The 245,956-nt window shown below is 40.9% G+C and overlaps 3 protein-coding genes across 7 annotated transcripts; 1 reads left to right on the forward strand and 2 right to left on the reverse strand.

The window, feature by feature from the left end:
* Nucleotides 1-17,491: 17,491 nt before the first annotated feature.
* Nucleotides 17,492-69,418, reverse strand: ASB13 (ankyrin repeat and SOCS box containing 13). Of its 2 annotated transcripts, XR_010751504.1 has the most exons (8): nucleotides 69,180-69,418; nucleotides 46,797-46,984; nucleotides 44,800-44,950; nucleotides 41,591-41,725; nucleotides 23,507-23,698; nucleotides 22,178-22,312; nucleotides 20,607-20,704; nucleotides 17,492-20,207 (listed from the first exon to the last, which is right to left on the reverse strand). XR_010751504.1 is itself a non-coding variant. In XM_066384713.1 (7 exons), exons 1-6 carry the CDS (start codon nucleotides 69,220-69,222, stop codon nucleotides 22,185-22,187), a joined length of 837 nt encoding a protein of 278 aa, XP_066240810.1. In that variant the 5' UTR covers nucleotides 69,223-69,418; the 3' UTR covers nucleotides 20,240-20,704; nucleotides 22,178-22,184. The 2 variants fall into 2 exon arrangements, 1 of the variants encoding a protein (XP_066240810.1); XM_066384713.1 differs by lacking the exon at nucleotides 17,492-20,207 and having other exon boundaries at nucleotides 20,240-20,704.
* A 43,731-nt stretch (nucleotides 69,419-113,149) lies between these two features.
* TASOR2 (transcription activation suppressor family member 2) lies at nucleotides 113,150-199,411 on the forward strand. 3 transcript variants are annotated; one of them, XM_066385650.1, is made up of 23 exons: nucleotides 113,150-114,004; nucleotides 142,295-142,440; nucleotides 142,713-142,808; nucleotides 143,750-143,822; nucleotides 148,968-149,059; nucleotides 150,156-150,293; nucleotides 150,401-150,525; nucleotides 150,612-150,631; nucleotides 150,726-150,825; nucleotides 154,096-154,196; nucleotides 155,054-155,157; nucleotides 162,134-162,206; nucleotides 162,304-162,366; nucleotides 165,811-166,524; nucleotides 171,529-171,771; nucleotides 176,539-177,415; nucleotides 180,019-180,445; nucleotides 182,386-186,210; nucleotides 191,130-191,255; nucleotides 191,877-192,030; nucleotides 193,191-193,296; nucleotides 196,882-197,063; nucleotides 197,662-199,411. In XM_066385650.1, exons 1-23 carry the CDS (start codon nucleotides 113,944-113,946, stop codon nucleotides 197,778-197,780), a joined length of 7,965 nt encoding a protein of 2,654 aa, XP_066241747.1. In that variant the 5' UTR covers nucleotides 113,150-113,943; the 3' UTR covers nucleotides 197,781-199,411. The 3 variants fall into 3 exon arrangements, with proteins under 3 accessions (XP_066241747.1, XP_066241748.1, XP_066241749.1); XM_066385651.1 differs by lacking the exon at nucleotides 171,529-171,771; XM_066385652.1 differs by lacking the exon at nucleotides 142,295-142,440 and having other exon boundaries at nucleotides 113,986-114,004.
* Nucleotides 199,361-243,564, reverse strand: GDI2 (GDP dissociation inhibitor 2). 2 transcript variants are annotated; one of them, XM_066385655.1, is made up of 11 exons: nucleotides 243,292-243,564; nucleotides 225,815-225,922; nucleotides 223,031-223,130; nucleotides 219,770-219,904; nucleotides 212,233-212,431; nucleotides 211,840-211,971; nucleotides 204,610-204,709; nucleotides 202,353-202,524; nucleotides 200,619-200,763; nucleotides 200,376-200,430; nucleotides 199,361-200,293 (listed from the first exon to the last, which is right to left on the reverse strand). In XM_066385655.1, exons 1-11 carry the CDS (start codon nucleotides 243,334-243,336, stop codon nucleotides 200,147-200,149), a joined length of 1,338 nt encoding a protein of 445 aa, XP_066241752.1. In that variant the 5' UTR covers nucleotides 243,337-243,564; the 3' UTR covers nucleotides 199,361-200,146. The 2 variants fall into 2 exon arrangements, with proteins under 2 accessions (XP_066241752.1, XP_066241750.1); XM_066385653.1 differs by lacking the exon at nucleotides 243,292-243,564 and adding an exon at nucleotides 242,927-243,163.
* Between the last annotated feature and the right edge of the window lie 2,392 nt (nucleotides 243,565-245,956).

The following is a 245,956-nucleotide window of genomic DNA, read 5'->3' on the forward strand; positions in this document are numbered from 1 at the left end:
TTGTTTGTTGAAAAAAAGAAAAAGAGAGATGAAAAGCATCAACTTGTGGTTGCATCGTTTTAGTTGTTCATTGATTACTTCTCATACATGCCTTGACCAAGGGGCTCTAGCCACGCCAGTGACCTCTTGCTCAAGCCAGCAACCTTTGGGATCATGTCGATAATCTCACACTTAAGCCGGCAACCCTTCATTCATGCTGGTGAGCCTGCATTCAAGCCAGATAAGCCAATGCTCACGCCACAACCTCAGGGTTTCAAACTTGGGACCTCAGCATTCCAGATTGACACTCTAACCACTGTGCTACCACCGGTCAGGCAATCATCCATGTTTTTTGATACATTGCTATGCGACCTTGATGCAGACCGCATTGTGTCCCCCCATATTCACGCTGAAATTCCAACCTCCCATGTGACTGTATTTGGAGAGGCAGCCTGCCAGGAGGTGATGAAAGTAAGGGAGGACCAGAAGAGTGTCTGCAGAGTCTCAACTCTACTTTGGAAGACAAGAAAACAGCAAACCTAAGGCTCAAGAACTCCTGGATTTTCATAAAATACTTTTGGATGAGGGAGCATTGAAATACTGGTCAAGCAATGTCATGGAATCTGCTTCCCCAAAGCCCTGAACAAGCAGGACAGATAGTTCCTGGTCCCATCACACTTCATCGGTCATGCCCAGTAGGCACAGCCACCTTCCAGCTCTGCCCTCCTCCAGCTGCTGAGGGTCACCGCCGCACCAGCACTGCACAACAGCCTCTCTCCCACCTCATGCCTTCCTTGTTCCCCACCTGGAAGCCGAGGGAGCATGAAAGGCGTTATTGAGTATTTTTGTATCTTTTTTGTTTTTTTAATGAAGATCAGAAAAGTTGAGTGGTCTTTTTGCAGAGTCACACTGTGAAGGTTGCACTCTGCTCTAAGCAGTCCATAATGGAGAGAAATTAGAGATAACCAGAAACAAGTAAAATGAGGAGCCTTTATTGACTAATTGAAGACTTTTTTTCTACAAAAAAGCTGTGGTGGTATGAGCTACTAGGTGCTATTTACTATCTCTTCTTTCTTTCTTCCTTAATAAGAAAAAACATATTATTTGGGATGGCTGTGTGCCCTAACAAACAAAAGCAAGCACTGTATGTCCCAGTATTCTCTGCACATGTGGGAGGCCAGTGAGATAGAAACAGAGCTGTTAGGTGGGACCTCTAGGAAACAAGGCTTATTTAGCTAGCAGACACCACCTTGTCTCTGCTCTGATAATTTTCTTCCTGCCTGGAACACAGACATGACTACCGGAGCTGTAGCAACTACAGTGGGACCATGAGGCAAAGACAAGAAAACTGTGAAAACTTTGGCTCTGTCATAGTTGAGCCTCTACACCAGAGCTTGACAAACATTGCCCCACACATGAAATCTGGCCCACTCCCTATTTTTGTAAATAAAGTTTTACTGAAACATAGGCATGCTCATTCATGTGTCCGTGGCTGGTTTTGTCCTAAAATGACAGAGTAGTTGCAACAGAAACCATATGTCCCAAAAATCTAAAAATAGTTATTATCTGGCCTTTTACATTAAAGAAATTTGTCATCCTCTGCTCTAAACCACAGGAAGTAATGGCTTACCCCCAGAATTATGTAAAAATAAGCAATCATATGTGTAAGATACAAAGTCAGTTTTCTAATTGATATAATAATACTTACACTTAAGACACTTAAGAGTTACACAACAATGGGAGCAGGCCTTGATCCAATAGGACTGGTGTCCTCATAAGAAGAGGAAGAGAAACCAGAGAGGCGCTCACAGTGGGAAGACCGTGTGAGGACACAGGGAGAAGGTGGCCAACTGCAAGTCCCGAAGAGAGGCCCCAGCAGAAACTGTGACCCTGATAGCACCTTCATCTCAGACTTCCAGCCTCCAGGACAGTGAGTAAACAAATGTGTGTTACTGAAGCCACCTAATTTAGGTATCTTGTTATGGCAGCCTGAGCCAACTGAGACAGCATATAAATACACCACAGGTGCTTTGGGGTAAGCATCCTGGACAGGCCAACATAATGTAGCGAACAGCTTGGCTCCAAGGCCCGGAGGACAAGGACAGATAGCCCACCTGCTTCTATTCGGATGGTGAGCCGTGGCTGGCATGCTCCCTAAGTTCAGGCTGGCACAACCCACCTTCCAATCTTGTTCAACTGATGTTCTAACTGAGAAGCTGGCATAGACTTGGGAGATGTGCATTCATTTGCTCTAATTTCTTCTCTTTGATCTAAATTAAACACACCAATGAGGCATAGTTTGCGGCTTTCTTTGTTCACTTATGCTGCTGTGCCTGACTGTTCAGGTAAAATACATTAGACTTTCAGTATCTGTCTTCCTTTTAATGCTTGATTTCCTGACATTATATTATTTTGGGAAATAGCATTTCTCAGACTCAACTGAGCTCAGATGGGGAATATTTCTGCTGCCTTGTCTCTCTTCTCCATGGCCGGCATTTGGCCATGTCAGAGAAAATGTGGGCTCTGCTCTGCCAGTGGCCCAGTCCCCTCGCATACCCTGTGTCCTGCTGGGCAGGAACTAAGTGTTAGGTAGGAAAAGGGCATCTGTGTTTTACCCCAAATGTAGGACAACAGCAAGAACACAAAATCTGGCTCCAAGAAGAACACAAACACTTCTGGGCCCTCGTGGTGTAAAGACCCTACCCTTCCTCCCATGCTTTGTGTGCATCAGGCACCAAGGAGGCTGGCCCAGACCTTTGACAGGGTAGGTCTTCTCAGGCCAGCATAACAGAGGGAGATTGTAGGAGGAGATTGTGCCTGCATGCTGTGATACACCGGTTGCTCTGTCTAACATGGGGACAGGGCAGACACAGGCTACCTGTTACCTGTACTCGTATTTTTATATCTCTGCTGTACAAATACATGGTATCCTCAGCATCTTTTCTTCTAGGTTGGTCCTGTTCACCCCAGTAGTCTATAAGTGACAGTGATGTGTGTCACCTCCAGGCTGAGGTTGGTGGGAGGGGTGTGTCTCCTCCAAATAGTTTTCTCCCTTGTCTGTGGACCAGAAGATTCAGAGGAGAATTCCAAGGTCCCAGAAGGTGGTGAACAAACACTAGGACCCTGATGGCAGCAAGGAGCAGGGTCACCACCCCCCACAACTTGTGTTCCCTGGACCATGAAGAAAAAATAAACTCTTGTATGAAGCCCCTGAGTTGTAGGGCTGTTTGTTACTGCAGCTGGCTTCTTCTGACTAATACATAAACTTAAGAATGGAGCATTGGACAGGGTTCAAACTATGCTATCAGTCTTGCAGGGAGGAGAATCCCATTCCTTCTATCCTGAGCAGCCTTGCTCACAGGCAACAGCACTGGGCTCCAGTGTTTATAGGAAAGAGTGAAGATCTGGGCTGAGCTGGATATGCACACACACACCCTTTGGGGATGGGCTGTGGATGTTCTGCTACCCCGGTCATACCATGGTGCTTTTCTTGTTGGGTGCTTAAGATCAGTCAGAACTCTGGCCTGACCGGGCAGTGGCGCAGTGGATAGAGCGTCGGACTGGGATGCAGAGAACCCAGGTTCAAGGCCCCGAGGTCGCCAGCTTGAGCGAGGGCTCATCTGGTTTGAGCAAAAGCTCACCAGCTTGAGCCCAAGGTCGCTGGCTTGAGCAAGGGGTTACTCCATCTGCTGAAGGCCCGCGGTCAAGGCACATATGAGAAGTCAATCAATGAACAACTAAGGTGTTGCAATGCGCAACGAAAAACTAATGATTGATGTTTCTCATCTCTCCATTCTTGTCTGTCTGTCCCTGTCTATCCTTCTCTCTGACTCTCTCTCTCTCTCTGTCTCTGTAAAAAAAAAAAAAAAAAAAAAAAAATTAAGATCAGTCAGAACTCTGAGTGAATGTGGGATTGCCCTAAAGATGGTGGCCTTTCTTACTAATTGTCCTGGGAGGACATTAGAGGTCTGTTCCAGGTGGGACATGAGGACTTTGAGGTGAACCTTTGATGGGAACAGAGGAACAGTTCCTCTTTTCTCTTTAGTTGGGGTTCTGTCCAGATGAAAGGCTGAGAAGCAGAGATATCAGGAGAGTTGGGGGCAGGTCCACCACCCAGAGGCAGCCTAGGAGCAAGACACGCAGACCTCTGCTCTTCCACTCTCACCAAATCTGCAGGAGGTTCTCATTGGCATTTCAGCCTGGGGCCTCCTGGGCCAGGTGGCGTTAAAGGGAAAAGAATGTCATATTCTTGGGAGCAAAGAAGACAGGGAAGTAGGATCTCTATCTCCAGGTCCAGAAAGAGATGGCTTTTGGGGTCAACAGTGGTCCCAATTGAACAGTGACCTTCAGAGGGTCACAGGCAGTATGGGCAGCACAAGAGACGTGATAACAAGGCCAGACTGCAAGAATCTGAGGATTTCCCTGCACCTCAGCACCCACAGGCCAGGCTCCTGGGAAACATAGAAATTGTGGGGCCACTTTGGGGGGACTAATCACCCAAGTAAACCTTTCAGAGGTTCTCTTATCATCATCTGTTGGGTTACTTAGGAGCAGAGAAAACATTTCCAGCTTGGCAAGAGCCAGAGAATAAAGGACACGTTCTAGCTATTGGATGCCAGCAAGAACTCTAATCCTGAGCCCCAGTGGGAGCAATGGAATTCCTTACTCTGGGAACCTCTACTCCATTAACATTAGTCTGAGTGGAAAGTTAAACAGCCCACTGGTAGGATCCAAGCCCCCGGTTCTCACTTCTGCCAGGTCTGAAGTCTGCGAGTCATCTTTCCAGTTGTGACTTGGCCACTGCACTGCTTCTGCCTTCCAGCTCCAAGAACAGGGTCAAATTCCCAATCCTTCAGACTTTGAACACTGACTATAAGAGGGACTGTGTCTTATAAGGAGTTCCATACTGCGCTCCTTTGTCTGTAGCCAGGAGACTATAGGATTTGAGGCAGGTCAAAGCAGCTCAAAATTTGAAGGGAAAATTCTGATTCTCTCCCCCGGCTATAAGTGTGCCTGGATACCAAAGAGAGGCAGCTGGGAGCCCCACGTTCCCTCTCCACCCTCTGATGTCAAAACGCTTTCACAGATAGAGTCAGCAGGGAATGGAAACTCAGAGCGTCCAAGTCAGGGGATGGTATGTGTTTGCAGAGTAGGGATGGCTTTAGACGAAGCAGGGTCCTGGGCTGAGTGAGGGGTGACCACTGGACAACCAGCTCCATCTCTTGACCCTTGTCCCTTATTTGTTTTTTTTTAATGGCATCACCATTTTCCTAGCCACTCAGACTTGAATTCATGAGACCACCATCACCACGCAGACAAATCCACATAGTCGCTCAATCCAGTCAGCTTTGTCTCCTAGTTGGCAGGCACAATTATCTTCATTTTCTCCCTCGCTGCCATCTCTTATCACCTCCCCTCAACTCCTAAAAAAATTTCTAACACACCATCTCTGCTTGTCTTCCTGTCTTTACAACACATATGTTTCTACCCCTTTCCTCCCCTAAGTACAATCCTCAGACGGCCCCCTCTGCCTCCAGGACAGAACACCTCCACCTTCTTGCCCCAGCACTGAGGACCCTGCCTTCTTTGCCATCGTGCTTACTGATTCGGCACCTCATGTGCCCTGTGCCACAGTGGGCAGTTCTTCCCTTTCTTCCCTGGCTCTTCCTGTATGGGGACCACTGTGGACCCCCAACACTCATTTCACCCCAATGATTAGTCTAAGCAAATCTCTATAACTTGCCAGTGATTGGTTCAGGAATGAACATTAATACAAATCTGTGCAATGTCTGCTGAGTGGGGTGGGGGAGCTGTAAAAAGATGAGGGATGTCTGCTGGGGAGATTTAGGGAAAGCTTCCCTCTCCATAAAGAATCACAGAAAAGAGATGATCCAAGTCTTCCTCTGGACACTGTCTGGTCAGTGTGTGAGGTTGGCATCACAGCCTGGAGGGTGCTGTCAACCTAAGACTCAAAGCAGAGCTGAGGAAAGGGCCGTGTGCTTGACAAGGGCCTTGAGCAATTGACTCAGGCCATCCTGCAGCCTGCCCCATGGCTGACCTCTCTGTTCAGCAAGAGAATACATTCCTCTTTGAGTCCGGCATTTCTCTGAAGCCCAGTATACCCTAAACCAGGGGTCCCTAAACTATGGCCCATGGGCCACATGCGGCCCCCTGAGACTATTTATCCAGCCCCCACCGCACTTCTGGAAGGGGCACCTCTTTCATTGGTGGTCAGTGAGAGGAGCATAGTTTCCACACAGCTACCCTCTGTCTTTTGATTGGAACATTTAATTCATTTACATTTAAGGTTATTATTGATATGTAGTTGTTTATTGCCCCTGAAGGGCCCAGCTGTGGTGGCAGCAGCAGCACTTGGCCAGCAAGGCGGTCAGGGCAGAGCCCAGAGAGGCAGCCCGTGCAGCAGCGGCGGCGGGGGGCAGAGCCCAAAGAGGCCTCCCATGCACCCACGAGGCCAGAACCCTGTGGAACAAGGTGTCACCTGTGCCGGCGCAGGGCAGACTCCAGCAGGGTGAGGCGTCCTGCATGCCCATGGGAGGTGGAGCCCGGCAAGGGGTGCTGCGTACCCACAGGGGTCAAAGCCCAGTAGCCTGTGCTGCGAAGGAAAGGGGTGTCCCACATGCCAGCAGAGGTGGAACCCAGTGAGGCAAGGAATCCTCCGTGCCCATGGAGCAGCCCAAGCTGCAGCCCACGAGCCTGCGCTGGTGCCTGAGTGCCTGAGGAGGAGGCAGTGGAGGCAGAGAGGGCCCAGCAGAAACACCTCATATCAGGAATAGAGAGGCCATAAACACTGGCCAAGAGTAGATAAAAGCCAGCCTAGGAGTGAAACTGATTGTCACAATGGCATCAGGGCCTAGCAGAGGCAGCCACAAATTCTTGATCGCCTGTAGCTCCAAGAAGGTTGTTAAGGGCCAGTCAAAAGCAGTAAACTCCCCCGATCTGCACCAGGTTCCAGCCAGGAAGGTCCAGGGCTGGTACATCCAGCGGCCAGATATGGAGATCATCAGATCAGGGCCTAACAACCATAGTTAGATTGGTATCTAGTCTATACAGAGACAAAATGAGAAGACAGAGAAGTGCAATTCAAATGAATCAACAAGAGAAATCCTCAGAAAAAGAACTGAATGAAATAAAAATAAACAAGATACCAGATGCAGAGTTTAGAATAACGATTGTTAGAAACCTCAAGGATCTTAGAGCAACAATAGATGAACAAAAGTAGCACCTAAACAAAGAGATAGCTGGCGTCAAAAAGGACATTAAAATGATAAAAAAGAGTCAGACAGAAATGACAAACACAATATCAGAAATGAAGACTACACTAGAAGGAATTAAAAGCAGGCTAGATGAAGCAAAGGATTGAATCAGCAATTTAGAAGACAAGATAAGCAAAAGAATGGAAGCAGAACAGCAAAAAAAAAAAAAAGATCAAAAAGTCTGAGGACACTCTAAGAGAGCTTTGTGACAACATAAAGAGAAACAACATCCACATAAAAGGGGTTCCTGAAGGAGAAGACAAAGAACAAGGGATAGAGAACCTGATTGAAGAAATCATAGCTGAAAACGTCCCTAAATTGATGCAAGAAAAAGTCACACAAGTTCAAGAAGCACAGAGAATTCCATTAAAATTGAACCCAAAGAGAACTACACGAAGACACATCATAATTAAAATATCAAAGCTAAGAGATAAAGAAAAAATACTAAAAGTTGCAAGAGAAAAGCAGTCAATTACCTACAAAGGAGCCCCCATAAAGATGACATCTGACTTCTCAACAGAAACACTTGAGGCCAGAAGGGAATGGCAAGAAATATTCAAAGCAATGAAGAACAAGAACCTACAACCAAGTCTTCTTTATCCAGCAAGTCTATCATTTAAAATTGAAGGAGAAATAAAAGGCTTCCAGACAAAAAAACACAAAAACTCAAGGAATTCATTACAACCAAAACAATGCTGCAAGAAATGTTAAGGGGCCTGTTGTAAACAGAACAAAGGGGGAAAAACCTAGTAATAGAGAAATGCAGATTTAAAGAAGAAAATGGCCATAAACAACTACATATCAATAATAACCTTAAATGTAAATGGATTAAATGCTTCAATCAAAAGACATAGGGTAGCTGTGTGGATAAGAAAACAGGACCCATACATATGCTGTCTACAAGAGACTCACTTCAAAACAAAAGATACACAAAGACTGAAAGTAAAGGAATGGAAAAAAATTTTCATGCAAATGGCAATGAAAAAAAAAGCTGGGGTAGCAATACTTATATCTGACAAAATAGACTTTAAAACAAAGGCTGTAGTAAGGAATAAATAAGGTCACTACATAATGATAAAAGGAGCAATCCAACAGGAAGATATAACCAATAAAAATATCTATGCACCTAATATAGAAACACCTAAATATATAAAGCAGGTTTTGATGGACATAAAGGGTGAGATCAACAGCAATACTATAATAGTACAGGATTTCAATACCCCACTGACATCACTGGATAGATCCTCAAGAAAGAAAATTAACAAAGAAACAGAAGATTTAAAGGACACACTAGAACAACTGGACTTAATAGATATCCTCCGAACCTTTCACCCTAAAGCAGCAAAATATACCTTCTTTTCAAGTGCTTATGGTACATTCTCTAGGATAGACCACATGTTAGGACACAAAACGAGTCTCAATAATTTAAGAAGATGGCAATCCTATCAAGCATCTTCTTGGATCACAATGGCATGAAACTAAAAATCAACTACAATAAAAAACCTGAAAAACACTCAAACACTTGAAAACTAAATATCATGTTATTAAATAATGAATGAGTCAACAATGAGATCAAGGAAAAAATAAAAAATTTCCTTGAAACAAATTAAAATGAACATAAATAACTCAAAATTTATAGGACACAGCAAAAGCAGTCCTGAGAAGGAAGTTCATAGCACTACAGGCATACCTTAAGAAGCTAGAAAAGGCTCAAATAAACAACTTAACCCTGCATCTAAAAGAACTAGAAAAAGAACAGCAAGTAAAGCCCAGAGGAAGTAGAAGGAAGGAAATAATAAAGATCAGAGTAAAAATAAATGACATAGAGGCTAAAAAAATAATACAGAGGATCAATAAAACCAAGAACAGGTTCTTTGAAAATGTAAACAAGATTGATGAACCTTTAACCAGACTCACCAAAAAAAAAAAAAAAAAAAGAGAGAGGACTCAAATAAATAAAATTAGAAATGAGAGTGGAGAAATAACAACTGACACAGCAAAAATAAAAAGGATTGTAAGAAAATACTATAAAGAACTGTATACCAAAAAATTAGACAACCTAGGTGAAATGAACAAATTCCTTGAAACATATAATCTTTCAAAAATCAATCTGGAAGAATCACAAAACCCAAACAGACCGGTTACAACAAATGAAATCAAAATAGTTATCAAAAAACTCCCAACAAACAAAACCCCTGTGCCATATGGCTTCACAGTGGAATTCTACCAAATATTCAAAGAAGAACTAACTCCTATCCTCAAGCTATTTCAAAATATTCAAGAGGAGGGAACACTTCCAAGCTCCTTTTATGAGGTGAGCATAATTCTGATTCCAAAACCAGGCAAAGACATTACAAAGAAAGAAAATTATAGGCCAATATCCCTGATGACTTTAGATACTAAAATTCTCAATAAAATATTAGCAAACCAGATCCAGCAATACATAAAAAAAATCATACATCATGATCAAGTGGGATTTATTCTGGGGAGGCAAAGCTGGTACAATATTCACAAATCAATCAATGTGATTCATCACATAAACAAAAGGAAGGATAAAAATCACATGATAATATTAATAGATACAGAAAAAGCATTTGATAAAATCCATCACCCATGTATAATCAAAACTCTCACACAATGGAAGAAGATATTTGTAATACATCTGATAAGGGGTTAATAACCAAAATTTATAAAGAACTTGTAAAACTCAACACGAGGAAGATAAAAAAATCCAATCAAAAATGGGCAAAAGAAATGAATAGACATTCTCCAAAGAGGACATACAGATGGTCAATAGGCAGATGAAAAAATGTTCAACATCACTAGTCATTAGAGAAATGCAAATTAAAACCACAATGAGATATCACCTCACACCAGTCAGAATGGCACTCATTAACAAAACAACATATGATAGATGCTGGCGAGGGTGTGGAGAAAAGGGAATCCTCCTGCACTACTGGTGGAAATGCAGACTGGTGCAGCCACTGTGGAAAACAGTATGGAGATTCCTCAAAAATTAAACATGGAACTGCCTTTTGACCCAGCCATCCATTCTTAGGAATATATCCCAAGAACACCACATCACTGATTCAAAAGAAGAAATGCACCCCCATGTTTATGGCAGCATTGTTTACAATTGTCAAGATCTGGAACCAGCCCAAGTGTTCGTCAATGGACAAGTGGACTAAAAAGCAGTGACATATACACAATGGAATACTATGGGGCCATGAAAAATAAGGAAATCTTACCTTTTGTGACAACATGGATGAACCTGGAAACTATTATGTTAAGTGAAATAACCCAGGCAGAGAAAGAAAAATATCTTATGACCTCACTCATTTGAGGAATCCAATGAACAATGTAAACTGAGGAATGGAATAGACAGAGGAGAGATCAAAGGGACCAGAGGGAAAGCGGACAGAGAGAAAGGGGATGATAGGATGGGATCAGAGAATGGAAAGAGATAGGTGAAATTATATGATATATACATAACACAGCGTTATAGAGAGCAGGAAAGCAAATCCTGGAGGGAAGCAGGGAGGGCATTGGGTAGAGGGGGTAAGGGGGATATTGAGGGGAACACAGGGGAGGGGATGTATTCGGGGGGACACTAGAATTTATGTAAACACAATAAATTAAAATCAATAAAAATAAATAAATTAAAAGCTACATTATTGCTGACATGTACTATGTACAGTGTGTCCGTAAAGTCATGGTGCACTTATGACCAGTCACAGGAAAGCAACAAAAGACAATAGAAATGTGAAATTCTGCACCAAATAAAAGGAAAACTCTCCCAGTTTCATACCTATTCAGTGCAGTTTGATGTGGGCTCATGCACAGATTTTTAGGGCTCCTTAGGTAGCTATCCCGTATAGCCTCTACAGACTCATCACTGACTGATGGCTACCAGAACGGGGTTTCTCCACCAAACTGCCGGTTTCCTTCAACTGCTTATCCCACCGAGTAATGGTATTCCTATGTGGTGGCGCTTTGTTATAACGCGCCGATATTCACGTTGCACTTTGGTCACAGATTCAAATTTAGCGAGCCACAGAACACTGAACTTTCCTCTGCACTGTCCACATCTTGACTGGCATAGCTGTGGGCTGCTCCGCTGTATACACGGTGTTACGTCATCATCTGCGCATGCGCACATGCTGCCACATCATCCTACAGAAACTGGGAGGGTTTTCCTTTTATTTGGTGCAGATTTCACATTTCTATCATCTTTTGTTGCTTTCCTGTGACCAGTGAAAAGTGCACCATGACTTTACGGACACACTGTAGTTAGTCCTATGATGGTTGTATCTGTAGTGAATGTACACAGACCTTTGTGTTGTCATTATTCCCTAAACAATACAGTATAGCAATGATTTATATAACAGTTACATTGTTTTAGATCTTGTAAGTAATCTAGAGTAGATTTAAAGTATACAGCAGACCTGACCAGGTGGTGGTGCAGTGGATAGAACATTGAACTGGGATGTGGAGGACCCAAGGTCAAAACCCCAACGTTGCTAGCTTGAGCATGGGCTCATCAGCTTGAGTGTGAGGTTGCTGGCTTGAGCGTGGGATCATAGACATGACCCCATGGCCACTGGCTTGAGTCCAAATGTTGTTGGCTTGAAGCCCAAGGTTACTGGCTTGAGCCCAAGGTTACCAGCTTCAGCAAGTGGTCACTCGCTCTGCTGTAGCCCCCCAGCCAAGGCACCTATGAGAAAGCAATCAATGAGAAACTAAGGAGATGCAACGAAGAACTGATGGTTCTCATCTCTCTCCCTTCCTGTCTGTCTGTCCTTATCGGTCCCTCTCTCTGTCTCTCTCTCTCTCTCTGTCTCTGTCAAAAAAAAAAAAAAAGAAGTATACAGCAGATGTGTGTAGCTATATGGAAACACTCTCCATCACTCTGTAACAGGAACTTGAGCATCCTTGGAGTTTGGTATCTGCTGGGGTCCTGAAAACAGTCCCCTGAGGATATAAAGGATGAGCTTATTAAAAAAACACAAAAGAAAACACAACCGATGGCAGCATGTCATTATTCGCTGATAAGCCAGATTTTTGTGATGTCTCTGGATTTCTTCCATTCATCAATCATTTCCTTCAGCAGTTGGAACATCCTGTGGAAAATTTATTCACACCTGGTCTGAGGTAAGCAGCAGTCTGTGAGCACAAAGTACACACAGTTACAGTGATCAGTTCCTGAGATCCAAATGCTTGGCTGCAGCTGGGAGTCTAACCAAATGGTGGCAGAGAGAAAGGCACAATTGTACTCATGATCAGCAAAGTACCTTCCCAGACTTAAAACCTGCAAGATGCTCACAGCAGGGTCCACAGTGGAAAACAGCCCAGCTGTGCCTGGCATCTTGAGGCACTGTCTCCCTGAAATATTAGACTTCAAGGACATTTCATTAAGCTGGGGCTAGAAACAAAAATGAGGAGCCTGGTGAAGAGGGAACTGCAACAGACTAGAGCAGCTGTCCTCAAAGTATGGTTCTTCCCCACACCCCACCAGCAGCAACACTGTCCTCAGGAACTTACTAGAAATGCAGATACTCAGGCCTACCAAAGACCTACTGAATCAGAAACTGTGTTTTTTTTTTAATTAATTTTATTTTTTTAATGGGGCGACATCAATAAATCAGGATACATATATTCAAAGATAACAAGTCCAGGTTATCTTGTTCAATTATGTTGCATACCCATCACCCAAAGTCAGATTGTCCTCTGTCACCTTCTATCTTGTTTTCTTTGTGCCCCTCCCCCCGTAACCACCACACTCTTACCAATGTCTCTTAGTTTCACTTTTATGTCCCACCTACGTATGGAATAATGCAGTTCCTGGTTTTTTCTGATTTACTTATTTCGCTTCATATCGTGTTATCAAGATCCCACCATTTTGCTGTAAATGATCCGATGTCATCATTTCTTATGGCTGAGTAGTATTCCATAGTGTATATGTGCCACATCTTCTTTATCCAGTCATCTATTGACGGGCTTTTTGGTTGTTTCCATGTCCTGGTCACTGTGAACAATGCTGCAATGAACATGGGGCTGCATGTGTCTTTACGTATCAATGAGAAACTGTGTTTTAACAAGCCCTCCAATTGAGTTCCCCAGGAAAACAGAAACAACAGGATGTATATACATGTATACAGAGAGAGATTTATTATAAAAGGATCACACAATTATGGAGGTCCCAGCCCTGGCTGGTTGGCTCAGCAGTAGAGTCTTGGCTGAGCATGTAGAAGTCCCAGGTTTAATTCCCGGTCAGAGCAAACATGAGAAGCGACCATCTGCTTCTCCACTCCTCCCTCTCCTCCTCCCCCTTCTTTCTTGCTCTTTCTCTCTCTCTCTCTCTCTTCTCCTCCAGCAGCCATGGCTCAATTGGCTCAAGCGAGTTGGCCCCAGGCACTGAGGATGACTCCATGGCCTCACCTCAGGCCCTGAAATAATGGCGCAGCAGCCCTAATGGGCAGAGTATCACCCTGTAGGGGGCTTGCTGAGTGGACCCCGGTCGGGCGCATTCGGGCATCTATCTGTCTCTCTGCCTCCGCACCTCTCACTTAATAAAAAACAAAATTGTGGAGGTCCCACAATCTGCCATCTGCAAACTAGAGACCAAAGAAGCTGATGCTGTAGTCCAGTCCGAACCTGAAGGCCTGAGAACCAAGGGAGCCAGAGGTTTAAGTCCCAACCTGATGACAGAAGAATAAACATAGATGTCTCAGCTCAGTAGTCAGGCAGAAAGCTAATATACCCTTCCTCCACCTCTTCGTTCTATTCAGGCCCCCAACAGACTGAATGAGGCCCACCACAATGAGGAGGGTGATCTGCTTTACTGGGTCTACCAATCCAAATGCTCATGTCTTACAAAAACACCCTCACAGACACCCCCAAGACAATGTTTTACTGGCTACCTGGGAATCTGTTAGCCTAGCCAAGTTGACACATAAAATTAACTATCACTCTTCTCATAGAACCCCTTCCTCCCAACCCACCCTGAGGCATCCTGTTCCTATTACTCCAGATAGTAACTATCTGGACCAAATTTCCAACATCTCTTTAATCCGTAAATCATTTCCTTCTCATCCAACTTTTGCTCAATAATTTGAGAAATTTATTTTTCACTCTCTTTCATTTTATCTCTCACTCCCATTTTTTCCCTCAAACTGGCCTTTCTGGTGATACACAGTTGTCCCAGAAGCACAGCTGAGTCAAGGAGAAGGACCATCTTTACTCTGAAGTCACCATTAGAAGAATGACCCGTTACAGACTTCTAAAACCCCTCCTAGTACCAAGATGCCTTTGGCATCTTGATAAAGGTTTCTACCCTCTTCTTTGACCTCCTTCTGCTTTTCTCAAGTTCAGCACAAATCAAAACATATTTGATATAGCATTTTGCTATGCCTAGTCACAAGATTTGGTAATGTTCCTTCACCATGCAGCCTTTGGGCTCCATGGACCTCTCTGTGGGAGGTGGCTGCTCACTCCTGAGTGACCTTCCTGACACCCTGGGCAGAGCCCTCATATGTGCAGTTAGCTAGCTGCCATCCTCCAGGTTTTATCCCACTGTGACTAGGTCAGACTCTCCCAGAATGCTCTAACCATCACAGGCAATTGATTAAATGCTTCTGGAATACAAAAATATGTTGTTATAGGCTGGCTTGGGAACTTGTAATATTTCCTCCTATGAAGAAGTATGTTTAAATAAGAGCAAAAGGTGCCAGGTCACAGTCTCCTTGTTATAAGAAACGTCATTTGGTTTTATCAAGTTTTTGCAGTTGTGCTACCCTGTTTTGGGGCCGCTAGGTCAGACAGTCTGGGGGGGAGGGACTCATAACATTTCAGGTGCACCTCCTGGGCCTGGAAGTTGCAAATATAGGGATTTGGGTTAAAATCATCCAGCCTTTCAGGTAATATTGCTCTGATTAGTGCCATCTTCATCTAAAACTGCACCCTACCACCAGCCTGATCTAAGCGGAAAGTTCCTGTCCCTACTGAGCTTTGACTGCTAAGGGAAAGTTCACCCTGGAGCAACATCCCACCCTACAATAGTTGCCCTCCCAGTTTTTCCCATTACTAGGCAACCAGTACTTTCTGACCTGGTGACCTGCTGTACCTGGCCTATGGTTCCTACTCTACTCATGTATGTCTAACTGCTTACTATTACTATATCAGATACAAAGCTTTGTAAACTACATAGCACCATGAATATAAAAACTATCGGGGTTTTTTTCATGTAATTGAATTTGTTATCCCAAGATTTGAGAAAGAAGGTCATCTCTCTATTCTTCTCTCCCAAGAGCAGAATTAGCTCTTCCTTCCTGTTTGTTGCTATGTTTCTAGATACAGCACTTTTTCTTGTGTCTGCTTCCTGAGAAAAAGTAAGAACCTTCAAGGCCAAGATTTGTGTTTATGTTGAGTTTTGTTTTGTTTTTGTATCCTTAGTGCCCAATAGAGAACCTAAAATAGAATAACTTGAGCAGAAGAAAGGAAGAAAGGATGGATGGATGGTAGATGGATGGATAGAGAAAGGGGCCCAAGAAATGAGTGGATGTTTTTTGCTTGTCTCTTCTAAACTTCTGTCTCTAACAGTGGAATGAATTTCAGGATTCAAATTAACAAGAAGCGAGGGACAAATATACAGTGACAAAAAATGATTTGACTTTGGGTGATGGGCACACAACACAATCAACTTGAATGTTACTATAGAAATGTTTATGAAACCTATGTACTCTTATTGATCAATGTCACCCCGTTAAACTTAATTCCTAAATAATAATTTTTAAAAACAGCAGTGAGCATTTTCATGTTGATCACACAGAAAGCAGAGAGCTGTATATCCTGGCTCAGAGTTCAGTTGCAAATTCTTTCTCAGCTCTGAGGTCTGTGGTCACAAGAATCACACACCTGGAGACCAGCTGCTGGGAAGTAAATTTTTATATAAATAACTGTATGGGTGTAACAGCAAGAGAGAGAGAGCTGTCATGAATCTTTATGGTTTCAAGACATTTGGCTTTTAGGAGGCAGCCTATTTAGATTGGACCAACTTAAGACATATTTTCACTCAAATTGCCAAAGATCACAAGACTTTCATGCCAACATAACTGGGGCTTAGCTGTCAGTGCCATGTGGTACCAATGATAAGAAAAGAGAAAAAAACAAAGACTCCAGGGTCTGGAAGTACTTTCCAAACCATTACAGGGAGAGCAGTAAATGCTACAGTGCTGCCCGGAGGGGAAGAAATGCCCCTCAGCCTGCTACACCCTCAAGATCCCAACCCAACTTACATCTGTAAGACAGCTCAGCTGCCCTCAGCTGGTGGGTTGTGTTTAGAGCCAGTTTGGAGGTCATTTTTGTGAATAAAGGAACTCAACTGCTCAAAAGTAGAGTGTTACCCCCTAGAAAGGAAGAATGATCGGTAGTTCTAACCAGGTGGCCTAGGGGAGGAAGTGGACATGAAAAGCATTCTTTCTGTCCCAAACAACTTCAAAGCTGTGTGCAGACTCATCTGGAAGTATGGACGGGTTATCACACATGGCATTTATGTGAAAGCATCAGTGAGGGAAGGAGCAGAAGAGGAGACTCCACTTTCTTCCCTGGAGAGCAGAGGGGACACAGGGATGACAGAAGAGAAGACTGCTGGCTGACTCACTTCTTCTCTACACCTCCCTCCCCCAACTGCAGAGGGCAGGCAGCACCCAGGAGCGGCTGCACCTTCCTGCTGTGAAATGGTTCCTCAGTTTAGAGGAACTGGTTTCAGTCTCTCCAAGGGATAGGACTTGAAGCTGGAGACTTGGCCCAGAGCCACATTTAGAAGGTCCACAATATCAAGGGAGTGAGTCATGCCATGGCAGGACAGGCTAACCAGAGAGAGGGGTAAAGAACTTTTCCGAACTCTTCCCTTCCCTGAGATACAGGCAGGCCCTGTGAGCCACACAGAACATTTGGGGGTTTTAAGTCTTCTAGCATATCCGTGAAAGTAGCTGCAATCTGTCTCTTCATTCCAAAATGAGGTTGGTCAAAGAAAAAAGCATCAGCACCTATTATGGAATACAAAATCTTTTAACCCAAAATATGATTTTGTAGCCAATAGGAAGCTGAAAGGTATTCTTAAACAAAATCCAGTTAATAACTGTCACATAGGTATCTTTCTTTTTTTAAAAAAGATACTTCTTCCCTTTGTCCCACCTCTGTACATTAAATTTTCATTATAAAAAAAATACAGAAACATGTGAAGAATGAAATCATTTATTCACCACCTACCAGGAACAAATAGCAACACTGTTTATATTTGCTTCTTGTCTTTTTCAAAGAAATGAAATATCACAGAGAAATGAAGTCTTTTTTTTTCCTATTCCCAAGTTACAGGCATTATACAAATATCTTATACAACTTCTCCCCTATTGATGAGGTCTTTTACTATTACAAAATTGCTGCACACTAAATATCTACACATTTTTCTTACACTATGTCTGAGAGTTTCTCTAAGGTATGTTTATAAGTAAAAAGTAGAAGTACTAAGCACATGTGCTATATACACTTTTAAAAATTGATTTGAGAGAAATACTGATTTGTTTCTCCACTTATTTATGCATTCTTGGTTGGTTCTTGTATGTGCCCTGACTGGGGATCAAAACTGCAACCTTGGCGTATTGAGATAACATTCTACCCACTGACCTATCTGGCCAGGGCTTATGTACTTTTAATGGTACTAGATATCATCCAATAGCTCTCCAAAATCCAGGAATCAGGTTATACCCCATTAGCAATCTATGAGTTCCCATTTACCCGTATAGCCCATCAACATTAAGAAACTGTCAGACATTTTAGGATTTGTGAAACTCATGATATATAATGGTATCATTTTGTTTCATTAAATATTCACTAATTTGGATTTCTCTGATCATGACCAACCATCCTTTCCTATTAGGAGACATTTGAGATTTCCTCTTTTGTAATCTCCTCTTTACAATCTTTGCCTGTTTTTTTTTTTTTTTTTTTTTTGGGGGGGGGTTGTTAATCTTTTTCTTAATGATTTGTAACAGATCTTTATAGGCCCTAGCTCAGTGGTTCTCAAAGTGTGCACCAGGGCACACTGGTGCACCCTAGAAGATTTTCAGGTGTGTACGGTATTCCAGAGAAATATGTGCCTGTTGGAGACCAAAAAACCAATAGGGTTTTGCAGTTTAGATTTTTGGGGGACAGAGGTGTGGGGAATTAGTTCTAACCTGACAGTCTGCCCAACCCCCCACCTCACTTGCCTGATTAGGTTGTAAAAGGCTGTTAAGCTGTGGTGCTGGATTGTTTACACTACCCCCACCATGGTCCCTGGAGGAGGCAAGTTTCTTCTATCCTTTGTTTGGTGTAAAGTTAAAATGATATGTATGGTGGGGGTTTTCTGCACTCAACACAATTAAGAGTAACAAAAGAGGAATTCTTCAGTGTATTGATGAGGAAATGACAGTTTGCCTTTCAAATATAAGCCCAAACATTGAAGAAATCATTAGGATATCAGGCTCATGTTTCTCATAAACACAAGAATGAAAAAACTTAACACATTCATGCTGGGATTTGCCAAATTTATTAAATCTTATTAAGAATGTATCTATATACATAAAAAGATAACTTTTTTGTAGTTTTTTTATTTTTTAACCCCTCTTTTTTACGAATTCTAAAAAGCAGAACTCAAAAAATGTAACATAAAAATGTTTTTTAATGTCAGAATAAATTTAATTTTGTTGTATTTATTCCATTTAATTACCGTAAAAGCATGCTTAACTTTATATATTTTTAATATTTGACTTAATTATTATAACATATTTCTCAGAAATTTGTATATAGTGCACCTACAATTATTTGTAGGATTTTAAATGCTCCCCAACTTCAAAAAGTTTGAGAACTACTGCCCTGGCTGGTTAGCTCAGTGAATAGAGCATCAGCCAAGCATGTAGATGTCCCAGTTCAATCCCCAGTCAGGGCACACATGAGAAGTAACCACTGGCTTCTCTTCCCCTCCCACTACCCCTTCTCTCTCTCTTCCCCTCCTGCAGCCAGTGGCTCAATTGGTTCTTGAGCATCTGACCCGGACACTGAGGATAGCTCGGCTCTTCCGTGTTGGCTTCAGGTGCTGAGGATAGCTCAGATGGTGCCAGCATCGGCCCCAGACAGGGTTACTGGGTAAGTCCTGGCCAGGGGACATGCGGGAGTCTATCTCTCTATCTCTCTATCTTAACCTCCTCTCACTTAAAAAAAAAAAAAAAAAGACCTTTAGACATTTTGATTACTAATCATTTATCTATGTTGCAAATGTCTTCTCTAAATCTTTTGGCTGCCACTGAGTTTTAAAATGTAAACTGAGAGGTCTTCTGAATGTATTCCTCCTGAAATAGGTGGTAGTATCCCAAAGTCAGAAGAGAGTCATTACACAGCTATAAGATCTACAAACACCAGTAAAACCATAGACCATATAACTTTTACACTTGGGGAGCACATTATACTTTTCAGGGCATCTTTTAATCACCTAATTTCAGCCTCAAAACACCTATGAGTCTAGCGGCATCTCATTTCTCATCTGTAAGATTCAGTGGTTGATCATCAACATCCTCTTAATGAACAAAGTCTGCCTTCTATCCTTCTTCTGCAACTGGGGAGACCCAGGAACAGAGGAGTGGAAAAGCTTGTCCAGAGTCACACCCCTACTTAAGGGAACAGGCAGGTTATTTGTCCATTACAGCTCAGTAAACTGGGGAGGAAGGTACAGACTAGGAGGAGGCCTAAAATCTGACCCCTTGGGCGTCTCTCCACATGATGGTGGCACTGAGAGAGGCAGGAAGATGGGAATCGGGACAGGCACGGCTCTATCGCTTGACCTTCCAATCAATGTACAGGGAAGATGACAGCAGCCCCTCTGAACTCACACAGGATGAAGTCCATCCAGTGTTCCTGCTCCTGACAAGAAAAGAGCCATGTGAACACAAGGATGGACTCTATTCAACACCTTTTATTGAGCAGCAAGTTGGGAATAGGATTCAGTACTCTGCCTACCCAGTTATAGAAATGTTAGCAGCTCATTGCTAGAAGCAAGTTTCTATTACAAATATGAAAAGGCAGAACCCAACACATTTTTTATATTGTTATTAGTATATACAGAAACACTGACTTACCCAGAACTTGTATCTAAGACTGTAACCAAATGGGAGTAGCTTTTACCCTCAGCATAAACCATGGCTGGAACAGTGAGATGGAAAATAACTGTGCAACTACCATGAAACTTTCCATCAGACCTGAGGCCCTATTCCAAGTAATTCTGTGCAGACACAGCTGGTCATAGAGCACATGTGGCATTACCTTGGCCAATTCAGGCTCATTCTATTCCACATTCTCTGGAAGAATGTGGCAATGTCCACATTTCTGGGGTGTTCCAAGTGGTGTCTTCTCTGTTTCCCCTGAAACCAAATAGATGTGAACTAATTATGCAAAGTCTCCTAGTTTAACTCCCTGATTTTTCCTTTTGAAAAAAATTATGATACAGAATCTTAGGCAAACAAATGCAGTCTGAATATTTTTAATTGTTCACTTCATGGCTTATAATGTAGAACTACTTATTTCTATTATTATAGGAACAGATTGCAAAACTCTTTCTTTCCCCGTCTATGATAATGAGCCTGACACTCCTATGCAGTTCAAAGCACCCAGATAGTGCCTAAAGCACAACAGACATTCCTCAAGTATCTGCAGAATGCACGAATCAGGGGTTGATAACACCCACTAGGTGCTGGCAACCTCTCCTACCAATTTCAGAGCTTCAAGGAGCTAGCAAAATTTAGGGTAGTAAAGAATTCATTTGGCAACCATAGAAAGATGGAAAATGATTTCCACAGCCTTTCCTAATAATCCTTCACATTGGAAATGACTACTCATGGAAACATGTGCTAACATGCCTTCACATTACCTTTGTTTTAAAGATTAACAAAATCTATGTTAAAGCCTATATATCTTCTGAAAGGTTTTTTGTTTTTTTCTCTCACATAAACTTCTTAAGTTGAGACCTAAAACTGAAGAAACACTTCCTATGAAGCACAGTGCTGGCTGTGCGGAATGAAGACCTGAGCCTTCCTCCGCAAAGCCCGCACACAGCCCCTGAGTAATGCATACACCTGGGCACAGGTGAGCCTGGCAAAGTGCCCACTCAGGGGTCGTCAAACTTTTTATAAAAACCGCCCACTTTTGCAGTGCTGGTAAACCTGATCCCTACCGCCCACTAGTGGGCGGTCCAGCTTTCATGGTGGGCCAATGGCAGCGCTGTTTGGTTGCACGGTAGGGACCAGGTTGACCAGCACTGCAAAAGTGGGCAGTTTTTATAAAAAGTTTGAAGACCCCTGAATGCAGCCATCCCCGGCCACATGGTTAGCACCTCACTTCCCTCAGACACCCCCCACACCCCCATACCCCCACCCCCGCACCCGCACCGCAGCACAGGCTCCTCCCTTTGACCCCCCAGGGCTGCCTAGTGCTGAACCAATCAGCGATAGCACCAGGCTCCTCGACCTCCCAGGCATGTGGAAACCAGCCGCAGTACCCCAGCCCTGCCTGGACTTCCCCTGTGCTCCCAAGTCTTTCCTAGGAGTCCTTCTAAGGAAGGTCGGTGAAAACAGGACAACTGGATAACCGAGAACACCAGAGTCAGAGACAAGTTCTGGGAGTGTCAGCACAGGGTCACGTCTCCCACAGAAGTTGAGGCAAGGCTCTCCAATGCCCGGACATATTTTCCAGGAGTCCGCAGAGAAGACGAAACAGGATGGCCAACAGGGACTCAGGGAACATTGTTCTATCTATAGCAACTGAGGGCCTCAGACAAACAACACTGGCCTCAGCAAGGCCAGCAGCCCGGGTCCACCAGCCCACTCCCGCTCCCACACCTGTAGCTCAGTTGTAGGAAAGGTAATCGATGAGGCGGGAAGGGATGTTCAGCTTGGCGATCTTCTCTAGCCCTCTGACGCCAGTGGCCCTCCTCAAGCTCACCCTGCAGAGCTGTGACAAGGTTAAAGGTGTCTCTGGAAAAAGGGAACAGGAAGCACATGAGGTTAGCTTGACATAGATGAACATAGATTAACATCCTTCAACTTAAAAATATGAAGAACTGGAAACACCTCCCTTTTCCTGGAAATAGGACATGCCCTGCTTGCAAGCCTTCTCTGGAAGGCTACCAGGACAGCCAGGGCCCAAAGAAACAAGAACAGGAAATGGAATTCCAGTGATGGCCAGGGGCATTTCATTTTGTGTGGGGTTTTTTGTTTTTTTAATTTTGCTCCATAATGTTATAACCTGGCACAAGGATTTATTAGCAAAACTCTAATCTAGATTATGGGCTTGTTTGTCAAACTTGCAGACAAATGAGGGATAGGGTGAGGGTTAGTCCTGGCTTGTTGCTGGTTGCCGCTCCTGCAGTTCCAGGCCGCAGGCTGTGCTCTGGTTATGGAGTGCAAGTGGACCCCAGGAGAACTGACGCACATCCCAGCTCCAGGAGAGGAGCAACACATATCCTAGTGCAGAGGGTCAGGACTTCAGGACTAAAGACAAGCCTGGCCCTCATTTGCTCAGGAATGCATGAGCAAATGAGGGCCAAAGATGGAAGCCTACTGCAGGGCCCTCTGCAAAACAGAGCCTGGCCTCGAGGACCTGCCTTTTAGAATGATCTGCGTTTGACAAAAATATAAATGAACCAAAGGCTGTTTTCACAGTTTATAAAAAATTTTGAAATAAAAAATTCTTGGAAAGAAAAAATAAAAAGAATTGCTGGTGAGATTCATTTTCCCATGTTACTTTGTCCCTCAAATTTTTTTTGGAAAAGAAACATCATTTTCCAGGAAATGGTTAGCCAACAGATATAGATGGAGTTTGCCTCTAAGTTCACAACGGATTTTGGTTGGGTAGGGCTGGCAAAAATTTGAATAGTTTTTTTCAATTGAGAGGTATCTGAAATCTTCTTATAACTCTAATTCTATATAAACACATTTAAAAATTTGTACCCAAAGAAGACATCTTGTCCTTAGATCATTTGTATTTTGTTTGCTAAAGAGTAAGGGTTGGAGCTATACTCTCAGCCTCATATGGACTTAGTCTGAGATTGTCTATTTACTTATAAATTATCTGATATATTGTTAAAACAGAGCTTCTTGCATAAGTGTTTCCTGTGCAGTTCTACAATGCACTGTATCATCAAAACAACAAGAAGATCCTGGCCTCACTTTCGTAGTGCTCAAAGCACTTGGCAGGGGCACTGCTGCTCCAGGTGTAGTCGGAGGGCTTCTTCCCCCGGTTGTCCCGTGCATAGATGTTGCCTCCAAACTCAATCAGCATTTCAATGAGGTCCACGTTCTTCACCTTGGCCGCGTGATGAAGGGCTGTCTCATGAAGCTTTGCTGCATTCACATTGGCCCCTGCAGGTCAAGTGGAAAGAAGTATCACCAAAGAGACAACTTGGAGCCCAGAGAAACATAAGCTGTGAAGTTTTCATCCAGCACAGTAGACAAAAGCAATCCCGATCCAGAAAACAAACTCAAGACAGACCCTGCTGCATGCTGCAGGCTTTTCACATCCTTTTTTAAAACCCAAAAAGAATAATTACATTTTATTTCTTATGATAAGAAAGCTCAAGAAAGGTAGCAATAATAAAGAATGTAACTAGAAACAATCAAAAAGAAGGAAAATAAAACAAAAAATTCCTTGTGAGTTATGAGATAGTTCTAATGCCCTGTGTAGTCTGTCCCTACAGGTCCTGACATTAGAAACTCAGGTTAAGCTACTCAAGCTCGCCTGCCTGTCCTTGCACAGGCATGCACGCAGATGCACACACATGTACACAAACCCATGCACATATATACAGGCATGTACACACATGCACACACCGCAGGCGCAGGACAGAGGCTCTAACAATGTGTGTTGCATGAATGAATAACTATTCCCTAAATATAAATATTAATTTACAAAAGGAAAGCTCAAAAGGAAAATAACTGAGGTTCCCCAAACACCCTGGAATTCAAATAAGAGATGAAGTCTCATAACTCTGAATTTAGCTCTGCCATCCACCTCTTTCCCATGATAACAATAGATACTCAAAAAGATGTGAACAAGTTAGTAGTAGCTAAACACAGCATTTTTAGATGCATTAAAAAATACAGATTTGATAAAAACATGATTTGTGTAAAATGTCATCCTTAGAGAACAGCCATCACAAATCTATACAATGGAATCTCCTGGAGTAGCAGAATTTTTTTATATAATGGCAAGTTTTTGCATCAAAAAATAAAGTACTTAGGAATAAATTTAACCCAGAATATAAAAGACCTGTACTTGAAAAATTATAAGACATTGAAGAAAGTAATTAAAGAAGATACAAATTTATGGAAACATATACCATGTTTATGAATAGGAAGAATTAACATCATTAAAATGTCCATACTACCTAAAGCAATCTATAGAATCCATGCAATTCCTATCAAGATTCCAATGGTATACTTCACAGAGCTAGAACAAATATTCCAAAAATTTATATGGAACCACAAAAGATGCTGGATATCCATAGCAATCTTGAGAAAAAAATGCAAAATTAGAGGAATCATGCTACCTGATATCAAACTATACTACAAGGTCATAGTAATCAAAACAGCATGGTACTGCCATAAAAACAGACATAATAGACCAATAGAACAGAATAGAGAGGTCAGAAATAAACCCACACCTTTATACTCAATTAATATTTTACAAAGGAGGCAAGAACAAATAATGGGGTAAAGATAATCTATTCAATAAATGGTGTTGGGAAAATTGGACACATATGTTCAAAAAAAATGAAACTAGACTATCTTCTAACACCATTCATAAGATTAAGCTCAAAATGGATTAAAAACTTAAATGCTAGACTTGAAACCAAAAAAAAACCTAAAAGAAAAGTAGGCAGTAAAATCTTGAACATTCCTTGTAGCAATATTTTTTCTTGTATGTCTCCTCAGGCAAGGGAAACAAAAGAAAAAATAAAGAAATGGAACCACAACAAACTAAAAAGTATTTGCACAGCAAAGGAAACTATCAGCAAGATGAAAAGACAACCCAGTGTATGAGAGAACATATTCACCAAGGCTATGAAGTTAATATCCAGAATTTATAAAGAACTTAAAAAACTCAACACCAAAAAATAACCCAAGTAAAAACTGGGCAAAGAGCCTCAATAGACACTTCTCCAAAGAGGACATACAGATGGCCAATAGACCTATGAAAAGATGCTCAGCATCACTAATCATCAGAGAAATGCAAATTAAAAACCATAATGAGATATCACCTCACACTTATCAAAATGGGTATCATCAATAAATCAATTAACAAGTGTTGTCAAGAATGAAGAGAAAAGGAAACCTCCGTGCATTGTTGGTAGTAATGCAGATTGGTGTAGCCACGGTGGAAAGCAGTATGGAGTTATATCAAAAAATTAAAAATGGAACTGCTTTGTTACCCAGCAATTCCACTTCTGAAAATATATCCAAAGAAACCTGAAACACTAATTCAAAAGAATATATGCACCACTATGTTCACTGCAGCATTATTGACAATAGTCAAGATTTGGAAGCAGCCTAAGTGCTCATCAGTAGATGAGGAGACAAAAAAAAACTTGGTACATTTACACAATGGAATACTATTTGGCTGTAAAAAGGGAAGGGGGATCTTACATTTTACGACACCATGGAAAGACCTGGAGAGTATTATGCCAAGTGAAGCAAGCCAATCAGAGAAAGACAAGTACCATATGATTTCACTCATATATGGAATCTAATGAATAAAATACCAAATAAAACAGAAACAAACTCATAGAAACAGAGACATAGACAGCAGTATGGTGATTACCAGAGAGAAAAGGGGTGGGAGGAGGTAGAGGAAGATAAAGGGTGGATAAATGGTGAAGAAAGGAGATTTGACTTGGGGTGGTAAACACACAATACAATATACAGATGATGTATTATAGAATTATACACCTGAAACCTAAATGATGGTATTAACTAATGTCACCCTGATAAAATTTTTTTTTAAAGGAAAATGCCAAGTTCTTCAAAGTTTGCTCCTAAGTGGATAAAGAGTTTATAGAGAAAGGGTAAAAGGGAAAAGTTATTTTTGTTTATGTTTTTGTTTTTGCGTTCATTGGGTCAGATCATCTAAATCATGAAACTACTTTTTTTTTCAATTATAGTAGATATGCAATATTATATTACTTTCAGGAGCACAGCATAGTGGTTAGACACTTATGTAACTTACAAGGTGATCCCCCCACACACAGGAAGTATAATAAGGTATTAACCCACCTGGCACTATACATAGTTGTTACAAAATTATTGACCAAGTTCCCTATGCTGTACTGTATATCCCCATGACTATTTTTATAATTAGCAATTTTTGCTTTTTAATCTCTTCATCTTTTTCACCCAGTCCCCCAAACCCCCTTCCATCTGGCAATTGCCAGTTTGTTCTCTGTCATGTTTCTGTTTTTGTTTTGCTTGTTTGCTTGTTTGTTTTTTATAAATAAATTTTTATTTTAATGGGGTGACATCAATAAATCAGGGTACATACATTCAAAGAAAACATTTCCAGGTTATCTTGTCATTTAGTTCTGTTGCATACCCATCACCCGAAGAGAGATCGTCCTCCGCCACCCTCCATCCAGTTCTCTCTGTACCACTCTCCCTCCCCCTCTCCCTCTTTCCCTCCCCCCACCCCCCGTAACCACCACACTCCTGTCCATGCCTCTTAGTCTCGCTTTTATGTCCCACCAATGTATGGAATCCTGCAGTTCCTGTTTTTTTCTGATTCGCTTATTTCACCCTGCACAATGCTACCAAGACTCCACCATTCTGCTGTAAGTGATCCGATGTCATCATTTCTCCTAGCTGAATAGTATGCCATGGTGTATATGTGCCCCATCTTCTTCATCCAGTCCTCTATTTTTTTTTACAGTGATTAAAAGCCTTTAAGCAAACTCTTGGCCAATACAGCAAGAATCCATAAAAGAGTAGTGTCCTTAACATGTTCACCAAGTCCAAGTTGGCCCCATCACCATGCCAAATCCCTGAAAAATGCAACCCAACCACAGTTCAGTCTGTTCGGAGCTGTCACAGGGAGCAGGAGTCCAGGAAAGTTCCCCACAGGAAAAGTCCACATGGCACTGGAATTGTTGTCATCATTCTATACTTTGCAGCTCATGTCCAAGTCCCAATGACCGCTGCTTCTAGCTGGTAATGATTCAGGTAGACTGGAAAAAGCCATTTGCAGCATGCGTGGATATGGAGCTTCTGTTCTCCTCTACCTGGAGAGTTGAGACCAGGTTGCTTTTCCCTGGAGCTCTGTGACTGTGGCATGATAAAGAGAACCTTGGGATACACTAAGCTGGGTGGCAAAGGTAAATTCATAATACAAGTTGGCAAAAGGAGGAAAGAGAGCTCTAAATTAAGAGTAGGTCCCAGCCTGAAATATGAGTGGGGTATTGAGGTAGGAGGGATAAAGGAAACACTATATATTAAGCAAATCAGCAGAAAATAGGACTATCAACACCCACAACAGAGATCTTTGAGGGAAGAATAAAAAACCTGACTATTCAGGCAAAACATAGTTAAGTGGCCCTTGTGCAAATGAGCTCAGTTTACCTGCTTCTTGGAAGAAATACCCTAGGCTCCTCCACAGTGTCGTAGATGGGGCCGATGGCCCTGGGCACCTTCAGCCTTCAGTGGCAAACCCCAGCTTTCTGAGCAAGGTTAGGTCATAGGTGGCTGGAGCAGGGCTGGAAGAGACTGAACCTCTAAGGGAGGCCTTAGAGGAGCGAGGGGGAAGCCCACCTTCCAGTGTCCCTGTTTCCTCACAGCAGAGGCGTGTAAGCCTGGCAGGCTTTAGCTCAATGACCTTCCTTTCCCCTATTGAAGCAGGACCCAGATGGCATCCTATGAGACCCCTTTGGGGCATTGGAGCCTTTAAGGGTGTATCCTAAAAGCTGGTAGTTCCCCTGATCTCTATTGGGCTTTTTCTGCCTCTAGGTATCTTAAAAGCCATTCTCAGATCTCGCTGAGGGGTTTGAGGATCCCCATCTGCCTGTATAAATCTTTTCCATATATCTGGAGCTATTGGAAAAAGACAAAACAGTGTTATTAGCTAGATCTAATGAAGAAGGTAGTAGTTTGCAGGCGAAAAAGATTTGGTGTCTCCTGTTCATCAGCATTCAAAAGAAATGTAATTTTTTTTTTTTTTTAAGTAAAAAGCATGATATGGTAAACCCGTCGGAGTCATTGGCCTGGTGTGCAGGATTCCCGGGTTCGATTCCTGGCCAGAGCATACAGGAGAAGCGTCCATCTACCTCTCCACCCCTCCCCCTCTCCTTCCTCTTCATCTCTCTCCTCCCGGCCGCAGCCAAGGCTCCACCGGAGCAAAGCCACCCCGGGCACTAAGGATGGCCCCATGGCCTCCGCCCCAGTCGCTAGAATGGCTCCAGTTGTAACAGAGCAACACCCCAGATGGGCAGAGCATTCCCCCCTGGTAGGTATGCCAGGTGGATCCCAGTCAGGCGCATGCAGGAGTCTGTCTGACTGCCTCCCCATCTCCATCCTCAGAAAAATACAAAGAATAAATAAATAAAAGAAAAAATACTACAAAACAAAAAACAAAACAAAACAAAAAAGGGTGGGGCATTCCCTTGTGCTAAAGCTCCAGGGAGCATGGAGTGAGCTTGAGTATGTCCTATGAAACATGGAGCTCTATGTTGACATATAAGTCTTTGAAGAAGGAGGAACTGCTGAAATAGTTTATCAGCATTTGTCCCTAAGACAGCAGTCTTTATAGTGGAAACACCATACATAAATATTTGCTGTCTGACTATAGATTAAGGGGGGAATATGGCAAATGCTGAAAAGCCATGATCTTTGTGCCCCTCCCCTCCCTTCCCCCAACCCCCTCCCTCTCCTCCCCACACTCTGTAACCCCAACACTCTTGTCCATGTCTCTGAGTCTCATCTTTATGTCCCACCTATGTATGGAATCATATAGTTCTTAGTTTTTTCTGATTTACTTCTTTCACCCAGTATAATGTTATCAAGGCCCATCCATGTTGTTGTAAAAGATCCTATGTCATCATTTCTTATGGCTGAGTAGTATTCCATAGTATATATATACCAAAGCTTTTTAATCCACTCGTCCTCTGATGGACACTTGGGCTGTTTCCAAATCTTTGCTATTGTGAACAATGCTGCCATAAACATGGGGGTGCATTTCTTCTTTTCAAACAGTGCTATGGTGTTCTTGGGGTATATTCCTAACAGTGGTATAGCTGGGTCAAAAGGCAGTTCGATTTTTAATCTCTTGAGGAATCTCCATACTGTTTTCCACAGTGGCTGCACCAGTCTGCATTCCCACCAGCAGTGCAGAAGGGTTCCCTTTTGTCCACATCCTCGCCAGCACTTATTCTGTGTTGTTTTATTGATGAGCGCCATTCTGACTGGTGTGAGGTGATATCTCATTGTGGTTTTAATTTGCATTTCTCTAATCATTAGTGATGTTGAACATTTTTTCATATGCCTGTTGGCCATCTTTGTGTCCTCTTTGGAGAAGTGTCTATTCATTTCTTTTGCCCATTTTTGGATTGGATTGTTTGTCTTCCTGGTATTAAGTTTTACGAGTTCTTTATAAATTTTGGTTATTAACCCCTTATCAGACGCTATGTCAAATATATTCTCCCATTGTGTAGTTTGTCTTTTTATTCTGTTCTTATTATCTTTAGCTGTGCAGAAGCTTTTTAGTTTGATAAAGTCCCATTTGTTTATCCTGTCTTTTATTTCACTTGCCTGTGGAGACAAATCAGCAAATATATTGCTGCGAGAGATGTCAGAGAGCTTACTGCCTATGTTTTCTTCTAAGATGCTTATGGTTTCACGGCTTACATTTAAGTCTTTTATCCATTTTGAGTTTCTTTTTGTGAGTGGTGTAAGTTGGTGGTCTAGTTTCATTTTTTTGCAGGTAGCTGTTCAGTTTTCCCAACACCATTTGTTGAAGAGGTTGTCTTAACTCCATTGTATTGTCTTACCTCCTTTGTCAAATATCAGTTGTCCATAGAGCTGTGGGTTTATTTCTGGGTTCTCTGTTCTGTTCCATTGATCTATGTGCCTGTTCTTATGCTAGTACCATGCTGTTTTGAGTACAATGGCCTTATAATATAACTTGATATCTGGAAGTGTGATACCTCCCGCTTTTTTCTTGCTTGTTTGTTTTTTATATTCTATATGTAAGTGAAATCATATACTATAATGTTTATCTTTCTCTGTCTGACTGGTTTCACTTAGCATAATGCCCGCAAGGTCCATCCATGTTGTTTCGGATGGCAAGATTTCCTTCTTTTTATGGCTGAATATTATTCCACTATATATGTATAATACATTCATTTGTTGATGGACATTTAGGATGTTCCATATCTTAGCTATTATAAATAATGCTGCAATGACCATGGAGGAGCCTCATGTTTTTTGAGTTAATGGTCTTGTTTTCTTTGGATAAATATCAAACAGTATAGTTGTTGGAGCATATGACAGTTCTATTTTTAGTTTTTTTGAGGAGCCTCCATACTATTTTCTATAGTGTCTGCACCAATATACAATCCCACCACCAGTGCATGAGGGTTCCTTGTAGAAAAGAATTTTAAAGAAGTCAAGCAAATAACCCAGAATCAATGAAGTCATCCCTAAAATAATAGATTCAAATCACAATCACAAAATGTCATTAAATCGGGTTTTTAAGAATCAGATCACCAGCATGTCATCATGTAATGATAAATTTAGGGGGCCGAAATAGGAGGATATGAGAGGATATAACGCTATTACATTTTCTAGTCCCACTGCTCAAAAATATTTGAAAAATCCTGCTCTCCGATTTCTGGCTTAAAATAGTCTCAAGCCCCTAGTAAACATAAACACTTGTTCATGACAGTGTTCACTGTATGATCCTAAGAACACGGCAAACACTCCATCATGATAACAAGTGAAAAGAAGTTCTCTCTACTTCCCACAGCCAAACTCAGAAGTCAGGTCAGGCCTTACCTGTGGTGGTGCAGTGGATAAAGCGGTCAATCTGGAACACTGAGGTTGCCAGTTCAACCAGTCAAGGCAAATACAAGAAGCAACTATGAATTGATGCTTCTCATTCCTCCCATCACCGTTTCTTTCTTTCACTCCTCTACCTAAAGCAGTCAGGTCAAGAAAAACAATCTCTCAATTAGAAAAAAGGCTAAGCTACCTAATTACTTAATTTAGCAGCTGTAAACTACAAAAGAGAAATATATATATATATAATAGCGAGAGAGAGAGATAGACAGACAGGAAGGGAGAGAGATGAGAAGCATCAATTCACAGTTGCAGCACTCAGTTATTCATTGACTGCTTTCTCATATGTGCCTTAACTGAGGAGCTCCAGCCAAGTCATTGTCCCCTTGCTCAAGCCAGCAACCCTGGGCTCAAGCCAGAGACCTTTGGGCTCATGTCTATGATCCCATGCTTATTCCAGTTGTTGTAAAGTAGCCGTACCTCAATTCCGCAAGTTTACATAGAGACACCAAGTCCAGATAAATTTTTAAGGAGTTTTATTAAAGGAGGAGATTTATTAAATATGCTGGCAGCATATGGCTTGGGGCAGTCTGGAAGCCCAAATCATGTGCAAGCCCCGGGCCCAGCCCTTGTTGCAGGTTATATAGGGATAAAGAGATTGTCTCTCTTTTAGCGACAAAGAAAGGGGCACAAGGAAATGAAGCTAATCTCAAGATTAAGGAGAAAACTATGGCTGGATTTATCTAAAAATCACACCTCCCCTTCCATCCCATTTTTCACACACACACAGGTTGGCGGGAAAAGGAGGAGCAGGATGGGACATAATTCATTAGCAAGCTTACAATATTTGTCTAAAGGACCTATAAAAACATTTCTACACATTAAAACTTATAAGGTAACACAATAGCAAAGATGTTATTCCACATATTAAAAGAAATTCCTAAATTTTCTAGTGTTCACTTGCCATTCCTTTGTTTAGAGATATATATTGATACATTAATTACATGCTTTCAGGAAGGGAGGGGTAGTTTCCATGGCGCTAGGGGATAAAATGCCTACAAATGGCTCATCAAGTAAGAAAAGATTTTTGTTTTGTTTTTTTTAATCTCTCCCTTCCTGCACCTGGCTAGCTATTTACCTGCCTTCTTACAAGTGTGGGAGGAAGGATGGGAATCCAAGTCTCCTTCCCTCTTCATTTACAATACAGTGCTATTGGCCATCCTCAGTTGGTGCTAATCACACAAGTATAGAAATATCATCTACAAAAGCTCTCTGCATGCCTAGCCCAAATTGAAATGTTCTTTAAGCTTCCTAAACTAGTAATATGAATTCTGTAACTTTTTGGTCCCTTACTACACAGTGACCTCATGCTCAAGCTGGTGAGCCCACACTCAAGCTGGCAACCTTGGGACTTTGAACCTGGGTCCTCAGCATACAGGCTGACACTCTATCCATTGTACCACTGCCTGGTCAGGCACAAAAAGAATATTTAAAAGTAATACATTAAGTAAAAGAAGCATTTTCTCTGTAATCTGACCACTGTATTGTTCTAATACTTGCTGATATGAATAAATAATTGTGTAGTATTGCAGTCATAATACAAATATGAATTTGAATGCTAAACACAAACTTGTAATGAAAACAAATTGTAAAGTCTAGCAAACCTAAAGTTCAAGTAGTTTCCTGTCAGGTCATAATTCCCACAACATTCTTGCCAATAGGGAGAAAGAGATTGTCTCTCTTTTAGCAACAAAGAAAGGGGCACAAGGAAATGAAGCTAATCTCAAGATTAAGGAGAAAACTATGGCTGGATTAGTCTAAAAATTACACCCCCCCTTCCATCCCATTCCCTGTGGTTTCTAAGTATACAGGCCTCAGCCGGGTGACTCTTTCTAAGAGGTGGCTGTCCCACGGTACAAGACGGGATCCCAAGATACAAAACATATTCTTGGCATCATTCGATTGGGTATAAAGAAAGGACTGGGTAGAAAGAGGGAAGCTGGCATGCTCTGCAGTAGTTGAAAACAGCAGACTAGAGAATACACAGGGCAACATGGGTGGGTCTTAAAAGCAGAGCTGAGTGATAAAAAAAAAAACAGAAAATGTAACACAATACCATTTATGTCAATTAAAAATAAATGCCTCAACTGACAATGTGTGTCTTACAAAAACATATATAGATGGTACACATATAGGTAAACATTAGAATGGTGGGATGGGCGACCAGAGGGAAGAAGCAAGGGAGTGGGGTTTGGGGAGTGGTTTTGTGGAAACTAATGATCATCATGTGCCTTAAACAGAGTGGGGAGAGAGAGAGAGAGAGAGAGAAAGGGTGATAGAGCAAGCACAACAGCTAACTCCATCTGGGCATTCAAAATTCTCAACTTCATGCTTCAGAGAAAACAGGTCAAAGTCCGCTCATTATCAAAATCCTGATTTCAAAGCAAAATGGGATTGCAGCGGACTGAGTAAAACCTTAGCCCGCAAAAACAAGGAGTTGTCACCAGCTCAGCACCCCAAGAACCTGGCACACTTCCTGGGCCGAGCACGCACTGTGCTGGCTGAAACTGGAACTACGGAACATGGGGCAAGTACTGTGCTGGGAAGGGGAAGCACACACTGCTCAATTAGCTCCTCTGTGTGCCTCCAGCAGTTAAATATTCACTGTCAGTGACCAGATTAAAAATTACCCCACGGTAATAACCGGACTTTCCCCTGCCCCAGCTCTCCCCCTCTGCAAAAATCATCTGCCACTCAGCAACTTACCTCACTGCCCACAAGAGACCGGCAGCCTCCTATCCACCCCTGAGCACACCCATGGCCCCCACATCATCTCAGCTCCTCAAGGAAGGCTGAACAGGGCTGGGCTCTCTCAGAAATCAAGGGCAAAAGCACCCACAATGCTTACTTTCTCCTTTGATCTTCCAAGGGGTCTGAGATCAGCCACACAGTTAAGAATCACTACTACTTTAAAAAGAACCCATATGCTGTCCTCTTTGCTCTACTTTTCTGTAGTGTGAGATTTCCCATAGTTAAAAAATAGTTTTATTAAATAAGAAAAAGACTACATGTGATCTAAGAAGGATGTGAAGGAGACAGACCATCTGAGATGAGAATAGCAAGGACTGAGTCTCGAGCGCACAGCACAGTGGCAGTCAACAACAGCATGTGACGACACGGACACGTGGAAAGCTGTCCTAGGAGAGTTCTGTTCACCCCTCATTCGAGTGCCCAGGTGTATGAAAACTCCCTTTAAAATTTATCAGGTCCCGTGTTCCAGGCTGTAATGAACATTGTGGTACTCTTCCCACTCCTTTCCAAACCACACCGCACTGAACTGCCACTGCAGGGTGGGCTGCAGTTCTGGGGTGGGAGTGAGCAGGATGGCTTAGCCTCTGGCTCCCAGGGTGGGCCCTGACTGGGTTCATCCCTGTTCCCACCCACACCCAAGCCAGTTGGAATTTGCAGAGTCGGGCTAAAGGGACTGAATAAGGTTAACACACAGGACTTAATTTAGGCTGATGGAACATAAGGAGAGGTATGAGGGAGACATCTGGAAAAAGAATTTCATTCTTGGCCCTGGCTGGTTGGCTCAGTAGTAGAGCATCAGCCCAGCATGTGGGAGTTCCAGGTTCGATTCCTGGTCAAGGCACACAGGAGAAGCGACCATCTGCTTCTCCACCCCTCCCCCTTCTCTCTCTCTCTCTTTCCTCCTCCCGCAGCTCTGGCTCGGTTTGAGCAAGTTAGCCCTGGGCACTGAGGATGGCTCCATGGCCTGGCCTCAGGTGCTAAAAGAGCTTGTTGCTGAGCAACGGAGCAGTGATCCCAGATGGGCAGAGCACTGCGCTTAGGGGGCTTGTTGTGGATACTTGTCGGGGCGCATGCTGGAGTCTGTCTCTACCTCTCCTTAAAATAGAAAAAAAAGAATTTCATTCTTCTGAGAAAGTTATCAGAAGCCTCACGAAGTGAAGCATTTGGGTGTCAGCCAAACTCTGCTGTATCCATCCTACTCCATTGAGGATGCCAGATGTACGGTCAAGTGAACACTGAGTAAAGCAGAACTGCAAAATTCAAAGAAAATTGATGACACTGTTGAACTCCCAGTTCAAATGAACCCTGAAACTGGCTTAGTTCCAATCCTGTCAGTTACCTGAACCAAGAAATAAAGCCCTCACTTAGGTGGAGTTCGTCACCTATTAGTTATGAAAGAGAAATCACCTCTAGAAAGTCCTAACAATGCAAAGAGGATGTTGGGGTTAAAACTACTAACTTGATCCTTTCTCCTATAATTACAACAAAAGAAGCTAAAAACATGAAATGAAGATGTACTGAGCATATATTGTATATACCAGGCGCTCCGCAGGGGGCTGCTGCACTAGCAAATCTTTATTTTAAAAGCTGAGGATTGTTGCACTGTAAATCTTATTTTAAAAGTTTTACAGTTATAATTAATAGGTAGATGCCCTAGACTGACAGAAATGTGATCTAACCATCTGATGAGTGACTTAGCTGGAAGACTTAAGACTGTTTCTAGTCTAAATATTTTATCATTGTATAAAAAATGAAAACTGTCACCATGACTAACCTCACACAATATGAATCTTTTTCACTGGAAAGACTTAAAAGTGACACCTTAAAGTGAATAAGACTCACCAATAGAAAACTACATATACCTTAAGCACAAATGACCAACATCCGAAGAAAATTAAGTCTTTCTATTTCTGGAGAGTTCTGTTGTTTGTTTTTTTTTTATCATAAGCTGCACCCAGAATGGATGAGCTAAAATTTTCTCTCAGGAAAATATTTAAGTTGGGATCATAGTAAAAACTCCTTGTCAATACCTACTTTGTCTTCAATATAAAACTCCTGTGCTAAAGAGTTCCTAAATCTAACCTTCAGTTGGTTGGGTTGTTCTTTGTTTTGTTTATTTCACCTTGGGAAGTTCACTATATTGAGCACTTTTTTTTATTAATTTTTGTTCAATTACAGTTGACATACAGTATTATATTAGTTTCAGATGTACAACATAGTGAAACTTACAAAGTGATCACCCTGGTAAGTCTAGTACCCGTCTGACACCATACATAGTTATTACAATATTACTGACTGTATTTCTTCTGCTGTACATTACATTCCCATGATTGTTTTTATAACTAGCAATTTGTATATCTTAATACCTTTCACCTTTTTCATCCATGTTCCAACCCTCTTCCCATCAGGCAGTCATCAGTTTTTTTCTCTGTATCTATGAGTTTGTTTCTGTTTTGTTTGCTTATTCATTTTGTTTTTTTAGATTCCACATGTAAGTAAAATTGTATGGTATTCATCTTCCACTGAAGTGTCTTGTGTGGGCCTCTTTATGTTCATCTTGTTTGTGACTTCTGTATTTCTTAGACTTGTGTGTCCATTTCCTTCAAAAGGTCAGGGAAGTTTTTCAGTCATTATTTCTTTAAATAGGTTTTTAGTTCCTTGTTCTCTTTCTTTTTCTGATAACCTTGTGATACAAATGTTAGTGTACTTAATGTTGTCCCAGAGGTCCCTTAAACTATTATCACTTTTTCTAAATTCTTTTTTCCTTTTGCTGTTCAGATTGGGTGTTTCACTCCCTTGTATTCCAGATCACTGATTTGATCTTCTGCTTTATGTAATCTGCTGTAGAGTCCCTCTAATGTATTTTTCATTTCAGTTTTGTATTCTTCATTTTTCTCTGGTTTGTTTTCATGGTTTCCTTTTGTTGAGATTCTCACTAATTTCACTTATTCTTCCCCTAAATTCATTGAGCACACTTGTTAACTAGTGTTTTGAATCTTGCATCTGGTAGCTTGCTTGCCTCCATTTTGTCCTTTTCTGGAGTTTTGTCCTATTCTTTCATTTGGGATATGCTTGTCTTCTCATTTGGAGTCCCTCCCTGAGTTTGCTTCTAGGTATTTGGTACACCTCCCAGTCTTAGCAGAGTAGCCTTATGTAGTAGGTATCCTATGATGCCTGGTGGCACAGTCTTCCTATTCTTCTGAGCCAGGTGCTCCAGGAATGTCTCTTGTGTGAGTTGTGTGTGCTCTCCTGTTGTAGTTGAGCCTTCATTGCTGTTAGCACATCAGTGAGTGGGACTGAACCCCAGGCTAACTGGCTATAAAGACTGGCTATGATTACAGCAGATAAGCTGTTGTATGGGGGCTGGCCCCATGAAATAGGAGTCACTTTAGTGGGGCTTTGGTGCCAGAAAATTCTATCCTTTGAGTGTGTCATTTGTGGAGCTGGTTGGGTGGTGTTCTGGTGTGGTTTGAAGCTGGCGACCTAGTGTGTTAGTTCTGGAGTCTCTTGGGGGGGGCGCTCTAGAGCAGCTCATGGTCAGCTACCATTTGTGTCCAGTTTGAGGCCACCTAGTGGTAGCTGTAAAGTGAACTGTGGTTGGTTACCACTTGTGCTAGTCTTGGAGGCATTTGGGAGAGGCTATGCTGTGAATCAAGGTCAGCTGCCAGTACTGCCAGGCTTGAAACACTTGGGTGGGCATCACAATCTGAGCTGAGTCCAGCTGCCTCTTGTTCCAGGTTTTTGACTACTTAGTTGAATCTATGTTCCAGGCCAACACTGGCCAAAGTTTATACCAGGATTGGAGCCACATGATGGAAGTTACAATGGAAGCTGAGACCAGTTGCTGCTTGTGCTGGGCTTGGGACCACTTATCAAGAGGTTCAGGGTATGCCAAGGCCAGCTGCTGCTTGTTTTGGGTTTGTGTGCATTTGAGAGATTTTAGGAAAGTCCTCAGCACAAGCTGAGTCAGGCTACTTGTATAGAGAAGCCCCTGAAAATAGCTTGGGCAGGTCACGTGATTTGGTTTGGGCAGGGTCTTAGGGATTCACCAGGGTGGTGCTAAAGGTGGTAGCCAGGTTAATGGACTCATATTTGGCACCTGCCAGCACTTTGTTTCCAAAGAGAGAGCTACCTTGACCCCTTCCCTACTTTCCTTACCCTGAATCAAGTTAATATGGGGATTCTTCTTCCCTTGGGAGCCTAATGTGGTGCTGAGAACCCCTCACTCCTCAGGGGAGATCCCAATAGCTGAGATATCCCTTCTGACTTTTTTGAATTGTTCCATTGATTTGAGAGAGAGAAAGAAGGGAAGGAAGAAAAAAAGAGAAGCATCAACTTGTTGTTTCATGTAGTTGTTCCATTGAGTTGTGCACTCATTGATTGTTTCTCATAAATACCCTGACCAGGTGTCGAACCCATAACCTCTGGCACACCAGGTCGCTTTATCCACTGAGCCGCCTAGCCAGGACTCCCTCCTGATTCTTAATTGCTACACTATCCATGTGGACCTGCCCTTTCCACAACTCCACTCCTCCTACCAGTCTTGATGTGGCTCCTTCTGTATATCCTTAGTTATAGGACTTCTGTTCCACTAGTCTTCAGGTAGTGCTTGGTGATGGTAGTTCCATAATTTAGTTGTGATTTTTGAGGTGGTCATGGAAGGAGGTAAGCACAGTGTTCTACCATCATTACTAGAAGTATCCTGAGTATTTCTAGAATTCCTGACAAACCTAGATTCCAAATGCTGCTGACTCCATTTTCCATTGGATCTTCATCTCCTTCTGGTTTAGACAGCAACCTTATTAGACAGATTTTGTAGGTGATTCCCTGTAGCCACTAAAAATAATTATTAGCATTTTTTTAGCATACTTTCACCAGATACTGTGAAAATATTATCACAAATCCTCCCAACAAACCTGAAAAATAGGTTTTATTTCTCCATTTTTATAGATACAGAAACTGAGTCCCAAAGTCTCAGTTGGCCAGTGGGAGAGTGAGCTTCAAACTTGAGCTCAACATAATAAAAGCCACATATGACAAACCATCAGCCAATATTATACTAAGTGGTGAAAATCTGAAAACTTTTCCTCTTAAAATTAGGAACAAGAAAAGGCTGCCCAATCTCTCCACTCTTATTCAACATAGTACTGGAAGTCCTAGACAAAGTAATCAGGCAATACAAAAAAATAAAAGGCATCCATATTAGAAAAAAAGAAGTAAAGGTATCACTTTTTGCAGATGACATGATCCTGTATATATGAAACCCCAAAGACTACTGAAAAACTATTAGAAAAAATAAACCAATACAGTAAATATTGGTTTGCAGGATATAAAATCAATATACAAAAGTCTATTGCTTTTCTATATGCCAAAAACAAAACTTCAGAAAATGAACTGGAAAAATAATTCTTTTCACAACTGCAACAAAAACAATAAAATACCTTGAAATAAAGTTAACAAAGGATGTGAAGGACCTATATACTGAAAACTACAGAGCATTATTAAAAGAAATTGAAAAAATACAATGAAGTGAAAAAATATTCCATGTTCATGGATTGGAAGAATCAACATAGTTAAAATGTCTATATTTTACCTAAAGAGTATACAAATTTAATGCAATCCCCATTAAAATCCCAATGTCATTTTTTAAAAATATAGAACAAAAAAACACCTGATTTGTATGGAATTATAGAAGACCCCAAATAACTAAAGCAATCCTGAGAAAAAAGAATGAAGCCAGAGGTATCACACTACCTGACTTTAAATTATACTATGGAGCCACGATAATCAAAACAGCATGGTATTGGCAGAAAAACAGACATACAGATCAATGGAACAGAATCAATGGCCCAGAAATAAAACTACATATATATGGACAAATAATCTTTGACAAAGGAGCCAAAAGAACACAATGAAGAAAAGAAAGTCTCTTCAATAATGGTGCTGGGAAAATTGGAAAGCCACGTGGAAAAGAATAAAACTTGATGATAGTTTTTCCCCCTGCATAAAAATTAAATCAAAATGGACCAAAGATCTAAAAGTAAAATCTGAAAAAGGACCAAAATATAATATCTGAAACAATAAATTATATAGAACAAAGCACAGGTACTAAACTTATGGACCTTGGCTGTAGAGAATATTTTATGAATTTGACCCCAAAGGCAAGGGAAATAAAGGCAAAAATAAATGACAGGATTATATCTAACTGAAAAGCTTCTGCACAGCAAATTAACTGACAACAAAACAAAAAGGCAGCCAACCAAATGGGAGATGATATACAAAACAACAGCTCTGATAAGGGGTTAACATCCAAAATATATAAAGAATATAGTAACAATCAAGCAAACACTACAGTTAAAAAATGGGAAGAGGATCTGAACAGACACTTCTTCCAAGAAGACATACAAATGGTCAACAGATACAGGAAAAGATGCTCATCTTCACTAGCTATTAGAGAAATGCAAATCAAAACTATAATGAGATACCATCTCACACCTGTTATATTGGCTGTTATCAACAAGACCAGTAATAACAAGTGTTGGAGAGGCTGTGGAGAAAAAGGAACCCTCACTGCTGGTAGGAACTTAAACTGGTACAGCCATTATGGAAGACAGTATGGTGGTTCCTCAAAAAAATTAAGAATAGAACTACCATATAACCCAGCAATTTCTCTACTGGGTATCTAACCAAAAAACTCAAAAACATTGGTATGTAAAGCCGCATGCACCCCCGTTCATCGCAGCATTATTCACAGCTGCCAAGACATGGAAATAACCAAAGTGTCCTTTGAAAAAAATTGGGTAAAGAAGCTATGGTATATAAATACAATGGACTACTACTCAGACATAAGAAATGATGATAAATTTCCATTTATGACAATATGGATGGACCCTGAGAACATTATACTGAATGAAACAAGTAAATCAGAAAAAGCTAAGAACTATATGATTTCACACATAGGTGGGATATAACACTGAGACTCACGGACATAGATAAAACTGAAGTGTTTACCAGGGGGTGGGGGGTAGGGGTAGGAGAGTAAGGGAGAACAAATATATAGGTAGTTGATTTTGGGTGATGGGCACACAGCACAATCAACAGTTCAAATACCATGGGGATGTTCACCTGAAACCTATGTAGTCTTATTGCTCAGTGTCATCCCATTAAATTTAATTTCTAAATAAAAAATAATAAAATAAATAAAAACTTGAGCTGACTCCACTACCTAGCTCTCTGCTGACACAAGTGCACCTAAACACAGCACACTTACATGGAGCAGCTCTGATAAACCCCAACATGCCTGCTTTGAACCGTGCAGATATAAACACTGATGCACCTGCATTGAACAGAGCAGGCAGAAACACAAACACTCCTGCATTGAGTGACGCAGGCATAAACACAACACACCTGCATTGAGCAGCACTTTGACACAGTCCAGATGCTCCCGGGCACAAGCAACGTGCAGAGGGGTCCCAAAATGGCAGTCGTGTGCTTCCAAATTGGCCCCAACATCAATGAGAAGCCTCACGCATTCAGAACTTCCTTAAGAGAAATGGAAAAGAATGAAACCTGTCAATGAATATATACCAGCAATTGTCAACCTTCTTCAACCTCACAGCACACATAAGCTAATTACTAAAATTCTGTGGCACAGCAAAAAATATTTTTTTTGCCAATCTGACAAAAAATAGCATAATTTTGACTGATTTACAAAAAAATAATAATAGTAGTAATTACCTACCATTTTTGCTCCAAGGTGACTTTTTAAAAAATCAGGTGCCTATACTTGTATATAAGAATTTCTGGTAACAAGAATTAACCAATCAGACACAACCTTATTATGCAACATAACCAAAAAGATGCAACTCTATGATATGACCTATATATTTATGGTTCAAGACAAGGCGTTCACACTGGATGGCTACTGTTGTGTTAGCTGTTGTCATTTTTTTATTTGACAATCTGAAGGAAAAGAGGTCAGCACCCCTGACTAAATAGACAGGTGTTATATATTTTAAAAAGTCTGGCAGCACACCGGTTGAAAAATCACTGATATGTACATTTGAAATAACAAGCATAACAAAACCAATGGCTAGAAAAGGTAAGCCCCATGCTTGTTTACAGAGGTAGAGAGGAGAACCAGGACTACACCCCAAGCTAGGAGCAGTTCATGACTCTGTGTGGCACTAGGGAACAAATGGATGGTTGTCCTTTCTCCTGAGGGCACAATGGTTCTCCAAGCCTGCCTGCAGAAATGTAGCACACAGCTGGCCCTGTTGATGGGAGAACAGAAAGTTAAGAATACCACTTCAGAACAGCCAGAGAAGACTCACAGTTCCCCGTGTTCTCCTTTCTGGGCTGCCTCCTAAGCTGTGTTGGGCACACCAAGCCTGGGTGTGATGACATAAGAGCTGGCATCCCCAGTCCAAGCCTCCTCGATGAATTACCTAAACTTTCTAACTATGATTCCCAGCCCACAGATACCTTTTCTGCCTCTTCCCTTGGCTCCTCTCCGAATATCTTTAACAGGGGTTAGGGTTGAGGTTCATCTACAAGACTCCATCTTGACCACAATTAAGTATATAGTTAGTAGCTACCAAGTTTCCACATGAGCCCTGAAACCCAGTCCCTCACCTACCGCTGTCCACTGGCCATTCCTAACCACTACCAGGCCCTCTCCTTCCTCTCCTCAGGTGCACATCCTCCGGCCAATCTGTCTCATTGACCTCACTCCCTGCTCAACCCTGAGTAGGTTCTGACCCCATGCTCTCCTCTCCTGCTTATCAAGCCCATTAATTCTTCTCTCAGTTTTCTAAATGAATCCATAACCCTAAGAGCTTTGCACTTGGATCACTGTGATGGCTCCCAACTCATCTCTCCACTTCCAGGATATCTCCCACCACCACCACCATGTCAGTATATTGAAGGGCAGCGGAGCATGCCACCCCAGAATATGCCACTTTGACACAGGTTTATTTTGAGCTGAAGACAACTGAGAAGAAACAGATGAAGAAAAGTTCTTTGCCCTCCCCCAAATAGCCTAAATGAAGGACATATATTTATAAAGAAGTCCCCTTCCCCTCTCCACTAGGAAGGACAGAAATTAATCACCAGAGAAAACTCTTGGTAGAGTTGCTAAAACTAGCCCCATCTACCATTACTTCTCCCATTTATTTGCCTCCTCATAACTTGCCATCTTATAAATTCAAAGTCCTTTTCCTTTGTCTTGCTATTTCTCTAAAAATTTACTGTTCCATGGAAATCCAAGTTCTAACAACCCCTTTGAATAACACCTTGCCAAGTCCTCCTGTGTGTATATGCGATGCACTGCTCACATTAACAAATCTCTGTTTGCTCTTTTGAGCCAGTACCTTGTCACGGTGGAACCCAGCCAATGAACTAAGATATGTAAAGGAAAATTTCTTCCTCCTCTACACTGTACATGGATTGCCTCTAATCTAATTTTTCAAAATGCTGTTTTCTGGTCATTCAACATCTTCTTAGACACCTTCAATAGCTGCCCATAGCGATCCCAGTGCCTGCAAGTGGGTATTATTAGGGTGTGAGGCAGCAGAGTTGGGCCCTGTGTGAAGGCAGAGAAGGCACTCTGCACACCCCAATGAAGTGCAACAAAGACAAACACTGTACCGCTCAATAAAAATATAGGCCACAGGTTTGCAACCTTTGCTCAAAAGAGTAGAATCCAAAATTCTTAGTCTATCATTTCAAATTTTTCCATCAGTTGGTCTCACCCTAAATTTCCATTCTTAGCTGTTGCTGCTTGTCTGTTGAGAGCTTCTGATCCAGTGAAACTTAATGTCATTTTTCCTGTGCATAGCCTTCCTCTTATCCTCTGCGGGGCAGCTGTGTTAGGCTTGCTAGCTGTTTACCGGCTGCAAGCACTTTGCTTGATTAGTGAGTAAGCACCTGGCAGAGGCACGTGTGTATGGCCTATATAAGGCTATGGGTACTTGCGCTTGAGAGAGATGGGGGATTTTGGTGGGTGTATTGCCTGCCCGCCACTGTGAGGGGCCATTCTTGCTGTTGGTGTGCCCAAGAAGAGGTTTTCCCCTGCCTGTATGCTTGTCCGCCGTTGTGAGAATTTATTCAACAGAATGGCCCAACCCTTTCTGGCTCTGCAGTTTCTCTACCATCTGCCCGAATCCAATGTGAACCTGCTTGGCCTCGGCCACTGGCATTACATCCTCTAACCACCTGAAGTAGTCCAGCCATTCTGGGAGAACAGTTGAAATCCCACCTGCTCCCTGAGCCTATAGGACCAGCTCCCCCTCCTAGGAGAGCACCTGGCCTCAGGGATGTGTCTGGGTCTCATCTCCCAACTAGATCAGATGTTCAAAGGCAAAGACCAAGAGAAAGACTACAGAGTGGACCCATCTCCAGTGTTAGTGTCTGAAAGGCACTGAGCATCTTCTAAGAAATAGAATCTTATCATGGAAACAACAGCCCCCTAGTCCTGAGTGAGGACTGTGTCTCCAGGAGGAAAGCTGAGCATTTCCATGGCCTAACCACCAACAGGCAGATATAGACCAGGAGTTCTCCGGGCCAGTCAGTGGCTTCCACTTCCTGTCCACACAGCTCCCTCCCACCTGACTCACCGCTCATGCAGGCCTCATGCAGCGGGGAAGCTGTGTACAGGGGTGGGTTGACCTTGGCCCCATAGGAAAGCAAGAGCTTCACACACTCGATGCTGCCTGAGGCACAGGCATCGCAGAGCGGGGTACTGCCATCAATGTTCCGGGCATCCACCTCATGAGAGAAAGAAACAGGTGTTACAGGGCCAAGGGGAAAATGCACTCTCTCATCCTGAAATACATTCATCTGGGAAAACACACCTCTTATTTTTTCTAAAAAGTTCTTAGGTTTTGTAGTACGTGCCAAGGCACCATGCCAGGCAGGGGAGTTCACAGATCAAAGGAACTTGGATTGGGATTGCCTAGTAGCCTCTTAAGCAGGGCGTCGTTCTGTCTGGGACTCTTGTCTTTCTCGGGGAGGCTCTGCTCAGCCTTCCTCTCACCACCACTCCAACACCTAATACATGCAGCACAGAGAGAGCTCCAGGTTCCAGCTGAGGCAGGCATGGCATAAAATGGGCTTAACTCCAGCCTCGGCTAAGAGTCCCTGAAACTGTTTAACATGCCTCCTCTGGTTGGAAAATCATAAGGTAGGAAAAAAGCAGCTCCCCAACTGGCAGTCTGCTTAGAATTTGTCCAAATTCAGCTGCTGTCTGGGTACATGGTGAAGCTTGTTCCACTTCCTCTTGAACTGCCTTCACGGCCTAGCTTTGGGAAAGAGGAAGCGGTGCACCATTTTCCCTCTGCCCTCACCCCGAGCCCCGACGCCGTCCGCCCCTCTGCCCTCACCCCGAGCCCCGACGCCGTCCGCCCCTCTGCCCTCACCCCGAGCCCCGACGCCGTCCGCCCCTCTGCCCTCACCCCGAGCCCCGACGCCGTCCGCCCCTCTGCCCTCACCCCGAGCCTGAGCCCCGACGCCGTCCGCCCCTCCGCCCTCACCCTGAGCCCCGACGCCGTCCGCCCCTCTGCCCTCCCCCTGAGCCCCGACGCCGTCCGCCCCTCTGCCCTCACCCAGAGCCCCGAAGCCGTCCCCCCCTCTGCCCTCACCCTGAGCCCCGACGCCGTCCGCCCCTCTGCCCTCACCCTGAGCCCCGACGCCGTCCGCCCCGTGGTACCCAGGCCAGCCCTCCCGGCACACTGTGAAACATCCAGCAATTCTGCCAGCCAGAAAGCGCTGGGGGCTGGGATCGGTGTGGCATGAAAGCAGAAAATCAGATCAGAATCTTATTTTTCTTCCTTTTTACTGTATTTCCTCATGTATAAGACACACAGTTTTTGGAAAATTTGGGGTCTAAAAACTAGGTGCATCTTATACAGTGGTTGTAGATTTTTTATTTGCATTTCCCACTTTTTTGCGCTTGTTTTTGGGCTCATTGTTGAAGACAGTGATTCATTATCAGACATAGATGAGGACAAGCTAGTGGATGAGAGTTTTGACAGTGATGAGGAGTTGTATGAATTTTATGATGAATAAAACTTGAGTTCAATAACTTTATGTAATTTTTTTTCAAATTTCAGGCCCCAAACTTAAGGTGTGTCTTATCCATGGGGAAATACAGTACCTTTTTTCCAGAGAGCCATTCGCCAGCATCTCATTTAGTCACCCTGCTCTCTGAGCCCAAAAGCAACTCTTGAGCCAAGGCCCGGCCAGCCCTCCAGAGGTCCTGTGTTTGTGATGCACATGACCTGCCAGGCCCCTACCCAGTGCAGAGCAGGGCACTGCCTCCACCATTTTAGTAAAACTGCCTTCTCTTGACTTAAAACAGCCAAGTACATGACCACACTAACTGGTCCTAGTGTGCGGTTGACACAGAGACCTCCTCTCCCCTCCCTGGGCTCCCACACACCCCATTTCCTCCCTCCATTCCTGCTCGGTCTTCTGTACTGGTTTCCCATGTGCTTGCAAATCACAGAATGCAAATCCCAAACTCCTTATTTTCCTCCCTGTACATGTCCCTTGAGCTGGTTCCATCTATGTGCACAGCCACAGCCAGGCTCAATGGGTGTACAGGGCTGCTCACCTGGGCACCAGCAGCCAGCAGCAGCTGCACACACTGTGCCTGGCCCTGCAGACTGGCTGCATGCAGGGGTGTGATGGAGTCCACAGTGACCTGGTTGACACAGGCGCCACTCTCGATCAGCTGCCGCAGCTCCAGGGCCTCCCCACGATGGGCGGCCTCATGCACAGCGGTGCGCTCCACCCAGAAACCTGGAAAGGAAACAGACCTAGTGCTAAGGCCATGCCACTTCGATCCAGGTCAAATGAACACACACGCTAGTCCAGGGACCCTTGACAAAACCCAGACCCTGCGCATGATCATGTGATTGGTCTTTGGCAGTACTCAAGGGCCTTGCTTACCTTCTTGACCTATCTCCCACACTACCCCCAAAACCCCTCTCCCCAGTCACACTCGCAGTTCATCACTGACCCTGCTGTGTCACACCCAAGTCTCCTTGCCTGCATTCTTCTCTGCTTGGAATGCCCACCTTTGCCCTACCCCAATTGTCCATCCTGCAATCTCCCATTTAGACACCTACATACTCTACATGGTCCAAGTTGAAATATGTCCTTCTCTGGAAAACACTTCCTCCACATTCTGTGCACATACACACTCATTTACACTGCCCTGCTCCTTGCCTGGAAGAGCCTTGAAAGTAGGGACCAGGTGTTAGTGACTCAACTGTAATAAATTCCTCAGGATTTTATACATAAAAACATGTCAACTGCAAATACAGTTTTCTTTCTTCCTTTCTAATCTGAATAGTCTTATTTCTTTTCCTTGTCTAGTTGCCCCGGCTTAAACTTCTAGCACAATGTTAAACAAATTTGCTGAGAGCAAACAGCAGAGCCTGGTTCCCCGTCTTTGAGTGAAAGCCTTGTCTTTCAAAACTACAGGTGATGTTAGTGTGTGTTATTATAGACAACCTTTAAAAGGCTGAGGTCGTTCCCTTCTATTTCTAGTTTGCTGAATGCTTTTATCATGGAGGGTGCTGGATTTTGTCAAATACATTTTCTGCATCTATTGCAATAATTATGCCAGCTTTTTTCTAAATTACATCCAAATGGTGTATTACATTAATTGATTTTCTGATGTTAAACCTACCATGTGCCCTGGCCAGTTGGCTCAGTGGTAGAGCGTCGGCCTGGCGTGCAGGAGTCCTGAGTTCGATTCCCAGCCAGGGCACACAGGAGAAGCGCCCATCTGCTTCTCCACCACTCCCCCTCTCCTTCCTCTCTGTCTCTCTCTTCCCCTCCTGCAGCCGAGGCTCCATTGGAGCAAAGATGGCCCAGGCGCTGAGGATGGCTCTGTGGCCTCTGCCTCAGGCGCTAGAATGGCTCTGGATGCAACAGAGTGACGCCCCAGAGGGGCAGAGCATCGCCCCCTGGTGGGCATGCCAGGTGGATCCCGGTCGGGCGCATGTGGAAGTCTGACTGCCTCCCCATTTCCAGCTTCAGAAAAATGCAAAAAAACCCCAAAAAAACAACAACAACAAAAAACCTACCATGCATTTCTGGGATAAATCTCTCACTTGCTCATGGTGTCTAATACTTTTTATATGATGCTAGATTTGGATTTCTAGTCTTCCATTGAGAATTTTTGGGTCTATGTTCATAAGTGTCACTTTTTTGTGATTAATGTATTTTGTCTGGTTTTGGTATCAAGGAAATACTGGAATAAGTTGGGAAGTGTTCTCTCCTCTGCTAATTTTTGGAAGAATTAATTTATGAAGAATCGGTATTAAATCTGTCAATGTTGGCTCAAACTCATCTGTGAAGATATTTGGGCCCGGGCTCTCCTGTGTTAAGTTTTTTAGTTATTAGTTTAATCTCTTCATTTATTATAGGTCTATTCAGATTTTCTTTTTTATAAAATTTATTCATTTTTAGAGAGAGAGGTGAGAGAGAGAAGGGGGGAAAGAGCAGGAAGCATCAACTCCCCTATGTGCCTTGCAAAACCAGGCAAGCCCAGGGTTTTGAACCGGCAACCTCAGCATTCCTGACTGACGCTTTGTCCACTGCACCACCACAGGTATGGCTTAGATTTTCTCCATATTTTTTAAATGTTTTGGTAGTTTGTACATTGTACCTTTTTAGGAATCTGTCCACTCCATCCATGTTAACTAACTTGTTGGCGTATGATTTGTTATGGACTAAATTGTATCCACCCAAAATTCTTATGATGAAGCCCTAATCCCTAGTACCTCGGCATGTGACTATATTTGGAGATTGGGCTTTTACAGAAGTAATTAAGTTAGAGACCATTAGGGTGGTTCCTAATCAATCTGACTGAAGACTTTATAATAAAATGAGATTAGGACACAAAGAGAGACACTAGGGATGCTTCTGAACAGAGGAAAATTTTGTGGGGACACAGAAACAAGGTGTGCTGGCCAAGGAAAGAGGCCGCAAAGACACCAAACCTGCCAGCATCTTGGCCTTGGACATCCAGCCTCCAGATCGTGAGAACTAAGTTTCTGTTGTTTAAGCCACCCAGCCTGTGGTATTTCGGTATGGCAGCCTGTGGGGCCCCTGTGTTAGGCTTGCTCGTGGGGTTACCAGCTGCACTTTGCCTGATTGGTACATGAGTGCATGGCTGCGCCATGTGTGTATAGCCTGTATAAGGCTATGGGTGCTTGTGCTCGAGAGAGATTGTGGATTGTGGGTGGCAGGTTGCCTGCCCGCCACTGTGAGGGGCCATTCTTGCTGTTTGTGTGTCGGAGAAGAGGTTTTCTCCTGCCTGTGTGCTTGTCCATCATTGTGAGACTTTATTAAACAGAATAGCCCTAACGCTTTCTGGCTCTACAGTTTTTCTACTATCTGCCTGAATCCAATGGGTACCTGCCTAGCCTCGGCCACCAGCATTACACAGCTCAAGCTGACTAATACACAACTGTTCATACTAGTCCCTTGCAATACTTTAGTTTCTGTAAGGTCCATAGTAATGTCCCCTCTTTCATTCCTAATTTTGGTCATTTGAATCTTTTTTTTTTTCTTGGTCAGTTTAGTTAAAGGTTTGTCGATTTTGATGATCTTTTCAAAGAACCAACTTTTGATTTTGTGGATTTTCTATATTGTTTTCTGTTCTCTATTTCATTAATTTCCTCTCTTATCTTTATTTCTCTCCTTGTGTTTGCTTTAGGTTTAGTTTCCTCTTCTACCAGTGTCTTAAGATGAAAGGTTAGGTCATTGATTTGAGATATTTCCTTTTTGTAATACAGGTATTTACAACCATCAATTCCCTCTAAGTACTGCCTGAGCTGCATCTCATTAGTTTGGTGTGTTGTGTATTCATCTTCACTCACCTCAAACTATAATTATTTATTTTTGCATTTCAACCTCATAAAATCATATTGAACAGATACACATTAATTTGATATATAAACAAAGGCACTACCCCTATACCAAAATGGAGTAAAATTCTCTGAGTTTCTTATGCAATAGCTTACCTCTTCTCAACACTCCCTACCCCTCACCCACTTTCAGCCTAGAGAATGAGGTACACAGAACGCAGCACTCTTTAAGTTCCCCATGTCTTTAACCAATAGTGCTCACACTTGAGCACCAGCATCACCCGCAGGGCTAAGCCCTACCCCCAGAATTTATGAGTCTGCAGGTCTCAGGTGAGGGCTGAGAATTTGAATTTTTAACAAGCTCCCAGATGATGCCAATGCAGCTGGTCTGGAGACCACACTTTGAAAACCACAGAGTTAGACAATATTTTTCCCTCTGAATAGGGAAACTCTGCCTCTTTAACTCGCCCTCTCACCTCTTCCCCACTCGGTCTCCCCACTCATCTAGATAACCTGCTTGCACCTTTCTTGACTGAAATCCAACGGTTACTTTTTCCAGGAAGCCTTGCCCGCTGTACAACTCCCATGCACTCTGGGTTAGCAGGCCCTCCTTTGGGCCCCCTCAATAAATGCTGTCTTTAATATTTTACTCACCCCCCCAATTATACCTATCTATCTTGCCCACTAGCCAGAGAGTCTGTGTGATGCCATGAAATGGGGACTCAATTATGTGGGTTGGGGGAAACAAAGGGAGAGCTGAAATGCAGAGGAAGATTTAATCCCCACAAAATATATAAGCCAAGCTTATAGGACTTTCTACTTATCATCATAAGGAGGGGCCCAGTATGTATCCTAGCAGTAATGAACAGTCACCCACAGGCCTGCCCTGGGAGGTAACAAAAAGTGGCTATGGGTCACTTTAAAGGTAATCTAGGTGGAGTAACATCCACCTAGACAAGGACAGAACGAGCAGTTACAACCCTAAGAAGAGGAGAGCAGGGTGAGGCCCTAGGCCTTACAGCAGAAAGAGAAGTGCAGCTCAGGAAGGCTGGGTGCTGGGGAGGCCTGCAGCTACCCAGAGAGATGTGGCATCTTCCATTGTGGTGTACAAAGATGAGTAAGATGTGACAATAAGCAGTTCCCAGTCATGAGCAAGGGGGGATGTACAAATAATTCAAAACAACATGATGAAGCAAAGAAAAAAAAAGAAACCCCAAAATATAACAAAACAACAACAAAAAAACATGATGACGCAATACTGGAGAAATGTTTCAAGTTATAAGAACTTAGAAGCAAGAGCACCCAAGCATCCAGGGCCAGTAGGAAAGCATATGGATAAGACAGGCTGCAGTGAGTCTACGAAAAGCATCACTTGGTGGCTCCGTATTCCCAGCACCTGGTACAAAATATAGCTCAAAAAAGATGCTCCACTCACTTGTTGAATGAATAACTGAATGTATGAATGGAGGGAATTACTAAAAGAAATCATAAAGTCTAGACATAAAAAAAAACTTTTTTTAAGTGAAAGAAGAGGAGATAGCGAGACAGACTCCCTCATGTGCCCTGACTAGGATCGACCCAGCAACCTCTGTCTGGGGCCAGTGCTGGAATCAATCAAGCTATTTTTAGTGCCTGAGGCTGACGCATTCAAACCAACCAAGCTATCCTCAGCACCCGGGTCAACGTTCGAACCAATCGAGTCACTGGCTAAGGGAGGGGAAGAGCCACTATGGAAAAGAGTATTCTAGTTCTATTAACGAGCCTGACCAGGCAGTGGCACAGTGGATAGAGTGTTGGACTAGGATGCAGAAGACCCAGGTTCAAAATCCCGAGTCACTGGCCTGAGTGCAGGCTCATCTGGCGTGAGCACAGGCTCACCAGCTTGAGCATGGGGTCACTGGCTTGAGTGTGGAATCATGCACATGACCCCATGGTCACTGGCTTGAAGCCCAAGGCTGCTGGCTTAAGCAAGGGGTAACTTCTTTTGCTGTAGCCCCCCAGTTAAGGCACATGTGAGAAAGCAGTCAATGAACAACTAAAGTGCCACAACAAAGAATTGATGCTTCTCATCTCTCTCCCTTCCTGTCTGTCCCTATCTGTCCCTCTCTCTGTCTCTGTCACACAAAAAAAAAATTGTTAAAGATTTTACCATATGATCCAGGAATTCCACTTCTAGGTATATACCCAAAGGAACCAAAAGCAGAATGTTGAAGAGATACTGCACCCCCATGTTCACTACAGAATTATTCACAATAGCCAAGTGGAAGCAACCCAAGTGTCCATGGATAGATAAATGAACAGAGAAATGTGGTTTATCATGTAATGGAATATTATTCAGCCTTTAAAAAGGAGGGGAATTTTGTCACATGCTACACGAATGAACCTGGAGGACATTATCCTAAGTGAAATTTAAAAAGTCACAAAAAGACAAATACTTATATGACTCCACTCATGAGTCATTAAATTCGTACAGATAGAAAGTGGAACAGTGGTTGCCAGAGGGAGAGGAGAATTGGCAGTTTAACAGGTGCAGTTTCAGTGTTGCAAGAAGAAAAAGTTCTGGATATCTGTTGCACAACCATGTGTACATACGTAGTTAACACTACTGAACCACACACTTAAAATTTAGCATATTAACAATTTCTATTTTTTTTTACTACAATTAAAACTTTAAAAATTATTTTTGAAAAGAAAGGTAACAAAAAGATGGAAGAGTCCCTGGGGGTAAGGAGCTGATCACCTGCAGCTGGTGCCAACCACAGGCTGTCATAACAGGGGACAGTTAAAGTTGGGGGGATGGGAAGAGACTTCAACAGCCTTTGATGACTCCAGGAAGGGCTGAGAAGCAAAGAGAGTGGAGAACCACCTGTACACAGGAACGTGAGGGCTGCATGGTGCCTTACAGAGTTGTGTGAATGAGCACTGGCCCTCTGTGGAAAGCTCAGCTTTCCCTCAGTGAAAAGGTGGGGACTTATTAACCATAAAGCCAAAAGACACGTCTGCTTGCCATCAGTGAATAGAGCACAGAAAAGCACTCCACATTAGTCAGCCCACTGCCAAGCCTGAACTCAGACTTTGCTACTAGCCCTGTGCTTAAACCCCTGTTGTGACACGACAGCCCCGTCTCCCTGGGAGAGGGGCCACCCTGGAAATCTGAGCACCTCCCACTCTGACAAGTTCCCTCTGGGATGAGTATTTCCCCAAGTCCCAGCCCTGCCACTTAATTGGTTTCCTAGCTTCCCTTTTCCCATCACCCCCTGCCAGTCTCCCCATTCCTCCCCTGGGCCCCATCCCTTATCCCCTCCCTAATGCAGCTAAACCATAAGTAGGTCACTTGGGGCCTGCTCAGAACCCTTCAATTGCCCCCTTCTTCAGGATAAAATCCACACTCCTTTACAAGCCAGGTACACAAAGCCAGGTACACAGGCGCTCCAGGATGGAGTCCTGGCCTCTTTTCCCAGCCTTCCTTCCCCCTCCCCACCACCACCACCATCCACACACACACAACTGTCTCCAATTATACTGAACTTCACATAGCTCCCATAGGGTCTAGTGGGCCAGGCCTCGTGCCTTTGTGTTAGCTGTCCTTGTCTGAAACGCACCCCACAGCTCCCCATACCCCATCCTCTGCCTCAGTGAGTCAAGTCTTCCTCTCCCAATAAGACCCAGTTTCTCCTTCAGAAGCTTTTCAACATGCAGCCCACCCACCTACTCCCCTCGTTATGCCATCTCTGCACCGATAGCTGTGCACTCCCTCACACCTGGCCCTCATTTGCACTCTTCTGCCATCCTTCCTCAAGCATCTTTAGGATAGGATGAGCCTACCCTCTGGTTCCAGCACAGAGCCTGACACACAAGTATGGGACAGGTATGGAAAGAATAAATACAGAAGCAGGTTTGACTTGCCAGACGTCTTTCTCCTGCAGTTGGGGCCACCCTCCCTCCACTCCCTACCTGCCAAGGAAGGCCTCCTCCCCTGCCCCTCACAGGCCTGCCCAGCCCCTGGCACTGAGCCAGGCACTGGGCATCAATTAAATAGGAGTGTGTTGTAACACAGGCCAAGCTGCAGTCCTGGAAGAGCATCTGGGCACTTTGCTGCAGACTGATTGCTGCATCTCAGCTCATTCCTGCCTCTCGCCGATGCTTTGGTTTGAGGTCATGGTGCCACCTGTGTCATTCCTCACGTAGACCAAGCTCTTGAAGGGCTAAGTGAAGACCCTCCTTTTGAAAACTAGAAAAGTTTCAGCAATGTCATCTAGAAGTCTACTGCCAGACAACAGTTGGGGTTACCTAAGGAAGAATGACAGATGCTTGGGCACACATTTGCCACCTTCCTGCCTGACAGCATGACCTGACCGATTCAGATATGCACCCCTTGGGCTCCCAGCTCTGACACTATCTTTGCCTTAGCTTGGGCACTGATGCCTCACATCCAATGGCCCCAGGCCCAAGCCGTCTGTCGGAATTAAGAAGCCCTATCTGAATATTCAAGTGGTTCTGCATCAGCCTGCCCTGATGGGGACCGTATCTGGTGACCAAGGAGCCTCAGGAATTACCCAACACCTGTCTGTCACAGAGAGCTCTTTGATCTCGCGCAAGTTACCTACCCTTTCAAAGCCTCAGTTTTCTTACTTATAAAGTGGAGATGTTTTTACCTACCCCACAGGGTGGCTGTGGAAACTGAACTGGCACTACTTTGCACAATGCTCAGCCAACAGTAAGCACTCAATAAACGACAGACACTAGAACTGCGATGGGATCATTATCATCATTATAACTACTTCTGCTAGTCCTGTTGGGATCTTGGGTTCCAGCTCTATCATCTCTCCTTGTTCCTACCAGCTCACCAGAGCCAGCTGTTAAATATCCAAGATTTCTCCCACCCAGAAACCACTCAGGGCTCACAATCAGCCATGGTGTAGGTATTTACACCAGGAAAAGGAGCAAATCAGAATTTGTTTGTGTTCCTTTTCTTTTTCTTTTTGTCCATAGAACCACTTTACCAGCATCTCACTTACGGTAGTTATCCAGAGACCAGAATCCTGCTTTTAGAGCCCAAACAACAGTTCTTCAGCCAAGGGCCCACCAGCCCTCCCTGAAAGCCCGTGTCTCTGAGATGCACTGCCTTGCTACAAAAAGGTTCTTCTCTGCCACAGCTGCAGATTGAAAATAATCTGCCGGCTCTGGCATATATCCTTCTCCCAAATATCCCAGTAAACATTCTTGAAATGGGGGCAGAGTGAGATAGAAGGGAGGGCAGGCAATTTCTACAGAGAGTCCAGTGTGGGGGATGTAGCAGCCAAGAACCAACACTGAAGTCCCAGTGGAGATGGTATTCTGAGGCCTGCTCCCTGGGCTAACCTTCAGCTGTCAGGGGAAGTCAGAATTTCAGTGTGACTCATCCCACAAGGTCCCCAAAGGATGAGGATGTGAGCATAAAAGCTACCAATGAATTAAGAATTGAAAGGACCTTAGAAATCCTTTACAATCAACATGACTAGAAAAGCACAACAAAGTATAACTATCCCTCTAATAGTAAAGGAATAAAAAAGAAAAGGGTCATAAGCCCATAAGGACAAAGAAACCAGTAACTAAGGATGATAAAACCTACTCTGCAGGATGCTCTAAGAATCAAGGGTACAATATACATGAAGAGCCAGGCACAAAGGGAATGCTTAATTAATGGTGTTTATCACAACCACAAATTTTCTTTTAAGTGAGAGGAGAGGAGATAGTGAGGCAGACTCCCACATGAACCCCATCCAGGATAAACTGGCCACCCCATCTTGGGCCAGTGCTTGAGTACCGAGCTATTTTTAGTGCCTGAGGCTGTCGCACTCAGAACAACCCAGCTATCCTCAGCGCCTAGGGCCACACTTTAACCAATCAAGCCACTGGCTGTGGGAGGGGAAGAGGGAAAAAAAAGGGGAGGAGGAGGGGGAGAGAAGCAGATGGTTGCTTCTCCTATGTGCCCTGACCAGAAACCAACCCAGGACATCCATATGCCAGACGACAGCTCTATCCACTGAGCCACCGGCCAGGGAACAATCGCCAATTTTGAATAGTGCAGTCTGAATTAAAGTTTTAGTGTAGTGGAAATTAGCAATCTTTCATTCTCAAGGGAAAACAGAAGTCTTTATTTTCTATAAAGAAACCCTTTCTTAGGAATTGGGGTTGAATGTTCTGTTGCTGCAAGAGATTTTTCAGCAAGGTCTTTTTCAATATTTTAATTATGACTACCCAAAATATTGTTTGTCTATAAACATACAGTCAAATGGCCTTCAGTATGGTTTTAAATGAAACACAAAAGGTTACCTTCCTGTATGGACAAAGTAGTCAGTAAAAGAGGAAAAAAGAAAGTGAAAGAGAATAACTGAAAGCAAAAGAGAAAGAGAAAAGAAGTTAACATGGGTTACTAAGAAAAGAAAGACAGCCAGGAAGAAGAAATGGGGTATTAGGAGGAGGCAGCTCCTGAATAGCAGTGTAGTCCCTCTGTGGGCAGTCCTCCAGGAACACATTAGATCCCATCATCTCCTTCGTCACCCCTCCCCGCCTCCTCCTCCCCTAACCACAAAGCACAGAGGGCGAGGGCTTTGCATCCTAACCACTGTTACCGTCCATCTTCCCTATCTTAACCCAGGGATTTGGGTAAGTTTTTCATTTGAAATCATCTAAACATCAGTTCTTTTATCGTTGGCAAACACGTATCACAGGGCCGTTTAATGGAGAAAAGTGAAAGAATGATGTACAAGAGTTTGTAACTCACTATGTGTGATTTCTCTGAATATCTCCATTTGCCCTAAACTGGCTTCTATGGTTTGTTGGTTATATTTGTTGAAGTCCTTTTAAAGACCAAGCTTCAGGCTCTAAATATCTTTCCACCCATAAGAAAATGCCTGGTGGGGAGGTGGGTGGGGGCAAAGCTGCAGGGAGACTTAGAGGTGGTGACACTGAAGTCTACCAAGAGCCCCCAGTCCCCTGAGAGAGCCAGGTCCCTACCCAACTCCCTGATGAAATCAAATCAACAAGCCTACCTTCCAACATTCTCTGTGGTGCTTCTCACAAACACAAATGCAGAGCCAAGTTTATAGGAAAAGAAGAAAGATAAAAAATGAACAGAGGGCCCTGGCTGGTTGGCTCAGCGGTAGAGCGTCGGCCTGGCGTGCGGGGGACCCGGGTTCGATTCCCGGCCAGGGCACATAGGAGAAGCACCCATTTGCTTCTCCACCCCCCCCCCTTCCTCTCTGTCTCTCTCTTCCCCTCCCACAGCCAAGGCTCCATTGGAGCAAAGATGTCCCGGGAGCTGGGGATGGCTCCTTGGCCTCTGCCCCAGGCGCTAGAGTGGCTCTGGTCACGGCAGAGTGATGCCCCCAGAGGGGCAGAGCATCGCCCCCTGGTGGGCAGAGCGTCGCCCCTGGTGGGCGTGCCGGGTGGATCCCGGTGGGGCGCATGCGGGAGTCTGTCTGACTGTCTCTCCCCGTTTCCAGCTTCAGAAAAATACAAAAAAAAAAAAAAAAAATGAACAGAGAATAAGGAATTCTGAAGAAACCGGGTCAATGCAGGTTAAAACTTCTTAAAAACTATTTTAATACCTCAGAGGAGAGGAGAAAGATACTAAAACAATAGAAGGCTTTTTAAAGGAGAAGTCAGGGAATAAGAGCTTTTGGTAATAAAAATATAATAGCAAAAGTTAAAAACAAATCCAGTAAGAATTGAAAAATGAAGTTCAGAAAATCTAGAGAGTAGAATAAAATAATGAGGAGATGAAAAGTACAAAAATAATAGTAAGAAAAATACAGGTTACATTGAGGAAGTCTAAAATTCAACTAACAGAAGTGCCAAAAGGAGAAAAGAGAACTCTCAAAGATATCTGCCTTATGACCCAGTGATTCCACCTCTGAGAATTTATCCAAAGAAACCCAAAACACTAATTCAAAAGAATACATGCACCCCTGTATTCATTGCAGCATTATTTACAATTGCCAAGATTTGGAAGCAACCCAGGTGGCTATTAATAGATGAATGGATAAAAAAAAATCTATTTTTACTTACATAGTAGAATACTCCTCAGCCATAAAAAGAAGGAAATCTTACTTTTTGTGACAGTATAAATGGACCTGGAGAATATTATGCTAAGTGAAATAAGCCAATCGAAGAGCGACAAGTACCATATGATATCACTTACATGTGGAATCTAATGAACAAAATAAACTGACAGCAAAATAGAGACAGATTCATAGAGAGCAGGCTGACAACTGTCAGGGGTGTGGAGTTGCCTGAGGAGGGGGAAAGGATTGAGCAAGAAAGGACCAAAAAAAGAGAAAAAACTCACAGACACAGAATAACAGGGGTGGGGGATGGAGGAGGGAGGTATAGGGGACATAAATGGTGACAGACAGAGACTTGACTTGGGAGGTGAACACAATACAGTGCACAGATGATGTGCTGTGGAACTGAGCACCTGAAACCTGTATAATTTTGTTAACCAGTATCACCTCAATAAATTCAATTTAAAAAAGAAGTAATAACAATAAAAGAAATGTGTAAGAAAACAGCAGTAACTACAAAAGTAGAATTATAAATAAATTCAAATTACAAATGTTGAAAAATTAGCAAAATAAACCATAAGCTACTGTATGTAGTGAAAAAATAAAAAAGGGACAAAGCATAAATATATAAAATTAGAAGTAGTAAGAGGGAAAAATCTATTACAACAGAGAATTTTAAAAATCATGAGACCCATTTTGTACAAGTTTCTATTTTATATAATAAATTGTATGTTTTATACAATCTTGTATATTTATAAATATACAAGACCCATTTTATACAATAAATGTGTAAACTTAGATGAAGTTTTCCATAAAAAATTTTCTAATTTATTTTCTAGAAAAATGCAACTTAATGTGAAAACAAATGAAGGGAATCTCCTTAGAAATGGAGGTGAGGGCCCTGGCTGGTTGGCTCAGTGGTAGAATGTTGGCCCGGGATATGGATGTCCCAGGTTCGATTCCTGGTCAGGGCACACAGGAGAGGCAACCATCTGCTTCTGCTTCTCCACTCCTACTCCTATCCCTACCCCTACCCCTACCACTTCTCCCTCTCCTCTCCTCTCCTCTCCTCCCCTCCCCTCCCCTCCCCTCCCCTCCTCTCTTCTCTTCTCTTCTCTTCCAGCAGCCATGGCTCAATTGCCTAGAGCAAGTTAGCCCCAGGCACTGAGGATGGCTCCATGGCATCACTTCAGGCACTGAAATAGCTCAGTTGCTGAGCAACAGAGCAGCAGCCCAGATGAACAGAGAATCACCCTATAGGGGGCTTGCCAGGTGGATCCCAGTCAGGACGCATGCAGGAGTCTGTCTGTCTGCATCCCCACCTCTCATTTACTAAAAAAAAATTGTGGAGGTCCCACAATCTGTATCAGCAAGCTGGAGACCAAGGAAGCTGGTGCTGTAGTCCAATCCAAACCTGAAGGCCTGAGAACCAGGGGAGCCAGTGGTTTAAAGTCCCAATCTGACGACAGAATAAATGTAGATGTCCCAGCTCAGTAGTCAGGCAGAAAGCTAATATACCCTTCCTCCACCTCTTCGTTCTATTCAGGCCCCCGACAGACTGAATGAGGTCCACCCATAATGAGGAGGGTGATCTGCTTTACTGGGTCTACCAATCCAAATGCTAATCTCTTGCAAAAACACCCTCACAGACACCCCCAAGACAATGTTTTACCAGCTTCCTGGGAATCTGTTAGCCTAGCCAAGTTGACACATAAAATTAACTATCACATTTCTCATAAAACCCCTTCCTCCCAACCCACATACAAACAGGCACATACAGAAATTTTTTCTCTCTGCCTCCCCTCCTCTCAGTTAATAAGAAAAGGAAGGAAGGAAGGAAGGAAGAAAGGAAGGAAGGGAGGGAGGGAGGGAGGGAGGGAGGAAGGAAGGAAGGAAGGAAGGAAGGAAGGAAGGAAGGAAGGAAGGAAGGAAGGAAGGAAGGAAGGAAGGAAGGAAGGAAGGAGAAATGGAGGTGGGAAGACCTGAAGGGGAGCTCTCCTGCACTACTACTACTCCTTGTTCACAGACCTCAACTGGAAGAAGCTTGCTTTACTGCCCCAGCAGGAGGAAGGACATTTTCTCCTTGCTCAGCAGCAACCCATTAATGAACATCATCCCAACTCCTTTCTTTTCTCTATAAAAACAAGCCCCTCTCTTCTGTTTTCCCAATTTGCATATGGTTTTGCCATAGTTTGCAATCCTCAAGTTACAAGTCCTCTGCTATCCCCAAATAAACTCCTTTTGCTGGTAAAAATAATAATGATGATGAAATCAGAATGACATCTGATCCCTTAAAGCAGTTCTGGAGACTTGAGGGCAGCAACAATGCCTCCAAAATTCTGTGAGACAATGATTTCCATCACAGAATTCCCAGCCCAGCCAGGCTGCCAGTGAAGCGTGGAGATGGAATCAAGATATTTGGGAACAACAAGCAAGATCTCAAACAATTTGCTTCCTTGTGACTCTTTCTGGGGATATTCCTGGGACATATGTTCCATCAAAATGAGGGAGTTAAATCAAGAAAGAGGGAGATACAGGGTCTAGGACTCAATGTGGAAAAGAGGCAATGTAAATTCCCAGGACTTGGTGGAAGGAGGCTCCAGGCTGGCAGGTGGGCAGCAGCCTCAGGAGCACCCTATAAGGGTGGAGCAGGAAGGGGCAAGCTTCAGGGGTTATGTCCCCAAGTCATCCACAAAAAAGACAGTGGAATGGGTAGGTTACCTGAGGTGCCTGAGCAGACTGAGAGGCAGACTGAGAGACAGCCTGGGGATGAATTAGTAATTGTGTATATAGAAAACTAAATAAATAGAACAGAACGGTTGGTACCACCAAAAAAAGCAAAACGTTATACAAAAAGTGAAATATAATCCTAGTATAGCAAGAGGTGTAGCTGTGGACAATATTCACAGTCATAATAATGTGAATGCCCAGATACTGCTTTAAACAAAAACAAAAAACTATCAAAAAAAGGCAATTATATTACAGGATCCTGGAGGGAAATGTATAGAAATGGAGAAACACCAAGTGGACAAGGGATTCATCTTCCTTAATAGGATGTCTGCGCCTGACCTGTGGTGGCACAATGGGATAAAGCGTCGACCTGGAACACTGAGGTCGCTGGTTCAAAACCTTAGGCTTGCCTGGTCAAGGCACATATGGGAGTTGATGCTTCCTGCTCCTCCCCCTTCTCTCTGTCTCTGTCTCTCTCTCTCTCACTCCTCTCTCTCTAAAAAAATCAGTAAATAAAAAATATTAAAAAAAAAAATTTTTTTTAAAAAAATAGGATGTCTGCAAGGAGAGTAAAGTTTTGAAAGTCAGGAAATCACATTTTCAGTACACTTACTAGACAAACGGAGGTAAACCAGATAAAGAGCTAAAAGAGTTGCAGTAGTTGTTTCTATGTAGTGGGAACTGAGGAGAGTCGAGGTGGGGATTGGAGGAAGACAAAAATGTTTCATGGTAAGTCTCGTGGTTCCATTTAATTTTTTAAACTACATATAGTATTACATCTATAATTTAAATATAAATAAGAAATCATTTATAATCTCTCACTTAACCCATTTTAGAAAACAAATTGCCTAAGATGACACAGTATAGGAATCCCTGCTTCTCAAACCACACACCAGGCTCATGCATGTGTGTTTGTGTGTGTCCCATATCTAGAAACTGGTCCATCTAGACATGGGACATATTTCCTGTCCCAATGCAAAACCAAAATCACTTAGAGCCATTCAGCATCTCTGGGATTCTTAGCTCTGGCTCCTAATAAACTTGTTAAATATACTCCAGCCCAAATAGGACATAATGGTTTCTGACTCTGCCTTCCTAAGCCATCAAAGTCAAATTCTCAAAGCTTGACCACTCACAAACATCTAATGGATTTCACTGCCCTTTTTTTTTTTTTTTTTTTTTTTTTTTTCTGAAGCTGGAAACGGGGAGAGACAGTCAGACTCCCGCATGCGCCCGACCGGGATCCACCCGGCACGCCCACCAGGGGGCGACGCTCTGCCCACCAGGGGGCGATGCTCTGCCCCTCCAGGGCGTCGCTCTTTTGCCACCAGAGCCACTCTAGCGCCTGGGGCAGAGGCCAAGGAGCCATCCCCAGCTCCTGGGCCATCTTTGCTCCAATGAGCCTTGGCTGCGGGAGGGGAAGAGAGAGACAGAGAGGAAGGAAGGGGGGGGGGGGGGGTGGAGAAGCAAATGGGCGCTTCTCCTATGTGACCTGGCCGGGAATTGAACCTGGGTCCCCCGTACGCCAGGCCGACACTCTACCGCTGAGCAAACCGGCCAGGGCACTTTTTTTACATATATACAAAACACACAGGTAACTTCAAGTTAGAACCATTTCTTCCTGTTCATTTTTCCAGTGGGTTCTGAGTGATCCTTTATATCACTGCATGTGTGATATTCATTGACCCCTGAACACCCCTCCCCTGGCAGGCCACCATTTTTGGCACTTCAGGGGCTTTTATACACAGAATGTAACATTAGCTTTAGAGCCCCCTTCCCGTATAATTCTGTCCTCCGGAACCATGCAATGAAATTCACCTCACACAGTGGGGAACTCCTTATAAAAGTCCCTTTTGGTATTTGACTTGCTGTAAGTACCTTTGAATGAGGACCCAAACTACCCAACCCACACAGAATTCTGTGTTATAGCAGGATGCGTGCGTGTGTCTGTGATGTATTAAGAATACACTGCTTGAATTGCAACCATCATGGAACAGGTGAGCTCTCTCTAATCTACCTTCTGAACATCTGTTAGCCTCAGCAGGTGGAAGAGGCCATTTTGAATGGCAGGGATATTAAAATGCTGGGGAGCAAAGCAGAGTTCAGAGCATTGACTTAAAAGTATTTTCTCAGCTTTTGCCTACTAGTACCCTAATCTCCATCTACACTTAACACTGGCCATGAAGGGACAGGTGTGTCATGTGCCTCCTGATGTGATTGACATACAAAGGACCCATCACTCCCCTGGTAATCCTGTCAAAAATGTATAACTCAAATCTAATCATGAGGTAACATCATATAAACTCAAATTCAGAAATATTCTACAAAATAACTGGTGATTTTGGATAGGCAATTCAGAGAATTTAAATTATCTTATCACTTCTATAAATTCTGCTCCTTAAAATACTGTTAGTGATTTGAGCATCTCCAAAGACCTACTCTTCAACCTTTGCCTCAATACACTGCTTTAGACTACAATTTGGTGCTGTTTAAATCTTTAGAAAGGTAGACCCGGGAAGGAAAACATTTTCCTCATCCCTTCTTTCTATCTGTTTCTATCAGATTACACTGATGAAATTCTCGGTTGATGTTAGCACTTACCTTTGTTTTCACTTCATCAATACAAGTTGGAAAGTAAAGCTTTTAAAACAAAAATATGTATACTCGTTTCCAAAGGTGAGTCCCAGGAAGGCAGACTAAGGAACAAAATGATCCAAAAAAACGAGAAGCGGAAGGCCATGGAATTCCTCAGCCAGAATTTCACAAAACAACCTTATCAGCTTCTCAAGAGTTGTGAATTTGCTGAACATACAAATCATTATAAAGAAAAATACAGTGTGTCCATAAAGTCATGGTGCACTTTTCACCGGTCACAGGAAAGCAACAGAAGACGATAGAAATGTGAAATCTGCACCAAATAAAAGGAAAACCCTCCCAGTTTCTGTAGGATGATGTGGCAGCATGTGCGCATGCGCAGATGATGACGTAACACCGTGTATACAGCGGAGCAGCCCACAGCCATGCCAGTCAAGATGTGGATGGTACAGAGGAAAGTTCAGTGTGTTCTGTGGCTCGCTAAATTCGAATCCGTGACCAAAGTGCAACGTGAATATCGGCGCGTTTATAACGAAGCGCCACCACATAGGAATAACATTACTTGGTGGGATAAGCAGTTGAAGGAAACCGGCAGTTTGGTGGAGAAACCCCGTTCTGGTAGGCCATCAGTCAGTGACAAGTCTGTAGAGGCTATATGGGATAGCTACCTAAGGAGCCCTAAAAAATCTGTGCGTGAGCCCACATTGAACTGCACTGAATAGGTATGAAACTGGGAGAGTTTTCCTTTTATTTGGTGCAGATTTCACATTTCTATCATCTTCTGTTGCTTTCCTGTGACCGGTCAAAAGTGCACCATGACTTTACAGACACTGTGTGTGTGTGTGTGTGTGTGTGTGTGTGTATTTTTTTTTTATCCTGCCTGTTAATTTAGATAGACACTGCCCTTTTTTATTCCCAATTCATTACTTTGCACTTTTATGCCCAAATTCATTATAAGTCAGTACAGATGGGGCAACATGAGAGTCCACTCCTAGAACTTGGAAAAGGATTACCCTCTTCATAAGTAAGACTTAGTAAGAAGAACAGGAATGATAATCCATTGCAGATGCAACTCATCCCAACAAATGGGCTGAAAACAACACTCAAGGAAAAAGATTTGGAAAGAAAACCCAAGTGACTGGCTGTCTCCTAGGGACAACACTGTAACTTTTCCACAGCGAGCTTCTACAGAGCAGCAAACTAACTGGTAAACTTCCTGCTTGGTACACAGGGTCTCCACCAAAGATGACTCTAATTAACAAAGAAGCTTAAATCTCTCACCATATTGTGCCATTCAGACCAATTTCATTGTACTTATTCAATTCTGTACTAAAAATGTATCCCTTTTTTGCTGACAAGTTTGGGGTTGCTTTACCTTCACTCCATTTCCCTCCCTGCTTTCAAAGAACTGTTCCAGATTTGCTTAAATTTTTCAGAATGCAGTAGGCCAAGACTTCCTCTACTTCAGTGGTTCTCAACTTTGGTTGTGTGTTAGAATCACCTGAGGCACTTTTAAAATGTATGGTAGCCAAGCTGTACTCCAGAACAATTTCTTTTTTTTGTATTTTTTTCCCCTTAGTGAGAAGCGGGGGAGAGACAGACAGATAAACTCCCGCATGCGCCCGACCAGGATCCAGTCAGCATGCCCACCAGGGTGCGATGCTCGGCCCATCTGGGGCGTTGCTCTGCTGCAATCATAGCTGTTCTAGCGCCTGAAGCAGAGACCATGGAGCCATCCTCAGCACCCGGGCCAACTTTGCTCCAGTGGAGCCTTGGCTGCAGGAGACGAAGAAAGAGATAGAGAGAAAGGAGAGGGGGAAGGGTGGAGAAGCAGATGGGCGCTTCTCCTGTGTGCCCTGGCTGGGAATCAAACCCGGGACTTCCACACGCCAGGCTGATGCTCTAACACTGAGCCCACTGGCCAGGGTCAACCCCAGGACAATGAAATCTATGTCTATGGGTATGGGATCCAGGCATCAGCATTTTTTAAAGATCCTCAGGTCATTCCAATATGCAGCCAGCCAAGACTGGAAATGTTGTTCAGATATATCTCTATTGTGGGAAAGCACTGCCTTTACATTCCACTGTGTCCTGGAACCAGCTTCCCAGAACAGCTAACTGTTCTTTCTTCTTTCCTCCTGAAGTACTTTTTCTGTCTAGCCCGACACCTGGCTTGTATGTACTGGAAACTTCCTGCTTGGTACACGGGATCTCCACCAAAGATGACTCTAATTAACAAAGAAGCTTAAATCTCTCACCATATTGTGCCATTCAGACCAATTTCATTGTACTTATTCAATTCTGTACTAAAAATGTATCTCTTTTTTGCTGACAAGTTTGGGGTTGCTTTACCTTCACTCCATTTGCTTCTCCACCCTTAATCCCCAGCTGAAGAAACTCCCAACCCCTCCTCATTCTCCTAGACAGCAAAATTATCCAAAAAATTACATTTGTTTGTACTCTAGACTGCAACCACTACCAGCCACAGTGACTGACTCAGAGTCCCAATCGATGTTAAAACTATCCTAAATGGATTTCCTTCAGATGTTTTTGTTAGCAGTACAACACAGTGCCCAGAGGTTTTTCCATTAAGGAAACTTTCTAGAGAGTTCTAGAATGCAGCTTTCACTAAGGCAGAAACAGAAACACAATTTAAGAACACTTAAAGTTGACTTCACAGACAGGGTACTGATTATCTACATTTCTCCAGGTGCTTTCAATACAGCTGTATTTTTAAAAAATCAAATTCCGCAGACACAACAGGAGGATGAACTTGCACTGGGATGCTCCTAGTTGTGGACCCCTGAGCCAAATACATTTCTCACAGCAGGAAAGACCACATGGTACAATGCAGAGAGGACTAGTATTTGATAAAGTACTCCCAGATCTCCTGAGATACCCACAGCAGACATGTTTGTCCAGTCACAAAACCAGGCCAGCTCCTTAGGTAACCCTACAAATCAATTAGAGATAGATCTATTTGATGGGAACAGTGTGAACCTTTTAATGTAATACAAGCAACAACCGAAAAAACACTCAAAACCCCACCTGAATTTAAACCTCAGCTTTGCTTCTTTCCAGCTGTATGAACTCAGTTTTGTCTTAAATTATCAACAATAATGACTGTTGAACAGCTCTCCCAGGGCCTGTAGCTAGTGCCCGGCATATACTAATCTAGAAGCTCAATGGCTCTTAGTGCCGTCCAGAGCTGCCTCTCCTTTGTCTCTCTCTCCATCTCATCTTCTGAACCCTGTAAGCAATGAATTATGTTTAGAGTTCTTGGCTAAGAATAACTAAAGAACTCAGCAGTTCTTGCTTAGAACCCAAACTGCCTGAGGCCTCCTTTCATCTCCTGCCAGCCTTTTACTTCCACATCAGAAGTTCTCGAGGATGGACACTGAGTATGGGGATCACTTTTTAAACTTTGCAAATAGACATTTACTTGGATCAATAACAATCTGTATTACATTTGCTAAGTTATAAACATCAAATTCAGTTTAGGATGTGACTTGCCCTAAATTCTTTGTACTATTGACAAGGCCATATTGTAAGACTGCAATCTTTATCTCTGTGACGTGTTAACAACTAGAAAACTGCCTGACTGCTGGTGGCACAGTGGATAGAGCATTGATTTGGGATGCTGAGGTCCCAGGTTCAAAAGCTTGAGACCACCAGCTTGAGCATGGGCTCATCCAGCTTGAGCATGCAGGGTCACTGACTTGAACATAGGATTATCGCCATGATCTCATGGTTGCTGGCTTGAGCCCAAAGGTTGTGGCTTGAGCCCAAGGTCACTGGGTTGAGCCCAAGGTCGTTGGCTTGAGCAAGGGGTCACCGGCTCTGCTTAAGACCCCAGGTCAAGGCACATATGAGAAGCAATCAATGAACAACTACAGTGACACTGCTCATCTCTCCCTTCCTCTCTCTCTCAAATAAACAAATAAATAATAAAAACTGGAAACCTTACATACTTTGGTTGGAATACATCACACACAACAGAATTTGAGATCAGAATGTTAAAACACCCCTACGACGGGCCTATACTCCTGCTGGGATAGTAGCTTTGTTTTGAATTCAACACCTTCACCTTATTCATTAGTATTTTTTTTTTTTTTAAAGAAAGAGGGAGTATTTTTTTTTAATTTTTTTTATTTTATTTATTCATTTTAGAGAGGAGAGAGAGGGAGTGAGAGAGAGAGGAGAGAGAGAGGAGGGAGGAGATGGAAGCATCAACTCCCATATGTGCCTTGACCAGGCAAGCCCAGGGTTTCGAACCGGCGACCTCTTCATTAGTATTGAGAATAGAAATGTCAGCAGAACATATGTTGGAGAAATATATTAAAATAGTCAAAAATATCCACAACCAAAAAAAAAAAAAATACCCACAACCCCAGCAGCTGAACAACCATTAGTTTAGAACAGCGGTTCTCAACCTGTGGGTCGCGACCCCAGCGGGGTCGCCTAAAGCCATCGGAAAATATATAATACATATCAGGTATTTACATTCCGAATCATAACTGTAGCAAAATTTGAAGTAGCCACCAAAATTATTTTTTGGTTTGGGGTCACCGCAACATGAGGAACTGTATTGCGGGGTCACGGCATTAGAAAGGTTGAGAACCACTGGTTTAGAATGTGCTTTTCTTCTAAAGATACATTCCTTAAACTCTGTAGAAAGTCATGCTCAGAAGTTTCTGTGCTACTGAATGCCCTATATTAATTAAAATATTAAAATATGTGTTTAAATAGGCCTCCATGATCAGGTGTTCATTGCTTATTTAGTTGATCCAATCAAATACAGATGCATTGGCAGGGTCAAAGTCTTGTGTCTGCCTGGGACGGAATGCCAAGTAAAAACAGATAATTACTAAAATGCTTTTGATCATGTTGAAGTTGGCTTCTTTTGCAAAATCAATTAAACTATCTTCTAAACTTCTAATTTAGCTTAAGTAATTCCTCTTAAGCTAAATTACCTTCAAGACTTCTCACTTTTAATCTCATTACTGTATTCACCAGTGTAGAAATACTTCAGATTTTCTTTTCAGGTTTTCAAAGTGCTTTCACTGCTTATTTTATTTACCATAATCTTACTTTGTAGGAAAGAAAGTTAGACTCCAGAAAAGAATATCTCTTTGCCTTCAAAGGGATATTCTTGAGTATCCCAAAAGGTAAGAAATAATCAGTGCAGAGCCAAGAATGCATTTTTTACAGTGTGACAAACTGTCACAGGGTGCATTCTCTTTCTGGAGCTGATTCTTCAGCTCCTACCCTGGGTTCATACCAGAGGGGTCCTACGAATGGTCTCTCATGGGCATGTCCTAGGTTATCCTCCAACTTAGCCATGACTACCCACCCCTCCCCCACCCCGCATCTTCCTGAAGGTTGCCAGAGCTCCGGTGTTGGGTCTGCAGTTCAGAAGTCCCACTACTGTCGCGTCACAATGATGACCAGCCTGCAAAGCTCTGGCGGGTTACAAGGGCACAGAAACCACGTCTGAAAGCACGGGATCGCCGGATCCCATTCTTTAAGGACATGGCCCTCCGACCCGGGCCCGCCAAACCACCGCAGACGACGCATTCAGAGGGCGCATCACTGATCTCAAAGCCAATGTTGTCGCAGGCGCCTCTTCAGTCTCCGAGACCCAGTTCTGGCGGTCCTCACTCTTTTGCCAGCCCCTCAGCTCCGTATTCCCTGTGCCCGAGCCCGGAGCCCGCAACAGCCTCAGTGTCCCGCACGTACCTACGTCGCCCAGGAAGCAGCCGTCCGCGGTCCAGGGTTCCATGCCGCTTGCTGCCGCGCGCCCCCGGCGCCGATTGCGGGTGACTCGCGGTGCCGGTGACAAGGGCCTCCTGCCGAGATGGCCGCGAGTGCCGGGAGTTGTAGTTTCCCGGTCCTGCTGGCGCGCCTCACGAAACTCGAGGCCAGCGCCGCGTCGTGGTCATCTACGTCCAGTTCCGCTCTCGCCGCTGCCTCGCTTTGCTGGGCAAAACATATGTCCGTGTGCAAAATATGTGTCCACGTGCAAAACGTACCCGTGTGTCCGAGTGTTCATGTGACCAAGTCCAAAATAGGTGCCTTGTACAAAACATGTATCTATGTGTACATGTGCAAAACGTGCCCAGCTGCCAAAACTCACTACCATCCTTTGTATTGATGGCACTCAGTAAAGCCCCAGAGTTTAATTTTAAAGCTGAACTTCCTAATTGGAGATGAGGTACTTACTCCCTGTTTCATCTTTGAGGAGGTCATAAATTCCATATCGTTTACATTCATTAAAAAAAAAAGACAACAACAAAAAAAAAAACACGCCTTTCCAAGACTCATGAGGGAAGTGAGACCCTGTTTCCAACTGACTCCAAGTTGACAACTAGAGCTTTTTTTTAACCTACCCTGACCTGAGCCTAAATGTAGAAGTTAGTTAGGGCTGGAAAGTAAAAATAGCAGTAATTGTCTGGTCTGGAAATATATAAGGACAGCAGAGAGCAGAAGTTTTGATGGTTCATCCAGGCAGAGATTTCCCCAAGGACTTGAATGTCCAGTCCAGACAATAAGACATTGTATTGAGCAGGGTTTGAGCCTTGTCAGAATCCAAAACCACTGGGAATTGAGAACCCCAGGGCTAGGAATGACTTTTCAAGTCTACTAGAAATGTGTATTTGTACGCTTTTATTGCCACTTGTCTACCAAAATTAGGTTCTTGAATTTTCTTTGCAAGTTTCTTTACTAAATGTACATTTTTGAATTAAAACATTTGCCATAGGATGTTATGTTTTCCCCATGACAATGCCATGTGCTTGTGTGTTTGTATATTCTTCAATATTTCCTCTTGACAAAGTATCTAGATTTGAGTGTATATCCTATTTCTATATTTATAAACATACAATTATATATATATATACATATATATATTGCTCACAAAAATTAGGGGATATTTTATTGTTTCATATTTATCTTGAAATATCCCCCAATTTTTGTGAGCAGTATATTTATATTTATATACTTAAGTCTATATATGAATGAATGAAAGTATATGCTAAAATATTACAAAGCAAATATTTCTTGTTAGTTTATTATGTTGTCATTTTCCTTCACTCTTGTTCAATTTCAATAGTTAATTGCAGAAAAGCTTTTTTAAATTTCCATGTATATTCTGAAAGAATTCCCTCTTTCTTCATTCAGAATGTATTTCCCCACCAAGAGTAAGAATATGTATATTATTCCCTTTTGTTGTTATTAAGTCTTTTATTCATCTGGAATTTGTTGCAATGTATAGAATCTAAGTTAATTTTTTTTCCTAAAATAAAACAGAATTGTTCCTAAAATAGTCATCAAATAGTTTGTTGATTTTTGTGCTGATCTCCTTTCATTGCATATTAGGATTAATTACCTTTTTTCTTTTTCTTTAGATATAATGGACATATAACATACTAGTTTCAGGTATACAGCATAATGATTGGATATTTGTATGCATTGTAAAATGATCATCACCACTATAAGTCTAGTTTAACATTCATCACCCACACATAACTGTGGGAATTTTTTTTCTTATGATGAGAATTTTTAAGATCTACTTTCTTAGAACTTTTGAAGATACAGTACTATTATTATTCACCATGTATTATTATTCACCATGCTGTACATTACATCCTATGACTTATTTTATAACTGGAAGTTTGTACCTTTGACCTCATTCATCCACTTTGCGCCCACCCCAACTTCTGGCCATCACCAATTGGTTCTCTGTAACTGTGAGTTCATTCTTAGTGTATTTTAAGATTCCACATATAAGTGAGATCATACAGTATTTGTCTTTCTCTACCTTGCTTATTTCACTTAGTATAATGTCCTCAATATCCATTATATTGTCACAAATGGCAAGATTTCCTTCTTTTTATGTCTGAATATATTCCAGTGGTGTATATGTGTGTACCACATTCCGTTTAACCATTCATCAATTGATGGACACTAGGTTGTTTTCATGCCTTGATTATTATAAATAATGCTGCAATAAAAATGGGGTACAAATATCTTATCAAGTTTAAGTGTATTCATTTCTTTTGGATAAATACCCAAAAGTGGAATTGCTGGGTCATTTGGTAGTTTTATTTTTAATTATTTAAGTATCCTTCATACTGTTTTTCACAGTGGCTGCACCAATTTACATTCTCACCAACAGTGCAGAACAGTCCCCTTTTCTTCAGCATCTTGATTACAGTAGATTACATTGATTTACAGTAGATTTTTGAATCAAGAAGTTATGAGCCCCTCTACTTTGTTATTCTTTTTCAGAATTGTTTATTGGCTATTCTGGGTCCCTTGCAATTTCATATGAATTTTAAAAATAGTTTTCCAGGCCCTGGCCAGTTGGCTCAGCGGTAGAGCGTCAGCCTGGCGTGCGGGGGACCCAGGTTCGATTCCCAGCCAGGGCACATAGGAGAAGCGCCCATTTGCTTCTCCACCCCCACCCCCTCCTTCCTCTCTGTCTCTCTCCTCCCCTCCCGCAGCCAAGGCTCCATTGGAGCAAGGATGGCCCGGACGCTGGGGATGGCTCCTTGGCCTCTGCCCCAGGTGCTAGAGTGGCTCTGGTCGTGGCAGAGCGATGTCCCGGAGGGGCGAGCATCGCCCCCTGGTGGGCAGAGCGTCGCCCCTGGTGGGCGTGCCGGGTGGATCCCGGTCGGGCGCATGCGGGAGTCTGTCTCACTGTCTCTCCCCGTTTCCAGCTTCAGAAAAAATACAAAAAATAAATAAATAAATAAAAATAAAAAATAAAAATAGTTTTCCAATTTCTACAAACCCATCTAGGGATATGATGGAGATTGTGGGTACAGTGTAATCTGTAGATTAATTTGTTGGGTATTGCCATTTTAATAATACTAAATCTTCCCATCCAAGGAGATATTTTCCCACTTATTTATATTTCATTAATTTCTTTTAACAATGTATTGTAGTTTTCAGAGTATAAGTTTTGCACTGGTTTTGTTACATTTACTCCTATGTATTCTATCCTTCTAGCTACCATTAAGTGGAACTGTTTTCTTAGTTTTATCTTTGGATTTTTCATGCAAGTATATACAAATACAATTGATTTCTGTGTATTTATCTTATATCCTGCAACCTGCTGAACTAATTTATTAACTGGACTTTACAGGCTTCCTTAGGATTTTCTATATACCAGATCATGTCATCTGAAAATAGAGATAGTATTACTTTTTCCTTTCTAATCTAGATGCCTTTTACTTTTGTTTCTTTCTTAAATACTAGTCTAGAACTTCCAGTACCATGTTAAATAGAAGTAATGAGAACAGCCCTAGCCAGATAGCTTGGATGGTTAGAGCATCACTCCAAAGGTCAGAGATTGCCGGTTCAATACCCAATCAGGGCACATGTAGGAACAGATCTGTGTTCTCTTCTCTTTCTCTCTCTCTCTCTCTCTCTCTCTCTCTGTCTCTCTCTCTCTCTCTCTCCTTTCCTCTCTCACTAAAATAAATAAAAATAAATTAATAAATAAGAGCAGGCACCCTTGCCTTGTTCCTGATCTTAAGGAAAAACCATCCAGTAATTCTAGTTATTGTCTTTTGTGTGTGAGAGAAAGAGAGGAGAAGAGATAGTGAAACAGACTCCTGTACACACCCCTATCAGGATCCACCCAGCAACCCCATCTAGAGTTGATGCTGGAGTACCGAGCTATTTTTAGCACCTGAGGCTGAAGCACTTGGGCCAACCAACCTATCCTCAGCACCCAGGGCCTCGCTTGAACCAATTGAGCCACTAGCTGTATCATCAAGATGTCTCCACTTGGAATGGAGGAACTTACAAAACTAAATAAATCACTTTTAGATTAGTTCTTTAACTTTCCTTTGTTTTTTACAATGTAAAATGTGGCTAAGTTATGTAAATGATTAATTAGGCTGCACTGATGAAAGTTTTCATTTTGTCTCTGGTATAATTTGCATTAAAGTACTTTATGAAATAAAAAAGGTATACTAGCACTAATTATAGCACATTCCACTGAGCAAAACTATCATACAGATGCTTCTTAAATGCTCAGTAGACTAATAAATTCTGTTATGTCTAGTTTTTTTAAAGAGTCTTTCACCCTTAAATATAGTGTTAGAATGGGTTTTCCATAGATGCCTTTATCAAGTTGAGGAAGATCCCCTCTTTTACTATAGTTTGTGAGTGTTGGATTTTGTCAAATGCTTTCTCTGTGGCTATTGAGAGAACCATGTGACTTTTGGTTTTTGTTCTATTGTTATGACATATTACATTAATTTATTTTTGATACTAAATTAACCTCGTATTTCTGGGATAAATCCCACTAATTCATGGTGTATAATTCTTTTTTACATGTTGCTGGATTCAGTTTGCTAGTATTTTGTTGAGAATTTTTGCATTCATATTTATAAGAGATATAAGTCTGTGGTTTCCTTTTGTGATAGTTTTATCTGGTTTTCATATTTTGTATCAGGATAACACTGGCCTTATAAAATGAGTTGGGAAATGTTCACCCCTCTTTTATTTTTTGGAAAAGTTTGTGACTAATTCATAATTATTCTTCTTTAAATGTTTGGTAGAATTAATCACTGAAGGCTTCTGTGTCTGGGCTTTTCTTTGTAGGTATTTTTTTAATTGCTAATTCAATCTCTTCACTTGTGAGAGTTCCACTCAGGTTCTGTATTTCTTCTTGAGTCTGTTTTAGGTAGTTTTTCAGTATTTTCAGGTACTCACTCAATTTATCGTGTGTGTGTGTGTGTGTGTGTGTGTGTGTGTGTGTGTGTATGTGTGTGTATTTTTCCAAAGTTAGAAGCAGGGATTCCACCAGGGGGTGATGCTCTGCCCATCTGGGGTGCTGCTCTACTGTGGATGGAGCCATCCTAGCACCTGAGGCAGAGGCCATGGAGCCATCCTCAGCGCCCGGGCCAATCCTGCTCCAATGAAGCCCTGGCTGCGGGAGGGAAAGAGAGAGACAGAGAGAAAGGAGAGGGAGAAGGGTGGAGAAGCAGATGGGTGCCTCCCTTGCGTGCCCTGACTGGGAATCAAACCCAGGACCTCCACACGCCAGGTCAATGCTCTACTGCTGAGCCAACCGGCCAGGGCCCAATTTATTTAATTTGTTGGCATATAGTTATTTATACTTTTCCCTTATAACCCTTTTTATTTCTGTAAGGTCCATATTAATGTTCCATATTTTATTTCTGATTCTAGTTATTTGAGTATTCTCTTTTTTCTGTCAGTCTCTCTTCAGGTTTGTTAATTATTTTATTTCATTGATTTTTCTTTATTGTTATGATACTCCCCATTTCTTAATTCTTGTACTAATTTTTATTATTTCTTACTGCTTGTTTTGGGTTTAGTTTCTTCTTTTATCTGTTTCTTAAGGTGTAGGTTAGATTATTGACTTTTTTATTTCTTAATCTAGGCATTTACAGGTATAAATTTCCTTTAAACATTTTCTTTAGCTATATCCCATAGGTTTTGGTATGTAGTGTCTTAATTTTCACTCAGTGCAACGTATGTTTTTAAATCCCCTTTTGATTTATTTTTGAACCCATTGGTTACTTAGCACTGTGTTAATTTGCACCTATTTGTAAGTTTCTTATTTTTTTTCTGGCTATTGATTACTATATACTTTCATTCCTTTGTGCTCAGAAAAACATTGAATTTACTGAAATTTGTTTATTGACCTAGTGTAATCTACTCAATAGAATATTTTATGTGCACTTCAGAAGAAAATACAGTATATTCTGTTTGTTTGAGTGGAGTGTTCTATCATATATATGACTGTTAGGTTTAGTTGGCAGACCATGAGTGTTGTTCAAGTCTTCTATTTATTGATAATTGTGATCTCTTATTTAGTTATTTTATCCAGTATTAAAAGTGCAGTGTTAAAAAAAAGGAAAGTAGTAAAGTCTCCATTGAGTATTGTTTAATTGTCTATTTCTCCCTTTATTGCAGTTTTTGCTTCATATGTTTTGTAGTTCTGTTATTTCTATTTGTAATTGTTTTCTCTTCCCATGAATTGACACTTTTATCATTATAAAATTTCCTTCACCTCTAACATCTTCTTTGTTTTAAACTCTATTTTGCCTTATATTAGTATAGTTATTTTAACTTTCTTATAAATCCTATCTTTATAATATATCTTTTTTCCATCCATTTACTTTCAATATATTTGTGTCTTTAAATCTAAAGTGTGTCTCCTGCAGAGAGTTTATGATTGGATCATTTTTAAAATTCATTCTGCTTATCTCTACCTTTTGATAGGATTGTTTAGTCCATTTACCTTTAATGTTATTATTGATATGACTGGATTATGTCCATTATATATTCTTTTTTCCCCTCTACATCTCATGTCTTATTTGGTCTTCTATTCCTCCTTTACTGCTTCTATTTGCATTAAGTAAATATTTTCTATTGTAGTATTGTCATTTTTCTAAATTTTATTTTTTTGTTAGTGATTGCTCTCAGGTTTGCAATAGACATCTTAACTTACCAGAATCAATTTCAGATTTATACTAGTTTAATTCCAGTGATGTGTAGAAATACTACACCTTTACTCCTTTTTCTTTCCTTTTGTGGTATTACTGTTATACATATTACATCTATTAAATATTATAAATCCAACAATATATTGTTATAATTATTACATTACCATCTGTTATATCTTTAACCAAATACAGCCTTGATCCTTGATGCTTTTATCAGCAAATGTTATCTATATTTCTATATGTTTTAGGCCCTATATTACCATATATGCAAATTATTTCATATAAGGCTTTAAAAATAAGTTTTGAGAAGAGAGAAAAATATGCACTTCTACTGGGTTTTTTTTATCATTAAATAATAAACTTTACCAGTATTTGTTTCTTCATTAGAATTCAGATTACCATCACTTGGTTTCAACCTGAAGAAGTTCTTTGGTATTTCTTATAAGGCAGATCTGCTAGCAACAAATTCAATTTTTGTCTATCAGGGACAGTCTTTTATTCATATTTATTTATTTATTTATTTTCTTCTTCTTTTCCAAGTGAGAGGGAGATAGAGAGACAGACTCCTGCATATGCACCAACCAAGATCTACCCAGCAACCCCTGTCTGGGGCTGAGGCTCTGATGATCAGGGGCCATGCTCACAACTGAGCTATTTTTAGCAGTTGAGGCAGAGGCTCCACAGAGCCATCCTCAGAGTCTGGGACCAATCCACTCAAACCAATCAAGCCATGGATGTTGGAGGGAAAGTGAGAGAGAGAAGGAAAGAAAAGGGGGAGGGGATGGGTAGGGTAGCAGATGGTTGCTTCTCTTGTGTGCCCTGATTGGGAATCAAACCCGGGACATCCACAACCCAGGCCAATGCTCTACCTCTGAACCAACCATCCAGATATTCATCTTTATTTTTTTTAAATAGGTTTGCTGAATTTGGATCCTTGGTTAACAGGTTTTATTTCCCCTTTGAACACTTTGAATATGTTATCCCACTGCCTTGTTTCTGCTGAGAAGTCAACTCTTATTCTTATTGGAGTTTGCTTGTAAGTGATGTAATTTTTCTGTTGCTACCCTCAAGATTTTGTCCTTGTCTTTGACTTTCAGTTTTTTTACTGTGATATGTCTGTTTGTGAATGTCTGAATTGATCCCAGTTGGAGTTTATTGAGCTTCCTGAATGTGTGTATTATTTGTTTCTCAATAAAACTGTGGAGTTTTTATCCATTAATTCCTTGAATACTTTTTCTTCTTTTTTCTTGCTCTCCTCTCCTGTCTGCCATTACATTTATGTTGGTGTACTCGGTGTTGTCCCCCTCTTTATTTTTTTTTATTCTTTTTTTTCTCTGTTCTTCAGTTTGCATAATCTCTATTGACCTATCTTCAAGTTTGCTAGTTACATCTTCTTCACATTCAAATCTATTGCTGAGCCCCTCATTTCAGTGATTGTGCTTTTCAAGTCCATACTTTCCATTTGGATCTTTCTTATAAATTATCTTTATTGATATTTTCCATTTGATGTGATAGTGTCATCATTCATTCCTTTACTTATTTAGACTTTAGTTTGTTGAACATATCTATAATGGCTAGTTTGAAGTCTTTCTCTGTTAAATGTAACATTAGTCACTCTCTCAGGAGTTTCTATTTTCTCAGTGTATGGGTGATATTTTCCTGTTTCTTTGCATACTTCATAATTTCTGTTTGGAAGCTAGACATTTTAGATAATAAATTACCCCACTCTGTGTACTGGTCTCCCTCCCTTCTCTGTGGATTGTTAGTTATTTGCTTCTTTATTTATTTAATGATCTGCTGGTTTGTTTAGTGATATCTATTTCCACATACACACAGTATTGAGTTTCTACTGTTTCTTCTTAGGAAGGCACAGCTTTGAGTATGCCCACATCACCTTAGCATGATAGTAGTATTGGTAGAGCTCTCTTCCTGAAATACCAATAACTTTATATCTACTAAAAAAATACAATTTGCGCTGAAAAACAAAACAAAACTTCTTATGACGAAAATACCAGCCCTTATGACTTCATTGCTTAATTCTATTACACATTTTTGGGAAAAAATAGTACTAATTTTAATCAAAGTGTTTTGGGAATCAAAAGAGAATAGAATACTTACCAATTCATTCTGTGAGGCAAGAGTTACCCTAAAACTAACACATTACAGAAAATTGAATCATAGACTGATATCCCACATGCACATAATTGCCAAAATCCCTAACAATACATCAGTGATTTGTGTCCAGTAATATATAAGAAAGCATAATACATCCTAATTAAATTGGTTTTATCCCAGGAACCCAAAATTGGCTCAACATTCAAAAAATCAATGTAATTCATCATAATAGTAGACTAAACAAGAAAAACTGTGCAATCCTCTCAAATACAGACAAAATTCAACAACTATTTATGATGAAAGCTCTCAAAAACTAGAAATAAAAAAGAAAATCCTCAACCTATAAAAGACAAAGCCCTGATTAGCTGGCTCAGTGGATAGAGCATTGGCCCAGCATATGGACATCGAGGGTTTGATTACCAAACAGGGCACACAGGATAAGAGACCACCTGCTTCTCTCTCCCTCCCGCTCCCATTTCTCTCCCTCCTCCCCCTTCTCTCACTCATCCCCTCCCACAGTGGCTCAACTGATTCAAGCATTGGACCAGAGCACTGAGGATAGCTTGGTTGACTTAAGCATCAGTCCCAGACAGGAGTTTCTGGGTGAATCCCAGTGGGGGGCACATGTGGGAATCTGTCTCACAATCTCCCCTCCTCTCACTTAAAAAAAAAAGACACAGAACATTGAAGTTAAAAATCTTTTATATTAATCATTATCTTAAAAGCTTTAAATAATAAAAAAATTATTGGAAACTACAAGAAAGTATTTTTATTTGCTTTCAACATGTTTGTCTTAAAAATAATACACTCACACAAATAGCTATTAGATCCAATAAGTGAGTTTAGCAAGTGGAAGGATATAAGGTTTATATAGAAAAATGTCAATTGTATTATTGCTATACACTGGCAACAAACCATTGAAAATTAAAACTTTCAAATATCATAAAAGACATAAAAAGATAGCCTGACCAGTCAGTAGTGGTGCAGTAGATAGATGGTAGGCCTGGAAAGCTGAGGTCCCAGGTTCGAAACCCTGAGGTCACCTGCTTGAGCATTGGCTTGCCAGCTTGAGTTCTGGGTCATTGGCTTGACAACAGGATCATGTCACGGTCCAGCCACTACAAGTCTATTATGGGGTCTTCAAACAGGAAAAGGTATGAAATTAAATAAATGATAGAGAATTAAAGATATATACATAAAGATGGGTTCGGGAGGATGGCATGGTGAACAGTCTCTACTGTTCCTAAGCTGATGCCATGGCAGCTCCCTGAAGCACATCCATTTTTATTCAGGGAAAAAACGTGGTCCATTAACAATTCAATTGTTTCCAAGACAACTCAAAGACAACCCCCACCATACCATTCAAATCTAACTTTACACCAATAAGAAACTAGCTTCTAGCCTCCTCTGGAAAACATGGGTGGGAAAAGTGAGAATCAGGTATAGGTCTTTGTTAACTGGGCAGTTGAGGTGGGGGGTTAGGCCCAGCACCCCGTTCCCAAGATATCTAGATTATAAAAATACTCTGTTTATATTTTGATCTCCAACAGGATCCCTGACATGATCCCAAGGTTGCTGGCTTGAGCAAGGAGTCACTGGCTTGCCTTGAGCCCCTCAGTCAAGGCACATATGAGAAGCAATCAATGAACAACTGAAGTGACACAACTACAAGTTGATGCTTCTCAACTCTCCCTTTCTATCTCTCTCCTTCAAAAAAAAAAAAAAAACATGAAGAGATAAATGTAATAAAATATGTGTAACACCTATATACTGAAAATTATAAACATTGCTAGAGAAAATTTAAAAGATCTAAATAGAGATATCATGTTCATAAATTTGAAGATGGAACATTAAGATGTTAATTCTCCTCAAATTGAACTATATATTTAAAACAACCCCAAACAAAAACATAGCAGTTGTTTTTCAGCTTAAAAATTATAACCTTAGGGTCCAGGGCCCCAAGACCGAAGCCCCAGCCTGCAGTCCCAGAGCCTAGATGAGGCACATGGAGAGTATTTAGCTGTGAAACAAGCCAGGATACTGTTTGCAAGAAAGAGACAGATTTCTCAGACTGAGGATTCATCTTAAAGGGACCGCACAGAAAACATTTTTCACAACCAGTCACCCAGGACTCTGGGGAATGCAGAGAGCTGCAAGGACCAGAGTAGCAGGAAGAGAGTGTAATCTAGGAGGCACAGGGAGAAACATTTTGAAGGACAGCCACCCTAATGCCTGGGCTGAGTCACTCCCCAAATTGAAAGTGAATATTTTTCCTTGAACCAGCAATACCAGCAAAGGGAAGCAGGTCACCAGCCAAACAATTGCTCTCATGCTGCAATCATAGCAAAGAATCACTTAGAAGCAGGGAGCCATCAGGGATACAGTATTGAGTGCGGAGGTCTGAGCTACAGCACCACCCCCACACTGCTGTGTGCTCGCTGGAGGGCAGGCAGCCGCAGACCAAGGAAGTGTGGTCCTGTCAGCTGGGGCAGAAGTTGGGGGCTGGCCACTGCTGCAGCCTGGGTGCAGGAGCGCAGTCAGGCCTGTGGGGGCCAGGAGCCAGCCACGGCTGTGGACAGGGCGCAGAAAAGCAGTCACCCACAGCTGCAGGCCAGGTGCATGAGAGCTGTCCCACCTGCAGTCCCACCAGTGGGGTCAAGGCTGAAGCTGGGGAACAAGCTGAGGCTTGGGGCTTGTAGCTGTGTGCATGAGCGCAGCCACGCCCACGGGGCCAAGGCTTGCAAATCGACAGGTGAGAGCACTCCTGCTGGTAGAGGCAGGGTGGAGGCTGGTGGACCAGCCAAGGTTTGCAGTCAGGACCTGAGAACACAGTCCTGCCCACAGGGGCCAGATGGAGGTTTGGGGCTGGCAAGGGCTTAGAGCCCAAAGGTATGAACACAGTCTCCCCTGCAGAGGCGAGGTGGAGGCTGGGGGCCATCCAGGGCTTGCAGCCCAGGCATGCAAGAGCAGTCCAGCCCATGTGTGGTGCAGAGGCCAGGGGCAGACCAAGGCCTGCAGACCAGGCACGCAAAATTAGTCATGCCTGCAGAAGTGAGGTGGAGCGCAGTGGACAGAGCATCGGACTGGGACACCGAAGACTCAGGTTCAAGACCCCAAGGTCACCAGCTTGAGTGCAGGCCATCTGATTTGAGCAAGGCTCACCAGCTTGAACCCAAGGTCACTTGCTTGAGCAAGGGGTGACTTGGTCTGCTGTAGCCCCCTGGTCAAGGCACATATGAGAAATCAATCAATGAACAACTAAGGTGTCACAACAAAGAATTGATGCTTCTCATCTCTCTCCCTTCCTGTCTGTCTGTCACTATCTGTCCCTCTGTCTGACTCTGTCACAAAAAAAATCAGTTGCGTCCACAAAGGTGAGGCGGAAGCCGCAGTGATTGCAGCAGTAGGCTGGCACCAGCCACACCCGAGCCTGAATGCCTGAGGCAGTGGCACAGAAGGTAGTGGGCCTGCAGACAGACCACACCTAGGGAACATAGAGGCCACACCCATTGGTTTCCTGTGACCACACCCTTCTTATACACAGACAAAATAGGAAGGCAGAGAAATGCAACCCAAATGAATCAACAGGAGAAATCCCCAGAAAAAGATCTAAATGAGATAGAAATAACCAGATTACCAGATGCAAAGTTTAAAATAATGATTGTTAGGATGCCAAATATCTTAGAGCAACAATGGATGGACATAACGAGCAAATAAATAAAGAAATAGCAAGTTGCAAAACAGACATTGAAATAATAAAAAAGAACCAGTCAGAAATGACAAATACAATATCAGAAATGAAGACCACACTACAAGTAATTAAAAGCATGATAGATGAAGCTAAAGATTGCATCAGCAATTTAGAGGACAAGATAAATAAAAGCAAGGAAGCAGAGCAGCAAAAAAAAAAAAGAGGCTCAAAACATTTGACAAAACTCTAAGAGAGCTCTGTGACAACATGAAGAGAAACAACATCTGCATCATAAGGGATCGTGAAGGAGAAGAGAAAGATCAAGAAATAGAAAATCTAATTGAAGATATCATAGTTGAAACCTTCCCTAAATTGATGAAGGAAAAAGTCACACAAGTTCAAGAAGCACAGAAAGTCCCATTAAGGATGAACCCAAAGAGGCCTACACCAACACACATCATAATTAAAATACAAAAACTAAAAGTTAAAAAAAAATACTAAAAGCTATAACACAAAAGCAGTCAATTACCTACAGAGGAGCCCCCATAAGGATGACATCGTACTTCTCAACAGAAAAATTAGAGGCCAGGAGTGAATGGCAAGAAATATTCAAAGTAATGCAAAACAAGAGCGTAAAACCAAGACTTCTCTATCCAGCAAGACTATCTTCTAAAATTGAAGGAGAAATAAAAAGCTTCCCAGACAAAGAAAAACTCAAGGAATTCATTACAACCAAACCAATGCTACAAGAAATGTTAAGGGGCTTGTTGTAAACAGAACAAAGGGGAAAAAAACCTAGTAAAAGAGGAATGTAGATTTAAAGAATAAAATTGCAATAAATAACTACATATCAATAATAACCTTAAATGTAAATGGATTAAATGCTCCAATCAAAAGACATAGGGTAGCTGCATGGATAAGAAAACAGGATCCATACATATGCTGTCTACAAGAGACTCACCTCAAAACAAAAGATACACATAGACTGAAAGTAAAGAGATGAAAAAAAATATTTCATGCAAATGGAAATGAAAAAAGAGCTGGGGTAGCAATACTTATATCTGACAAAATAGACTTTAAAACAGAGGCTATAGTAAAGCATAAAGAAGGTCACTACATAATAATAAAGGGAACAATCCAACAGGAAGATATAACCAATATAAACATCTATGCACCTAATATAGGAGCACCTAAATATATAAAGAAGATTTTGATGGACATAAAGGAAGAGATCAATAGCAATATTATAATAGTAGAAGATTTCAATAGCCCACTAACAGTATTGGATAAATCCTCAAGAAAGAAAATAAACAAAGAAACAGAAGACTTAAAGGACACACTAGATTAACTGGATTTAATAGATATCTTCAGAAACTTTCACCCTAAAGCAGCAGAATATACATTCTTTTCAAGTGCTATGGTACATTCACTAGGATGCACCATATGTTAGGACACAAAACGAGTCTCAATAAATTTAAGAAGACTGAAATCATATCAAGCATCTTCTCAGATCACAATACCATTAAACTAGAAATCAACTACAATAGAAAAACTGAAAAATGCTCAAACACTTGGAAACTAAATAGCATGTTATTAAATAATAAATGGGTTAACGATGAGATCAAGGAAGAAATAAAAAATTTCCTTGAAACAAATGAAAAGGAACATACAACAACTCAAAATGTATGGGACACAGTAAAAGCAGTCCTGAGAGGAAAGTTCATAGCATTATAGGCATACCTTAAGAAGCTAGAAAAAACTCAAATAAACAATTAAACCCTGCATCTAAAAGAACTAGAAAAAGAACAGCAAGTAAAACCAGAGGAAGGAGAAGAAATAAAATAAAACTCAAATAAATAAAATTAGAAAGGAGAAATAACAACTGACACAGCAGAAATACAAAGGATTGCAAGAAAATACTAGAAAGAACTGTATGCCATAAAATTAGACAACCTAGGTGAAATGGACAAATTCTTTGAAACATATAATCTGTCAAAAATCAATATAGAAGAATCAGAAAACCTTAACAGACCAATTTCATCAAATGAGATTGAAACAGTTATCAAAAAACTCCCAACAAACAAAAGTCCTGGGGCAGATGGCTTCACAGGCGAATTTTACCAAATATTCAAAGAAGAAGAGACTCCTAACCTTCTCAAGCTATCATATACACTATGGAATACTACTCAGCCATAAGAAATGATGACATCGGAACATTTACAGCAAAATGGTGGGATCTTGATAACATGATACGAAGCGAAATAAGTAAATCAGAAAAAAACAGGAACTGTATTATTCCATACGTAGGTGGGACATAATAGTGAAACTAAGAGACATTGATAAGAGTGTGGTGGTTACGGGGGGGGGGGAGGGGGAAATGGGAGAGGGAAAGGGGGTGGGGAGGGGCACAAAGAAAACAAGATAGAAGGTGACAGAGGACAATCTGACTTTGGGTGGTGGGTATGCAACATAATTGAACGACAAGATAACCTGGACTTGTTATCTTTGAATATATGTATCCTGATTTATTGATGTCACCCCATTAAAAAAATAAAATTATATAAAAATAAAAAATAAAAAAAAATTCAAGAGGAAGGAAGACTTCCAAACTCCTTTTATGAGGTGAGCATAATACTGATTCCAAAATCAGGCAAAGACAGTACAAAGAAAGAAAACTTTAGGCCAATAACCCTGATGAACTTAAATGCTAAAATTCTCAACAAAATATTAGCGAACCAGATTCAGCAATACATGGAAAAAATCATACATCAAGATCAGATGGGATTTATTATGGGGAAACAGACTGGTACAATATTTGCAAATCAATCAATGTGATTCATTGCATAAACAACAGGAAGAATAAAAATCACATGGCAATATCAATAGATGCAGAAAAAGCATTTGATAAAATCCAGCACCCATTTATGATCAAAACTCTCAGCACAGTGAAGATACAGAGATCATACCTCAACATGATAAAGGCCATCCATCTATCACAAACCCAAAGCCAACATCATAATCAATGGGCAAAAATGGAAAGAAATCCCCTTAAGATCAAAAACAAGGCAGAGGTGCCCCTTTTCACCGCTCTTATACAACATAGTTCTGGAGGTCCTAGCCACAGTAATCAGACAAAAAGAAAAGATAAAAGGCATCTAAATTGGAAAAGAAGAAGTGAAACTATCATTATTTGCTGACGATATGATACTGTACATAGAAAACCCTAAAGTCTCAGTCAAAAAACTACTGGGCCTGATAAATGAATTCAGCAAGGTAGCAGGATATAAAATCAATATTCAGAAATCAGTGGCATTTTTATACACCAACAATGAACTGTCTCAAAGAGAAATTAAGAAAACAATCCTCTTCGCTATTGCAACAAAAAAACTAAAGTACCTAGGAGTAAATTTAACCAAAGAGGTTAAAGACTTGTACTCCGAAAATTATAAAACATTGATAAAGGAAATCAAGGACGATTTCCACAACCAAGTGAAAGCATATAGCATGTTCATGGGTAGGAAGAATAAACATCATTAAAATGTTTCTTTACCTAAAGCAATCTATAAATTCAATGCAATTCCTATTAAAATACCAATGGCATACTTCAAAGATATAGAAAATATTCCAAAAATTTATATGGAACCAAAAAAGAAGACAAATAGCCTCAGCAATCCTGAAAAAGAAGAATAAAGTGGAGGGTATCACACTTCCTGATATCAACTTGTACTACAAGGCCATCGTACTCAAAGCAGCTTGGTACTGGCATAAGAACAGGCATATAGATCAATGGAACAGAACAGAGAACCAGAAATAAACCCACACCTATATGGACAATTGATATTTGACAAAGGAGGTAAGAGCATACAATGGAGCAAAGAAAGTCTCTTTAACAAATGGTGTTGGGAAAATTGGACAGGTACTTGCAAAAAAATGAAACTGGATCACCAACTTACACAATTCACAAAAATAAACTCAAAATGGATAAAAGACTAAAATGTAAGTTGTGAAACCATAAACATCTTGGAAGAAAACATTGGCAGTAAACTCTTCGATATCTCTTGTAGCAATATATTTGCTGATTTATCTCCACGGGCAAGTGAAATAAAGGACAGAATGAACACATGGGACTATTGGGCAGATAAAATATATTATGCTCACTTTGTTAAAGATGGCGCTGCCCACGTGGAAGCCCATTGCCCAGGTGATAATATTAGTTGCCCTTCTTCTTGGGATGGGCGTGATTATGTTAATATGTTGGGGGTGGGCTTTCTCACCAAAAGGTTTTAAGAGTAAGAGAGATCCGGGGGAAGAATGATTATGTTTTAGGAGAAGCCCACGCTGGAGGAGAGCAGAGAGGAGAGCAGATAAAGGCCACATAGAAGAGGAGAAGCAGCCAAGACGGCAGAATGCTGAAGGAGAAACCAGTTTGTGCAAAGTTTGTGCAGAGAGAAGGAGATGGGGAACAGAGGTGAATAAGGCTAGTGAGCTAGAAACCTTTGATTCTAGGAAATTTGGATAAGTCAGTAGCTTTGTGAGCACTGTGTGGGTTTTGGAGCCCAGGGTGTGTTTTTACTTACCCACTGGATGCAAGCTAGGATTAAAGGTAATGGCCCACCAGTTCTTGGCTACGTTGTTTCATTACCATCTGTCCGAATCTAATGCAAACCTGCATGGGTCAGGCAGCTGTGATGGTGGCTGTGGCTACTGGCTATACAGGAACTATATGAAACTAAAAAGCTTTTGCACAGCAAAAGACATCATTAAGAAAATAAAAAGACAACCCACACAGTGGGAGAATATATTCTGATATGTCTGATAAGGGGTTAATAATCAAAATTTATAAAGAACTTGTAAAACTCAACACCAGAAAAACAAACAATCCAATCAAAAAATGGGCAAAAGAAGTGAATAGACATGTCTCCAAAGAGGACATACAGATGGCCATTAGGCATATGAAAAAATGTTCAACATCATTAATCATTAGAGAAATGCAAATGAAAACCACAATGAGATATCACCTCACACCAGTCAGAATGGCGCTCATTAACAAACAACACATAATAAATGCTGGCAAAGGTGTGGAGAAAAGGGAACCCTTCTGCACTGCTGGTGGGAATGTAGACTGCTGCAGCCACTGTGGAAAACAATATAGAGATTCCTCAAAAAATTAAAAATGGAACTGCCTTTTGACCCAGCTATCCCATTTTTAGAAATATATCCTAAGAATACCAAATCACTGATTCAAAAGAAGAAATGTATCCCCATGTTTATTGCAGCATTGTTTACTATAACCAAGGCTGGAAACAGCCCTAGTGTCCTTCAGTGGATGAGTGGATTAAAAAGCAGTTGTACATATACACAGTGGAATACTACATGACTGTGAGGAAGAAGGAAATCTTACTTTTTATGACAACATGGATGGACCTGGAAACTATCATGCTAAGTGAAATAAGCCAGGCAGAAAAAGAAAAATATCAAATGACCTCACTCATTTGAGGAATCTAATGCACAATGTGAACTGAGGAACGGAACAGAGGCAGAGGCGGGATCAAAGGGACTGGTAGGAAAGTGGTCAGAGGGATAGTGAAAGAGAAAATAGGATCAGATAAGGGAAAGAGATTGGTGAAATTATATATACATAACACAGCATGATAGAGAACAGGACAGCAAATCCTGGAGGGAAGGGGGGAAGATATTGGGAGGTGTAGTGGAATAACCCATTGCATGGCCTTGGATGGGAACACAGCCAACAAGAAAATAATGTTTTGCCAGGAGAATTGTTTTGTGACTTGAAGGTGGGTCACTGAAACAGGCCTATGAGACTGAAGGCAGTTGCTGGGCTTTTTTCTCAGTAAAACATTCTCATAAGATTTCTGTTCCTTTCAAGGTTATCCCTTGAGATAAAAAAAGGAATGTTGTGGGAACCATAGAAGCAATAGCAATTAATGCCTTGTGATATTATATTGTTATTAAGCTATCATGCAGATGTATTCCATGCATCTTTAAGTAAAAGTTATGCTTGATGCTATGCCAATTTCTGAGTAAACAAGCTTTTTGAAATCTTGTGAATAAAAATAGGACACAGCGCAATCTCGGCACCATTTGCCTGAGTGAGTGGTGGTCCTTTGCTAGTTCATGAAGATTTTGTCTGCTGATCTCTCTCTCTGAGTCCCCGACTCATAACAACATTTGGCGCCTACCGTGGGGCCTTAAGAAGAGATTAGGAACAGGCGAAACCTCGAAAGGTAAGTTGGATGTACTGTGTACGTGAAACTTTTGGGAAAACTAGCAAAGTCATGGGGAATTCCCATTCATTATTAGACAATTATATACAAATTTTTAAATCCCTTTTAAAAGGATCTGGGATTCAGATAAAAGACAAGGTTTTGTTATATCTTTTAAATGCTATTCAGAAACATTGTTATTGGTATATTCCTGAACATCGTAATCAATTGAATTTGAATGTTTGGCAACAAGTAGGAAAATCTTTAAGCTGTGCTCATCAGCACAGAGATATGCTTGATGCTGAAATGTGGGCTGCTTATAATCTTATTGCTACAGCCCTTGGCCCTTTGCAATCAGATGGAGATTCTGTTAAAGACTTGAGTGAGGTTATTTATAATGAGCCTGAAGAATTTAATTCAGCACAGAATGAACAGAATGATGATTTGGACAACACTGTCTCTGCTTCTGAAGTTACTGATAATGTTAATGAAATTCAGCCGTCCACAGGACTTCATCCCTCTTTTCTAAGAAATGAGGGAGCCCCTATAGATGATGTTGCCTGTCTAAAACATTTATTAAATAAGTTACAACTTACACTAGAACAACAGGAGATTGGAAATCAGTATACTGCTTATCTTGTTCAAAAGCAAAATACATGTGAGCCTACGGCTCCTCCAGTTCAAAATCAAGAATTAACTGGTACTAGTAGGGGAAGGATTTTTCAATTCCCTGAAATCTCTGAAATGCAACAGGCGCTTATGTATCATGATGATTTAGAATCTAATTCTAGTAATTTTTCTGCATCTATTTTTCCAATTATTCAACAGCCTTTCCCTCTTAATGCTCAACATCCTGGGGGAGGGTATAATGTTCAGTTCGACTGAATTGAATTTATTTTCTTTTTTTAATTTTTATTTATTTATTTATTCATTTTAGAGAGGAGAGAGAGTAGAGAGTATGAGAGAGAGAAACGGGGTAGGAGCAGGAAGCATCAACTCCCATATGTGCCTTGACCAGACAAGTGCAGGGTTCTGAACCAGTGACCTCAGCGTTCCAGGTTGACACTTTATCCACTGTGCCACCACAGGTCAGGCGAATTAAAGCTAGTCAAACAATTTGTTGCTATGTATGGACCTCAGTCCCCACATGTTCAAAGCCTTATCTCTTCCTATTGTAATGATCATTTAATGAATCCTTTGAATTGGGATTTACTTGCTAGTCCAGTTTTGGAGCCGGGACAATATTTACAATTCAAATCTTGGTGGAGAGAGGAGGCTCTTCGAATATCTCGCACAAACGCCAGAAATAATCCCCCCCCCACCCCCCCCCACCCCCCCCCCCACCCCTCCGGGAGCTACTATTGAAATGCTCATCAGCGTTAGTGCTTATGCAGCTGTGGGACAACAACTGGTTATACTGATGCATTATAGCTCAGGTTAGATCTGCTTGTCTTAAAGCCTGGATGCAGATCACTGAAGTTGGAGACAAGGGAGAAAAGTCATTTATAAAAATTAGACAAAGGAATAATATACAGTATACTGACTTCCTATCAAAATTACAGGTGGATATTCGCCATGCTATTTCTAATGAACAAGCTCAGGATGTTCTTATGCAGACTTTGGCTTTTAAAAATGCAAATGCTGATTGTCAGAAGACTTTATTGCCCTTAAAACAAAGTGGAAAAGCACTAGAGAAGTACATAAGGCATGCAGGGATGTTGGCTCACAAACTTTTCAAGCTAATATTCTAGCTTCTGCATTAAGGGTTGGTTTTTCTAATAATCGTCCTAAATGTCATAACTGTAGCAAGTTAGGTCACATAAAAAAGAGATTGTAGAAAAAAACAACAGCAACTTAATAATTCATCCAAAAGATCATTTCCAGGATTATGTCGTAAATGCAAAAAAGGCAAACATTGGGTTAGTGAGTGTAAATCTATTAAAGACAAAGATGGCAATATTTTGCCAGGAAACTACTCAGCGGGCCAGGTTTGGGGCCAGAACAAATACTGAATCAGCAGCACTTAAAGCAGGGGTCCCCAAACTATGGCCTGTGGGGCTGCATGCGGTTCCCTGAGGCCATTTATCCAGCCCTTGCTGCACTTCCGAAAGGGCATCTCTTTTATTGGTGGTCAGTGAGAGAAGCACAGGGTGCATCTGCAAAGGGCGGCATCACTCACATACAGTACTACTTCTGGTGACACGGGATGCGTGCGTCACGGTTCCGGAAGTGCGTCATATCACTTGTTACGGCTAGCAGTGACAAATATGGAACTGGACATTGACCATCTGATTAGCCAAAAGCAGGCCCATAGTTCCCATTGAAATACTGGTCAGTTTGTTGATTTAAATTTACTTGTTCTTTATTTTAAATATTGTATTTGTTCCTGTTTTTTACTTTAAAATAAGGTATGTACAGTGTGCATAGGGATTTGTTCATAGTTTTTTTTATAGTCCAGTCCTCCAACGGTCTGAGGGACAGTGAACTGGCCCCCTGTGTAAAAAGTTTGGGGACCCCTGACTTACAGTTTCCAGTCAGCAATGGAGTAGAGCACAAACAATTGGAACAACAAAACGGCTTTCAGTCGCATATTTAATACATGCCAGTAAAGGCAGTTCTGCCTTAAATATTCCCAGCCCACGCAATTTTGAAATTAATGTACCTAATACTATCATTAAAGTTCCTATAGGAATATATGGACTGTTGCCTAAGGATACGGTAGGACTTTTGTTAGAAAGAAGTAGTTTAACTAGCAAAGGAATAATTGTTCATACAGTGTTATAGATGCTAATTATACTAGAGAAATTCAGGTTATGATGTCTTCTTCCACACCTGTTACTCTTACTAAGAATCAGCGAATAGCTCAAATTCTACATCTACCTTATATATCTCAGAAAGCTTCTCTGAATAATCGAACTGGAGGGTTTAGCAGTACTGATCATCATGTCTTTTGGCATACTTTAATTAATGATTCTCGGCCCCAATTAACTGTGATGTCTGAAAATGGCATATCCATAATAGGACTTGCTGACACTGGTGCTGATGTTTCAATAATAGCTGCCAAGCAATGGCCTCACTCATGGCCTTATGAAACTGTGCAGGCTACTTATATTGGTCTTGGCACATTAAATCAAGTAGCTCAGAGTACAAATCAATTACAATGCAGGGGACCGGAAGGTCAACCTGCTACTCTGAAACCTTATATGGCTAGTGTTGCTATGACTCTATGGGGACAAGATTTACTACAACAGTGGGGAGCTACACTGTCTATTCCCACCATATCTCAAAATGCCAAAAATATTATGTTCTTGTTAAGCCTAATCCGGAAGGACTCAAAACATTGAAGACACAAACAAAATCTGTCAATTCCACACCAAAGCTTTATTGTCTAGCTTGGCCAAGTGCCACAACTCCAATAGTAATCTGAGGGAGAGCGCGCTGGCCCTTTGTTCTACCTAGTTTTTATAGTTTTGCAAGTGGGAAGTACAGAAGCAAAAATTGCAATTAGGTGCCCTATACCACTATTGGTTATAGTCATATGCCCTTTTAACATGATAGGACCATGTTCAATTTGCAAGCCATACATCATTTTGGAGAAAACAAAATTTACAAGTCAACACAATGATAGAAAGATGTCTCTTTACATATTAAGAGACATTCCTATATTTTCTAATGTTTATCCGCCATCTCTCTGTCCAGAGTCACACACATTAACTATATGCATTCATATGGAGAGGTTGTTTCCTGGGGACAAATGCCCGCAAATGGCTCATTACTATAAGAAAAGGTTTATTTTGGCTTTTCTCTTCCTGCACCTGGCTAGCCATTCACCCCTTTTCCCACAGGTGTGGTGGAATGTCAGGGAATCCATGTTTTCCTTCCCTTTGCATTTACAATACGATGCCACAGGCCATCTTGGTTTTATGCCAATCACACAGTACAGAGATTATTCACAAAATTTCTCTGCACACCTTAACCCAAATTAATAAAATGTTCTTTAAGCCTCTTAAAATATTAATATCGATTCTGTAGCTTTTGGTACTTTACAACACCTGCGGTTGAGGTGGCTCAGTGGTTCCTCAGGGTTCCTCATTCCCCCCTCTGAATGGAAGGATAAGATGCGGTATCTACCGAGGGGAGAGGCTGGTAGGTGGGCTGAAACGTAGGTCGAGGGACCAGGAGGTTGGCAGCCCCTAGCTGGCGTTTGACCAGGGTGGCCACCATGCATAGAACACAGGGGCCGATCAGGAGCATGGCAAGGAGCACTAGAATGGGACCTGCAAGGGAGGAGAGCAATGTAGTGGCCCATGAGGGCCAGGTAAACCCAGGGAGCCAAGTCCATGTGCTTCTCTGTCCGAACAGCGTTTCCCTAGGCGGTCTCTGAGGAGGTCCAGAGATTGGCGGATGACTCCGGAATGGTTGGTGAAGAAACAGCATTGCTCTTGGAGAGCTGCACACAGTCCTCCTTGGGCAGGAACAGCAGGTCAAGTTCCCTTCGGTTCTGCAGTGCAACTTCTGCCAGGGAGCCCAAGGATTTCTTGAGAACTCGGATTGAGCTCTCAAGGGCGGTGATGTCCTGGTCAATGAGTTCCTGAAGAGCCCTGAAACTGGAGTCCTGGACGACTAGGGCCGAGATACCTGTTCCTAGAGAGGCGGACCCTAACAGGCTGGTCAAAGCTACCGCCGCGGGGCCCATAGCCCTTTTTCTTCAGTGAGGGGAGTAAGAGTGTGGCTGGTCATAGAGAGCCTCTAGGTCCTCCTCTGATAAGTAGGTTACTCAGAGAAAGATATGGACTAGAACACAAGCCTCCTTCAAGGTTCTGAGGATAAGAGGGTTCAAGCAGGAGGTTAAACCCGACAGGCAGGCCCACCAGGCCCCTGTAGGGGCTAGATAGTAGGTTGAGTTATCTTCCTGGAGGGGGTGCTGGCTGGCACAAAGAGTCTCTGAGAATTTGGCAGTCTCAAAGCCGATGCAAGTACCCTGTCCCTGGACTAAAGGCAGGGTGAGACGGGCAGGGTTCCCTTGGCAGCTGTCTGCAGCAGAGCTGGTACTGATGGAGGCATTGAGGCCTACCCCTTCATAGTATGGGGGCCTGCTAGACAGGCATAGCCAACAGCTGCTGGTGAGATTCGGCAGGGAGTTATTAAGAGCCTCATATGCCAGGTGGGTAATGGACAGGGGAGCTAAAGGTCCTGGGTAAGGAACAATTGCTGTTTTCGGCCCTGCTGATGGCCCTGTAGTAGGTTGAGTTTCTACTTTGGGTGGGACTTTGGCTGCACTGGGTACAAGCCAGAGCTTGGTCCAATTGCTATAGGGGGCACATAAGGTGTTTCTGTCATGTGGATGCTAAAAGTGAATCCGTAATGATGCCCTTTCCCACCCATGGTTCTCCATGTGTTCTCAGGCCGTACTCGAAGACCCCATGTTTTTGGTGTGGCCCACAGGAGTTGTTGTCCCTCTGTAGAAATGCTAAGAGTAAGGGAATTGCATCCTTTCTTATAGTCAGAGTTGGTGGCTCCCCGACAGATCATTATGCCATCAGGTTGATGAATTATGGCAGAGGAGGGGGTAGTCTCAATTGTGGCGCATTTGGGAGTATAACAGTAATACTGCTCGGGTCCTCCGCAGGCTAGCTTATGGAAGGGGGACCCATACCCAGGGCAAATGTAAAAGGAGTGGCGCTGTAGCCTCTCCTGCCCACAAGTGTTAGGTGTACAGCTCCAGCCAACAGCACAGTCAACAAATTGGAACTTCCCGCTGATTCTGCTCCCTTCTAGAGAACAAAAGTCAAAAACAAAAGTGGGCCAGTTGGCCATCGCAGGAGCCACCTTGGTGATGGAGCTCACAACCCAGTTAGTATCCGGATTTACTAGCTCCCATACTCGTCTGAAGGGGAGATGAGGGCTCCCTGTTGTTGCTACCAGCAGGGCTAGGACCCAGATGTGGTAGGTGCAACACGAGTAAATCTGACCTTGAGTGGATCTTTGGAGTCCGGTTGAGCCCTCGATCTAGCTGTGTCAGTTTGATCAGGAATTGGCTTGATGTGAGCTCAATGAATCCATGCTGCATGGCCAGCAACTTTTACAGCCGTGGGGGTACTGAGGACCACCGGGAATGGGCCCTTCCACCGAGGCTCAAGGCTCGAAGCTGTATACCTGCGGATGAGGACAAGATCCCCGGGATTACATGGGCTCAGGGAGGCGGCCCCTAGGGGGCAGGCTCGCCTCACCTTGTCATGGATTTCCTGTAGGGCTTCTTCAAAGGCCTTCAAGTGAGAAATAAGTTGTGATTTAGTGAGTGCTGGAGTTAGCTCTAGGCCTATATGAGGGACAATTAGGGGGTCCCTGCCAAAGAGGATTTGGTAGGGAGAAAACCCATGTGTTCCCGGGGTGCACCGAGCCCTCAGGAGGGCATAGGGAAGCGCTTCCACCCAACCTAAGCCAGTCTCCAGATGAATTTTTGTGACCATTTCCTTTATGGTCCTATTACACCTCTCTACCTGTCCTGAATTCTGAGGCCTATATGCACAGTGTAATTTCCAATTTATTCCTAACACCTTGGCAAGGACTTTTGATATTTTGGCCGTGAAGGCCAGGCCATTGTAGGACCCAGGAAAAAGGGAAGGCCAAATCTGGTGATTATTTCCTGTAGCAGTGCCTTTGCTACTGTGGATGCATTCTCTCTCCGAGTTGGGTAGGCTTCTGGCCATCCTGTAAAAGTGTCTACAAGCACTAGTAGGTAGCGGTACCCGTATTTGCCAGGCTTCATCTCAGTAAAGTCCACTTCCCAGTGTTCCCCCGGGGTTGTTCCCCGATACCTGATTCCAGACATCCCAGGACCTCTGCCAGCATTGACCTGTAGGCAGGCCTGACATCGGCGAGCAACTTGTTCGGCCAGTCTGCGTACATGTGGAATCTGGAACCGGGGTGACATCAGGGTTTGCAGCTTCTTTCCACTTAGGTGCGTTGCTCCGTGGATTTCCTTGAGAAGTTTTTCACCTAGGGGCTGTGGTAGGGCTACCTTACCTTGGGAGTTCTTCCATCATCCGCTTGAGAAAGTCCAACCCTCTCGTTGGTATGTCTCTTGTTCTTCTTTGGAGTAAGCTGGCTTTTCCTGGATGGTGGGGTCTACGGCGAGGGGGAGAATTTGAGCGGCGACCTCCCTGGTGGCAGCGTCTGCATGCCTGTTACCGCGAGCTTGAGGGGAGTCCCCTTTTTGATGTCCAGGGCAATGGATGATTGCCACTTGCTTTGGGAACCAGAGGGCTTCTAACAGGCTGAGGATTTCCTCTTTATTCTTGATTTCTTTTCATGCTGAGGTGAGAAGTCCTCTGTTCTGGTAGATTTGTCCGTGGACGTGGGCTGTGGCGAAGGCATATCGGCTCTCCATGTAGATATTGGCTACCTTGCCTCGTGATAGTTCTAAGGCCTTGGTCAGGGCAATGAATTCTGCCTTCTGGGCTGAGGTACCCTGGGGTAGGGCTGAACTCCAGAGGATTGTCCCATCTCCTGAAACCACAGCCACTCCTGCCAGTCAACGGCCCTCCCAGACAAAGCTGCTGCCATCCATATAAATGTCCTTTCCCCCAGGAATAGCCTCATCCTTAAGGTCTTCTCTGGTTCCCTGTGCCCCGTTCAGTACCTCTATGCAGTCATGTTCTGGTCGGTTCCCTGTTCCTTCTGGCAGCAACGTAGCCAGATTCAGTCCTCCTACAGTCTCGAAGGTGATGTGGGGCATTTCTAGGAGCAAACCCTGATAATGAATGAGACGGGAATTCGAGAGCCATTTCCCTGATGCCTGGGTGAGAATTGGCGCCAGCGGATGAGAAGTGATGATTGTGAGGCTCTGCCCTAGGTTAACTTGTCCGCCTCTCGCACCAGGGCTGCCGCCGCCGCTAGATGCCGCCAGCAGGTTGGCCAGCCTCTTGCGACGGGGTCGAGCATTTTTGAGAGGTAGGCTATGAGACATTTCCAGGATCCTAGTTTTTGGGTAAGCATGCCAACAGCGGACCCTCCTTTTTCAGTCACATAGAGATCGAAAGGCTTTTCTAAGTCAGGCAGCAACAAAGCGAGGGTGCTAACCTAAGCTGTTTTCAGATCCTTAAAGGCCTGGGCACACTCCGGGGTCCACTGGAGAGGCCCATCCCCTTTCATGGCTTCGTACAGGGGTTTTGCTATGTGGCAAAACCAAGAATCCAGATTCTGCAGTACCCCACTGTGCCCAGGAATTCCCGAAGCTGTCGCTTGCTTGCAGGGACCTGGAGGGCCTGGATGACTCGAGTCCTTGACTCAGCTAACACCCGCGTCCCTTGGCTGATTACATATCCTAGATATTGGACAGTTTTCTGGCAAATCTAGGCTTTTTTCCAAGAGACCCTATATCCCCGGTCCTGTAGGGCCTGCAGTAGCCCCTCTGTAACCACCGTGCATTCCTCTAGGCTTGGTGCTGCTACCAGCAGGTCATCTACATACTGGAGGACAATTGCTTTAGGGTGTGCCACCCTGACCTGGACCAAGTCTTTTGCCAGTGCCTCTCCAAACAAGGTCGGAGAGTTCTTGAACCCTTGAGGCAATCGGGTTCATGTTAATTGACCGGAGTCACCCGTGTCAGGATCTGCCCACTCAAAGGCAAACAGGGCCTGGCTCTGCGGAGCCAGGGCTATGGTGAAGAAAGTATCCTTTAAATCTAGGACCGAGAACCACGCTAAATCGGGTGACAACTGTCCCAGGAGGGTGTATGGGTTTGGCACCACGAGGTGGATGGTTTCTGTCCCGGCGTTTACTTCCCTAAGATCCTGGACCAGCCTGTAGTCATTTGTGTCCCCTTTACGTACTGGCAGCAGCGGTGTGCTCCAGGGGGATTGGCATTCAGTTAAAATCCCCGCCTCTTTCAGTCGGCGGATATGGGTGGCTATCCCCCGCCTGGCCTCGGGCCTAATCGGGTATTGGCGTACTCGCACCGGTACCGCCTGGGCTTTCAGAGCCACGATGACGGGCGGGTGGTGGCTCACTAGCCCAGGCGGGTTATCCTCCGCCCACACTTTGGGGAATTGAGTCCTCCACTGTCCGTCTGCCCGGGGCCCTGTTACCGGTTCATTCAGGCGGTGCTCCTCCACCAGCGGCAGGGTGAATGCAATTGTCTCCGGTTTGTTGAAAGCGATGGCTCCCGTACCCCCCTTGGAACGTGATGGAGGCACTCACTTTCCGCAGTAGGTCTCACCCCATCAGGGGGTAGGGGCAGTTGGGCATTACTATGAACGAATGAGTGACTAACCCTCGTCCCAGGTGCACCGTCCGTGCCGTGGTCCCGGGATATCTTTCGGCTTTCCCTGTAGCCCCTTGCACGGAGATTGTGTTCTTGGAGAGGGGCCCCAGGGGTTCTTTCAGGACCGAGTGTTCCACCCCCGTGTCCACAAGGAAGGATACGGGTCTCCCCCTACTTGAACTGTGACCATGGGCTCAAGGGGGTTTAGCGGAATTGAGCCCCGGCCCCGTCAGTCCTCTTCCTCAAACAAAGGGGCTTCGGATTTTTGTCCCTGGCTGCCTGTTCCTTTTCCTTTCAACTTGGGGCAATCCCGCTGGAAGTGGCTGTGCTCGAGGCAGTAGGCACATTGATCCTTTCCTAGGGGCTCTCGGCGGCTCTGCGGTTTCCCGTGGCTACGCTGCTTTCCGCCGCCCTGCTTTGTTACAATCCCTTGTTCTTGTAGGGCCAACAATAGAGACTGGCTTGTCTGTTTCGCCACTTCTTTGCTTCAGTGTCCCTATTGTAAAAACCCGAGTGGCTATGCTTACTAATTTTTCCCTAGTTTCCCCATCAAATCCCTCTAATTTCTGTAACTTTTTTCTAATGTCTGGGGCCAACTGGGTAACAAATGCTAGGTTAACCGCACGCCTATTGGGTTCCACATTGGGATTGATGGGAGTCCAGGAGCGGTGTGCCTCTAGTAGCCGCTCTAAGAATGCGGCAGGGGATTCCTGCGGTCCCTGCGTTACTTCACTCACTTTGGTCAAATTTGTGGGTTTGCGAGCTGCCGCCGCATCCCGACCAGGAGATACCGGCGATAAGCTGTGAGCGCATCCTTACCGCCTCCATCGTTGGGGTCCCAGTTAGGTCTCTCAGCGGGGAGTGCCACTTCTAGACTGCCCGCCCCACCGGGGTATCCGAGGCTTCCTGGCCCGCCAGGAAAGCGCGTTTTGCTTCGGCACGGATACGCTCCTGCTGCTCCGTTGTGAACAAGACCTGCAACAACTGCTGGCAATCGTCCCATGTTGGTCTATGTGTGTGAAAAATAGACTCAAGAAGGGCAGTTAATGCTTGGGGTTTCTCGTCCAAAGAAGGGTTTTGGTGCTTCCAGTTGTACAGGTCAGAAGTGGTGAAAGGCACATACACGAAAGCACCCCGGCGACCTCTCTGAGGGGCAGGAGGATGGACTCCTGCCTCCCGGCAGGGCTTGCCTCACTGTCCCTGGCCTCCCCTTGGTAAGGGGTGCCCTGCCTAGGGTGCGCGGGGGAAGGGGGGCTCGGGACGAGACTCCCTGTTCTCCTCAGCTGGAGATTCCCTCTCTGGTTCATCTGGGGGATTCGGGGTTTCTTCCTGTGGTGGAGGCTCCCGATATGGAGGGGGCTGCAAAAGGAGCTCATCTTCTGGTGCGCTCGGCAGGACTGCCGGCCTGGGTTCTTCTCGGGGCCTGGCCACTCTAGTTACTAACAGCCTACTACTTCCTTTCAGGGAGCATTTCTGCATCCACGGAGGGGGTTGCTCACAGAGAGCGACCCAAACGTCAATGTAGGGGAATTGGTCCGGATGCCCGGGCCTACCTGTTATTACTGACCGTACCCTTCGGGCCAGGACTGAGTTGAACGACCCTTCGGTGGGCCAGCTTACCCCAAATGTGGGCCATTCATGTTCACAGGTATGCAAAGGCAGCCCGTGGAGAATTTCTCCCTATATATTAATACATACTCCTGTGGAACATAAGCCAATTTAAAATGAGAAATCTTACATTCAACAGGGGACTGTGGACCTTTGCTGCTTCAGCCACCCATGTCTGGCTGAGGGGAGAATAGGACCAAGACGAATGCAGTGACTAAAACAAATAGACAAACAGCAAAAACAGATAGACAAATAGGCGCCACTCTTCCCTTGAGCTCAGAATATCTAAACTCAAATGGAGTTCCCTAAAAGCAGGATGCCCTCCCAAATCTCCTAACCTCGCGTCCGAGGAAAGACAGCCACCAGCCTCTTTCCGGCTCATCAGCCAGAGATCGCGTGGCAAACAGTCGCGACCTTGTTCTACTTACCCAGGATTGAACAAGAAAGCTCCAGTGTACAGACCAATGGCAGTCCCTTGATCCCAGATGAGCCCCCAAAATGTTAAGCCTAATCTGAAGGACTCAAAACATTGAAGACACGAACAAAATTCGTCGATTCCACCCCAAAGCTTTATTGTCTAGCTTGGCCAAGCGGCCACAACTCCAACAGAAATCTGAGGGAGAGCGCGCCGGCCCTTTGTTCTACCTAGTTTTTATAGTTTTGCAAGCAAAAAGTATAGAAGCAAAAATTGCAATTAGGTGTCCTTTACCACTATTGGTTATAGTCATATGCCCTTTAACATGATAGGACCATGTTCAATTTGCAAGCCATACATCATTTTGGAGAAAAAAAAATTTACAAGTCAACACAATGATAGAAAGATGTCTCTTTACATATTAAGAGACATTCCTATATTTTCTAATGTTTATCCGCCATCTCTTTGTCCAGAGTCACACACATTAACTATATGCATTCATATGGAAAGGTAGTTTCCATGGGGACAAATGCCCGCAAATGGCTCATTACTATAAGAAAAGGTTTATTTTGGCTTTTCTCTTCCTGCACCTGGCCAGCCATTCACCCCTTTCCCCACAAGTGTGGTGGAATGTCAAGGAATCCATGTTTTCCTTCCCTTTGCATTTACAATACAATGCCAAGGGCCATCCTGGTTTTATGCCAAACACACAGTACAGAGATTATTCACAAAATTTCTCTGCACACTGATAGATACGTGAATTCCAAACTGCCCTCTTGATGTTCCGCTTATCTGTCAGACCACACCCTTACTGGACTATTGACCCTGAGACAGAAGAATTCCAAAAAGTTGACAACCCGCCCCAAGGAGTGGCTCCGGACATACCAGGACTTTTGGTTCAACACCCACATGCTCAAAGCCCCCCAAGGAGTAGCATTCCGAACATACCAGGACTTTTGCCTCAGTATCCCCTCAGGCTCTCCCAAACACTATATAACTCACCCCTAGTCTGTAGCTGGTGCTCTTCTCCCCCAGGAGGAGTGCCCAGCAGGGTTCCTTTCTTCCTTTCAATAAAGCCTGTTACTCTGGTCTTTCGGACTCCCATGGATTCCAACATTTGGTGCCGAAACCCGGGACAGGGTACTAACTGCCTGGATGATCCCTCTTTGCCGTTCAAACTTACAACCAGGGAAGCAATGGGCAGCGGCAGCTCGTCCCGGGCTTACTCCCTGATTCTGTTTGGACGTGTAATTGTGGGTTGATTGGCCAGCAGTCTAACCCTGTCCTGAACCCCTGCTGGACCAGAAGGTAAGGAGTTTCTCCCTTCCCCTTCCCTGGTTGGCCTCTAAATTTCTTTCTAAAAATACCCCTTTCTGGTCGGATGGTTTTCTCTGATACGCCTCACGTTTTGAGGGGTTTGACTCAGTCTCAGTGGACTGCACGGAAGACTAGGCGCCTAGCCAAACCTCTCCACTCTCTCGGACTTCTCGTCCTCGGAGCTCCCTGACAGGTGGTGACGACTTCTATCAGGGACGACTCCCCCACACGGAGATTCTCTCCTCTTGAGACAGTGACAAAAGGCGGGGACGCCCCCTCTTGCTCACCTGTCTCCACTCTGGGCTCTTCAGGGTCTAAGCCTTCTGACCAGACACCTCTAGGATGTCTCATAAAAAACCTCACCAAACTCGGTCTCTCAGACCTCAAACTGAAGAAATTAATCTTCTTCTGTAACACAGCATGGCCTCAGTACAGACCAGAAAATGACTCCCATTGGCCTGAAAACAGGACATCCAATTACAATATCCTAAGACATCTTGACAATTTTGCCACCAGATGGGGAAAGCATCAGAAGTTCCTTACGTGCAGGCTTTCTTCTCCCTTCTCTCCTGTCCTTAATTTCTGTACCTTCTGTTCTACATACAGGCCATTTTTGTCCAAAGAAACCTCACCTAAAACCTCTGCTCCTAATCTTTCCTTCTCCGTGGACTCCCAAACTCTCTCCTTCTCCTGCCTGACCCCTGGGCACCCCTCTCTCGGGACTCCTTCTCTAGTCTCTCAGCAAATCTTTTTTGCTGGAGTCTCTTCCCTCCAGAAAGCCCTTCCCTTCACTAAATCCTGTTTTCTCATTTCACCAGTCTCTCTCCTCCCCTGCTGGCCAGGGGCCTCTCCCTTCTCCACTGTGTTCTTCGTCCCCTACTCCCTCCTCAGAAGCTGTGGCTCTGGCTGTGGTTCCTGTCTCATCTCTGACCTCTCTTCCCTCCTTACAAACTGCAGTTCTGTCTGTCCTCCCCCACCCCTCCTCCTTCCTTACAAACTGTGACTGTGCCTCTTTCCTCCTTGCCCTCTCCTCTCTCCTCAGAGCTCTAAATCCTTTTGACTCCTCTGACCATGTGGCGCCACACCAATACTTTAACCTCCTTCTCTCCTCCTGCAGATTCTGACCCTCCTTCTTTCCATCCAGCTGCTCACACTGTCCATCCGTCTGCTTTCTCTTCCTCCCCTCTTTGCTGGCAACTCTCTGCCATCTTGAAAAACTTAAAAAGCAGAATTATATTAAGCTATGTAAGTAATCTGTCTTGTCTCATTGTTTGTCAGAAAATATTTCTAGTGAATTGAAACAAGTAAAGCGCGCTCATTTAAATTTCTTAATTCATAATATGTGAAGTCTTTGTTTAATGTGTAACTGTGTCTGTTTCTAAGGCCTTAAACCAGTAATTACCCACCTCATAAACCAGGTTTACTCATCCCCATGGAATCTCCCTGCAATACCCCCATCTTTCCTGTTCAAAAACCTTCAGGAGCTTATCACCTCGTACAAGCCTTACACCTAATCAATGAGGCAGTAATTCCCCTCCATCCAGTAGTCCCTAATCTCTACAAGTTACTGTCACACATTTTCTCAAACACCACTCACTTCAGGGTTCTAGCCCTCAAGAATGCCTTCTTTACCATTCCTCTACGACTTTCTGTTTGCCTTTACCCAGACACTAATGCAGCCCAGCAATTTACCTGGATTGTCTTACCCCAGGGGATCAGAAACAGCCCACACCTGTTTCGGCAGGCACTAGCTCAGGATTTAGCAGCATGCAATCTCAAAACTAGTACTCTCTTACAATATGTAGATAACCTACTCCTCTGCAGCCCCTCCCTGCCTGCCGTCAGAGGAGACTCTACCAACCACCCTTCTTAACTTCCTCGCTATGTAAGTGTTAGTCCTGTCCGGTCTCCTGCTAAGGCTCAATTCCTTTATTCTCAGTCCCTAGTCTAATCTAGGCATTACTTTAACCCCCACGCACCTGAAGTGTCACCCTAGATCAAACCTCAGACCCTCCAGAGTCTCCAACCACCTACCACAACAGATCAAATCTTTTCTTTCCTCAGTCTAATAGGCTTCTTTAAACACTGAATTCCCAATTTTGCTCTCTTAGTCAAGCACCTCAGTGAGATCTTCTGAGCATGGCTTTTAAGGTCTATAATGACCACGGAAGTAACAGAAAAGGCAAATAAGGCCCAAAAGAAGTCAGCAAATACCAACTTTTGGCTCCAGCGCCCTAAGGGGTTTCATAGCATTTCATCAAGGCCCTGCTCCAGAGTGGAAAGAAAAGTCATTGAACTGAAGCCTGCCAGGCTTCCCGGCCCCACTGGTGACACACCTGTGCTATGGAAAGAGGGACACGAGAAGGTAAGCCGCCCCCTTTCTCCATGGAGGGAGGGTTCAGTCTCTTCAAGCCCTGCTCTAGCTACCTGTGACCTGACCTTGCCAAGCATGCTGGGAATTGCCACTGAAGGCCCAAGGACATTGTCCATGAGCCTAAGGTATTTCTTCCAAGTAGCAGATAAGCTAATCTCATTTCTTGTAAACACAAGGGCCATCTACTATGCCTTGCTTGAATATTTAAGTTTTATTTATCCCTCAAAGATCTCTACTGTGGGTATTGACAGTCTGATTTTATTGCTTTATTTAATGTTTAGTATCTCCTTTGTTCCTCTTATCTCAATGCCCCATGCCTATTATAGGCTGGGACCTGCTGCTAATTCCAGCTAGAAGCAATGGTCACTAGGACTTAAACTCTAACTGCAAAGTGTGGAAATGTAACACCCTTTCCCTAAGTACTTGCAGGTTTTATAGGTTACTCAGCAAATTGTTCAAAGACTGTCCAAAAGGCACTTCCAGCATTACATCACCCAAGGACTGACTTTTACATGGACAGGTCCACACACCGTGATCCTGACAACTCCCACTGCTGCTAAAATAGAAAAACGGCATGCCTTCCTCCAACCACAAACCTGAAGCTTGTTGGTCTACATATGGCAAATATATAAAAAAACTAAGGACTCTTTTAGTCAGGCTTTGGGAAAAGAGAAACTACGATAAAAAGAAAGTCAACTTGATTGTCACTAGAGGTTAAAATTTTTTAAATCAAGAGTTCTGACTAGAAAGGAATTGTATGGTTTTGATATTAGAAGGTATAAGTTATGGAAATATTTTTGAAAGAAAAAGGAAAAGCAAGTTGTTATGAAGGCCAGTTATTTCTGGATAAGAAAGTGCATGAAAGTTGAAGGTTTATGTAAGTTGTAGAAGGTTTGTGCAGGTTGTAGGAGATTTGTACCAAGAAAAAAGAATTTGTACAGTCAGAAAACTGGTTTTCAAAGAATGTTTAATCAGTCACCCTAGCTAACAATCCTCTACCCTCACCACTTATTAGGATGACTCTTTCCTCCCCCCTGACCATCTGGAGCTCAGAAACAGAGAAACAAAACCGACCCCTTGTCCTTCTATTCTCTATTCACCTCTCAGCCTGCCTCACCAAATCAGGAACTTTCTACTCGTGTGGGACCAACACCTATTTGCGTTTCCATACTAATTAGACAAAAACCTGTACCCTAATCTATCTCACCCTAAATATCAACCTAATCCCACCCCATGAGCCTCTTCCAGTTCCTAATACACTATCCATCAATGTAAGGACCAGACGAGCTATACAGGTAATCTCTGCTCCTATTGCTTTAGAAATCTCTACAAAAGTAGATCTAGGGTCAGGGGGACTAGCCACACTACCCTGTCTTATTTCTCTTCTCTCTCTCTCTCTTCTCTCTCTCTCTGAAGCCCAGCGAATTCGTAAACATTGAATCAGTGGTTTCACACAATCTGGGCGTCTTGACTATTACCTTTCATTGCTCCACTCACTCCTATTTATTTTTCTAAATTTTAGACCCTGCCTCTTACGTTTGTTCACTAGTTTCTTACAGAACCGCATGCAGACTTTCGCCAATCAGAAAACTGGAAAAATCTACCTAACCCTACACATCAACCCTGAAACCTGCCCTCATGAAACAGAAAAATCTGAAACCCTGTATCAGCAAACCTCCTAAATTCTATCTTACAACCTCTACAGGTCCCCTAACCCTAAAGCTCTCCCATATTCCTGAAGAACTAGGAGAATAAATAGCAACACCTCTTAACGCTTCTCAGTCTTTTTCCCTTCACATAGTAAAAGTACTAGACCGCTGGGTCTTCTTGGCCGAAGAAGAGCCTACAAACAGGCATGAAACATTTCTTTTAGCTCAAGCTAACTACTTTCTCCAGGGCTGCCCGGAAAAAATATCTCTGACTTTACCATGGAAGAACTTTCACACACACACCCCCTATACAACCCTCCTTATCTCTGCATTGCTAATCTCCAAATACTTGCCTCTTTCTTTATTAAGTTCATACAGGCCGGGATGAGAGAAATCTCTAGGATTACCTACAATCAAATGCTCCTACACTCCTATTCCCCAGTACCCCAAGGAGAACTTCATGAGGGAAATATCAAATAGGTAGGGATAACAGCAGGAAGAAGCCACCCCTCAGCCCGAGAAGTTCCCTCCTGAATGTTCTCCAAACTCCCCCTTCCTTTTCAACCACATATATGCAGTCCTTCTAAAAACTTACACCAACAGGTTCCCTGTCTCCTAAACTCTCCATATGTCCTCCCATTCAAGAGGAACCAGACCAGCACGTCTCATGAGACTCATCCAGGAGACCATGAATCACCATGTCACTCTGTCCACTTGGCACTAGCAGCAAGCAAATAACAATTATTACCTCGCAAAATTTTTTTACTTCCTCACTCATGTTTTTAGAGACATCGCCTGGTTCAGACCTCACAGCATGGAAATTGACAACCTTCTGAACTGGATGGGGGTCTTGGCTTGGCAAGGTTACCTTCTCGAGTTCTCTTCAGAAGAAGAAATAATTTTCCAATTTTTTCTCCTCTTTCTCCTCATCACCCCTCACCATATATTATAAAATTAATAACTGCCTTTCTTTTATATGTAACCACAGAGTCGAGAAATGATAGATACGTGAATTCCAAACTGCCCTCTTGATGTTCTGCTTATCTGTCAGACCTCATCCTTACTGGACTATCACCCCTGAGACAGAGGAATTCCAAAAAGTTGACAACCCGCCCCAAGGAGTGGCTCCGGACATACCAGGACTTTTGATTCAACACCCATATGCTCGAAGCCCCCCAAGGAGGAGCATTCCGGACATACCAGGACTTTTGCCTCAGTATCCCCTCAGGCTCTCCCAAACACTATATAACTCGCCCCTAGTCTGTAACCGGTGCTCTTCTCCCCCAGGAGGAGTGCCCAGCAGGGTTCCTTTCTTCTTTTCAATAAAGCCTGTTACGCCCTGGCCGGTTGGCTCAGCGGTAGAGCGTCGGCCTAGCGTGCGGAGGACCCGGGTTCGATTCCCGGCCAGGGCACACAGGAGAAGCGCCTATTTGCTTCTCCACCCCTCCGCCGCGCTTTCCTCTCTGTCTCTCTCTTCCCCTCCCGCCCAAGGCTCCACTGGAGCAAACATGGCCCGGGCGCGGGGATGGCTCTGTGGCCTCTGCCCAGGCGCTAGAGTGGCTCTGGTCGCAACATGGCGACGCCCAGGATGGGCAGAGCATCGCCCCTTGGTGGGCAGAGCGTCGCCCCATGGTGGGCGTGCCGGGTGGATCCCGGTCGGGCGCATGCGGGAGTCTGTCTGACTGTCTCTCCCTGTTTCCAGCTTCAGAAAATGAAAAAAAAAAAAAAAAAAAAAAAATAAAGCCTGTTACTCTGGTCTTTCGGACTCCCATGGATTCCAACACACACTTTAACCCAAATTAATAAAATGTTCTTTAAGCCTCTTAAAATATTAATATTGATTCTGTAGCTTTTGGTACTTTACAACACCTGCAGGTGAGGTGGCGCAGTGGCTTCTCTGGGCTCCTCAGTACAAAGTTCTTATCACTCTTTACAAAAGATTGAATTATATGCAATTTATTTAGCAGTTGAACATTTTCACTCAATACCACTCAATGTTGTTATGGACTCTCAATATGCTGAATTTACAGTAAAAAACATAGAAACTGCCACCATTCCTTATTCTCAAAATGAATTATACCAGCTATTTCTAAAATTACAAATGTCCATCAGACACAGGAATCATTTTTTATTTATTACACATATTAGGGCTCACACATTACAGTGTGTCCATAAAGTCATGGTGCACTTTTGACTGGTCACAGGAAAGCAATAAAAGATGATAGAAATGTGAAATTTGCACCAAATAAAAGGAAAACTCTCCCAGTTTCAAACCTATTCAGTGCAGTTCAATGTGGGCTCAGGCACAGATTTTTTAGGGCTACCTAACTACTCCTTAGGTAGTTATCCCGTATAGCCTCTACAGACTCATCACGGACTGATGGCCTACCAGAACGGAGTTTCTCCACCAAACTGCCAGTTTCTTTCAACTGCTTATCCCACCAAGTAATGTTACTCCTATGTGGTGGTTTTTCATTATAAATGCGCCAATATTCACGTTGCACTTTGGTCATGGATTCAGATTTAGTGAGCCACAGAACATATAGAACTTTCCTCTGTACTGTCCACATTTCGACTGGCATGGTCGTGGGCTGCTCCGCTGTATACATGGTGTTACATCATCATCTGCGCATGTGCACATGCTGCCACATCATCCTACAGAAACTGGGAGGGTTTTCCTTTTATTTGGTGCAGATTTCACATTTCTAACATCTTTTGTTGCTTTCCTGTGACGGTCAAAAGTGCACCATGACTTTATGGACACACCTAGTCCATTGGTCAAGACTAATTCCACCATGGATGCACTGGTGGGAAGTGTGCAAACTGCTACACAAGAACATGCATTACATCATTCTAATGTCAAAGCTTTAAAGGCTGCGCCTAATATAACTTGGGCTCAAGCATGTAATATTGTAAAAATTTGTCCTACATGCCAATTAATTAATGTTCCAACATTCTCTCCTAGAGTCAATCCTAGAGGAACTCAAAATGATGAATTATCACAAATAGATGTTACTCATTATGCAACATTTGGAAAATTAAAATACGTTCATTATTCTGTTGATATATTTTCTAGCTTTGCTTGGGCCACTCCTCACAGCTCAGAAAAGGCTAATGCAGTGATTTCTCATCTCTTACATTGTTTTTCTGTTATGGGAATACCAAAAATAATTAAAACTGATAATGCTACTGCTTATTTATCACGCAAGTGTCAACAATATTTCTGTAAATATAACATAAAACATCTAACAGGCATATCTAATATTAGTACAGATCAGGCCATCATTAAGAGAAAAAATCATACTCTGAAAGACATGCTGTTTAAACAAAAAAAGAAAATACTATGTAGCCCTCAAAACAGGTTAATGAAAGCCTTATTTACTCTTAATTTTTGAATTTGGATAATTCAGCTGCTCAAAAACATTAAAGCTTGCATAAAACTAATAGTTAGAATCAACAACCTATATATTATAAAAATAAAATTACTAATGCTTAGTCTCCAGCTACCAGAGTGCACTGGGGTCAAGGTTATGCTTATATTTCCACAGGTACAGAGAAACTGTAGGTTCCTACGAAAAACATCAAAGCCCGAGAATTGAGATGAAACGCACCTTTACAATGGCCAATCTGGAGGACAAAATACAGGAGATAACATTAAGTGGAAAAGGACAACAGTACACTGTTCCTTTGGACTCCACATTGGCTACAAAACCTCCAACTTAGGGACAAATTAAAAAGTTAACTAATAAGGGAAAAGCCCTTGTTAATCGCCAAGGGCTCCGCTAAATGCATCATCATTATTTTTAGCTATGCTTGCTATTGTAACCACACAGGTAAATACTGAAAATTATACATATTGGGCTTACATTCCTAACCTAACCTTACCTAGAGGGGTCTCTTGGACTAATGGACCAATTCCTATCATTACTAACAACTCCTGTTTGATGCCTGGACCCTATAATTCTAAAGGACCAATGATTCCGAATGAAAAGGGGACTAAAATAAATTTTTATAAAACTGGAGTCACTGGTCTTCCTATCTATATAGGTGCTGGTAGTTACTGTTTAAAATTACAATTGGAGGCATGGTTGGCTATATATACCAATGTTACTAAAACACCAAATTGTAAAATATTAATGATTTTATTTACCAATGGTTTTAAAAAAATATTTCTAATAAAATAGTAGAGGGAGGTTATGATTATCCTCCGTGCCATACTCCTGTTTTAACTCATTTGATTGAAAGGCCATTGTAGATTAACTGCAACGGAATAAAGGCACTTGTATTACTTAATACTTCCTATGGAAGTGTCATAAATTAGAGTCCTATGGGCTCTGCACGCACAGCACATAGTAGAAAAAAGTCTTAGGTGGCATAAAGCAAATAATAATATATTTACATCAGCAAGTGAAACTATTCAGTGGCACAGAGGTGGTTTTTCTCCCCCCAATCCTTTATGTTAGGATACTTTAAACATTAGCACATATAGAAAATAGGAGCTACTTTTAAACCTTTGAAAACTTGGTATGGACATATGGTTATTCATAGTGAGACTTTTAACCTTTCTTTTACTGTTAATAAGACTTTATATCTATATATACAAGCTTGTGTTCCTTTGCCTTACGCTATGTTAGTTAGGGAAATAGTCTGGAATAATAGTAATAAAGCTATTTTTTGACATAATTATTCTTTGTACACATGTATTAATAATTCCTTTTCATTAAACTTTAGCAAAGACAGTATCTACCTTTTCAGAGCTAGGACTGGTTTATGGATTCCTGTACAAATGAATCGACTCTAGCAAGATAGTCCTGCTACATCAGTATTGGATTTGGTAACTAAACAATTATTAGAAAGAAGCAAAGGCTAGTAAGATTAATAATAGCTATTGTTATGGGATTAATTGCTATCACTGCCACTGCTGCAGCAGCTAGGATAGCATTACAGCAGTCTGTGCAGCCAGCTGAATTTGTAAACACCTGGCATGAAAATTCTGAAAAGTTATGGTCTTCTCAACGTCAAATTGATACTGAAATACAAAATGAACTCACTGATTTGAGAAAAACTGTGATCATGCTAGGAAATCAATTATCAAGCTTAAAAAATCAAATTAAATTAAAGTGTAATTGGAATCAAAGTAGTTTTTGTATAATACCCATAAAATATAATCAGACAGCTTTTCCGTGGGAACGTGTTAAGAGACATTTGTTAAACCATAGTAATATGACTAAAGAAATCATTGAATTACAAAGACATATTCATGAAGCTTTTCAAAGAAAATTAGAAATTTTGACAGGTCAACCTATATCAAAGGGGTTAATGGATAACTTATCACAATTAAATCCTATTGAATACATTAAAGAATTTTTAGAATCCACTGTGGGACTTTTTATAATAGCATTAATTCTCTGTTTTCTTTTATATATAGTCTGTCGACGAATCAAAGCAAAAGAAATAAAGGATGAACGATGAAAGGCTGTGTTTTCTGTGGTGCTTCATAACATTCAGCATAAACAAAAAAGGGGAAATGTAGTGGAATAATCCATTGCATGGCCTTGAATGGGAACACAGCCAACAAGAAAAGAATGTTTTGCCAAGAGAATTGTTTTGTGACTTGAAGGCGGGTCACTGAAACAGGTCTATGTGACTGAAGGCAGTTGCTGGGCTTTTCTCAGTAAAACATTCTCATAAGATTTCTGTTCCTCTCAAGGTTATCCCTTGAAATAAAGAAAGGAATGTTGTGGGAACCATAGAAGCAATATCAATTACAGGTATTGATCGACTTACGACCTATGCAACGTACAACCATTTGACTTTACTACCACAATCACCAGCCACAAGTGCTCTGCGTCTGGCAGCACAAGCATTGCCCAGCTGGGCATACGACAGTGCGGACCAGTTTCTGGCAGCACTACTGTCTCTGCGTGCACCATTTCAACTGTTATCCCAGACTTGGTACAGCAATTTGTGTTTTGTGTCTTGGATATTTTTCATCAAACCCCTCCCAAGATGTCTACCAAGAGGAAATTGTCTTTGTCTTTGACTTAAAGATTTTTATAACATTATTTCACAGTACTGTACATATAGCCTACTCAACTTACGACCAAGTCCTGTTACAACCGGTCTGTCATAACCAATGGTGGTCATAAGTCGAGCACTAGCTGTAATGCCTTTTGATATTATATTGTTATTAAGCTATCATGCAGATGTATTCCATATATCTTTAAGTAAAAGTTATGCTTGATGCTATGCCAATTTCTCAGTAAACAAGCTTTTTAAAATTTTATGAATAAAAATAGGACACAGCATGAACTTGGCACCATTTGCCTGAGCGAGCGGTGGTCCTTTGCTAGTTCACAATAATTTTGTCTACTAATCTCTCTCTCTGTGCCCCGACTCATAACAACAGGGAGGAAAGGGTAAAAGGGGGTGCCAAAGGGAACACAGGGGTGGGGTGAGATATATTCAGTGGGACACTCGAATCTATGTAAACACAATAAATTAAAATCATAAATAAAAAAATTTTTTTTCAAAAAGAAACTATAACCTTATTCTAAAATTTATACAGAAATACAAAATAGAATAATCAAAACATGTTTGAAAAAGAACAAAGTTGAGAGCAATGAAAATTCAAACCATAACACACTCCCCAGAGTAGCTAAACTTAAAAGGTGTTGGCAAAAATGTCAAGCAACTATAACATTCATCAATTGCTTGTGGAAATATAACTAAGTAAAAACCAATTTGCAAAACGTCTGGCATTATCTATTACAGCTGAACATAGGCCTTCTTTATAATAATTCTCTGTATAACATAGAATTCTGTATAATAAATCATCCCAAAATCAGTGGCTTATGACAATAGCATCAATTCTCATACTCACTGATCTACAGATGTCTAAACTTCTGCTAATCTAAGGAGGGTTTGGACTGCATATTGGATTCCCATCTGCTCCACAAATATTTGTTCTAAGGGCCAAGACTAAAGAAGAAATAGCCACCTGAGACATGATTTCCTCATATGTATCATCTGAGCTCACGAGCCAAATCAAACTATACAAGTACCCTTAAGACTCCTGCTTGTATCAAGTCCACTCATACTCTATCAGCTAAAATAACTCACATGACCAAGAACAATATCAATAGGGAAAGAAGTAAACTTGGCCAGTAGTAAAATGGGGAAAGAGAATAAATATTTGTTGAAATAAAAATCCAAATTATCATGTCCAGCATGTCAACATGGTGTACACCCCCAAAAAATGATGCATATATGCACAAAGAAACATGAATAAGAATGTTCAAGCAGCACTTTTCATAATTGCCAAGAACTAGAAATAGCCCAAATGTCTAGCAACAGTACAATGGATAAAGAAAATGTGCTACATCCATATCTACATATACAGGTTTCCCCCACTAATTGCAAGAAGAGCATTCCTTATGAAACCTTTAATAAGCCAAAATGGTGAAAAGCAGAGTATCCCCTGCTTTTCAAAACATCACATTATTTCACCCTGCTACATTAGGACACTAATGGCATTTTATTTTATTTTTTTGTGAAAACAAGTACTAATGTTAGTCTTCTGTAAAAGTGGAGCAAAAACTTTCTGAAAGTGAGGGATGCCTGTATAACAATGAAAATGAAAGAATAAATACACACAAAATCAAGACTCTCACAATTTACTCCAAAGAAACCAAGCACAAAATCTTTCAATTTATATAAATTTTGAACCACTAAATAATAAACTTCGGAGATGTACCTTCAGATACAAAACTGTCATTGACACCAATTCAATGCCAACAGGAATCCCCAACTTGGAGTGCTACAAGGAAAGAAACTTCATTTAGTGCAAAACTGCTCAACTGTTGTACAGCACAGCTCTGAGGCCGCCCTGGTGCCAGGGCTCTCTCCAGTTAGCTCTGTTCCGCTCCTCCTTAGCCTACTCTGCTCCACTCTTCTCTGGCATAGTAATTCAGTCTTTCAGCTCAGCCAGAGAAGCATAGTCTTCATCAGAAAGGAAAAGCACATTCCCAGAACCAGAGAGAAACTGACTTATGTAAACAGAAGTCCCCATCCCTGGTCTCTGATTAGTCCATCCTTATGCAAATAAGGACTTCAAATCTTCACAGTGTGATTGATTCAAAATGCACTGTCCTGACTGGTCAAAATAGCGCTGCTCTGATTGATCTGTAAAGAAGCTAATGGAGATATAGCTTTGCAGCTTCCATTGGATGTGGAAAGTCTGTCCTATTGGTTGAAATAGGATTCCAGGAACTCCTTTATAAGGGCTGGCTTAGGTGGCAGAAACACAGTGCAGGCAGGCAGTTCAGTGCAAGTTTCTTGCTGAAATGCAGTATGCATGAGAGGTACCTGTGAGGAAATTGCTGCTAGGCTTTTTGGGTTTGTTTTGTTTGTGACAGAGAGACAGAGAGAGGGACAGACAGAAAGGAAGGGAGAGAGATGAGAAGCATCAATTCTTCGTTGCAGCTCCTTAGTTGTTCATTGATTGCTTTCCCTTGATGGGGGGGGTGCTTTTGAGAAAGACAAAACAACCGTCACCGGGCAGCCTCAGCGGATAACGAACGGAGACACAAAGACACCGTAAGGTACAGGAAGTGAGCTCCCATAGCCCGCGAAAGCCTCCCAAAGGGGCGTCTCGGAGACTTCGCATGCGCGTCTTCCGCATCAGGCCACGAGCCAATCCCGCGAGACTACTCGCTGGGGCATTGCGCGCGCCAGATTCCGCCGTCCAATCCCAGAGTGCCCAGCGGCATTGCACCTGCGCAGAGGCGAGAAGTGAGTGCCGCGTGGACGCCGGCCCCAGTTTGCGCCTGCGTATCAGCTTTCTCTTCAATAATTGGCTTCTACCTTTTGCGGGGGACACTACAGTTCAGTTTTCACTTTCTTTTCCCTCCTCCCTTTTCCTGAGGTCACGAGGTTTCACTTCCGGTTGCTAGTGCGGTCACTGGGATTCAACCTGTTCCTCAGGCCGTGGGCCATCTTGGGGTCGGTTCCTTTCTTTGAGACGCAGTGGGAGAAGGGACTCCTAGCTGACTGGCGCCACGGAGGCTACGATCTCCGAGAGCGTGGAAGTGGGGCCGTGTCCCTTCTGTCTGCGCCTTGGGCCCGCCCTGCAAGGCCCCGTCAGAGAGGGAGGAGAGGCTGCGACGTGGTGGGTCCTGCGCGCCTCTGTAGACTGGGGGGGGAGTCCCTCAAAGAGGCGACTCGAGGGCTCCCTTGACGGGAAAGAGGCAAAGAAAGCAGCTTATTAACAAGGTCCGAAAAGATCTGTCACATTTGACCGCGGGTGGTCGAGAGAAATGAAGCGTGTGTGTGAAGGAGCGGACAACATATAAAAGCATGGGGAAGAAACTGAAGGATAATTCTAAATTTTCAGGCGCCGCGGCAGCACAAAGGACAGGTAAAACTTCCCCGGTATGGACGCCTCTGTTTGTGGACCTCTTATAGACACCGGGAAGGAAGGAGGAGACCTAGCCCTCCAATTCACTGCTAAGGTGCATGACCTAGCTGCCTGGGCGTTTGTGGCTTGGCTCTTGTAATTAAAATTTTTTGAATTACGATTTGCATGCTTTTAATGAATGATGAATTACTAACAACATTCTTGCCTGATTGCCCTGCTCTGGCATGAGTGGGATGGGAAGGATCGGTGGTTTTCAGAATCGTTTTCTTTGCTGCTTTTTAAGTTCTTCTACCTTTACCACTTGTGGGCATTCTCAGTATCATCTTACTTTGCTCCTAGGAAGTCAGTACTTTACAAATTGGTATAGAGTTTCAAATTTTATATTTCCCCTGTTTGAGGTAGAAGTCTAGAACGGTTTAAGCATTTCCTTTGAGTTACTTACCAGAGGTTGGCTTTAACTTATGGACATTATAATAAATAATTAAAGCCTTGCTCATTTGATTTGGACCGGCTATTAAGTAGTTTTGTAAGGGTTCTTTATGAAACCGGAACCACACTTTCTTTCTGTAGAGATTTTATGGTAGTCCGTGACCCTTTCTCATTTAAAGTAGGTACAATTATTTATCCAGAGCAGGGGTAGTCAACCTTTTTATACCTACCGCCCACTTTTGTATCTCTTTTAGTAGTAAAATTTTCTAACCACCCACCGGTTCCACAGTAATGGTGATTTATAAAGTAGGGAAGTAACTTTACTTTATAAAATTTATAAAGCAGAGTACAGCAAGTTAAAGCATATAATAATAATTACTTACCAAGTACTTTATGTCAGATTTTCGCTAAGTTTGGCAGAATAAATCTTTATAAAACAACTTATATAGTTAAATTTATCTTTTTATTTATACTTTGGTTGCTCCGCTACCGCCCACCATGAAAGCTGGAATGCCCACTAGTGGGCGGTAGGGACCAGGTTGACTACCATTGATCCAGAGGGTGGGTTTTTAGTAAACTGAAGTAGCCCGAAAGGAATGTCCTAATAGGTTAGTACATGCAACTCCGCTGTTTGTCTGAGGGTAGCACCAATCCTCATTTTGTCCCCATTTTGTTGGAGAACTTGATAGATTAACCTTAAAATTTGAGGAAGAAACTTTAAAAAATCCTCAAATTTTATTTAGTCACCATTTATCTGTTTGAAATCCAAAAATTTAAATACACCTTCCGGACCCTATTTTTAGTCTCTCTGTAAGGTAAAATTAGAATGATACGGCTTGTGAAAATATATTCTAAATTTAAGTGTTGTGCAAGTATATGGTGTTATTGTAATAATATTAGTGATCTAAGGGCCCACAATGTTCCCCTGAAAAAGAATTAGAAGGGAAAAGGGTATGTATATAATATTTAATAATGTAGGATTTGAGATAGGTAGTAAGGCTACTCAGGAGAGTTATAACAAGCAGATATTCTCTAATAGTGTAAGAATACTCTTGTGTTGAAAAACTGCCTTCTAGAACTGGATAGCACTATACAATATGTTCAGTACATCAGTAAATAACTAACCCAGACTAGAGAATAATAAAAAAGTGACTGTACAAAATTATTTTAAGAAAGACGAAGAACAGTGTTTGAAATTTTGCATTTTCAAGACATTTGCCCAAATGTTATCTTTAAAATGAGCTGTATCGTAAGCAACTCCTGTAATCCAAACATAGTTGCTTAAATGAATTGAAATCGGCAGTACCTAAACACTTGCCCAAGACAAGACATAGTCATTTGTTAAATAAATGCAGTATGATATCTATTTAGTATAATTAAATAGATATAGCATCTATTTATCAAGTAAGTCATCCCATTATGAATGGATAGGTATTTTCAAGTTTTTCTCTATAACTAATGATGCCGCAGTGATTATCTTTTTTGCTGTTATTAACCACTTTATATGCTCATGATAATATTTCTGTAGAAATGATTTCCTGTGAGAATGCTGGATAATACTGTTAACTTGTCCTCAAATGATTGGACCCTTTTTATATTTACTCTCTGAAAAGTTGTGTTTTTATCTTCCTGCAAGCCAAAACTGGATGGTAACATTTCTTTAGTAGCTTACTAATTTTTCTAATAATTGAAAATAATATCTTATTTTAATTTTTATCTTCTTTGGGTAACAAGAAAGTTAAACATTTTTGACTGGGCCATTTTACTTGCTTTTGGTGTGGGGGGTAGGGGGCTTCTGAACTCTTCTTTGGCCCATTTATCTATTACCACACTGTTTTAATTATTGTAGCTTTATAATATATTTTGGTGCTTTATTTTGAAAAAAGCTTTGGGCTCTTCTTTTGCATTTTTCTTCCAGATGAAATTTAGACTCATCTTTTCAAGTTCAATAGAAAATCTTGTTGGGATATTGTTTGTGATTGCATTGAATTTATAGATTAATTTGAGAAGAGACATTCTTTTGGTTTTTCCTTCTAGGAGAATAGGTATGTCTCCTTGTTTCTTCTATTACAATTTTTGTTGTGAAATATACCATTTATGTGTACTGTAAAGAAAAATATATGTGTACTCAGCTTAAAAGAACATTGCAAGTACCTTAGAAGCCTTTTCTGGGTACCTTTCTCCAGAAGCAAAGTATTCTCTGCCATATTACCCTGGTCCTTCTGAATTTTGTGTTCATTACTTCCTTTCCTTTCTTTACAGATTTATCATATTATTTACTTTAACCTGTTTTTGAACTTTATTTAAATAGAATCATACTGTATATTCTCTGAATTACTTTTGTTAAATGTGATCCTGAGATTCATCTGTGTTGAAGCATATGTGCATAGTTTAGCAGTTAAGAAACTTTCTAGTCTCAGGACTCCCTCACTCTTTTAAAAACTATTGAGGGCATCAAAGATCTTTTGTTTGGGTTACATCAAAATTGGCCAATTTTAAATATATATGGCATTTTTTGTTACCTCTAAAAAATTAATAATAAACCTATTACACCTTAACATAATTAACATTTTTAATGAAAAACAACTTTTTCAAAACAGAAGAAGTTTAGTGACAAGAGTGGCTTTGTTTTACATTTTTACAAATACTTTTAATGACTACAGTCTTGTGTCTGCTTCTGTGTTCCAGTCTGTTGCAATATATTGTTTTGGTTGAGGTATATGAAGAAAATCTGGCCTCAACTGTGTATTTAGAAGTCATTTGCAAATACCTTTTCTTTCCTGGTGTTTTTTTTGTTTTTTGTTTTGATGAGCAGAAGTTCTTGATTTTAAAAATTTGCATTTCATATCTGTGTGCAGTTTGGAATATAAATATAGTTTAACTTTATTTTCATATGGGTAATCAGTTGTAGAATTACCATTGAATCCACTTTAGTTTGAAGTTTTGCTCATGGCAGATTTTTGAGTAGTGATATAATGCTTTTACTGGTTATGGGACTAAGATATTTTAAAATTTTGTTAATTGTGGTAAGTTAGATGTTTCTGGGACTGTTCATATTCTCTAAATTTTTCATATTGTCTGGCACGGAGTTGTGAACAGTGCCCTCTTACCATTGTTAATGTCTGAAGCATGTGTAATCATGTCTCCTTTTTTCATTTATGATACTGAATATTTTTGTTGTTTCCCCTTCTCCCTTTCATTTTGCCTGTAACCTGTCAGAATTATCTTTCAGTGAATTTTTTTGGCTGTGCTTATCTCTTATTAAATATTTCTTTTTTTGTGTTAATATATTAAGAAACAAAACATAGTGTTTTGAGATAGCAGTAGAGTCATATGTTTTAGATATGTATCTTAAAAAGCACCTGTTAGAGTTTTTTAATGTAATTTTAAAACATTTCAGCTGGGACATAAAAATGACCTGTTCACACTTAGTATAAATGCTCTTTGTGCTTTCTCTTTGTCATGTCTGTTCTGTATTTTCTCTTCTTTTTGGTTATTTTTTCAATACTGATTTAATATCTTTTATTTTCCTTATATACTATGAAAATTCTGAATTTTTTTATGAACCTAGAAATATTATGCATCTTTGACTTTTTCAAAATCAAAAAATAACTAATATCTTTACTTTTCTCTTAGACAATATAAGAACCTTAGAAGTTTAATTTTAACTTGCTTTATTGTCATATATTTAAATTTCTAAAATAAACTTACCAGACAGTAGGAGACCTGTTTGGAACTATTATGGTGTTTTGCAGTCAGTGCTTATGTACATTTCCCACTATTTTCCCACTGCTTTCTCTGTTATTCATTGCTTCTTTTATTTTTTAGACCATTCACCCAGGGCCATTTTCTTTCTACTTAAAGTTTATCCATTGGAATGGCTTTTGATGATGAACTCTCAGTTTCTGTGATAAACACTCTCAATTTACCTGAAAGTGTCTTTGTTTCACTGTCACTTTTAGACGTTTTTGATGAATATAGCAGTTTAGTTTGGCAGTTGTTATCTTTTAGTACAGCGGTTCTCAACCTGTGGGTCGCGACCCAGGCGGGGGGTCGAACGACCAAAACAGTGTCGCGACCTGCAGGTTGAGAACCGCTGTTTTAGTACTTTGAAGGTCTCATTCTTCTATCTTTTGGTTTTCATTATTACTATTGAAAAGTCAGCTGTCAATCTCTCAATACCTTTTTCTCTGGCTACTTTTTGTCTTTAGCTTTCTGCTGTTTCACTGTAATGTGTCTTTATCTTGCTTGGCATTATTTGACTTCTTAAATCTGATTAGAGGTGTTTTGAAATGTGTTTATTGGCCATTAATAATCCCTGAATTGTGAATTTCCATTTTTACATTTTGATTTATCTATATATTTTCTGCTGGTCTTTTGCTTTTGTTTTGTTTGTTTTCCATAGCTTCCTCAATGGAATGCATTATCAAACTTGTGAACTTTTGATAATCTAGTAAGTGGAGAGTGAACCTTGATAATAAAACCCTGGGGCTTGTCTTTTGGGAGAAGGGGTAGGATCATAACTGCTATTTCAGTTTTTTCATCATAATTAGTTTATTCAAATCTTTCTTCCATTTAGAGTGGTGTTGATAAGTTATATTCTTTCCGTTTTTAAATTTACCGATATAAATTATATGCGTTAATTTATCATTTTGGAGTTCTTTTCTCCATATTTTTGGCCATAACCTACTTTTTGTTCCTTTTGTTTAATTTTTTATTTTTTTATTGATTATATTTGCTAAAAGATTAATATAAATATATTTTAGAAGAACCAGGTTTTAGCTTTTATTAACTCAGTCAGCCTTTTGTTTTTAAATTTGGCATCTTTTTTTAAAATGACTATTTTTATTATAAGAAATGTGTCTGGTGGTCCTGGCAAGTTGGCTCAGTGGTAGAGCATTGGCCTGGCGTGTGGATGTCCCAGGTTAGATTCCCGATCAGGGCACACAGGAAAAGTGACCATCTGCTTCTCCAGGCGCCCCCACCCGCTTCTCTGTCTTTCTCTCTTCCTCTCCCGCTGCTATGGCTCAATTGGTTTGAGTGTATCGGTCTGAGTGCTGAGGGTGGCTCCATGGAGCCTCCGCCTCAAGCGCTAAAAATAGCTTGGTTGCAAGCATGGCCCCGGCTAGGCAGAGCATCTGCCCCAGATGGAATTGCTGGGTGGATCTCAGTTGGGGCATGGAGGAGTCTGTCTCTCTATCTTCCCTCCTCTCACTTGGAAAAGAAGAAAGAAATGTGTCTGGGGCATTTCCCTTAATATTTTAATAACACTTAGTTGGAGAACTAAATTCCTAGCTAGTATTCTGTGTGAGGACTCACTACCCTCTTTTGCATAGTGAAATAAACCCTGTTTAGTACTTTGAGTACATCTGCTTCCTCCTTAGGAGAAAGAATATTCAAGACTCTATCTTCTGAGGCCTGATTTGACCAGTCAAAGCACGTGCTTCGTCCTGTAGTTATCCACCACTTCTCTGTGAGCCACCTTTAGTGAACAGGCTTGTTCTTTGCCCCGGGCATTTGTGATAGAATATATCTAGGGGTGGCCATAATTTAAAAAACACACACATGCACACAAAACTTCATTATGGCAGGGATTAGGTGTCACCTTCTCTTTTGACATGTGTAATAATTAAGAGAATTCAAAGCAGGTCTTAAAATGCAGTTGTCTGTGAAAAATTTGTTCTTACGATTTTTTTTATAAAAGGGACAAAACTACTTAATATTTTGGTAATAAAACATTAGTGCAGCCATTTCATTAGGGAAAGATAATGTAATGCTAAAGTACAAATTAATAAAACAAGTTTGATGAAGAGCCAGAACATTAACATTTTTAGATACCGTATAAACTTTGAAGTGATTCTAATAAAAAATATGTAATTATGAATACAGAAAGTATGATCTCCCAAAAAAACTGTTGACTTTATAGCATAGCAAGAAAGAAAACTAAATTTGACAAATATAAGGTTATAAGCATCTATTTGATATGCAAAACTACTTTTTTGCAGTTAGATTGGATTTTGAGAATGTTAAAACAGTCTTCAAAAACTAAGCAACAGCCTGATCAGGTGGTGGCACAATGAATAGAGCACTGGTCTGGGACACTGAGGACCCAGGTTTGAAACCTCAATGTTGCTGGCTTGAATAAGAGGTCACTGGCTCAGCTGGAGCCCCCCAGTCAAGGTACATATGAAAAAGCAATCAGTGAACATCTAAAGTGACTCAACTATGAGTTGATGCTTCTCAGCTCTCTCCCTATCTGTCCCTCTCTCCTTCACTCAAAAAAAAAAAACCCCAAAACTAAGCCACAGTTAAATGAAAAAGGCAATTTCTGTCCCATTGAATATACCAAATGCCCAAAGCAAATTTATTTTAAATAGTACATAATTAATTTATATGATCTTTTTATGTAGCCCTGGCTGGTTGGCTCAGTGATAGAGCATTAGTTGGCTTGTAGATGTCCCAGGTTCAATTCCCGGTCAGGGCACACAGGAGAAGAGACCATCTCCTTCTGCATCCCTACCCCTCTCCCCCTATATATATTTCTCTCTTTCCCCCTTCCACGGCCATGGCTTGATTGGTTTGAGCACATTGGCCTTGGGCACTGAGGATGGCATCATGGCCTCCATCGGAGACTCTAAGAAGAGTTCAGTTGCTGAGCAATGGAGCAACAGCCCCAGATGGGCAGAGCATCGCCCCCTAGTGAGCTTTCCGGGTGGATTCCAGTTGGTCAGGGTGCATGTGGGAGTCTCTCTGTCTCCCCTTCTCTCACTAAAATAAAAAAAAATAATAAAGGAAAAAGATTCCTTATGTATTTTAATAATTTACTTTGTGAGTTCAGATTTTCCTGTTTTTATATGTATATATAGCACAGCACAGTAGCGAGAGTGATTCTCCAGAGTTTCCTGATTATATTTCCTCTAGCAAATGTGGATAGAGTCCAGGAAACATGTGGATGTCTTAGGTTAGTGGTTAAAATATGAGTCAAAATAAAGCTGTCCTTAGGTCAGGCCAAGTACTTCATTCTCTCCCCTCTTCTATTCAGTTTTATTTTTGATGAGTTTTATATTAGGCTGCATTACTTAGTGGGAGGGACTAGCATCCCCATCACAACCCCATGTGCTGGTGACACCAGCATCTCTTGGGGATCTGTGAAGTATCCAAAATCATATTCATTAGGCCTTTTATTATTGTCAATTATACAACAAACCCTCATGACTGTAGCAAGTTAGTTTACTGGAAGATAATGGGAAAGCTAAATAGGGGCACTGAGTTAGAATAATTTGGGGTCACTGTAGTAAAAAGACGTGGATTTCAGATTAGGTATGGGATATACAATCTGATCTTGTTAGTGGGTGCATGCAGACAGGAACCTCCAGGAAATTGATGTTTGGCGCGATCTTTGTAAAATAACAAACCATCCACCCTTGGTTATTAGAGAAACAAAGGCACTCAGCTCGCTTGTCCTGCCCTCTGACCAGATTTCGGCTCCCTCTGCAGGTCTTGCGCCCCTTGGGGTTGCAGTCGTGGCAGCAGTCACGGTTGGCAGTCCTCTTTGAGATTTAAAAGGCGCCGCCCCATGCTGCCTGGTACAGCCCAAGCCAGCGCACTGACTGTCACTGGCAGGGCATTGGCACAGCCCCCGCCCCCACACACCATGAGGTGAGGACCAGCAGGCCCCCACCCCCTGTTCTGGCTCCCCTCTGCTGCCCAGGTGCTTAAATGCCCTGTAAGCTGCCTACTAGAACAGGAGATGCAGAACAGACTGGGAGAAGGGACAGACTAGATGTCCTACCTACATGACATCTTTAATGAGTGACTTTGGTGGGACCACCAAGATGAGACAGGTGATGACACACCCCATACATGGTTGTATGGTACTTAAAGGATTACAGAGTACCTTTGCTTCTATCTCCTCATCCGATTCTGAGTGTGGTAGGGAAAACCCCTGCAGAACTGCTGGAAAGATGGCATCACTTCTTGTAGTGTTTCTGTGAGTGTGTACTTAGAGTATTTTAGATCATCTTTTGAAATTTAAAACGTTCCAAATGGGCTTTGCACTTCAGATAACAGCAATGGGTATCTTGGGGTTTATTCCTTCTGTGCATTACTGTTTTGGCTTACGGGAAATGCTATTTTTGGTTTTCTCTACTTTGTTTTTATTTAATAAACTAACTTGCTACTACTTAGGACTATGGGAGATCTTGTTTTCCAAAATGAAAATAGCTTTACTTCCTTCAGATTACATTTATGCTTATGTAATATTTCAGATAATAGTACATAAAGCTGTAAAAATGATACAAAAATTACCTGTACCCACCCAGAGACGACCTGAGGAGACTACTGAGTATCTATGTCAGCGGTTCTCAACCTGTGGGTCGCGACCCACAGGTTGAGAACCGCTGATCTATGTACTACTAGACACTGTTGGACACTGGGGGACTTTGGTGAATAAGACTGAGTGTTTACCTCTATGAACCTTACATTCTAGTGGGGAAGATAGACCCCCAAAAAGTAAATTGATAAAATAATTGTAGTTATAATGAGTGCTTTAAGAAAACACCTACTCTAGGTGGGGTGATCAGAGGTTTATCTGAGTGCCTGGCATAATTTCTAGATTACGCTAAGGGAAGAGAGGGAACTAAGCCATGGGCCAATTAGGAGAGAGCATTCCAGTCAGAAATAACAACCAGTGTAAAGGCCTGTAGAGAGAAAAGAGCTTGAATGAGATAGATCAGTGTAGCTAGAACTTAGTAGTGACTTGGGAAGGTGGATCAAGGTGAGTGTAGGAAATTAGCAAGGGGCGGATTTCACATGGCTGTGACAGGAGTGTGCCTTGCATCTGAGGGCAACAAGAAGCCACTGAAGGATTTTAAGTAGAGAAATGAAGTGATTAGAAAAACAAATTGATTCACTCATTACATAAATGTTCATTGAAATGTTACTTTGTACTAGACACTATTCTGGGCACTGGGGATACAGCATAGAAAAGGAAAAATTCCCTGTATCCATGAATCTAGTGGTGGGAGGATAATCAAATAAACAAGAAAAAAATCAGATATTGATAAGAACTATAGAGTTATGCAGAAGATGATCGTTGTTTAAATTGTGCTATAGACACACTTTTTCTGTAATCTGCTTGTCTTTCCTCTAATTTATGGTTGCACATTTGTCTTTTATTAAATGAACAGCATTCTTTTATTTGGGGACATACTAACTTTGTTTTTAAGATTAAATATGGCAAATACAATAATGCATAAATAAAAAAATACTGTACAGCAGCAAAAATTAAATATTATAAGGCATCAGTTGGGAAAAAGCTATATAGTAACTTTGTTTTAAAGGTCTGACATGTGGCTCTTCTATCTCATTCCCTACCCCAGCAGCCCCTCTGATTTTTTTTTTTTTACTTTGACCTAGTAGTGTGGTTAGTTTATGGTTTTCCTATTTATTGAACCATTTCTTAAATTCCTAGAATGACTGTAATTATTTCTGTTATTGTTTTAATATCCTGATGGATTCTCTTTCAGTATATGTATTTCAGGACTTTAGTGTCAATATTCCTAAGAGATGGGTCTGTAGTTTCCTTTATGTGCCTTCTTTGTCAGATTTTAATATTATAAAAAAGGATTGTGAAGCTTTATTAGGAACAGATAAGTAGCATAAGTACATATTCTTTCATTCGCTTACCGAATACATACTAAACACCCATTGGGATAGATGCTGGGTAATTAGAGGTGAATAAAACAGACATGTTTTCTGTCCTCATAGAGCTTGCTTTATTAGGGAAATAGACATTAATGAAGTCATGAATATATAATTATAAATCAAGTACTTTGAAAGAAAAGAACAGAGACTATCATTGAAAATCTAGGTGTTCTTTTTATGTAGTTGAGTATATGGTCATTGAGTACATATACACTAAAAGCTAATTATTTTTAACGCTTTGAGTAGTGAGTTTTTTGTTAATCCTTTGAGTGAGGATGTACATGAACGTTCATACTACTCAGGGTTAAACTAATCAAGTACTTATTGAAGGTTGAATGTGTAATTAGGTCTGTGGTTAATACACAAGTAATTAAAATGAAATCTTTATTAAAAAGTTAAAATAAAAAATCATGGGCCCTGGCCAGTTGGCTCAGTGGTAGAGCGTTGGCCCAGCATGTGGATGTCCGGGGTCCGAGTCCCAGTTGGGGCACATAGGAGAAGTGTCTGTCTGCTTCTTCACCTCTCCCCCTTCTCTCTCTCTCTCTCTCTCTCTCTCTCTCTCTTTCTCTCTTTCTTCCCATCCCACAGGCATGGCTTGATTGGTTCAAACACATCAGATCCAGGCATTAAGGATGGCACTGTGGAGCCTCCCCTTCAGGCACTAAAAATAGCTCAGTTGTAAACATGGCCCCTGATAGGGTTGCCAGGTGAATCCAGTAGGGCAGGGGTCGGTAACCTATGGCTCGCGAGCCAGATGTGGCTTTTTTTTTTTTTTACAGAGTCAGAGAGGGGGATAGATAGGGACAGACAGGAAGGGAGAGAGATGAGAAGCATCAATCATCAGTTTTTCATTGTGACACCTTAGTTGTTCATTGATTGCTTTCTCATATGTGCTTTGACCGTGGGCCTTCAGCAGACCGAGTAACCCCTTGCTCAAGCCAGCGACCTTGGGTCCGAGCTGGTGAGCTTTTTCTCAAACCAGATGATCCCGCGCTCAAGCTAGTGACCTCAGGGTCTTGAACCTGGTCCTCTGCATCCTAGTCCAATGTTCTATTCACTGCGCCACCTCCTGGTCAGGCAGATGTGACTCTTGATGGCTGCATCTGGCTTGCAGACAAATCTTTACTAAAAAAAAATGTTAAAAATATAAAACATTCTCATGTATTACAATCCATTCATTTCCTACCGCTCATGTTCATGGTTGTGGGTGGCTGGAGCTAGTCATAGCTGTCTTCCGGGACAACACCAAATTTTTATTGGATAATGTATAATGTACATGGGTCGTTGTATGGCTCTCACGGAATTACATTTTAAAATATGTGGTGTTCATGGCTCTCTCAGCCAAAAAGGTTCCCGACCCCTGCAGTAGGGGCACTTGTGGGAGTCTCTCTCTCTCTCTCTCTCTCTCTCTCTCTCTCTCTCTCTTTCTCTCACTTGGAAAATAAGAAAAAAATAAAATAAGTAAAATGATAATGATTGGCCTGGCCTATGGTGGCAAAGTGAATAGAGTGTCGATCTAGAGTGCTGAGGTCACCGGTTTGAAACCCTAGACTTACCTGTTCAAGGCACATATGATACATACAACAAGCAAGCAATGAACAACAAAGATGAAGCAACTGAGTTGATACTTCTCATTCCCCCTGCCTTTCTCTGTAAAATCAGTAAACAAAATCTTTAAAAATATTGGAGAACAAATTATTTTTTATTTTCTGTTGCATGAGGTTTTAGAACTGTTTCTGTATATTTCTGTTTCCAAATCTGAAATCCGTTTTTTGGTGCATGCTCTAGTTTTTATGCAATTTTAACTTTGTTACAGTTAATGGCATGCATTGGTTTTTAAATTGGAGTTAAATGGCAGTGACTCTTGGATTGAACATAATCACAAGGCAATTAATATTTTACAAACATCACTTTTACATAATTGTAGTTGTTTTTAAGTGTAAAAAATAATTATCTGCTAAAAACACCCTTTTATTTTAAGATTGAATCATGGCTTCTTCGAGTAGGCGTAAATGTAAGAATAGTCCTGACACCTTCTGTTATATATGTGGCTGTTACACACTTCAACGTCAAAGGCGCAATATTTCATCATTTGTGACACGTGCATATATTGCCTATTTTCAAGTTCCCCTTGGTGCTCAAGACAAGAATTGGGCTCCTCATATTGTGTATCATAATTGTGAGGAAATGCTTTGTGACTGGACAAAAGGAAAACGCAAAGGAATGCCTTTTGGTATTCCCATGGTTTGGTGTGAACCTAAGGACCACAGCAGTGACTGTTATTTCTGTCTGATCCATACAAAGGGCATCGGCAAGAAAAAACGGCATATGATCGCATATCCTAATATTCTTTCAGCAATACAACTTATCCCACACTCTGAGATGCTCTCGGTCCCAGTTTTCAGTGGTTTTATTTCTTCAAAGGATGAAAAAAGTGAACATGGTGATCAAGTGTATTTTGATTAGATGCATGAGGAAATGGTTGTAGAATCTGAAGGGTCTTCTTCTTATGCCAAGCAGTCATTAACCCCTCAGCAGTTTAGCCAACCCGAACTGAATGACTTACTTAGTAAGAGATTTGGGCCTATCAAAGAAAGCAGCTGAGTTATATTAGCCTCCAGGCTTCAAGAAAAGAATGTACTTCACCAGTCAGCTAAAGTATCCCATTTCAGGAAGCATGAACAAATTTTTGTGGACTTTTTTTCCAAAGACAAACACTTTGTTTACTGTCATGATATCAGTAGTCTTCTCAGCCAGCTAGGTGTTACCACTTATAGTCCAACAGAATGGCGGCTATTTCTTGACAGCTCTAAATGGAGTCTGAATTGAGTTCTCCTTCACAACGGTAATGTTTATGCAGCGGTTCCAATTGGTTATTCCACTCATCTGTGAGAAGATTATAATGACATAATCTTTGGTATTTCCATTTGTTTTCTGCACCTCTGCTATTTCCATGAGAAAAGCATGTCCCTGCTAATTTATGGTTGAAGGCAGATGAGGGATATATGGATCAGCTGAGCTAAGCCTAATTCAGCCAACACTAGAAATGTGAGTAACAGTAAATCTTTGTGATTATAAGCCACTAAGGTTTGGGATGGTTTGTTGCTAAGCAATAGTTAATTGGCCCTGGCCGGTTGGCTCAGCGGTAGAGCGTCGGCCTGGCGTGCGGGGGACCCGGGTTCAATTCCCGGCCAGGGGACATAGGAGAAGCGCCCATTTGCTTCTCCACCCCCCCCCCTTCCTCTCTGTCTCTCTCTTCCCCTCCCGCAGCCAAGGCTCCATTGGAGCAAAGATGGCCCGGGCGCTGGGGATGGCTCCTTGGCCTCTGCCCCAGGCGCTAGAGTGGCTCTGGTCGCGGCAGAGCGACGCCCCGGAGGGGCAGAGCGTAGCCCCTGGTGGGCGTGCCGGGCGGATCCTGGTCGGGCGCATGCGGGAGTCTGTCTGACTGTCTCTCCCCGTTTCCAGCTTCAGAAAAATACAAAAAAAAACCCAAAAAACAAGCAATAGTTAATTGACACAGATAAATAATAAAAAGATTAGGAGTTAGGGAACCACAATTTTCTACAGGTGATGAAAAAAAATGTTGCCAAAGAGTAGATCAGGTGTGGGCACACTAATGCCTGCGGTCTTACATACTGTATTATGCTTCACCAGCAGAGTTGAGTATTTGTGACAGAGACTGTATGACTCACAATCCTAGAATATTTACTGTTGGAATCATTATGAAAACACTTGCTGACCTCTTCAAATAGGTGAAAAACGTAACCTAAAATCCCAATATAAATTTAAAAATAAACTAATACATCACTTCCTTACCTACTATGATGACTATAATCAAAAAGATAGATGTCAGCAATGATATGGAGAAATTAGAACTTCCCATACACTGCTGTTGAAGGACAGTCGAGCAGTTTCTCAAATGCTTAAACATATATTTACCATATGATTTAGCAGTTCTCCCAGGTATATACACAAGAGAAATGAAAACATGCCCACACAAAAACTTATACACTAATGTTTCTAGCAGCATTATTCATAATAGTCCCAAAGCAGAAACAACCCAGATGTTTATGAATTGATTACTAGGTAAATAAAATGTGGTGGTATATCCATAAAATGAAATATTATTTGGCCATAAAAAGAAATGAAGTACATCCTACTACAGTGTGTCCATAAAGTCATGGTGCACTTTTGACCAGTCACAGGAAAGCAACAAAAGACGATAGAAATGTGAAATCTGCACCAAATAAAAGGAAAACTCTCCCAGTTTCATACCTATTCAGTGCAGTTCAGTGTGGGCTCACGCACAGATTTTTTAGGGCTACTTAGGTAGCTATCCCGTATAGCCTCTACAGACTTGTCACTGACTGATGGCCTATCAGAATGGGATTTCTCCACCAAACTGCCGGTTTCCTTCAACTGTTTATCCCACCGAGTAATGTTATTCCTATGTGTTGGCGCTTTGTTATAAACGCACCGATATTCACGTTGCACTTTGGTCACAGATTCGAATTTAGCAAGCCACAGAACACACTGAACTTTCCTCTGTACCGTCCACATCTCGACTGGCATGGCTGTAGGCTGCTCTGCTGTATACAGGGTGTCGCGTCATCATCTGCGCATGCGCACATGCCACATCATCCTACAAAATCTGGGAGGGTTTTCCTTTTATTTGGTGTAGATTTCACATTTCTATCATCTTTTGTTGCTTTCCTGTGACCGGTCAAAAGTGCACCATGACTTTATGGACACACTGTATATGAATGAATCTTGAAAACATGCTAAGAGAAAGAAGCGAGTCACAAAGACTACATATTGCATGATTTTGTTTATATGAAATGGTCCACTATAGGCAAGCCTGTAGAGAGAGACAGCAAGTAAATTACTAGGGAACAACGAGGGGTGAGGAGGATGACTAAGGGTCCAGGGTTTCTTTTGGGGGTGATGAAAGTGTTCTAAAAATGATAGTGGTGATGATTGTACAACTCTGAATATTCTAAAAGCCATGGAATTGTACACTTTAAGTGAGTGAACTGCATACTGTGTTAATTATGTATCAGTCAAGTTGTGTTAAAAATAAATTAATGAAGCATAGAACTTAAGAAAAAAGACCACAAAGCAGAAATACAAGAGTTCAAGAAAGAGATAGCCAGACAATATAGGAGGATATGAAGTGGGAACTAGCAGAACAGAAAAGAAATGGAAGAAAAAGATGAAACTCTTTCAGAAACATTAAATTATGAAGTATACATGGGAGAGAAAGTACCATGGTAAATGACACAAAGGTAGAAATGAAATCTTATGTATATTTAGCCACAGTTTTAAAAATAAGAAAAAGACATGAGAAGTAAAAGAAAACATTTTTTTTTTTTTTTTTTTTGTATTTTTCTGAAGCTGGAAACGGGGAGAGACAGTCAGACAGACTCCCGCATGCGCCCGACCGGGATCCACCCGGCACGCCCACAAGGGGCTACGCTCTGCCCACCAGGGGGCGATGCTCTGCCCTTCTGGGGCGTCGCTCTGCCGCGACCAGAGCCACTCTAGCGCCTGGGGCAGAGGCCAAGGAGCCATCCCCAGCGCCCAGGCCATCTCTGCTCCAATGGAGCCTTGGCTGCAGGAGGGGAAGAGAGAGACAGAGAGGAAGGAGGAGGGGGGGTGGAGAAGCAAATGGGCGCTTCCCCTATGTGCCCTGGCCGGGAATCGAACCCGGGTCCCCCGCACGCCAGGCCGACACTCTACCGCTGAGCCAACCGGCCAGGGCCAAGAAAACATTTTTTAAAAGTTAGTAATGACATAATGATATAGAAGACAGCCAAAACAGTTGTGAAATTTGCAAAACTGGAGCCTCCAAAGAAGAAATTCAAAACCACGCAATAAAACGAAGTATAATTCAAGGTATTTTCTTAATAATAAAAGAGATTTGAATCTACCTAATGAAAGGGTGCATCATATTTCAAGGAAAATTGGCACAGCACTGAGACATATTCTGGTAAAAAGAAGTTTGAACTGGCGAAAGATCCTGTAAGGGAAAGAAAAGTAGGTTGGTGGCAGAACAGAAACACTACCAGGAAATCAATAAACCACATACAAGCTACTCAAGAAAAAGTGTGAGCCGATGATTTTTTGTTTGTTTTTTTTTTGGTTTTTTTTGTTCTGCCAAGTTGTCCTTTGGGTATAATGACTCTTGATGAGTAGCTTTTGGACATTCAGGACTTCAGATCTATAAGTCTTTCTTGTGGAAACAACTAGAGGACAAACTCCAGTTGATCAGTAAATGAGAAGAAAAGTTTCAGCCAAGGAATTAACCATTAAAATACTAGAATTAATTAGAAGGTATTCCTAGGGGTCACTGTCTTTCTAATTTTAAAGAGGAAATTTTTATGTTTTACCATCTATTTTTGTTGGTGAAATTGCCTTAATTTTTTATTTTTAGTAGGTACAAAATCTTATATTGGTTATATTAATTTCAGGTATACAAGATAGTGATACGACATTTTAGTATATACTTTACGACATGATCATCCCACTAATTCTAGTTAATCATCTGTCACCATGTAAACTTAATCACAGTATTATTGACTATATTCCCCTTCCCCTTTTCATCCATCCTCTCACCCACTCCCTTCTGGTAACTATTGGTAACTATCTGTTTTTGAGTCTTGAGTTTTTGTTTGTGTTTTTATCTTTTTAAGATTCTACGTATAAGTGAAACCATATGGTATTTTTCTTTCTCTGCCTTATTTCACTTAGCAAATACTAGGTCATCCATGTTGCAGATGGCAAGATTTCATTCTTTTTTATTGCTGCACAATAATTTCATTGTGTGTGTGTATATTTCATATAATATCCATAGTTTATATAAACTATATGCACACATACCTCCTCTTTCTTACCCATTCATCTATCCGTGGACACATAGGTTGCTCCCATATGTTGGCTGTTGTAAATAGGGGTACATATGTTTTCGAATTACTAGTTTTGTTTTCTTTGTATAAACACTCAGAAGTGGAATTGCTGGGTTGACTGTCATTTTCTGGTTTCTCTGTCAAGGCTGTGGTAGCCTTACATAATATGAGACGATTTTTCTGTTTTCTGTTCCTGAGAAAAATTTGTATGTGTAAGACTCTGGGCCTTATATTTATATGCCTATAACAATTAAGCAACTGTATCAATTATGCAATACTGTGCCTGGCCTGTAATGGTACAGTGGATAAAGTGGACCCGGGATGCTGAGGTCACAGGTTCAAAACTCAGGAGTTGTCTGGTCAAGGTACATACAAGAAGAAACCGCTACAAATTGATGCTTTCTGATCCCCCCTCCTTGCTCTTCTCTCTCTAAAATCAATAAATAAAATTTAAATATATACATTTATAGTTATATTCTGGTTTTTTATTTTTCTTAGGTAGGTTTTGATAAATTGTATTCTAGGGCAGGGGTCCTCAAACTACGGCCCGCGGGCCACATGTGGCCACCTGAGGCCATTTATCCAGCCCCTGCCGCACTTCCGGAAGGGGCACCTCTTTCATTGGTGGTCAGTGAGAGGAGCATAGTTCCCATTGAAATATTGGTCAGTTTGTTGATTGAAATTTACTTGTTCTTTTATTTTAAATATTGTATTTGTTCCCGTTTTGTTTTTTTACTTTAAAATAAGATATGTGCAGTGTGCATAGGGATTTGTTCATAGTTTTTTTTTATAGTCCGGCCCTCCAACAGTCTGAGGGACAGTGAACTGGCCCCCTGTGTAAAAAGTTTGGGGACCCCTGTTCTTGGGCATTCTTCCATTTTATCAATTTAATTTTGTCATACAAATTTTCTGTTTTTCATGTTTTAGAATAAATCACACCCCTTTTTATTCTTAATAGTTTTATCTGCTTTTAAAATTTTTTTACTTATGATGTATTATTTTTTCCTTTTTTTCTCCTACTCTCTGCTTCTGTTTTTTTTTGTTTTTTTTTTCATTTTTCTGAAGCTGGAAACAGGGAGAGACAGTCAGACAGACTCCCGCATGCGCCCGACCGGGATCCACCCGGCACGCCCACCAGGGGCCACGCTCTGCCCACCAGGGGGCGATGCTCTGCCCATCCTGGGCATTACCATGTTGCGACCAGAGCCACTCTGGCACCTGAGGCAGAGGCCACAGAGCCATCCCCAGCGCCCGGGCCATCTTTGCTCCAATGGAGCCTTGGCTGCGGGAGGGGAAGAGAGAGACAGAGAGGAAAGTGCGGCGGAGGGGTGGAGAAGCAAATGGGCGCTTCTCCTGTGTGCCCTGGCTGGGAATCGAACCCGGGTCCTCCGCACGCTAGGCCGACGCTCTACCGCTGAGCCAACCGGCCAGGGCGATTTTATTTATTTCTTTCCCTTATTTTTTTTTGAACTTCAGTTTCTCTACTTCTTAAGTTTTTGAATTAACTCTTTAGTTTGTTGGTTTTCAAAGGTTTTTCTTCTCTAATATGTATTTTTAAAACTAACAGGTTTTTTATAGGTATTTTAGAGACATCTAAGTTTAGCTAGGTGTTGTTTTCATTGTTCAGTTTAAACCTTTTCAAATTTTATTATAATGTAGTTTTAGCTTATAAATTATTTATAAGTAAAGTGTTTTTCTTTTAATTTCCAAACATGGGCTTTTGAAATTAATATTTTATGATTACGTTGTAATTTTTACTGGATTTTGGTCAGAGATTGTATTGTATATAATATCAATATTTAGTACTAGACACATTTTAAGTATAATATATAGTTTGGGGAATTTTGGTAAATGGTATTACTATGAGAGGATAGGAAGAAGTATATTTTTATATATGTAGGGGAAGGTGTTTTTCATTAAAGGAGTATCTAAAGTTTATACAAGTATTTTATTTAAAACATGAAGATATACAAGAAGACAGCTAAAGTTGAAACTGTTCACCTAAGAGACTCGAAGCCAGGGTTGCTGGCTTAAGCAAGGGGTCACTGGCTCAGTTGTAACCCCCCAGTCAAGGCACATATGAGAATGAATCAATAAACAACTAAAGTGAAGCAACTACGAATTGATGTTCCTCATCTCTCTCCCCAGCTCCCCCTTCCCGTCTCTTAAAAAAAAAAGGAAAGAAAATGGTCACTTAAGAGGATTGAAAATAGGGTTGCCCTGGGAGATCGAGGGGCAGTGACCTATACACCTAGTGGTATTTGGTTTATATTAGTGTATATGCTTTTTTAAAAAAATTTATTGCCCTGGCCGGTTGGCTCAGCGGTAGAGCGTCGGCCTAGCGTGCGGAGGACCCGGGTTCGATTCCCAGCCAGGGCACACAGGAGAAGCGCCCATTTGCTTCTCCACCCCTCCGCCGCGCTTTCCTCTCTGTCTCTCTCTTCCCCTCCCGCAGCCGAGGCTCCATTGGAGCAAAGATGGCCCGGGCGCTGGGATGGCTCTGTGGCCTCTGCCTCAGGCGCTAGAGTGGCTCTGGTCGCAATATGGCGACGCCCAGGATGGGCAGAGCATCGCCCCCTGGTGGGCAGAGCGTGGCCCCTGGTGGGCGTGCCGGGTGGATCCCGGTCGGGCGCATGCGGGAGTCTGTCTGACTGTCTCTCCCTGTTTCCAGCTTCAGAAAAAAAAAAAGAAAAAAAAAAAATTTAAAAAAATTTATTATGTTTGTATAGATTCTAGTGTCTCTCCGAATGCATCCCCCACCCACGTGTTCCCCTTAAAATCCCCCTTGCTCTGCTCCCCCCAATGCACTCCCTCCTTCCTTAGACATGGAATGGGGGGAAAGTGTGCAAATCAGACTATATAAAACTAATGAGGGACATTAGTTGTGTGTATATATATACACACACAACGGTATTTTGCCCTTGTGCCTTGGAGGGAGATAAAGTTTATGAGTATGTGGGAATCAAGCAGTCAGAGGCTTTAAATACCTTATATTTTTTAAGTTTTAAGTTTTCACAGAAGTTATTTAATTTTTGTGCTTCCTTTCTGATAAATACTAGGATAAATGTTTCTTTATGGCAACAAATTATAAAAGAATTTGCTAAACTTTTTGATACGGTGCCCAGTGCCTCATACATACTAGACCTTCACTCAGGCAGTTTGTAGAGTCACAGTGTTAGAACTGAAAGGAGCCATAGAAAGATAATTACAACTAAATGAGGCCTTAGAATAAGTAACTTAACAAAGTTTATAGTTATTGTGCTTTTAGCTGCCAATAAATGTGACTTAAACAATAAGGGACATTTATTATTTAACATATCAAAAGATCCAGAGGCAGGGCAGCTCCAGTTAGTTCACAACATTCAAGGACTTCATCAAAGATTTATTCTTTCTATTTCGTTCCATCCTCGGTGTGTTGGCTAATCAATCCCATTTTAGGTACAGAGAGTTCCAGGCTACAAACACATCTTCAGACAATGCCCTAAGGCTAGAAGATAAGTCGGGGAGAGGGCATCTTTTCCTCCTGTTCTTTTGTGTAAGAAACCTTTCCCAGAATTCTCTTTTTAGAATCTATTCAAATGTCATTGGCCAGACTGATTCATTGTTTACTCCTAAAACAATCACTAACCAAAGAGAGCAAAATTACCATAATGAGTTTGGATTAATTATGATTCACACACATACTCTGCTCCCAGGCCTCTCCTGAAGCATGAGATCACCCAATACCTAAACAACATTGTTTGTTTAGGGAAGAGAAGGAAAAGGGACATTATTATTGGTGAGGCAGTCAAAAACACACAAAGGTGTCAGAACAAGTTAGTGATAGGCCTGCAGTAGAATCCGAATACCCTGATTTCCAATTTATTTCTCCCCTTTTTACATAAACTATTTTCTTAATGAATGAATGTCATCAATATTACTACTTTTTCTAAAGAATCTTCACTACATCCACACAATTCTGCCCCATACCCTTTTGGGAAAAATAATGTAGTATTTATTATATAACCATATATGAGATTTTTTTCTTGTAAAGTATATAGAATTCTTCTAATAATAAGTGACCTGCAGTTCCTTGCATATATCTTGTTTCTACCTCTGCATTTGCTCCTACTTCCATTGCTGAGAAAACATATACTATGCTCTTTGTTGGCTTATCATTTGAATACTATTCAGATTTCAATTCAAGTATCAGTGCTCTCTGAAACCTTTCTTGACATCAATGAAATGGTTGGTTGTACTATTATGTACTCACTATGTCGTGTTCTGGATTCTCCTGCACATTTGTAATACTTAGTTTTTTTTACAGGCTTGTCTTTTGTAGTCTAATAGTTTTGATTATAGATATTTTCTCCTTTGTTTATAAGTCCAGGATATAACAATACTGGGTATGTAATACCACTAATTTTTTATTTTTATTTATTATTTTTTTAGCTAGAGAGCAGAGGAGAGGGACAGACAGAAAAGGAGAGAGATGAGAAGCATCAACTTGTCATTGCAACACTTAGTTATTCATTGATTTCTTTCTCATATGTGCCTTGACCCGGGGGCTCTAGCCAAGCCAGTGGACCCCTTGCTCATGCCTGCGACATGGGCTTCAAGCCAGTGCCCTTTGGGTTCAAGCCAGTGATCATGGGGTCATGTGTATGATCACATGCTAAAGCCGGTGATCTTGAGGTTTTGAACCTGGGTCATCAGCATCCCAGACCAAAGCTTTATCCACTACTCCACCACCTGGTCAACCACTAATATTTTTGTTTAATGAATGGATGAATCCTATGACTAATTTGGGCGTGGGGAGAAATTTTACTTGTGTTCTATTCAATTTTGCTATTTCTAACCAGTAGAACATGAATGTGGTTCTATAATTTCTTCATTTTGAAGCATTTTTTTCATTGTTATTAGCATAATTTATTTCTATGAACAAAATATTCTTTAAAACTTAAAAAAATAGTAGAGGAAAAGCATTTTATTTATGTGTGTTACTGTGAATAGAGCATATTTAGCCCTCAGTTCTGGAGAGTTAGTTGTCAAAGGAGGTATAAACATTTGAGAATCATATCTAATACAAATTAGATGCTCAGCAAACATTTGTTTATAGAGTAGATATGCTGTAAATAGAACTATTCACGTTATGATTTAATTTTTTCTTTTTTCATTTTAGCATTTATGATATTAAAAAAGAACAGGACTTTGTCTAGAACTCTGGGAGTATAGTTGGTGAAAATGAATTAAAACCATCCTCTCAGCTACATTCTCTCTTAGAGAAGACCAAGACAGGGGTCATATCAGAAAAGAGTGGGTATTAAACTAAATACATGGGTATTAAACTAAATACAGTAAGTTATTACTAATGAATTCAAAGTGGACCAGTATAAGTTTTAAATTTTTAATTTTAGTCATGTAAAGTGAAAGAACTTTTAAAAATTATAATGTCCAGCCTGACCTGGCGGTGGCGCAGTGAATAGAGCATCGGACTGGGATGCGGAGGACCCAGGTTCGAGACCCCAAGGTCACCAGCTTGAGCGCGGGCTCATCTGGTTTGAGCAAAATGTACACCAGCTTGGACCCAAGGTTGCTGGCTCGAACAAGGAGTTTCTCGGTCTGCTATAGCCCCACAGTCAAGGCACATATGAGAAAGCAATCAATGAACTAAGATGTCGCAATGAAAAACTAATGATTGATGCTTCTCATCTCTCTCCGTTCCTGTCTGTCTGTCTCTATCCCTCTGTCTGACTCTCTTTCTGTCTCTGTAAAAATAATAATAATAATAATAATAATGTCCAATAGCTACAAATTTCTTATAATCATTAGTCCATAATTAATAAGTGATTAAGTATTTAAATTACATCAGAAAAGGTATTTAAGAAAAATAGTCACATTCCTCTATTTGTGTTTTATTTTTAAATTATAATTCATTTTACTTGATTCTGAAGTGAGGTCATTTTGTTTATTTAGTACTCATTGTTTTGTATACTAGTTAGACTCTTAGATAGAAGTAATACATGCTTGTATAAGAAAAGCCTAAATGGTATTAACATGTATAAACTGAAAAGTGTAAGCTCCCCTTTTATCCACTTCCCAACCTCAATAGCCATTGGTTTAAACACTGTTAATGATTTTTTTTCTCATCTTTCTAGATTTTTATCTGCACACTTTCAAACACATAATTGTATTTTTTTAACCAAAATGACATTATGTAATGCATGTTATTTACTCCATAGTATATAATAGGTATCTTTATATGTCAGTAAATGAAGATTTACTTTATTTAGTGGATGTAGTTCATTTCCCTTTAGGCAAATTTAGGCAAGTTAGATTATCTCCAGTGTTTTTGCTATTGTGGATTCTGGTACATGGAACAGTCTTGTACATGTATTCGATGCATTTATGCTAGTATTTCTGAGGATTAGATTCCCAGAAATAGAATGGTTATTCGGTATGTGCATTTAACTTTTTGTTAGGTCCTCCCAAATTGTGCCCTAAAAAAAGTTGTATTTATCTTAAACTGGTAATTTTTTAATATCTTAAAAGTAAAAATAATACATTTTAGGATTAGATGATTAAGGGGTAGGCTGTTCCTTCAACTATCAAATGACCTGCTTAGACTAAGTATATAGGCATAGATATTATTAGCAGATATAGATTGCAATTTGTCTGTAAGGAACACTGAGGTCCTTTAATGGCAGATATTGTTGGGTTCTGAATGTTTCTGTTGGTGATGAGTGTTGTTATTTAATGCACAAACAGGAAATGTGGTCATGAAAATTCTAGAGAGAGCTAGAAATGGCTGGTTTTGTCAGAATTTAATGACACGTGAGTTGTTGGCATTAGTTCATCTACTCATTTGATTTCAGACCAGATGCTTATAGAAAAAAAAAGAAAACTATGATATAACATCAGAAATTGGTTTATCATTTTCTGATCCCTTTTATTAGAAGTTAAAAAGAGAAAAGTGTCCAAAACCAGATGCTCACTGTCTCTGTGATGGGTTTTCAGAAAGGAGAGATAAATGTAGGGTATTTTGAGCAGAATCTACCTTGTGTCAAGCTTAACTTTTCAGATTGAATCCACAAATAGCAGAGAAATGTGCCCAAAAGTCAGATGCTACAAGAAAGTATATTTACTCAATTTCCAGAGCCATTGGGATTGAATTTAAATTTTCTCCATGTGCTCTGTATTGGTAACTTAAGCCCTAAGGGACACTTTCTGCCTTATAGGCAGGTACTTTTCAAGTTACCTTTTTAGATGTTGTTTTAAGGTTTCTTTGTGCAATAGTCCTACACTCTCCTAATATTCTGATAATCTTGAATGTATCAATAAAGCATGTTTGGTGCTCAGCAAAAGTGTGGTGCTCATTTTGTTTATTGTTTTGTATACTAGTTAGACTCTTAAATGAAAAGGTACATTGTATGAGAAGAGGCAATATCAAATAATTTCTCAATAAAATTCTCATTACTTATATATAGATTAGGAAACTTGTGCTTTCTTAAAGTGTAATTGAAGTAATTTATTATGAAATCATGAAAGATTCAAGATTAACTATGATTTTCAACAATTACTTTTATAAATATATTGCTATTTGGAGAACACTGACCTAAAGAGGAAGCATTTTTAACCATAAAGGAATAGTTTTAGCTTGACTAGGAGGTGGTACAGTGGGTAGAGCGTTGGACTGGGACACATAGTACTCAGGTTCGAAACCCAGAGGTCACCAGCTTGAGTGCAGGGTCGCTGGCTTGAGTGTGAGATTGTAGACATGACCCCATGGTCTCTGGCTTGAACCCAAAGGTTGCTGGCTTGAGCCCAAGGTTGCTGGCTTGAGCAAGGGATCCTCACTCTGCTGTAGCCCCCCAGTCAAGGCACATATGAGAAAGCAATCAATGAACAACTAAGGAGCTGCAATGAAGGACTGATGCTTCTCAATCTCTCTCCCTTCCTGTCGATCCCTATCTGTCCCTTTCTCTGTCTCTCTTTCTGTCTGTGTCACTCACACATACACAGAAAGTTTTATATATAAATAAAAACGTAAGTACAAAGTCATTCATTTCTTATTTGTTTCTCATTTATTTTAAATAATTATCTTTATTAATAGCTTTATTGGAAACAGTATTTTACACACAGATATAAAGTGTTCTCTGACAACATGTATTTGAGAAACACTTAGGTAGGGTTTTTTTTTTTTTTTTAATTAAACTCCTTCACAGTTTTCAGTTTATTGTGCATTGACACTCAAAAATGGGGATGTATATAGTATTCAATACTTCTGAAATGTAAAACCTGTGCCCACCTATTAACGTCTTGTAGAATTTAGAGAAGTTGATAAGCATAGGTTTATTTCCATGTTGTGTTAACTTTTGTTTCTGTCACTATACACAACATATTTTTCAAATATTGAGCCTCAGAGTATACTTACATTTTTAATATTATGTTGCTTTTATTTTTATTTATTTTTTGTGGCACAAACAGAGAGGGACAGACAGAAAGGGAGAGAGATGAGAAACAGCAATTCTTCATTGCGGTTCCTTAGTTGTTCATTGATTGATTTTTCATATGTGCTTTGACCAGGGGGCTACAGCAGGCCAAGTGAGCCTTGCTCAAACCAGATGAGCCCACGCTCAAGCTGGCGACCTCAGGGTCTCGAACCTGGGTCTTCCACATCCCAGTCCAATGCTCTATCCACTGTGCCACCGTCTGGTCAGGCTATATTGCCTTTTTTAAAAAAAATACAAAGTTGCCTGACCTGTGGTGGCGCAGTGGATAAAGCGATGACCTGGAATGCTGAGGTCGCTGGTTCAAAACCCAGGGCTTGCCTGGTCAAGGCACATATGGGAGTTGATGCTTCCTGCTCCTCCCCCCCTTCTCTCTAAAATGAATAAATAAAATCTTTAAAAAAAAAATTTAAGAAAGGGCTTTTTAAAAAAAAAATACAAAGTCTCCAAAATTACAACTTTTAAGGGAATTCCGATTTGTATTTGAGCTAGCAGTTATGATTATTTGTAAGATGAATTTACATTGCATAGTCCTCCTAGTTTTGAATAATGCAGCTATAGAAAATCATAATTTTATATATTATCATAGGTGTTTTGCTATTTTAATCTCTCTAGAAGATCTTTATTTTGTACAGCACTGGTGATTTTGAAGGAGGAAGTGAACAAAAAATAAAATAGAAATATATGCTTTATCTGCTTTTCTTTTCTTTTTTGATATTTATAATCTTTCATTATTGATACCAGAGAGTTTTGTTTGTTAAACCATTTTTAAAATACCTTTATAATTGAATTGTTAAGACAGTTTAGTCCAGCCTGACCGGGCGGTGGCGCAGTGGATAGAACGTTGGACTGGGATGCTGAGGACCCATGTTCAAGACCCCGAGGTCGCCAGCTTGAGCTCAGGCTCATCTGGTTTGAGCAAAAGCTCACCAGCTTGGACCCAAGGTTGCTGGCTCGAGCAAGGGGTTACTCGGTTTGCTGTAGCCCCATGGTGAAGGCACATAATGAGAAAGCAATCAATGAACAACTGAGATGTCACAACGAAAAACTAATAATTGATGCTTCTCATTTCTCTCCGTTCCTATCTATCCCTCTCTCTGACTCTCTCTCTCTCTGTAAAAAAAAAAAGTTTAGTCCAAATTAATTTTACTGAAATGTTTGTTTTCATTTTTTTTGATAATCTTGTTTCTTTTTTTCTTACCTGTTGTTATAAGTTAATTTTAAGTAATGTGCTTTTTTCCCTTCGGCTATTGAACTTTAATTTGCAGAGTTCTGGTAAGAGTAGGAAGCCATATCAATGTACTTATTTGTACTATATGACTAAAACTTACAGTGCTATATAAATTATTTCATTCTCTTTATTATTTATAAATTAAACACTGCCTCCTCAACCTTGTTAAAGAAAGTAGAGAGAATACAAAAAGAAAGTAGTAAAACCAATCAAGTGGTTAAATGTTATAAGAATTTATTAGGTTCATTTCTTGCTAAAGTGAAGACTTTTAAAATCAAAAGGCACAAAGGCTCACATCAAGAGAATTACTGGATTGAGTAAGCAATTCTCAATTAGGAAACTTGCCTCTCATAGGAAGGGTATATCAGAATATGAGGGATAGCACAGTGGTCCCCAACCTTTTTTGGGCCACGGACCAGTTTAATGTCAGAAAATATTTTCATGGACCGCCTTTAGGGTGGGACGGATAAATGTATCGCGTGACCGAGACAAGCGTCAAGAGTGAGTCTTAGACAGATGTAACAGAGGGAATCTGGTCATTTTTTAAAAATAAAACATCGTTCAGACTTAAATATAAACAAAACAGAAATAATGTAAGTTATTTATTCTTTCTCTGCGAACCGGTACCAAATGGCCCACGGACCAGTACCAGTCCAGGGGTTGGGACCACTGGGATAGCACATGGGTATGGTTTGGAAGAAGCACTTTAAAAAAGTAATGGTTTTTTGCCTGGCCTGTGGTGGCGCAGTGCATAGTTCCTCAACTTGGAACGCTAAGGTCACTGGTTTGAAAACCTGGGCTTGCCTGGTCAAGGCACATACGACAAAGAACCAATGAACAACTGAAGTGAAGCAACTATGAGTTGATACTTCTCGCTCCCATGACCCTATCCTCTCTCTGTAAAATTAATAAATAAACTTTTTTAAAAAAGTAACAGTTTTGATTTTATAAAATAAAAATAAAAAGATTTTATAATACAAACCATAAGAAGTAAAGTTCAATAGACATATCTACACTTGTGAGGAAACCCAAAAGAAACAATGACTTGTAATGTGTTTGCTGAGTGCAAGAGTAGGCCTCTTAGAAAGAACCTAACAGACTTTGGGGGTTTGATGAGAAAATAAGAAGAGTAAATTAATCAAAATATGTTATGGGTTTAAAAAATTGTAAAGATGAGTAACATTGGTCTGAATTTCTGACCACCCACTTGTCAGTCTAGTCTGTCTACTTTTACCAGCTGTAGTTGCAGCACCCAGCTTTCAAGCACAAGTCATGAAGGATCTGCCGGGCGCATTTTACTCTTGTATTGAAAATAATTCATCCTAAATTGTAATTCATTTAGATTATTTTCTTCACATGTGAGGGCTTTTACGTTAAAATAGTACAGATATGATAGCCAAAACACATTATAAAAGTCTTTAGTTATACAGAAGGAAATAGATAAAGTATTTGGTGATATTTAATGTACCACTTTTAACCCCATCCTTTGGTTATCTTAAACAGTTGCGTTATTTTTGTTTGTGTTTTACAGTTTTTGAGACAGTATCCTTGAGTTCAGACTCTCTCTTCCAGAGGGCAGTTTCAATTCTTCATACTTCTTACTTGGACTCTGCAGCTGAGCATGGTTTTCAGTACAGTCAAGTGACTTTGGTGAAAAATGACATTTTCTTAAATGAGGTGAGGTGCTTGGTACACACTGTGTCTGTGCGTTAGATTTATTTTAGCTTAAAAGACCATCATTTGGGGTATCTAATTCTAGTTCTTTTGAGCTATCACATTTCAGATTAGATGAAAGCTCCTTATAAATAAGTCACTTGGAAGGTAGTAATAATATAAAAATAATAAATTTTATGTCTTTTAGCAGGAGAAATTCAGATGATGTATTTTAAAAAATTAACTTGCAATGCAAAATAACATGTCTATAGCATTTGGTTATTCTCTTTATACAGTACAAAAGTTTTTATCAAGAAAAAAAAGCCAGTAACTATACTCAGGACGAACTTCAAGAAACTTACGGGTTTCTTCTGTTTGAAACTGAAAATCAGGTAAGGGAATTTTTTTTAGGTTGTATAGTATTTTGCAAGGTAATGTACAAAAATGAATGATTTACCATGAAACTTTGTTTTAGTTATGTAAATATTGTACAATTACCAGTTCATCAGCCTTTTTTGTTACTTAGTTTGGTAACAATGTAAGCTAGTTATGAAAGAGATTTCATTTCTACAACTTTTTATAGGTCCTTTTTAGTTTTACCTTAAATACATTTGTAAGCTCATGGTGAGATTTGGGTAACTACAGGTTTCTCAGGTATCGGTAATGCCTTTTAATGGAATGAATGGAAATATCTCCATGTTTACATAGATACTTTCAATTCTTGGTAGAGGTTTTACAAGTTTAAATGACATGGTTTTGGGGATACAGTAATACTTTCAACATTCTAGTTACTTGGAATTGTTTCATGCCCGTCTTTAAAGGTTGAACATCCATATTGTTGCTTGTACCTAACTTGTGAGAGAAGGAAACTGTGTGCAGGGTATGTCTCCAAAGATGTGTTTGGCACCTAGATACAATTTTAACATAATTCAAAGGTAATATTTTGGTTGTGTGAATGATTTTTAAAGAACAAGGGTAGATTAGCTTAAAGAATATTTAATATTAGTATACAACATAAAGATATAGTAATAGGAGTTATTTACTTATTCATCTACTTCCAAAGAAGATATGCTGTGGATTCATACTACAGAAGAAATCTTTAAGAGAGGACTTATCTGTGATCTTGTTTAATTTGGTTTTGCTGGTGACATTTTATTAACAGAAATGGTAAATTTTAAGAAAATTTTTGAACTATTGACCAAACGCATTGCTTTGTGCCATAAGTGCATACAGCGTAAAGATTCTGTATTTATTTGAAAACCTACAGATTAGTGTTGTGTTATTACTCTCCCAAGACTAAACTGATAAGCAAAGTGCTATCTTTTGTTCAAAGGCAAAGTTGATATGTCAGCGTGGACTCTGTATTGGCAGTAGTGCTATTACCACACTGGGTGACCCAGCAAAAGGTAAGTCTGTAAAAAAAAAAAATCTTTTCTTTTACTAGATGACGTTGGGTGTAGTTTATTTCATAAGATACCCATATTAAAAGCCAGCTTCATTAATGTTAAGTAATAATCTTTAGAATCAGAACATGATCACATATATAACCTAGAACTTAAGGTTTTCCGATAGAAGTTACATGGTCAGAACTTGTTTTTAAAGGTTGCTTGGACTAGAAAGATACTGAAGGTATCTTCTAGTGACAAGAGATTATTACAGTCATCCAGGCTTACTGAATCTCTCTTCTACACTATCATAATGACAGTAGGAATAGAGAATAGATAGAATTGACTAAACTGGACAATTATGGAATGTGAGGAGTAAGATAAAGGAAATAATCAGAGATAAGGATTTATTTATTTTTGTCTGCTTCTATTTTTATTTTATTTTATTAATTTTAATGGAGTGACATTGATAAATCAGGGTACATATGTTCAGAGAAAACATCTCCAGGTTATTTTGACATTTGATTATGTTGCATACCCATCACCCAAAGTCCAATTGTCTACCGTCACCTTCTATCTGGTTTTCTTTGCGCCCCTCTCCTAACCCCACCCCCAGAGGTAAGGATTTAAACTTATACTACAGTGATATTACTGATAGAAAAGAGACAGAAAGAGAAGAGATTAGTAGGGAAGCTAATAAAAAAGAAGGGTAATCTTATGGTTAAGAATGTGGATTAGGCCTGACCTGTGGTGACACAATGGATAAAGCGTCAACCTGGAAATGCTGAGGTCGCCGGTTCGAAACCCTGGGCTTGCCTGGTCAAGGCACATATGGGAGTTGATGCTTCCAGCTCCTCCCCCATCTCTCTCTCTCCTCTCTCTCTCTCTCTCTCTCTCTCTCTCTCTCTCTCTCTCCCCCCCCTCCCTCTCTCTCCTCTCTAAAGTGAATAAATAAAATAAAAAAATAAAAAGTAAATATCTTAAAAAAAAAAAGAATGTGGATTAGCCCTAAATGTCTTTAAACGACAGTTTTCTCATTTGTAAAATAGATAAAATATCTTCTAGATTGTTGTGAGGATACATGAGACTCTAAAGTGCTGAGCATGGCACAAGCCTAGTATACAGTAAGATGGACACTACTACTTTCATGAGTTAAATCTGAGAAATAATGAGACCTTTATAAATTTCTGGAAGCAGAGGTAAAAAATAATTGGAAAAAGGATTAGGAATGGAGATTGGGGGTCAAGTTGAAGGGAGGGTAGTGTTAGTTGAAGCCAAACAGAAGGGAAAGATGACAAAGAACTTTTGAATTTTTATGGAACCAAGGGGTAGGGAGAGATGGGGAAGATGTAGAAGGAGGAGGAGTCAAGAACAATCCAGTGGATGAAGAATTGGGAAGTCGAATTTAAAAAAAAAAAGAAACAGCAACAAAAAAACAAACAAGAGGTCTGACCTGTGGTGGTGCCGTGGATAAAGCATCAACCTTAAATGCTGAAGTTGTTTGTTCAAAATTCTGGGCTTGTCCAGTCAAGGCACATAAGGGAAGCAACTACTATAAGTTGATGCTTCCCACTCCTCCTCACCTTTCCCTCTCCCTCTCCCTCTCCCTCTCCCTCTCCCCCTCCCTCTCCCCCTCCCTCTCTCTGTCCTTCTGTCTCTCTGTGTCGTCTATCCTCTCTCTCTAAAACCAATAAATAAAATCTTTTTAAAAAACCAGAAACAGGAGGCTTTAAGGAGGGATATTTATCTGTGTTAAGTGCTACAGAATTTGGAGATCAAGACTGAAAGACAATTGAGCTTCATGGCTAGATTCCTGCTGACCTTTTTTAAATATCTTTTTAGATAAAATGCACATACCAGACAATTCACCCATTTAAAATGTACAAGTCCATGTTTTTTAATATAGTCACAGAATTGTGCAGCCAACAACACAATCAATTTTAGACCACATAGATTGACTTTTCCTGTTACAAACAATTTCTCTGTAGCATGTAATGTGTTTGATAACATTTTACCCACTGTAGAACTTCTTTCAAATTTGAAGTCAATCCTCTCAAACCTCTCCATGGCTTTATCAACAGCCTTCACAGCATCTTCACCAGGTGTGGATTCCATCTCAAGAAATTGCTTTCTTTGCTCATCCAGAGGAAGCAACTGCTCATTTGTTATAGTTTTATCATGAGATTGCAGCAATTCAGTCACATCTGCAGGCTCCACTTCGAATTCTAATTTTCTTATTTTCACTACATCTGCAGTTACTTCCTCCACTGAAGTCTTGAACTCCTCAAAGTCATCCATGAAGGTTGAAATCAATTTCTTCCAAAGTCCGGTTAATGTTGATATTTTAACCTCTTGCCATATATGTATTATAAATATTCTTAATAGCATCTAGAATGGTAAATCCTTTCCAAAGGTTTTAATTTACTTTGCCTATTTCCATCAAAAGATATCACTATGACAGCTAAACCTCACAAAATGTATTTCTTTTTTCCCCCCCATCTCTGCGAAAAGTGCTGTTGGACAACTCTGTTCCCATACATAACTTAAAATGTATTTCTTAAATAAGAAAACTTGCAAGTTGAAATTATTCCTTGATCTATGGGCTGCAGAATGGATGTTGTGTTAGTAGGTATAGAAACAACATTTATCTCATTGTACATCTTTATCAACGTTCTTGAGTGACCAAGTACATTGTCAGTGACCAGTGATATTTTGAAAGGAATATTTTATTTCTGAGCAGTAGATCCTAATAATGGGCTTAAAATTTCAGTAAAACATGTTATTAACAGATGCACTGTTTTCCAGGCTTTGTTGTTTCATTTATAGAGCACAGGCAGGGAATATTTAGCATCATTCTTAAGGACCCTCGGCTTTTCAGAATGGTAAATAAGCACTGGTGTCAACTTAAAAGTCACCATCTGCATTAGCCCCTAACCAAACAGCCTGTCCTTTGAAGCTTTGAAGCTAGGCATTGATTTCTGCTATCTTGTATAAAAGTCCTAAATGGCATCTTCCAATAAAAGGCTGTTTCATCTACATTAAAAATCTACTGTTCAGTGTAGCCGCCTTCATGAATTATCTCAGCTAGATCTTCTAGATCAGTGGTCCCCAACCTTTTTTGGGCCACGGACCGGTTTAATGTCAGAAAATATTTTCACGGACCAGCCTTTAGGGTGGGACGGATAAATGTATCACTTGACCGAGACAAGCGTCAAGAGTGAGTCTTAGACGGATGTAACAGAGGGAAACTGGTCATTTTTTAAAAATAAAACATCATTCAGACTTAAATATAAATAAGATGGAAATAATGTAAGTTATTTATTCTTTCTCTGCGGACCGGTACCAAATGGCCCATACCAGTCTGCGGCCTGGGGGTTGGGGACCACTGTTCTAGATAACTTGCTACAGCTTCTGCATTTAGCAGTTGCCGCTTCACCTTGCACTTTTACGTTATAAAATGGCTTCTTTCCTTAAACCTCGAACTCTTGATAGCTTCAAACTTTTATTATGCAGCCTCCTCACTTCTCTCAACCTTCATAGAATTGAAGAGAGTTGGGACCTTGCTCTTTGTGCTTTGGCATAAAGCAGTGGTTCTCAACCTGTGGGTCGCGACCCCGGCTGGGGTCGAATGACCATAACACAGGGGTCGCCTAAAGCCATCGGAAATACATATTTTATTTAAAAATGTATTGTATAATAAATATGTATTTTCCGATGGCTTGTCGCGACCCACAGGTTGAGAACCGCTGGCATAAAGGAATGTTGTAGCTGATTTGATCATCTATCCAGACCACTAAAACTTTCTTCATATCAGCAATAAGGCCAATTTACTCTCTCATCTTTTGTGTGTTCACTGATGTATCATTTTAAATTTCCTTCAAGAACTTTTCTTTTGCATTCACAACTTTGCTACTTGGCGCAAAAGGCCTAACTTTTGGCCTGTCTTTGCTTTCAACGTTCTTCCTCACTAAGCCCAGACCGCAGAAGAAACTCGATGCAGGCCACATGCTGACCCGCACAGGCCAGGTGCAGGGCTGAACAGAGACAGAAGTCACACGAATTTAGTGCATGACCCCCAAAGAAATAGGCTGTTCCTAACAGAAATGTTAATTCTTTCAATTGTACAGGTTTAATATTTCCCTAATTCATTTACATGACTTTGCCTACACTAGATCAAAACATTTTTCCTTTAACCTGGTTGGGTTGGAAATGGCTTAAAAATAACAAGACCAACCTGACAGAATTCAAGACACTTGGCTAAAGCAACAAAGCAAGCTTATCAGAAATAGGAGACTACCGTATTTCCCCATGAATAAGATGCACCTTAATTTTAGGGCCCAAAATTTGAAGGAAAAAAAAAAGTACATAAAGTTATTGAACTCAAGTTTTATTCATCATAAAATTCATACAACTCCTCATCACTGTCAAAACTCTCATTTATTAGCTTGTCCTCATCTGTGTCTGATGACAAATCACTGTCTTCAACAATGAGCGCAAAAACAAGCCCGAAAAAGCGGGAAATGCAAGTTAAATTTACAACCACTGTGTAAGACGCACCCAGTTTTTAGACCCCAAATTTTTTCGGGGAAAAGGTGCATCTTATATCATACATGGGGAAATATGGTAATTGTTCTATTGTATTGTTAGTCATTGTTGTTAATCTTTTACTGTGCCTAATTTATAAACTAAACTTTGTCATACATATGTGTGTATGTACTGGGGGGGAAAACTGTATATACAGGGTACAGTACTGTCCATGGGTCCAGGCATCAACTGGGGATCTTGAGACATATCCCCTGTGGATAATGTGGGGCTGTTGTACTTACTGATAACTGGAGAATCAGATTACCGTAGATCATTTCACTGGATGATTGTATGGTGAATAAAACAAACAGAATTTTCCAAGAATGTGATACTTTAGCTCTTTTTAGTTATTAGACCCTAGTAGGAAATTGGTTGTCAGTCAGATATGTTCTATCTGATCTTAGCTCTAATGTTTCTATACCTTTACAAAAACTCAATTGGTTTTTAAGTTTTTAATGTTGACTTTTATTTATCTTTTGTGTAGTCTTGTTCAGTTAAAGGTAGCCCTACAAGGGGATTGTGTATGTGTAAACAATCTTTAAAAAAGTGTAAATTAATCTATTATATTTTATGCTTTTATAGGTGTATACATTTCCAAATATTCAGACTGTCTTCATGCAAGACCATGGTATCATGGAAAGTCTGGTTACATTGTAATTTTTAATCTAATTAAGGTAAAGCCTAACTGTGCTTCTGTATTTTTCTTTTGAAAACTAAAGTTTAGACTGACCAGGCAGTGACACTGTGGATAGGGCGTCAGACTGGGATGCAGAGGACCCAAGTTTGAAACCGAGGTTGCCGGCTTGAATGCGGCCTCATCCGGCTTGAGTGTGGTCTCAAGCCGTGGCCTCTGGCTTGAGGCCAAAGGTCTCTGGATTGAGCCAAAGGTCGCTGGCTTTAGCAAGGGTTCACTCACTCTGCTGTAGCCCCCGGTCAAGGCACATATGAGAAAGCAATCTATGAACAACTAAGGTGCTACAACAAAGAATTGATGCTTCTCTCCCTTCCTATATGTCTGTCCCTATCTGTCCCTCTCTCTGACTCTCTCTCGGTCTCTATCAAAAACTTTAAAAAAAAACAATGGTTCTCTTAAATTTGGGGTGATTCCAGACCAGGTGATGGCACAGTAGATAGAGCGTCAGACTGGGATGCAGAGGACCCAGGTTCGAGACCCCGAGGTCACCAGCTTGAGCGTGGGCTCATCTGGTTTGAGCAAAAAAGCCCACCAACTTGAACCCAAGGTCGCTGGCTCTAGCAAGGTGTCACTCGGTCTACTGAAGGCCTGTGGTCAAGGCACATATGAGAAAGCAATCAATGAACAACTAGGGTGTTGCAATGCGCAATGAAAAACTAATGATTGATGCTTCTCATCTCTCTCCGTTCCTGTCTGTCTGTCCCTATCTATCCCTCTCTCTGACTTACTCTCTGTCTCTGTAAAAAATAAATAAAATTAAACAATTCAACCTTTTAAAAAAAAATTTGGGGTGATTGATGTATTTCTTTGATATTGTGATAAAAGCAGTGGACATTTGCCTTAGAAAGATGCCCAAACATACCTGATTTTTAGATACAATTTTAAGGGATTCATGAATAATTAAAACTATTATTGGCTGTAAAGATAATTTTCTGAGAACTATAGTTCTGATTCTTCATACAGTTAACTGTTACTTGAAATGCATCCAAATATTTATTCAGCTACTTGTAAATGAATCCTAAAGTAAGATTATTGCTATTTGAAACATCTGATTAGTCCTAATATTTTCATTCTAGGGAAAAGTCAAGATTGTGTCTGAGAATTATACATCTAACTATATTAGCCCATCTTCTGGCTATGATTGCCACGTGGCTGCAAATACTAACAAGGTTTCTCACAAGACAAGTCACTTTCGTGCATTTGAACTGAGTCAGGTATAAATAATTTCCAAGATACATTTCTGTGTCTGCTATGTTGTTTCAGGACTGGGTGCACATGGAATTCTATAGTGCTACCCTGATTATACTTCTTTTTCTTTCAGTATTACCTGTATGAACTTTCAGGCAGCACTGTTATTGGGCGACCTAGACAGATTTATCCTTATGCAATTGTAGCTTTTCAGTACAGGGAACCTAAAAAGATGGCAACATCAGCTCATCAAAGCATGTGAGTAATGTACATAGTTTGTTTTACTAGATTTGTTTCCTTTGCTCTTATGAAACTGCTTCTTTCTTTTTTTCTTCCCCCTCTAGACTTGAACTCAGTGAAAATGGTAAGGAATTATTTAATTGGTTCTTTAATTTCTTTTTAAGTAAATGTTTTGTTCATAAATAAAATAATTAGTTTTTTATCCTTATTTCTTAAAGTTTTCATCTCCCCATGGAAAGGAAAATTAATTATTCAAGGCTGTCAGCTGTGTGAAATAACACTTTGGTCCTCTTATGGTACAGTGATTCCAACACAACTGTAAGTACTGAATTTGTGTTGTTTACTAAAAATTGTAAAATTTTTTAAATTTTCATTTTGAGTTCTTGCTTATTGGCACTGGTGTAAAGTATAGCAGTTGTACTTGGTTTCAGATTAAAGTACTTTGGGGCAGATGTTGAGTATCTAGGTCATGACACAGGAGACCTAACTTCATATTTAAATTCTGACCTTTGCCTTAAAATAAATTTGTTTTGTAATCTTTGGCAACTTGCTTTATAAATTTTAGTGTCCTATCCATTCATGGAGAAATGATTTGATACTAGAAGTTTGACTTTCCCTGAAAAAACAAATTGAATTTGCCTAGATAGCAGATACAGCAGATTATAGCCACTTAATTATATTATTGAGTCTTTATTAAGATTTGTAGTACCAGAATTTGTAATATTCACATGGTTTTTCTAGACTTGTATTAAATAGAATAGCTGCTACATATTTACATTATAATGAATTATAATACTTTCTTCTGGAGAACAGTAAAGGGCATATTATGAAATCTTTTTTAGTCTGTTCTTAGTTTGTACTGAAAACCAATGAAAGTCGGAAATGGTTTAATTGAAATATAAGATGAAAGCCGGTATGCTATCAGAATTCATTTTTTTCCCTATTGGCTTTTTAAAGATGAAAGATATTATAACTCATGAATAAAGTAAATATTCTGTGAATAAATAAATGAGAAGGTAGGGAAAGGTCTTTCTAACTATAGAAGTATAGAAGGAATTCTACTAAGTATAGAAGGAATGATAGAATTAGAAAATTCACCATTGGCTACATCATAATAATCAGTGCATGCTTAAAATAGTAGGTGAAAGTTTCATGGTATTTAGCTATCTCACAGTATGTCCCCCCAGCTTATTAATTACAAAGAGTAAAATATAGGCTTTACAATGGAAAAAACTGCAGATACTTTTTTTTTTCCAGAGATAGGGACAGACAGACAGGAAGGGGGAGAGATGAGAAACATCAATTCTCCGTTGCGGCTCCTTAGTTGTTCATTGATTGATTTCTCATATGTGCCTTGACTGGGGGGGGGGGGGGGGGGGGGGGGGGGGGGGGGGGGGGGGGGGGGGGGGGGGGGGGGGGGGGGGGGGGGGGGTGGGGGGGCTACAGCAGACCAAGAAACCCCTTGCTCGAGCCAGCGACCTTGGGCTCAAGCTGATGAGCCTTGCTCAAACCGGATGAGCCAGTGCTCAAGCTGGCAACCTCGGGGTCTCAAACCTGGGTCCTCCACATCCCAGTCCAACGCTCTATCCACTGTGCCACCGCCTGGTCGGGCACAGATACTATCTTAATGAAGCGGTTTTCATCATCAGGAATGGAATGATCATTTCTGTGGTATTCCTGCCACTTTAATCAGGAGGAAACAGACATACTAAGATTGGGGGACACTCTGCAGAATAAATGGTTTATATTATTTAAAAATATCAAGGTTGTTAAACAAAGAGTTGATGCTTCTAATCCTTCTCCCTTCCTGACTGTCCCTATCTGTCCCTCTCTCTGTCTCTCTCTCTCTCTCTGTATCTGTCACACACACACAAAAAATTATATATATATCAAGGTTGTTAAAGATAGAGACAAAGAGTGTTCCAGCTTGAAGGAGACAAAGCAGATATACCTAAATGAAATGTGTCATCCTGGATAGGACCCTGGACTACAAAAAATCTTTCTTTTGTTATAAGGATCTTAGTGAAACAGTTGGCAAAATTTGAATAAGGTCTGTAGCTTAAATAATTGAATTTATTGGGGTGACACTGGATAACAAAATTACACAGGTTTTAGGTACACAATTCTACAACATATTTTCTGTATACTATATGGTATTTACCACCCCAAGTCAAGTCTCTGTCCATTACCATTTACCCCCCAATACCCTCCTGCATGTGCCCCCATCCTATTAAAACCATTGTTAATGTCTTGATTTGGCTAAGTGTTTTGTGGTTGTATAAGGAAATGTCTTTTTTTTTTTCTTATTGATTTTATGGAGGTGGAAGGAGTGAGCAGTATCAGCTCATAGTTGCTTCACTTTAGTTGTTCATTTAGTTGCTTCCTTGTTGTTTATCATATGTGCCTTGACTAGGCAAGCCCAGGGTTTCGAACCAGTGACCTCAGCATTCAAGGTCGATGCTCCATCCACTATGCCACCACAGGTCAGGTAGAAATGCCCCCCCCCCCTTTTTTAAAGGCACACACAGAGAACTACTTAGAGGAAAAGAGGACATCTATAAGTATTTCAATATGAGTTTCAAAGAAGGAAAAAATTCAGATGAAATGATGCAAAAGTTTTGACGTTGTTTATTCTGTGACACTGCGTGGTAGGCAGTGCAATATTGTCAAAAGTTTTCAACTTTTACATTGAAAATTCTCATTACAGTACACATAATTCTTCCATACATCTGGACATGTTGGTTATACCAAAAAGACACATTCAGAAAATATGAACATATTTGCAGACCACAGTTTATGGGGTCGTATATTTGAAAATCTATAATATTTATAAATACAGTGTGTCCGTAAAGTCATGGTACACTTTTGACCAGTCACAGGAAAGCAACAAAAGACAATAGAAATATGAAATCTGCACCAAATAAAAGGAAAACCCTCCCAGTTTCTGTAGGTTGATGTGGCAGCATGTGTACATACGCAGATGATAACGTAACACCGTGTATACAGCGGAGCAGCCTACGGCCATGCCAGTCGAGATGTGGACAGTACAGAGGAAAGTTCAGTGTGTTCTATGGCTCGCAAATTTGAATCCGTGACCAAAGTGCAACATGAATATCGGTGCGTTTATAATGAAGCACCACCACATAGGAATACCATTATTCGGTGGGATAAGCAGTTGAAGGAAACTGGCAGTTTGGTGGAGAAACCCCGTTCTGGTAGGCCATCAGTCAGTGACGAGTCTGTAGAGGCTATATGGGATAGCTACCTAAGGAGCCCTAAAAAATCTGTGTGTGAGCCCACATCGAACTGCACTGAATAGGTATGAAACTGCAAGAGTTTTCCTTTTATTTGGTGCAGATTTCACATTTCTATCATCTTTTGTTGCTTTCCTGTGACTGGTCAAAAGTGCACCATGACTTTACGGACACACTGTATACATATTATTTTACATGGAATTTACCAACTTAAAGATTTTTTTGTGGTTATGTTATTTTTGTTTGCATTTATATTAGAAAACCAAATATTATATATGAAGCTTTAGATAGTTCCAGTGTTTATCATATCTCATGATACTGTTTTGTTTTTTAGACCACATGAACTAGATTTTAAGTATGTAATAAAAGTGTCATCTTTGAAAAAAAGACTACCAGAAGCTGCCTTTAGAAAACAAAATTACTTGGAGCAAAAAGGTCTGTTCAAATGTAATGATACATTGTATGTCCTGAGCTCTGTTCCAATTGTTTCCCCCTTTTATACACACACTTTGTTTTGCCGTTTGTTTTGCTGTGATTCTTAAAAGGGTCTTTTATGAAAGTTGCAGAATTGCTATGTGGTTCAGTTCCTTGGAGACCCGCTAAGAACTATAAAAGTAGTTTTATCTGAGATTGCAAAGTCTAACTTTCCTATAGAATACTGAGGGGTTTAAGCAGGTATGCTTACAAATATATTGTTCACAAACATTAGGGGATATTTCAAAAGGAGTATCAAGCGGTCAAGTATCCCCTAATACTTGTGAGCAGTGTAGTTGAAAACTGAACCATTTCTTTTGAGAACAACAGAGTTTTTATGCTTTTTATTTATGTATGTACTTTTTTAATACTAAATTTATTGGGGTGACATTGGTTAATAAGCTTATAGCTTATATAAGTTTCAAGTATACTGTACTGTAATACATGATCTGTATATTACATTGTGTGCTCATCACCCAAAGCTTAGTTATGTCACTCTAAATGAAGAAGAAAAAGGAGAAAGCGTGAGAAGAAAATTTTTCTGTCGTTTAGATTAATTCATGAGACATTGATGCTTATATTATTTATTGTTTGTTTTGTTATAGTAGTAAGAGTATAAATTGAAGCATTATTTTCAAATACTTTATACAGTAGCTTTTTATTAAGGTGTTTTAATAACCAAGAACATTTATTTTTTTGAATTGTATTCATGATTTTTCTTCTGTATTTTTATTATATAAAATGAATAAATTGGTTATTTAAAAAGCATAATAGCATTTTAAAATAAGAAATGTTCTGTTTTTCTGATTTTCCTCCAGTCTGTTGCCAAGATATGTGTTTCAACATGTATGAGGTGGAACTATCAAACAAACAAGGGGAAAATATAGATAAACTAACAGAAGTTATTAAAAATAAGCAACTGGTAAGAATCATCAATTTAAATAATTATTTTTTCTTAAGTTGAGAGTTTGATATTTAATTATTAAATTATTTTAGCATGCTGACAAGATTTTTATCCTTTAATATTTATTGACTGACATTTTCATCTTCTTTGTATCTTAGTTTACCTTTGTATTTCACTAGTCAGTTTATACTCCCTATTTTAAGAATAAGAGAACAGTTTTTCTTATTTTTTTGTTATTGTTTTATTACAAAAGAATTGAGTGGATCACTAGTATTTTTACATTAATCAAAAGTCCGTTTGTTGAGATAGTTCTTTAAAAGTACCTTGTGTCAATCCATAGGTTTATAAGGGATAAAAAGTTACTGCTTCTACTGTTTTCATAGTGTAGAAAGTAAGACTCTACTGAGCAATAGGTAACAATCCAATAGATAACTTTTCCTTCATGTTAACCAGGGTTCCTCTCTGTGAGGGTAGGAGTACATGCTGACTGTAGTGATTCCTAAACATCCCAAAGGAGATGCTATGAGTGTAGGACAGTGACAAAACAAGTTCTGAGCCCTTTTACGGACATGACAGACTGTCCCCATAGTGTGTAGCAAGAAATCATCAAATTAAAATAGAATACGTATAGAGGCTGAGGAGATAAGCTGTTTTAGGGATAGTGTCAATTAACATATTGTTTAAGTGGCTTAAACAATAAAGGGATTTAATGGGCTTGACTTTTTAATTATAGGTGATAAGGCAAGTTCAAGTACTATTTGCCCAAGACTCTCTTTCAACTGCCCTCCTCTGTGTGACAGTTTTGTCCTGAGACTGCTAGTCTGGGCTGCGTGCTTCTGTTTGCAACCAGAGAGAGAAAGAGTGAAAACCCCTCCAAATCAACATTTCAGTTTCATTAGACCAGTTTATGTCATCTGCACATCCCTTAATCAGTGACTGCAAAGGGAATGGGCTACACTAATTAGCTCAGACCATTCAGAGCCCACCTGCCAGAACTGAGTATGAGGTCAATTTTACCCAATCTGCAGTGGTGCTTCACAGCAGAGAACTGTCTCACTAGCTATAGTAAGGAATTGGAATGGGCGACATTGGATGCTGAGTGAATAACTATTCAATATCTACTATAGGAGTGTAGGCTATGATTTTTGAAGTACCACAGTCCATTTTATATTTGGAAATTAAAATGAATACAGACTGGCCCTTGCTGGTGGCTCAGTGGATAGAGAGCTGGCCCAGCGTATGGACGTCCCAGGTTCAATTCTCTGTCTAGGCACACAGGAGTGGCAACCGTCTGCTTCTCTCCCCCTTCTCTCCCTCTTCCCCTTTAGTGACTTGATTGGTCAGAGCGCGGCCCTGGGCGCTGAGAATAGCTCTGTTGGTCTGAGCACATCAGCCTTAGGCATAAAAATAGCTTGATTGATTCTAGCATCAGCCCCAGATGGGATTGCCTTGTGGGTCCAGTCAGGGTGCGTGTGGGAGGCTGCGTCACTATCTCCCCTCCTCTCACCTAAAAAAAAATGGAATAAAGTCCAAAGATACTTTGAAAAAATGCATTAGTGAAAGGACTACTTGTGAGTGCTTATAGTATTGAAAATAATAGAGAACTTGGCTTTGAAATTTATTTAGTAATAATAATTATAGAAATTACATATCACTCAAAGTCTTTCCTCAGTGCTCCATGCTTTTCTTCATATAGTGTGAATAATTTTTACATATCAGTCTCCCCAGCTAGACACTGAGTTCCTTGAAAGCAAGTATCATGTCTTAAGGATCTTAAAACATCTTAGTTCCTGGTGTATAGTGGATGAGCAATTAACGTCCCTTGAATAAACTCTACGTGGGCTTGTACTTAGAACACTGAGCTTCAAGAACAGTAGAGAACAACGTGCAATGCAGGAGGTCCAGATCATAAAATTGATCTGGTGTTGTTTGCGGGATCCCAAAGAAACCACCAGGAGGACCAGAGGGAGCGAACATAGCCTTTATTACTTTTTTTTTTTTCCCTGAGCCCAAGTTCCTCTGCCCAATGCTTTGAAAGGCCAGAACTCAAAACATCAGTGTTTAGAGTTTATTGATCAAGAACATGGGAGACCTAATAATGTCTGAAATCTATCTTCCTGCTGGACTAGGTAAAGGGCTTTTAAGCTGGAGGAGAGGAGTTAGAGTAAATTCTTGTGGTCTTTGGTCTCTTGATGAGGTCTCAAGGAGTAGATTCTAAGATGCTATAAAAGGGTTCACATGTGTGGGGGGTGGTATTGAGTATCCTATCTTTTCTACAAAGTAAGCTTGTAAGTTATTGTCCTATGATCATTCCTTTCTCTAAAGCAGCAGAAATATTGAATTGTGATGTTATATATAGTTTTCCTGAAACTGTTATTTAACCAGTAGATCATAAGTTACTTATCCAGGAACTGGTCATTATTCCTAGGCCCCACAGTTCAAACATTAAGCAACCTATGGCTACAAGGGAATGGATAGGTTAATACAGTTTTATTAGAAAAACAGAGAGCCTGGCTTGTGGGTTACAGTTACAATATGACTGTTGGTGGTTTACTGACCACTGGAGTGAACAGGTGAGTAGCTAGACCCTGTCTCCTGCCTCTAGACAACCTCTGCCTAAAAGTAGACCAAAAAGTGATTTTCTGTCCTTTTAGGAAATACAGAAGATATGCTCATGGTGAATTGTTAATACTTTAAAATATTACCACCACTGAATTAGCCCAGGTGCCTAGGTCATTGTGGACCAGGGAGGTTAACTTTTGAAATACCAGCAGGAAATTTCTGGGGGACTGGCACCAGTCCACAGACTGGGTCATGGTATGAGAATGTGAACCCTGGTAAAAGCATAATTGTTTAGTTTTGTTTTGTTTTGTTTTGTTTTTTGTTTTTGTATTTTTCTGAAGCTGGAAACGGGGAGAGACAGTCAGACAGACTCCCGCATGCACCCGACAAGGATCCACCCGGCACGCCCACCAGGGGGCGATGCTCTGCCCTTCCGGGGCATCACTCTGTTGCGACCAGAGCCACTCTAGCGCCTGGGGCAGAGGCCAAGGAGCTATCCCCAGCGCCCGGGCCATCTTTGCTCCAATGGAGCCTCGGCTGCGGGAGGGGAAGAGAGAGACAGAGAGGAAGGAGAGGGGGAGGGGTGGAGAAGCAGATGGGCACCTCTCCTGTGTGCCCTGGCCGGGAATCGAACCCGGGACTTCCGCACGCCAGGCCGACGCTCTACCACTGAGCCAACCAGCCAGGGCCAATTGTTTAGTTTTTATTAAAGATCATCATCTCACCATCTATGATAAGTGAAGGAAAATCCCTGCCTTTGCAGTTCTGAGCCTCTAAGTCTTTAGTTGCCTCCTGGTTTCAGTGTACAGTTTCAAATATGTACCTGATGCCCTCTTCCTGGGCAAGAGACTGTGGACCTTTGAGCTCTTTTTTTTTTTTTTACATTTTTAAAATTAATTTTAGTGGGGTAACATTGATTAATCAGGGTACATATGTTCAGAGAAAACATCTCCAGATTATTTTGACATTTGATTATGTTGCATACCCCTCACCCAAAGTTAAATTGTCTTCCGTCACCTGTCTGGTTTTCTTTTAGCCTTTATTACTTACATTCAGGGCAGCACTGATGGCGGCAGGTTGGTGAATGCTTCACACCCCTCTGAGGGGAGTGGGGTTATAGCTAAGCCCTGAGCAGTTGCTCAAGCAAAACTGTGTCTATGGGTAAGCAAGCAGGCAAGCATGGGGGGGGGGGTGTATGAGCTGTTCTCTGCTGTTTCTTCTTGATAATATCTGGTGACTTAGTTCCTTTGCTCTTAGTAAAACCTCAGCTACAGTTTTATTACTCTTACCTCCATAGCTCACAGTCGGGATCCATGACCACATTGCCAGGTACTGGGGAGGGGAAAAGGCCACGTCCAGCATTATCTACATCAAGGTCTCTTTGTAAAAGGATGTTAAGGACATGTGTCGATCTTTTCTCTATATAAATATCTAGAAGTACGTATCTGAAAGATTCTATGACTTCTCTTCATAAAGGTTAAAATAGGAACTTCATGGAACTCTTTCAGTAGATAATTTGAGAGACTAGTAATACTACTTATTCCTGTTTTATTTGCACATTTTTTGGAAGATAAAAATACATAGGGATTTTACTTTTCATCTATTTTACAAAACTAAAATTCAGAACAATGTAGAGGCTAATTATTTTCACATTTACTTTTTTACATCAGTAGAAAATGAAACAACTGTACCTGTTTGCAGTTTGATACCAAAGCTATTGGGTATATGTAACAATTGGTATATTTATTCAATAATTTTTTCTTGAGTGCTTACTATATGCCAGAAGCAAAAATAGAAAATAGTCCCTGCCCTGGCCAGGTAGCTTAGTCGGTTGGAATGTTGTCCCTATGCGCTGGGGTTGTGGGTTCAGTCCCTGGTGAAGACACATATAAGAATCTCGCTCTCTCTCTCCCTCCCTCTCTTCCTCTGTTTCTAAAATCAATCAATCAATAAATAAAAAATTTTAAAGACTGTTTTCAGAAAAATAGTCCCTGCAGTCGAAGAACTTACATGACTGGAGAGACAAAAGTGTAAACAAATGCATAGGGACTGTAATAGAAGGGTATGGAAACTCATTAGAGTGATTGTTCCTCTGAGTGAATTGTCAGTGTCCTAACTTAGTTCTAATATGATCATTAGACGTCTTTTTTAATACTTGAAATGTTACTGATTATCAGTTTACCATAGTTTTAGGCTTATGATCTATCAATTTTTAAAACAGTGTTTTATCACTTTATCAAATGATGTACTTTGTTTAATTTTTCCCTTTTTTTTTTTTTTTTTTTTTTTTTTTGGTGACAGAGACAGACAGAGAGGGACAGACAGGCAGGAAGGGAGAGAGATGAGAAGCATCAATTCTTCATTGCAGCTCCTTAGTTGTTCATTGATTGCTTTCTCATATGTGCCTTGACCCAGGGGTTACAGGAGAACAAGTGACCCCTTGCTCAAGCCAGTGACCATGGGGTCATGTCTATGATCCCACGCTCAAGCTGGATGAGCCCACACTTGAGCCAGCAACCTCAGGGCTTCGAACCTGGGTCCTCTGCATCCTAGTCCGACACTCTATCCATTGTGCCACCGCCTGGTCAGGCTAGTGTTTTCTTTTTTTAACTGAAAAGATTTTGCCCTGGCCTGTGGTGGTGCAGTGGACAGACTGTCAACCTGGAATGCTGAGATCACCAGTTTGAAAACCTGGGCTTGCCCAGTCAAGGCACATACAACAAGCAAGCAACAATTAAAGTGAAGCAGCGACTATGACTTGATACTTCTCATTCCCCCAACCTCTCCTCTCTGTAAGATCAATAAATTAAAAAAAAAAAGTTTATTGTTTGTGCACTTGGGTTTTATCTTTGTTATGGATCTATGGGCTTTAGAAATGGTAATGGAAAAAGGAACATTTTAGGGGGTGTTAAATTTATTTATTGATTTTTGAGAGAGAGAGAGAGAAAGAAACATTGATCTGTTTCTGTAGGTGCTGTGACTAGGGACCAAACCAGCAACCTTTGTGTATTGGGAGGATGCACTAACCAACTGAGCTATCCAGTCAGGGCAGAACTGTTATTTTTATGATTTAGAATGATGCTTTGTGATAATTTCCCTTAACCTGGAGGCAAAATTCCCCAATTTGCTGTTAACATTAATTTTTTTATTATTATTAAGTGAGAAGTGGGAGGCATAGAGGCAGACACCCACATGTGCCCCAACCTGGATCCACCCGGCAAGCCCCCTACTGGGTGATGCTCTACCCATCTAGGTCCACCGCTTTACTGCCTAGCAACCGAGCTATTTTTAGTGCCTGAGGCAAGGCCATGGAGCCATCCTCAGCTCCCAGGGCCAACTTGCTAGAACCCTTCAAGCCATGGCTGATGGAGGGGAAGAGGGAAAGAGAGAGAGAGAGAGAAGGAGAGAAGGGGGAAGGGGAGGGGTGGAGAAGCACATTGTCGCTTCTCCTGTGCACCCTGACTGGGAATGGTACCCAAGACTTCCACACACCAGGCCAGTACTCTACCACTGAGGCAACTGGCCAAGGCCAAAATTTTAATTTTTTTTTCTTTAGCTCTGAAGACTTGTGGAAGGGAAAAATAATTTATTTTCATTTGCATTTTTATTGCTGCAGGACCTAATTGTTATATTCTATTATTTTTCATTTCTTAGGATGCTGTAGAAAGGTGTGTGCGTGCACGCGTGCGAGCACAGTGCGCGCTTGTGTGCGAGACAGAGACAGAGACACAGGGAGAGAGATGAGAAGCATCAACTTGTAGTTGCGTCACTTTTACTCATTGATTGCTTCTCATAGGGGCCTTGGCCAGGGGGTTCCAGATGAGCCAGTGATGCCTTGCTTAAGCAGTGACTGTGGGGTCATATGGTGAGCCGGCATTCAAACCGGCAGCCTTGGGGTTTCTAACCTGGGTCCTCAGCATCCCAGGTCCATGCTCTATCCACTGAGCCACCACCTGGTCAGGCTAGAAAGAATTCTTTTATTAGATAGAATCTTCCAGTCTTTCTAGTTCCAGAATTCTTTGGCATGTATATAAACATGAGCTTAAGATGCTATCTTAGGTCTAATACACCTTGACTTTGTAGTGGCCAAATGGTAACGTATTGGCTACTTAGGTATGAAATGTCAAGCATCCAAATGGAAAAAATAAGTCTTCTCTGAAGGGTTTGTTATGTATAGTAGTTAAACACTATCCTAAAACGAACCCTTGATATTCTGGTTATTATATGTAGCTGTAACAGGGCCAAGATTAGTTGAGCACTGAGGAATTTGCAGTTTATGATACTGGAGGCAAAATTCTGATTCCCATAAATGTTAACAATTCAGTGTTTTTATTATTTATCTACTTTTTATGAGCTCAGAACTCACTGAATAGTGTTGTGGTATAGGGAGGAAAAGAATCTTCTTTCACTTTTTTTAAATTTTATGTTTAAGGCACTCATCAAATGCTTAGAAGATCGGGAGGTTTTCATTTTACTTCCATCATCAGCCTTAATGTCACAAACAAGTAAGGACAACTTTTCTTAAAAACTATCTTTCAGTTTGTTACTTTTGTTTTATAAGGTCAGCAACTTGACTTTTCTTCTGATTAACATTCTGTGTAGATTTTGGAGATGAGCAGATGGCTTTGCATGGATTACATTTATTCCATTCAACCCTGTCAACAGGTAAGGTCACAGTGACTTCCCAGTTCACTAAATCTGTCAGACATTTTTCTGTCTTCATCTTACATAACCTCTCAGTCCTGGTAACTATTTTATTTTAAGTAACTCTTCCTTTAACCTCACTGGTTGATTCTTCTTTGTCCCCTTTGCATGCTTATCCTTCCCTTCCCTCTCTTCCCTCTTTCCTTCCCTCTCCCCTCCCCTCCCCTCCCCTCCCCTCCCTTCCCCTCCCCTCCCCTCCCCTCCCTTCCCCTCCCCTCCCCTCCCCTCCCTTCCACCTGACCTTCTCTTCCCTTTGACCTTCACACCCAGATATCCACCTAGCTGTTGACTTTTTCATTTAAGATATTTCTCAAATTCAGCATGTCTAAAACTGAATTTATTTGGTATTGAACAAGAACAGCTAGGAGAATAATAATATTTGTAATGACTGTTTATGGTTACAGATGGTTACTAGACTTATGGTGACCACTTTGTAAGGCATAGGAATGTTGAATCACTATGTTGTATACCTGAAACTAATAAGATACTACATGTCAACTATAATTAAAAGTAAATTTAAAAATAAATAAAAATTCATCTATAAATAACCCCACAATAGCTTGGAGATACTTTTATCTGATCTACCAAGTAAGTAGGACTCAAGGCGTTCACACTTGCAGTTCTCTGTCTGGACTCCTTGTCTCCTTCCCTTTTATCGGGTGTTTACCCCCATAGGGCAAAATATATTACTCATATAGTATATAACTGCATGATTCCATACATTGGTGAGACATAAAAACGAGACTAAGAGACATGGACAAGAATGTGGTGGTTACAGGGTGGTGGTGGGGGGGCACAAAGAAAACTAGATGGAAGGTGACGGAGGACGATCTGACTTTGAGTGATGGGTATGCAACATAATTGAAGGACAAGATAACCTGGACATGTTTTCTTTGAATATATGTACCCTGATTTATTGATGTTATCCCATTAAAATTAATAAAAATGTATTTATAAATTTTAAAAAAGCCTTGGGTTGGGTAGAAGGATGAATAAAATAAGGAAAGCACTGACCTAGTCTCCTCTGTTGTTCATATCTGTCAGGTGTCAGTTTAAACATCGCTTTATTAATTCCCATCACCATTCTGACCTCAGTGAGGATTCTAGGCTTATCAGTTGAATTTAAATATTTGTATATGATTTAATGCCTGCCTTTCTTATATCCCACTGTATCCCTACTGCCTAGCAATGCCAGGCACGTAAAAAATAATGATTGCTGAACAGATATATAAAGAGTCAATTTTTTTTTTCATATAAGGAAAATTTCCTCCCTGTTTTACAGTCACATTCTATGTATTTAAACATAAAATTATGTATAGCATATATAAAACTACAACCAATACAAAAATGTCCTTAAAATTAATTTCTTAAAATTTCATTTAGTTACTAGAAGCAAAGAACTGCACTTTCTTAGGCATCACTTCTTTGGGCTAAGCAAAACATTTCCAATTATAACAACATAATTGTTGTTTATACTGTTTGCATTTTTAAGCATTTACTATGTCATGTGTTGTCCTAGGTCTACAGTAACTAATTTTGCAGCCCTTAAAATATGCATTCTTATTACGACCATTTCAAAGATAAGGAAACCGAGACTTAAACTTGCCCACAGTCAAACAACTGACTCTTGATCTGGCTTCTGACTCCTGATCCAATCTTTCCCCCTCTTCTGTCAGAGCTCTGACTTTTTTCTTATTTTTAAATGTAAACTACCACTGAAATAGAAATAGTGCCTATACTATTTGGTGTTGGGCAGCACATAGTTTGTTTGCATAAACATTGGAGTTTTGTTATATAGTGCACATCCTCCTTCAGTTCATTAAGCCATTTTCTGTGGTCCTTCAGAGGGTCAGAACTATGGTTATTTGTTTTAAATTGATAAATACTTTGCTTAACATACTTAAAAAGTTCTTTTTTCTAAATTTTATAATAGTCTATTACATATCATTCTGGGTTCTGCCTTTCTGAATTCTTGAAATAATGAAGTTCTCTGGAAGAGAATACTACCTTAGGATGTGAGGGCGATCTGGCTGCGACATCTGTCACCCCATTGATCGCCAGGGTTGATTCGGCTGATCTGGCTGGCTAGGCGGGTGTCCCCTTCCTCCCTCACCGCTCCATGTGCGTCCGTCCCGAAGCTGCGCGCTCGGTCGAAGAGGACGACCTTCCCCGCTAGAGGAGAGGACCTTTCTTCGGTCAAGGGTATACGCGTAGCTGCGCTCCCCTGCTAGAACCTCCAAACAAGTCTCAAGAATACTACCTTAGTGTGATCTGTTAGGAGTACATAAGAACCTTTTTATACTTTTTTCTTTGTTATTTTTTAAGTGATAAACTGCAAAGAAAGGAATTTTTAATGTCTAGCCACATTTTTCTCTTTATTCGTATTTGTCTTTCTATTTCTTTTCCTACTACCTACTCAACTGCAAATGTATTTAGCTAGGACTCACTTGATGTTTTCTCAGTTTTGTAGTTACTTTTCCTTTAAAAAGAATGTAATTTTTATTTCATTTTAGTAGGTATCAGAAGTCTTTGTTATTTGTGGGTCTTTATTATTGATAACTCTTATATTTTCTAGGAATTTATTACCCACTCCTTTTACATTATTAAGTCATTATTGATAACTGTTAAAATTCTTATTTATTCCACTCCTACTTTTTTCCTTTAGGTTACAGATTTGCTGGGGGAAAAATTAGCATGTCAGTCAAAGAGTGAGCTAGGGAGGAGTGAAACAGACTTAATTTTTTAAAATATTTTACTTGATAGAGAAGGTGATGAAATTTGGGGCTTACTTAAAGGTTTTACTTTTTTCAGTTCAGTTGGTTAGCACTGTAACTTTATAGAAGAATTTGAAATAAGTTATATAGGTAGAGATAAAATAAGATCCTTTGAAAGCAGAAAATCGTAACTAAGAAAAGTGAATCTACCAACTCTAAACGCTAGTGCTATTGCTCTGAGGGCACATTGAGCTCACGCTAGGCACCTTGTCAGATGAGATGGAGTGGAGGCAGGTCGGCCTTCTTCATTCTTATCTGCTGATCATATTTGAGTGATTCTTTTCCAGTTCTCTCTCTCACTTACATACGTATGGAGATAAGTTTTTTTGTCCTGGTTGAAGCTCAGTTGGTTAAAGCATCCTCCTGGAGTGCAGAGGTTTTTGGTTTCAATCCCCAGTCAGGGCTCATACAGGAACAGATCAGTGTTCCCCCCTCCCCCCTCCCTCTCTCTCGCTAAGATCAATAAGTAAATAAAATAAGTATACCCATAAGTTTTTAAATTTTCATTTGGAACACCATATTATATTTAACCACCCTATAATTTTGTAATCCAAAACATTTTTTCTTCTGTGTTTTTGTAAAATAAAGACCAAAATATTTTAGATTTTTAATGTATGTACCTATATTTTAGAACTGAAAGACTTGAAAGTTGAAGATGACATCTCACTGAAGGCGATGCCTATTTTACCTGCCCTTAATTGTGCCCTGCTAGAAGCAAAGAAATCATTTACTGAAGGAGTCTGTCTAAACACATTAGTAAAGCATAATTTTCAAGAATTGTACAAGATGGAGAGAAGTCCATTGAAGACTACTTCTCAGGATGGAATAAAAGAGACTGCACTCTTTGGCAAACTGTCCAATGATTTTGACTTGGTTCCTCCAGCTAAAAATTTCCCTTTACAGTCTTTAACTCAGTTGAAGTCTTATTTTTCAAATCCTGATGGGTACATTTTGGAAGTATCTACGATGTTAGATTTATTGGAAGAGTGTCCGCAGTCTCCTTGTATTTCAGATGGAATTTGTGATCCTGGATTTTCTTTAGTTATGACTCCAGATCCTGAATTTCTTGACTCAGAGGCAGAAGTAAGAAATAAAACTGAAACAAAAAAGAATTCTGAAGAAATGTTTAAAGCTAGGATGAGAACAGTAGTTCCATTAAATCCAGTATCAAATCTGAGAGTTCAGCCGAAGAGAAAGGCCAGCATGCTACCTGTTGTACAGAGTAAAAGAGTGAACTTATGCCGTCCCTTCCCCAAAAGAACTCTTGCTGGAACAAGCAAGGGTCTAACCTCTGCAGCAACTCTCAAATTAGTTAAAGGACAGTTTCCTCAGAAAAGAAAAAGAGGTAAGCACAATTGGGGGGGGGTAATTAAGGAGTTAGTAGTAAGTGATATATTCTAACTCTTTTCTTGTCTGATGACTCTGGACTACAGCTTTATAGTATCAGAAGGCTGTTAGAAATGCCAACATTTCTCTGCAGGTGATTTGTTTGTGTGCTTAAGTTTAAAAAGCACTGAGGCCTGACCAGGCGGTGGCGCAGTGGATAGAGAGTCGGACTGGGATGCGGAAGACCCAGGTTCGAGACCCCGAGGTCGCCAGCTTGAGCGAGGGCTCATCTGGTTTGAGCAAAAGCTCACCAGCTTGAGCCCAATGTCACTGGCTCAAGCAACGGGTTACTTGGTCTGCTGAAGGCCCGCGGTCAAGACACATTAAAAAATAAATAAAAATAAATAAATAAAATAAAAAGCACTGAGGTAGATGACAGATTAAAATCAAGACACGGGAAAAATTATAAGACATCTCCTCAAAAGCCCACCCACCAAAAGCTATATTTCATTCTAAACCTGCTCAAGCCATAAGTTTGTTAATATACCATTCTAGAAAGATAGTTATCTAATTTCTGAGCTATTCTCAGAGTAGAGGAAGGGAATTTTCTAAAACCAGGCATACCAGTGCCAGCAAAAAATAATAACCAATAACCTGAACATGTATAAGGAGGGGTAAATGCCTGGTACTTCCCAACTAGAATAATTAGGGGCAGAATTTCTAATCCTTTGTGATGTCAAAGTTTAAAAGTGATCACCTGCATCCTGCCATAGACCTATTAAAACAGAATGTCCAGGCCCTGGCCAGTTTGCTCAGCAGTAGAGTGTCGGCCCACCATGTGGAAGTCCTGGGTTCGATTCCCAGCCAGGCACACAGGAGAAGCGCCCATCTGCTTCTCCACCCTTCCCCCTCTCCTTCTTCTCTCTCTCTCTTCCCCTCCTACAGCCAAGGCTCCACTGGAGCAAAGTTGGTCCAGGCGCTTAGGATGGCTCCATGGCCTCTGCCTCAAGCACTAGAATGGCTCCAGTTGCAGCAGAGCAATGCCCCAGAGGGGCCGAAGATTGCCCCCTGGTGGGCATGCCGAGTGGATCCTGGTGGTCGGGCGCATGTGGGAGTCTGTCTCTCGGCCTTACTCCCTTCTCACTTCCGGGTAGGGGGGTGATGACAAAACAAACAAAAAAATCGATGTCCAGGGCCTGGGGACATATATATTGAAACAGTTCCACAAGTGATTTTGTTGCTCTCTGAAAATTAAGAATCATTGCCCAGTGGTAGTCAACCTGGTCTACCACCCACTAGTGGGCATTCCAGCTTTCATGATGGGCGGTAGCGGAGTAACCAAAGTATAAATAAAAAGATAGATTTAACTATAGTAAGTTGTTTTATAAAGATTTATTCTGCCAAACTTAGCAAAAATTCAACATAAAGTACTTGGTAAGTAATTATTATTATATGCTTTAACTTGCTGTAACTCTGCTTTATAAATTTTATAAAGTAAAGTTACTTCCCTACTTTATAAATTACCATTACTGTGGAACCGGTGGGTGGTTAGAAAATTTTACTACTAACAGAGATACAAAAGTGGGCTGTAGGTATAAAAACATTGACTACCCCTGGTCTAGAGCCATTTAGTGTGTAGTCAAATGCACTTTAGTTAACATGGCACAACAAACGATACAATTATGCCTTAAAGCCATCTCAGATTATAGGTTGTATGTTTTGTTGAAAAGTACACTGTAATATACAGTCACATAACTGTATGTTATGTAACTCCTTAGAGAGGGGTCAGCAAAATGTGGCCAACAAAAGACCCCCAAGCTGTTGTCTCTAGCAACATCACACTGCATTAGCAGAGGTGAGTGGTTGTGACTGAGAACATAAGACCTTCAAAGCTGAAAATCTGTACTGTCTGGCCCTTCACAAAAAAAACTGTGCCACCCTATCTGTAGTATTTTGATTCTAGAAATTTTGGTCTAAAGAAGAACTGTTGCCTGACCAGGCGGTTGCGCAGTGGATATAGCGTCGGACTGGGATGCGGAAGACCCAGGTTCAAGACCCCAAGGTCGCCAGCTTGAGCACGAGCTCATCTGGGTTGAGCAAAAAAAGGAGCTCACCAGCTCGGACCCAAGGTTGCTGAGCAAGGGGTCACTCGGTCTGCTGAAGGCCCACGGTCAAGGCACATATGAGAAAGCAATGAACAACTAAGGTGTCGCAACGAGAAACTGATGATTGATGCTTCTCATCTCTCTCCGTTCCTGTCTGTCTGTCCCTATCTATCCCTCTCTCTGACTCTCTCTCTGTCGCTGTAAGAAAAAAAAAGAAAGAAAGAAAGAAAAAAAAAGAACTATCAGGTATATGCACAGCCCCAGGACTCCAGATGATCAAATTTTTACCTTGTGGTTAAACAAATAGTTATTCCTGGCCTGTTACAGTGGCCCTGGCCAGATAGCTCGGTCAATTAGAGCATCGTCCCGAAGCACAGAGGTTGCTGGTTCAATCCCTGGTTAGGGCACATACAGGAACAGATCGATGTTCGCTCTCCTCTCCCTCTCTCTGAAGTCAATAAACATTATAAAAAAAGAGAGAGAGAAAAGTAGTGTGTGTGTTTAGGAGAATGTAGACAAATATGGCATTAGAAAGCAGTGAATCAGACTATACAATTACTGTTTCTCAAATGCTTTAAATTTCATCCACTATAAGAAATGTGTTTTATTTTGTAGTCCAATATACACAAAATTCACACGTCTGAAACAAAAATTTCAGAAGACATTTACCCTAAATGTATTACAATCTGGTATTTTAGTTTCATTTAAAAAAGAATTCTGGTTGCAACCTATAAACTTATTTTATAACCTATCAATGGATTATTGCATGCAGTTTGAGAAACATGGCATTGAGTGATACAAATAACACAAGAGTCCCTGCAGGACCACCTTGTTGTTTGATGTTTCAGTTTTTCCTCCTAGGAGGTGTGTTATAAGAGATCTTCCCTTCCTGTTTGTACAGATGTTAAAAACTTCCCCTAGGTCTTGGTCATCTCAACTTACTTTCTTCTTTTCTTAATTTACTCTTAACTGTTTTCCTGCTTGATTTATATTCTTAATGTGTTTATATTTCTTATTTTATGCTAAAAATTTGTAACTGGACTGAATAAGAAGTCTTATTCCTTTAAAAAATGCTGCTTTATCATGTTGCATAGTTTAGTAGGGAAGATAATAATTAGACTCAGGGACACATACATTAAGAGATTCTAAAGCTTTTCTAAAAACCACTCCTTTCTCTAACCCCCCCCCCCCAAAAGAATGCAATCAATTCCTCTCTTCTCTACATTGCACTAGCAATTACCAGTTTTTAAAACTGTTCAGTATCGGCCCTAGCCAGTTGGCTTAGTGGTAGAGCGTCGGCCTGGCGTGCAGGAGTCTCGGGTTCAATTCCCAGCCAGGGCACACAGGAGAAGCACCCATTTGCTTCTCCACCCCTCCCCCTCCCCTTCCTCTCTGTCTCTCTCTTCCCCTCCTGCAGCCAAGGCTCCATTGGGGCAAAGTTGGCCCGGGCGCTGAGGATGGCTCTGTGGCCTCTGCCTCAGGCGCTGGAATGACTGGTTGCAACAGAGCAACACCCCAGATGGGCAGAGCATCGCCCCCTGGTGGGCATGCCGGGTGGATCCCGGTCGGGCGCATGCAGGAGTCTGACTGCTTCCCCGTTTCCAGCTTCAGAAAAATACAAAAAAAACAACAATAACAAAAACTGTTCAGTATCATGTTTTCTGTTCTCAATTAGAAATAGTTTTCTGTATAATGTAATATAAAAATAATTGCCAACATTTATATGTGATTATCTTATATGATACATTTAAGGCTAGACTTTATTGATGGGAAACAAAATTATATAAAGTCAATAAGTAAAATATATTAATAAGTGCTCAAAGGGAGCACTTAATTTTATTTTTTTCTTAAAAATTGAAACACTTTCTGTTGTGTTATATAAGCAGGTAGTCATGAGTTTTGTTTTCTTCTTATGCCTCCATCTTTAGTTTTTCTTTTCTTCCATGGGAGAAGCAAAGCTGAACATTTTGTTAGAGAGGTGAGCAGTTATAATAGATTTGTAGGAAATTAAATCAGATGAAGACTTCGTCTATTGGTGTGGTTTTTTTCCGTCTTAAGAAAGGATTTGGGGGGATGAATTAAGACTTAGATATTTAGGAGTCGTAAAGTGAAGATGGTACTTTATGAATATACACTCTCTTCTAAACAGCATGAATATAGTTTTAACCACATCACCTATAGGGACTGTGTTGCTTTTGTGTATAATGAATTATCCTCTCAGTGCTGTGAACTAGCATATGCAGCCTTACTTAACTGCCACATTAGGAAAGATTATGGAAATTTTTAGAAAAATTAAGTTATGCCTTGTTTTTGTAGTTATTATTGTGATATTTGTCTTCTTCATCTTTCAGGGATTTAAACTGATGACACTTAGCAAGTTTATAGTTTTATAATTATATGAGAACTTTTTTTTTAATGAGAGGAAGGGAGATAGTGAGACAAACCCTCACATGCACCCTGACCGGGATCCACCTGGCAACCCCTGTCTGGGGTCGATACTCGAATTAAGAGTTATTTTTAGCACCTGAGGATGGTTTTTGGACCACCTGAGCTATCCTCAGTGCCCAGGCCAACCCTTGAACCAACTGAGCTACTGGCTGCAAGAAGGGAAGAGGAAGAGAAGGGGTGGGGGGGTGGAGAAAAGCAGATGGTTGCTTCTCTTGTGTGCCCTGACTGGGAATTGAACACAGGATGTCCATACACTGGGCTGATACTCCATCCATTGAGCAAGCTGGCCAGGGCCTATATGAGGACTTTTAACTTTTGCTTTGTTAAAAAATCTTTTAATGAAATACCCAAAATATTATATTTTATTCCACATTATTAAAAGTTACATCCTAAAAAACAAAAGGAAAAAGCTATGCTGATAAATATCTGAGCCCCCTTACCCCTTAAAAAATGGTGTCTTTTCTACATAGGTGCTGAAGTGCTGACTGCACAGTTTGTACAGACAACCAAATTGGATAGGAAATACCAAGAAGCTCCTGTTTCTAAAGACCTTCCAATTGCAACAAATGCTAAAAGGGCAAGGAAACAAGAGCAATCTCCTGTCAAAACTGTTCCGAGGGCTAAGCCACCTGTGAAGAAATCTCCACAAAAACAGAGGATAAATATAGTAAAAGACAGTCAGAAGCCCAGAATCAGAAAGCAGTTACAACCTGGTAAGAAATACTCTTCCTGTAAATTTAAACACTACATATGGAGTAATCAAAGTTGTAAGATAATGTATTGAAAATAAGAACAGTTAAAAATCTATTAACAGAAAAATTCTTGCTTCTTTAATTCAGACACTGGCAGGACTAACTAACTTGATTTCCTATTGTAAATTATTAAGAAAGTGCAAAGGATTCAAATATCACAAAATAGACCTACTTTTTAGTTTGCATAAGCCTGAATATGAGTTTTATGACTAAATGCTCAAGCAAGTACAATAGTATCTGGCACTATTTTTCTGGACCATAATCAGTTATAAAAAGTTGGCTATAACTTTATTTGTCCAAAGGGAATTTGTCCAAAGAGGTTGTTCAAAATAGTAATCCGGAATCCTGTATTTGGTTTTAAAATACATTAGTTATTTTGAAAGCAGTTTTACTTTCCTAATTTTGATAAGCAAATAATGAAACTTAGTTATATGAACAGCTGACTGCTTTAGTTCTGTTTTGAACTGCTAAACGTACCCTTTACTTGAAAGTTCCATTGTCCCTGCAGACTTTACCTCTGAAATAGAACACACACTAGCTCTTTACCCAGCTCCGTGTCCCTTCTTAACCTTCCCCTTTCTGTGTATAGTGCAGTTCTGCCAATCTGCAAAATCTATAAATTTTACTTTATCTCTGATATAGAATACTATTGTACATTTTTTTAAATTTAACAAAGACTTCCTTATATTTTTATATTTCTATCAATTTTCTGTCTAATTTCCCTGATCTCCTTAGGTATATTTGCTTTTTTTAATGATTTTTTTAATTGAGAGGAGATAGATGAGAAGCCTCAATTCATGGTTGCCTCACTTTAGTTGTTCATCAGTTGCTTCTCATATGTGCCTTGAACTGGGTGCTCAAGCCGAGCCAATGACCCCTTGCTCAAGCCAGTGACCTTGGGAATCATGTTGATGATCCTGTGCTCAAGCTCGCGACTTTGAAGTTTCCAACCTGGGACCTAAGTGTTCCAAGTCAACATTCTATCCACTGCGCCACCACTAGTCAGGCTTTTTAAAATTGATTTTAGAGAGCAAAAGAGACCAAGAGAGCAGCATTTATTTGTTATTCCATTTAGTTGTATGTTCATTGGTTGCTTCTTGTTGTGTGCCCTGACTGCAGATCAAACCTGCAGCCTTGCTATGTTGGGACGATGCTCTAACCAACTGAGCTACCAGCCGGGGCCTGTATTTTTAACTTTTTAAGAAATTTTACATTTGGTGGGATTTTAGAGAAAGATACTACAGTTCTACTGGGGTAATGGTATTAGAGGTGAGGTCGGGTTTTTTTCTAAGTTTTTTTAATACTGTTTTATAAGTGAATATTTTTTAAAAATCATACTGTAAACCCTGTAATGTTGCAGTTTTGGCATCCATACCAAAACTAATGCTGTCTCAAGGTAGTTAATGTGGTCTTAACCTCAGGTCCAAATTTCTCTCCTACTCTTCCCTAACATGTCCCTTTCCCTACCAGTGCCTCCGCTCAGACCCAGACCTCTTTTCCCTCATGCGCCCTTCCCCTCCACCAGTCCGGCTTCTGCTCAGCTAAGTCACTTCCACTGAGGCATTTCCTCCTGCTCTGCTCTCATCTTCACCTAGCTTTCACTTTTCGCTCATTTCCTTTTGGGTTTTTTGAGAATATTAGGGAATTAAATTCGTACTGTTTCCAGTCATTTGATGTGTCTTGATCCTATCTTTAATTAGTTCATAGCCTGACCAGGCAGTGGCACAGTGGATAGAGCATCGGACTGGGACGCAGAGGACCCAGGTTCGAAACCCTGTGGTCACCAGCTTGAAGCCCCAGGTCCCTGGCTTGAGCAAGGGGTCACTTGCTCTGCTGCAGCCCACCCCACCCCCATCAAGGCACATATGAGAAAGCAATCAATGAACAACTAAGGTGCTGCAATGAAGAGTTGATGTTTCTCATCTCTCACCTTTCCTGTCTGTCCCTATTAGTCCCTCTGTATCAAATAAATAAATAAATAAATTCATAAACATGAGGATAGATATATTATGCCTATATTCTTAGCTGTGTCATCTGAATTCTTTGTAAAATTAGCTCTCATATAGATGTAGACTAATTGATTAATAGGAAGAAGGTATGAAATTGAGTATTGGCAGAAAAGTGATCCAGCAAAAAAGTTTTCAAAATGTGTATTGAAAAATAGGCTGATCTGTATTGCAAATGTCTAGATATATTGTGCAGCCACATTCCAAGTTAATATTATAAGATTACTACCTTTTAAATAATCTCTTAATTTTTATTTTATTTCTTAGTCATCTATACAAGTAGTTTTGAACCACCGGTCTACGGACCAATACCGGTCCACCAGAAATTTTGTGCCGGTCAGTGAAAGAGTTAACCAAATTGAATCTATATAATCTTCAGTCATTTTGTTACTGGAACTAATGGTTTTCTGTCCTATCTAAAGTTTTCGATGTAGTTGTTTATAGGACTCTATTTTTTATATAATTCAGTTGGCATCCTCTTACCTGTATTTCTTAAGATAGATTATTATTTTTTTAATTAATTGAGAACCTCTCACAAGTCAGTGATTAAATAATTTACCTGAGACTATGCATATTTTTTAACTTGAACCTTTTTTCTTGATTTCAATACAGCATACTTGGTATTAACTTTATTCATAGGTGATACTCTGTGTAAGAGCCACACTATTAACAAAGAGAGAAATTAGTGTCGGTACACTCATTAGGTCATAAATGAATTTCATGTTTCTAGTACACCTGTGGGGCTAACCAGACGATTCTAGGCTTGAGGTCACCTTCTTTCACCTATCCACATTGGGTTTTGCTGTTTTTTTTTTAAAAGACTGGACAATGATTGATTAATTTTGCCCTACCCACAATATACAGACACTTTTTCTTAATTCTGTTTTATGAACTCATAGGCCAGAGTTTTCTTCTCTTTATCAGTCATTAGCCTTTACAGAGATGTTAATAATAATATCTCATACTATTATTTATAAATGGGGCTTTAGCTTTTCTGTCCATCTACACACTTGCTACAGGGAATCGTTGCCTAGTATTACTTAGTATTATGAACATTGTCCTTCATCATAACTGCATTTAAGAAGACTTAATTTATGTCCTAAGAATGCAAGTATACCACTTGAGAATGCCAGTTTTCTGGTTAAAGGCAAATGGGTAGGTAGATTTGGTTATCTGCAGAGAGGAGAATTATCAGTAGACGAGCAGATTTGCTATTTTGCAGATAGAGAAGAAATAGTTTCAGTACAGACATTTAAGTTTTAAAGAGTGATGAAGTCAATTAGCTATTCTAAATACTCATGACTAAATTTTTCATTCATATCATTGTATACTATAATTTAACATCAGTATGGTTAAAATCATCTCTGTTTTGAACTTAGGTGATTTCTCAATAAATTACTTATTCAGGGAAATGATTTCTAACAAATATGTTAACATACCATAATATATAAACTTTCAAATACACAAGAATTTCAAACTTAGAAATTCTTATATTTGCTCTATCGTAGACTCTCTGAGGGCAGGACTCTTGTTTTCTGTGCTTGGTATATTCCTGTAGCTGAGCAGGATGCCTTGTGTAGCTCATTTTTTTTATTTATTTATTTTTTTTGCTTTATAATTTGCCAAGACTTTTCACATTTGCTGTTTTATTTAAAAGCAGAAGCCATGTCATATACTAATTCTTTTTTTTTTTTTCTGAAGCTGGTAACGGGGAGAGACAGTCAGACAGACTCCCGCATGCGCCCGACTGGGATCCACCCGGCACGCCCACCAGGGGCGATGCTCTGCCCCTCCGGGGCGTCACTCTGCCGTGACCAGAGCCACTCTAGTGCCTGGGGCAGAGGCCAAGGAGCCATCCCCAGCGCCGGGACCATCTTTGCTCCAATGGAGCCTTGGATGCGGGAGGGGAAGAGAGAGACAGAGAGGAAGGAGGGGGGGTGGAGAACCAAATGGGCGCTTCTCCTATGTGCCCTGGCTAGGAATCGAACCCGGGTCCCCCGCACGCCAGGCCGACGCTCTACCGCTGAGCCAACCGGCCAGGGCCTCATATACTAATTCTTACAGAACTTTGTACACAGAGGGGCTCAAAATAATCTTATTTCTTATGGATCCAGATGTTTTGCTTGAGACAAAGAACACACTCATTTATGCCAGTGACAATGTGTGGAGCTCTGGGGAAAGAATGAAGCATAGGACAGATACATTTTAATAAGAGAAAGAGGGATACAGAGATCTGGTTGATAAGAGTAGTAGAAAAGAGCTTAGAATTTGGAGTCAGACACACCTCTGCTGGATATCTGGGTTTTGTGTGCCTGTGGGGGTAAGGTGTGATTCTGTTTCAAAGCCTTGAACATGATGACCAGGGTGGCAAGAGTGCCTCCTGGGAGGCTGAATGCCACTTGAGATATGTCAGATTGGCCAGCTTGGAGCTTTTTTAAAAGTTAATTTTGAAAGTACATGCATTTTTAAGGGTGCTTTCTTGTTAATATGCACGTTCCTTAGGAGTTATTCCTCTGGTAATTATAATATATCTGAGTGAGAGTTGGAAGAGACCTCAGTCTAATAGTAAAATTTTAACACACAGTTTATGTAGCATATCAAGAGGTTTTTCTTGAACATATTAACTTAACCATTGATTTTCACTAAGCCATAATAAGATGGCAAAGTATTAATTATATGGAAATCATATGCTCTGGGTTATTTTTTTTTATATATATTGAAGCCAAAGGAGAAACTGCTTCACAGCTTCAATCAAAAATGTCATCAGAGGAGCAAGAAAATATTAGTGTAAATACAGCTCAACCAGAAAATGTCACAGTGGCTCAGAAAACTCCAACTGAGAACTCCATTGTCAACTGTGACTCCCAGGCCCTAAATCTATTAGCTGATCTGGCATTAAGCGCTGCCACCTCTACCACGCCACCATCTGAGCCCAGAACCCTACCCTGCTCTTCTGAATTGCCACAAAACAAAGTTTCACTTTCTAAAGAACATTCTCTGAGCAGTACCTCTGACCATGAATATCATAGAGGAGTTGAAAGTCAAAAAGGTGGACTGTTGCCTAACCCCTCCTTTGATAAGAAGAGTAATGCAACATCAGACTCCATTGTCAGCCAAGAGGAAGATTGCTTGGTTCCTGGAAGTCAAAACCCTGTTGAAGCCCAGTCAGCACTTCCTGAGTTAACACTAGAAACTTCTGATGCTTGCCAAAGTTCTTTAGTTGCTATAGAACATTCCTATGCCCTGCTCCTTGCAGAAAATTCAAAAAAGCTTCTGCAGCAGAGAGGGGTACCAGGCCCTGCCTTCTCCAAGAATGGCACAAAAGGCCCTGAAGCAGGAACCCCAGTGGGAAAAGTAATGCCATTTCGGCATCAGCAGAACACCTCCCCTCTTCAAAAGTTTTCTGAGAACCCTGTACTCATGCACAGGAGCAGATTGCTGTCCTCCAGCCTGAGGGATTTTTACTGCTCTCATACCGTGTTCAGTAGTGATGGCTCCTTCAAGGTCACTTTCAAATGTGAAACAAACTATGTGTTCAGCTTAGACAGCAAATATACCAACAACGCACTGGAGAAAACTGTACTAAGAGCATTACATGGGTAAGTAGGAGTGACATTTATTGAAAGTGGAGGTAAGGCCTGACCTGTGGTGGCGCAGTGGATAAAGCATCGACCTGGAAATGCTGAGGTAGCCGGTTCGAAACCCTGGGCTTGCCTGGTCAAGGCATATATGGGAGTTGATGCTTCCAGCTCCTCCCCCTTCTATCTCTCTGTCTCTCCTCTCTCTCTCTCTCTCTCTCTCTCTCTCTCTCTCTCTCTTCCTCTCCTCTCTAAAATGAATAAATAAAAAATAAATAAAACTTTAAAAAAAAAGAAGAAAGAAAATGGAGGTAAATTTCCTATTGAGATAACTGTAATGAGTAGAGATACTTGTGCCAAACCTTGGGAAAGGAGAAAGCAGTGTTGTATGTAAATCCAGTGACTCAGTATCAAGCAGTTGTGTTTAATGACACTGAAGAATATGAAGCTGGTTCTGCCACTGTCAATGATCACATGTAGAACTTCTGCAAGGTAATTTCAGCTTCATGAATGACTATCCATTTTGAGATGCTTTTTCATTAGCCTCTGTAGTCTTTGAGTCATGTTTAAATGAGATTTTAATGTTAAATACTGAGTTACTGAAATATTGCTTTACAGAATGAATTTTAGAAGAAACATTTAAAGAATTACTTCTAGGTTGTGAAGTTGATCAGAAGCTTCCTCAAAAGGGAGTCAAGGCCATAATAGCAGAGTGGCAGAGTGTGGGCTTTGGAGTGTGGACTACTGTAGTTTTTTTTGGTTTTTTTTGTATTTTTCTGAAGCTGGAAACGGGGAGAGACAGACAGACTCCCGCATGCGCCCGACTGGGATCCACCCGGCACGCCCACCAGGGGCGATGCTCTGCCCACCAGGGGGCGATGCTCTGCCCCTCCGGGACGTCGCTCTGTTGCGACCAGAGCCACTCTAGCGCCTGGGGCAGAGGCCAAGGAGCCATCCCCAGCGCCTGGGCCATCTTTGCTCCAATGGAGCCTTGGCTGCAGGAGGGGAAGAGGGAGACAGAGAGGAAGGAGAGGGTAGGGGTGGAGAAGCAGATGGGCGCTTCTCCTGTGTGCCCTGGCTGGGAATCGAACCCGGGACCCCTGCACGCCAGGCCGACGCTCTACCACTGAGCAAACCGGCCAGGGCTGGTCTACTGTAGTTTATGATCGAGGCTCTCCCACCTAACTAGCTTCTGTGACCCAGAAGTTCCTGTGCTTCAGGACAGTACTTCTCAATCTTTAATGTGTACAACTAAACTAGGGATCTTACTGAACTGAAGATTTTGGCTCAGTCTGTTTGGGATGGGGCCTGAGAGGCTACATGTCTAACAAATTTCCAGGTGATGCCAGTGGAGCAGTAAACACTTTGAAATATGTTTAGCATAGCTACATTATGAGTTTGTTACTTGTATTAGGGTTTTGCACAGTAACTGGCACATGCTAATGAATGCTAACCATTACTATCAGCAGGAAGCATTAACTGTATGAAATGACACTGAGCTACCTATTAGTGGAATATTTCACATGTGACTAACTAAATTGTCAGGCTTCTTTCCTTGCTTCAGTTATGAGCTGATACTCATAAAGCATACATTTATGTTCTCATCTACTTATAAAGTCATTTCCTTAGCCTTAATCCTATTTAACTGAAGCCTATCTCTGTAGACCTTCAGACTCATCCCAGTCCAGCTCTCTGCTATCCTTTTGCCTGGCAATGGCCAGAATTGTTTGCATCTCCCCTTTTGGTTTCAGATTTGCCAGAACTGTAATCTAAAAATAGTATAGTCCTGATGATTTGCCCACAAGAGGTATTTTAATCTTCATAGTTTCCCAGCTATTAGAGATGCAAAAAAAGAAATGAGTAAGCCAGACTTAACAAAAGCAAAGAAATGAGGATTTGGGCAATTGTCAAAACCATTATACACATAAAAGGTAGACTGTGTCCAAGAGAGTTTTCATGTTATCAAAAAATAAATGTGCCTGACCAGGCGGCAGCTCAGTAGATAGAGCATCAGCCTGGGACACTGAGGACCCAGGTTCAAAACCCTAAGGTCTCTGGCTTGAGTGTGGGCTCATCCAGCTTGAGCACGGGGTTGCCGACTTGAGCATGGGATCATAGACATGACCCTATGGTCACTGGCTTGAACCCAAAGGTCGCTGACTTGAGCAAGGGGTCACTCACTCTATTGGAGCCCCTTGGTCAAGGCACATATGAGAAAGCAATCACTGAACAACTCAGGTGGGCAACAAATAATTAATGTTTCTCCTTTCTCTCCCTTCCTGTCTGTCTGTCTCTGTCTCTCTCTCGCTAAAAAACAAATGTGAGACTGGGATTTGGGTGACCTATGTTTTGATCATGGTTCTACACTTACGGATTTAAAGAAATCAAAGTTTGACTTTTAGTTCCCTTCTCTGTCTCTGTAAATGAGTAGATTCGATTTATCGTAATTATTTGTTAAATCAACTTCATTTTTATCGTATTTATCATTTCATGTTTATATAATTTTTAAAATAGAAACAAACACAAAACTAAGGTTAATAGGAAAGCACTTGTTTAGGATAAGATAATCAACTAAAATAACCATTTTCAATGATTTTTGTATGTTCTTTCTTTAAAAATCTCAGGCCCTGGAACACTGATTTACCTGATAACATGGAAGAAGTGAAGCTTTTACTTCATATGTGGGTAGCCCTGTTTTACAGCAATCAAAACAAAGTCATACGATCATCCCGAAAAGTAGTAGAACATAGCAACCCCGCCAAATATGTGTCTATAAATAGCACAATAGAATCATTTGAATTCCGTGAAATTGAAGAGTCCCCCAATGTGGAAAGGTGTTCTGTAGGCCCTTTGTTGAAGACAAAGGAAGTTCCCAGAGGTCAAAGTGCTGAAATGTCCTTCTCCGACACTAACTCCATGCTTCCTTTCATTAAACCACCACTTCCAAGGGGCTTGGAACTCTGGGTACAGAATGAACAGAAAGAAATGTTTGCAAGAGAGGGTCATCCAGATACCCCAGGAAGTCAGAATTTCATCTATTGTAATAATGAGGTAAGTAAAGCTGAGTAGTACAAATCCTGACACTCTTTTTGAAGAAATTGTATTTTCTTTGAATATAAAATCATATTCAAAACAAGGCATTTGTTTCTTTTAGGAAAGTAGATTAGCTAGCTTTGTAAAGGATTATAATGCCCAAAACTTAGTTTTCGTGTCACTCTAGATAGTTTGCAGGTAGAGTTTAAACAAGTAAAAAGCTATGGGGGTCAGATGATCTGGAAGCTAATCATAATTGTGTCACTTGTTTGTTGTATAAATTTGGGGCTAGTGACCTGTTCTCTCTGAGGTTATCTTTCTTATAAGAGGTGAGTAATACCCTTTATAGCTTGCTCAGAATAATGTTTAAGGATCAGATGTGGTAATAGTAAATTATCAGAGATCTTTGATAAACATTAAAGTAAGTTAAAATCGAATATTTTAAAATTATTTTTGAAAACAAGTACTGGAACAGTAAATAAAATGCCAGACCTCTCGTGGATCTGTAGATAACTACTTAAAAATGTAGAATACACTTTGTTTCATACTACTTTTCCTAAGTGATGTTCAGCTAGGCCAGATAATCAGATTTAAACTGGAACAAATAAAAAAGGCTGTATAAAGATACTTGCTATTTTAAGCTTTCAGCCCAGATTTATTTCGGAATAACTTTGCATGGGTTTGGATACCTGCAATGCCTGTATTCACATGAGTAGACAGTGTTTCTGTACCTAGGGTTTCTTGCAGATATGCAGGTCCAGGGGTCAGCCTCAGAGGGTCTGTGAATGTCTCCAGATGCTCATCTTCATTATCATGATGAGACTGATGGAGTGGTATGAGCCAGATAGTGGTCTGAGCCCTTGGCTCACATTAACTCAATTAATCCTCACACAACTGGATGAGGTAAGGCCCATTCCTCCCTGTTTTGTAGATAAGGAAACTAAGGCAGAGGATTACAGAAATTGCCTAAAGTCACATAGTTAGGATACTGTCAAGTCAGGATTCAAATCCAGACAATCTAGGTGTTTCTTAATGTCAAATTCTGTGTACATATATTTATGTTTATATATGTATACATACATATTTTTTATGTATGTATATGATTTTTCTCCTGATCAGGTTTATAAATTTTATCTGATTCTCACAGAGATACATAAAATCTAGTTAAGAATTACTACTTTAGCCTGATCAGGCAGCGGTGCAATGGGTAGAGCATTGGACTGGGACACAGGATCCAGGTTTGAAATCCCAAGGTCACCAGCCTGAGCGTGGGATCATAGAAATGACCCCATGGTTGCTGGCTTGAGCCCAAGGTCACTGGCTTGAGCAAGGGGTCACTCCCTCTGCTGGAACACCCCAGTCAAAGCACATATGAGAAAGCAATCAATGAACAACTAAGAAGCTGCAACGAAGAATTGATGCTTCTCATCTCTCTCCCTTACTGTTCGTCTGTCCCTAGCTTTCCCTCTGTCTCTGTCACACACATACAAAAAAGAATTCCTACCTTGGACTTAACAGTGGTGGCACGGTGGGTAAAGCATTCAGCCTGAAATGTTGAGGTCTCCAGTTCGAAAGCCTGGGCTTGCCCGGTCAAGGTACATATGGGAAGCAACTACTACGAGTTGATGCTTCCCACTCCTCCCCACCCCCTTTTCTCTCTCTCTGTCTCTCTCTTCTCTAGAAATCAATAAATAAAATCTTTAAAAAATAAGAATTACTACCTTAGAATATGAAAATACTAGTTTAGTCAGGCTGATTCTACTACATATATATGATTAATTTCTTATAAAGCATTTTTTATTTTTTGTGGTAATATATAATTAACTATCCTCAGAACTCATAGATAGAAAATTTAAAAGAATAAGTAAACTAAAATTAACCCTTGTGTATTCTATTCTTCACATGTAAATATTTTTTAAAAATGTTTGACGCTATTTTTTTTTAACTTGTCATTTCAGATAATTGAAGGAAAAGCCAAACAAGAATCATCAGATAAACTAGAGACTTCTAATCTTATGCTTTCTAGCATTGAAAGTACCCAAACTAATGAACCTTCTATTCCTGGTGAAGATAAAACCTTTGAGCCACTTGATAGCACAAGAGTAACTTCTTATAATACTGTCACTCAAACCACATTCACTAAGACTTGTAATGGGATCAGCAATCAGTCAGTGATTTGTCAAAAATCTGTGTACAGCACCCTTGAAAGCAAAGTTGATATTTTTCATGCAGCAGTGCAAGACAAAACAAGTGGTTTACAGGCCCTTATACAGCACAGCAGCCCCCAAAACAAAGAATGTCAGCCTTCATTGGAAAAGAAGAGTGATACAGGGTATGTAATGATTAATCTGGAAAATAATGCCTGTATACCAATTCAGACAGAAATTGTAAATAGAGCTGATAAATCTGCAGCCTTTAATATGGAGTTGATTAAACAGGTTTCACCTGCTACAAATCTTAGACTTCCTGTAACCACATTTGAAAAGGTACAAACACAAGGTTTTAAGAACATTCTGTCTCTAGCAACATCAGGAATAAAAGACACTAAGTGCCTTCATGCCTCCTCAGTAAGTGGAGAGACACCAGCTAATAACAAAATGTGTTCATTACAGAAAGATATTCCTGTTCTGGGTTTATCCTCGCCATCTAATAATTCATTGGAACAGGAGACATTACCATTAGTTAAAAGTTCTAATTATTCATTACCAAGGGAAGAAATGAAACTCTCTCAAGAATTTTTTCTGCAGCCTAAGAGTCTTTTAAGCATATCTTCAGAAGATATTATGGGGCCATCACAGACTGAAGAAGCCACCTCATCATCAGCCTCTGCCATATTGGAAAAGAATTACTCATTTAACTGCATTGCATCAGGAAGTAATACACCCAGTGGCTCTTTAGAGTTAAAGAGTGACAAGAACTGTATAAACAATGAAAATAAGAATTTTGAGTCATTTGGTTCAGTATTTGCTAAACAAACCAGCCTATGTATAAATGGAGAGGAGGTCAGCCTCGAGTTAGAGGAATATTCTGACATTGACCTAAATCTCACAATGTCACCACCTACAAGTCCCAGAGAAGAAATGCCAGCTGATGAAACAGAGCAAAATCAGGAGGGCCCATTATCAAACTTAGAATTTCAGGATATGGATGAAGAAATAACTCAGCCAGAGGATATGACTTTCATAGAAAACAGAGAAATGAATTCTGCTAAATATACATCAGTGCCTCCCACAGTGCCAGAGAAACCATTAGAAAAGGAGAGGAAAAGTGATCATTTACAAATGGTTACTTTAATTCCTCCTAAAGAAACTTGTGCCCTTGAGTTCACAGAGGAAATTAATGTTACCTCAGACTTTCCCTTTGGTTCTTTAATTGAAGAAGTGTCACCAGCTTCTAGTCCTGACTCCCAGGTACCAGTTGAAGAAACACAACCATTTCAGGCTGTGTCTCCATATAGTTTAAAACCTCGTGATACACAGTGTGAAAAAAGGAACAAATTCTCCAAGATTGAGTCAGTAGGTCTGACCATAACAGAAAAAGAAAGTTCTTTTGTTGGTCCTCTCCATCCAGTGGGACAAGATAACTTAACTCAGGTACAACAAATACAACTTTCTGCTGAAATGCCTGTAGTATTAAATAATCACCCAGAAATAAAAGATAGACATTTAACCCTTACGGGTAAAGTAACTGGGGAAATTATTCCAAGTGAGCATGATGAAGGTTTCTTTTTCTCAAAAAAGGTGCCATCCTGCAATACAGAATTAAACCAGCCTGCTTCAACTGCTAATTACAGAGCTGACTTAAAGACATCTCTAGAGAAATCAGTAACATCAGGAAATCCATTACAGCTAATTCGTATAAAGAACAGAAATATGGACTTAAATTGTCTTGCCTTGGAAACCAGTGAGCCTTCATTTAGTCCTAGAAAGATTATGGAAAGTAAATCTTTGGTTGACACATTTGTTTTTACAGGTGCTTCAAGTGATACCATGAACGTGTCATTAAAACAGACTAGCCCTAAAAGCATTAAGAAGAGTATCTTTAGCAGTGATTTGAAAAAAAATGAAGGCAACTACATGCCAGCTCAGTCTTTGAGCTCTGACTCTGTTGATGCAGCTGTTAATACACAGGCACACATGCACTCAGAGTTCCCCAAATCAAGTGGTGCTACCTTAACCCATTGTACAAGATCCATAAACCTAGAGACAGAATTTCAAGCAGAGGAAATACCAGTAGTTAGAATGGCCAGTTTGCTTAAGAATAGTGAAACTGAAGCTGAGTTACATGTAAAAAATATAGATCTAGAAGGTGTTGGCTCTAAATCAAACACCACATCTCCAAAAGGCAAACAAAACACTTTCCATATACTGCAAGATATGTCAACATGTGAAACAAAAGATCTGTTGAATGGTGGACTTTTCCCCATGTATTTATATGCTGATTCTTACCAAAATACAGTAGTCACCAATGAAAGTATCATCAGAGAGCCTTCTGCCTTTTTTATTGCCAAATCATGTGCCCCTCTTGTTTGTCGAGTCTCTCAAGAGCAGATGGGAAATAAAAGCTCAAGTGAGGGGCTCAGGACTGAGGAAGACTCTGAAACCATGGATGGAGACATGGATATTAGTGTGAATTCTAACTTCCATTATGAACCACTTTCTGGGGACTCTGATGAAGACTCTCTTGGTGATAGCAGAACTCTCAGATTAGACATGGATGGTTCCTGCACTTTGCAGTGTAGCCACAAGAAAGAAGGTGCATTGAAAGATGATTATGACTCTCTCCTGAGGCTCAACAATAGTGATAATGAAGACTGGAGCTACTCTAACCGAGTTCCAGGGTTGCAGAGCAGCATACCTCCCCGAAACTGGTCCATTGGATTAGAGAAAGAAGATAAGTGTGTGCCATGTTATGTCCAAATCAGAGATCTCCATGGTATCCTCAGGACTTATACTAACTTTACTATAACTAAAGAGCTCAAAGATACCAAGAGAACTTTGCACAGCCTGAGGAGACACCCCAATTTCACTACTAAATGTGGCTTGCTTAGCTCCTGGACAGATAGTTGGCAGGTGGCAGATGATCTTACCCAGAACACTTTAGATCTGGAATATTTGCGTTTTGAACAGAAACTGAAACAAATTTTAAAGAATGGGGATTCTCAGCATTCTGCCTCTTCCGCTGTCTTTTTGAAGGAGCCATGTCTCCAAGTCGCTGCTGAAGCTTTCCCTTTGCCAAAAATATCTGAGACCCCAGTTCTCCATCCTCCATCTCGAAGCAGAAGTCCCCTGATCATAACAATTGTGCCCTCAGATGCCAGACTACAGAGCCAGCACCTGAGAGGCCACATGCCCAGCAATTTAGACAGTCCTTCCTTTTGGAAAGAAAGATGTGATCACAGGAGAAATCATACTACAAAGTCTGAAAAAAATCAGACTGTTCCCTTCCACCTCAACAAACTAAAATATAACAGTACTTTAAAGGAATCCCGGAATGATATCTCCCTTATTCTCAATGAGTATGCAGAATTCAACAAGGTGGTGATGAATAGTAACCAAGTTGTTTTCCGAGATAGAGAGTCAAATGGTGCTTCTGGAGGAGCCACATCTCAAGAGATGTATTCATCTTCCCCAAGAAGGTCAACCTCCTACGAAGACATGGTAATAGACTTGTGTGCCAGTTTGCATGTCAAACTAAAAAGTGTTGCAAGAGACGCTTGTAAAAGCACCTTTCTGTTCTACCTTGTTGAGACAGAAGACAAGTCATTCTTTGTGAGAACAAAGGTAAGATGCCACATTCTCTTTAGAGTTTACATTTTGACTGCTTTCTAATTTCAGCTTATTTTAAAAGTAATAAATTTAGCATTCTTGGCTTCAGAAAGAGATCTATAAAGTGGTATTTGAGTTTCATAGCTCAGTCTTTGCACTCTAAATGTTATGCTACAAGGATCTGCCTTTGGTACTATATTTGAAGATTTGTATGTTTCAGAATTAATGTAGTGACTAATTTTCACAAAAACTACCAGTGTAGACATACTCAAATTCAAGTGTAGCCCTGGCCCAGTAGCTCAGTTGGTTAGAGCATCCTAGCAACATGCCAAGGTTGTGGTTCATTCCCTAGTCAGGGCACATACAAGAATCAACCAATGAATACATAAATAACAAATCAGGTTTGTTTCTCTCTCTCCCTTCCTCTCTCTCTAAAAGTAAAGAAGTTAAAAAAATGAAATATTCAAATGTAAATACAAACTTGTTATGGTAAAATTTAGATTTTTAAAACTTATTACCTGTGCTTCATTAATATGAGTAGTTGAGAGGAATGTCTTTTGGTTTTGGATGTACTTTTTTTCAATGAATATTAGGATTCTGGTGTGAATATAGCCCTTAATTTTAAATGATTTAACTATGGTAAAATTCTAACTTCACAGGAGCCAGATTACCATTAGCTTCCTCATTTTATCTTCTCAGAATTTCTCTTCTATTTTTAGAAAAGATAATATTCTCTCTTTTGTTTTAGCTTTTAAAATATAACTTCAAATTCACGTAAAGGTTGCAGAAATGGTACCCTTCACCCAGTTACCCCACTGTTAACAATGTCCCACTACTCTAATATGTGTGTGTGGCCTTCATATGAGACTGCCGCACTGCCTTACTACGCTAAGGAGGCAACTTGTGTGTATAACCCAAGTGCAAGGATGCTCTTTTGTGATCTCTAAAACAAATCTAACTGAACACGACAGCACAACCCTAAAAATCAGGACCCTAGCTTTAAAGCATTATGCTTGTCCAGTCCACAGACCCCTGCCTTGAGTTCAGCATCACATATTGTCTCTGTTTGTCATGTCTCTTTCAGTTTTTGTCAGATTCCTAGTGTATTAACATTTTTCACTTGGTTTTGATGGTTTCTGCCAGCTCCCTCCTGGGTAGTTATAAAGCATGTTGTAGTTATTAGTAAGTGGGAGATACAATAGAATATTTAAATATCCTATTCTTTTTTTTTTTTTTTTTTTTCTGAAGCTGGAAACGGGGAGAGACAGTCAGACAGACTCCCGCATGCGCCCGACCGGGATCCACCCGGCACGCCCACCAGGGGCGATGCTCTGCCCCTCGGGGGGGGGGGGGGGGGGGTTCGCTCTGCCGAGACCAGAGCCACTCACTCTAGCGCCTGGGGCAGAGGCCAAGGAGCCATCCCCAGTGCCCGGGCCATCTTTGCTCCAATGGAGCCTTGGCTGCAGGAGGGGAAGAAAGAGACAGAGGAGAAGGAGGGGGTGAGTGGAGAAGCAAATGGGCGCCTCTCCTATGTGCCCTGGCCGGGACTCGAACCCGGGTCCCCCGCACACCAGGCCGATGCTCTACCGCTGAGCCAACCAGCCAGGGCCTAAATATCCTATTCTTATAATACTTTCAATCACTAGGTTCATGATTCTTGCCTGAATCAGTTACTACAGTGATGGTTGTCACATGGTGGTATTCTAATTCTGTCATTCCGGCCCTGGCTGGTTGGCTCAGCGGTAGAGCGTCGACCTGGCGTGCTGGGGACCCGGGTTCGATTCCCGGCCAGGGCACATAGGAGAAGCGCCCATTTGCTTCTCCACCCCCACCCCCTCCTTCCTCTCTGTCTCTCTCTTCCCCTCCCACAGCCAAGGCTCCATTGGAGCAAAGATGGCCCGGGTGCTGGGGATGGCTCCTTGGCCTCTGCCCCAGGCGCTAGAGTGGCTCTGGTCACGGCAGAGCGACGCCCCCCGGTGGGCAGAGCTTCGCCCCTGGTGGGCGTGCCGGGTGGATCCTGGTCGGGCGCATGCAGGAGTCTGTCTCACTGTCTCTCCCCGTTTCCAGCTTCAGAAAAATAAAAAAAAATAATAAAAAATAAAAAATTCTGTCATTCCTTGTTCACTAGTTGGCCTTCTGCTGTAGGGTAGATCTTTCCATTGTTGCTAGCCAAACACTCACTGTTCTCTAAGATGACTGATGTGGCATGTATTTTTGTATCATTAAATTATGATCTTAAAATTAAAGCTTCTTCCAAATTTATGGAGTCATTTGTGTAACATTTTCTGTGGAGGATACTTTTCTTCTCCAAGGTTCTTCGTAAATGATTGAATGGTTGCCTAGTCTGTCCCTGTACCCTATCTCCCAGTTTTTGTTCCAATTTCCATGCCATTTTGTTAAGCAGTGTAGTTGAAAAAGCATTAAATGGCCTTCAGTCTTTTTGAAGGTGCTTGGCCTCTCCAAAAATAACCTGGAAATTAATTTCCTTTTTACCTTGAATTAAAGTTAACTTTTCTTTGGTTAATTATCCGAGATTGCTAAATAAGTCAGAGATTGACTGAGTTAGTTAGCATCAGGGCCACATCCCAGTTTTGCCAGTGAGCATACTTTTTTTCTTTTGACAGAGATTCAGAGAGAGGGACAGACAGGAAGGTAGAGAGATGAGAAGCATCAATTCTTCATTGCAGCTCCTTAGTTCATTGATTGCTTTCTCATATGTGCCTTGACTGGGGGGCTTCAGTAAAGCGAATGACCCCTTGCTCAAGCCAGTGACCTTAAGGCTTCAAATCAGCGACCATGGGGGGTCTGCTCAAGCCAGATGAGCCTGAGCTCAAGGTGGCAACCTTGGCTTTGAACCTTGGTTTTGAACCCCGGTCCTCCGTGTCCCAGTCCAGTGCTCTATCCCTGCGCCACCGCCTGGTCAGGCCAGTGAACATAATACTTGATTTCTTTTTTTACTTCCATCTTCTCAGAAGCAACAGTGCAGTATCTTAGTTCTCACAGCCTTTACAGAGCACAAATGATACTGGTTTTCATATAGGAGAGATGATGCATAGGTCTGGTTGGAGTACTTCAAGGTATATGCCTGTGTCAATAGGCATGTTTTGAGAAATACATTGTTTCACGATAGTATTTTATAATTTTAATGATACAACAGAAAAATTGTGTGCAAAGGTAAAATTAATTCTCAAGTGAGAAAGTTGACACATAAGTGAGAATAAAGTCCTATCAAAGCAATTTTTTTTTAAAGATTTACTGATTTTAGAGAGGAGAGGAAGAACGGCATGGGGGTGTGGGAGAGGGGGAGCAGTAAGCATCAACTAGTGGTTGATTGTAGTATGTGCTTTGACGGGGCGAGCCCAGGGTTTTTTTAATCAGTTACTTTAGCATTCCAGGTCAATGCTTTATCCACTGCATCACCACAGGTCAGGCCAAAACAAAATGTTTTAAAAGCTCAGAAAGCTGTCCCTATAATTCTTCAGTCCTGCAGAGTCCTGAAAGTCCTGAAGCATTGTTAGTGACAGAATGTCAGGCTCCCATTTGTTTGTAAGATGAGGAACATCGGTGAGGTCCTTTATTACTGCCAAAATTCAGAATGCATGACAAATATCCCAAAACGGCACAAGTTTGATGAAAATGTTGAATAGAAAATGTATTTATTCAAATAGTTTATTAGTAAAATAAGTGAGGGCTAAAGATTTCTATTTAGAAATTTTGGTTGGCTGTTAAAAGAAAGCTTGCCTGGGCCCTGGCCGGTTGGCTCAGCAGTAGAGCGTCGGCCTGGCGTGCGGGGGACCCGGGTTCGATTCCCGGCCAGGGCACATAGGAGAAGCGCCCATTTGCTTCTCCACCCCCCCCCCCCTTCCTCCCTGTCTCTCTCTTCCCCTCCCACAGCCAAGGCTCCATTGGAGCAAAGATGGCCCGGGCGCTGGGGATGGCTCCTTGGCCTCTGCCCCAGGCGCTAGAGTGGCTCTGGTCTCGGCAGAGTGATGCCCGGGAGGGGCAGAGCGTCGCCCCCTGGTGGGCGTGCCGGGTGGATCCCGGTCAGGTGCATGCGGGAGTCTGTCTGACTGTCTCTCCCCGTTTCCAGCTTCAGAAAAAAATAAAAAAATAAAAAAATTCTAAAAAAAAAAAAAAGAAAGCTTGCCTGTAGGAATTTATTTTAAAATATATTACCACACTTCTGAGAGATGAATAGAAATAGTCACATTTTGAGTTGAGATCCAGGGGAGGCTGACCAAACAAAACAGTTTCAGGATTACAGCTATTACAAATCTATTCTGTGTAACAGCACTGCCTAACAACCGTGCACGGTTTAACACGTACCTCCCATGGTCCTCGAATCCTCATATCCAAAGGACTATTGTCTCTCCCCAAAACCACTCTCCATTTATTATACTCAAAGTAGTGCATAGCTGCTATGGTATTATTTTCAAGAATTTTAGAAACCTTTTGACTAGAAGTAGTATTTTTTTTTCCTATTGATTTGAGAGGGAGAGAAAGAGAAACAATTCATTTCACTTAGTTATTCTATTTGTGTGCTCATTGATTGCTTCTCTTATGTGTCTTGATGAGGGGTTTGAACCCACAGCCTTTGGTGCATTTAGGTCAACGCTTATCCATTAAGCCCTCCAGCCAAGCCCCAGAGGTGGCTTTTTTTAGTGTATTTCTGCATCCCCAAGGTAATTCTCTTGAAGAAGGTGAGACTCAATATATTATCTTATGTTTAAAAAAGAATCAACCTTGATACTTTATGGACATAAAAGATTTATTATATGGTAGTGAAAGCCCACTTAGTAATAAATTGCCATTTATGTGGCCATGTTAGGATATAATTTAGTAAAAATGATGTGCTTTTCAATGTTATTAAACTATAAAAATAGTTCAGTACAAGCACCCTTTTTTTTAGTAATGCCTATTTGTAAATCTTTTAGAATATTCTGAGGAAAGGAGGCCATAAAGAAATTGAACCTCTGCATTTCTTTCAAGCTTTTAACAGAGAGAATGATACACTAATGGTCATCATCAAAAACGAAGATATCTCATCTCATTTACATCAAGTAGGTTTGAAAATATCTTTCTTACAAAGAGATGTGTTTTAGGCCTTTGGTTATTCTATAATTATCAGACTTGTCACTGACTGTTGGTTTTTTTTACTGTTTTTATTCATAGTAATTGAGGAAGAACTATAAAAAGATACTAGTAAATTTTCATCTAAGAGTACATCTTGTTCTAAATGGACTTGTAAAATTGTTACATTTACCTATTGAATAAAAGTAATTGCTACTCCCAAGAAGATTTAACATACAGCCATATCTACTACAGTCCTGCTGTCAGGACGTAGTAACCAATCCCTACAGCACCAACACCAGGTGAAGCTAGAGACCAGGAGTGATGGTGTTAGGTTGTACCTGCCTATAGTTCCCCAAAACCTGTTATACTCTTCCCTCACTCACTATCCACACCCTTTTCAGCTGTAGAGACCACTTTGGAATTAACTGGTTTGTAGTACTGATGATGAAGTGAGTTAATAATATTCCTTTATGTGATGTGTGGCTGAATATCCCATCAGTCAACAAAGTTAAAAGTATTTTTACCTGTCCTAAATCTTACCCTTGGATAGAATAGCAAAGCAACCCAGTGAACCTATCCTTATTGGGGGATCCTTTTATGTTTAACAGATTCCTTCTTTGTTGAAGCTAAAGCATTTTCCCACTGTCATCTTTGCTGGAGTAGACAGCCCTGAAGATGTTCTCAATTATACCTTCCAAGAGCTGTTTCGGACAGGAGGCTTTGTGGTATCCGATGACAGAATATTAGAAACTTTAACATTAGGTTGGTCTTTTAATTTCCTTTCTTTGAAACTTAGTCAAATCAATTTCTCCTCCCCCAGTGACCCAAATGTTTTTCATGAAAAAGAAATTATCAATTCAGTACCAGTCTCCACCTTTTGAGGGCCTGATTTTGCCATATGCTATGCTAAGCAGTTTTCATAGTTCTCATTCCCAATGGGCATGCTCTTAACTTCTCTTGAACTGTCTTCACCACCAATTTCCACTAAAGAGTGTGGCTAAAATAGTCACACAGATTTGAGATGTGTTACATTTGACTCCTTCACTTGCCAGATCAAGGTACCTACAGCTTAAATTTGTTTTGTTTAGAATCAGCTCTCTTCCATTTCTGTTGCTGTCACCCTTACCATCTTGTCAATAGGGAAGTTTAAAAAAAAAAGGGTGAATGAAAGTCATGTTAATTATCTGCTTGAACACTCATATAGTTGACCCTTGAACAGTGAGTTTGAACTATATTCATCTAGTTATACTTGACTTGAACAATTCAAACCCATGTCTGTTCAAGGGTCAACTGGAGGTTGGGAATCTGTGTATGTGGTGGACTTACATAAGTTATATGCAGTTATTCCATTGCGTGAACAGTCAGTGCCCTTAACCCCATGTTGTTCAAAGGTCAGCTGTATAATTTACTTCTCCTTTGGCACTGAATTGACATAGAAGAGCAAGCACAGGGCAGACACTTTTAGGTATGACCAAAACCTGCCCTAGCTTTAAAACCACATTAGAACTAAATGCAGATACTCTACTTCTAGATTAGAAGATCAGGATATACCTTAACAAGCATGAATTGTGCATGAAAACTGCAATTGAAAATATTTGTAGATCCTGTATTTAGAAACCCAGACTTAAGGTGTTGCAACTAAAGCTCCTATGTGATTTCTATGCATGTTCAAAGCTTTGATTGCTAGTAATCGCAGTGTTCTTTCTCCATACAGTTCTCACCTACTGCAGTTGAGTAGGTAGGACTGAGTCCAGGGGCCACAGGTTGCTTTATTTTTGAAATGCAGTATGGGATCCTACCCAGCTACACAAGTGGCAATGATGGTACACACTCCAACACGGGTGTTCTTTTTTTACAAGTAATAAACTTGGGACTTTGAGTAGACAAGCCAGAAACCTAAAACAACTTATTTTATTCTGTAGTTGAACTGAAAAAAATTGTCAAAATACTAGAGAAACTAAATGGAAATGGAAGATGGAAGTGGTTGCTTCACTATAGGGAAAATAAAAAGCTAAAGGAAGATGTAAGGTAAGGCCTGATGTCAGGTAGGGCCTTGGCATGGGGGTGAGGGTGGGGGATTCACCTTGAATGTTCAGTGTGCTCTGGACTGGTATTTACTCAAGGTAAGTTTGTGCTGGTATGGAAATCATCTACATCACTAAACAAAGTATTTAGGTCTGTTGACTGTCTGAATTTTGTTTTTGTAGCAGGGCTTTCAGTGAAGGAAGCTATGTGTTGTAATCAAAAGTTTATAGGCACAGCCTGACCACGCGGTGGTGCAGTGGATAGAGTGTCAGATTGGGATGTGGAGGACCCAGGTTCAAGACTCCGAGGTCGCCAGCTTGAGCGCAGGCTCATCTGGTTTGAGCAAGGCTCACCAGCTTGGACCCAAGGTCGCTGGTTCTAGCAAGGGGTCACTCAGTCTGCTGTAGCCCCCCCCCCCTCTCCCGTCAAGGCACATATGAGAAGGCAATCAATGAACTAAGGAGCCGCAACGAAGAATCATCGATGTTTCTCATCTCTCTCCTTTCCTGTCTGTCTGTCCCTATCTGTCCCTCTCTCTGACTCTTAAGTTTATAGGCACAGACTTCAGGGGGGTGAACACACATGCAATATAAAGATGATGTATTATATTGTAGAACTGTACTCCTGAAACCTGTATAATTTTATTAACTGATATCACCTCAATAAATTCTATTGAAAATGGGGGGAGGGGTTATAGGCACATACTTTGAGTGACACTCTCTAGACCAATAGAAGTAAAGAAGTCAGACATAGGGGTCCTAAAATGCACATAGACTTCAGTTCAGGCTGTACTACCATAAACTGTAAAAAATAAATTGAACTACAGCTTGCCAGTTTAATGCTTTCTGAGTTGCCAGTTATAAGTAGATGGAAAAAGTAAGATGAGACTATATTCTTAATTGAATTTTACCTGTAAACAATAGATTATCAAACGACAAAACTCCTTACATGCATAGCTGAGATTTTTTTCAAAATCAGCTAACGAGACTTACGGTCTTGAGGGGTATCTCTTCCATATCAAAGAGGTACATGCTGGCAGATTCTAATGAGACTAGGAAAAGGTCTGGAGCTTGGAGACAGATTGGGAAAAAATATATTTGACAAGTTAAATGACTGCTTTGGTCACTGTTAGGTGTTTTACCTCAATTGTCTCGTCTTAAGTGGAAGCATGGAGAGGACAGGACAACAGACCTGACTTGGGTCAAACATGGAGTCGGTTGTGAAGCTCACTTCAACTCCAGGATTGCTGTCTCCAAAATTAGTTATTGCCTGACTAGGAGGTGGCGCAGTGGATCGAGTGTCGGCCTGGGTTCAAAACCCTAAGGTCGCAGGCTTGAGCATGGGATCACAAACATGAACCATTGTCGCTGGCTCTAATGTAGTCCCCAGTCAAGGCATTTAGGAGAAAGCAATCAAGGAACAACTGAGGTGCCACAACAAAGAATTGATGCTTCTCATCTCTCTCCCTTCCTGTCTGTCTCTCTCTTTAAAAAAAAAAAAACCTGACTTGTGCTGGTGCAGAGGATAAAACATCAACCTGGAATGCAGAGATCACTGGTTCGAATTCCTGGGTTTGCCTGGTCAAGACATACAGGAAGCAACTAACTAACTACGAGTAGATGCTTCCCACTTATCCCCTCTCTTTAAAAATAAAAAACTTAAAAAAACCAAACCATTACTGTATTATGGTTCACCATACTGCTTTCTCCAAAGGAAATCAAACCTAAAGTTTAAAAACGGCCAAAACTATGGAAATATATGAGATGTTGAAAGATGTCTTAGGGAAGGCTTATACCAGGAGGGGCACTGGACAGGACAGTCAGGAGCTAACAGGGTACAAGGCTATGACCATGAGTTCACAAGGAGTTAGCCAGCACTTTAGAGAAAGGTTCAACTCAGGAATAAATGAGAGAAGCTAAGTAAGATTCAGAGGTGCCAGAGCAAGTCTATAAAATTAGGATGAATTAATTTAGCATTCATAGAACTTTGGACAAAGAGAAGTACATCTCTGTTGGCACTGTAGTATGCTCATCAAATTGTACTGATCTGGTACAATGACAGCTCATCAGAAAATTCATCATATCTTTTGACCTTTGAAGGAATTTTTATACCCGAAACTATAACAAAACAATCCCTAGAAAGGTGTTCATAGCATGGGGTGGTTATCAGTAACTACAAAACCAGCCTCAACTCTAAGCTAATGTTAATATTTGCTGCCCTGGTCGGTTGGCATAGTAGTAGAGTATCATCCCTGCATGTGGAACTTCTGGGTTCAATTCCCAGAAGTCAGGGTACACAGGAGAAGCACCCATCTGCTTCTCCACCCTTTCCCATCCCTCTTTTTCTCTGGCAGCCTTTCCTCAAATGGAGCAAAGTTTGCCCCAGACGCTGAGGATGGCTCCATGGTCTCACCTGAGGCGTTGAAATAGCTTAGTTGTCAAGCAGCAGCCCCAGATGGGCAGAGCATTACCCCCTAGGAGGCTTGCAGGGTGGACCCTGATCAGGGTGCATGTGGGAGTCTGTCTCTGCCTCCCTGTCTTTCAGTTAACTTTTAATTGCAAAATAATGCCACACAAAACAAAGTGGAAACATGAAGTTTGTTTATAGCAATAAGGAATATAACATAGGAAAGTTGATTTTTTAATTTTTTTAGAAAGAGAAGAGAGAAAGCAGGGGAGAAAAAAGGGGGCAGGTGGAGGAGTGGGAAGCATCAATTCCCATTATGCAAGCCCAGGGTTTTGAACTGGCAATCTCAGCATTCCATGTCAACACTTTATCCAACACTTTATGACCGTTAGAACCTTAAAACTATGTATAGACCCTGGCCAGGTGGATAAAAAGCATCATCCTGGCACACGTAGGTCATAGGATCAGTCCCAGGTCAGGACACATACAAGAAGCAGTCAGTGACTACACAACTAATTAGAAAAAGTTGATGCTTTTCATTCTTTCCCCCCTCCCCATTCCTATCAATGGAAAAAAAAATTTTAAAAGGCAGTATGATGCCCATCATAAGTTGATATATACATGAGATAAAGCCTGGAATGAAAGTTCACCACCATGATGTGATAGTGCTTGTCACTAGTGTAGTGGGGATACATATAATTTTGGTGTTCTCCAGCAAGCAGGAGGGAGAATGTGAGTGACAGCGAAGGCTGGAGAGCAGAGGTAGAGATGTTCAAAAGTTAAAACATTTTCCTGTAAAAGATGAAGAAAACAAGTAGTTACAACATTTTAAAGAATGTGAGAAATTAAGGAAAACCTAGTTGCTACATAGTTTTTAATCAGAAGTATCAGAGGTTTTGAAGATTTGGAACCATTGCTATATACAGTAAAGAATGCAGTAAGAGGTCCAGTAGAAATCCGTACAAGTCTTTGCCCAGTGACTGTTGGAAGTGGTAGTAGAGATGAATGTGTACATGTCCCTCTTGCTTGGAATAAGAACACTATTTTTAAATAGAAGTTTGTTTTAGCAGAAGTGGTTAAACTAGAAATACTAGTAAAGGCAAGAGAAGATCTAGGAATAAACAAAAGATACAGTAAAAAATAAACTTTCACTGAATCTAAATTAACATTTCTATTTCCTAGAGTGGATTCAATTGCACATAAGAAAAACTTAATGTTGAAATCATATCAAAATGCAAATATCATTGAATTGCTTCATTATCACCAGTGTGACTCTCGGTCATCAACAAAAGCAGAATATTTCAAATGTTTGCTAAACCTGCAAATTCAGCATATCTACGCGAGGTTTGCTGTCTTCCTAACAGGTAAGTCGTACAGCCTTAGTTCAGCATCAGTTTCATCTCATCAGTCAGTCTCTAGAAATGTGCTTGCAAGTGGAGTCATTGGATACCACAAGATGTATGTGTATAAATGTCCAGGATCAGTTGACCTGATAAATGCTAACGAAGGCTACTGTCTAGTTGATAGTCCTCAAAGTTTCTTTCCATTAAGTTGCATCTCTGATGTACTTCCTTAATTTTATACTTATTCCTAAATTTTAATGTTTTTATATGAATCACCAAGCCTTTAAAAATTAAGGAATGAAAAAAAATTAAGGAATGACTATAGTTGTCATTTATCAGTGATTTTCAGCGCCCCCCCCCCCCCCACTCCCAAAGGTTCAAACCTTTTTCTTCACTGGAACCAGACTCCTTCCCCATTTCCCCCACATCAGGGAGTTTTACAAGTTTTCTTTTTTAAAAAAACAATGGGAGTTTTACTGCTATTAAAAGGGTACAGTAACATGTTGAGTAACAGTTGTACACCTGAATTTAATATACTATATATTAAGTCAACTATATTAAAAAGTACATTGACTTTTTAAACCCCCCTCCAAAAATGTTTTTGTTTTGTTTTTTACAGAAAAGCCTACTCTCTCCAGAGAAGTGTTTGAAAATAATGGTATCCTTGTTACAGATGTAAATAACTTTATTGAAAACATACAAAAAGTAGCAGCTCCGTTTAGGAGTAGCTATTGGTAAGAATACTTTTCTGTAACTCCCATGTCAGCTGGAATTGAGGGCAGATGCTGACATTTGTATCTGTGAGGGAACCAGCTGATCAAAAACTGTTCTTCACCATCTTATATTTATGACACTGTAAATTAAAAAATTACTGTTTATGAGATAACCAACCTACTTTGAATTACCCATTTTCTCTACGACATGCATTTCTACCTGCAGTTCATCCTGACCGCCTGGACAGATAATGTAACCTTACAATGCATAGAAATTTTCTCCATTAGGTAGCATCCTTTTTATAAAATAGTCCTTATTTTGTTTTAAAGATGGAATTATTACCAATTTTGAGTTTACCCAGGTAATTCAACTGCAACTTACCTAGATATTGATGGTGCCAACAAATTACTATTTCCCTTTTCTTTGAAAAACTTTAAGACACATATAAAGAAAAGCCTTCCTTCTTCACATAATTTTTTTAAAAAAATCCATGTTCTACAACTTCAAGGAAATTGTTATTCTTTTCTTTTTTCTGTGTTTTGTTAAAATGACTTCATTCACAGTGACACAGTAAGTTGTACATTATAGTTTTGGGTTGCAGTGTTAAATATTTTGTTTTAAATTGTTATAAATTATTTTTAATTTAAAGCTATTGCTATTGTTAAAAAAATTTTATAAACATATTTACTTAATTATAGCACATATGAGTCTATTTAATCAGTACCTTTGTTTTTACATGTTAATATCAGAAAAGTCTAGGCAATGCATGTTAGTCTGTTTTAAAGGTTTTACCACTCTTGCAAAAACAATAGTGTTTCTCTGGCTGTTATTCAAACAACACTAAAGTTAACCTTTTTTCCAAAATGGTGCAAATTTATAAATAAGTCATTTTTCACTTATTCGTTTTGTAAAACAGTGCATTACAAAATCAACTGAATAATTTATTTATATTAGAAATAATTTCTACAGTAATCTTTAAAAGTGTAAACCACGCAAAAAACATTTGTAAGATACATAGCATGTATTTGGAACAAAGGTTTTTATCACTAATTTGTTTTTTTTTTTAAATAAAGACCAAAAATCACAACTTTTTCTACAGTGACTTTATAGCCAAAATGGGAGTTTTAGCACTTTTTAGGCCACTTAGCAGGAATAACCAGATTCTCCAGAGGAATTCTACCATATATACATGTATATATATTACCAGTTAAAAACTTTCTAATTAAAATTTAAATTACATGAAAATATTAAAGCACCTATTCCATCTTACAATTATTTTCTTATAAATGCTACTATATAAACAAAATTATCAAAGTCAGTAACTTGCATTTGTGTGTGAAAGAATAGTTGTAAACCACTACTAAGAATATCTAAGAGTTTCCGTTTTGTTGAGTCAAGAACATAATTTGGGGCATACAATGAATCCAGATAACAGGCTCTATCCATCCACATTTGGATCTCCACATGCTGTCACATGCTCCACTCCAGCATCTCTCCTAGCATCAGTTTCAGCTCTACTGAAGGAAATAAACAGCTGTGTCATAGCCAACACAATACTGATAGCTCTTAAATGTTAGGGCACAAACAGACCAATTGAGAGGTAATTGGTTTCCAGAGTTTGGCTTTATTGCAGTACAGAAATCATTTGGAGCCATTTTGAGGCAAACATCACTGAAGGAGAGGCTCTGTCAAATCAATACTGCATTGCAGCTTGGTCCATTAAAGAAGCCACACTTGGGATACAAAAGAAGCTTCTACATTAATACGTTTCTTTTTCCTCTGCTCTCACCAATTTTATTAGGTTAAAACATCACACACAGGCTTCCTCCAAATGACTCAAAGTATGAGTTCAGATAGAATTTCAGGCCCACATAACGCAAACCTGTGGCTAGGCTGCATGGGCACTATCATAATACTTGACATGACACAAAATGTAAAGCTGAAGGGAAAACTTATGCTGTCCCAAATTATAGAATATTTTATTTCAAATCTCCTTAATATCAGGACAGATGGCACACAAACTGTACTGACCCAGCTCTTGAACAGCAGAAGCACATAACTGCAATGGCTACATTGATTAAAAGATACAAACACTGTATCAAGTTTTCTGTATCAGTATCACAATGTGTTTTCTTAACTTATCCTTCACTAGAAAAAAAAGCCAGCATTGGATTAACAGTACAGAATGTGGTCAGCTGCCAATTCTGAATAGCCACTCCATGAAAACAAGTTAGTACATGATATTAGAAAGGGGAAGAATATTTATTTACTGTTGCAGTGCTCTGCAGTCTGTTTGGATTACAAAAGGAAGCTTTACAATATTGATTTCATACCATATGCATTATTCACCAAATTTTAAGTTTGTCCTAATTAGATAACATGTACTGCTGTTAGTCCTCCCCATAGATGTCATTTTTCTTGCGTTTCATTTCCTCAAAGTCAAATTCTGATCCTGTCATCCTCTTATAGATGTCCTTAATGTCATCACAGGTTGTCTCAAAGTGAGTTGTAGCATCATATGTACGGGAAATAAAGATCTAGAAGTAAAAATTAGAAAGACTTGAAACTAGGGAAGTCTCTCAATAAACCTGATAATATACTTTTCAGATCACCACTCACCTGGCTTTCTGTTCCCAAATCTTTTGGTACAAGCAGGTCACTGATGCTAATGAATCTGAAGGAGAAAAAGAATTGTGAGCAGCTGAGCTGACCCCACACTTACTCAGGCTTTGCCTGTAATTCAAAACCCAAAAGATGAGACTAGAAGAGATGATGGCTCCTTTTCTTTGTTCTCATGGGGTTTGCACACCATGGAGCAAAAAATCAATCTTGGATTTTAGATGACATAAACACATCACTTACTTCTGTTCAATTGGTTCCAAGAGCTCCAAAGCTGGTCTGATTTCTTTCTCGGGTTCCTTGGTCTCCACAGTTGTACTGACTATGGCAATGTACTTCCCTTGTGCTGCCACATTGTGTGCAGAGGAGATCATGCAGACATAGATATCTGAAAAAAAGTAAGGCTATCTCACTGCCAAGGTTTCTAAACCTTGGACATGTGCACACTCAGCTCTCATCCATATTTCTTCAAGGTCTGAATTAAAATTACTTGGAATAGACAATACCTTCTAAGCTTAAGTTCTTTGAATATGGAGGCAAACAGTCATACACAGAATATGCAAGTATTCAGAATATTCTTTAGCCTTTTGGAGATCAAGGATTTATAGGGCAATGAACTGCTAACTTGGAATGAGAGTTCTCATCCCAGTTCTGTCACAGCCAACTGTGGAAACCTGACAAACCATATAAACTGCTCTTGGGCCTTCTACCTCTGAATACTACATTTAGAAAGGTTTCAAATAACTAAGAAAAGTTTTATTAAGTACAGATAATTCTCTACTTACTATGGGGCTACACCTTGATGAGCCTATAGTAAATACCTTAAGTCAAAATGCATTTAATACACCTAAGTACCAAACATCACAGCTTAGCCTAGCCCACCTTGAATGTGCTCAGAACATATTTTGCCTATAATTGAGCAAAATCATCTAACACAAAGCCTATTTTGTAATAAATGTTAAATATATCATTTAATTTATTCAACACTGTACTAAGGGAAAATAGTTGTATGGTTATTACTTTTTTAACTTGAACCATCATTAAGTGGGGGACCTATATTGACTTCTCTTTATTTAATATAAAATCACAAATCAGCAAAAGCTGTTGCTGACTTAATAAACTCATAAATTCCATAAGTTCTATGTGTCTATATTCTACTAAGTAACTACACAATTCTTAACACAGGAAAGAATTGTTGGGTTCCCTTTTCCTCTTTACTTTCACATAACCAGGGATCTGCTTGGGAACCCCTTAAAGATTACTTTAGGACAAGCCCCTTTGTTCTAGTAATAATGTTCTGTGATTTGGATTCCTATATGAAAAGAAAAAATTAAATACAGGTAGGTTTTAACTGTCTATTTAAAAGCCAATAAACCCTTTTAAGTTGAATTTTTGGTAAGATTTAGGACTTGGGGAAAGAGATAAATGAAAACTACTGGTTAAAAGCAAACAGGTTAGTAATTACAATCTATCCTGATAATCAGAAAAATTTAAGTCGTGTTCTAGCATATTGCTAAAATCAAACATAAGTATTAAGTTGATAAATAATGACATAAAAGCAGCACTATCATCATCGCAAAAATAATGAAGTCAGGTCATTTAATAAGCTTAAACCTTCACAGGCACTCTTAGTTTATCTTCTTAATTCTACAGATGAGGAATCAAAGATCCAAGACAGTGAATACAAGCCTAGGGCAGGATTCCCAGGCTAATTTAATTTTTGTCCATTCAATGTCATGATTTGGGGTCTCAGCTAAGAGGGATCCACCGTATTTTGTTTCCTCTGTGAAAAACTAAGGCTTCTTCACCCACTAGGACAGATAAAATTAGGAATTGGGGATAAAACAAGCAAATATATTGCTCACAAAAACTAGGGGATATTTCAAAATGAATATGAAGCAATAAAATATCCCCTCATTTTTGTGAGCAGTGTATGTCTAATAAAAATCTACGAACATCTGCTATCTTCAAACTCACCTGACTTCCGATTGACCTGGTTCTGTGGAATAATGATCTGGCAGGAGTTGGCATCGTTGGTGTTCTTGATGGGGTGACTGAGGATGCAGATAACTCGGATCACCTGACCTACTTTTTCTACCCGATCTTTTACATAGCTGGGGTCACAGATGAGCTGCTTACAGCGAGCAATCTAACAAAACAAAGACTAATATTCAGTGTCCACGATGTTTTTAGACAGGATACTGATGCCACATTGTCTCTTGAATGTGTTATTTTCATCAAGTTAACTATAGACATTTATTGAACTATAGATAACTATTAAAACTAGCTTGGCCAACAATCTTTTCAAATTTTCCTGGAACAGACCGATCAATTCTAAATCCTATTCAAATAACAGGAAAACTTGCGTACTGTTCAGAAGTTTTAGTCCTAGCCAGAATAGGGTTCAAATCCTGGCTCTATGTAATCTCAGAGTTGTTATTAAACAGTGTAATTAAGGGTTGTCAGTATATGAGAACTTACCAAATAAAGAGTAAAATGTCCTATAACTAGTACTAACTAGTATTACAAACTGATCAAAATCTTTATCATTTTATTTTATTTTTTTTATTTATTTTTTTTTTTTCATTTTTCTGAAGCTGGAAACAGGGAGAGACAGACAGACTCCCGCATGCACCCGACCGGGATCCACCCGGCACGCCCACCAGGGGCGGTGCTCTTCCCCCCAGGGGGTGATGCTCTGCCCATCCTGGGCGTCGCCATATTGCGACCAGAGCCACTCTAGCGCCTGAGACAGAGGCCACAGAGCCATGCCCAGCGCCCGGGCCATCTCTGCTCCAATGGAGCCTTGGCTGCGGGAGGGGAAGAGAGAGACAGAGAGGAAAGCGCGGCGGAGGGGTGGAGAAGCAAATGGGCGCTTCTCCCATGTGCCCTGGCCGGGAATCGAACCCGGGTCCTCCGCACGCTAGGCCGATGCTCTACCGCTGAGCCAACCGGCCAGGACAACTTTATCATTTTAACACTGATAAGTAAAAAGTTGCAAGATAGGTATTCAAGTCTTCCCCTTTACATCAAAGCCTTGAAATTTCCTAGAGGAAGCAGCTGCATGTAGCAAAGAAGAATGCGATAAAACTGCAACATTTGGCCCTGGCCAGTTGGCTCAGCGGTAGAGCATCAGCCTAGCGTGCAGAGGACCGGGGTTCGATTCCCGGCCAGGGCACACAGGAGAAGCGCCCATTTGCTTCTCCACCCCTCCGCAGCGCCTTCCTCTCTGTCTCTCTCTTCCCCTCCCGCAGCCAAGGCTCCACTGGAGCGATGGCCCGGGCGCTGGGGATGGCTTTGTGGCCTCTGCCTCGAAGCCCAGGATGGGCAGAACATCGCCCCCTGGTGGGCAGAGCGTTGCCCCTGGTGGGCGTGCCGGGTGGATCCTGGTCGGGCGCATGCGGGAGTCTGTCTGACTGTCTCTCCGTTTCCAGCTTCAGAAAAATTAAATAAATAAATAAAAATAAAATAAAAACTGCAACATTTTAACTTAAGTTTTGGGGTTTATTTTTTGAGCATTTCAATTTTTTTAAAGTTATTTTTATTTATTCATTTTAGAGGAGAGAGAGAGAGAGAGAAGGGGGAGGAGCAGGAAGCATCAACTCCCATATGTGCCTTGACCGGGCAAGCCCAGGGTTTCGAACCGGCGACCTCAGCGTTCCAGGTTGATGCTTTATCCACTGCGCCACCACAGGTCAGGCGAGCATTTCAATTTTTAAGAGTTGATGTTTCATGAAAGAGGAATGATCTAGTTTGCAAACCAACAGCATCAACATTACTTGAGAGCTTGCAAAGAAATGCAGCCCAACCTTTGACAAGTTACTGAATCAGGATATGCCCTTCAATAAAATTAACAATGATTTTTATATTCAATTCCAATGTGAGAAACTGCCCAAAACTCCACCTAACCAGCTCCACAGCTAAACTCCAAATTAAATAAATGTTGATAATTAACATTAATATGTAATAGTTTACTAATAACAAAATGGTCAGTACTGCCCAAGCCCAATTTCAACCAACAAACTATAAGTGATACAAATACAGCTATATTTAAAAGAAAATTTGAGATAGGCCCACAGTATATAAAGGATACTTAACAATAAATACCAATTTACTATAAGAAATCACATATAGTCTAAAATGGAGCATCAGTGTCCATACCAAATTTAAGTACCTATTAAATAATCAAGTTTTCACAAGAACATAGTATTTTTAAATTGTAAAAGCTACTTACCTCTCCTTCAGATTTAACACCAATCACTTTTCCATTTTGCACAATGATTTCTTCAATTGGTTTATTCAGCATGTAGGTACCTCCATAAATAGCACTTAGCCTAGAAAAAATTTTCAGGTCTACTTTAACAATATTGATAATTGTTTCAATACTAAAATCTTCCTAAGATCTTAATGAGTTATAGGCAATACATATCCTTCTAGAAGACATTAGTTTCAAAGTTACTAAAGCATCTATTATAAAACAATCAAAACCATGAAGTGATGTCTCATATTAAGTTATGATATCAAGTTAAAAACAACCAGAAATGGAGGGACAGCTTAAATGAGTTTATCCTACATATAAATAAAACTATCAGGAGGCAGTGGAGAGTTAATAAAAGCAGACAAAGAATAGGCAGCTCAGTGAAATCTTTATGTGGTTTTAATGGATGGCTCTTCCCCTGAGGGGACGAACTCCCCAGGCCTTATAACGGAGCATCTAGAACAGAAGCAAAAAGCCTGTGGTCTTACTGATTTAAGATGTCATTAGGATGGCCTCACTGGTGGTGGCACAATGAATAGAGCGTTGACTCAGGACAAGAAAGTCCTGGGTTTGAAACCCCAAGGTCACTGCCTTGAGCACAGGCTTGCTAGCTTTGAGAGCAGGATCCTAACACCAAGGAGGTTGGCTAGAGGTCCCCCTCAGCCCCCCACCGCAGTCAAGGCATGTATGAGAAGCAGGCAATTAACAAGTCAACTGAAGCTTCTCATCTTTCTACATTCCTGTCTGACTGCCTGTCTGCCTACCTATCTATCTCTCTCTAATATCAACTTTAAAAAAATATTATACAGGATGGAATTTGGGGTTGTAAATGGAGATGAAAACTGGCAGCCTGACCAGGCGGTGGTGCAATGGATAGAGCGTTGGACTAGGACCCAGAGGACCCAGGTTCGAGACCCCAAAGTTGCCAGCTTGAGCCCAAGGTCACTGGCTTGTGCAAGGGGTCACTTGGTCTGCTGTCGGTCAAGGAACATATGAGAAAGCAATCAATGAACAACTAAGGTGCTGCAATAAAGAATTGATTCTTCTCATCTCTCTCCCTTCCTGTCTGTCTGTCCCTATCTGTCTCTCAGACTTGTCACCAAAAAACAAACAAACAAAAAAAAAACTAGCAGAAATCCTACAAACAGCAGTCACCAAACCTGTAAAATCTCTTCCCTTAACTACAGAAGTGCTGTACATGAGAGGGACTCCAAGGAAGACAGCAAGAGCTTAAAAGCAAAAAGATTTTTTTTTTTTTGAGCAGAGATTAGAGCTGTGGGTCATTAAGAACAAACTAGTTTGGCCTGACCAGGCGGTGGTGCAGTGGAAAGAGCGTCAGACTGGGATGCAGAGGACCCAGGTTCGAGACCTCGAGGTCACCAGCTTGAGCGCGGGCTCATCTGGTTTGAGCAAAAGCTCACCAGCTTGGACCCAAGGTCACTGGCTCGAGCAAGGGGTTACTCGGTCTGCTGAAGGCCCGCGGTCAAGGTACATATGAGAAAGCAATCAATAAACAACTAAGGTGTTGCAACGCGCAATGAAAAACTAATGATTGCTGCTTCTCATCTTTCTCCGTTCCTGTCTGTCTGTCCCTGTCTATCCCTCTCTCTGACTCTCTGTCTCTGTAAAAAAAAGAACAAACTAGTCTGTAACTAACTGCCTTAGAGGAGCTTTGGAAGACCGCCTGGGCGTCCCACAGAAACCCTAGAACCACAACTACTGTACCAGGACTAAGAAGTTAGCCAAAGACAAAAGACTCCCTTTAAAAAGTATTAAATCCGGTGGCACAGTGGATAGAGCGTCAGACTAGGATGTGGAAGACCCAGGTTCGAGACCCCAAGGTCGCCAGCTTGAGCAAGGGGTTACTCGGTCTGCTGAAGGCCCACAGTCCAGGCACATATGAGAAAACAATCAATGAACAACTAAGGTGTCGCAACGAAAAACTAATGATTGATGCTTCTCATCTTTCTCCATTCCTGTCTGTCTGTCCCTATCCCTGTCTCTGACTCTCTCTGTCTGTAAAAAGAAGAAAAAAAAAAGTATAAAATCAAGGCCTGGCTGTATAGCTCAATTGGTTAGTGCATCTTCCCAAAGCGCAGAGGTTGCCAGTTTGATCCCTGGTCAGGGCACATACAGGAACAGATGTTCCTGTCTCTCTCTGCTGCTCTCTACCTTCCTCTCTCTAAAAATCAATAAAATAAATATATACATACTATATATAAAATCAAGCCTCCAAAGTTCCAACATGAATTTATCTGCCTACTCAAAAATACTCTTCAGAGACTCTAACACCTCTGTAGTATACAAATAAATATGTCCAGTATGTAATCAAAAATGAGATGTGAATAAATAAAATGGATCCAAAATAACGAGGATAAGCAATCAACAAAAACAGATCCATATCACTGATGTTAAGAAATGCAGAAAGTTAAAAACAGCTAATATAGCCCTGGCCATCTTTCCAATACACCAAGGTTGTAGGTTCAATCCCTAGTCAGGGCACATACAAGAATCAACCAATGAATGCATAAGTAAATGGGACAACAAATCAGTTTCCGTCTCTCTCTCTCTAAAATAATAAATACTTTTCAAAGAGACAGCTATCATAAATATGGTCAATGAGTTTGCAAACATCCTAACTGAAGGAAACGTTCACGAATGTTATAAATATATTTAGGAGAGTCAAAATGAGTTATAGAATCTTACAAGAGAAATTAAAACCATGTTTAAAAATGGAAATTCTAGATCCACAAAGTACAATATTAAAAAAAAAAAATCCTACTGAATGGGATTAACAGCCTATTGAAAATAACAGAAACAAGATTCAGTGAACCTGAAGACAAATGAACAGGCATTACCCACTATGAAACGGGCAGAGGAAAAAAAGACAAAGAAATGAGCAGAGATTCAATGACCTCTGGAATAGTATCAAGCATCTACCACATAGTAATTGGTCTCAGAAGGAGAAGAAAATAGGGGATGGAATATCTAGAGAGGATAATGATTTAAATATTCCTAATTTGATATAAAAAATTATCTTACATATCCAATCAGTTCAGCAAATCATAAGCAAAATCAAACCTAGACAAATCCTAGTGAGACTGCTAAAAAACCCAAAGAAAATCTTGTACACAGCCCACAGGAAAAAAATCTATACATACACAAACTACTAGTGACAGCTAACATACATACAAATGCATATATACACACACTAAAACATGCAAATTAAACTAAAAAATTAAAAAGAAAATACATCATGAGTGATGCTTACCCCAGGAATGAAAAGTTAAACATCCCAAAAACCAAACTAATTCACTATAATAACAGCATAAAGAAAAAAAAATCTGCATTAATTCAATACCGCTTCATAACAAAACTCTCAGCAAGCTATGAATAAAAAGGAATTCAGTCTAGTTAAGACCATCTAGAGCCTGACCAGGTGGTGGCGCAGTGGAGAGAGCGTCGGACTGGGATGCAGAGGACCCATGTTCGAGACCTCGAGGTCGCCAGCTTGAGCGTGGGCTCATCTGGCTTGAGCAAAGCTCACCAGCTTGCTGGCTCACTTGCTGGTTCGAGCAAGGGGTTACTCGGTCTGCTGAAGGCCGCAGTCAAGGCACATATGAGAAAGCAATCAATGAACAACTAAGGTGTCACAATGCTCAACGAAAAACTGATGATTGATGCTTCTCATCTCTCTTCATTCCTGTCTGTCTGTCCCTATCTATCCCTCTCTCTGACTCTCTCTGTCCCTATAAAAAAAAAAAAAAAAAAAAAGACCATCTAGAAAAAAACAGAGAACATATTTAACAATAAATGCTAAAGCATTCCCCTTAAGACTGGGAACAAAGCAAAGGAGGTCCATTCTCATCACTTCTATTCATCATTTTTGTTAGTACTAGTCAGTGCATAAAGGCAGGGGGAGGGAGAGAACACAAAGACTATAAAGAAAAGTTAATCTCTCCAAAGATAAGATAACCATATACAAGGAAAATTCAAAAAAATCTGCCTGACCCGGCAGTGGCACAGTAGATAGAGCATCGGACTGGGATGTGGAAGACCCAGGTTCGAGACCCCGAGGTCGCCAGCTTGAGCAAGGGGTTACTCGGTCTGCTGAAGGCCCACGGTCAAGGCACGTATGAGAAGGCAATCAATGAACAACTAAGGTGTCACAACACGCAATGAAAAACTAATGATTGATGCTTCTCATCTGTCTGTTCCTGTGTCTGTCCCTGTCTATCCCTCTCTCTGACTTTCTCTCTGTCTCTGTAAAATAAAATAAAATAAATTAAAAAAAAATTCAAAGAAATCTAACACTAGTAGAAAAGAAGGTCACAATATAAGGTCAGTGTACATAAATCAATTATATTTCTGAATATTAGCAACAAGCAACTTTGAAATAAAAACAAACTTCCATTAACAGCAACATCAAAATAACTACTTATGAATAAATGTGAACAAAATTGTGCTAGATCTCTACAATGAAAACTATAAGACATTGCTGAGACAAAGAAAACCTAAATACAGGGATAAAGCACACTCACAGATTGGAAAACTTGATACTGTTAAAATAATTATCCCCCAGCCTGACCTGTGGTGGTGCAGCGGATAGAGCGTCGACATGGAATGCTGAGATTCTTGGTTCAAAACCCCGGGTTTACCCAGTCAAAGCACATATGAGAAGCAATGAGCTGATGCTTCCCACTGTCCCCACTTCTCTCTTTTTCTATCCTCTCTCTAAAATCAATAAAGAAAATCTTAAAAAATAATTTCTCCCCCAAATTGATATATACATTTTTTTTTCTTTTTTGTGTGTGGTGGTGAGGAGGTTGTCAAAAGGGCTGGGAGCCCATGTCTTCTTCTGATATATACATTTTTTAAATTAAATTTATTGGAGTGACACTGGTAAATAAGACTATATAGATTTTTTTGTGTGTTTTTTTTTTAATCAAGTGAGAGGCAGAGAGGTGGACAGACAGACTCCCACATGCGCCTGGTTTGGGGCTGATGTTCCACCCATCTGGCCCCACTGCTCCATTGCTCGGCAACCAAGCTATTTTAGTGCTGGAAGCGAGGCCATGGAGCCATCCTCAGAGCCCATGGCAAACTTGCTCTTTCAAGCCATGGATGTGGGAGAGGAAGAGAGAGAGAGAGAGAGAGAGAGAGAGAGAGAGAGGAATATAGAAGCAGATGGTCGCTTCTCCTATGTGTCCTCACTGGGAATCAAACCCAGGACTTCCACATGCAGGGCTGACGCCCTACCGCTGGGCCAAGCAGCCAGGGTCAAGATCATATAGGTTTCCAGTGTACATTTCTATGATACATGATCTGTATATTGTATTGTGTGTCCACCACCCAAAATCAAATCATCTTCCATCACCATGTATTTGGCACCCTTTACCCTTTACTACCCCTACCCTGCTCTATAGATTTAATTCAATCCCAATCAAAATATCAGCAAGCACTTTTTCTAGAAACTGAAAATCTACTAATGTATGTGAAAATGCAAAGGACCTCGAATAGCCAAAACAAATTTGAAAAGGAACAAAGTTGAGGACTTGCATTACCTGATTTTAAGGCTTACTATATAAAACTATAATATTCGGGACAATGTGGTAATGGCATAGAAAAAATAAATAGATCTCTGGAACAAAATACACATTTATATGGCCAAATGATTTTCTGCAAAGGCACCGAGACATCTGGAGAAATAGATCTTTTCAACAAATGGTGCAAGAAGAGCAACTAAATATCGGTATGGAAAAAAGTAAACTTCGAGCCCTACCTTACCCCATACACCAGTATCCTTTCAAGATGAATCAGAGATTTAAACACAAAGTTAAAACTATGGAACTTCTAGGAGAAAAGGACATAAGAAAGTACCTTTGTGCCCTGGAGGTAGGCAAAGGTGTCTTAAGATAGGACCCCAAAAGCACTAAACATAAACATATATATGTAAAAACTTAAACTTCTGCCACAGACTGCCACAGGAGCAAACATAATGCATATATCTGACAAAAGACTTGTTGCCAGGACACATCAAGATCTCCCACATTTCATAAAGACAACCCAATCTTTAAAAATGTATAGAAGACATGAATAATCACACCACACAATTATACAGCCAACAAGCTCATTAAAAGGTAATCAATCTTAGTCCTCAAGAAATGCAAAGTAAAACCATACTGAGATATCAATATGGTTTAAAATTAAAAAGTAGTTAAAATTAAAAAGACTGACAACACAAAACGTTGAAAAGAATGTGAAGCAACTAAAATTCTTACACATTGCTGAGTGTTTGTAAAATGGTGCTACCACTCTCACAAGTTGGTTAGCAGTGTCTTATGAAGTTAAACACTTGCCCTACAAGCCAGCAATTTCACTGCTGGATTCCACCCCAAAGAAATAACAGCCTGTGCCAGACCTGTGGTGGTGACCTGGAATGCCTAGGTTGCTGGTTCGAATCCCCAGGCTTGCCCAGTCAGGCACTTGGGAGAAGCAACTACGAGCTGATGCTTCCCACTCCTCCCCCTGCCTTTCTCTCTCTCTCAAATCAATTAATAAAATGGAAGGAAGGAAGGGAGAGAAGGAGGGAGGGGGCTAGGGGAGGGCAGGCCTAGGTCGATACAGACTTTTACACAAACACTCATAGTAGTTTCATTCGCAATACCCCAAAACAGAATACAACCCCGCTGTCCATAAAGGTAAGGGGAGATTCACACAATTCACATACAGTAATGGAATACTGGTCAATATTTTATAAATGAACTACCAGCATGTGCATCAACATAAATGAATCTCAAAAAACTGTTAGGCAACAGCCAGAGACAAAAGAGTACATACATACTGTATTGTTCTCTTTACATAAACTTCAAATACAGGCAAAAAGTAACTGATAGTGATAGTGATAGAAATCACAGATGTAACTTATGCTGTGTAGGTGATTGTAAGGTGATACAAAGGAACTACATGGAGTAAGAAAAATGTTCTATACCTTAATTCTGAAGTTTCAATTACACGAATTTATTCAGTTATCAAACTCAACATTTTTACTGTAAATCCGTGGTTTCGTTGATATAAATTTTACTTCAATAAAAATAATACATCTCACTACTCACAGGCATATCGTCTCGTTTTTCACAACCATACCTCATATACTTCCACTGAAGATGAGGTTCAGAATCAGTGGGGTTAAATATGGGCTCTTACCTTGCAAATCCTTGTGGCAGTTCTCCAAGGCCATACAGTGGATAAAGGTATGGGCTTTTGCCATATCTTGCCAAAGACTCACTGTAAAGTTTAATCCTATTAATGGTTTCAACACATGGTTGATCTAAATAGCTGGAAAAAAGAAAATAAATATTACAAAAGGGCTTTGGTTTTCGTTATTGTGTTCAATTTAAAATCTTTTTCTGAAGTGACTGAAATTCAGTAACTTTGTATTTTACTTAAAAGGTTCAAACATTAATTTACAACTGGAACCTCTTTTCTCACTGTATATATCACATGGCTCTATATTTTTGTTAGACCTATCATACTTGAGAACGGGAATTTATTAGCATTCCAAAAAATATACAAATCTATAAAAGCCAAAACACTTACTCATCAGTTCTGTAAAGTGCCAGGGCATGACCAGTAAAATCTATAACATCTTGGCCCAAGTCAAATTTCTTATACACCTCTCGCATTGGAGTCTTCTTAGGATCAATGCCCTCAAAAGTTCTAGCATCTTTTTCATCGAAGTTGGCAACATATACTAAGAATTTTCTGAAGCGACGTTTTTCAAACAGCCCCATTAAGCCTAAAAGAGAATTTTCCAAACAGCACATATTCATACTAGGACACTGGAGAAGAGAAAGTTTAAATATGTCATGTTATTATCTGAGGCTCTTCTAGAATTTGGAGCCTGACCAGGCAGTAGCACAGTGGATAGAGCATCGGAATAGGATTGCGGAGGGCCCAGGTTCGAGACCCCAAGGTCGCCAGCCTGAGCACAGGCTCATCTGGTTTGAGCAAAAGCTCACCAGCTTGGACCCAAGGCTGCTGGCTTGAGCAAGGGGTTACTCGGTCTGCTGAAGGCCCATGGTCAAGGCACATATAAGAGAGCAATCAATGAACAACTAAGGTGTCGCAATGCGCAACGAAAAACTAACGATTGATGCTTCTCATCTCTCCGTTCCTGTCTGTCTATCCCTCTCTCTCTGTAAAAAAAAAAAAAGAATTTGGATAACTTTAAAATACACTGACATAATTACAACGGATCAGTTAGGTGTTCAACTCTTTTCCTCCTTATGTGAGAAGCGGGGAAGCAGAGAGACAGACTTCCACACGTACCCAGACTGAGATCCACCCAGCAAGCCCCCTATGGGGCAATGCTCTGCCCATCTGGGCCCACTGCCTGGCAACCAAGCTATATTAGCACCTGAAGAGAGGCCAGGGAGCCATCCTCAGTGCCTGAGGCCAACTTGCTCCAACTGGGCCATGGCTGCAGGAGGAGAAGAGAGAGATAAAGGGAGAAGGTAGAGGGGAGGGTGAAAAAGCAGACGGTAACTTCAACTGTGTAGCCCTGACCAGATAGCGAACCTGAGACATCCACACGGCGGGCTGATGCTCCACTACTGAGCCAACCAGCCAGGGTGGTGGTCAATTTTAAAGTACAATTACAAGTAATTACAACCAATATTTAATTAAATTAACATAGTATGTTTAATTATGTTTCTCATAGGTACAAAGTAAAGATGACTTTACAAAACTACTATAACATGAAAGCATCCAGTTGAATGTTTATTATAACAACTCTAACCGATACTCAGCCTATGGCCTAAAATTCTAAATACTCTTCCTTTTCTTTTGTGTATGCTAAAATACACTCTGGCATTTAATGGGAAAGAACCTTAGCTACCAGTAACAAACCAACCTCAATGAAATTTAAAGATCATTATGCTGCTAGTCACTTACTTAAGTCCTAAATAATCATTTTACTGCTCTGTACACTAAAAAGCAGATGAGTAGACAGCTATAAACTATCACAGAGTAAACCCTCAGCTCTTCCTAATAGTATTCCCACTACTACTGTAGTATATAACTGGTAGACAAGGGAAAAAGAAAAAAAATTTTTCTGGTTTTATAATCTCTTCCTCCTTTCTTTAAATGGCACAAGCTACTTCAAAAACAACTATAGCTTCTAAAATAACTCTCAAACATTTCTTTTATACATGGTGACAATTTAATGTTTTGATATATTTCCCAAGACTAAAACTAAAACAAAACTGAAAATTCAAATGATCATGAAGTATTAACGACAGCTGACTACATTTTCAAAACAGTATTTACAACCTAGCTTTAAAAATGGAGAGAATGGGCTCAGGCCAGTAGGTCAGTGGATAGAGCGTCAGCCCAGCATATGGATGTCCCAGGTTTAACTCCCAGTCAGGGCACACAGAGGAAGCTACCATCGGCTTCTCTCCTCCGCCCTCTCCTCACCTTCTCTCCCTCTTCCTCTCCTGTAGCCGGTGGCTCAACTGGTTCGAATGTGGCCCTAGGCACTGAGGATAGCTCAGTTGGTCTGAGAGCATCAGCCTCAGGTGCTAAAAATAGCTTGGTACTCAAGCACTGGCCCAAGATAGGGTTGCCGGGTAGATTCTGGTTGGGGCACCTGTGGAAGTCTGCCTCACTATCTACCCTCTTCTCACCTAAATAAACTTTTTTTAAAAAGACAGAATGCAGCCCTGGCCGTTTGGCTCAGTGGTAGAGCATCGGCCTGGCGTGCAGAAGTCCCGGGTTCGATTCCCAGCCAGGGCACACAGGAGAAGCGCCCATCTGCTTCTCCACCCCTCCCCCTCTCCTTCCTCTCTGTCTCTCTCTTCCCCTCCCGCAGCCGAGGCTCCATTGGAGCAAAGATGGCCCGGGCGCTGGGGCTGGCTCCTTGGCCTCTGCCCCAGGCGCTAGAGTGGCTCTGGTCGTGACAGAGCCACGCCCCCGAGGGGCAGAGCATCGCCCCCTGGTGGGCATGCCGGGTGGATCCCGGTCGGGCACATGCAGGAGTCTGTCTGACTGTCTCTCCCCATTTCCAGCTTCAGAAAAATACAAAAAAAAAAAAAAAAAGACAGAATGCATACACAATACACATTAACGGCATAAGGCTAAAAAGAAATACTCAATCACCACATCGAGTACCATAATTAACATAAAGTTTAATTGTCAGGTATAGGAGTAAGACAGTCAAAAAGCAATGTGAGTCACTACTGCAATTCACTTGTAACTCAGGTATCATATTTTGGAGGACGCCACCTATTGGAACTTAAAGCTACCAACAACAATTGATTTTGGACTGCTGCCTAACTTGTTTTCAAAACAATAGAATCTGATAGTGTTTTCTTAAGTCCCTCTCTTTTTCCTCTTCTTTCCTTTCCCGCCCTCCTCTCATCCTGATGGAGCTTTGGAAGACCGCCTGGGCGTCCCACAGAAACTCTAGAACCACAACTACTGTACCAGGACTAAGAAGTTAGCCAAAGACAAAAGACCCCCTTTAAAAAGTATTAAATCGTGGCCCTGGCCAGTTGGCTCAGCGGTAGAGCATCAGCCTGGTGTGCAGGGGACCCGGGTTCGATTCCCAGCCAGGGCACATAGGAGAAGCGCCCATTTGCTTCTCCATTCCGCCCCCCTCCTTCCTCTCTGTCTCTCTCTTCCCCTCCCGCAGCCAAGGCTCCATTGGAGCAAAGATGGCCTGGGCGCTGGGGATGGCTCCTTGGCCTCTGCCTCAGGCTCTGAAGTGGCTCTGGTTGCAGCAGAGCGATGCCCCGGAGGGGCAGAGCCTCGCCCCTGGTGGGCGTGCCGGGTGGATTCCGGTCGGACGCATGCGGGAGTCTGTCTGTCTCTCCCCAGTTTCCAGCTTCAGGAAAAAAAAAAAAAAGTATTAAATCGCCTAAACAACTATGAACAAATCCCTATGCACACTGCACATATCTTATTTTAAAATAAAAAAACAAAACAGGAACAAATACAATATTTAAAATAAAAAACAAGTAAATTTAAACCAACAAACTGACCAGTATTTCAATGGGAACTATGGGCCTACTTTTGGCTAATGAGATCGTCAATGTCCGGTTCCATATTTGTCACTGCTAGCCGTAACAAGTGATATGACGGGCTTCTGGAGCCCTGACATGGGCGTTCTGCGTCACCGGAAGTAGTACTGTACATGAGCGACACCGCCACATACAGTACTCACTGACCACCAATGAAAGAGGTGCCCCTTCCAGAAGTGCAGCGGGGGCCAGATAAATGGCCTCATGGGGCCGCATGCAGCCCGCTAGCCGTAGTTTGAGGACCCCCGGGCTAGAGCATCGACCTGGAATGCTGAGATCACCAGTTCAAAACCCTGGGCTTGCCCATTCAAGGCACATAAACAAGCAATCAATGAACAACTATAGTGAAGCAACTATGAGTTGATATTTCTGGCTTTCTCTGTAAAATCAATAAGTAAAATATTTTTTTTAAAAAAAGATACATAGGTAAGAGCTCAAAGAGAATAAAAAAATAATTTCAAAGTACTGTATTCAGCCTGACCAGGCGGTGGCGCAGTAGATAGAGCATCGGAATGGGATGTGGAAGACCCAGGTTCGAGACCCTAAGGTCGCCAGCTTGAGCGTGGGCTCATCTGGTTTGAGCAAAAACTCACTAGCTTGGACCCAAGGTCGCTGGCTCAAGCAAGGGGTTACTCGGTCTGCTGAAGGCCCGCAGTCAAGGCACATATGAGAAAGCAATCAATGAACATCTAAGGTGTCGCAATGCAATGTGCAATGAAAAACTAATGACTGATGCTTCTCATCTCTCCGTTCCTGTCTGTCCCTGTCTATCCCTCACTCTGACTTTTGTAAAAAAAAAAAAATATTGTATTCAAACTTGTGAACTCTTAAAACACTTTATTAGATTAAACTCACTGTTATTTAAAAGATTTAAGCCTGACCAGATGGTGGCACAGTGGATAGAATGTCCACCTGGGACACCGAGGGCCCAAGGGCCCAGTTTCGAAACCCCAAGGTCGCTGGCTTGAACCTGGGCTCATCCAGCTTGAGTGCAGGGTCACCAGCTTGTGTGTGGGATCACTGACATGACCCCATGGTTGCTGGCTTGAACCCAAAGATCTTCAGCAAGGGGTCACTTGCTCTGCTGGAGCCCCCTGATCAAGGCACATATGAGAAAGCAATCAATGAACAACTGAAGCGCTGCAACGAGTTGATGCTTCTTATCCCTCTCTCTTTCTGTCTCTGTCTCTCTCACCACAATTATTAGTGGAGTTTTTTACTATCTCGCTACAGTGTCTTCCAACATTTTAGGCTCAATATTTTCTCCTCTAATAAAATAAATAAATGGAGTTAGGAAAACTGCTACATAAATAAGAAAATTTTTCTACATTTATGCCAAATTAAAATTACTGCAGAATTTAACAATTCTTTTCCTATTCTCTCAATTTAAACCTTTCCCTCCTCTAAACTCCTAAAACATTTAGTACATAAAATTAATTTACCCTTTATACAAATTTGTCCTTTCTCAAACTGCTCTGCACAACAACTACAATACCCTAAATCAGTGTTTTCCAACTAGACAGGTACCAATCCACCAGAAATTTCATGCCAGTCCACAGAAAAGTTAATCACCCTGATATAGATTATAGCCCCAATGATCCTAGTCAAATTTTCTTATGCTCAGGGTTATTTCTGCTATAGCGGCCCCAAATGTAAAAGGGTTAAAAACCACTGCCCTAAAAAAAAGAAGTCACCTTAATGGTGGTGGCACAGTGGACAGAGTGTCAACCTGGGACACTGGGGTCCCAGGTTTGAACCCCAAGATCACCAGCCTGAGCACAGGATATCAGCTTTAGTACCAGATCATCAAAATGATCCCATGATCACTGGCTTGAAGCCCAAGGTCACTAGGCTAGAGCCCCCCAGTCAAGGCACGTATGAGAAGCAATCAATGAACAACTAAAGTGCTGTAACTACAAGTTGATGCTTCTCATCTCTCTCCCTTCCTGCCTGTCTCTGTTTTATGGAAGGAAGAGAGAAAGGAAGGGAGAGAGGGAGGGCGGGTCTGACCGGGCAGTGGCGCAGTGGATAGAGCGTCGAACTGCGATGTGGAAGTCCCAGGTTCGAGACCCCGTCGGGGTCACCAGCTTGAGCAAAGGCTCATCTGGTTTGAGCAAAAAGCTTACCAGCTTGAGCCCAAGGTCGCTGGCTTGAGCAAGGGGTTACTCGGTCTGCTGAAGGCCCGCGGTCAAGGCACGTATGAGAAAGCAATCAATGAACAACTAAGGTGTCGCAACGAAAATGATGATTGATGCTTCTCATCTCTCCGTTCCTGTCTGTCTGTCTCTGTCTATCCCTCTCTCTGACTCTCCCTCTATCTCTGTAAAAAAAAAGAAAAGAAAAAGAAAAGAAAGAAAGCAAAAAAGAAAGAGAAAGAAAAAAGAAAGGTCTTGGCCTGACCTGTGGTGGCGCAGTGGATAAAGCGTCGACCTGGAAATGCTGAGGTCGCTGGTTCGAAACCCTGGGCTTGCCTGGTCAAGGCACATATGGGAGTTGATGCTTCCAGCTCCTCCCCCCCTGTCTCTCTCTCCTCTCTGTCTCTCTCTCTCTCCTCTCTAAAATGAATAAAAAATAAATAAAATAAATAAATAAAAAAAGAAAAAAGAAAGGTCTTTTCTAATGGTGTTTGCTCTTTAAAGGAGAGATAATAATAGAAAATGTTAACCAGGAATCTGTGGTTGAGCCAGTAGAGAAAATAATTTATGGCAGAGAATAAACTCACTTCATACTCACTAGAAATTCCTAAAAATAGAGATTTTAGAGAATGACAACAGCACCAATCAGAAAATGGGTTTACCAGACCAGAGTTTTTTCTTTTTCAGCACGTTGATTAATATAGTCCAGTCAGTCAGCTTAGTACATTACGTACACAGGCTCTAGAACAGAGGTAGTCAACCTTTTTATACCTACCGCCCACTTTTGTATCTCTGTTAGTAGTAAAATTTTCTAACCGCCCGCCGGTTCCACAGTAATGGTGATTTATAAAGTAGGGAAGTAACTTTACTTTATAAAGCAGAGTTACAGCAAATTAAGGCATATAATAATAATTACTTACCAAGTACTTTATGTCAGATTTTCACTAAGTTTGGCAGAATAAATCTTTATAAAACTTACTATAGTTAAATCTTTTTTTTTTTTTTTTACAGGGACAGAGAAAGAGTCAGAGAGGGATAGATAATAGGGACAGACAGGAATGGAGAGAGATGAGAAGCATCAATCATCAGTTTTTCGTTGCGACACCTTAGTTCATTGATTGCTTTTTCATACATGCCCTGACCGCGGGCCTTCAGCAGACCGAGTAACCCCTTGCTTGAGCCAGCGACTTTGGGTCCAAGCTGGTGAGCTTTTGCTCAAGCCAGATGAGCCCGCACTCAAGCTGGCGACCTTAGGGTCTCGAACCTGGGTCTTCCACATCCCAGTCCGACGCTCTATCCACTGCGCCACCACCTGGTCAGGCTAAATCTATCTTTTTATTTATACTTTGGTTGCTCCGCTACCGCCCACCATGAAAGCTGTAACGCCCACTAGTGGGTGGTAGGGACCAGATTGACTACCACTGGTCTGAAACAATTCCAGCAGGGTTTCTTCCCATTCTGCTAGTTAAATCACCTATGTTACCTCAGGCCTGAGTTTACTCATCTATAAAATGGAAACCTTACTTCATAAAGGTGTTTTAAAAGCCAAGTAAGAAAACGAATGTGAAGTGTTCAGCACAGAGCCTAACACACAGGAAACACACACAAAAAAATGGCTCTTATGAATTATTATTATGAAAAGAGCATTTACCAGACCTAGATAGGTTCAGACTCACCAGCAACAAACTACATACGATGGTCATTTAAACTCTCAACTTCAAAAGGAGAGAAAATTTTGAACATTCTGTTCACTAAGGTATTCTCAACTGCCCAGACGGTATCTGGCACTTAACAGACATTCAATAAATATTTATCGACTGAATGAATGGATGATGGTTAAAGTAAAGGACACTAAATTTAATCTCTAAGATTCATTTCCATTGTAAAATCTTAAGTCTGAGAAAACAAATTACTTACTAGATGCCAAGGCTTCTGCTTCAGTGGAAGGAACCTTGTAGATTTTTCCTCCCTTGTAGACAAAGCTCCCCTCTGTCACTTTGAAATCCAGGTAACGAGTGACCTCTGTATAAAGCAGCATCTTAACCAGCTGACCTATAAAAGTCATACAACTCAAACTGTAACTTATATCCTACTACCCTTAAAAACTAGCAGAAATAAAAATACATTTACTAATACTAATGGCTTCCCAATTTTTTAACATTGTCCAAAACTCCTACCAAAAAACCTCCAAAGCTGTTTTTTAAACGAAGACAATCAGAATGTTCGCCTATTTGTTAGCACATTCAGAAGTCTTTTTTAATGTCACCACTTCGAAATTAGTAACTCCATCAACTTACTTTCGTAAAAGCTACACAATCATTAGAGGTATGAGTTTTATAATTACTGTGTAATAAAACTGCAAATAGGATTGGGTTTCTTTGAAGTTTCCTGTTATATTTTAAAGAGAGACAACTCACGGGCAAAATTTCTCAGGACTTTGTGTTTTTCAGTTGCTAAGTCAATTTATATTAATCAAAATAAACACTAATTTCAGATCAATAAAAAGAAAAGAAAAAACAAAAAGTCAGGCATACAATTAAAAATATTACCTATAAAAAATATATATATACATTACCCATAAACCAAAGAAATTCTGGTATATTAAAAATAGCAAACTTTTTTTACAAACTAAATTATTTTAAAGCTCATTTAGAAAGATAAACATATTAAGACTGTCAAAATAAAAAAAGCTTTTGAGAACAAGAAATGAGAAATTCATGCAGCCAGATGTTAAAGTACATTGTACAATGACATTAATTAGTCCACATATTAGTCAAAAACAATATAGACCTACGTCCAAGAATTTAATGTATTATAAATATTTAAATCAAAGTGGAAAAAATAAATTGTGTTGAAGAACTGACTGAACATTTTGAAAAAATAATTTCAATCTCTGCTTCTCAAACAGATAAAATAGATAATTTATATAGAAAATATGTTAAAAAATGAAACTGTAAAACTATTTAAAAGCAAGAATTTGTACTTTTATAACTCTGCAGGAGAGTGAAAAATTTTAAGCATACCCTTCCAAATCAACAACAATAAAAGGAAGAAAGAAAGGCCCTGGCCAGGTGGCTTAGTGATAGAGCATTGACCTGGCATGTGGATGTCCCAGATTTGAGGACCAGTAAAGGCACCCAGGAGAAGTGACCATCTGCTTCTCCACCATTCCCCCTCTCCCTTCTATCTCTCTCTTCCCCTTCCGCAGCCAAGGCTCCATTGAAGCAAGTTGGCTCAGCTGCTGAGGATGGCTCCATGGCCTCGCCTCAGGTGCTAGAATGGCTCTGTTGAGCAACGCCCCAGAAGGGTACAGCATTGCCCCCTAGTGGACTTGCCGGGTGGATCCCAGTTGGGCACAAGCGGAAGTGTGTTCTTCTGCTTTCTTGCTTATCACTTAAGAAGAAAAAAAAGAAGATCAACCTGTATGACTACACAAAATTTAAAAACTTTTGTACATAAAAAAATGCAATAGTAATATAGAAGGCCAATCACAAACTGGAAAAGATATTTTCAACATATTTTAAAAGGGGTTTTAATAGTCTTTATAAAGAGTTCTTTACATCAATAAAAAAAATACAAAATCTCACCAAAAAATATGTGCAAAGCACAAGGCTAGACAGTTCTTTAAATATAAAAGCCAATAAATAAATAGATATCATTTCACCCTCTAATAGGTAGGTATTTGTAAAATCCATTATTCTGTCTTTTAATACAACAAAATGACAAAAACTAAAATGTATAATATCCAGGCTTTGGTAAAGGTCTTGGGAAATAGGCAATCTCACAGCTTACTGGTGATTAGCAATATAAAGCCTTAAGAAATCATTCCCTTTATCCTCCATAATACACTTTGAGGAGTATACAAAGTGATTTATCACACAAACACTCTCTCTCTAATTAAGTATATTTTTATTTCCTTTCTGCTTACCTATGTTTTCTAGTTGTTTTTTTAATTTATTGATTTTAGTGAGAGGAAGGGAGGGAAAGAGAGACACAGGAACATCAATCTGTTCCTCTCTGTGCCCTGACCAAGCTTTGAACCAGCAACCTCTGCACTTCCAGACAGTGCTCTATCAAACTGAGCTATCCCAGCAGGGCTGTTAACTAATTTTTAATAAAATAAATTTATTACTCAACATAAATTTTTTTTCATTACCAATGTACCTCAAAACAATATAAATTATTTCAGCAAAAAATTAAAATAAAATCTTTGCATTAAAACAAATTACAGTGCTCTGGCCAGATAGCTCAGTTGGTTAGAGCATCCTCCAGATATGCTAAAGTTGCGGGTTCAATCCCCGGTGAGCAAACAAACAAGAATCAACCAATGAATGCATAAACAAGTGAAACAACAAATTGATCTGTGTGTTTCTCTCGCTCCTCCCTTTCTCTAAAATCAACCAATAAATAAAAACTTAAAACAAAAATATATAGTGGTGGCGCAGTGGATAAAGCGTCGACCTGGAAATGCTGAGGTCGCCGGTTCGAAACCCTGGGGTTTGCCTGGTCAAGGCACATATGGGAGTTGATGCTTCCAGCTCCTCCCCCCTTCTCTCTCTCTGTCTCTCCTCCCTCTCTCCCTCTCTCCATCTCTCCTCTCTAAAAATGAATAAAATTTTTAAAAAAGAGGCACTTCTTTCAAAAATATATATATATATATAGAATATGAACTCAAAAAAAGGGGAAGGCCTCATGTAATTTATTTTAGAGGACATAAATAGACTTATACCAACAATTTATAGTTTTTTAGTAATCTCAGAAAAAGGCAGTATCCCAGCAATTAAAAAAGATACTTAGCTCCTCTAAATAAAAACATAAAAAAAAATATGAGAAATAATTTTATGAGCCTACAAACTAGAAATGCACTATTGCTGAAGGTCCAATTATCTAAGACTGTCACCAAAGCACCAACAGGAAAGTCTGTTACGATTACAATTTTCATATGTAGTGTACCACAGCATATCATAATTCTCTTTCTTCAGAACCAACCAATCACTAACACATCACCCCCCTTTCCCTCATTTTTATTACTTCCAGACACCTCTAATGGACCACATTACTCACCGTACTATAGTCATTCAAAAGAATCCATTTCCACATACCTGGAATAATACTGGCAGGAGTTAGTTTCTACTTTTAAATCAGATTCTGTCATAAATTTAAGTTAGAATTCTTTACCATTAGCCATAAGGAACTTAGGAATTAAGTCAACATTCCAGTCTCTTCCTCTCCCCATTGATGCTGGTGGTGTTCCTGGTATTTTAAATCTTTTGTATAACTAAAACCAAAACAAAAAATATCCATAATGTAACAAAATTTATTTTTCATTATACTGTGCAACTATTTTTTGATGACGTTTCACATAACAGTACTAAATGAGATAAAGTATAACAAAGGCATTTCATTTTTAATCAGATAAAACCGTTAGTCAAGTTCCAATACATATGTAAATTAAATATATTACTAAACTAATGAATGCTAAAATAAGTATTGCAGAGGTGGTGTTTGTTTTTACTAGCAGAAAAGCAAGAATACAAAACAATTTATCACCCTGGCCAGGTGGCTCAGCAAATAAAATGTTGTCCCAGCACAGCAAGGTCTCTGGTTTGTCTCCCTATCAGGGTACATACAAGGGGCAATAAGTGAGTGCACAACTAAGTGGAACAACAATAGATGCTTCTCTTTCCCCCACCACTCTCTCTCTCCCTTCCTCTCTCTCAAATCAATGCAAAAATTTTAAAAAATAAATTTGTCAATGACACACTAGTTCTGCAGATACATTCTTATTACTTGTAGAAATTATTTAAACTCATTCTCTCCTGAATAGAAAGCTATCAAAGGGCTTAATTTTGCTTCTGTAGTTATATAAGGAATTAAAAATAAATTTTGGGTTATTCATATCAGAAAAGACAATTAAAATTAGTTCCAGCTAATTTATAATTTGTATGATATAAGTAGAAGCTCTAGATGAAAACCTAGAGTTTAAAATTTGAGAATATTTATCGCTTCTCGGCCTTTTGGCTAAGATCAAGTGTAAAATTTGAGAATATTCAAATTCACATATTGCTGAGTGGAACAGAATAAGCAAATGGGTACATATTTAGTCAATAAAATCCCCCAAATCCTTGCATATATTCACCCCCCCCCAAAAAAAAGGAAAAGAAGAAAACAACAACCTGCTTATCTTACTGAAGATCAGCTAAATGAACTAGTTGTGGAAGAAATGGTACCAACACATCATTCAAGAGATTACTCACAATGAAGAGCTCTGGAGGTAGTCATGTTAAACAGAGTCCAAGTTAGCATCATGAAGAGTGGGGCAACTAGACATTATGTGTCTGTTGATGTGATGCAATGTAAAGTACCCATCAATACTTTATTATCAACTAGCTTGGACTTTTGAAAAGGAAAAAGAAAAAAGTGGAGAGACTTCAGTAGATTTAAAAGAATAAACAGAAACAAAGGCAATGTTTAAACTGGTTTAAAACACTACTACATAGCAATAACATTCTTGGGAATCACTGGAAAATCTGAATATGGTCTGAATATTATTATTAATTTTCTTAAATATTATAACAGTATTATGTAGGAAAATGTTATTCTTAGCAGACAAATTCTGAAATATTCAGGTGAAATATGACATCTATTACTTTCAAAGATTCAAAATTAATTAAGCAAATATATCAAAATGTTAACCAGCCTGACCAGGCGGTGGCGCAGTGGATAGAGCATCAGACTGGGATGCGGAGGACCCAGGTTCGAGACCCCAAGGTCGCCAGCTTGAGCACGGGCTCATCTGGTTTGAGAAAAGGCTTGCCAGCTTGGACCCAAGATTGCTGGCTAGAGTAAGGGGTTACTCGGTCTGCTGAAGGCCCACGGTCAAGGCACATATGAGAAAGCAATCAATGAACAACTAAGGTGTCGCAACGAAAAACTGATGATTGATGCTTCTCATCTCTCTTCTTTCCTATCTGTCCCTATCGGACTCTCTCTGTCTCTGTTTTAAAAAAAAAATGTTAACCACTAAATCCAGATGGAAGGTTTTTGATTCAGTATTATTCTTTCAACTTTTTTGTATGCCTGAATATAAAGAAAAGCAACTTTGATAAAAATATTGTTTATTTTATCAAAGACATTATTTAAGAAGTAACTGATATCTATGTATATCCTATGATATCTATGTATATCCTATAAAAAAAAAAAACACAGCTCAGCTCATATCCATATATGTGGATGTTGAATAAATGTCAGAGAAATAAATCCATTTAGTAAAACACAGTTTGGAAATGCTTCATGTGCCTGTGTTCTAAAAGAGTAAATAATAGGGCAGTATAGCAAAAGGAACTAAGCTTTGAAGTCACATAACCTAGGTGCATAACCTACTTCTGTGATTTTAACCCCACTGACATTATTTTGTATGAAAAATGGGGATAAAAATCTCTCTGAATGACTGGGAAAAATAAATCTGGCTATGAGGAAATCACTGGCATTGTGACTGGCACACATTAGGTTTTCATTAAAAGTCTGTACTTATACTAGCTTTGTGAGATAACTGCTCCAGATGGCAACAAAGGACACCATTTGATTTCTACAAGCCCCAAACTAGGAACTCCTAAAATTTATGATGCTACAAATAATCTATTCAGTAATAAGTTAAAACCACCTAGTTGACATTCATAAGTAAAAGATTCAAAGTATAGCCTCACCTATAGTGGCACAGTGGACAGAGCGTCAACTGTGAGGTTGCTGATTTGAAACTCCAGGCTTATGGGCTTGCCCAGTCAAGGCACGTATGAGAAGCAACTATGTGTTGATGCTTCCTGCTCTTCCCCCTCCCTTTCACTTTCTCTCTCTCTCTCTCTCCCCCCTATCTAAAATGAGTATTTTTTATTTTTTTGAATAAAATTATTTTTTAAAAGGATTCAAAGTATAAAAGGCATATTAATTTATTCTAATACTTACATCTTCCAGAGGTGTTATAGATGCACTTTCTCCTCCATAATATGGGTTTCTATCCATGTGAAGAACTTTCTTTCCATTCACTGACATTATACCTGACAGGATACATTCCTACAGGGAAAACATAAGTATCTTCACAAGAAGGAAAGTGCTATAGAATGTTTCAAACATAAAGCCTCTTATGAAACATTTTATTTTTATTTACTGATTTTTAGGGAAAGAGATAAACAGACATCGCTCGACTTATTTATGCATTCATTGGTTGATTCTTGTATGTGCCCTGATTAGAGATCAAACTTGCAACCTTGAAATATTGGGATAATGCTGCAACCGAGATACCCAGCCAGGCCATGAAAAATTCTTTTCTTTTTTCTTTTCATTTCATTCCATTGTTCATTTCATTTCATTTCATTTGTGACAGAGAGCCAGAGACAGGGACAGACAGGGACGGACAGACAAGAAGGGAGAGAGATAAGAAGCATCAATTCTTCGTTGTGGCACTTATGTTGTTCATTGATTGTGTTCCCCTATGTGCCTTGACGGAGGTGGGGGTGGGGGGCTAGGCAGACTGAGTGACCTTTTGCTCAAGTCAGTGACCTTGGGCCCAACCTGGTGAGCCTTGCTCAAACCAGATGAGCCCACGCTCAAGCCAGTGACCTTTGGGTTTCGAACCTGGGTCTTCCGCGTCCCAGTCCAAGGCTCTATCCACTACAACAACCCCTGGTCAGGAGAAACATTCTTTTAGTAACTAACACACAAGTATGTGCAATATGATATACTTTAATAATGCTCTAAAGCAGTATTCAAAGTGTGGTCTGTAGATCTCTGTGGGTTAAAACTATTAACATAATAACACTATTTTTCACTGTGTTGACATTAGCTCTGATGGTACAAGATCACTATTGAATAAAATGAATTAAAGAAGTGGCTCTCGCCTGACCAGGCTGTGGTACAGTGGATAGAGCGTCGGACTGGGATGAGGAGGACCCAGATTCGAGACCCCAGGTTCGAGACCCCGAGGTCGCCAGCTTGAGTACAGGCTCATCTGGTTTGAGCAAAGCTCACCAGCTTGGACCCAAGGTTGCTGGCTTGAGCAAGGGGTTACTCGGTCTGCTGAAGGCCCACAGTCAAGGCACATATGAGAAAGCAATCAATGAACAACTAAGGTGTCGCAACAAAAAACTGATGATTGATGCTTCTCATCTCTCTCCTTACTGTCTGTCTGTCCCTATCTATCCCTCTCTCTGACTCTCTGTCTCTATAAAACAAACAAAAAAAGAAGTGGCTCTTAACTGCACTAGTCATTACATTCTGAACCACCAGGTACTCAAGAGTTTAAAACACGGGTCCCCAAACTTTTGACATGGGACCAGTTCACTGTCCTTCAGACCATTGGAGGGCCAGACTATAAAAACAACTATGGGCCCTGGCCGGTTGGCTCAGTGGTAGAGTTTCGACCTGGAGTGCAGGAGTCCCGGATTCGATTCCCGGACATGGCACACAGGAGAAGCGTCCATCTGCTTCTCCACCCCTCCCCCTCTCCTTCCTCTCTGTCTCTCTCTTCCCCTCCAGCAGCCAATGCTCCATTGGAGCAAAGTTTGCCCAGGCACTGAGGATGGCTCTGTGGTCTCTGCCTCAGGTGCCAGGATGGCTCTGGATGCAACAGAGCGACACCCCAGAGGGGCAGAGCATCGCCCCCTGATGGGCATGCCGGGTGGATCCCGGTCGGGCACATGCGGAGTCTGTCTGACTGACTCCCCGTTTCCAGCTTCGGAAAAATGCAAAAAAAACCCCAACTATGAACAAGTCCCTGTGCACACTGAACATATCTTATTTTAAAGTAAAAAAACAAAACGGGAACAAATACAATATTTAAAATAAATAACAAGTAAATTTAAATCAACAAACTGACCAGTATTTCAATGGGAACTATGGGCCTGTTTTGGCTAATGAGATGGTCAACATCCAGTTCCATATTTGTCACTGCTAGCCGTAACAAGTGATATGACGCCCTTCTGTTGCCATGACGCGTGCATCCCGCGTCATCAGAAGTAGTACTGTACGTGAATGACGCTGCGCTTTGCAGCACCGCCACAGACAGTACTCCAGGAGCATCCGCATCCTGTGCTCCTCTCACTGACCACCAGTGAAAAAGGTGCCCCTTCCAGAAGTGCAGCGGGGGCCGGATAAATGGCCTCAGGGGGCTGCATGCGGCCCTCGAGCCGTAGTTTGGGGACCCCTGGTTTAAAACAACAAGGCCAGTTTTGCTTACTGTTCTTAATGAAGCTTTAAAAATTACCTCTTAAGTATACCTATAAGCCTGACCTGTGGTGGCACAGTGGATAAAGCCTCAACCTGGAATGCTGAGATCACTGGTTCAAAATCCTGGGCTTGCCTGGTCAAGGCACAAGTGAGAAGCAATTACGAATTAATGCTCCCCGCTTCTTCCTCCCTCTACACCTTTCTTTCTCTCTCCGCTCTCTCTAAAATCAATAAATAAAATTTTAAAAATAAAATGGAAAAATGTACATATAAAGCCACTCTGGCTCAAGGAAAACTTTTTATGTGACTGATTTATAAGCTTAACTAGCACATACAGGAAGCAATTACGAGTTGATGCTTCTCATCTCTCCCTCCTTCCTGTCTGGCTGTCTCTCTCTTTTTCTCTCTCTTACATGCAGAGGAAGAAAGAAAGGTTGGAAGGGAGGGAGGGAGGAAATTTAAATTCGAGAAAAAGAATTTTGAATTCTAGAAAACTTACAACCCAACTAGGGCACATGTCAGATCCCTAAAGAACTTTTCAGACAACATCAGTGATGATATCTACGAGTGTTTGGTCTTTTTAATAAAATATGTCAATAATTCGGAAGACCTGCATTACTCTAAGCCAGTATTTTCCCAACAACCAATGAATGGTGTTCAAAACCATGTCACGGGATAAAATAGGAATTCCACCAGGGGAAGATGCTCTGCCTATCTAGGGCGTTGCTCTGTTGCAACCAGAGCCATTCTAGCGCCTGAGGCAGAGGTCACAGAGCCATCCTCAGCGCCCAGGCCAACTTTGCTCCAATGGAGCCTTGGCTGCAGGAGGGGAAGAGAGAGACAGAGAGGAAGGAGAGGGGGAGGGGTGGAGAAGCAGATGGGCGCCTCTCCTGTGTGCCCTGGCCGGGAATCAAACCCGGGACTCCTGCACGCCAGGCCGACGCTCTACCACTGAGCCAACCAGATAAAATAGGAATTTAAAGTGCAAGCTAGATAAATAAATTTTAATGTACTGGAACAAGAAATGTTCACTGATATGGTTTCAGATTTCTTGTTGCAATTTATGTTTTAAAAAAATAAGAAAAAGAGATAAAGCTGCCACTTGTGTTTTGGTGTAAATCAAAGAATGTTCACAATCTGAGAGGCTACCAAACACTTTTCCATTTTCCTCCTAAACATCTATTTGGGGGCTGATTTTCTTCTTTTTTAAATTTTACTTATTTGTTTTGTTTTTGAGAGAGAGAGAGAAATGAGAAACATCAACTCAGAGTTGCAGTACCTTAGATTGCTTCTCATAAGTGCCTTGACCAGGGGGCTCCAGCTGAGCCAGTGACCCCTTGCTCAAACCAGGCACCCTTTGGGCTCAAGCCAGCCACCCTTTGGGCTCAAGCCAGCAACCCTGGGATAATGTTTCCCCCGTCCCCACACTCAAGCTGGCAACCCGGTGCTCAAGCCAGTGACCACAAGGTTTTAAACCTGGGACCTCAGTGTCCCAGGTTAATGTTCTATCCACTACACCACCACCAACAGGCTGAGAATTCAGCTATCTTTTAAGGCAGACATTAAAGAGATGTGCAAAAAATGTAAAACAATGATATTCTCATAAATTTATCTTGTTTGGGGAAATATAGTTATAATTCATAAAATGTTATACATCTCAACATCTAACAGGTTTATCATCTTTATTTAGGTTAGTAAAATTTTTCAAATTTCTCAGTATTGATTTCTAATACTATAAATATTGACAGATATAATTCTTATAAACAAAAGCTCTTCAGGGGCCTCAATTTTTAAGTGTGTAACAGATCCTGAGACCAAAGAGTTTGAGACCTAGAGCCCTAAATGAAACATGACGATGAATACTATAGACTGGGGATTATAAACCACCATGCTAAGGAAAAGAGTAACTAAACAAAGCATGGATATACTAAGATATATCAAATTAGGGGTGGGGGGACCTCAGGAAAGAATACCATAATGAGAATAAACACAGAGATGGGATACACATTCACTCACAACTATTATACCAGGAGCTTTTGGTGATCAGAGCTTTATTTTTTAAAAAGACAAAAAAAAATTCCGGCCCTGGCCGGTTGGCTCAGTGGTAAAGCGTCGGCCTGGCATGTGGAAGTCCTGGGTTCAATTCCCAGTTGGGGTACATAGGTGAAGCGCCCATCTGCTTCTCAACCCTACCCTCTCCTTCCTCTCTATCTCTCTCTTCCCCTCCCGCAGACAAGGCTCCACTGGAGCGAAGTTGGCCCGGGCTCTGAGGATGGTTCCATGGCCTCTGCCTCGGGTGCTAGAATGGCTCAGGTTACAACAGAGCAACAGCCCAGATGGGCAGAGCATCGCCCCTTAGTGGGCTTGCCGGGTGGATCCTGGTCAGGCGTATGCAGGAGTCTGTCTCTCTGCCTCCCTGATTCTCACTTCAGAAAAATTTTTTTAAAAAGAAAAAATTAAAAAATAATATATACACTTTTTGTATATACCTGCATTTTATTCAACATTATGTTTACAAGATTCATCCATGTTTTGTGTGTAGTGAATATTTTCTTATAATCATTATCTTATAATCATATTATAAAATTTAATTTTAGTATATAAATTTTAATTTTTTTTTATTTTTTTTTCATTTTTCTGAAGCTGGAAACAGGGAGAGACAGTCAGACAGACTCCCGCATGCGCCCGACCGGGATCCACCCGGCACGCCCACCATGGGGCGATGCTCTGCCCACCAGGGGGCGATGCTCTGCCCATCCTGGGCGTCGCCATGTTGCGACCAGAGCCACTCTAGCGCCTGAGGCAGAGGCCACAGAGCCATCCCCAGCGCCCAGGCCATCTTTGCTCCAATGGAGCCTTGGCTGCGGGAGGGGAAGAGAGAGACAGAGAGGAAAGCGCGGCGGAGGGGTGGAAAAGCAAATGGGCGCTTCTCCTATGTGCCCTGGCCGGGAATCGAACCCGGGTCCTCCGCACGCTAGGCCGACGCTCTACCGCTGAGCCAACCGGCCAGGGCCAGTATATAAATTTTATTAAAATAAAATTTTCTTATAATCTGTTGCTACAGAACAGAGGTCCCCAAAGTACTGAACCAAATCCTGCCAGCAGGCTCTTTTTGTGAACTGGGTTTTACTGGTAAACACCCATGCTTGTTCATTTACATATTGTCTATACCTGTTTTCACTATAGTTGTGCCTGTAGTTGAGACTATATGACCTGCAAAACCTAAAATATTTTCTATCTCTACCTTTACAGAGGTTTGACTAAATCTGCAACCAGTGGATTTCAAAGTGTGTTTTCCAGTTGGTATCACCTGTGAAATTCTTAGAACTATAAATCCTAAACAGATTCTCAAACTTCAGTTTGCATCCACATCAACTGGATGGCAGTTAAAACAGATTCCTAGGTCCCATTCCCAGAACTTCTGAGTCAGCAGGTCTGGGGCATTGGGCCTGGATTTGCATTTGTCGCTAGTTCCCAGGTGCTGTGTTGCTCAAGTAAGTTTGTAAATATGATATATGTTTGCTCACTTATAGTTTGCATTGGGTATGGGGGACAGGCTGTAAGCAGGCAGGGTTGTTATACCCTAGGCTTAGTTTTAAGACTAAGCTTTTCCTCACACTCTTGACTGTTGCATGAGTGGGGTGGTGCACTCTCATGAGGAATCCCATTATGTCTCAGATAAGTGACTTTGTTTCAGAGACTTCCTTGTTTGTATATTGGATTAAAAATTTTGATTTCTACACTATAAAATGGGGCAGAGAAGTCCATGCAGGAGGAGAGCAGAGAAAGGCCACATGGAGAGGAGAAGCAGCCAAGATAGCGGAGTGCTGAAGGAGAAGCCAGTTTGAGCAGAGTTTGTACAGAGAGAAGGAGATGGGGAACAGGTGAATAAGGCTGGAGAGGTAGAAACCTGTGATTCTAGGAATACTTGGATAAGTCAGTGGCTTTGGGAGCCCTGAATGGAAAGAAAAGTGTTTTCTCAGTGTGCGTATTTCTTGCCCGCCAGGTGCAAGCTAGGATTAAAGGTAATGGCCTACCAGTTCTTGGTTCTGTTGTTTCATTACCATCTGTCCAAATCAAATGCGAACCTGCATGGGCCAGGCAGCTGTGGTGGCCGTGGCTAATGGCCATACATGCTGCTAATGCTGCTGATGCAGAACCAATTTCAAGAACCACTACACTACCAAAGCAGTGCTGCTCAAATTTTTTTAAACAGAACAATTACCTGTTAAAATGTAGCTTTCGATTTACTATATCCTGGGCTAGTGAGAGCCAACCTGCATTCCTAGTAATTTCTCAGGTGTTGCACAAGCAGGTGACCCATAGACAACACTGTGTAGCAAAGCTGTAGAGGTGTTCATCGAGTGGATACACCATACGGATAAAGCACAATTTATCTATTTTACTTTTGTAAGGAACCTGGACAGCTCCCCATTTTTTACTATAATGAATAATGCTCTATAAACATTCTCAATATGTCCTTCATGTATGTGTTTGTTGGATATATTATCAAAGAGAATATAAATATGCTCTGTTGTAAAGTACCCATACCTCACTTCTGTGGGTTTACGTAGAGACACCAAGTCCAGATGAATTTTGAAGGGTTTTATTAAAGGAGATTTATTAAATATGCTGGCCGCATATGACTAACACGGGGCATCGCAGACCCAAATTGTGAGCACCAAATACATCTCAGAGGCTGGTTATACACCCTTGATCACATACAGGCTGGGGGGAGCATGACATCATGGCACAAGCTTATAACATTTGTTTAGGGAATCCATAGAAACATTAAAACTTTTAAGGTAATACAAAGATATTTACAAATCTTTCAGTGTCTATCTCCCCTCCTTTGCCTAGAGATATGTCACTCTCAGGATTCCAGGAATGGAGAAAGAGCCAAATCAATGTAGGGTAGTATGTAAATTCTGTCTCATTGTGTAAGAAATTCCTCGCACAACCTTTACTCTATAGTTAAAACTAAATGACCCATTGTCCTTGCAAGCCGGAAACTTCTACATTCTTCTCCCTCTTCTCCCCAAGGAAAAGACGGTACAGAAAAGCCTGACCTTTCTTCCTAAAATATCAGTATTAATTTTCCAGCTTTTTGGTACCTTACTACAGTTCAATTTCAGTACTACTGTCAAAGAGCTTTCCAAAAATGGCTGTACCACTTTACACTTGTCAGCTGTGTATAAAAGTTCTGAATGTTTCAAATCCTTGGCCAACACTTGTATTGTTGTCCTTTAATTTCAGCCATTCTAATTAGATGTGATTTAATTTGCATTTCCTGACAACTATTAAGATAGAGCCCTTGTTCATAGTTTACTGATAATTACCGTACTTTATCTTCTCTTGATAAGTGCCTATTCAATTATTTGCCACTTTTTAAATGGACTTTCTGTCTTTTTTATACTGCTATATAAAGGTTCTGCCTAGAGATGTAAAAGTCCTTTACTGCTTCTATGTACTACAAATATCTTCTTCCATTCTGTGGCTTCCCTTTTCACTTTCTTATTGATGTCTTTAATAAACATCTGAATGTATTTCATCTACCAAAACCAGGCCCTATGCCATCAAAAGCAATTCACTGGATCAAAAATAAAATCTAAAGCAGCACTAACATATATGGTTTAACATACACAGGGGGTCCCTCAGGTTACGACAGTATCAATACATGACATTTTGAGTTTATGACGCTCACTCCCATAAAAACTTGAAAAAATTGAGACATGAGTATTTTGGCTAATGCCGTTAGCGTCGTACTTATGGACTACGTGTATGTGGGTGAACTAGTTTGGTTGTGCACAGCAGAATACGCAGTAGCACATACAGTACGGTATATTCATGTTCTTTTCCTTTTTCTGTGGATTAGTTGTTTTTATGTTCTAGATTATGGTTTTACAACTATGTTAGGATAAGTAAGTGACTTAGGCTAGGGTGTGCTTCTGCTTACACCAAAATTCAGGTTTACGCCACTGTCATAGGAACGGAACTGTGTCATAACCCGAGGACCCCCTGTATATACGGAACTAAAACAGCATTTACTATCTCGCCCGACCAGTGGTGGCGCAGTGGACAGAGCATCAATGTGTAATACTGAGGTCCCAAAGGTTAGAAACTCCAAGGTCACTGGCTTGAGCTAGGTGTCACTGGCTCCACACAGGCTTGGCTTGAGCCCCGAGGTCAAGGCATGTATAAGACGCAATCAATGAACAACTAAAGTGAAGCAACCATGAGTTGATGCTTCTCACTCTCTCTTTCCTCTCTCTCTCTCTATCTCTCCCTTCCTGTCTCTCTCTCTCTCTCTCAAAAGCAATAAAAAAATAAACAATAAAAATAAAATATTTACTATCTCAAAAATAGCTTATGGCATAAAGAAAGGAAAACCAGTTACATTTCCAGCTGACAAAAGTAGACTTCAGGGTTAAACTTTTGGAAGCAAAATTACAGGAAGCAACATTTGAGTGTTGCAGAGCTTCTATATATAACTTTTCACACTCCACTGCAAATAAACATGCAACACTCACTAAACTGTGACTCTCTAGCAAGCACTGAAGGCTGAGGCCTAACAAAGGGCCCAATCATTTAAAGATTCAGCAGTTCTAAGAACTGATACTAACTACCTTAAAAGGCATCACAACTTGTAGCAAATATGACAAAAGCTAATTAAAATTCCACAAGCCCACTAATTCTTCTAAATCCCTCTGAAAAAGATTATTTTTATATTGCCAAAACAATAAAATACATAGTAACATAAATGTGACGCTTTAAATTTTGCTTTAATATATGCCATGGAAGTTTCACTGTCCAAAAACATTCACAGATAAATTTTATATCTGGGCACCGCAAGAACATTAGTTATCCTAAAATTTTACCATCTTCCAAAATTAACAACTCAAAGTTAAAATCTACCACTACTACCTATCTGATGAAAACATAATAACAAGCAAAGCATATTCAAGTCAGAGAAAATATTCTCAATTAATTTCCTCCTTTTACACTAGAAAATCTGGTCCATTCATCATATAGGTCAAGAATACTAATAAATAACTTGACCTGAACATGTAGCTCAGTTGGTTAGAGATCAGTTGGATAGGTTGGGGTTCAAGCCCTGGTTGGGGCACATACAAGAATCAACCAATAACTGCATAAATAAGTGGAACCATCAATGTTTCTTTTTCTTTCTCTCTCCCCCCTTACTCTCTCTAACAATCAATAAACTTACATTTTTAAATTTTTTAAAAAAATACTGATAACTTTTACTAGGAAATTTATATATGCATGAACATCAACCAACACATTTGTTTTAAATCTAACAGATGAGAGTGCTCCATATTAATTTCAAAGTCACACACAAATGACCTAAGCGGGATAATACAAATTGACATCTTCAGAATCCACATTTTTTATGTTAATAGCATCTGCGCTCCACCTGGCACTTATTTTCCTACATAAAAAGATGTAACCAGATAAAACTGTTCAGTTGCAGCAAAGCTCTAGTATGTGGAGATACGTGGAAATGTGGGAATGGACCTTATCAGTAATACTAAATTTCACTTACCTTCAGCATCCTATATGTTAACACTAGAATCGCAATAATTAAAGAATAACTCATTTGGACACTACCTAAACACATTAGACAAAGTACCCCTTATGTACTGAAGTGGCCTGAGGAGTGTTTCCAAGGCCAATGGTGCTAAATAATATCCTAATATCCTGGAAGTTAATGGCCACCCTCTTCCTACTGACAGTAACACAGGCATGGAAGAGAATAGAGACAGTGTATTAATTAACATTATATCTTCCAGGTAGCCAACTAAACATCCATTAAAATTCAAAATTCTACTGCATTTTTAAAAAGAATCTTAAGAGGTTTATTTGTCAATATCAGAAGACATCGGTGCAAAGTGGGGGCTGCCTGACCAGTGCCGGTGCAGTAGATCAAGTGTCGACCTGGAATGCTGGGGCTGCCAGTTCCAAACCCAGGCTTGCCCAAGTCAAGGCACTTACAAGAAGCAATTGCTTCGCGCTCCTCCTCTCCCTCCTTTCTCCCTTTCTTTCTCTTTCTCTCTCTCTCTTTCACCCCTTTCTAAAATCAATAAATAAAACCTTGGGGGGGAAAGTGGGGGCAGCATACACCTATATTTTCTTACTGGATCAATGTTACCCCATTAAATTTAATTTATAAAATTTATAGTAGCACTATTTAAAAATAGTGCTTCTTACAATAGCACTATTTTATTTTACAATTTACATTCAATTTTATTTTGTATTGGTTTCAAGTGTACAGCCTGTGATTGGACAATCATATCCTTTACACAGATTTCCCTTCAAAATTTCTAGTACCCAACTGGCACCATACAGTTATCACAATATTACTGACTATATTCATCCTGTGACTATTTCCTAACTACCAATTTGTACTTCTTAATCTCTCAAGTCTTTCCCAAAATCCACCAACCTCCTTCCCATCTGGCAACAGCTAGCTGGCTCTTCATATATGAGTCTGTTTCAATTTCACTTGTTCAAGTATTCTGTTCTTTGATTCCACGTAAGTGAAAGTACCTGGTACTTGTCTTTCTCGAACTGACTTACTTCACTGAGCATAAAATACCCTCCCTTCTTGGTCCACCCATGCTGTCTACTGCATTTTAAAATTATTTTAAGAAAAAGTAGGCCCTGGCCGGTTGGCTCAGTGGTAGAGCGTCAGCCTGGAGTACAGGAGTCCCAGGTTCGATTCCCGGCCAGGGCACACAGGAGAGGCGCCCATCTGCTTCTCTACCCCTCCCCCTCTCCTTCCTCTCTGTCTCTCTCTTCCCCTCCAGTAGCCAAGGCTCTCCTGGAGCACGGTTGGCCCGGGCACTGAGGATGGCTCTGTGGCCTCTGCCTCAGGTGCTGGAATGGCTCTGGTTGCAACAGAGCAACGCCCCAGATGGGCAGAGCATCGCCCCCTGGTGGGCATGCCGGGTGGATCCCAGTCGGGCGAATGCGGGAGTCTGTCTGACTGCCTCCCCGTTTCCAACTTCAGAAAAATACAAAAAAAAAAAAAAAAGAAAAAGAAAAAGTTATAAGAAATGTGATTAAGATGACAAAAGTGCTTTTTGAAAGTTATCTAGAAATATAAGGAAAATGTATTAACTAGAAAAAAATTTTAATGAGTTAATCTCATACCATTGTCTTAAAGCAATAACATCATAAAAATGATTGTTAGTTTTCAGCAGAAAAAGTATTTCCTGTCTGTTCCTCTAATATATCTCATTAAAAGTTGTCAGAAAATAACTTTTCTTGATATTTTGCTCTAATTTTATCTTTCTAGCTCAAAATTCTCTCCCATTGCTTAGAAGATAAAAGTTCAAATTTCTTAACCTAGTATTTTCAACATTTTTGGAGATATGCCTTCTTTCCAACCCTATCTCCCATTATTACTCTTTACCCCTCCTGTTTCAGGCAAAATAAACTCCCAATTTTGTGTGTGTGTGATATCTTCTTTTCTTGTTTTTTTTTTTTACCATTTTTTAATTTTATAAGTTAAATTTAATGGGGTAACATTGATCAGTAAGAGTACGTAGGTTTCGGTCCTGGCCGGTTGGCTCAGTGGTAGAGCGTCGGCCTGGCGTGCAGGAGTCCCGGGTTCGATTCCCGGCCAGGGCACACAGGAGAGGCGCCCATCTGCTTCTCCACCTCTCCCTCTCTCCATCCTCTCTGTCTCTCTCTTCCCCTCCCGCAGCCAAGGCTCCATTGGAGCAAAGTCTGCCCAGGCGCTGAGGATGGCTCTGTGTCCTCTGCCTCAGGCGCTAGAATGGCTCTGATTGCGACAGAGCGAAGCCCCAAGATGGGCAGAGCATCGCCCCTGGTGGGCGTGCCAGGTGGATCCTGGTCAGGCACATGCGGGAGTCTGTCTGACTGCTTCCCCGTTTCCAACTTCGGAAAAATACAAAAAAAAAAAAAAAAAAAGAGTACATAGGTTTCAGGTGAACTTCTCTAGCATTTGAACCGTTGGTTGCATTGCATGCCCGTCACCCAAAGTCAAATCCTTTTCGGCCACCATCTTTGCCCCACTTTACTTTCCTCCTTCTCATCCCCTCCCCCTATTAACCACTTCATTTTTATCTATGTCCATAAACCTCAGTTTTATATTCTACCTATGTGGGATATTGTATCTATCATCTTAATATCGACTTATACTGCTCTCTGCCTAGAAACTCATTCCTCCTTACATTCAAGCTTACCAATATTTTTTTAAAGCCAGCTTCCCTCCCTTAGGAAGTTTTTCCTGATTCTCCTGTCTGAATTCCCATGTTATTTTTCTTTTGGCACTTACTATGTGGTCCTTCAAATCAAATGTTTCACTACTACCTCTATATGCTACTATATCTGATTTTACCTATTCTTTTGGGCCAGTATACATAAGGCTGATTAAAAATACAAACTACCTGCAAGATATTTATATCTTCCATAAGACATTTGTACATATGGGCCCAAGATCACTAATGCAGTTGATAAAGTCCTTTATCTACTTAAGTCTAACACTTGATTTTTAAAACAAGTAAAAATAAAAAGAAAAGAAAATACCACTCCTCTTGGAAATTACAAAATTTTAATAGAGGAAAAAGCATGTCTGAGATGTAAAACAATTATTTAAAAATTTACTACTAGAATAATCTGACTCAATATCACTAAAGCATGTTTTTATTTATAACTCCTACTAGAATTACTATATAGAACAGGGGTCCCCAAACAATGGCCCCGCAGGCAGCATGCGGCCCCGAGGCCATTTATCCAACCCCCACTGCACTTCCAGAAGGGGCACCTCTTTCATTGGTGGTCAGTGAGAGGAGCATAGTTCCCACTGAAATACTGGTCAGTTTGTTGATTTAAATTTACTTGTTCTTTATTTTAAATATTGTATTTGTTCCCATTTTGTTTTTTTACTTTAAAATAAGATATGTGCAGTGTGCATAGGGATTTGTTCATAGTTTTTTTATAGTCCGGCCCTCCAACGGTCTGAAGGACAGTGAACTGGCCCCCCCTGTGTAAAAAGTTTGGGGACCTCTGACATAGAACAAATACTTTTGATGAGCACAAAGAGCTGTGGAGCTAGTTACCCTTAATTTACATACTATTTCTAAGAAGGTTCATGAATTTATTGCCAAGCCCAAAGTCAATAAGAAGTAGCAAATTAGGTAGTGAGGCTGTCTATACATACTGAAATTAAAGAAAAGCTGCCGGCCTAGAAAATGATTTGACTTTGGGTGGTGGGAACACAATGCTCTATTTACAGATCATCCTTCATAGAATGTACATTTAAAACCTGTATGATCTATTAACCAATGTCACCCCAATAAATATAATTTTAAAAATCTATACATCAATAGCAAAGTAAGCAAAGGGGAAAATAAAAAGACTGAAGAATTCACAAAAGTCAAGCAGTCTGAGACTACAGAATAAGGAAGGACCCACTGGGTCTCAGTGGCTTCATTATACTCTAGCACAGGGCTCGCTACCAGATGCGGCTCTTTTGATGGCTGCATCTGGCTCGCAGACAAATCTTTAATAAAAAACAATAACGTTAAAAATATAAAACATTATCATGCATTACAATCCATTCATTTCCTACAGCTCATGTTCATGGTTGCGGGTGGCTGGAGCCCAATCACAGCTATCCTCTGGGACAACACCAAATTTTTATTGGATAATGCGTAAGGTACACAGGTCGTTGTATGGCTCTCATGGAATTACATTTTAAAATATGTGGCGTTCATGGCTCTCTCAGCCAAAAAAGTTCCCAACCCCTGCTCTAGCATAACATAGTAATTAATCTTCATAGCCTGACCAGGGAGTGACACAGTGGACAGAGTGTTGACCTGGGACATTCTAAACTCTGAGGTCACCGGCTTGAGTTCAGGGTTGCCAGCTTGAGCGTAGGATCATAGACATGACCCCATGGTCACTGGTTTGAGCCCAAAGGTCGCCAGCTTGAGCAAGGGGTCATTGGCTCTGCTGAAGCCCCTCCCCCCCATCAAGGCACATGAGAAAGCAACCAATGAACAACTAACTTGATGCAACTATGAATTGATGCTTCTCATCTCTCTCCCTTCCTGTCTGCCTGTCTCTCAAAAAAAAAAAAAAAAAAAAAAAAAAAAGAATATTTTTAAATTGATTTTAGAGAGAGGAGAAAAAAAGGCAGGAGTGAGGAGAGGTAAGGATCAACTCATAGTTGCTTTTCGTATATGCTTTGACCAGGTAAGCCCAGGGTTTTAAACCAGCAACCTCAGCATTCTGAGTCAACACTTTATCCAGAGCCACCACAGGTCAGACTACACTGTATTTTAAAAGTAACAAGTTAACTGCACTAAAAACACTTGACACATTAGCACCATGTAGCATTTGGTACCCATGTAATATTTGGTATATCTGTTTTTAGGTTCTTAAAATATCAGGCACTAAATATTTACAAACCAAAAATTAAGAAAATCAAATGGTATGTTCACTCCAAATAGTCAAAGTTAGCTTGAAGGAATTTTAACTTTGGAGATCTCTTAACATTAAGTAATCAAAGTCCTTGTATCAGTTAAAATAAGGATAAAAGACTTATCAAAATCATCCCATCACTACTACTCCCGTCAATGATGGTAATAATGTGATTGCTCTGAATTGATACCATTCTCAGAGAATATCTCACAAAACTATCTAGAAAGGTTTACGGGGGTTATTATTATTATTATTATTATTACAGCTCTAAAATGGCAAAAATATTGGTCTGATTTCTAAGTAATATGCATCTACCACTCATCAAACACATCACAACTAATCCAAATGAAATCTAAATAAAGTGCATTATCTTAGCTCCGTTGTTGCACAATAAAACCGTGCACCTTTGATACAAAGTAATGGTTCTGAACTAGGCATGTAGAAACCTGCACTGTAATGAATCTACACTCATTTGTTCTAGTCCAACTGACTTTAATCAAGTGCAAATCTCAAACACTAGCAATACCCATAAAAAACAGTGAACTGGCTCTTACAATACGCTGCCACTGGGCAAGATCCATCACAAACTACTAAACTCAGCTCAAAATCCCAATCAGGCACTTAAAGATTTTTAAAACAAAAAAACTGTAGTGGATAGGCCTATTCATTTAGGCATCCAACAGTCTTCCAACTCACCACCAAACATGAAATTCAACCTAATACTTCCCATTCAAAAGACTAAACAGCTTTCTAGGTAAGTAATCTCATCTATTTGGTACTACTTTCTAGCCAGCCACAAGTCTCCTTTTGGACTGGTCCAACATAATGAAGCATTCAGAAATCAGTATTCTCCAACAGGCACCACAAATCATTATAAACCGGAAAATGACAGACCAGAAAAGTGCCATTCTGGTTCCTGAAGCCTTCTGCTAAAAAATTAGCCAAATGAAAGTTAAAAGGTTTTCTCTTTTCTAGAGAAATCTAAAATAGTTAATTTGGGGTGTTACCTGAAAAAAAATATTAACTTGGTCCCAGAACGCATTTCAACAAATTTGAAGTGTTGGGTTAAATGATTAGGGACTTTGAGGTCAGACTTTACAGGATACACAAGATCTACATCAGTGTTCACTTTATTAAGATGAAGTAGCCCAAAGTCAGAATTTCACATTTCTAAAAAGAAAAAAAAATTGATAATGAAAATGGTCTTCTCTTCAAATAGATTTCTTTCCCAAGAGTACTAGTCTTCATTTTCTTAATTTAAAAAAGAGAGAAAGTACAAGATACAACACATCTGCCTGCAGTATTTGAAGGATACCATGTATTATCTAAAGGTCTCTAAGCACACAGACACCCAAGTAAATCAACTAACCATATTAGGAACACCTGCCACTCACAACACCCAAGTAAATAAACTAACCATATTAGGAACACCTGCCACTCACATTGCGCTAGTATTCTCTAAATCAGGGGTCCCCAAACTTTTTACACAGGGGGCCAGTTCACTGTCCCTCAGACCGTTGGAGGGCCAGACTATAAAAAAAATTATGAACAAATTCCTATGCACACTGCACATATCTTATTTTAAAGTAAAAAGACAAAACGGGAACAAATACAATATTTAAAATAAAGAACAAGTAAATTTAAATCAACAAACTGACCAATATTTCAATGGGAACTATGCTCCTCTCACTGACCACCAATGAAAGAGGTGCCCTCAGGGGCCGCATGTGGCCTGCGGGCTGTAGTTTGGGGACCCCTGCTCTAAATTGTCTACCTCCCAGAAAAGAGCAAAGTAGTAGAGAACTTGGCATCTAGCAACCCATCGTCAATCATTTCTTAGGGGAAAACATCGAAAAGAGACAATGGAGGCAAGGAACAGACAAAACAGAAGGAAAAGATGGCCATGGTCAAGTAAGAAAGCATTTGATAGACAAAGTTTGAGAAAACTCATTTCCAATTCTACTGATGCTCAATAAGTGAGATTGTATGGTGGTTAAAAATAATGGCTAATGGTTCTCATTTGGAATGCGGAAAGGAGATAATCATTTGGAATGGGGGAAGTAGATAACAGAACTAAGTTTCTCCAAAAAAAAAATGTAAGTTAACTGAACTCTAACAATTACAAAACAATAATTATCGAATGACTTGTCACAAAACCTTTTGCCTAGCTTTGGCAGCCACAGACTGATTAGTAGCAGCTGAAGGCTAAGTAGGAAATGCAACCGCAAGTGGCTTCCACCCTCCCCCACTCTGCCCGCTGCCTTTTCCGTTTCCACTCGGGAGAGGCCAGCGATCCATAAGAGAGGTGGAAGAGCAATTCCCCAAGCTGGGCTTTTTGGGGTCTTTTCTGTAGCACAGAGAAACTCATTTTCCACCTACTTTTACTTCGCCGTTACTACTCATCAAATCACGCACTTGACTGGGCTTTGCAGATACTGGGCTTGCCTTCCATAGAGACGACCCGCTCCAATCACGGCCCACTTGGCCCTTCACGGCCGCAGGCCCACACACCGCGGAATGTGCCTCTTGCACCAGGCCCAACGCCCTACTCGCCTCCCCTCCAGAAGCAGGCACGAAAAAACGACGGAAGACTACACCCATAGGAGACCCTGAGCGCGGGCCGGGTTCACGCGGCTCCGAGGAAGTGGCGTGCGGGCCAGCCCCCAGCCAACCCTCCCCCGTTCGGGCCTGCACGCCCTCCCCGGCTCCTCGGCCTCCGCCGCCGACAGGAACTCAGCACTCACCGTCAGGCCGGTGCCCAGCACGATCACGTCGTACTCCTCATTCATGGCGGGCAGGCGCAGGTAGAAGCCCAGAGAAAGGAGAAAGAGCAAGATGCTAGGGGGTAGGGGTTATATGCCCACCCCGAGGACGCGAGGGAAGCGCTCGGCCGGTCTCGCGCCCGGAAGCGAAAGGGAAGTCAGGAGGAGAGGCAAAACGGCAATGAAGGGGAGGGATTCCAGCCGCCACCTCAGACGGGAAGAGCAGAGCAGGGCGGGGGGAGAGGGGGAGAGCGGAAGGGGGAGGGGCAGGCGGGCGGCGACCCGGGTCTCCGCAGCGGGGCGGGGCTCAAAGGAAGGGTTCAGAGGGCCGTCCATCACACCTTTCCGTTCTCTCATTGGCCATGTCCCCACCGGCCCAACCTCTTTCCTTCCTGAGTTCTCGCGAAAGGAGGTTAGGCTATCCCTCTCTTAGATTCCGGTACCTCGCCCTCCCTGCTGCGATCTTGGAGTGGAGGTGGCCCCGCGCCAGCCCTATAGGGCAGAGGAGGAAGTGTGCCCGCGGCGGGAGAGTGGCTGTCCAGTTCGTTACTCCCGCCGCCTTGTGGCCGCCGACGCCCAAAGGCGCCACTGGACTTTGAACTTGCGCCGGCCACGTGGGCCGGAACCGGCCGGCAGGGTCTGGGCGGGTGCGGGCTCGAGGAAGGCGGGCAGCCGCCTCAGGTCAGGCCCGCCCACCCGGTAGGTTACGTAAAGTGGTCTGACACCCTTCCCCCTTTCCGCGGTGTTTTGCGGCCGGGCCACTCGCCCGGGATCGCACCCGCGGTGACACCTAGTCTTCTGATTTGCAACTTGTTTTGTTTCTCTTTGTAGCCCTCCCCTTTTAATGTTTATTTTATTGATTTGGGAGAGAGGGAGAGAGACAGAAATGTCAGTCCTCCACCTGACCTGTGGTGGTGCAGTGGATAAAGCGTCGACCTAGAGACCTAGAGATGCTGAGGTCGCCGGTTCAAAACCCTGGGCTTGCCTGGTTAAGGCACATATGGGAGTTGATGCTTCCAGCTCCTCCCTCCTTATGTCTCTCTCTTCTCTCTCTGTCTCTCTCTCTCCCTCTCTCCTCTCTAAAAAAATGAATAAATAAATAAAAAAATTTAGAAATGTCAGTCCGCTCCTGTATGTGCCCTGACGGGGCATCCAGCCGACAACCTCTGTGCTTCAGAGCAATGCTCTGAGCTCTATTCCTCCAGGACACCACTTTTCTAAAGGGGAAAGAACCCAACATGTTTTAAGAAGTTCGGAAATTGTGTTTTTTACTTGTTTCCTGCTTGGTGTTGCCCCGTGTGTGGCCTTGGGAAATTTAGAGGAAAACAACAACCTCCTTTTAAAAAATAACTCAGCATAAATAAAGGGAAGGCCAGACTCGATTTTTCCTACTGAGAGCTATAACTTACACCAACTGTAAAAATAGTAATAGCTGACCAGTATATGAATAGGTTTAGGCCATGAGCCTGGAAGGAAAATTTCCTTTTGCTTTCCATCTCTACCCCTGTCTCATACCACCTGCGGCACACACCCCTTTTTTTTTTTAGGTGTAAGCAGAGGCTTATATTCGCAAAGAGGATAGATAGACCTATAGAGACCTATACAAGTAATTTTCCTAACAGCATTGACAACCAGTGTTTTTAACCTGTGATAAGCATGCATACTCAACAACAAGAGAGTTGGCATTTCCTTCAAGATTTACTCAAATATAGCTGGGAAAGAGCTATTCAAAGCGAATCTTGATAAGACCCTTCCTTCATATTTAAATCATTCAGATTCAGGAAAGAATGTAAGGATTTGTAATGTTTCTTCACCCCATACAGAATTTAAGAAGATATATTAGACAATGAACCTTTTTTTGAGGGAAGGGAAAGCAGTTTGTATTTACATACAGCTTTAATTGGGTCTGTATTCATTAGTGACCAAGTAAGTTATAAAGTAGACAAAACAGTGCAAAGTTTACTGGACTGCTGAACAGATTATATAACAGTAGATGTCACTGCCTTTTGTATTGGCTAAACAGATAGCTGATGGCTTAAGAAACTCCTGCTGTTGCTCTCCAAGTGCAGGAGTCACAACATATATATGTTATAAACAACAGAAATTTATTTATAAACACAGTTCTGGAGATTAGGAAGTCCCAGATCAGGGTATGTCTTGTCAGGGCATTCTTCTTGGTTTATGCTGTCTCTCCACTGTGTATTCACATGGCAGAAAGGGCAAAGGATCTTACTGGGCTGCTGTTACAAACTTACCTATATTTTTGAATTGACATGAAATACCCCTTTTTTTTTTTAAACTAGTGTTAACCAGATCCTGTTTCACATATTGCCATCAGTCTCTGAATGTTGAAGCTTTTAAGAATCAACTGAGCCTGACCAGGCAGTGGCGCAGTGGATAGAGTGTCGGACTGGGATGTGGAGGACCCAGGTTCAAGACCCCGAGGTCACTAGCTTGAGCCCGGGCTCATCTGGTTTGAGCAAGGCTCACCAGCTTGCGCCCAAGATCACTGGCTCAAGCAAGGGGTCACCCAGTCTGCTGTAGCCCCCCTACATCAAGGCACGTATGAGAAATCAATCAATGAACAACTAAGGAACGGCAACAAAGAATTGATGTTTCTCATCTCTCTCCCTTCCTGTCTGTCTGT

The sequence above is a fragment of the Saccopteryx leptura genome, chromosome 5 (assembly GCF_036850995.1).
Source record: "Saccopteryx leptura isolate mSacLep1 chromosome 5, mSacLep1_pri_phased_curated, whole genome shotgun sequence".
Classification (NCBI taxonomy): domain Eukaryota; kingdom Metazoa; phylum Chordata; class Mammalia; order Chiroptera; family Emballonuridae; genus Saccopteryx; species Saccopteryx leptura.

Excerpts from the sequence above, each read along its gene's own strand:
- TASOR2 (XM_066385650.1), top strand. The coding sequence starts at position 113,944 with ATGGGGAAGAAACTGAAGGATAATTCTAAATTTTCAGGCGCCGCGGCA. Across the intron at positions 142,809-143,749 it reads TGTTTGAAACTGAAAATCAG|GCAAAGTTGATATGTCAGCG; the intron begins GTAAGGGAATTT and ends TTTTGTTCAAAG. Across the intron at positions 154,197-155,053 it reads AAATTACTTGGAGCAAAAAG|TCTGTTGCCAAGATATGTGT; the intron begins GTCTGTTCAAAT and ends ATTTTCCTCCAG.
- GDI2 (XM_066385653.1), bottom strand. The coding sequence starts at position 243,148 with ATGGGTGTAGTCTTCCGTCGTTTTTTCGTGCCTGCTTCTGGAGGGGAG. Across the intron at positions 212,432-219,769 it reads AGCAGAAGCCTTGGCATCTA|GCTTAATGGGGCTGTTTGAA; the intron begins GTAAGTAATTTG and ends ATTCTCTTTTAG. Across the intron at positions 200,431-200,618 it reads TTGGAACCAATTGAACAGAA|ATTCATTAGCATCAGTGACC; the intron begins GTAAGTGATGTG and ends TTTCTCCTTCAG.
- ASB13 (XM_066384713.1), bottom strand. The coding sequence starts at position 69,222 with ATGGAACCCTGGACCGCGGACGGCTGCTTCCTGGGCGACGTAG. Across the intron at positions 41,726-44,799 it reads GCATGAGGCCTGCATGAGCG|GAAGTTCTGAATGCGTGAGG; the intron begins GTGAGTCAGGTG and ends ATTTCTCTTAAG. Across the intron at positions 22,313-23,506 it reads GTGCTTTGAGCACTACGAAA|AGACACCTTTAACCTTGTCA; the intron begins GTGAGGCCAGGA and ends CCCTTTTTCCAG.